This window comes from Oreochromis niloticus, linkage group LG1 (assembly GCF_001858045.2).
Source record: "Oreochromis niloticus isolate F11D_XX linkage group LG1, O_niloticus_UMD_NMBU, whole genome shotgun sequence".
In the NCBI taxonomy this organism is placed as follows: Eukaryota; Metazoa; Chordata; class Actinopteri; order Cichliformes; family Cichlidae; genus Oreochromis; species Oreochromis niloticus.
Window position 1 is genome coordinate 12,388,680 of NC_031965.2, and position 252,907 is coordinate 12,641,586.

At 40.7% G+C, this 252,907-nt stretch overlaps 19 protein-coding genes and 2 long non-coding RNA genes across 38 annotated transcripts; 11 read left to right on the forward strand and 10 right to left on the reverse strand.

The window, feature by feature from the left end:
- Positions 1–3,779: 3,779 nt before the first annotated feature.
- LOC109202799 (uncharacterized) lies at positions 3,780–6,073 on the reverse strand. Of its 2 annotated transcripts, none has more exons than XM_025903925.1 (2): positions 5,969–6,073; positions 3,780–5,860 (listed from the first exon to the last, which is right to left on the reverse strand). In XM_025903925.1, the coding sequence occupies exons 1-2, from the start codon at positions 5,990–5,992 to the stop codon at positions 4,178–4,180; spliced, it is 1,707 nt and encodes a 568-aa protein (XP_025759710.1). In that variant the 5' UTR covers positions 5,993–6,073; the 3' UTR covers positions 3,780–4,177. The 2 variants fall into 2 exon arrangements, with proteins under 2 accessions (XP_025759710.1, XP_019216611.1); XM_019361066.2 differs by having other exon boundaries at positions 3,780–5,644; positions 5,753–6,073.
- A 5,474-nt stretch (positions 6,074–11,547) lies between these two features.
- LOC112847009 (uncharacterized) lies at positions 11,548–16,058 on the forward strand. The gene is made up of 3 exons (XR_003220269.1): positions 11,548–11,680; positions 15,330–15,475; positions 15,936–16,058. It is a non-coding gene; the product is annotated as an uncharacterized LOC112847009 (long non-coding RNA).
- Positions 16,059–25,316: 9,258 nt separating this feature from the next.
- LOC100698095 (mothers against decapentaplegic homolog 6) lies at positions 25,317–42,322 on the reverse strand. Its single transcript, XM_005461566.4, has 4 exons — positions 40,737–42,322; positions 39,035–39,088; positions 38,555–38,632; positions 25,317–26,142 (listed from the first exon to the last, which is right to left on the reverse strand). Exons 1-4 carry the CDS (start codon positions 41,476–41,478, stop codon positions 25,511–25,513), a joined length of 1,506 nt encoding a protein of 501 aa, XP_005461623.1. The 5' UTR covers positions 41,479–42,322; the 3' UTR covers positions 25,317–25,510.
- Positions 42,323–56,230: 13,908 nt separating this feature from the next.
- tmem208 (transmembrane protein 208) lies at positions 56,231–61,232 on the reverse strand. The gene is made up of 6 exons (XM_003456754.5): positions 61,036–61,232; positions 58,529–58,624; positions 58,182–58,241; positions 57,954–58,090; positions 57,003–57,087; positions 56,231–56,909 (listed from the first exon to the last, which is right to left on the reverse strand). The coding sequence occupies exons 1-6, from the start codon at positions 61,039–61,041 to the stop codon at positions 56,772–56,774; spliced, it is 522 nt and encodes a 173-aa protein (XP_003456802.1). The 5' UTR covers positions 61,042–61,232; the 3' UTR covers positions 56,231–56,771.
- A 14-nt stretch (positions 61,233–61,246) lies between these two features.
- Positions 61,247–64,667, forward strand: LOC100698362 (erythrocyte band 7 integral membrane protein). The gene has a single exon (XM_005461567.4). It carries the CDS (start codon positions 61,380–61,382, stop codon positions 62,232–62,234), a length of 855 nt encoding a protein of 284 aa, XP_005461624.1. The 5' UTR covers positions 61,247–61,379; the 3' UTR covers positions 62,235–64,667.
- Positions 64,668–67,465: 2,798 nt separating this feature from the next.
- slc39a1 (solute carrier family 39 member 1) lies at positions 67,466–73,619 on the forward strand. Its single transcript, XM_003456755.5, has 4 exons — positions 67,466–67,730; positions 69,028–69,158; positions 69,571–69,873; positions 71,458–73,619. Exons 1-4 carry the CDS (start codon positions 67,616–67,618, stop codon positions 71,809–71,811), a joined length of 903 nt encoding a protein of 300 aa, XP_003456803.1. The 5' UTR covers positions 67,466–67,615; the 3' UTR covers positions 71,812–73,619.
- Positions 73,620–76,930: 3,311 nt separating this feature from the next.
- On the forward strand, positions 76,931–84,188 carry LOC100693385 (retinaldehyde-binding protein 1). The gene is made up of 8 exons (XM_003456756.4): positions 76,931–77,136; positions 77,790–77,830; positions 78,268–78,396; positions 78,493–78,697; positions 79,880–80,058; positions 80,142–80,300; positions 82,879–82,989; positions 83,086–84,188. The coding sequence occupies exons 2-8, from the start codon at positions 77,822–77,824 to the stop codon at positions 83,230–83,232; spliced, it is 939 nt and encodes a 312-aa protein (XP_003456804.1). The 5' UTR covers positions 76,931–77,136; positions 77,790–77,821; the 3' UTR covers positions 83,233–84,188.
- A 2,152-nt stretch (positions 84,189–86,340) lies between these two features.
- LOC109201968 (uncharacterized) lies at positions 86,341–87,550 on the forward strand. Its single transcript, XR_002061925.2, has 3 exons — positions 86,341–86,541; positions 86,618–86,679; positions 87,304–87,550. It is a non-coding gene; the product is annotated as an uncharacterized LOC109201968 (long non-coding RNA).
- Positions 87,551–87,916: 366 nt separating this feature from the next.
- Positions 87,917–96,264, forward strand: LOC109202258 (uncharacterized). Its single transcript, XM_019359329.2, has 2 exons — positions 87,917–96,094; positions 96,178–96,264. Exon 1 carries the CDS (start codon positions 89,646–89,648, stop codon positions 95,751–95,753), a length of 6,108 nt encoding a protein of 2,035 aa, XP_019214874.1. The 5' UTR covers positions 87,917–89,645; the 3' UTR covers positions 95,754–96,094; positions 96,178–96,264.
- A 12,404-nt stretch (positions 96,265–108,668) lies between these two features.
- LOC100698626 (monoacylglycerol lipase ABHD2-A) lies at positions 108,669–125,266 on the reverse strand. Its single transcript, XM_003456774.3, has 11 exons — positions 124,846–125,266; positions 123,759–123,836; positions 122,877–123,092; positions 119,944–120,119; positions 118,640–118,807; positions 117,588–117,771; positions 115,827–115,919; positions 115,117–115,218; positions 114,879–114,948; positions 114,693–114,777; positions 108,669–112,268 (listed from the first exon to the last, which is right to left on the reverse strand). The coding sequence occupies exons 3-11, from the start codon at positions 123,083–123,085 to the stop codon at positions 112,060–112,062; spliced, it is 1,296 nt and encodes a 431-aa protein (XP_003456822.1). The 5' UTR covers positions 123,086–123,092; positions 123,759–123,836; positions 124,846–125,266; the 3' UTR covers positions 108,669–112,059.
- Positions 125,267–125,409: 143 nt separating this feature from the next.
- Positions 125,410–137,643, forward strand: LOC100698897 (lactadherin). Of its 3 annotated transcripts, none has more exons than XM_025904136.1 (10): positions 125,410–125,727; positions 130,587–130,712; positions 130,793–130,924; positions 133,669–133,782; positions 133,983–134,164; positions 134,252–134,407; positions 135,169–135,313; positions 136,006–136,208; positions 136,304–136,456; positions 136,880–137,643. In XM_025904136.1, exons 1-10 carry the CDS (start codon positions 125,664–125,666, stop codon positions 137,021–137,023), a joined length of 1,419 nt encoding a protein of 472 aa, XP_025759921.1. In that variant the 5' UTR covers positions 125,410–125,663; the 3' UTR covers positions 137,024–137,643. The 3 variants fall into 3 exon arrangements, with proteins under 3 accessions (XP_025759921.1, XP_005461626.2, XP_005461625.2); XM_005461569.4 differs by lacking the exon at positions 125,410–125,727 and adding an exon at positions 127,629–127,905 and having other exon boundaries at positions 136,024–136,208; XM_005461568.4 differs by lacking the exon at positions 125,410–125,727 and adding an exon at positions 127,632–127,905.
- A 1,785-nt stretch (positions 137,644–139,428) lies between these two features.
- LOC100699163 (hyaluronan and proteoglycan link protein 3) lies at positions 139,429–144,518 on the forward strand. 2 transcript variants are annotated; one of them, XM_005461572.3, is made up of 7 exons: positions 139,439–139,534; positions 139,665–139,714; positions 140,723–140,884; positions 140,964–141,186; positions 141,274–141,419; positions 142,425–142,727; positions 143,123–144,518. In XM_005461572.3, the coding sequence occupies exons 3-7, from the start codon at positions 140,749–140,751 to the stop codon at positions 143,416–143,418; spliced, it is 1,104 nt and encodes a 367-aa protein (XP_005461629.1). In that variant the 5' UTR covers positions 139,439–139,534; positions 139,665–139,714; positions 140,723–140,748; the 3' UTR covers positions 143,419–144,518. The 2 variants fall into 2 exon arrangements, with proteins under 2 accessions (XP_003456824.2, XP_005461629.1); XM_003456776.4 differs by having other exon boundaries at positions 139,429–139,714.
- LOC102078581 (uncharacterized) lies at positions 143,629–153,052 on the reverse strand. The gene is made up of 5 exons (XM_005461571.4): positions 152,938–153,052; positions 146,566–146,773; positions 145,913–146,090; positions 145,623–145,837; positions 143,629–144,880 (listed from the first exon to the last, which is right to left on the reverse strand). Exons 2-5 carry the CDS (start codon positions 146,587–146,589, stop codon positions 144,557–144,559), a joined length of 741 nt encoding a protein of 246 aa, XP_005461628.1. The 5' UTR covers positions 146,590–146,773; positions 152,938–153,052; the 3' UTR covers positions 143,629–144,556.
- mibp2 (muscle-specific beta 1 integrin binding protein 2) lies at positions 153,034–155,347 on the forward strand. 2 transcript variants are annotated; one of them, XM_003456757.2, is made up of 8 exons: positions 153,034–153,287; positions 153,681–153,771; positions 153,965–154,013; positions 154,234–154,423; positions 154,507–154,578; positions 154,666–154,772; positions 154,877–154,967; positions 155,056–155,347. In XM_003456757.2, the coding sequence occupies exons 1-7, from the start codon at positions 153,262–153,264 to the stop codon at positions 154,960–154,962; spliced, it is 621 nt and encodes a 206-aa protein (XP_003456805.1). In that variant the 5' UTR covers positions 153,034–153,261; the 3' UTR covers positions 154,963–154,967; positions 155,056–155,347. The 2 variants fall into 2 exon arrangements, with proteins under 2 accessions (XP_003456805.1, XP_019213075.1); XM_019357530.1 differs by lacking the exon at positions 153,965–154,013.
- A 9,858-nt stretch (positions 155,348–165,205) lies between these two features.
- bloc1s6 (biogenesis of lysosomal organelles complex-1, subunit 6, pallidin) lies at positions 165,206–169,817 on the reverse strand. The gene is made up of 6 exons (XM_003456758.4): positions 169,682–169,817; positions 169,384–169,482; positions 167,644–167,803; positions 166,831–166,918; positions 166,666–166,752; positions 165,206–166,562 (listed from the first exon to the last, which is right to left on the reverse strand). Exons 2-6 carry the CDS (start codon positions 169,445–169,447, stop codon positions 166,443–166,445), a joined length of 519 nt encoding a protein of 172 aa, XP_003456806.1. The 5' UTR covers positions 169,448–169,482; positions 169,682–169,817; the 3' UTR covers positions 165,206–166,442.
- On the forward strand, positions 166,991–179,185 carry slc30a4 (solute carrier family 30 member 4). 5 transcript variants are annotated; one of them, XM_025904293.1, is made up of 8 exons: positions 166,991–167,524; positions 170,323–170,832; positions 171,466–171,612; positions 173,536–173,689; positions 173,913–174,138; positions 174,513–174,618; positions 174,734–174,868; positions 178,159–179,185. In XM_025904293.1, exons 2-8 carry the CDS (start codon positions 170,439–170,441, stop codon positions 178,311–178,313), a joined length of 1,317 nt encoding a protein of 438 aa, XP_025760078.1. In that variant the 5' UTR covers positions 166,991–167,524; positions 170,323–170,438; the 3' UTR covers positions 178,314–179,185. The 5 variants fall into 5 exon arrangements, with proteins under 5 accessions (XP_025760078.1, XP_003456825.1, XP_005461632.1 ...); XM_003456777.5 differs by lacking the exon at positions 166,991–167,524 and adding an exon at positions 169,426–169,562 and having other exon boundaries at positions 178,159–179,161; XM_005461575.3 differs by lacking the exon at positions 166,991–167,524 and adding an exon at positions 169,749–169,885 and having other exon boundaries at positions 178,159–179,161.
- Positions 179,186–185,213: 6,028 nt separating this feature from the next.
- Positions 185,214–186,686, reverse strand: lg1h15orf48 (linkage group 1 C15orf48 homolog). The gene is made up of 4 exons (XM_003456759.5): positions 186,455–186,686; positions 186,251–186,339; positions 186,035–186,095; positions 185,214–185,727 (listed from the first exon to the last, which is right to left on the reverse strand). The coding sequence occupies exons 1-4, from the start codon at positions 186,491–186,493 to the stop codon at positions 185,659–185,661; spliced, it is 258 nt and encodes an 85-aa protein (XP_003456807.1). The 5' UTR covers positions 186,494–186,686; the 3' UTR covers positions 185,214–185,658.
- Positions 186,687–186,913: 227 nt separating this feature from the next.
- On the reverse strand, positions 186,914–193,638 carry afg2b (AFG2 AAA ATPase homolog B). 5 transcript variants are annotated; one of them, XM_019365247.2, is made up of 11 exons: positions 193,530–193,638; positions 191,064–191,674; positions 190,781–190,966; positions 190,376–190,660; positions 189,366–189,551; positions 188,935–189,093; positions 188,623–188,832; positions 188,297–188,524; positions 187,537–187,671; positions 187,257–187,382; positions 186,914–187,134 (listed from the first exon to the last, which is right to left on the reverse strand). In XM_019365247.2, exons 2-11 carry the CDS (start codon positions 191,655–191,657, stop codon positions 186,997–186,999), a joined length of 2,247 nt encoding a protein of 748 aa, XP_019220792.1. In that variant the 5' UTR covers positions 191,658–191,674; positions 193,530–193,638; the 3' UTR covers positions 186,914–186,996. The 5 variants fall into 5 exon arrangements, with proteins under 5 accessions (XP_019220792.1, XP_005461633.1, XP_005461634.1 ...); XM_005461576.4 differs by lacking the exon at positions 193,530–193,638 and adding an exon at positions 191,941–192,006; XM_005461577.4 differs by lacking the exon at positions 193,530–193,638 and adding an exon at positions 191,839–192,006.
- Positions 193,639–193,691: 53 nt separating this feature from the next.
- On the forward strand, positions 193,692–210,551 carry nnt2 (nicotinamide nucleotide transhydrogenase 2). 3 transcript variants are annotated; one of them, XM_025904344.1, is made up of 23 exons: positions 193,722–193,832; positions 194,344–194,409; positions 194,513–194,679; positions 195,416–195,645; positions 196,343–196,542; positions 196,625–196,712; positions 196,855–196,943; positions 197,030–197,217; positions 197,777–197,910; positions 198,043–198,234; positions 198,752–198,902; positions 200,818–200,979; positions 201,068–201,178; positions 201,288–201,433; positions 204,006–204,201; positions 204,943–205,176; positions 205,670–205,830; positions 206,021–206,200; positions 206,279–206,438; positions 209,369–209,450; positions 209,562–209,680; positions 210,017–210,132; positions 210,233–210,379. In XM_025904344.1, exons 3-23 carry the CDS (start codon positions 194,550–194,552, stop codon positions 210,377–210,379), a joined length of 3,216 nt encoding a protein of 1,071 aa, XP_025760129.1. In that variant the 5' UTR covers positions 193,722–193,832; positions 194,344–194,409; positions 194,513–194,549. The 3 variants fall into 3 exon arrangements, with proteins under 3 accessions (XP_003456827.1, XP_025760129.1, XP_005461636.1); XM_003456779.5 differs by lacking the exon at positions 194,344–194,409 and having other exon boundaries at positions 193,692–193,832; XM_005461579.4 differs by lacking the exon at positions 193,722–193,832 and having other exon boundaries at positions 194,253–194,409; positions 210,233–210,551.
- Positions 210,552–210,616: 65 nt separating this feature from the next.
- On the reverse strand, positions 210,617–217,712 carry dtwd1 (DTW domain containing 1). Of its 3 annotated transcripts, none has more exons than XM_013265071.3 (5): positions 217,540–217,712; positions 213,488–213,789; positions 213,176–213,313; positions 211,350–211,626; positions 210,617–211,227 (listed from the first exon to the last, which is right to left on the reverse strand). In XM_013265071.3, exons 2-5 carry the CDS (start codon positions 213,785–213,787, stop codon positions 210,998–211,000), a joined length of 945 nt encoding a protein of 314 aa, XP_013120525.1. In that variant the 5' UTR covers positions 213,788–213,789; positions 217,540–217,712; the 3' UTR covers positions 210,617–210,997. The 3 variants fall into 3 exon arrangements, with proteins under 3 accessions (XP_013120525.1, XP_003456828.2, XP_025760231.1); XM_003456780.5 differs by having other exon boundaries at positions 217,460–217,709; XM_025904446.1 differs by lacking the exon at positions 217,540–217,712 and adding an exon at positions 214,344–214,362.
- Positions 217,713–223,515: 5,803 nt separating this feature from the next.
- fgf7 (fibroblast growth factor 7) lies at positions 223,516–229,898 on the reverse strand. Its single transcript, XM_003456781.5, has 4 exons — positions 229,474–229,898; positions 228,579–229,179; positions 225,275–225,381; positions 223,516–225,146 (listed from the first exon to the last, which is right to left on the reverse strand). Exons 2-4 carry the CDS (start codon positions 228,862–228,864, stop codon positions 224,937–224,939), a joined length of 603 nt encoding a protein of 200 aa, XP_003456829.1. The 5' UTR covers positions 228,865–229,179; positions 229,474–229,898; the 3' UTR covers positions 223,516–224,936.
- Between the last annotated feature and the right edge of the window lie 23,009 nt (positions 229,899–252,907).

Sequence of the window (252,907 nt, forward strand, 5' to 3'; positions counted from 1 at the left end):
GACCCTCTATGGTTGGCAGACCTTGCATTTTTAGTTGATCTTACTGATCATTTAACCACCCCGAACAAGAGCCCACAAGGGAAAGAGCAGCTTGTACCACAACTTTATGCGCACATGAAAGCATTTTGTGTGAAGGTCAATCTCTTTAAGACACAACTGCGCAACTTCAACGTTGTGCACTTCCCCACACTGTCCAAGATCAGAACTGCTTATCCACAGGCCAACCTTTCTGCTAAAAAATTGGAAATATGTGTCTGTGATTACATGTCTCGAAACAGAATTCAGACAGCGCTTCCAGGATTTTTCTGCCAGTTCTACAGGAGCTTGGAAAAGGAAAAGTGTCCTCTGATGAGACGCCACATGAAAAAAATGATCAGTCTATTTGGCTCAGATTTGCTCCTTGGTCAAATGACATTTGTCCGGATTTTTGGCACAAGTGGTGTCAGATCATATGCTGAAAAACTAAATTCAGTGGTCGGGCTCAAGTCAGGCCCGAGGCCCTTTGCAGCATGTTCTCCTACTCGCTCGCTCTGCTGTCCTGTCTCCTCTTCACTGCACTAACTACTAAAGACCCAAAAATAATAATAAAGAAAAAACCTTTTCATAGTAGCTCAAAAACAAAAAAGAGGGAGGCGCCATCTACTGGCACTATTCTGCAATTGCACTTTGTAAGATAACTGCCTCTCTTATGTATCATGTGGCCTGAGAATGCCTCGGGATCATCTAGGAGGAGCTGAGAAGCAGTGATGGGGAGAAGGATGTGTGGGATATCCTGCTTAGTCTGCCTCCAGCACAACCAAACTGTGTGTAAGAGGGAGATGATGGATGTTTAGAAGTTATTATGTAGATGTTCAGATAAGATGTCCACTAAACCAGACTCCAGATGTTCGGATTAGCCATTTCTACTCTGGCACAGCAACAGCCAAAACATTTCTGTGATAATTTTGTCAGACCAGTCAGACCAGGAACAGGACCTGAATCAAAGAAGAGTCTATAATTAAACGGACATACGCAGAGTAGGTGTTGGTTTCGTCATAACCCGTGCCGTCCACATTTAGGGCGATTTGCTCTCCTTTACTACGACAGTAGTTTGGACTCACTGTGTCCATGGATATTTCCAGCTCCACCTGTATAAGGAGCCATACATAAATGATAAACAAATACAAAGACCAGACTCTGGCTTTGTCCAAACTTTCAGCTGCACATTTCAACATTTCTTAAAACTTATAATACAAAAAATATATCAATTAACTTGAGAATTTGGTGATATCCAATACTTTAATATTTTATCCTGTTCACACATCTCCCCTGAAACTGAAACACATTTTCAACAAAACACAAAATACATCAACATCAGGTTTCTGGTTACACTTTGCTGCTTGGGTTTGATCTTAGCCGCCAAGTGTGTGACAATTTTATGACTGTCAAACTGTGTTATGTTTGGCATTTTTCACAGATTCAACGAAAGAAATGAGAAGAAATAAATATGTTAAATCAAAGATATAATTTAGAAGAGGTTCTTTCCTCGAGTTTGACACATTTTTATGCTTGAATGATTCCTAGGTGAATGTTAAGTGGTCAAAAAAGAAAAGAAATTTTCTGAACATGGTCAGGTAGAAGGACTGGACTCTGAAATGAGTGGAAAGGTAGCCAGTGTCCAAAGAAAAACTCTGAAAGAGCTTCAGAGAGCCAGGAGAGCTGTTGCTCAAGACGACTTGGAAAAACAATCCAACAAACTGGGACTCCTTGGAGACAAACTGTAAGAAGGAGTTTTGTAAAGTACTGTACATACTGAGATTTTTCCAGATAATATTTTTGACCAAGCATGTGTTGGCATTCTGTCGATCTGATCTCATATTTACTAACTTTTACTACAAATAACCTTACGTGTTACAAATGTCCTCTGACAACAGGCTCATCTCTGTGCTTGTCCTGTCAGACCTCAGTGCACTATTCAATACTGCTGCAGTACGTCATTACATTTTTGTGGAGTCCTTATTTTACATTATAAAGTGCTTAGAGCCAACTGTTGTTGGGGTTTGGTGCTATATACTATATAAATGAACCTGAATTGAAGTAAAATATCAAGATTCAGTCTTTCCACAGTTTCAGATAAACTGTTTTGTGCAATCAATGACTTTGCACCAAACAAATAATATTCCATCCATCCTCTTCCACTTATCCAACTCATTTTCTCTGCTTTGTCTAACCTCTGCAGAGCCTCTGTCAAGAAAAACATATCTAAGCATAGAAGATGTAAGATATACACTTCATAACACGGCACTGGACAAACCTTGGATCAGTTGATTTCCTCTGTGCAGTGCAAAAAAGCATCAGTCAGCAGGTCAGGGTGGTGAGATGAACTCGTGCCGTTTGTGACTCTGGTAGTTCTTCTGAGGAAACACCACCGTCTCTCCACACCGTCACCATCCATGAGCACAAACTGCTGCTCTGCCAGCATGTAGAAAATCACATATCACACACACACAGGTGAAAAATATGACAGCTATGAAACATTATAGCTCAAGTTTGGATCATTTAGATCTAGAACAGATCAAACTGACTTTTCATTTCAGCAATCCAGTGAACAGACAGGCAATGATACCATACAGACTCTCAGAGTTACAAGAGAAAATTATGCTGTGATTGTGCATTTTAACTTAGTCAAAAAAAATACCTTTGTAATTGTTTAACTTAAAGAAATGATGCAAGTTAAGACGCAAATAAGATATTTAATAATCAAAGGTTGCTTTCAAATCTTACCTTGAATCATGAACTGCACTCGGTTTATCAGACTCTTCTAGGAGGCTACGCTGACATCCAATCACACAGCTTTAAAACCTCAACCTGAAACTGAATGTTTTGTAATTTCTATACAAAACTTAACACAAGTATGAAAAATTGGGTTTTTCATAGTTTTTTTCAAACCATGAAACTGTTTAAACGTGTCGTGACAAGGGTAGACACGCTGGGCTCTCCAAATCATGGACAAACAGTATCCCGCATTCTTTATTTTTAGTTCACAAACACTTCTTATACCGACTAACTACTCCTGAAACTTTGGAGGTTTTAGCTCTTTATACATTAAAGTTACAGTAGGATAAAAATAATTATCAGGAAAAATGTCCTTCGTTTGTTAAATTAATCCCATCCGATACCACATGAGAAATATAAATATATAATTTTCTGTTGTAACCTTCAAACTGAATGGTATTGTAACAACACTCATTTTTCACTTTTTCACAAAACTAAAGCATCACTACTTCCACGTCTAATCCGGTCTTTAAGTCTGACGTCATTAGTTGTGTCTGGGCCCAAACTCCGCTGCAGATCCCAAAGTCGAACGATCACTGCGGCATCACTGAGAGTTGAAAAAGTGTCTAAATTCTTTCATCTTTAATAAAATGATCAGTGTGGCTGCTCTACCAGGTGTAACAATTAAGTTTAACATCCAGGCATCCATGAAAAAAAAGGATTTATGAAATTTAACGGAGTTAGAAGTTAGCAGGGAGTTAGCTCGCTGGTTTCCGTCTAAATATAATATACCATGTTCTTCTGACTGAGGGATTTCTGAAACAAACTGTCTGTTTCTAACTGTGCTGATGCTAGCATGACTAAAGGTAGCCAAGCAGCAGTAAATATGTGAAGCAAGGCAGAAGGATACACTCATAAAATGAACAGGATCATAAGAATATGAGACCACGAGCACTGCAAATGTAAAATATGTTGACATAAAATGGCATGTTATTTGAAATCTATATGAAACAATGACAAAACTATTTTTTTCTATTTTTCCAATTTATTTTTTTCCCAATTGTCCAAATTAGTCTGAGATTGGCCTTAGTGTCCCAGAAATCATATTTATATACAACTAAATATGACTCAGCAAATATGTTTTAAATGGATGATTCCTCATCCATTTAAATATTTGCCGAGTCCTAAATTTGATGCCAGTGAGCTTATCAGCGGTTGATGTTAAAAAAAAGTCCCCAAATCCCCCATGAGCAAGCACTTGGCGACAGTGGAGAGGAAAAACTCCCTCTTAATAGGGAGAAACCTCTGACAGAACCGGGCTCAGGAAGGGGTGGCCTTCTGTCTCGACCGAGTGGGATTCAAATGTTCACTGACAATTTAGTTGTATATAAATATGATTTTTAGGACATGATGTTGAGACCAATTAGGTGAAAAGGCGACGCAGCCAGTTCCGCTTCTTCTTCTTTTTCTTACTTGGCGGTATCTCTGGCAGGCTCTTAACTTCAGTTTCGAGGTCAGCCACCTTGGCAGTAAGCATTTTCTGTTTTTCTTGCAGTCTTTGCAAAGATTCCTGTACAGACAATGCAGGCGAGTCCTCTTTTCCTATCTTCTTCTCTCCTCCAGTGCCTTTTTCTTTCAGAGGCTCAGATTTTTGCATTTCATTTGCATCGATGGAATTTTGTTCGTTTTGCTCCTTTGGGATTTTAAGGGAGGAAGCTTTGGCTTCTTCCAGCTCTCGCTCAAGAGTCTCTACCTTCGAATCATTGGAGCAGAGCTGGGATTTGAGGTCACTGATTTCTGTTTTGCGTGCCTCCTGCTCCTGCCTATGTTTAATGGCCTGTTCTTTGAGCTGATTTTGAGCTGCTAGGAGCTGTTTCTGGAGCATCTCTATCTGCTCTTGTTGAATCCTACATTGGACCTCAAATTCAGCCTCCTTAGAGGACTTCAGGCCTATAGAGTCAGTGTGTGAAGCCTCTTTGGTTTGAGTGGTAGACTCCACACACTGCTCTGTGGCAGGGTGGCTGATTTGGTCCTGCAGGGTAAGCATCACCTCATCAAGTTTGACAAATGCTTCATTGTCATTTGTGAGAGCCTCTGTCTCTCTCTTATTGCTAAAAGCCTCCTCCAGCTGCTCTACGAGGTCTTTAATTGTTTCCTCATGATGTCTTTTGTTGTCATGCATTTGTGCATGAAGGTTGTTCACCTGAAACTGGTAATAAGAGGCCCTCTTGTTAGCAGCTACCATTTTCCAATAAAGATCGTTCTGATAGTTTTGGGAGACTTGCAGTTGCTGTCTGAGAGCAGCAATCTCGTGCCACGGATTAAAGTGGACTCTTCCCTGATGGGGTGTAAATGTGGGATTGGGCTGATGTTGCCAAGTCCCTCTGTTAGGCCCAGGGTTCTGTCCGCTGGGGTTATTCACATTTCCCTCTCTCTTCATCTTCATATCCTCCTTTGCTTCTGAAAGAGTGAGGGATTCAGGGTTTTGCCTTTCAGAAGATGCTTCAGTGTTTTCTGGTATTTCTGGCATTTCTTTATTACTCGGGTTTGTTCCATCAGCCATGTTGTTTTGAGCTTCTAGAAGAGCCCGAGCATATGCCCGAGTAATTGGTCTTCTTGGTTCCTCGGCCACTCTTTTCTCTTTTTGCTTTTTGGTTTTCTTTGGTTTCACAACCATTTCCTTTTGAGTTTGTGCCACAGCAGACTTTCCAGGATTTGGTCTTCCGGCATTTTCAAGCTCATTTTTTGGTCTTTGCAAGATAGTTATTTTTGGTGTGACGACCATTTCTGTTTGAGCTTGTGCCACAGCAGACTTTCCAGGATTTGGTCTTCCGGCATTTTCAAGCTCATTTTTTGGTCTTTGCAAGATAGTTATTTTTGGTGTGACGACCATTTCTGTTTGAGCTTGTGCCACAGAAGACTTTCCAGGATTTGGTCTTCTGGCTTCGTCAAGCTCATTTTTTGGTCTTTGCAAGATAGTTATTTTTGGTGTGACGACCATTTCTGTTTGAGCTTGTGCCACAGCAGACTTTCCAGGATTTGGTCTTCCGGCATTTTCAAGCTCATTTTTTGGTCTTTGCAAGATAGTTATTTTTGGTGTGACGACCATTTCTGTTTGAGCTTGTGCCACAGAAGACTTTCCAGGATTTGGTCTTCTGGCTTCGTCAAGCTCATTTTTTGGCCTTTGCAAGATAGTTATTTTTGGTGTGACGACCATTTTTGTTTTTGCTTCTGCCATTTTAGATGTTTCAGCGTTTGCGTCTGCGTTTCTCTGCGTCTGCCTTGTCTTTGTTTTAACAACCAGGTTGTTTTGTGTTTCTCCCATCTGAGATTAACTAAAGTTGGTTGAGTTTCACCCCTATTTAAGGGATTTGCCAGTAGAATGTGCACTGTGACATCACCGCCTATTCCTTTGAAGTGCTGTTCCTTTGAAGTTCCATGATTGGAACAATTCAAAATAAAATGCCCACAAACCTACTGTAAAGGAAAGGCTTTTATTTTGTAGCACCTACTGAAATAACACTGTAAAAACTACTGTACAGGAATTGCAGTAAAAAATAAAACAAAAGAAAATATAAGTGTTAAAAAAAACCTAACCAAAGTAGAAGACGACTGTTCAGTTGAAAAGTATTCGACATTTTAGAGATTCTCACGCATAAAAACTTCTTTCATAATTTAACTAGGACAGGTGGAAAACTTTTATATTTAGTGAAATATATTTATTAACACTATCCAATAAGAGTTACTGAATGTCTGTAGGCAGTGAGATCTTGGTGGTTGCCGAGGCGACAAAATGTCATCTATGTTTTGTTTTAAATTCATTTTCATTGCTAAATCTAAGAATTAACCGACTACAGAGAGAGACGTTAATAGAGGTTTATTAACTCTTACCATCATATCCACTGTGGAAAAATCTGTCATATTTAGCATAATATATTAGTCATTTGAACAATCCAAATATGTAAAGTAAAATTCACAGGAGAGCTTATGAGACCACAAACACTGTTGAGGTCCAGTTCAGAGACACAGGTTTTTTGGAGGTGAAGCCTAGAGGACAGCTGGCAGCTACAGATTTGCCTAGATTTTAGATTTACATCTGCTCTTTTTAAACATTATGAGTAAACTAATGCAGGTATGAGAATCAGGCATAGGCTGTGTTGAAAGGTGTCTATTAAAACTGTATTAAATGTATATGTATTACATTTTTAAAAATAAGAATACACATTTTATGCCACAAACCTGAGTTGTCATATACAGCTGTGAGTTTTATGTGCACAACAGTATGCACATGTGGTCTGTGCATGTACACGCATGAAGAATTTGACATTGCAGCATCTATGAAAGTGTTCATTGTGTAGAACTCACAACCCAAACCTCTACTAGAAAACTGTCTAAAAGACTAGTTTTAGTATTTAAACTATCATTTGTAGTTTTTCTGAGCAAAATCCCCAACTGTTAAGATCTCATTGATATTTGTTGATGCTGTCTCCACTGAGTAAGCAGCAGCGCCCTCTGATGTTTGTGTGCAGAAGTGGAAAAGGTTACAGCACCTGGTATTGCATAAACAGATTGTTTTGATTTTGTGCATGACTGATGATTATTTTACATTTTTGTATTTTTAATGATAACTTTATTAGGTTTTCAGCGTCCCTTATTGCAGAATAAAGATCTCTTATGAAAGTTTGTTTGGGTTTTGGGGGTTTCATCTTTAGCTCCATTCTAAGAAAATGAGCAGCTTCAAGTCTTCTCAATGTAGGACACATACAGTATGTCATGCTGAAATATGGAGCACTTACATTAGAACCCAGTACAAGCAAACTACAAACATTTGCATTCCCTGCGAAAATGCTGTGTGAACGCTGTACGGTTGAAACTGTCTGCTGAAAACAGCTGAAAAAGCTGAAAATAGCAGAAAATAGCTGAAGAAGCTGAAGTCAGTATCTGAAAAGTTGTTGAAATTGTAATATCTTTGCAGACGCATAACAACTTATCAAAAATGTAATAACTTTGTAGAAATGAAATTTCTAAGAAGAAACAAAATAACTTTGCAGAAACATAGTGACTTGGCAGAAATAGTACAACATAGCAGAAGTAATGTAATACAGCAGCATGTTAATATTTAGCACAAACATAACAACTTGGAAGAAATGGTGTAAGAGTATAACTTAATATAAAGTAGTATAATAGCATAACTTAGTAGAAATGCAACATAATAGCAGAAATACTATAATTTAGGAGAAAAGTAATAACTTAAGCAGAAATATTAGAGAAGCAAAATGGCCACCTGATAAAAGCTGAAGCTTCCTCAAAACTACTTGTTGTTCAACTGTGAAAAATTGGCAGAAACATTGTTAGACTTCTTGCTTTTCTAATGTTTACAAATATGGACTCACACACACACAGAAACACAGTGACACATAACCCATGTCCAGAAAACAATGTGTACAAACATGGATGCAAACATACACACACAAGGGCACACAGAGACACACAGAGCATGGAGTGTCCTGTGTGTTACTATGCCAGTCAGTCAGTCTGTAACTGCTCAATTTGAATCCAACAATGAGATGCTGCCCCCAACAGAATAAAAATGTTCTCTCTCTCTCTCTCTCTCTCACACACACACTCTCACACACACACACACACACACACACACACACACACACACACACACACACACACACACACAGAGCATAGGGGCTGTTAATGATATTGCCTGTATGTTTCTAGGTCAGTCAAACAGTCTTGAGCTGCTCAGTTTTAATCCGCCAATCAGAGGGGCTGTGTACCTTTCCTACCGAAACTGCTGCAGCCCTTCCACACACACAGACACACAGACACGCAGAGACACAGACTTTCTGCAGTATAATTCTGACATTGAGGATTCTCCTCAAACAAACAAATACTATCAGATTGCAGAAATACTATGATTTAGCAGAAATACTATGGCAGCATGGTAGCATGGTGTTTAGCACTGTTGCCGTACAGCAAGAAGGTCCTGAGTTCAGTTCCACCATCAGGCCGGGGTCTTTCTGTGTGGAGTTTGCATGTTCTCCTCGTGTTTGTGTGGGTTCTCCCCGGGTACTCCGACTTCCTCCCACAGTCCAAAAAACATGCAGTAGTGGGGATAGGTTAATTGCTCAATCTAAATTGACCATAGGTGTGAATCTGTGAGTGAATGTGAGTGCGAATGGTTGTCTGTGTCTCTATGTGTTAGCCCTGCGACAGACTGGCGACCTGTCCAGGGTGTACCCCGCCTCTCGCCCTATGGCAGCTGGGATAGGCTCCAGCGCCCCCCGTGACCCTGAAAAGGATAAGCGAATGGACGGATGTACTATATTTACCTGAAATACTATACCATAGCAGAAATACTATGATTTAGCAGAATGATAATATCTTGAGCAGAAATATTAGAAAAGCAAAATGGCCACCTGATAAAAGCTGAACAAGGTAAAGTTCCCTCAGAACTACTTGTTGTTCAACTGTGAAAAATTGAACCGGTAAAAAGTTTTGAAAAGCAAGAAAGAACAGCCAGCAGATACACACAATTAGAAATATGGACACATGTACACACACACTTATGCACCCAGACACACACATACACACACACACACACACTGAGCGGCAGAGGTGGAAAGAGTACTCAAAATTTGTACTCAAGTACAAGTACTGTTACATTGGTTAAATTGTACTCAATTACAAGTAAAAGTACTGGTGTTAAAAAAATACTTGAGTAAAAGTACAAAGTACTCTTCTCAAAAACTACTCAGAGTATTCATTACTTTTTAACCGATGGGTGTTTTATTGTGTTGTCAATAACAAGTTTAAACTGACAGAGAGGGAGAGCGAGAGACAGATTTTGTGTTATAACCTTCACGTTAGGGACGCACAGTGTGAGCACTCAGGTCGCATCAGAGCATCGGGCCGTATAGTGTGAGACCCTGCATCGTGACCTACGAACCTCTAACCCCTGCAAGTCAATCGTACAGTTTGAGCAGGAGCTGAATAACGTGACTGAAAAAATTGCACAGTGTATGCCCAGCTTAAGGGGTCACCTGGTCCAGCCCTAACTATATGCTTTAGCAAAAATGAAAGTTTTAAGACTAATCTTAAAAGTAGAGATGGTGTCTGTCTCCTGAATCCAAACTGGAAGCTGGTTCCACAGAAGAGGGGCCTAAAAACTGAAGGCTCTGCCTCCCATTCTACTTTTAAATACTCTAGGAATGACAAGTAAGCCTGCAGTGTGAGAGCAAAGTGCTCTAATAGGGTGATATGGTACTACAAGGTCATTAAGGGATTTTACTCAGTCTTATCCACTTTACTGTTTGCAGCGTATGATGTACAGCAGACATGCTCATAAAATCCCACAGAGTAGGACTTTAGACATAAAGTATGCTGTTCGTCTTAGGAGGAGAAAAAAGATTAAGACTCTGACTGTCAGGATTAATGAGCTTTAATTACTTTATGAGATATATAATATTCTATTTGGTTGAGTAAGCAACCTACATTGAGAGAAAGATAAATTGTTCGGTCTTTATTACAATAAAGGAAAATAGCCGCTGGTAGTGCAATTGTACCTTTTTCTCTTTATTCTCAAAGGCTGTCGATTTGGTTGGAATACTCAGATCTGTGGCTGCTGACATGCCTCAGTGTGAGTGCACTCTGTTTGTTAAGCACCATTTAATTATTTATATTTATTTTTTCCAACTTCCTTTTATTAAATCATACATTTCATAAGTCTGACATTCTCTGAGATTAGTGGCTCCAGTATGTTGCTCTTACCAACCAAACACAGCAAGGTCAGACTGTGAACAAGCTCTGACTGAGGCCTGTTATCAGAATCACTGTTCCGTTTCTGATTCATTATATTGGTTAACTAAAACATATTTATTTTTATTTATTTTGTTTATTCAACATGTCAGTATTGAGCAACTGAGCATACCTAACTTTCATTAAAACCAAATATAAGTTATGCTAACTGGTACATATTCATGTTTAATGTGTTGTGTTATATTTTGATTTGTTTTGTGAAAAATATGATTTATGAAATGCTGAGCGGGTCACTTCAAGTATGTGTCATATTTTTGTGACACTGTTGAGCGAATGTGATTAAATAATAATGATATCTTGATTAAAGTATGATATAAGCACAGTGTGCAGGGCTGCTCTATGCCTAATGGGGAAGGTGGTGACATATTATTAAGTGTTATGTTCATATCAGGGTTTTAGCTGTTAATTTAATTATAATCTCAGCTGTGGGTTAATGTTTATCTGGGAAAATCTGTGAGAGGTTGAAAATGGATATACACTTAAACAATGTTTTGTTTTGTTTTTGTGTACCACACAGGTCTGCTGTTGAGACTGAAACATTACATGCCTTATTACACTTGTGCCACATGATGGCAGCAAAAACTCACCAGTTGCATAGTGAGCAGCAAGTGCCTGCTGAGCAAAGAGAAAAACTCACTAACAGTGTTTATTTACATGAACATTTCTTAGACAGCATTTTGATATGAAACAGTAGTGTTAAACATAGGTATTACTAACAACACTATTAAAGGTTGGCTTGTGTTTAGTTTATACAACAAGAGAAACTTTAATTTAATTTTTGAAAAATACATTTCTTCTGCTCCTTTTAAAAAATCTATTTCCAGTGGATACACCAGGTGTTTGTGTGTATAAATGCCTTCTGTAGGCTGTGGCAGCGTTGTTTGCATGTTTCTTTTGTTATTTTCTCACTATATACTGTAACTTTTCAGTGGTTGCACGAGAGTGGCTGCCTCCTCCTGGTCCCAGCGCAGTACGGCAAGAGAAGGAGAATTATAAAATACTCCCCTGCTTTACCAGCCCAGCTTCTCCTGGTATTGCCCTCCACCCTGAACCCTCCAGCTTCAACTCTCACCATGCTGCTGAGCCACAGCCGCGGGTGATTTTCACATTTTACTTTTAATTAAAATCACAGATGTTTTAAAATTACTTTTCGAACTCTTGTCAAATGTCCGTGCTCTACTGGATGTCCTGAATACGATGGGTTTCCTTACTGCTCTGAAGATCTCCCTCAGAAACAGGAAACCAAATCACTAAACTCATTACAGTGTGCCTGTGTCAGGGTCTTTTAAAGGGTGAAATGGGTCATGCTTGAATTTTCGGTGTGATTTTAGAGGACAGGATGCCTCTGAAAAATATTTCTTTTAGTAAAGTCAGAATTGCACTGTAGATGCAAGGATAAGTGGCATGTAATATCTGCAATATGCACAGTATTCCATTGTTTTTTAGGTGCAGTGCAATGCAAACCCTGGTGCCAACATTTCTGTGGTTTGAGTTTTAGTTAAAAAGAAAAAAAAAAGTTCTCCTTAGGTTTTGAAGATGTCTTGATTTTCAGGACTTTCCAGCACATTATAGATGAAAATGTAATAGCACAAAGAGACACAGAGAGAGAGGGAGAAATCAGATTTTAACGCAGCACTGCAGGGCATGTGTTGACAACTCCTTCAGTTATCTCAAGAACATCAGTAGTCACGGCTATGTTGCCTTTAGGGCTCAGGCTAGTACTTGTAACACTAGCACCCTGACAGGCCAACATAGTTTTCTCACCTCCACCTCGGTTTGATTGACAGTAGAGGGGTTATCGTCTCCTGTCAGTTCGATGGGTTGAAAATGATTTCTTCAGTTTCCAACATGTTACCCTTAGAGCTGCAGGGCTCTCTCAATTCCACCCTTTTATTTTTGTTTTTAACACCTTCCTTGAGACAAAGGGTGAGAGAAGAAAAATGGATGTTATACTTCTGACTGGCTCAAATGGAGGTCGGACAATGAGGCTTTGTGGCTTTAGATGGCTGCTGCAGTTCAGTAACATGCTTTGATATGAGGGATAATGTCTGTGAAAGGAAAGAAGAAAGGAAAAGAGATGAAAGAGTCACGTTTAATGTCTCCAGCAGTTTGGGGCTGTCTGATGCAGCCCTGCACTTTCTTGTGTTCAGGTTCAGTTTAGTCTTGCTCACAAATGAAGCCGTTACCACAGATTGCAGATGTCACGAATGCAGCCAGTTAGAGCATTAAACATAATAATTATACTGAGAAGGATGAAAGGCCTATGGGCAGGTCCATTATATTATTATTTTCAGTGTATAATTAATGAGTTCTTTAAATGCTTTTATTTAAAAGGTGAATGGGAAGACAAAGGGAAGAAAATGTAAAGAGAAAATCTCTATATTGGGATTTACTTCCATTTTTAAACTGCACAAAGTATAGAAATCTGAAAAGCTCTGGACAGGACTTTAAAGGAGACGTCATTAAGTCCACTCTTACTGCTTCCAAAGGAATAAAGAGGGTCAGTAAGCAGCTGGATCCTGCTAATCGAATGCACTTGATTAACTGATCATCATAATTTGTTTTCATTTTTATTTTTATATATGAATCATTAACAATGCCAAAGCTGAGAGGCAGAGAAAAGAGAAGGAAAAAAGGAGAAAAATAGGTGAATAGATAAGAATAAAAGGTCAAAGCACAAATAAAGTGGAACGGGTCATCAACTGCTGCATCTCTAACAAAACTCTAAAGTCAAACAGCACCTGAAAGGGGAAAAAAATAGATACACAAGCAGGTGTGTGTGTGTGTGTGTGTGTGTAGGTGAGTGTGAGACAAACAATGAGGGTGGGAAACTGCAATAACGGCCCTTGGGGCCCAAAGGCTGACAGAGCAAAGTCCAGGAGGCCCAGGCAGTTCACGGCCCCCCAAAAGAGCTGAAGACCCGAGGACACATGTCCTGATCTACCACGGTTTACCATCACATGCCTAGAGCCCCAAAAGACCAGAAGTAACAGGCAGCCGACTCTGCCAAAGGCCGGGCATCGGAGTACGAGCCGAGGGCAGGCCACCAACGTTCTTTTTCACATCTTGGGTGTAGCTGTAGGATGGGAATAACAGTGTGCTGTTTGGTCCAGCTCTATGGGCTAGACTCTAATGTACTGCATTAGATGAAGGGCTAAAATAATGTTCAACAATTAATGGCCGCAAGTAGAAGTCTGTGATTCAATTCAGACTACTTTAAAATGTCCCGATAAAGATAAACTGTATTTCCTTAACCTTTAATCTGTTTTCTCATCTTCCCTCATTTACCTTCCTGGTTATCCACTGCCTTGGTATCATAATATCCTGGACATGATAAATATTGATAAAGTAGCCTGCAGACATGATCGTTTAGCTTCATTTAAATCCAACAATAACAACGAGAACAGCAGAGCTGCTAGTATGGCTGCAGAGCCATTGAATAGTAACAGCTCAATTTCTCGATGTGTATTAGAAGAATTTTATATTTAATAAATTTTATTCACATTTTGTTACATTTAGTAGTTTTTCAGAAATGAACAAACGTCTGAGGAGTAGATAAACTGCGGCCTTATGAACGTAACACTTACAAGCGTGTAGCAGCAGGCTCATTCTTCAAGCTAATTGCTGTCAGTTTTAAATGCTGTTTATGCAAATTCAAAAAAACCCCAACAACTCCTGACAAAACTAGGTCAGCGTTAAACATGCCGCTATGCACACTGAAATCTATCTGCATCTACATTTTCACTCGCTTCTCACTATGTCACAGCATTTATATGTGCTTTTCGTTGTGCTTGCACAGCACATCAGGTCATCTGCTATGACCTAGACTCTCATGATGTTTTATGGTACAGGAGGAGAAAAAACGGGCACGGTCGGCTGTGCTTAAATGATGCCTTTCGGGTCCGTTTAGAAATGCCGAAACTGCACTGAAGTCACGCAAACACATTTGTACAGGATTTAAAATCAGCTCAATCGCTAACAAAGGCAAAACACAGTGTGCACAACAGAGAAATGAGACTTCCCCCAGCGAGACGAAACCTGAGCAGGGTCGGTCGGTTCTGAAATCTACCACACTGGCATCTACCAGAGCCAAAACCTCACTGTGGAAGTTTGGAAAGCAGAGTGGAGTGACAGCATTTCCTGCATCCATTTAGAATACCGCAATATGGAAAACATTTAAACCTCTTAAAGAAGAAAAGTCAAGTCGTACAGTGGTTGCGCAGTGATTGTTTTTTTATTTATTTGTGTGTGTGTGGGGGGGGGGGCACTGGTATTTTGGTTAAATGCAAGTTTTGTAAGTGGAATCTTTCATCTGTGAACAATAACAAATTGAAAACAGGACTGGTTTTGATATTTGATGGTGTGGTCTCGAGGCAGAATTGGTCTTTGTAAAATGAATTGCTCTGAAATTTCTATAAAAGTAGTCAAACATCCTCTGTCTCTCTGGAAATGTGCTGTAGCTATCGTCCGGGTGGTGTGGCTCTACTCCAGCATAACCAGGCATGATATTTTCACTAACCACTATTGAACCACTATTTAACCACCACATGTTGTGTGCTTTTTCATTGTTTTCAGATACATGCCTTTCAAAAAGATGGAGGAAAGAAGCAAGCTAGCCCTGAAGTATTTGTTATTTAATGTCTGACAGATTCATGCAACGTGTAAGAGTAAGATATCATATGCATTCAGCTTTTATGAACACTAATAGTGTCATGATTTGGGTTTTTTTCCCCCATTCTCTCTAGGTCTAGGCTGGGTTAAGCACATGTTGTTTCCTCGTGTTCCCCGTGTGGCTGTAGAGTGTCCCCACCGAGCTGCTCACCTTGCTACAACTGTACAACCAGCATAAAACAGACCAGTGCCCCCCAAGTATCCTTCCCAGACCGAGCAAGTAAGCAGTCACATATACTGTGTGCAACTCTCATGAATTAACCAAGGGTGACCAACCTCTCCTCTCCACTAGTGGCTCCAGTCCCTGTAACCCAAATTGTCCCCAATAATTTCCGTGCCTCAACTCAATAAACCTTTTGAATTTTGAACTGCTGGGTCCTGCTTTAGAGTCCACTTAGCTTTATTGCCACTTTGGCATTTGACAAATAGGTCTATAATTGGGTTGTGCATAGCTTGTAAAATGGAAAAATCCAATATTGGTTGTTTGCATTATAAGAAACAGCTGAAGAGAAACACTTAAACATGAAGAGAGAGGGGGGATGACATACAGTTGGCTAATGGGCCTCTAGTCAGATGAACAGGTGACAATGATGGCGGTTTTTTCCCTATATGCATTTTTTATGTCGTTCCATATTGAGTGTGAATGGCTTTTTTATTAACATTTGCTTCTACTTGTACAGCCAGGAGGAGTTCCAGGGTCTCAGGTGCTCGTCAGGGGGATGCAGCTGTAACATCAGGCCAAGACTACTCTCCCTGCTATCAGAGCATTTTGTGGCACTTAGAGTAACATGCAGCCAGCTCAGGTAATGTCATCTTCTCCCGTCTGCTCTGCTTTGCTTCTAGCCACCTGTAAAACACACGCACACACACGGAGATAGAGCACAGGAGATGTACGTCTGTGAATGACAGCAAAGTGCATTGAACACTCTGACACTGAGGTGGAAATGCTGTATATAGATTAGGTCAAATAAAAAAGTAAATAAACAAAATGTAGATAAAATGAGGACTAGTTAGTCATTTTCAGCAGGAAGAGGAGGTGGGCTGCCCCTTGATGCCGGTAGGGCAAACACCATAATACTAAATGGGCAGCAAAGGTTAATGTCACCAGTTGAGATCACTGAGAAGGCTAGAGTTTTTAAAAGTTTGAGTTCAGATGCTTAACATAAATTTTCACATCACACTCAGTGGCTGTGTTGGTGCAGAAAATCCTTAACTTCTTTACTTCTACACCTACAGGTACTGCCTCAGTCTGGATTAGACCTAATGAATGATAAATGAGTCTTGTAAAAATAAACAAGAATCTCCCCTCTCTGTGTTTTTCAGTACCTGGCAGTGGTTAATAAACCAACCTGTGGATCACAACCATTTTGGAGGGTAAAAAACGTCACTTTCTACGTTTTCCGATTGGTCAGAACTTTTTTCTGAGACACAGGTGAACTGATAAAAATCAAAAACCTGTTTGGGTGATCTAAGGGGTTAAACCCGAGTCGGAGTATCTCTTGGCTGTTGTTCAAAAGGCGAGCAGCTTCAGGCCAAACTGGTCGCGGCTCACAGCAGCTGAAAGAGAAGGCTGTCTCCACTCCCCCCAGTCTCCATATAATTACACTATGGCTGACAGACACGGTGCTTAAGGTAACAAAACAAAGACGAACTGGAAAATAAACAGCACCTCAGTCATTCATTGAAAGGGTGAGCCAGAGATGAGTGCACTGTGGAGTTTTGTATAGACAATAGTTTTACTGCGAGCTGGATGTGGTTTACAGTGAAAACAAAGACGTTTCCTTATAACCCCTAAAAGTGACAATTATTGCTCATTTTTATTTATTACTGATGTAAAACAAAGCTCCAACACAACTGTTGTTTTATTTCTAATAGCAAAAATGAGTCATGTTCCCTTCAGTTTGTAATTTGCTGACAGAGACGTCACACACTAAATTTAAGTGACATACGTGTGTGTCTGTTTTTGACTTTGAGACTGGGTATGTTCATTTGTCACGAGTACAAGGAGTGTATGATACAAAGTATCAGGAAAAAAAACTAAGAAATGTGTCTTTAGTTTAAATTGTACTTAATAGCAAAAACCAGAAACAATAATTCCCTAATAGACTTTAATTAAACTGTGAGACAGTTTAATTAAAGGTGTAAAAAGCAGCCCAACAGTCCATCAGGGAAGTGCAATATGGGCAGCATGGTTGGAGAGTAAATTTGACCAGTATATTATTCACTCTCTAATATAAACCTCGAGCATTTTGGCTGGTGATCAGAAACAATTAAAAAAGAAAGCAGTGGTGCATATGGATGGACTATGGCTGCAGGTCTAATAAAACTAATGGAGCTTGAATTCCAGTAACACCTGTGCTCTAACTAAACTGATCTTTTTCATTAGCCTTTGTTCAGTCATCCATCCATGTTCCTAACCAGCAAGCTAATTTAAGATTGCGGGGGTGCAGCCTATTCAGCTGTAGTAGGGTGAGAGGGAGGCTCCACCCACTATCACCAATTAACATGCATGTTGTTGGACTGTGGGAGGAAGCCTGAGCACTGCAGTTAGCCAATAATAATTCAAAGACAATTTGAACCACTTAATAATGCTTTTGCCCAATCTATATATTATTCTCATATATATATATATGTATCTATCTATCCTTTCTTTCTTTCTTTCTTTCTTTCTTGTGTTTTTAATTCCTTCTAAAAAGTCATAGTAACATATGGACAAAGACCACACAGACACATTTGTTTCACAGCAATGTGATATTGATGTTTATAGCAGAGGCTTCTTTTTATGGGTGAAGTAAATAACAATGTGAAGAATGAGTAACTGATCTCAGTGTAAGATCAGTTTGTACACATGCCACTCAAACAAAATAAGACATTTATATTTGCATCTTTTCACATTAAATTGCTGGATGGCCATAAAGGTGAGTCAGTGCCTTTGAGCTGCCGAGTGGTTGAGGCGTCTTTACGCAGCCCTGACCTTGATGTCAGCAGATGTTTACCTGAAGCTGAGATGTGTCTGAATCTGAGCACTTTCTAGTTGCCGCACCAACAACGCCGGATTATACGTGGCAAACAAACACAAGAAATCTGTCAGAACAGCTGTTTATTTCCTGGTGTAAAGTTAGTGAGAGGCTTGGGCCTGCGTGTCGTCATTCTTGTGGCTGCGAGGGTGAGAGTAACAAAGTCGGACGTTAAATCGGCTACAAAACAGCAAGGGGATGTCTGAGCTGTCTGCGGTTTCACACACAAGAGGGCTCTCTAACAGCTGAGGTATTGATCCAAGGGCCCACTCAGTAGCAAAGTGACAAAACACTGTCAAGATGATGATGATGACGCGATGGAGAGTGAAGATTATGGATTCTGAGGTTTGAGCATTTTGCTCCGGTTATTTTTTTAGATTTTTGTACTCAGATCATTTGGAGCCGTTGCTTTTAAAAGTATATGACATACTTATGTAGATTTAACAATACTGATATTTTCAGTGGTGCTAGTACCAAATTTTATTTTTTTAACTATCATAACTATCATGATTACTAAAAAAAGAATTTAAATTTTGATCGATTGCACCACAGGACAGTTTTCCATTTTCCTCAGTCCATGGTAGTCTATCACAGAGTGGTTCAAACCTCAACACACTATCATATTTGTCTAGTCTAAGAACTAGTTTAATTTTTGGTTTCCTGACCCAACTTTGTTTTTCTTTATATCTGGTATCAAATTCTAACAGAGCAGGAAAAACAGTGATATTTCTCAGTTTTAGTACTTAATATGATTTTTAAATATGTGTGCATGTAATCAAATATGTAATTAGATGCATTTCTAGTACACATGTGATTTGAAAATCCAAATTTCTTTGGGTAAAGTGTTGAATTAGACTGGGCCCTGTGACTGACTTATCTTCTACCAGTAGCTGATACGGTATATGAAATCAGCTTTAATTCCATTGCATTGCTGAATAACATTTTCCTGCTGCACTGGTCAAGGCGATATTGTAGCTTCCTGTGTAAGCTGGTAGTTCCCAGCCTCAGGATCAGACTCCTTTCAAAGCATCACATGATAAATCTGTGGGTGAGATGAATAATTTGATAACAAAGAAAGAAAACCCCCCCACAAACAACACACAATTGTGTTAATGTCTGCTATTTTTTCTGGAATATGTGTTTCATTTTCAGTGAAATGCTGGATTCATTTGCATCATTGGATTTCAAACAGTGACCTACATAAAACCTGAAAAGCTGGGAGGAAAAGTCTGTTGGGTGTAGCAACCCACAGACATCTGATATGTTGCTTTTCTTTAAGGGTCAGAAGGTGAAAAGATCCGATTTTACAGTGTTGTCTGCAATCATTGGAGCCTAATAGGACCCGAAGCGCTTTAAAAACAACATCACACACTGAAATTGTTTAGCCCTTTCAACACTTTCTGTGCACATTTCTTCAGATTTTTGTCTGTGAAATTTAATCAACACAATACTGCATTTAAAGCAGCATATGTATGTATTTTCCATACAATATACAACATGGATGTTGTATATTGTACAACTCCATCTTTTAACTGATATTAGCAACAGTATTTGAGAGGGATTCAGCAGTGTGCAGGTAAACTGTGTATAGAGCAAAATGCCTTGTAAAATGTATCTGAATTTTTAAACGATTAGATACAGACAGAACAAAGTTTTCCACCCACCCCCGTATCCATTATTTACTATTCCGATGTCCTGGCTAAACTGGAAGCCCTGACGCGACTGGGTGAATTTAGAAAATGTGAATTAGGACATAAATTTTGGACTTTTAAGTCTCACAGCTTGTCCTGCTGATAAGGACCTCCCCCATGGCCATCCACAATACACCAAAGTAATTAAATTACAAATTTCTGTAATTTTATACATTTACTTCATACAGTTTAAAAAAAAGAAGTTCACTACAGCAGCATTTCTTTATCATGTAGAGAAACTAAGACAAGCCGTGGATGTTGCTCTTCTTTGTCTTTGTCCGGCTGACATAAATATCAAAGTGTGCTGCGATAGATTATAAGTTTGTGTTGTTAACCTTTTTGATTAATCTGCTGTTAAAATAGTTACCATTCAACATTACACCAGCAAAAACTGATACTGACTCACAGTTCAGAGCAACTGACTGCTGAGCTCTAACAAGCTGCAAGTATTGAAAAACTCACAGCGATATCAGAGATATTAGAAGAAAGAAACATGACAGTTGAGCAAGATAGCAAGATCGCAGCAATCCCAACCCTGGTGCCAAAAGAAAAAAATAACACCTTTACAATAATCATACCAGGAAGCCTGTGAGCCCAATCATGCTGCTGCACTGGCACTGCACAGGTTAGTAGTTTTGATGATGAGCATTACTGCACTGGAGATGTAGGTGAGAGTAGGTATTATTTTTCTTGGATTAATTGCATCCACTGTGTCATTAAGTGAATTTAGCACGGCATTTGTTCGGTGCTCTGGTGAAGTAAGCAAGAGCATTGATCATGTTGGCAACATGAATGGAGTTGCACTCTGCACATGTCCAAACTATAATAGACTGGAAAAAACAAAAGCTTTTAGAGCTCCAGCATGAGGGCAGCATGGTGGCATGGGCGTTAGCACTGTTGCCTCACAGCAGGAAAGCCCTGGGTTCAAATCTGGCTGTCTGTCTGGAGTTTATATGTTCTACCCATGTTTGTGTGGGTTTTCTCTAGGTAGTCTGGCTTCCTCCCACTTAGGGACTTAGGTCAATTGGTGAGAATTTGAGCCTGAGTAGCTGTCTATTGCTCTGTGATAGGCTGGTACTGCGTGTCCCGCCTCTTGCCCAATAGATAAGCAGAAGAGGATAACTGGATGGGTTTTGGAACAAAGTCAACAAATGTTTGAGCATCTTTTTAATCAGATTTCTCTGATGATTCTGCACCTGCGTATTTTATGTCCTGGTGACCACCTTGGATCTCGCTTTAGGGCTTTAAAATAAATGCCCAAATAAGTGCCTGGAGATGTTAGCAACATAGCTGAAGAGTGGTGAGGCGAGCTTCTTCTTCTGTTTAAAACATGTTTTTTTGTGACCCTTAAAAAATGAAGCATTACCTACATGAGACTCAAAGCTAAAAGGTAGACGGTGTTTGCAGTTAAGGAGTTCAAACTTATAAGCATCCATTTGTCACTTATCTTGTTTGTAGCAAAAACAGAGAATGCCTTCCATTAATTACACATCCCTGATGTATTCATTAACATAATTATAACATGACAGTTCGTACAGGGATAATTATACTGTGAAGGGGTGGAGCTCAAGAGCCAGCGGCAGAATTAGCCCGTTTTCCTTCAGTTCACAGTGAGGTCAGCAGCCACCGCAGCCCCGAAGTCAAGGGCCAGAAAAAATAAAAATACCGTCCTCCGCTGCTCGCTGTGCATGGGATCCTTTCATTGTCTTCATGACTCTGAATCGGGACAAAGGAAAACAATTAGAACAGGAGGCTGTGCCTGGCTGTTTGCAGATGGGAAAACCAAAAAAGAGGTGAAAGAGAAACATGGTAGGTTTCTGGACTAGTCCTGCCAGCAGCAACTCTCCCACCCCAACCCCTGCACTGAATCCTTCCATTGTATCCAAACCACAAATCCCACACTTTGCCTGGAAAAGCAGAGAGGAGCCTTGACTGAAATATACATCGGAATTTTTTTTAGGAGGGGGGTGTATGGGAATGCCCAAAACTTTCACAAAAGCCTTTATTCAGTTAAACAAATAAAAGTTTAAAACTAAGATACTGTTACTGTGTTTTTGTGCTAAGATATCTATTTCAAACTTCCAACACTGGAGAAGTTTTTAAGTGGTGCGGTGCTTCTTCTTGTCTTTTTTTGTCCTCAGGAGTGTGGCAACTTTGTAATCAACCCCTCTTTACTTTTCAGGCTAAAGTTAATTACAGGTTTCAGCAAGCAGATTGAAGAGGTTCAGGGTCAAAACAAAAATGCCTGACTGCCTGAGCCGAGCGATGTCCCGCTGCTGCTTCTGCTTCTTCGACCGAAACTCGGGAAAGGTTATCGTTTTTTAACACCCTTCTGACGCATACGTTACTTTTTCATCTCACTTCTCCAGCTCTGACCTTTTCTCAGATATGAGTTTCCATAAATAATTGTGTTGTTGGAAGTCTCAAACAGGATGCCGTTACGCTATAAACACAAAACTTTCGCCTACCAGAGTCAGTTGGGGCCTGAGTGCCCTGCTGTGGTTTGTTGTGTAATCTCTCAGTTATGCACTTTATTTTCTTACCACTGGCACTGTGACGCCTTTCACTGTTTTCCATTCCTGCTGGTGCTTTCAAAGCGAGAAGATAGCTGAAACTTGGATATGATTTACACAGTCTGAACGCATTTTTAAAGAGCATGTTGCATATGTGTAATGGGACTGTATGCACGCATGGAGACATAACAAAACAAGCATTTCAGTATGGTTACAATGAGCCGAGGTACATCGATCCACCAGCTTTTTACAGCATTTACCATCTCCTCAGCAAATAGAGTTGGTTCACATGTCTCTGCTTGATCTACAGCAGGGGTGTCGAACTCCAGGCCTCAAGGGCCGGTGTCCTGCAGGTTTTAGATGTGTCCTTGATCCAACACAGCTGATTCAAATGGCTAAATTACCTCCTCAACATGTCTTGAAGTTCTCCAGAGGCCTGGTAATGAACTGATCATTTGATTCAGGTGTGTTGGCCCAGGATGAGATCTAAAACCTGCAGGACACCGGCCCTCGAGGCCTGGAGTTCGACACCCCTGATCTACAGCAACTAGAGCCTAGAGTTACTTGAATAAAGGTATGGTGGATTTTCCATACTACCACAAAGCAACTGTATTTACATTGCTCTGCCAAAGTCTTGAACCACCGCTCATTTCTTTAAATTTTTAAAGGTAAATGGGCAATTTATTGAAACATTTGCCAACATAACTGGAAATACAGTGTATAAGTAACAAGCAGAGTTTAGATAATTCTAACAAGAATTCAATATTTGGTATGAATACATTTATTCAGGAATAGTTCTCCACGCTTTCTGAAGGACATTCAAAGCTCTTCTTTGGATGTTGCCTGCCTTTTGCCTGTCAAGATGATCCCACACTGCTTCAATAATGTTGAGGTCCGGGCTCTGGGGAGGCCAGTCCATGACTGATAGTGTTCCTCTGTGTGTTTTTCTATCCAGGTTTGCTTTTCTGCATTGGCAGTGCGTTTGGGGTCCCTCCATAATTCCATCAACTTTCAAAAGATCCCTAACACCACTGGCTGAAATGACAGAACCTCCACAGTGTTTTTCAGATGGCTGTAGACGCTCACTGTTGTACCTCTCTCCTGACCTCCTTTGGTTCATTTCATCATCAATATGTGCAATCTTTTCAGATTTGTATTCATTTGTATCTCTGAGGTCCTGTGTCAAGTTTTTGTTGGATTTTTCCCTGGTTGGACATGACAGTTACTGTTCATCTGCTGTTTTTTAGGCCACTTCTTCTTTTGTCCTCCACTTGTCCAGTTTCTGTAAGTTTTTAAGGACACACTGCACACCATGCTAAGATAAGTCAAGTTTTCAAGACATTTATAATCTGGACAAAATATAATATCTGCTGACAAATGAATGGAGATTTAAACCACTGCAGCTAAAAGATCAGACATACAGTACAAATCACCAATCATTGGAGTGGGTATGTATCTGTCTTGATGCATGCTCAATCATCCAGGTAAGGAAATCAAAAAGTTGATCTGGATGTAACGTTTTCAGTGGGAGAAACGTTTCGTCACTCATCCAAGTGACTTCTTCAGTCTCAGCTGACTGCAGGTTTCCCCAATCTTATAAACAGTACATTTACAGAATGACTGAAACCAGCCCACTGGCGAACAACGTGCTGTGAGATCTGTTTCTTGATCATTAATATGCAAATTTTCATGACAACACTGATCAAAGACCATTGAATTGATCAGTGGTCTAGAATCAACTTTTTGGGAGTGTGAACTATCTGTTCTGCTCTGGTTAAAAACAAACAAACAAACAAAAAACAGACAAAATATCTGCAACTGTAAAATCTAATTAGTTCCCAGAACTTAAAAAAACTATGCAAAATCGTTGCCTCCAAAAAACTAAGTAAAACTTACATAAGCTTTACTTGGTAAGCTTATAAACTTATTAATAGTCCCCTTTTTCTTCACAGCAGACTTCTCTATTGTGTTTGTGCATACTTGCATTATTAGTATGATTACATTTTATGTTATAGTTCAGCTTCCTCCATGAAAACGAGAAACTACAAACCTGGAATGTTTCTCCATTGTTAGCTTGCTGAACTTTTAGCATCACTTGAAATGTATGCGGAAAGCAGACCTGTGGGTTTGAGGGCAAGACCTTTTAATGGGTTACTTACCATTGCGTGTTGATATGAAGACAGAAGCTGATGTGAAAGTCTCTTAAATGTCCATTGTTTCTAATATTCAACAGGGGGTGGAGGACTTGATTGTATTGAAGTCTATGGAATAATGACCTCATGCCAAAGCAGGGTGTGCATTAGGTTGGGCTACCTTTTAGTTAACAGTTCACACCGTATGAGTGTGGCGTGTCCTCAGTATGAAGGTGAGGTCCACAGCTCCTTTATCAGACCTCGATTCAAAACACCAAGATGGTAATGGCAATGACTAACAAGTTCAGCTGGAGGCTTCAAGACAGAATTTTACTTACCACTGGATGGTGTTTCAGCGGCTCTGTGCATCTTTTATGTAAAGTCTATTGCACTGAAGGAAGAGGCGTACTTGTTTGGTTGTTGAGTTCAAACATTAACAACCTTTCTCAGGAATGAGTTACTCACCTTTAATGGATCCTATTAATGACAATGTTATAAACCTGCATGTGCATACAAGTCAAGCAAGCCGAAGCTCAGGTACAAGCACTCAAGAACATGACGGAAACATTCACTTCATACAAAGACTTTATTGACAATGTGTGTGTGGCATACTTTTCAATGGAATTGCTAAATCATAAGAGTTTCATATTTATGTTTGCAAAACGACGCTGAGAATCTGTAATGCATATATAGAGGCAAAAGTGCATATTCTTGTTCCTTTTTATTTTGTTCATGTACACATTACACTATACATAAATAATTGCATTGTAAAAATGACTCAAGTATTTACAAGTATAATATATTTTATATAATATATAAATTTTATATTAAATCTAGGTAGATTACAATTAGGATACTGGATCAGGATGCTTCCTGTGAGTCTATGAGCGTGTGTGCGCGTGCTATCTGTGGTTATTGAGCAGCACCTCCAGCCAGCAGGGACAGGAAGTGATGAACTGTCTGGAGTAGCAGGGCCCCCATCCTTTTGCAAAACTGATGCGAACACTGTGGGGGTCCCAGGGCCCCTCCTGGCTCTCGGGCTTTACGCTGTGCTCTGCCATCCAGCTGGAGCACTCATAGTCGAACACCTTGAGAGAAAAGCCCGGCATCACCCTCTTCACGTTTAGCCCTCGAGCACTGGGCGGGTCCAGAGTGGGCGAGTGAACAAACACCGGGTGCTGGCTGCGATTGTACACCCAAACTCCATCCGGCTCGCGACTCAGAACGATGCCGAAACCGATTTTACTCCGTATCTGCTGCACACTGCTGCTGCTGCTCCCTCCGTGCCTGTGATGTCCGTGAAAACCTAACAAGCTGTGGCTGCCTGGGTCATCACGCCGGCTATGGTAGGCGTTGGCTTGGAGTTGGCTAAGACAGAGGCCAGTGCCCTGAGGTAGGTCATAGAAGATGCTGAGTGAGGGCTCGTAGGCTGGATAAAGGCGACCCACGCGTGTGCGCTGCTCCCAGTAAGCAACACTGCACCAGTGAGAGCGATGTCCGCCAGAGGTCACTGAGCCGAGGGAGGTACCAGTGTCTGAAGAGAAAAGGAAAGGAAGTGGATGAGGTAATGATCGCAGCAGTAAAGTGTATCTAATTTTTATATCAGTGTGACATGATATAAAAGACATTTTAACTGCTGAGCACAAGTACACAACATCAGAACATCGTAAATGCATCTTTATATTGCTATCCCTGAGATCTGTTCTGACTCATCAATAAAAGGAATAATGGGAAGTAGCTATCAGTCGATCTACTTCACTTTTTAAGTTGATGGTCGTCAATTTGTGTGAACCTTATGTGTTGAAATCTTGTTTAAGTACAACCTTTTCACTCAAAATATGTCAGACTAACACAACTACAGCAGGTTTCACATGGCCACAGAAAACATGCCTGTTTTGAAAGCAGGAAATCATTTTCTAGGAAGTGGAGAAAGACTTTATTTTAGCACAGCTTGATGTGCTAAAATGCACCCACAGTTCATTAGATTGGAATTCTTCGGAAAATCTACATCGTAACTTACAATGCAACTTCCCGAGAAATGTTACCACACTTCGGGTCAATGCAGCCCACAATGGCTGAATGGCGTGGACGGTTACAGCTTACCTAAGTTACCACATCTCAGTACTATAGAACATTTATTCACTTTGACTCTGAGCTCTAGAGGAAGGACTGTGATGATAGAGGGGACCATCTGAAATTCCTGGTGCTTCAAGGTTTTTTATATGATTGAAAGATCAAAGACAGATGAATGCTGTTACTTTGTTTCCAGTTTGTCTTTTATGTAAAATTAGCATTCGCTAGATGCCCTAAATTTGTAACAATATCTAAAAACAATTTAAAAAATGACACATGGACATCAGTGTTGACCATGGTCTCCTTCCCTTGATAAATAATAAACAAAATGTCCCAATACTCGACGCTGTAAATGATTCACATCATTTTTATACCCATTCAGCTGCACGGACGCATGCTCTTCCCTTTAGTTAGTCGCCGTCTGCAGTATTTTGAAAAGGGGGTTAAAACTGTTAACTCCACTGACATCTCCTCACCGTCACCCTCTGCAAGCCTCCTTCAGGTCCTGAGTTAAAGAGGAGGTTTTAGAGTGGGGTGGAAAGCATTCAGCTCTCTGTCAACCTAGCGCAAGCCCATGAACCCTTGACCCCCCAGCCCTCATGCTATCAGCTCACATTAACTCCCACACAGAGTGATGCCATTATTTTGCTCCAGAGACTCTATTGACACAGAAGATTTAAAGACCCATGTGCCCGTGGCCCCATTCCTTTCATATTCCAGCGAAAAACCCGTCGACTTCATTTACCAGGGGCCAAAATGGCGGCAGCCTTTCTCCCAATAGCGGGTTGCTTTAAAAGAAAAAAGTGAAACGAGGACCGAGATCTGAAGTTTTTTGTGTTTATGCCCCGGCCATTTTCATTTCAGGGGTTTCAGAGAAGAAGGGTTGGTAAATGTAGGAAGAGATGTGAGAGGTTGTACACGAGCACAAACACACACAGAAAATGATGAGACAGGGCCTCACACATGCCCACGTACGCACACAAATTGAGCCCTCTGATCCAAACAGTATGACTGTAACACACACACACATACACACACACAAAATTGCACTTCTCATCTGAGGCCCACGTGTGTCATTAGTGAATTCCAGGCTGGCAACTCCTGCGGACTGCAGTTTTTACAGCTCTCCAATAAGAGAGCGGGCTGCACGGCTAGCTAGGATCGCTCTCTTTCTCCCACTCTATCTCTTCGTGGCTCGCTCACGCGCACACAAACACAAACACACACTTTTACAAGCCATGCTCTTCCCTGTAATAAGGCAACGCAAACATGTCTGGGGAAACACAGGGAGACTTTATGAGCTCACGATCAACTTAATTCCCAAAGAAGACTTAAAACAAACTGGAACTTTTAAGGTTTTCTTTCAAAAGGCACGGCACACTTTAATTTCAATCATATGATGAATGATGGGGCAAATAATATGGCTTTAAAGGCTGGCTTTCTACATTTCAGACACCCTCAGTATTCAAAGCTGGATAGTATATTGGAAATAGAAACATAAGAGGCAGCAGCTAGAAGACATGAGCACTCATAAGAATTTAGATCTCCTCCTGCTCTCTTTATTTATGGTCTCATGCACGCCTGAAGTGTGCTTGTGGAGACTTTATTAAATTTAAGAATGACTGACCTGCTGTAAAGTTCAAAATACTAAATCAAAATTTCCACCAGCATTTTGACAGCGAGGCATGTTTAATGTTTCTGGCAGAGTCCTCTGTGTCATCACGCTCGGCCTGGCTATCATCCAAGTAAAGGTGTAACCAGCTTGTGTGAGAACGATGAAGGAGGGAGGGAGGAGGAGGAGGGCAACCGACTTCTTCAATGGAATTTTAAAAGAGGGGTTGAAGCTGGAGGTTATCAGCATGTTTATATTCAACTGGAGGAAGTCAAAAAGCCATGTGTGTGTGTGTGTCTGTGGGACTTTGTTGGTGTGTATGCATGCCCGCATCTGTACGTGGGCTGGCAGCAATTACAAAGTCCTGCAAGCATTTAAGCCAACCTCCATTTAACAGCCCTGTTTACCAATTAGATAAGTAGCCTTTGTTATTTCATTTCAAAATCGCTGTCTCTTAGTGCCAATCTCACCGAGACGCCCACTGAACTTTAGGGGTTGAACAAAGGTGGGAATATACACGACAACAAGCTGCAACTTTACTGCACAAACAAAGTAAAAGGCAGTGGCAATCAAAGTTCAGAGGTCAGACAGTCAGTTTCCTGCCGGATGCTCACAGATTGTTAAACCTGGACTTCAAACGGGGACGCCAACACTCATCTTTTATCTTACATTTCCGCATCTCTCTGTTTTCCCTCCTGTAACAATGTTGGGAATATGATGTGAGGCCCCCCTTAGCAGACAAAATGATGCATAAAAGCTTAACTGGTTATGAACATATTTTGCATATGTGAAGCAAACATGCTAATAAGCTGGCTGTTTACATGTCTGTAGCTGTAAAGCTACTTTAACTTCCTCCAAACTTCCTGCTTTGTTTTCTCTGTTTGAACAGTGGAGGCTTCCTCCTCCAAACTGTAACCTGGAGAGAAAAGCTGTGCAGGACAAGATGGGAAGCAGAGGAGTAAAAAAGAGAGAGACAGAGGAAAAGAGAGACTGGGTAGACTGGGTGAAAGAGGGAGCGGGGGAACGAGAGGGAGCGGGGGAACGAGAGGGAGCAAGAACCTGCCAAGCATAACCAGCATCCAAGGAAAAAATGAAGAGAGAGAAAGAGACTGTGAGAAAGAGAGGGAGGGAGGGAGACCCTCGTCTTTCATCCAGTGCCAAGGATTAGATTCCCCTCCAGTTATTAGACTCTTCCACTGTGCTGAAAGAAGTGGGTGGGTTGGGAAGGGGGTGGGCGGGGATGAGGAGGGAGTGTGAGGGGGACAGAGGGACGAGAAGGGAGGATAGAATTTAGCTACTGACCATCGTCGATCGCCTTTAAAATGCTTTGTTTTGATTCAACTTCCTGCCAAAGATCCTAAAAGAGTAGAAATAAAATCAAATAAGTTGGGGGAAAAAAAACAGAGAAAAAGTGTGAGAGAGAGAGAGAGAGAGAGACACCCCTCCCTGCCTACAAATGGTAGATTCTATGTTGTTTGAGACAACTATCATTACAGGGAAAAAACTTCAATCCAGCAAGCCACATTTAAGCTGGCGTCTCGACTATCTCTACCATCAGCGGGCTGCCTTATCGCCAGACGTGGCCTTTACAGTCGAACACAGTGGGGCTCTTGCTCACACACACACACAAACACGCATTCCTGCACACACACACACTCATTCCTTCTCCTTCTTTTTTTTCCATTGTGAAGTGGATCTGTGTGATGGAGCGGTGTGTGACTGGCGATGTCTCATGTTTAACGGCACAGGAGACACAAACCTGGCCTCGCCAGCTGGAGACGTCCTTTGGACCAGCCCGACTGAGCTGAAGTAAAGTTACAGTGTGTCCCTGTAAAATTCCTAGGGAGAAGTGCTCGGAGGCGGTTTAGAAAGGAAGAGCGAAAGTAACGAGCTTCCTGCATTTCTGCTGCTACTTCAAAGTGCCAAACAACTCGAGCCAAGGAATGTCTCGGGTTTTGCATACAACTCGCATCCTGGACAACTCCACTGTCGTGTTTATGCCATCACCTCGGCCATAACAGAAAAAAAAAAAAAAAAATGGAAACTCAAATTCTGGCGATATTTATTTAACACGATCCTCCAAATTCTCAGGCTGTAAATCCTACAATAAATGGCTCTTGTTTGTGATTCTTGAAGGGACTGAAAGGCTTTATGTCAGCAAAAACTTTAGATAGATTGATATAATTTGTGAAAGTAAATGCTTGCACTGCAGTTGGCTTTGCAAAATGATCTCATCTGTGGTCAGTTTTTAGCTTTTTATTCCCATTGTGCTTCTCCTATACATGCAACTGTGCGTGCACCTACAGAGCCGCCAGAGATACATACGCAGGTATCATCACCACTAAAGACTTAGAGTCTTAAATCTGGCTTGCTTAAGACAATGCATAGTTTAAAGTGCACAAATGACTCAAAGAAAGATGATTAACGTCTGAACCGAGGCACGAAAAGCAGACGCAGGGCTGCTTCGGAGCTCGGTAGTTGACAGCTCTCCCCTCCCAACACATTCCTGGACAGGCCCTCTTCCTCAACACTTCCTCCCCCCACCCACCCTCCCTCAGCCAGTCACAGGGGTCAAGTTGACAAGTCTCTCATTGAGCCTCACGTGGTCCGACTATATGGCCTTCACTCCTCACAACATAATTACACGCATTTATTGGTGGAATAGATCCATTTGTTCCACTATGAAGAAGGAGTTATGGAATTCCACTAAAATGTAATTTGGGAGAATTATCAGAATGTGAAACTCCAGCTCAGGCGCGCACGCAGGAGTGTGGACCAAAAGCGAGGTGACACGAGGGCCTGCAGTCGTTTAGCGGAGGGCGACGCGTGCAAGAGCGCATTTACTATTTCTCGTCATTCAGTCATCAAAATCAAATGATGACACTTAAATGGCGTCAAAAGTGGTTTCCAAAGCGGGGTGAACAGGCGGCTACAAGTCCTGAAAATACCTACAAATATTAATTAACGTGCGTCTTAGCTCAGGGTTGCCTTCGGAGCTCACGGTGCTGGCGACAGTTTCTTACATTTCATAGAGTCAGAGCCTGTCGACATCTGCAAAGGATCTTTAGGTTCAGCAGCATGGCAGGATTCCATTAAAAGCCAAATTGCGAGTTGGCAAAAACTCTGAGGGAACAACGGAAAGCCACAGCCAGTCCTGTAATTTAAACCTTATTTTAAATTGTGATTGCCTGACAACATGGGCCGAAAGAGAGGAGAGCAAGACTACGAGAGCAAAAAGCAAGCAGAAGAACTGTGGAGAAGCAACAGCAGAGGTGGATCTTCAGTAAGGGCAGGAAGGGAACAAGAGCAGAAGACATAATGAAAGAGAGGAGAAAAGGTTTTTGTGAACAATGAAACGACAACCTTTGCTTAATCACCAGGATGGCTACAAATGAGTAACGTCTTCTTAGTGTATGAACTTGGAAGCCTGCTGATTCACTTTGCTTCATTTAGAAATGTCTGCGAGATGCATCTGCACGCGGCGTTTAAACATATGCACAGACTACTGCCGCATCTATCATAATGAAAAAGAAAATCAAGAAAACACAACCCGCTCAAGCAATCTATTCTAGGCACAGGGACCTCAGATACTCACATACACTATAATTCATGTTGGCTGCTTTTGGGGGGCATCTTCGCCCCGACAGGCGACGTGACGTACGTGACGTGTCAAAACTAGAGCTTCGGACACCTCAGTGAGTACAGATTTTACAGCTTTTTGATTAAATTTGAGACAGAGCCAAAAATACTTTTAAAAAGTTGGAAAGTATTAAACCCCTCTATTGTTTTTCTATAGGGAAATAAAATAAGGGAACCTGGAGGGTTTGGTAAGTGTGGCTGACATGTTCTGGGTCTGCTATCAGAAAGGCAAATAAAGCCCATCTATACAAACCATTAACCCTTTTTATTTGACAGAAACAAACATACAATTACTCTCTGTCTCCCTGTCTCGACATGTTAAATTACTGGTTAATCAACATGAATATATATTTCATTTCACCTCTATGTTTTCAAATATCACTTATCCCTGTTTCTTTTTTTGTTGCTTTTTAACATTTGTTTGCTATCTTGGAAAATCAGAAATCTAACTTTACTCTTATTTGTTACTTTTCTTTCAGATGTTAATCTGCTCTGTGCTTTGGTCTAAGCCACAAAAGTTATGGGAAGAGCACTGCAGAATTAAACTGCAAAATACAAAACCTTTAAAGTTTAATATTGGCGCTCCCCAACTGAGAGAAATGCCACATCCAGAACATGTCAGATCTTCCAGATATTCCCTTCAGTGCTGTATTTTCTCAGGGAGCAGGGCTGTAATAACATGGCATTCAGTCCAAAATGTGTTAAAAAAAAAAAAAAAAAGGTCACAAACACAATAAACTGAGCGAGTTGTGTGCTGCGTCCTCGCCCGCGCGGCTGCTTGTAGTGAAAAAGAGGCGCAGTGGAAAATATTTGAGGAAATGGCAAATGGTTAATGGGCCGGCACTTGATGTTGAATTCCATAGTCTAATGTGTCTCAGTCAGGCATAGGAGCAAGTGCTGTACGCGTGCCAGCAAACAGACTGGAGGTTCAGGTCACCGGGAGGATCCATTCAGGCGGCGGCAGAAGGATTCGCACCGGACACGGCAGAATGCGGGTGTTTATTTTGTGTCTTTGCGCAATTTATCAAGCATCTGAAAGTGATGACGTTTTTTGTTTTTGTTTCTTTTAATCTAGGTATCTAATTTAATATTCTGCTTCTGAGAGTAAAGCCTTTACTTGAGAGCAGCATCGCTTTGGTGGGCAAATTCCCAAAAATCTTCCGAGCTAAACGTAACATGGGAGCACCGTCAAAACTCTTAAAACTGCCTGCTTCCAAACTTCCAAGAATGTCAGTTCCACTCCACGTTTCTTAAGTATTAACGGCGATATGTTCAAACATGTATCACATGTCACTCCCAAGAGTCAGACCCCCTCCTCCCCTTATCCCCCACCTACTCCTTTTACTCGGAGACCCCGCTCCCCCTCACCTTCCCAATTTCCCAACATTCCTGGGCCGTGCCACATCAGTCAAAGGGCCAATTCATGGGGTTAATGCTGCTGTGAGTGCAGACAGGGCTTTGAGACAGGATGTTTGGCTGATACCTTGCTCTGCTTAACCAAACAAGCCCCCAAAATATGATTACTGAGGGCAAAAAGGGACCAGTCCTCTTGTCTTACCTCATTTCATCCAGGGCATACTAATGTCCTCTAAGTATCATTGCCTTACTTGTTTCCACATGTTCAAAAGCCATGGGCTAATGACAAGAAGACGAGCAAATGTTTGACATGCACAAGAATGTCATATGGTGAAAGATGACAAAGACATCGCAAACTCTCGGCACTGTTTAGCTAAACTCTCAGTGCCGTCAAATGTACATGAATCCGCATATGGCACACTTGATAATGTGGTGAGTAACATACACAGCGCTCACTGAAATGCTAGTAAAACAAGGTTGTTATACTCATTACACACCAGAAGGACAAGAAAGCGGCTGAAACACAACATCTATGCCAAAAATATAAAATTTGTCCCGAGGCTGAATGTAAGTATTTACATTTTATGATACATTTTATGTTACGTGCTGCAAATGTGAGCAAGATGCATCTGCACGCAGTGTTTAAACATGCGCGTGAAGCGGCACGAAGTACACTAAAGCAAGAGTCGACAACAGTCAGCCTAAATAAAATTATAAGAATTGAGATAATCGCGAATTCAGTTAATTTCAATTCAGTTGTATTTATATAGCACAAAATGACAACAACAGTCTCCTTAAGGTACGTCATATTGTAGGGTAAAGACTCTACAATAACACAGAGGAAAACCCAACAATCAAACAGTCTCCTCTGACCAAGCACTTGGCAACAGTGGGGAGGAAAAACTCCCTTTTAACAGGACAAAACGCATTCATTTGTATTTTAACTTACTAATAAAGGTTTTACAAAGAAGCTACACCTACAAAATCCTTACTTTTTTTGGGCTATGTGATGGTGTGATGACAGGGGACCACTTATGAATAATATGCTAACACTAAATGCTAGAGTTTATGTGCGAAAACGGCTCTTGAGTCAACATGGTTAGCGTTAGCATGTTGTTAGGCTGCGAGTTTTAACATGATGGCCAGAAAGTGTCTTGATGTCATCTGATTCGTGTTTGGATGGGAAGGTCACTTAGCTCTGGTTTTGTCCAGTAAATGGCACATCCTGACTGCTGATCGACGCCAGAGAAGCTACAATCAGCTCTCTACTTATTGCCTTTCTCAGTATTTAAAAAGCAGGTTTGCAAGTTGTTATTCGATGTATGGAAATCTGCAACTAGTGTTGGGATTATCATAGTTATACAATTATATCACACCATGAATTAAATTTAATCAGGTGCATTTACCTTTGGTGAGAAAAATGAAACTCTTTGTACAGCGTTACTAAATTAGAGTTTACAAAAGACTTCCATGCAGTGCAGGAGTACATTTTATTTTTATTTTTAAACTAAAGCCAGACAACAAATGTGTTCCAACTAATTTGCAACACCATCAAGAGTAGGTCTTTGTTTCTAGATGTGCTACATTAGTTTGGGAGTATACGTTTAACTGCTTCCCCCCTCAGATAGATTTATTGTTTTCCAGTTTTACAAGAAAAGGATGGATGCATTGTGAAATCAGCACTTTTAAACAAACCACAAACAGAACTCATTGCCCAGGGTTCTCACATACAACAGCAAAGATTACGACAATAATGTACAATCAGCCCTCCGTTATCGAGACCTTCCAAAAAAAAATTTTTTTAACTGCTACAGTAATTCAAATAAGCTGTATGTTTAAATTTTGATAGCTGTTTTTGATTGGCCACTCATCTTGCCTATGAAACCGATGAGCACTGCTCTAAGAAACCATGAATCTGTCCAGCCAACTATACCAAGGCAGGTAACCATCAGTTACCAAGTCTATTATTGTTAGAAATTAAACCATTTTTTTTCCTGAAATCAGAAAAGGCTCTAACATTTCTGTGCAGATGCTGTCAATACTAAATTCCTCAATATCAAATTTCAGAACACAGCTACAGCTTGTAGAAGCTAACCTGTACAGCTGACACAAATGTGCTAATGTAACCGGGTCATAAATTGCATATTGTTATAATTACATAAAAAGTGTTCGAAACCCTAAAATGTTCCTGGAATACCTGACTTTTAGGACCTCCAAGCCTGTAATTATCTTCATTATCAGTTAGAGCCCTTCCTTATCCTTTTCTTCTTCTTTAGTGCAACCCTATAAATTTGGGGTACCTCTTTGGGCTTTCCCGTTTTCTTCGATTCCCCTGTGGGAGAGGTCAGTGTCATTTCTTTTCCAGCACTAATTATATTTTTATCCACCCTGATGTTTCTGATTGTGTGTTTTTGGTTCATTATTGTCATAATTACGCTTGTCTTTACTAGATGCTGTGAATATGTGGTACATGTGTGCGACATATGTGTATAGGCAATGCTAATGCTAGCATGACCAAATAAGCCTTGCTAGCTTGGAAGTTGTCGTGGGTTGAGCTAACTCTCATCCCGTTTATATTTGGTTATAGGAGCTGAAACGGGCAAGTTTTTGACTTGGAGGTCTTTCACTGTCAGACACAATGCAGGAACAGACCGGTTACACTAACACCTTAACTTTTAATGTCAGCTCAGGCTAATAAGACCTCTTTGTTTTTTAGTTTGACCCATTGGCTATGCTAAGTGGAAGGCATTTATTAGTCTCATCCACATTAGGACCAAATTTCATTACGCTTCCAAACTGACAGCCACAACCGTGAAAAAGCAAATTTCATTCCAAGCTCAGAGAGAAAAACTTACAGTCAGAAGAATCAGAGGAAAAGCCAGCACACACCTTCAAGTACAGTACACAGCAGGCCTGTTCAGTTATACATCAATGTTAAAGGTACGAAGAGGAAAAATCCCCTCCAACAAATCGCGTGATTGATGAAAGCGTGTGTGTGTGTTTGCCCTGATAGAACCCCTATGCGAGTACTTTGAGACGATCTTATCACCGAGTCAGACAGAAATTCCTCCCTGTCTCTCTCCCTGTCATACACATACACACACAACACACACACAACACACACACAAGCAGCTGAACGGCACATTTTGTTGGAGTCACAGGGGGACGATCCCAGCAGATATAAGTCTACTAAACCTCCAGCAGAAACACTCTTTTTCAAAGCAGAGCTGTTTGCTGTGGTTTAAAGGAAACGTTAACTGATTGAATGATAAAAGAGGCCAGGGCAAAGGTATGTATGGACCACACCCTGCTGTTGCGCTTTTTTTTTTTTTTTTTTTTTTAAAGCTGTGAGTACACAGCTGGTTTTTAAAGGAATGAAAAAAGATGCTGAAGTGCCAAAGCACATGTCCAACGCTTGTTTTTGTCCTAAAGAAAACACTGCAAGCTTTAGATGATATGCCAAAGGATTACCTGCACAATAAAAGAGATTCATTTACACTCTTGAAAGATCTTACCAACATCAAGGGGTTTTTTCGGGGGGAGGTTGTGACAGCTACGCTCATTCTGATACATGTTTAAGTAGGCTTCACGTTCAGCTCACTTCCTGTTATTCACCCAGCTTGTAGCTCAAAACAGGAGTCCTCTAACCTGTCAGAGTTAACAACAAAAGCTACATGCAGATTTCTTGGCTGCCTCTGTTTACCCAAGTCTCACTCCTACTCATGCCTCTTGGCCTCCGCTCTGGTTCTCGGCTCCAGAGTGCTGGGGTGGGGGGCAGGGGATCAGAGACCACACACACACACACAAACTGACTTGACTATACACTCAACACACCACATGCTGTAAGGAAGCTGATACACTTCCATTCATATAGACAGGCAAACAATAGATGGTTCCCCCTCACTCATTAATCAGAAAGTCAAAAACCTGACATTCGATGGACTTCTGACCGAGTGTGGATGATTTGGGACACAGTCTGCTAAAATAAGAACACTTTCACAAATCAGGTAAATTGTTTGACCTCAGAAAGTGTGCAGTGACTGTTAGTCATTCATAAACAACTGTGGATGACTTCTCCAAAACTATCCAAAAAACAATCTTACACATTCATGATGATGTTCAACAGAAATCTGATTTGTAGGGTGAATGCAGGTGGACAGTTTATATTAAATTAAAGCATCTTCTTGCTCGCATTTCAGCTCAAACTCTTCTGAGAGGGGTGACGTGTGCTTTGGGAGGACTGCCGACCTCAGTATTGCTAAAAAAGCTGGCTAAGGCTCTGCCCCTGGAAAACGCGCATAACAACTCAATAAATTGCTTCTGCTTCCAACATCAACTTTAACTAAAGGTCTCCAGTTAACTTCTGGGCACAACAAACCCCCCTCACCCCTCTCCAAAAAAAAGGTCTCAGTGACTCCTCATAAAGGTCAACGATACCATGGCTACACTACGCAGACTTCATAGGCTGCCCATTCACCTTTCAACACCGTCCACAAGCGAGCTCGGGGAGGCTTGATCGAGTAGGTTTGTGGGTTTCTTCTAACACTGCGAGGACCTCTCCACCCGACCCCAGCACGTAAACAAATAAAGCTCCAGTTTCATCATCTAGAGGGGGCTGTTTCCTGTCCAAAGCAGCCCTGAGCCCCTTCTCCCCCTTTACCGCATACACACACGCGTCCGCGCACACACACAGAGCTCTACATCGCCGCCTCATCAGAGCCGCTCGGCTCCCCCGCCCCCAAAGTGCCAGCCTCTTTCCACTGCTCAATTGCAGAGAGGAATGAAGGGATTTGAGGGAAGAAAGAGGGAAAGAGGGGGATGGGTGGTTAGAGAGGCAAAAGGGGATTGAGAGTATGCACAGGGATCTTGTTGCAGCTTCGTCGCAGTGAAATATTTTGCTGTGCAGAAAGCATAGACGGGGGAAAGAGAGACAGAAAGCCTACACTGCTGTGGCATCTAGATAGCGAGACCCCAGACCCCCACCGAGCCCTCCGTGCCTCTCTGACAATAGAAGCTTTATGCAGCGGAGTTTTCTGTTGCCTTTGCGGCCTTTGAAAACAGGGGAAAAGCACAACATAACACCACCAGCAAATATAATTTGGGTTTTATGTAAACATTCAGACGGGATGCCTGTCTCAAAAACGTTTTCCCCATTTGTGCTTCCAACTTAATTGTGAGAACTTTTCCTTTCTTCAGAATCAGCTTTCTTCACCATGCACTGCAGGAAAAGCAAAAAAAGCCAGCAGTTATTATGCAAGTTACTCACCTGTGTAGTCTCTTGGCATATTGAGAGGCGGATTGGAGAAGAGGGGTGGCGCAGTTTCAGTGTAAGACAGAGATGAGTCTGGGAAATGTAAGAAAAAGCACAGGCATACAGTAGAAGTGTGAGATCCGGGTTATTTTTTCCCCAACTATGATTTTGGTAATCAAGCACTCCTTGAATCCTTTATCAAACAATAAAAATATTCTTGTTATTAAAGCTCAAGCTTCGCTGATTTTTAGACTGTCGATAGGACACCTTGGACTTTCTTTGACAGTGCACAAAATGATTAATCAATCCGTTAATCTGAAAGCATAATTGTCAGATCAATGAAACAGGGGACTGTTTTATCATAACACACCACCATCATGTGTCTCCTTCAGCACAAGTGTCTTATATCAAATAAAGTCAGTATTTTCAGATGAAAGATATAATGAACTCCTTCCTACTTTGTTTTGTGGTGGCCATTTTTTTCTCCAAACTCACCCAGTGGCTTGTGTTCGTCTGAACGGGACAGAGAGTATGGAGGTGGAGGCGATTCTGTAGGAACAGCCAAAAAACATGAGGTTAAAATAAAGGCTCAATGAGGACTGCCACGCACAGTATGCACGGTTAGTTCATTACTGTTTTATTAATTATATCGTAAACATGCATCAAGTCCACGAGGTTTTATTAGATGTACAATTATGCGAGGAGGCACACAAGAATGAAACATGTCGAACTCTGTCTCTCAGTTCAAAATTGAAGACATTTTGCTTCAACCCCCCCCCAAAAAAACTAGAGCCTACACTCACATAACAAGTATTTTCTCCTTAGGGAAGTCTTTAAACATACCTGCTGTTATAGCAAATGGTAACACATGCAAGACCTGAATGCAGCACTGCAGTTAAACTTTACACTGTGTTATTTTTCATGGGAAAATATGTTCATAAGCCTGTGTGTGTCTGTAATTTCACTTTGTATCGACATACCTTCTACCCTAGATCAAGGAAATAACTTAAAGCGTGGGGAATATTTGTACAGCTCATATCTGGCATTCCTTTGGAGCTTTTTAAATAAATATGCTTAATCAACACAAGTCACATCCCATCAGACCCCCAGTTAAGTATTTCACCCCAGATAATGTATTTGCTTCTTTATCTGATGCACTCTGTTCTTAAAAGTCTTTGCTTCGTTTTTTACCCCCTGTTACTTCTTCTTTATGTTTCAGTTCTTTCACACAAGCTCTCATTATGACTTTTGTGTTAAAGCGGCTCTAAAAGCTCCATAATTCTGCTGCTGCTGGACTAAATCCTTTACTCCAAAGTGGACACAAGTTTGTGGCTGCGGCCCCTTTAAGAGCAGAGCCAGTAATTGCCGGAGTCCTCAGTCAGTCAGATACCCAGCGAGTCAGTCTGGCGCCAGCGCTATGCAAACTGTATATTATCGGCACTCCTTAACCTAAATAACAAGAGGAGGACCTCCTTGTCAGAGGAAAAAGAGCCTAAGTGCAATTTGAGTGCGACCTCCATTTGGATGATGTGGAAAGCGTCAGAGTTTTTGCGAAAATTGAAATAAGCGTGTAACGTGATTGGAATGTGCAGAAGGACCAAAGTAATGGTTGACCAAAGTTTAAAAAAAAAAAGAGTTATGAATAGATCATAAACCTGTAAGACAGACGATAAAACACAAGAAGAAAAAACAGACTCGCACTGTCAGCTGGAAGTGCAGCCAGTTAGACGCCTGCAAATGCATGATGAGTTCATCTGTAATAACTGCAGGAAAAGAAATGCTTGACACTTTAACAATACTGACTTTCTTCTTCAGCTGCAGGCCTCAGGCGAGCGATACATATTTGTTGGAATTTCCCATTAATATTGTGCTATTCGTTATAATGTAGTTATACAGGTCATCAATCTTTATGTAGCATAAAGCATAAATTAAATACACCTTTTTTTTTTATTTGTATGAGACTAACTTTCTGCAAGGCCTACCAGCTTGGAGGGGATTCTGGGGGGAGAGCAGGGGCCCTCGTGAAGGTGTGTGTGATGGTTTCAGATAACTGAATCTCGAGGTTGGATATATTGGTGGATATTTCGGTGTTTAGGGCATTTATAATGGTCTCTTCTGAGGGATGATGTCTGATTAATGAGTTTGATCGATGTTCTCTGATTCCACAACCCCTCCCCTCCGGTGTCAGTGTCCTTACCTGGCCCACATAAGCGGCTGTAGTGATGAGGATTGCAGCACACCTTTGCGCTGTCCACCGCACCGAAGCTCTGGCAGTGGCACAGCGGTTTGAGTCGCGCTGAGAGCGGCAGGTCGCCCCAGCGGAACAGCTTACAAAGGAGATAGTGTGGAGAGATGTGATGAGCACCGAGCCGCAGCTCAGTATTCGGCACCATAACGCACTCGCCGGGTATCCCTCCTTTGGTCTCCACAGCCTTCACTAAGGCGTCCAGAGATCTCTCCTTGAGTCTCTTCAAAAAAGCGTGAGCGGTGCTCGCAAGGTCCTCCTCCAGCACCCCACGCCTCGGTGCGCACTGACAGGGGCCAGCTCCGTCTTTTCTCGCGGCCCAGTAAGAGCTCCGAGGTCTGAAATCCCATTCCCCAAATAAACAACACGTCACCGTCCTGCTGTCGCCCTCCTGTCCTCGCCGAGAGCCTCTGTGCTCCGGGACGCACATGGCACCCCGGTCATCGTCGGGCTGTTCCTCGTCCTCTCTCTCCGCGCCTTCTGTCAGGTCTCCAGCCTCCCCCGTGAGTCCCGGAGCCGTGTCGGTGTGTGTCATCGACCGCTGCTCGTGTCTGTGGAGCTTTCCCGAGTGTCTGCCCCACTCACCGTTCCGCTCTCCTTCACCTCGTCTGCTTCCATCCCGCCCGTCGCTCTCTGTGACCACACGGCTTCTCCAGAGTCGCCGTACAAGACCTGGGCGTCTCGACTTGAACATACGACAACCTAAACAGTTTCGGATGAGTCCCGTCGGTCCCGTCCGCTTCTCGGGAGATGCCACATCGATTTACACTCGACGCACAAGACCGTGAGTTTGTGCACGGTGCGCACAGCGTGCGCAGCCGGTGGTCACCGTTTCCAGGCTTCCTCGCAGCATTAGAAGGTAATGATCAATCACGCATCGCGTTAAACATCACCGAACATCTGATGAGGGAGAAGGCTACATGCAGTCACTGCTCAGTGACCTGCTGTCGCCAACTCAATTAAGCCACAACTTTCGCCTTCCCTCTCACAAAGCCGTTAACTCCTCGACACTCTGAAGGTCCCACACACAATTCACAGAACATAGTCAGACCGCCCAAAGGGCCAGGATCAGCTTACATGAACAGAAAGACCATCACAATCAGAAACTCAGAACTTTTCCAGACTTTCCAGACTCGAGCCTCTTCGATCCCTTCGTGGTTCCTTGGCTTCAAAAAATAAATCCTTGCAACACTGAAATCTCGATTTCTGTCGCTGTGTGGGATGCAGGAACTCCGCGTCAGTGTCCCGGGATAAAGCGGAGATGATCGGACACTCCGGTGCCAAACTCCAGGACGGAATCCGTGCTGAGAAGTTGTTTTAAAGAGAGCTGGAATTACTCCACTCTCCACTCCCCTGCAGGAACTTTTAGGACGCACACACACAAACACACGCGTTCACACGTGCACACACGCTCCCGCAAACACACACGGACACACGCTTCAGTCAAGTCAGACGGAATAAAACCTGGATTATCCAATGGTAACTTTTCAAAATAAAACCTACAGCAGTTAAAACGAGAAAGTTTTTGGGGGGATCCAAAAGCGTTTATCCACACTGTAGAGTGAGAAAGGCCAAATCCACTGCCACGAATAAGGTTTAAAAAGCGTGTCGTAGGTAGACAGAATTTACTGTAAACTTCCTGAAAGTAACTTAGGAGTTTTTTTTCTTTCTTGTTTTCATTAAAGAATGCCATTATTCATTTAATAGTATTATTTTTGATTGTTTGCTCTTGTGTGGACACATTTCTGACATATATGTGCACAAATATTTGTGTCCTTTTATATTTATATGTATATTTACATTTATATTTGTATCTCCACCTATATCTCTATTCTTATCTTAATATTTATCTGTTAATATCTCTGTTTCTACACTTCCTTTTATATGAGTGCTTGACGTTTGTTGTATATATGCTCAACTCAATTTCCCTCTGGGATTAAAAGTCTCTCTGACTCTGATTCTAAAAGATACAATTTTCCGGAACTTTTACACTTTTATTTTGAAACCAAAATCACAGCGCCTTGGTTTTCGTTTGGTGTTGACTCTCTCTCTCTCTCTCTCTCTCTCTCTCTCTCTCTCTCTCTCGGGGCCCCAGAGGAAAGCTCTGGAGCCATTGGTTGATTCCCGCCATCATGTGCCAGTCTAGACACTTTGGCGGCTGGGAGCCGCAATGATTGTTGCGCAAACACGGTTTCAAGTTTCTTAACTCTTAAAGACGCAACATCCTGCTCTCCTCTGCTCAATCCTGAGCAGAGACCAAGCAAGAGAAATAGGGTTAACAAGAGTAAGCATTAGTTAATATTAATACATTATTAGTAACATATAGATGACTGTGTGTTTGTATTTATTTATTCATTTCCTCGTTTAGGTGTGGTACAACATAATTACTGAGGTAATGTGACACTGAATGTACTCTGAATTGTTTTACAGGGGATACTGATACAGCAGGTTCTCCATTAATCACACAGTTCAGTTCCTAGCTCCTCTCCTTCACATGTTGAAGTGTCCTTGAAGAAGACACTGAACCCCACATTGCTTTTGATGGTCAGGATAAACACCTGGAGTGTAAGCAAGGGGCTAGGGCATCCCAGTGGCATAACACTAGTCCACTGCTGGTCTCTGTGCCTCCTAACTGGTATTTTAACAACTCCTTACAATGTGGTGGGGGGAAGTCCACACCTCATAACAGAAGCATTAACCCTGTCTATTCATGGCTTGTCCAGTTATGTGTGCTAGTCCAACATCAGTGCCTACTGTCTATATGAGAGGAAGTGAGAGTCAAGTTGCAATGGCAGCAGGAGAGAGTTGACAAAGAAGAGGATGCAGCGTCTGTGAGTGGCTACAGCGAGGTTTACTGGGCATCTGTTCAAAATGTGTCCCCCTGTGTAAGTCAATCACAAGCAAATATGCAAAAAGGGAAGAAGGAAGTGATTTGGAAGCGCTTTGTCCTGAGTTTAATGTTTTACAGGTCACTGGAGTCACAGCAGCCATGGAAAACAACAGCCATAAATTATTATTATTATTATCTAAATTTATCACAGACTCCAACAAACCAGCAGAAAAAATTTAAAAAATTCAGACGAGCGTTGCTACAGCCGCTGAGTTAAACACATGAATGAATGTAAAATGTATTCCTAGAAATGCTCAGAAGGCTTTAATAAAACATCACAGGAAGCAGAAAAACCTTGGGGTCAGGTTTTTGGTATTTTGCATACTAGAAGACAAAAAGCTGTAATGGAAATCCCAAATGAACCCAAACAGTGCTGAACGATCCAAAATATCGATAGCATCGATATTTCTGATATTAATATCAGACTGATACTAGCGCAATAGGAGTGATATTTTGTTTCTATCTTCTAAGTTCACTGTGTAGCTTACTGAATTCTTTAATAAATTCTATATCTATCTATCTATCTATCTATCTATCTATCTATCTATCTATCTATCTATATATATATATATATATATGTGTGTGTGTGTGTGTGTGTGTGTATGTATATGTATATATATACATATACATACACATATACCTCAAATATGCCTGATGTTTAAACCTTGTTGTGTTGATATATGTGTCTATTTTATTTATAGCCTACAGCACATTTAAACAACAGAAGCAAAGTAGTGCTTTTTTTGGAGTTATATTAATATTGTCATGTTATCACAACAAAGCTCAATTAAAATACCCAACTCAGTAGATGTGATACTGTTGAACCTGCAAGGAAAAAAATTAGAAGACAAAAGGTCACTGGAAGAAGATGGCTTTTATATGATTAATCTATTTTATTCAGTTGATGAAGAGTATTAATTACATACAAATCTCTTTTTTTCCCTTTATTATTATGCATTTGATCTTTTTTTATCAAGCAGTTTTCTTGTTTTATTATTATTGTTATTCTTACTGCTTTGTGCAAACTGATCCTCCAAAAGAATATGTGTCAGTAGCACCGTCATCATTTTTGGCAAAAGTGCACCGGTGTGTGTGTGTGTGTGTTGGCGATGATTTGTGTTGAGAGCGTGGGAAGAGGAGGGTGGTGGTGTGTTAAGGTTGGTGGGAGAGCAGACAGGGTGTCCGGCACCAAACCACCTCCCAAAATAAACGCCGTCCTTGCGTCTCTGTGTCTGTCCAGCGGCAGACCCGCGGGCTCCCTCAGCTCCAGCGGCAGCAGAGTGGAGTCTGGGGCCAGGCGGCCTGTCACAGGAACAACATGTCATCAGCTTCATCGCTCCCCTAATGGCTCTACTCTAGACCAGAGACATGGCAGACAGTATGTTGCCCCACCAAGGCGGCAGTTTACTCTGCACACACACACACACACACACACTGTGGCTGTCCACTCCCAGCCATTTACAGGCTAGCAGTGGAGAGACTAGGAGGCCCCCTTATAAAAACAGTCAGGGGTGCTGGAGATAATGTCGAGCCAGACCTCTGGACTCAGGCCAGGCTGCCCTCTTAATCAGATGCCCATAGGAAACTCTGCATATGTAAACACTGCCAAGGGTTAGCAACACGGCCAGCGTTTACAGCGTTTACCTGCCTGACTCTGATCCTGACTTCAAGAAACATTTCCGCATTTAAAAAGATGATTTGCTTTCGTGCAAAGATTTAAATGAATACCACTCTGCTGCACGCGCTGTTGTACATGATTTCACGCCCACGTTATGTGGGAGGAAAAGTAGTGATGGGAATGAGGCCCACTTCATGTCATTTGATGACTCGAGTTGTCTGCCGTCGCTCTGCTGGCGCCGCTGTTTCTTACTCAATACCGGAGGCTTAAGTAGTCTTAGCAAATTCACACTTACAAAAATGAAATGACTTGGAGGGTGGTTTCAATTTTTAAGGGCCAAGAGAGTCTGTGGCAAAGTGGAGGTATCACTAACTCTGGATTTCAAGTCTCATGTGCATCACCATTACTGCATCATAGCAGCACTGTCCACTGACAGTGGTTCCCAGTTGCTGTTTGTGATGTTGTCCTATTAAAGCAATTAAGATTATTTTACAGAATCGGTACATCCAATGATTCCAGATATTTTAGCTAGCTAAAGCTCCAGTCACAAAGGCGACTCAGCGACGTAAAGGTGGTGTACAATCCGTGTGACCTCCAGGAACCATTAAAACAGCGAAATTCACATTTTCATTTGATTGGCGTATTTCCTTATTGACCTGTGGTTGCCAGGGTTCGCCAACCAGTCTCTAGGCCTGTGTGACTGGGGTTTAATGTTGGGATTATACTTCCTGACATGTGATAACTGGCACCACCATGGATATGCAGTCAGCGCTGTTGTGTTTTTATTCCAGTCTGCTTGGAATACTGTAGTGTTTTACAGTTGATTCGATGGGAAGACATGGACATCCATAAAAGCCTTGCATTTCACCGTGTTAAATCTATGAAATTGATTGTGGTGCTATTGGGAACACAATTCTTTCTTTTGATCTTCTGCCTTCAAACATCTTGATTTTTGGCACCAGCAGTAAACCTATGCAGACTCAGAGTGGAGCCCCTCAGTGGAGGATTAAGGTTTACTGTCCGGAGAACTGGCTGCCCTTATTTCCTAGACATTGTTGTCAAAAGTAGCATTACATCAAAAGTAAAAGTAGGAACTTGCACACTTTAGGCAGATTTCATTGAAATGCATACCTGTTATTTTAGCTTTGCATTTAGTAATTGGGTTTTTTTTTGTTTGTTTCGTTTTGACCTTTTGTTTTTACTTCAGTTTAGTTTCAGGTATTTTCCAGAGTGGGCGTGCGTGTTGACTCACAGTCTACAGTCACCCTCTCAATAAAAATACCCATCAAAGCTTCATCGAGGAAGCTGTAATAGCATTTAAAAAAACAAAACTAACAAATTAACAAATACTGAAATTGAGATTTACTTTATTATTATCTTTTTAAATTTTATGTAGTTTTCCAAGTTAATCAAATCAGCAAGTTTCACTTCTTTTTTCAAAAGTCAAAAAAGTTAACTAAAACATTTTTAATTTTTTTTTTTAAGTTTTACTTTTTAGTTTAGTTTTAACTATAACAACTTTGGTGTATACTGTGTTGAAGGAAGACGTCACTTAACTGCTAGTACTTACTAGACTTATCTACACTGTACGTCCTAATAACAGCTTGCACAAAAAACTACTGATTTGACCTGTTAACTTGAACAGAGGATTTTACACAAGACATCCACGGTTGTTTGCTGTTGGTTGATGATATGACAAGTTCGGATTGGGAAAATTTGGGATTTCATGTCTCTTTTTCACAACACGCTCAGTGTGTAAAAATTGCATAAAAGCACAGAACCGTATTTTAAATAAGCTCAAGCATTTTTGTTGTTGTTGTTGTTAAAGCGTACTGGTGTTCATTTAGCTTAAAAGCTAGCATGGCTCCATAAAAAGTAAAATCAGCCTATTAAAAACTCACTAATGAACAATTTAATGTTTTCTTTTTCGCGCTAAAGAAGAAAATTAATTAATTAATTAATTAATTATGGAGAAGGGCAAAGCGAGCTCCACCCCCAACCCCTCTTTCAAAAAAAAAAAGGCAATAGGGACCTTTTTATTTAGCAGCGTGAACATATTTTTTTCTAACTGACTAACACTGAACATTTGAACATCCCAAACCCTGAAAACACAAAAATCGTGTGTGTGTGTGTGTGTGTGTGTTATCACTATGTCAGTTAAATAAACAGAGCATTTCTCTGCTCAGCACACACTCATCCCCATGTGCTAGACTCCTGGCACCAGGGAGGATCATAATCAAACCTCATCCTAAACTCACACAGTTCAGCTCAAACACTACAGCCATCCCTTTGAAACTAAACCCAGTTACCCCTTCCATGCATTTCCATGCACCTTTTTCTGCCTTTCTTTCTTTTTTCAGCAGCCACATATTTATTTTTCTTTCTCTGTCCTCGCTGGTCCGACTCTCAGGCTCACCACTGGGGCTGGACGAGCTGCTGACTGCACTAGTTAGCTCATTAATCACTCGTCTCCACTCCCCCTCCATTCTGAGAAACAGAGTCCCTAATTAATGGAAAGCACTTTATGACAGAACACAGGAGTTTCCTGGAAATTAACCATTAATCTAGACTTCCATTATATGTCTAATAGCATGAGGTGGGCGGGGATGGATCGGTATGAAATGGTGGAAAATGGCGATCAGTATCACAATGCTAGCTTCATAAAAAGTGTGCAAAACCTCAAACAGCCAAACAAAACAAAACAAGAAACACAAAAATACTCCATCACCAGCTGTATGGTCAAAGAAACAATTCATAGGATTTGTCATCTGTAATCTTTGTGATTTTTTTGGCATAATTTTAACTTAGTAAACCAGGATTACATGAAACATGAAGTCTTAAGAGTCTGAGCTCTCACCGAACATTGCAATGACACGCTAAGACCATCAGGATTTTTTAAATTTTATCTCTGGATCAATCTCACTGGAAACTGTCCAGCATAAATTACACTTGATTTAATATCCTATTACACTTAAAGTGCACAATATCCTTCCTTATCATCCAGTTAAGTATGTATTTCCTCAGAACCCGTGTTGCATATCATGCTCTTCTTTGTTTCTTTCCTTGATGTGTATCTTTACTTTGATTTCTAATCCATGCAGAAAAAGCCAAACATTACATTGTAACCTTGAGAATGCATGAAAGTGCATATGTTTTCCCAAACAGTGTTTGCGCTGACACAGACCTTTCCCTGCCATCTTCTGAATCAGCAACCTCTCTTTAGTTGTGTAAACATATGCAAAATTAAAACCATCACAAACAAAATCGAGCATGACATTCTCCTTAACCTATTATGTAAGCACCAAAATGATGAGCCTGAATCTGGTCCTGGGGTTTAGTGAGGCCAAAGGTTGTAGGATATGATATTTGTACATTTGTTTACTTTCACAGTATTGTCGTTTGTTTAGACTTGCATTGGGGAGAATAGTATCTAAGAAAACGTGGAAGGAAACTGAATGAAAACAAAGGAAAAGGAAGGGAACCCAGTGTGATGGAGACTGTCTCTTACTGATCCTGGTTCAGTGCGAGGCGTTCAGACAGTGGCGCCACTGCCACAGCTAATCCATGATCACTCACAGAGGGCTGTGTATTTATTTATTTCTGAGAAACAACCAAACAAAATAATAAATGGGGCTCGGAGAACTGCTGTGTTGTTATCGCGACTTAAAATCAGCCAGTGATCCTCGCTGAGGTCATGTTGTTCAAGTACTTGAAAACATCTATTTACAAGGTCACATCACTGGATCAAAGGCTGCAGGGTGCTTTTTTATGAATTTATCAGAGAAACTATAGAGAGAAGCAACAGAAAGATAAAAGAGAGGCAGGGAGCGATGGAGAGTAGATGCAACAGAGATCAACATCCAGATTCTAATCATTGTGACTTTTGGCTGGTGCCTTAGAAAAGGTCCACCAGGCTGGCAGCAAATCAAACAAATCAAACAATTTAATAAATAATAATAAACATAGACTGTAAATTGAAGATGGGCATGAAACGTCACTCTCTAGGTTGTCCCAACTTTAACATCATGGCTGTCCCTGATCCCTTAGCATTTAAAAAATCATTTACCTCTGTTAAAATGACACAACATTATCTCATATTTCATGATTTTTCCTAAAATTAGCTTATTAATTAAATAGTGAATTGTGGTGTGTATTCACGATAAAAAGGAAAAACAAATCAGAGATCGGGTCAAAGATTTGATGTTGAGAGCACAGGGGCAGAGACGGGAGTGTGTCACTGAATGCATGGAGAACTGTCTGACTGTTCTGAGCAGCAGAGGAACCGTAGCTGAACTTAGCAGGCAATCAAAGTGTGGCGAAGTCATCTGAGTATAAACACTGAAATCCAAAGCAGAACAACCAAACTGGTTTCAGGCCTGAGCAGAGCTGAGGAAGTGACGCTGTATACTGAGGCGGAGCATCGTGAACCTGAAGCTGTGGCTGCAGGTCCGGTGATCTCAGGCAGATATGGACGAGATGATAAACTTTGACTTTTACAGTAATTAATGTATTTAAATTGTGTTTCCTACGTTTTTGTCGCCAGTAAAGTCAATTTTAAAGTGTAGTTTTTATGCATCTTTATTTTAGCACAACTTTATTTTCACTTTCCATAAAGTTCTTCTTATGTAATAATTATCATTAAACAAGTAAATTATTTAGATGTGTTAGCTACTGTGTTATTTGTTATACCTTTATTAGTTTATTAACTTTACCACCAGTAATAAAATGATCTACATAATTTATAAAACTAATAAAATCCTCCCAAATAATTCTTAAATTCTTGCTTTGAGAAATCTTACTGAAAATGATACAAATTAGATGAAAATTAGCAATGTAACTTCTTACATACAAAATCACATCTTTGCCATTACTGATGTTGTTGCAGGGCAGGGTCAAAATGACCCCTACTGGCAGTTCTAGTGTTAAAATTGTGGATCCACAGATTTAATGGCACAGACACAGACACGTGCTAAAAATACTGCTCATTTGAGCAAATGAGGTCACCAAAATCAGAGCATACTTCTAAGCTGATAGTATAATAATTAGTGCTGTCAGCGTAAATCTCGTTAAAATGACGTTAATGCCATAACCGCATAGTGAGTTAACGCGGATCGCCCTGTGCGTGGAGCTGCACGGCGCTAACGCGTTGATGCAACATTAACAAGATTAATACTGAGAGCACTAGTAATAATAGTATGCCATTTAATTACTCATTAAATTGTATTAAAATGCCTAAAAATGCACTGCATTAGCAATAGGTAAAGCTTATACTTCCTGAGATGAAGCCTAGCGGTAAGCTAGTAGCTACAGCTACATGTCATGCCACCCACTAGCCATGCTAATAATAATGCAAACTATAGGGCTTAATATTTAAATTCTAAGAAGAAGAAGAAACACTGTAGCATTTTTATAAAAGGGAAATTGTTGACAGTCTCTGTGGAGACCAGGTGTGATGTCACGGTAGCTATGCCTGTCTTCTATATACAGTCTATAGTTGCTAATTTTGTTTTGTTTTGTTTGTTTTTAGCCACAGATGATTAGATGATCTGTCTGGGGACTTCTGATGCATCTACTATCAATCTCTATCTGCCTCTTTTATCACTTTTCTGTTGTCTGCTTATATAGACATAGACAAGGTGCTTAGGCATTTTAATACAGGAGTCTATGGACACTCCCTTTTGGAGACAGACTCAAGAAATTAAAATCTTTGGCACTTTTGCTTTGGCATCATTTTGTAGCCGGGAGGCTACTGCTAGGTTGTAAATCTTTATAAACAAAGGTGTTCACAGTAAAGCAAACTGTGAATTAGCATATTTTTTCAAAAAAGGCTAAAAAACGCAATAAAACTCACTCACTTTTTTTATGGTTATATAATTAGATTTTACACATTACAGTACATTATTTTCAAAATGTTTAAATTGCTTTTTATATTTGTGCTGTTTTATTATCCGCTTGTCAAGCTACGAGGACATTTGCTAGAACACACATCCAGGTAATACACGGTGTCACAAAACATAATTTGGCAAGCATTTTTTTTAACAGCATGTACAAGTTTTGACAAACTCTGCGTGTAGTTTATTGTACGGTGAATTATTTATGATCAATTTAGCTCCAGAGGAGAACATTCATCACAATCTTGACATTTCTGCTATTATGCTGATTTGTAGGCCTATCCTCGCATAACCTCCGATACATGTAGGTACAAATGAAGCACTTCATCTGAATGATGTTTTACTAAATCAAAAATAACATGAGGCCAATTTCACAGTGTCTGACAGTGAAGTATTTTATCAGGAGATGGCAGTTTCATGGGGTTGCTAAGGCCAGCGAGTGCAAAATACAACCTTAATGCCTTCATGTTCATTACCTTAGCAGTGACACATGGTTGACCTGAGATCAATGGCTAAAACAAACTTTGAGGTTCTCAGGATGCTTCAGTCATGATCTCTGAGTTGAAATCCAGAGTTTCTCTTTGCTACTCTTAAGCTCAAGCTCGTCTTTGGAGCAGTTTGCATTTATTATCTGGTCTTCAAGCATAAAGATGAACCTGACATATGGCGCACACACACACACACTATAAGTATGACCTTAATTATACAGGCTGTAATTCCCCCCTTGCTCTAAAGCATTCATTGTGTGCCATGTGTGATAATTAAAATACACCATAAACTGATGTTATTAAAAAGCATGACACATTCCTCAGTATTTTACCTTCAGGCCCTGTTTATTATTTTTTTTTATTATTTTTGACCTGCGTCCAAGTATCATCAGACCATCAAACAAAAATATTGCAAAAAGCAGGCTACTGTTTTATTGCACTCAATGAATTCCTTGTTAGTCTGGCACCTGCTTTGCCCACAGTACAGCTCAACTGCCAATAATTTGGTTGGTTGACGGTAGCAGCAGGTGTAGCCCCGAGCTATTAGATGAGGTTCAAATTTCAGCCACGCCGTGTTTCAGAGCAATAGAAGGCTTGATAAAGAGGTTTTTTCATATCCAGTAAAAAATAAAACAAAAACAAAACAAAATCAGGAATTTCCAGGACTTGTAAAAAGACATTGAAATGTATTTGGTACGTCTGTGGGTTAGTCCAATGTCACATTTTCTGGCCTTATTTTGAAATGCTTTGAAATATGAGAAAACATCTACTGAGCGGCAGCTCCCTGGACAAAAATGCTGATGTCAGAGGTGAGCGGGAAACAAGCAGTACTTCGAGATGACTGGAAGTTAACAGTAACTTAAATAACCAATTGTTGCAACTAATGTACGCAGAAGACCATCTCTGACGCCCAACATGTCGAACCTCGAAGCAGATGGGCTACAGCAGCAGAAGACCACACCTGCAACTCCCATCAGCTAAGAACAGGAAACTGAGGCTATAGTTCACAGTCAGAATTTGGTGAAAGCAACATAAAAGCATAGATCCATCCTGCCTTGTATCAACAGTTCGGGCTGCGGGTGTTGTAATGGTGTGGGGGATATATTCTTAGAAGACTCTGGGCCCCCTAGTACCAAATGAGCACCGTTTAAATACCACAGTCTATCTGAGTAGTGTTGTTGACCATGTCCATCCTTTTTGAGACCCATCTTCTGCTGGATAACGCTCCATGTCACAAAGCTCAGATCATCTCAAACTGGTTTCATGAACATGACAGTAAGTCAGCTGTACTCAAATGACCTCCAAGTCACCTGATCTCAACCCAACAGAGAGTTTGTGGTTGAACAGGAGATTCACAACTCCTGACAAATCTGCAGCAACTCCCTTATTTCATCTTGATGCCATCATGCTTACATATAATGTTTCCAGCAACTTGTTGAATCTGTTTCATTATCATTAAATAATTAAAGAAGTCTTGAAAACAAAGAGGCGATCCACAACTAGCAAGATGTACCTCATAAACAGTGAGTGTATGTTAGAGCATTTTTCAGAAAGAGCTCATGTTTAAATAAAGAGCATCACTGAGTCCTACTGCATGTTGTGAGTTCTTGAATAACTTTAGTTTTAGCTGTGGCACTTTATGTCATGGTTTTATCTGTTTTCTGTCAGGTGACAAACAAGCTGGCAGGGAAATCAGAGGGGGGGTCATCTCTGATGGGACTCTAATGCTCAAGAACACAGAGTTGTGTTTCTCTTTAGAGGACAAGGACACCTTTCTTAGCTGTAAATAAAACTTCTTGGCATAAAGCAAAACTAAGTCACTACCATGATACGTGTTTTTGTGTGTGTGTGTAACAGTGTCTGAGACAGATGTATGGCCCCGCAACATGAGCATTACAAGTACACAAACAAACCGACACACCCACGCAGAGTCAAATGCAGGAGGAATTCTCGACGGCCTTGTAAGGCCACGGCGGGAGATGTTAACGCTGCCTCGCTGGTGACATCTTTATGCTCAAAGAAGATTCTTAATAGGAAAAGAAATCGCAGCGATCGTAATCTAAGTGAAAAATTAGCGCCATAAACCTCGAGCCGTCCGCAGTGTGTGGCTCGGTTTAGTCAAAACAAGACTGAGGCCGAGACGAGATGATGAACTTGAAGAGGAGGACTACACCCACAGCTCTGCCAAACACACCGAGAGCTCTGATTCTGTTTACACAGCGGAGGCTGAATGCTCAAGGAAACACACTCAACATCGCGTGTAATTGCTTATGTAAGTGATTCTCTCGTTTGACTTCAAAGAAGACGAGAGCCGCAGTTCAAGGGTCAAAGGCTCGACTGCTGCCCAAATGCTCCCAATTTCCTGTTTCGTCTAGCGGCGTGAGCCCAAAGGGAACCAAAATGTGATGGCCACCTTCTGCTCAAGGCAAGGAGTCAAGAAGCTCCACTTGTGTCTGCTCATCCTTCTGTTAATCTCATGATTGTTGTTGAGCTCGTGGTTTTTTCCTTTCCTTTCTTTTCTTTTTTTTAGAAATTTAACTCTCCCAGTTTATGATGGGTTTAAGCCTTTTAAAGGTTATACCATACAAAGTTACACAAGAAGCCTATGGAATGCAGCTTTGACTCCCTTATTTCATCTTGTCAGGATAAACCCTGTTTTACTGCCACGGTAAACAACATCCTCGCTCTCCCACTCTTTCCCCCCCCCCTTCCATCTTAAATCAGCAGCTGCGATAGGGATGTTCACATGCAGCACTGTGCTTTTTTCCATACTGTTGCACTTTACAGTAAAAAGCGAGACGACTTCATGTTATAGAGAAAAGGGGAAAGTTTGAGCCTGCATAAAAAGACGTTTTCCTGTCGCAGGTTTCTCGCTGAACTCGCTGCACAGTTAGAACGAACACCAAATTTCGGTACATCTTATTATAGAAAGCACAACAGTCAGAAAACACAAAGTACACATGCAAGCCCCTTTGGGGGGATGGGGTTATGTGCGTGTGAGTGGCCCCGGCACTAAATTACACTGCAACATGCTCCCTCTCAAAGCCCACATCTGGGATTGGCCTTGACAACTGGATGCTGTGCTGCTCTAATTTTGGTTACTTTTGTTTATAACCCTATAATAGAGACAGTACAGGACCACAGGGTTGGGATTAAGGAGGACAGGACACAGGCAAAGTAAAAGCAGTTATTTTAAAAAAGCCTGTGGGGACACTGACTTTTTAGGAAAAGCATGAAGTTATAAAAAAATAAAGCTGGTTAAATTCAGTTTTGGGGGGTTTTGTTTTGTTTGTAGATGCTTTTCTCTTCCGTTTCCTTATAAAAGGATTCACACCATCACAGCAGTTCCCCATCAAACCCGAGGACTGCAGGTCGTAGCTTGTTGCGTTGGGTAAGCGTGAACGGAACAACAATGCCAATCTGTAATTACACTGGAAGCAGATCAGGGCTTTGCCAGCCCACTTGCTCTCTTTGGAGTTTCAACATAATCACTAAATTCACTTTACTAGCAACGGTTAGATGGTGCAGAGCAGGCTTTTAAATAAACAGCATCTCATTTCCTCGGTCGTCCAGCTTTGGTGACAGTGTGGAAACTGTGACCTGAGTTACGTGTTCTTAGGACAGGCGTAACACCCAGTGTGATCTTCTGCTGCTGTAGCCTGTGTGCATCCAGGTTCAGTGTTCACTGTTCGGAGGTGCTCTTCTGCATACCTTGGTTTTAATGAGTGACTATCTGAGTTCAGCTCAGCTCAAAGCCGTCTGGCCGTTCTCCTCTGACCTCCAACATCAAGGCATTTTCATCCAGAGAACTGCTGCTTACTGGATATTTTCTCTTTTTCCAAATATTCCCTATAAACTCTACAGATGGTTGTGTGGGAAAAGTCTAGTAGATAAAATCATCCCTGTTGCCTGTTCTGATGTTTGATTTGAACTTTAGGAGGTCCTCTTGACCACGTGTTGAGCTGTTGCCATGTGATTGGCTGATGAGATATATTCATTTACAAGCAGTTGAACCCAATTAACCTAATGAATTCACTGGTGAGTGGATGTGAGCTGAGAACAAGCTTAAAAACCACTGTATTATAGTTAGTTTAGCTTTAAAATAAATGGATGTCATGTGGATAATAGGACTGTTAGCTGTTTTATATAAGAGTTTCTGTAAACTATTTTTCTCCTTTGCCATTTAACAAAATGAATTTGTTAATTTAATAATCCTTATTATAACCGACCATTACAATTACTCGTGTTTTTCTTTGTCTAAACTAGGCCATGGATATTTGATTGCAAATGTCCTATGTGGATCATTTGGCTTCAACTTTTGCCAAACATTACATTTTTCTTCTTCTTGGACCTATTTTAAAATCTGACATTTCTCTGAGAGTTACATTTTAAACCCATGAAACATTTGAGAGAGTCTGTCAGGTTTATTTTCACCAAAACCAAAACCAAATTTTAGTCTCGTAAGGAAACTGATAATCATCTCTCAGTCCTTTAGTCGCGTGTTTAAGCCAAACATTACATTTGTAAATAAATAAAATTTTAAACTCGAGACACTGAAGGAAGATTTCTATTGTTTATTGCAAAACTGTTTCAATTTTCTTATTAAAACTCACTGGCATTCAGGTGATTTGACGATAACAATAACTCATAAACATCTCTTGATTCTCCGATGAATGCTCACAGTTTTTGAAAAATAAAAAACCGTGCGCCACAGTAAAAGCGGCACTGACAGATTCAAAAAAAATTTGGACTCATCTTCTTGCTGTGTAACTGAAAACTGACTCACTAACTCAAACCTGCATGGGACAGCGCGGCAGCATTGTGCAACAGCAAAACCCCTAATCTCTGCCTGGGGACAAATTACATTTGGGCTGTAATATTATCTAAATAAGGAATAATTTGTTTCATAACTTCGGGAGAAAACTCAATCACAGGAGAGAGCAGAAAGAAAGCAAACACGGAAAACGAGATTCCACAAGATCAGATCTGGATTGAGTTTAATTTAATAACTAAATTTCTTCCTGAATAACTTGTGAATTCCTCGCCATCTTCTAGATTAAATTCTGCGTATAAAAATACTGCTCCGCCTGCTCTGCAGCATCAGAATCGTTTCATCTGCCTGCGCTCTTGTCTTCTCTGCTTCTTCTCGTTCACCTCCTCGGGCGCCGACGGGCTTTCTGCCATAAACCAGGGGCCCAGGAAGTTTACCCACAGCAAGTAGAGGGCACGGGCCGGGGCCTGGCACACACACAGAGGACAAACTCAAATTATGACATGTGTGGAAAGCAAAATGAAAAGAAGTCGGGTAGACGGGACTACAAAACCTCTTACCAGCAGCCAGAGATACCAGAAGTAAGAGGAGATGGTGCTGAGCACTTGCACTATGGCTGTGAGCAGGATCACGTCCTTCAGGTGCCTAAAACCAGAATTAATCATCACTGAAAAAGAACATGTGACCACAGCAAAGGACACAGAGCCCTCATCAGGCCGCCTGGACCTTTGCACACGTGCCACGGTTCAGGTGGTTTCCAGCAAATGTTTCACCTCGGGCTCCTCGAGGCGTTACAGTAAAGCCACACATTCAGTCTCATCTTGGAGTCTCGACATGGAGTACAACCACATGAATGTCTTTTGAGTTTTTTTAAAGTACAAGCGTGTTACTGGCAACACTCCTGACCTCAGGCGCCACCTTCAGGCCTGCACGCTGGACTCTTCCTATGTTTTCATCCACAATGAGGTTCCTCCTCACAAAAAAGTCAGGTCAGGCAGACACAGAGGTTGATGTCCGTGCAATTTAGAGGTCCATCACCACTAAAGATTCTCTATGGAGACAGCGTTGTACGGGACAGCAGCCAAATCTAAATCTGGTGCAGCCTTTGCTTGAAATTGAACTACTTTTATAAAGCGCTCAAAAAGACGAAGGAGCACTTTTTAATCAGACTATAGCATCAAGTCAGTTAAAGTTGTGGGATATTGATCTGGTCAGGATGTTAATCAGTTTCAGCTGCTTTGGTCTTTATGAAATTATCAACAGGTGCACTAGAGGGGCAACAATGAGACTCCTTTCGTTTTTTTGAGCAGTATTTTAATCGTGTCATTTTATTTTTTCAAAGACGAAAATGCTGTGAGAGCTCACGCATATTGTTCAGTGGAAAAACACTGAAAATTCTGTTTAGTTTCCACAATGCAGTAGGACAGATATACCACCGCACTTCAACAAAAGCTGGAAATGCCTCACACACCTCACTGGACGGTGTGAGACATCTTGGAGAGACGACTTACTCTGCCATTCCCTGCTCCATGTTTAGGTCTATCCCTCCGTCCAGGAGACTTCCGTCATCAGCAAACGCCGGCTTGGCCATGGCTGCCATGGAGCGGTAACTCCCGACGTACACCGCCAACGCGAACACGAGCAGCAACTGCCAGAAGAGTCGTAGAAGAGAAGCCAGAAACATTCAATCCTATTTGCGGACATTCACAGTTTAAATTATGGTCTTTAAATAAACTCACCAATGTCCAAAATGTGGACGAACTGTAGAAAACCAAGAAATTTACAGCGGCGTATATCACCTGCAGAGGAGCACAAGAGACCTGCGATCACTATTTCAAACAAATGATGAATTCAATTTTTTTTTTTTTTTAAATCAGAAAAGTACCTAAATTAATATAAAAACACCCAAATCCTACAGTCAGGACTTAAACTGATATTAGATTTGAGTGTCCCAAATAGTCAAAGCCTCAGAAAATGAAGTGTGAACACGTTTTGATCCCCTGCGAATCAATTTCTCACCCTGGAGACCCTGTAAAGGCCTGAAAACATGACTGAAAACATCCAAAAACAACACAGAGCCTCTCACATTCGCTCCGAGGATGACTCTCGTGTAGAACTTCAGAGTGGCTTCATTCTCCTCGTAGATCTGCCTCTTTCCCTTCGTGCCAACTTTACCTTTGGGCTGATGGGCAAAACACAGAGGGCAATGACAGCGTTACCATACATATCCAAGCATATTAATTAAGGCAGGCGCAAAAGCTTTCAGATACTTCTTTCTTACCGTATAGTGTTTGAACTCAACTCATCTAAAGCACCAATGTGTGTACGTCTTCACAGAGTTATTAGATCTACAACTAGGTAGGAAACAATATCTTAAAATGAGCAGGTGATCTTAGCGAAGACGTCACCTCTGGACTCGAGCTTCTCTCCAGTGATGATAAGACAGTAACACAGTGGTTGTTCCACTGGCCCCACTTACACTTGGACATAAAGCATATGGACTACACTTCTTTTTACCCCAAATCACGTAAACACTTTAAAGCACATTTTCAAGCTTTTCCAACCAGCCAGAGGAGCCATTCCAGCCAAATCTCGCAAGTTTTCTAACACGTCTGGTTAAGAAATGGCATAAAAAACGCCGTTTAATTATTCAAAAGGGCGCCTTTACTCCTCGCAAATGGGCAATAGAAAACCGTTCGGTGCCTTTGCAATCCCCAAAATGCGCCGGCATGATGTCGAGGCAGCATGGGTACGGGCAACCTTTTTTTTTGCGGATGCCATGACGCTGCCCCCACCACGATGCCGCCCTGGGCAACTGCCCATGTTGCCCATATCTAAAACCGCTACTGGTTGTACGGTTTACAAATGCATGAGCATACACCCAGAACGTTAATTCACTTCTTCGGTCCATTAAATAAGATGTTACTGTGATATAAAAACAACAAAATTGGGTTTAAAAAGTGCGTCCTACAGAAGGAACACAGATTAAAGCTTCCACTCACATGAAACCTTTTCACTGTTTTTGCAACTGATGATATTTGACATGCTGCACATTAACCAAATATCAGTGTAGGGTTACAGTAACCGTAACGAATGAAGTATGAAGGTTTTAGGAGATAAATGTAAACGCATTAGTCAAGATCAATTTTGTCTTCAATGTAAAATATTATTTTAATGCACATTTTTATGTGATTACATTAAAAGTTTGCCTTTTACGGGCCAAATTTAAAAGATGTTTAAATACCTTGTTCTTCAGCTGCTCCCACATCATCTGCCTCCATCTCATCCTATCCCTAGCATCCTCCTTTATCACACCAACCCTCCGTGTGTCCTCCTTCACTACATCCATGAATCTTCTCTGCGCTCCTGCTCTTTTCCTCCTGCCCGGCAGCTCCATCTTCAACATCCTTTATTAAATATATCCACTATCCCTCCTCTATACATGTCCGAACCATCTCAGCCTTGCTTCTCTAACTTTGTCTCCAAACTGCTCGACCTGTGCTGTCCCTCTGATGTACTCATTTCTAATCTTGCCCATCCTGGTCACTCCCAATGAAACTCTTAGCATCTCCATCTCAGACACCTCTACCTGCTGTCTTTTTCTCAGTGTCAGCAGGTCTCACTATCATCTTCTAGACGCTCCCTTTTAAGCTTGCTGCTATTCTTCAGCCACAGATCACCCCTGACACTCATCTCCACCTGCTCCACTCTCTTCTTCACCTCTCTCCGTTGCTTTGGATGACTGACTCCAGGTATTTAAACTCATCTACCTTCAGTATCTGTCTGATACAGGGCAGTGCGTCAGCAAGAAGGTCCTGCGTTCAAACCTCTTGGCTGGCTGGTGCCTGTCTGTATAAAACGCTTCTCCCATACTGCCGATACCAATACTTTTAACCTGTACAGGCAGCTTATGTAGGGGAGAGCAGTGTGTCAGGATTTATGACATGAATCATCATCAATTTGCATATTCTGAACACATTTTAATGACCACCAAATCACTGTGATTTTTACTTAGTAAAATGAGTTGACACAACAAAATACACCTACAGCTTTTCATGTATTTTGAAACCTGTTTTTTGGGGACCTGCAGTGTAAATGTGCCTTTCTTTAAAGCACTTTGGGTCAGCTTGGGTGGTATAAATGTGGCTATGAGGTGTAAATAAAATAAAACAGACATGGGAGTCAAAACGAAAAGGTTCAGACATTTTTTCATAGTGTATGCTTGAGCTATTTCTCTTTAATTTCCCACCATAATTATGATAATAATTTAACACAGCTGAACTTAATCGGATAGAAAAAGTATCCGCGCTAGTATCCAATACCAGCGTTGGTATCGATACTCCCGATATCTGGATCGATCCCTTCCACCTCTACTGCATAGCAGCACGCGTGAACGGAGCCGGGTGGGAGAGATTAAACGTGAGGAAGCGACAGAAATCAGATTCTTGTGTTTATTTTGTTTTCACACCATCGCAGGACAAACCGCAGGCTTCTGAGGCTCTCTGCAGCTGAGTCGGTGCATCAGCTGCGGTATAGTATTGAGGAAATGTGGAAGTGAATTAGTCAGCTCTGCCGCATGTGTGTGTGCCTCACCGCCATTCGCTCTCCGGACCGGTGCTGCTTCTGCTCTCCTCCGCTGCCGTCTTCTTGGACATCGACCTCCGAGCCGCCGCTGCCGCTCTGCTCGTTACTGCATTAAACTCGTCTCCGTGCCGTCCAGCCTCTTGAAACACATCAGCACTCACGGCTTGTGCGGGGAATGGCAACACATCCGGCGCACGAGTATGCTGTCATCAGCTCCATTTCCGTCTCCTGCGTCTTTGCGTAATCGTTGTGTAGCTTGTTTTTGTTTTTTCAGGATTGCGCAGCAGCTGCTCAGTAAACTACTGCCATCTTTACCTCAGCGTCACAGTTAGTTCAGATTTTGTGCCCAGACAATGGCTGGCGACAACGAGGAAACCGCCCTGAAAGAAGCCAGGAGACGCGAGCGTCAGGTAACTTTGGAGAATGCAGACTCGGACATCGGGTTTTGCGGCTGGCTGCTGGTCGGCCTCTCCCTCCTCCTCGTGCTGTTCACCCTGCCCTTATCTATCTGGATGTGCATCAAGATCGTGAAGGAGTACGAGAGGGCTATTATCTTCCGCCTGGGGCGCATTTTGCGCGGTGGAGCCAAAGGACCGGGTTTGTTCTTCATCGTGCCGTGCACCGACAGCTTCATTAACGTGGACATGCGCACCATCACCTTCGACATCCCACCTCAAGAGGTTCTGACTAAAGACTCGGTGACAGTGAGCGTCGATGGCGTGGTCTACTATCGCGTCCAGAATGCTACCCTGGCTGTGGCCAACATCACTAACGCGGATGCAGCCACGCGCCTGCTGGCCCAGACCACCCTGAGGAACGTGCTGGGCACCAAGAACCTGGCCGAGATCCTGTCCGACCGCGAGGAGATCGCGCACAGCATGCAGTCCTCACTGGATGACGCCACGGATGACTGGGGAATCAAGGTGGAGAGGGTGGAGATCAAAGATGTGAAGCTGCCCCTCCAGCTCCAGAGAGCCATGGCGGCTGAGGCAGAGGCGAGCCGCGAGGCCCGAGCCAAGGTGATCGCCGCCGAGGGGGAGATGAACGCGTCGCGGGCGCTCAAGGAGGCCTCCCTGGTGATTGCAGAGTCTCCGTCCGCCCTGCAGCTGCGCTACCTGCAGACCCTCAACACCATCGCTGCCGAGAAGAACTCCACCATCATTTTCCCGCTGCCGCTGGAGATGATGCAGGGCTTCATCAAACACTGAGGAGGCTACAATCCACACACTAACACAACACGCATCACCTGACATATTACACAGTCTCTCCCTCTGTTAGGCATTCCTCTGTAACCTTCAGGTAACAGAGTGGGCTCATTTTCAAGGTTTCCTATTAATAAGCCACGAATTAGTAATTATTAGTGTGACACAGCTGATAGAAAGTTGTGTGGGCTTATTTATAACACTGCTGGGGTGGGTTTTATTGTGAATTTCCACTTGTGGTGTTTTGCAGTGAACCATGGCAAACACACCTACAGCAGCTCGATTTACTGCTGTAGAAGCCATGAGGCAAAGCCTAAGCCAAGCCCCTTTTTTACATAGCAGGGATTGAAACCCATAATTAATTATATTAGGGCATTTTACAAGATATGTCATAGATTAAAAAAATAAACTGGGATGAACACAAATAGAGTCATTATGAAAAAAAGCAGTCATAAATGGCTCCACTCTGTCATTTACATAGCTCTGTGGCTGTAGAATTAAACCACTAGTGCTAAGATGATGCTTGGTGAGTTGCTCCCTGTGGTTTATAATACACCGAACTGAGACGGTGGCATTTTTATTTCCTTGTTTCATCTGAACCCAGCCCGCCGCATTTAACCAGCAGCAGCACTCGCACATAGATCAGGAAATAATAACTGTATTTTCTTTTAGCAAAGCAAGTTTGCTCACTTTGCTTTGCTCTGTTTAGCTGACCAACCTCGGCTCTCCATCAGCTCTTGTCCATTCAGCATGCTCGCTCAGTCAGTCCAGAGCCAGAGGTGCTAGACGCCCAGCAAAATCTCCAGCGGCTGGCTCGGCGTGCCTGCCAACAGCTGACCGCTGACTGAATTTATATATTGTGTATGAGCCCTAAACCAAATCAGCGAGAGTGCAGTTTAAGTCTTATCTTGTTACATTTTTGTTACAAATGTAGAAATTGTGAGTTTAAGTGCCTGATAGATATGTGGTCTACAGCCACACACACACACACACACACACACACACATACACATACATCCTGGTCTTTATATTTCTCAGCACTGTTACAGCTGCCAGCATCTCAGTGCTGCAGTTATTTAAAGTGTTTTCATTATATAAGTATTCTGACTGTACTGCCTGTTACTATTGCCAAAACCTTACTGAATGTGTTTTTAGACTAATTTAAGTGTAAAACTCAGACTAACCTTAGACCTGACATCATCGTTGTTACCTTAAAACACTTATGCCAGTGTGTACAGTAGTTGGACTTTAGTCTCTCCCGTTCGTTGTATGTGATTGTGAGGATGAAGGACAAAAAGCTGACATGTTTGTGTGAAATGTTGAATTTGGGCTCCGAACCTTGAATGAACCCGTTAATATTGTTAATGTAATGTATTCCTGCCGATGTTTAACTTTACTCCACTGACCATGAAGAAGAAGGGAGTCGTGTTAGAATAAGCTGGTCAGAAAGCGAGGATCAGCCAGAGTTACCGAGTAATTATACAGGAACACACACACACACACACACCTTTTCTCTAGTTGCCAGTATACTACTACGTTATAAACTGGAACAAGTCGATGGTAGCTGAACTTGTGTGTTTACTCTAAACTCCCTAATGATCCACAGCATGTAACGGGTGGACAAACGGTTCAAACACCCACAGATTCATCTGACACGATCAGAAGGTGGGCCTGAGCAGCCACACCTCAGTACATGGTTGTCAGTTGTTTCTTTTATTTTGTTCACCCGGTCAACCTGTGTGGCTTCATTGTCTGCTTAGGTGAAGCAGAGGCTGTAAATCTTACAACCAAAGGCCTTAACGTACTGACATGTATTCATTTTACAGTCCAGTATCACTCTATGCACTTCTATACAAAGTTGTCTAAAGAAGTTACTTTGCCTCTTTTATTTTTGATATTTTATCACTTGCGCTCTTTGTGGGTGTAACAAAAGCCAAATACTAGCCTTTGTATTAATCTGTATTAATCTGTAGTATATCTGCAGTTTGCCTGTGTTTCCCTCTTTTTAACATTTCAAGAACAGAGTTTCTAAATGTAGCTTGCATTGTTTAGTCTGTCTGTGATCAAGCAGTGTTTTATATATAGAGCCCTGTGAAGTTTATTATAGTTTTGCTGTGGCCTCACGAAGGGCTCGGTTTTTTGGGACAAACAGGTTTAAGTTACCTGTCGCTGCAGGATACAAAGGCTGTGACATTATACTACAGTAACTTTTATCTCTGTTTTTGCTGTTACAGTGAAAGAGGAGTATCAGATGCTGTGGAGCTTATGTTAAGTCAAAACATGTATGTTGAAGTTGGATTCAGGATTATTGTTGGTGTTTGCTTTGCTGTTGTTGGTAGCTAACATAATTTTTGGTAGTTCGTTGATAAATGTATATGATTTTTGTCTTGAGATATGTGTATGACAGATAAAGGTGACAAATAAAGATCTGACTGAAAAGCAAGTCTCATCATTTGGCAGCTGTCTTCAAACACAGTAGGGTACTAAACTGGACAATTATTATGAACAACTGTATAAATTAGCTTTAATTTAAATGATCATCGGGACAAAAAAAACTTTTTTTGATTTTTTTTTTTTTAATGAAAAAAACATCACATTCACTCACCAGCCACTTTATTAGATACATTTCACCAGCACTGGGTTGGACCCTCTTACTTTCAGAGCTGCTTTAATTCTTCATGGCACAGATTCAACAAGGTGCTGGAAACATTCCTCTGAGATTCTGGTTCATGTTGATGTGATAGTGTCACACAGATTTGTTCATCCATTCAGACTCGTTTCCACTCTTCTGTTGTTCAGTTAGTGAGTCCATGTGAATTACAGCCTTTGTTCCCTGTGGCACTCGGTGTGGTCTTCTGCTGCTGTAGCACATCTCCTTCAAGGTTCGACATGTTGTGTCCAAAGATGCTCTTCTGCATACCTTGGCTATAACAAGTGGCTACATTTTTGTCCGGAGAACTGCTGCTCATTGGATAATTTCTCTTTTTCAGGCCATTCTTTGTCAATGCCATTAGATCAGCAGTTTCTGAAATACTCTGACCAGCCCCTCCAGCACCAATAGTCATGCCATGTTCACTCACTTAATTCATCTTTTTTCATCACACTGATACTCAGTTTGAATTTCAGCAGGTTGTCTTTACCTTTGCTGGCCTATGTTTAGGTCATTAGATGTTACATTAATGAGCAGTTGAACAGATCTTATACCAATAAAGTGGCAAGTGAGTGTCAAATTTGCTAAAAAAAAACAAAACAAAAACAAAAAAACACGACTTTAAAAGTTGGATGACCTTTCGCCCAAATGTTTTATTTTTCTCTTTGGAAGTTATTCTTCCACCAGCCTAGCTGTTCCTGAATTCTCCAGCTAATTTGGATTCTTAGAGTGCCAAACCTCCTTCCTGTAGTTGAAAAGTGAGCTGCGAACCATGGACATGGGGTTCCATCTGCTGGCCAATCTTTAGAAGTCGCACTAAATCAATAAATAAATAAATGAATAAATACATTTAAAGCAGAAATGATGTTTACAATAGTTTTGCTGTTCAAATATTTTATTTGGTTTTTATGGGGTAAGGATATAATTTCTTTTATAGGGTAATATGATTTTTTCTCTAGAATTTAATGTCATAGTATAATATCAGTGCTGTCAGGGTCTCCTGCATGGGGTGGGAGATGTTGTCCAACAGAAATGACAGCTTAGCCACCATTCTCCTGTCACTCAGCACCTCCAATGGGTAAAGAAGAGCATCCTAGAACAGAGCTGCCCCTCCGGATCAGCCTGTTCAGTCTCTTCCTGTCCCCAGCAGAGATGCTGCCGCCCCAGCGGACCACACAGTAAAAGATGGCTGAGGCCACCATAGTCATAGAAGGTCTTCAGGAGTGGGCCCTTCACTCCAAAAGGCCTAAGCCTCCGCAGCAGGTACAGCCTGCTCTGCCCTTTCTTGTAGAAGGCATCTGAATTATGAGTCCGGACAGTTTATTGTTCAACGCCAAGGTACCTGTAGCTATCCACAGCCTCAATGTCCATACCTTGAATGTTGTTTAGTGATTACAGTGGAGGATGTTTGTGCCTGCAGAAGTCTAACACCAGCTCCTTGGTTTTTCTAGTGTTGATCTGGAGTTGGTTCTGCTGGCACCAGTCCACAAAGTCTTGGGCCAGTTCTCTGTATTCCCTGTCGTCCCCATCAGTGATGAGGCCGACTTTTGCAGAGTCATCAGAGAACTTCTGAACCCACTGGGTTGAGTTGTGGGAGAAGTCTGCAGTGTAGATGGTGAAGAGGAACGGAGCCAGAACCGTTCCCTGTGGGGCCCCTGTACTGGAGACGAGCCTGTCTGACACACAGCTCTGAGTTCTCATGTACTGTGGTCGGTTGGTGAGATAGTCCAGTATTCATGATGTGAGGTGATGGTCCACTCCTGTGTTCTCCAGCTTGTCCTTCAGAACTGTGGGGAAAATGTTGTTGAAGGCACTGGAGAAATCAAAGAACATGATTCTCACAGTGCTCCCAGCAGTCTCCAGCTGAGAGACAGAACGATGTGGGAGGTGAGTCGTAGCATCATCCACCCCAATGCCAGGTTTAGGAAAACTGAAGTGGGTCCAGTGATGAGCTCACCAGAGGCCGAAGCTGAGCTAGGACCAGCGGCTCCAGGGTTTTCATCAGGTGGGATGTCAGAGCCACCGGCCTGTAGCTGTTCAGGTCCTTCGGACGTAGAATCTCAAGGACTCTACTGGTACAACACAGAAGGGTCTTTCAGAGCTGTGGAACTCTGCCCAGCCTCAGGCTCAGGTTGAAGATGCGCTCCATCACCCCACACAGTTGGTCTGTTTCTCCCTAATGTTTAGCAGTTAGCAGCACAACCACAGTTTAAAATTTTAACAAGAAATAGCTTTGATCTATTAAAAGTAATAGAAAACAAATTCAACCACAGTGATTATAAGATATTCAAAGCGGGATTTTGTGTATATATTTTTTAGCATAGGTTTTATTATTAAGCAGGGCTTAGAGTTCATTATTATTAGAGTTCATTATTATTATTATCATTATTATTATTATTATTATTATTAATAATAATAATAATAATAATAATGTTGTTATTAGTGGTAGCAGTAGAGGTTGAGATTGTGGTAGCAGCAATAAAATCATTATTAGAGAAGCATTATTACTATAAAATAGTAAAGAGTAAAAATTCGCTTTTTTCCTCATTTGTTTTTAGCTACGCCACTTTTTGTCCCTTCACGGCCCTCGTAGCCTGCTCAGTCTAAATAACAATACTGTGGCAGCGGCGGCTCGTCTCTCAGACTCTTTAGTTGGAACTTACTGGAGTCGTCGCCTTGCGCCGATGTTAACCTAATATTTGTACCTCACTCATGAAGTGACACTACACGCTACACGATGGAGTATCTGTTCCAGGTGAAAATCGGCGCTCTGATCGGGTTGTTGCTCCTAACTCTTCTTTTTGGATTTATCCCCGCTCGGATCAAATGGTTCAGAGAGACAGATGGGACAGGTTGGTACACGCTAATATGAAAAGGGAATGGCATAAGCAGCTGCTAATAGCAGCAGTATCTGTATTTGAGAGGATAAAATATGTGACTGCTATGATCTGATTTTCAGATACCGAGATCTCACAAATCTCAGCTCAAAAAGGCGGAAAGGGGGAACAAATTAATAATGTTACTTGTTCTCTGTTAGTTGTGTCTCGATGACACCAATGCCGAGCTAAACAGGAGAAGTGGCTCATTCCTGTCAGGTGTTCCCACCTCTTTGGGGATTTGCTGCCATTTACAGATAAAGGCGCAAACCTTAATTTGCAAGAAATTTAAACGAAGTTTAGTGTAGCTTCAGAAAAGCCCAGTTACAGGAGGTCAACGGTTTCACCATTGTAGCTTCCAGTGGATCACATGATCACATATCACCTCGCTGATAATGTTTTAAGTGCTGCAGCTGATTTTATTAGCCGGGTCCTGGAAACTGAACATGCGCAGCATAAGTGTTGAAAAACAGGGTGGGTCTCACACGTGGAGGGCAAGATAATGCTGTAGATATATTGATGTCTACATTTTGACTGTTTATTATTTCTAAAATCACAGCAGTCATTTATGTCAGTCTAAAGGGTTAATCTGTATAATCAAGTGAACCATCCTCTGACTTCTGGCTTCAGTCACCTGATAGCTGCGAAAAGCCTGAAGGTTAAAACTCTGTCACATTTCTAGAACACAAAAATGAAAATATGAATTTGAAAAAAATGTGTTATAGAGGTGGGTGAAGTTCGGCTTTCTTACAAGGAAGTGAAAGTATCATTTCTGGCTTACATTGCTGCTGTAGTACTCTTTGAGTCATCTTTGCTCATGAGCATTGAGAGTCATGTGTCACATGATGTTCCAACAATTCAAAGGGTGGAGGGAAATCCCGTGATTTAAAGTTGGACATGTACCATTAATCTTTCAGATTTAGGTTTAGGTTTTCTACTGAACGATCAAATGAAGCTGAAAACTAGTAGTGATTTAACAAGAGCCTGACCACTCCTGGGTTCAAAAATGATGACATTTATTTATTTGTAAACAGTATGTTTCAGTGACAGGTCATAGTTTATTAGCTTCCCAGCAATACATTTCGCATACTAGTCAGTAGCATGACCCCCATACGCTTTTTCTCTGTTATGTTCTAATAAAAGAAATCAACATATAAGCCAGTCCAGCTATATTACTCATAGGGGAATAATACCGACTGCCATCTGGCCAGGCCTCTGTTGTGAAAGAAATTTGATCTCCAACATAAAGCATGTTTTGTCTTCCTGTTTGCAGGTATTCATCACACGTTTCTCAGTTTGATCAGCTGCTTCGCTGGTGGGGTTTTCCTGGCAGCATGTCTGCTCGACATCATTCCGGATTATCTGTCAGACATTGGCACAGTGCTGGATGCTCAGGAGGTGGAGGTATCTCGGAATAATGATTTAGATGAACTCATAAAGGAAACAATATAATATAAGATAATATATCATATATTTACAATGCATTGATCTGTCAACGTTCCCAATTAATATTAATTTTTTGCATGAACAACCTCAGATTTTCAGATTGTCACCTATCCAAAGTATTTGTGGTCCAAAATTCAAACATATTTGCTCCACAGTGATGTGAAACCATAAGAGTGAAATGGTGTTTGTTATAGCTCAAAATGCTATTACTCCTATTAATGCTGATATTTTCTATTTCATCTATTTTCATCTTCTACAGTAGATATCCTGTCTACTATTTCCTGCCTGTGTTAAACATCTATTCACTAATTCTTGATTTTACCACATTGTCTCTGCTAACTGTTGAATCTCTGTATCTGGTCTTAAAAAGACCCCCTTTCCCCTTCCAGAGTTCATCATAGCTGCCGGCTTCTTCACTGTCCTCATACTGGAGAAGATTGTCCAGAGCTTCCGGGAGATGAGAGGGGCTCGTGAAGAGAGGGCGCCCCTTTTACATGACCATGGGCACGGCCACGGGCTAGCCACAGCCCGTGATCTGGAGAGCAGCGGCCACCACGTTCATGTAGACTTACAGGCTCACTCCTCCTTTCGTTCCTTCATGCTCTTCCTGTCTCTCTCACTCCATTCAGTTTTTGAGGGTCTTGCTATTGGCCTGCAAAGCACTGACTCGAAGGTAAGACAGAGCAAATCACCCGACGTTAACTGATCGCTCGCTCTTTTTTAAAATTTTCTTAATCCACACAAACTTTTAAAGGATCGTAATGGCACTTCTCTCTTGCTACGTATCACACCCCTGTCAGCATTTATTTGGGAAAGTACCGCTCAGGTGAAGCTGGAGTCATATTCGCAGAACAAGTTTCAGTTCAGAGCTTCAGAAAACTTTGGCAGCAAAATGAGTCGGATTTATTTCTTCTGATCGAATGACAGCACAAGCTTCTTTCATTCACATGAAAATGTGATGTGTGTGTTCAGCTGTACTTTACAACTGAGAACAATAAAATGTCGGCTTTTAATTTGGAAACTCCTAATTACATAAAATATATCTGTACTGTACAAAAGTCTTGAGCAACCCCCAGTTTCTTTATATTTTGCTCTGGTCTAGAGCAATAGGTCTCCAAGCTTTCTAAAGCTTTTTCTGTTTCTTTGGACATCGGCTGCTTTTTCACCCATTTTCAGTCCAGTCCCTGTACCTGACCAGTTTCAGTAGAATGGTTTTTTTTTGTTTGTTAAACCACTTAACACTGACATATGAATCATTCAAACATAAACTTATCAAAGAACCAATTTTACTTGTATCTTCAGGCATTTTGTTACCAGCAGTCTGTTTGTTGATTTGTTGCCAAAGATAACACAGTTTGACTGACATTATATCGTTTTTTACACCAACAAGGTGATTTCTGAAGAGCATTTCTCAGCATGCTGTCTCCTTTGTCCTTAAAAAAACAACAAAACAAAGCAAACAAAAAGCACACAACCAAAAGAGTAACATTGGTTATACCACATATTGATGTTCAAGCTCCTTACAATTGTATAAATATGTTGTATTGGCGTGTATGTTTGGAAGTTTCAGTAAGTCCCCGGGATGGCTTAAGACTTTTGCACAATACTCTACAAATATTGGGAATGGGAATTGATTAGAATATATCGATTCAGTTCCTCATTGATTCTCACTGGGTTGTTATTGGCTCCATTAGGAGTCACCACCATTGCTAAGCCGTAAAAAGGAAATTACATACACACAAATCTATTGCATGCTGTGGGTCAAATGTTTGTGCATGTTCGTTGAGGTATTTCCCCTCTTTCCTCTGTTGGAGTCGTGACTCAAAGTCATTATTACACATACCACACAGAACACTTTTCTTAAAAGTAATGGACTAAATTACTCAATTACTCCCAGGAAAAAATAATTCGTTGTACTACTCGTTAAATTAATTTCATATTACTCTGTAAAATAGCTGAAACACTTATCGGAGCCCATTACAGCAGCTGTCATAAATAAGTGTTTTATAAAACAGCTTGAGATTTTTCTGGCAGCTGGTGAATTTGTTAGAACTAAACACATAATAATTAAAAAATGTCACAGAATAGATTCATGTATGAAATGATGACATAATTCCTGATACCATTAAACTTCTAGAATTTAGTCCCAGCCGTAATACACCTAGTCATCTACATGCTGTTGTTTGTTTCATTGTAAATTACAGCTTTATAACACAAAGTAAAATAAAAACATCTAAAATGTCTTTATTTTTTCCAGGTACTGGAGATCTGCATCGCTATTCTTGTTCATAAGAGCATCATCGTGTTCAGCCTGTCTGTGAAGCTGGTCCAGAGCACAGTTCACCCACTGTGGGTTACCGCTTACATCGTAGTGTTTGCCTTGATGTCTCCTTTAGGCATCGCCATCGGCATCGGTGTGATGGAAGCTCAGCTGACAGCCGGACCTCTGATCCAGGCCGTGCTGGAGGGGCTCGCTGCAGGCACGTTTGTTTACATCACTTTCCTGGAGATTCTCCCGCATGAGCTGAATTCCCCCGGGAATCAGCTCCTTAAGGTGATGTTCATCTTGATCGGCTTCACCATCATGGCAGGTTTGACATTTTTGGGTTGAAACTGACATTTCGTCACTTTCGGCTGACGTTGCTGTCAGGATATCCCTTGCATGTGTTGTGCAGCTCCCACAGATTCACTTCACTTTGTTAGACAGAGACAAACTTAAAGGAAGACGTAGCTTTGCTGCCACAGGGTTACACCTATTCCTGAAGTTGTTCATTTCAAAGGAGCGTGACAACATTTGGCATTTTATTGCTTTCCTTTACGTTTTAACTTTTACAGTATTGCATATTGAAATACAGAGGACCAAGACATTAGGAATCAATGCCAACAAATGCTATGAAATACATCACATAGTATTAAAAATAATTGTAAGCAAACGTGTTTCTAAAATGTGACACATCCTAATATTTCTGTTTTAATTTGCATCTGTATTTAACTTTGTGGTAATTCACCAATGTTTTTATTTTAATGTACTTTTTCAAGAGAGCTTCCATATAGTTACATATTTGTGTTTTATTTTCCCTTTGTCCTTTCAAACTTTTTAACCCACCCCCCAACTAAGTAATATCTTGCCATTTATTTATTACATATTTTTAAAAGTGTTTTATGCATTTATGCTTAAACATGAATTTTCAAGGGAGAATTGGTACTGGGGGTTGTTGTGTAAGAGGGAAAATAAAACATAACAATAAATAAATATAAATATTAAAAAAATTAATGATAAGTTTATAATGAAACGGAAATATCACTGGTAAAAATTAAATCAAAAAACATTATTAATACAGAGGTAAATAAATACAGATGCAAATTAAATTAAATCAGTCAGAAGTTTGTCCAAACTTGTGACTGGATTGTGTTTCTGTCACATTTTATAAATGATATACATTTGTTTATATATATACTTTATTTGTATATCGGTTTTTGATTTGGGCAGTTTTGGTCCTCCATAAAGATGAACTACTGACTGCTGTGCTGCATTTGTTGAATTCATTGCTGATGTTGTTTTGAAATGCATGCAGAACAAACCGTTGCCTCTGAACATTCAGGATATGCACATCACCACTGAAACAAAGGGGCAGTCTTATAAATATGACCTCTTTTAATTCATTCAATCACTATGTATCGGTGCCTCCAGAGCTTTAATATTTATAAATCGCAAGGTCAGCGGAGAAGTTTGACAGTTACTTCTTTCCGAAATGCACTGATTGTTTCTTTACTTTTGTTTCACGCATGTTGTTCTTTACAGTTGGCTCAGTTGGGTAGTTGGACTTTGTAAACTGGTTTTTCACTGACCCGGTCTTATTTACTAAATGTTGTTTTTCCAGTGATTTTATTAAGTTCTTACATATTGTTCTTAATATTATCTTGCTTTTATTTCTTATTACTGAAAATATGATGCATCACTACTATTTTAAAAAGGGTTGCAGGTCTAGTATAAAGTACCATATTTCAGCCTGCTTACACTCCAAGTACTGACTGTGTTTTTATATTTAAGCAGTGAAGTATCTCTTGTGTAATCTTCTGACTCCACATACGTGCAAAAAGCAGGAAGTATAAATTTGATTGGCATGAAAAGGACACTGTCATCAAAAAAAGTGTTAATGACATGACATGTCACATGCCTCGCCTTTTTTATTTTTATTTTTTAATGTCAACTTTGGTTAGCTGAAGAAATAAAAGCCACTCCTTTTCTTTAGCACAACATCACCCAGTTTGCACTCTAACATCTAAAAATCATTTGAAAACCTTGACTGTCTTTTTATAAGCAAACTACATATATATTTTGTGCCTTATGGTCATTCTTCTCATGAGAAACACGACTGTTTTTTGTTAACCAAAGTAAAAAGGAACTTTAAAAAATGAGTGCAAGTGCTGGTTCTTTCTTTGTTGTTGTTGTTGTTGTTGTTGTTTACAACGGAGCTGTCTCATCGTCTCATCGTCTGCTTTCACTCACACATGATCTCACGCATGAACCCCAAATGTCATCATTCCCTGACTTCAAACCAAAAACTGCAAAATAAATAAGGCAAATTTAAAGTAATGGAATTAACACACATACAGAGATTCCTTCATTTTTGAGTGGGATGTGAAAAGAGGAAGAATTTTTAAAAGAGGAAGACCACAGAGAGGGTTCATGATTGCAGGGTTGTGGTATAACTACGGGCAAATGATGTCCTGTGGTGACCTCTAAAGGGAGCAGGTGAAAGAAAAACGAGTCCGATGTGAATATTTAACTTAACAAATTGGGTTTTTAAAAATTTTGCGTGGTGTATTTGGGGGGTGGGGGTTTGCATTTGGCAGCAGATTACTGGAACCACTTGGTGGGAGTGTTGATGTTCTGTCTAATAGCCTCATCCAAAATGGACAGCATACCAAACAGACAGAAATAAGAGACTTAAATTTAAGTTTTTAGGAATACCATTTAGTGATTACATGTAGGTACACCAAGGCAACATTTCAAGAAGGTATTTTAACATTTGAAAACACTCTGGTCACCTCACTTAATTTTCTTTTTAAGTAGTAATTTAGTGTGGAACAACCAGGGTCTAAATAATAAAAACAGTGATATCAAAGTTGTATGCTGGCTGACTGGAGATCTTGAAATAATAATTTTACTTTTAGCATTTAATTTTTAGTACATCATCTTTGTTTCCTTAGATCTTTAATACACTGTAGATTTTGCCCTAATAATTCCCAAGCATCCACTTAGTTTAGTGTAAGTCCCCTTTGTGCCCCCAAATGTTGGCAGTGCCTCTACTACTTGCAGTGTCGTGTGGTGCACTGTCAGGGAGTGACAGCTATGTTATGAGGGGAACCTTGCACTGTAAAAAGATGCACAGTATAATTCGCACTTCAGAGGTGATTAGACTGCACTGAACAGCTCGAAATTCTTCTTTATTAGGTTTGTGGTCACAGAGTCCTGCTTGTTGGCTTGCAGGGTGACATAACTGACAGGAATTCCTTCACATCTTTGAACTTTACTGTATCCCAGAGACAAGAACAAAAAAAACCAATAGCCACATCTGATGCGATACACGGAGGAGTGGTTAACCCCTGACTGCCTCTGTAAGGAAATGAGAGCTTATTCAGAAAAAAAAAAAGGAAATCACTAATGAGAGCCTGTGATAGACGAACAATGACACAGTAAGCCTGCCAGTTCTGGATGACAGAGGCCTCAGTGTGTGGAGGAAGGAGACCCGGTAGAGCATCAAGCTTTAGTGTGGGGTGGACGGTTTACCCATACCTCATTAACCTCCTTACAGTAATGCCATTGAATACTCCCATTTTGTCTCGCCGACATATTGCAGATTACGTCCTAAGTACCTAAAATGCTCTCCTTTTGCTGCGATGGCACAACTTGGTCTTAGGAAGCACAATGTCACAAACCACGTGAAAAACATTATTTGGTTTTTTTATAATTGCACAGAAATATTTTTTTTTTTTGAATGCACACCACATTTCAAAGATTGTTGCCATTTAAAAAAAAAGAAAAATGTCATATGACTCATCTAGCCATTAAAGATACAGTCAATCATTGTTTCAACCTTATGTGATTAAAAGAATGAATGTTTTACTAAAAGATAATGATCGATTTGTGTGTATTTACGTCTTCCAACAAACTGATGCGTTCACATAAACTTGGTAATAATCCATTAAAAATGCATAAGAGCAGGCCAGTTATTGGAAACCACTATGTTGCCTGCCATCTTGAATACAGTGGCCGAGATGGACATCTTAGTTCTACCTACAGCATAGAAGTGCGACCATCCCCACTCTGGACAGCTGACAACAAGCCAGCTAAAAAACAAGCACAGGTTATAAGCTAACATTACGCCAGCTATGTTTGCCTTGAGCGTCCTAAGAACCTTTGATACTGAACGAGCAGGGAGAGCTCAGAAAGCTCACTTTTAAGGAAACTGATCTTGATCTTCAACAAAATTCAAAGGAGTTCCCTCCTTGTCCGTACTCAGCCTCTCCACCAGGATTCAATACATTCTGTTCGGTAGGTTTTATGTCATCTGTCTTAAAGACAAAACAAAGAAAGAGAAAAAGAATGGGGAATAGAAACTAATGGCTGGCAGTGTTAAAAAGCTTAAACTAAAGAAAAACAAAAAACCTTAAAACAGACACACATCTTCATTAATACACATAAACACATATACATATACATGTAAAGACTGCATTCTCTCCTGCTTACACTTATGATCAATTAATATCACCTAGTTAGACTAATTACATTTTAACCAATTCAACATCTATTTCAATGAGTTACTGCACTGGCATTTCATAAGTAGTACACAAAAAGAATGTTTTGACCAGACAATGGCACTTAGATAAAATATTAGGGGGTGCTCATGAACTCACAAATCATACTAAAGGGAACATAACAAATTTCATATCAAACATATGTCACAGTAACTACAAATGTTTAGTAGTATTAAGGTCACTCACGGTCAGCTAGAATGAACAACCAATAAAAGAAACTCTAAAAGAAATAAAGCAAAACATGGATTCTCACTATCTGCAATTAGTGAGAGGGACTAAAAGAGAGGCCAGTTTGTCTGATATTGTGCAGTCATGGATAAGTAATCCATAATGTGGGACCCAAAACAAATGATCCCCTCTGAGGAGGATTTCAAAGAATGTGCATAAAGGAATAGCTAATGGTCCTCTCGCTCATATGACATTCCCACCTTTCATGTCACATGTGCTGGGTTAACAGTACATGTGACATGAAAGGTGGGATTTCTCCTACATCAGTGATAGTAAAATGCATATTTCATGAGAATGTGGAAATAAGCGCTAATAAGAACTGTTGTGGACGGGGTGGTCCTAAGGTGCAAAACAAAAAACACACCACTTTGTTTAATTTTCTCAATGAAAGGGTTTCTTTTATTCTTATTTTGAAGGCAGCACAGTGGTCACCTCACTGCAAGAAGTTCCTAAGCTTGATTCCTTAAGCCAGACCAGGCTCCCCACAGCGCTGACTTGGATCAGCAGAAGAAAACGGATGTTTGGCTCTTTTGTGTATTTGTATCTACATCAAGAGCAAAAAAAAAAAAAAAAAGCTGAGCCATATACCTGTTCAATAAATTTTTTTTCATACAATTAAAAAAAATTAAATTATTTCTCTTTTTAATTCAATTTTTAAAAAAATTTCTTGCATGTTTCATTTTGGCACCATAAGACTCCATCCCAGCTCACGCTTTGCATTGCAGTTTGCATCATCTAGATTAGCCACCTGTTGTAATCCACTGTGTCATTTTAATCCTACTTTGAGTGACGTTTTTTTTTTCCCAGTAACTCCTCCCCTCGTGGTCCTCTCTGTCCCTGCTGTCTCCTCTGCCACTCTGTAGGTCTCTGATCCTGTCTGCTCGAGGTAAGGCTGCTCAGCTCTAAATCAGTCGATAGACAGATAAACACAGATAAATAATATGTGAGCACTTTGAGGATATATGTATCATATTTAGTGTAGTAACTAAAAATCACATTTAAAAGAAAATATTTTGGATGTCAATTGACAGAAACCTTGTTTTTACTTTAATTAATACGTCTTTCTTAGTTTAAATGAAGGGTTTATGCATTTGTGTTAAGCTTCTTCTATTGTTTGCTGCACTGCAATTAGGTTTGAATTTTGCACTCTAAAGAGCCTAACACACTCACTGAAGAGGAACTTCAGCACCTGTGTAATGATTCTTGGTTAAAGAGCTTTAACTCAATTATAACAATTATTTGGCTTTACACAGAATACAGAATTTAAACTATTTAAGCAAGTTGTTTATATATATATTTTTTTTTTTAAAAACCCTTTTCAATTTAAAAAAATGCTTTCAGTCAAGCTGCTTAATGAGCAATACAATACATTAAAGACCCACCTCTTCATTTTGAATGCTATTGCTTCCTCCTGGTGATGTTGTATTTGTGTAGTTCTCAGATTATGTCATACATCATTAACTGAAAGAGAGTCTGCATGGTTTCTTTTCGGTGTAATGTGGTCACGTTCTGTTTGTGCCAAATCTTCTTCCTCCACAGTTTTAGCGTCGCTGCTGTGAGACGCTGCAACCATGGCTACTGTAAGTTCAATTTCTCTGCAACAGTCCAGAGTGCTTCAGTCTCACTTTATCTCTGTTTACAGCAGTTAGGTCAGTTTCTGGCCTCAGTTCAGTGGTTCAGTGTGGGCTAAAAGCATTAGAGGGCTTTGAGGTCTAACTGTCAGCACATGATGCTGCTTAGTATTGTTATTGTGCCAGTAAATGCTGGCTCCGGGATGGGTCCTTAAGCTGTTTTTAAGAAATGGAAGTCCTTTAGAAGTCCTTTCTGCAATCATGTGAAACAGATTAACCAGACGTTCGCTGGCATGCATCGTTTGGAGTCCGGAGGTCCTTGGACCCATTTTTTGCACAATACATGCATACTTTTGTTTTTATTTGAAAACTACTAAAGCCTGAAACGATGAAGTAAAACACAAACAATAAAGAAGGATTTTAACATGGATTTTTTTGTCATGCAGACTGGTACTTTTCGCATGGTGTCAGAGGAGGAGCAAGCAATGAGGTCAAAGCTGGAGCATTTGACAGTGAAGGACCATGGGCCTGTGTTTGGGCTGTGCCACAAACTGCCTGGCCACACTGTGCAAAAGGTAAAGTAAGCATAGTTTTTAATGGCAGCAAATACACATGACTCATACATATGCTCCTAGAATGGCTCAGGGTTCATGTTGATGTTACCCTTCCAGGCGAAGGATGAGCTTAATGAGACAGATGAGAGACGGGCGTCATCACTGAAGGACCTGCGGGCCTTGATGAAAGAGAAGGCGGCCGATGGAGACGACCTGGCCAAGCTGATCCTGGAGCGCTTTGGGGACAAACCCGACTCTGTGTTCCTGCGCTTCCTCAGAGCTCGCAAGTTTGACGTCGACAGGGCCCACGAGCTCATGAAAGGTGATTTCCAACCTACTAAATACAACTTTATGAGAAGCACTTTATTTCATTGAGTAGAGAGTTTTTGCTTGCATCATTTTGGCACCCATGCGCTTCAGTAATTGATGGTGAGGCCTCTTTTGTGCTCCTCGTATGCATGAACCCCAGGCCATCGCTGAGGCAGGGGGGCATGTGTTCATTAATTGGGAGCTTTGAGATTCCTCTGAGTGAGCTGACAAAGCTGTTCTTTGTGTGTCCAAATGGGACGGCAGGTTTGCTTCACTTGTAAGTCTGCCACGTTCTGCTGAGAACTTCTGCTGCTCTGGGAGTGGAGTGAGATTAAAAAGAGCAGTTCGACAATAGTGAGGACACCATATGACTTGCCCTGCACACATAAAAACCTCGATCTTTTTTCAATCCTCCAAATGATCAGAATGTTGTTTCCTAATGGGTCCAAATGATGCCCATTTATTATTCCAATAATATAATAATGTAATATGCCATTAAACCTTGAGCTGATCTTAAACCTAGTAACCTTAACTCAAGCATCGGCATAATTCTGGAACCAGAAATTCTGAATCTTGGTGCTGCTGTTGTTGGAATACTCCATCCCCACAAAAACAGAAAAAACACACATGCAAATTCATCAATATATAAAAGTTGTTCCGTGTGAGACTGGAATCCATGCACATCCAGATGGACTGTCTTTCTCTCTCTCTCTCTCCCGCTCTCTCTCTCTCATAAACACATTTACTGTGGGTTAATTGGTGCCTTGCTTGTAGATGGACTGGAGCCCCACTGAGACAGGACTATCATTGTGTGGGTGCATCAGCAACCTGCAGTGCTATGTACACTGTGGGGTTGTGAGTTATAATTATCCAGTGAGAGAATTCAATTCAATTCAATTCAGTTTTATTTATATAGCACCATCACCTCAAGGCACTTTATATTGTAAGGTAAAGACCCTACAAACCCAACAATCCAATAATCCCCTTTGAGCAAGCACTTGGTGACAGTGGGAAGGAAAAACTCCCTTTTAACAGGATAAAACCTCCGCCAGGACCAGGCACAGGGATGAGCAGCCATCTACCACGACTGATTGGTGGTGATGGAGGAAAACGGGATAGATGCGCTGTGAAAGAGAGACAGAGACGAATAATAACTAATGAGAATGCAGCTGATCTGTTGGTTGTGGTTCTCCAGGTTATGTGCGCTTCAGGAAGGAGTATCCTGAGCTTTTTGAGAACCTGACCCCCGAGGCAGTCCGCAGCACAGTCGAAGCAGGATACCCAGTGGTTCTGCCCAGCAGAGACAAGTACGGCCGCGTGGTCCTGCTCTTTAACATCGACAGCTGGGACCTGGAGGAGATCACCTTCGATGAGGTACCCGTAAAGCTGCCCCGCACAGCTGCAGCTCACTCATCCAAGGGTACTCTGTGAAATATATATCCTTTTGCGTTTAACAGGTTTTGAGGGCATACTGCGTGATCCTGGAGAAGCTGCTCGAGAATGACGAGACCCAGATCAATGGATTTGTGCTGATTGAGAACTTCAAAGGCTTCACAATGCAGCATGCCTCAGGAATTAAGCCGGCTGAGCTCAAGAAGATGGTGGACATGCTGCAGGTTAGGGCTGGGCGATATGGCCTAAAATCCATATCGCAGTATAATTTGAAGCATGTGCCGTAACGATATATATCGCGATATATTCTCTTCTTCTGTATACCGTATTTTCCGCACTATAAGGCACATTTAAAATCCTTTAATTTTCTCAGAAATCGACAGTGCACCTTATAATCCGGTGCACCTTATGTATGCATTCTGGTTATGCTCACTGACCTCAAACCGATTTTATGTGGTACACGGCACTCAAAAGTCAAAATGTTTTAGTACAACTTTGGTAAGATACGAAGCCGCACAGCTTGATGGATTGTCAGAGCATTACAGCTACAGTAGTCAGGAGCCTCGTGGAGTAATCTGGGTCCAAAACTTCATCCTTTCTTAGGTCCCAAAGTTAAACAAACACTGCGGCACACTGAGAGTTAAAAAACGGTCTAAATTCTTTTATCTTTAATAAAATTAAAGTTGCTGCTTTACCAGGTGTTTAAGTTTAACATCCAGGCATCCATGAAAACAGACTTTATTAAATTTAATGGAGTTAGAAGTTAGCAGGAAGTTAGCTCGCTAGTTTCCACCTAAACATGATATAGCATGTTCTGACTGAGAGATTTCTGAAAAAATTAAGACGTACCGGTCTGCTATCACTTCCAACATAAATGAAGACAGAAAATTAAACAGCAGTGACTTTTTTAGGGTTGCTGAAGTTGGACTAGCTGATGATGTGCTACGTAATCGCTAGCGACACAGCTATGTTAGCATAACATAAACACAGTGAAGCTGGAGGATGAATGCTAACTTTTTTTTCCACTGGATAAAAGTTAACGCGAGGGCAGTGTTGCCAACTTAGCGACTTTGTCGCTATATTTAGCGAGTTTTCAGACCCCCTTAGCGACTTTTTTTCTAAAAAGCGACTAGCGACAAATCTGGCGACTTTTTCTGGTATTATTGGAGACTCATTTAAGACGAATTTTTGACGTGAAAGCGCGTATCGCTCTTACTCTCAACGAGCAGCGGTGCTGCCATGGGCACCTCACTCGTGCCAAAGCGCTTACGGGCAGAGGATAGTCCTCCCCCAGCTGCTATCAGGGCAGCTGGGGCATAACTGCAAATGAATCGCGCATGAGCGAAGCCGCTGCTCCCGCACTGACTGTAACGCAGTCAGTTCTTTTACCGTTATGTTGTTTTGTGGATCACACGGTTTAAAACTACTTATAAACACACACACAAAGTAACTCCACCAGAGTGCCTATTTCGGGTCACTTTTGCCGGTACAAGCCCGGATAAAGGAGCAGGGTTGGAATTGTGACATTAAAAAAACAACAATTGCTAAAAGAAATGTAATTTGTAGTTCTAAATGCATTTAGGACGTTTTTAACTCACTTTATGTCTCTTCCACAATGTTATTTTTCTCTACTACAACATAGGTTACAATTACATTAGCATGACCAATTATGTAAATTAGGCCATGACGTTATTTAGCGACTTGTAGTGACTTTTAGGACAGCCAATAGCGATTTTTCTTACTGAGGAGTTGGCAACACTGCGCGAGGGTTCCCGATGATTAGGGACAAATGCAATCGCATGGCAGGATGCTGTAAACCAGGGGTGTCGAACTCCAGGCCTCGAGGGCCGGTGTCCTGCAAGTTTTAGATCTCACCCTGGATCAGTACACCTGAAACAAATGATTAGCTCATTACCAGGCCTCTGGAGAACTTCAAGACATGTTGAGGAGGTAATTTAGCCATTTAAATCAGCTGTGATGGATCAAGGACGCATCTAAAACCTGCAGGACACCGGCCCTCGAGGATGGAGTTCGACACCTGTGCTGTAAACGGACCAAACTTCAGTCAGGAGAACAACTGAGATAATCAGATGGGAATAGAGCAGCTGCGAGAGAATTCAACATTAATGAATCAATGGTACGGAAGTGGAGGAAGCGCAGTTTTGGACTTTCCTCATATTCCAAAAGGTGATTCGTCTCTTCACTATTACTGTCGCCCGGCATAATTTGCAGATGATATTGCTTGCAGCCGCTGCAATGCTTTTGACCAAAACAGGCGCAGCTTGATGACACCGTCAAAATGCGCTATCGTGGTAGAGCGGTCTAGTAATTGTAAATGGCCTGCATTTGTATAGCGCTTTACTTAGTCCCTAAGGACCCCAAAGCACTTTACACTACATTCAGTCATTCACACACTGGTGATGACAAGCTACATTGTAGCCACAGCTGCCCTGGGGCGCACTGACAGAAGCGAGGCTGCCGGACACTGGTGCCACCGGGCCCTCTGACCACCACCAGCAGGCAAACATGGGGTTAGTATCTTGCCCAAGGATATTTGGCATGCAGCCAGGAGGCAGCCTGGGATCGAACCACCGACCTTCTGATTAGTGGCTGACCTGCTCTGCCACCTGAGCTACAGCCACCCCAGCCACAGTCAAAATCTCTACCTTTGGGCAAATTCATATAGTTTCTACCGTATACCGTTTATACCGCCCACCACTACTGCAGGCCCAAACAGCCTCAGAATGAAAGCTGATGTGGAGCCTCAAACTATTTTATTTTCCTCGTGTTTTTTTTCTGCAGGACTCGTTCCCAGCCCGTTTCAAAGCAGTTCACGTTATTCACCAGCCTTGGTACTTCACCACTACCTACAACGTGGTTAAACCCTTCATGAAGAGCAAGCTGCTGGAGAGGGTAAAGATAAGGGACACAGACAGCTGATAGCAGCTATATTTTTTTGGGTTTTAAATCTAAGCTACACCTTTAAATGCTGATTCTAACTTCCCTCAGGTCTCTGTTCATGGTGATGAACTGGACAACTACCTCAAAGAATTCGATGCAGACATCCTGCCTTCAGACTTTGATGGAAAAGCACCGGTGGCCGACCACCAGGCCATCGCCACCAAGCTTTTTGGCTCTGAAGACACCGCTCTCTGAAGAAACAATCCTCCCATTTCAAATCCAAGAGTAGAGCCTTTTACCTGAAGTGCTTTTTGTGTGATCAGATCAGATGTGTGGTCTGTATTAAGGCTAGATTTTTACTTTTTTTTTTAAAAAATTCAGGCAGTACATAGACATATGTAGGGTTAGAAGCAGGGGATGGTTTGTGTTATATAAATGGAAAAGGGTAAAGGATGTTGTTTAGATATAAAAGCGAGAATAACTGATAGTAATCACTTGTTACTTTACACTGACATGTACTGACAATCTTCTCATGTATGACATGTATGAGTGGAGGAAGAATGACAGAGCTGGTCAAGATCACAGCCAGACTGATTTGTGTTTGGTGTGCTTTGCCTCATAGATCAGTCCGCTGTACACAGAACAACCTTTTGCTTACGACCCCGTGATACAGATTCAGTGTAGCAAAGTCTCAAAGGGTGAATGTGGGATTGATATCCAGAGGGAAAACTAATAAGGGATGAGGCTACATTACATTATTGTTTTAGAATAAACGGCCTCCTGATGCAGTGCCTTAAATAGAAACAGTTGCTTGCCTCAGTGGCCTTGCTTCAACATATCATGTGAGGCGTGAAACCCAAACGCCTGATGTACCAAGAAGATGCATTCTGGAGGTTGCACTGGATTGAAAAATGTCAAATAAAATCTTTTTTGTGCATCTTTTTTTTTTTTTTATTAATTACCATTTTTATCATTTGTTCTATATTTTAACCAGCTAAACCCACTCTAGGGTTAAATGGTTAAACCAGGGTTAATTAATGAGTATATTTAAAGTAATGGAGGTTTAAATTAGAGACTGAATGATGTGCGATTTGTTTTAAAGGCCGATAACCAGTCTTGATATTTGGTGATTTAAAAATCTGTTATTCTGATGTAGTGGCTGATATTTTTTTTTTCTTTCAGACATATGAACCATAAACAGATTTCCCACACGTTTTTTGTATTGTTTTTTGTTTGTTTAATACTCTGCCCAGGGCTGGGCATTTTCAGCTCAGGCTGAAAAAATCAGCTCGGGCATTTTGACTAGAGATCAGCACTCCAGGAATTACAGGAAAAGCCAAAAAGCCTTTGAATGAAAACAAACGCTGTCGTGACAGTGATGTACACTGTCTTGATGGTATATATGTATGATTTCTATACATTTTACATCAGATGACCACTTTGGTTGTAAGATTCAGATAATTATTTATCAAAAGCTAGACATTTTAAATGAGAATAAGAAAGAACAGTATTTCTTTGTTTGTGCCCCCCTTTCCCTGTTAATGCCCTACCTGGCCCCCTGGCAAAACTTTAAACCGCCCCTGCACAGCTGTCAGCATGTGTATAAAATGATCCTGGTGTTATTTGTCTCTCAGAAACAGTTCATAACTTCTCTTCAACTCATTCATGTCACCTAAAAGGCAAACCTGTTTCTCCATCACCTGTTCAGCTCTGATGATTCAGTAAGGACATCTCCTGGTTTCATCTTCATGTTTCCCTCTCACCAGATATCCAAACCGATATCATGACCAGCAGCTTGTACGGCTGTGGCTCCAGCAAACATCAGCTGATACTAGAAAGTAATATTAAATAAATTCTAACAACAACTTAAACGTGCTGATCATTGATCAGTTTCATGATTGAAGTAGCAACAGGAGAGGGAGGGGGAGAGAGTGGGAGAAGAACAGGCAGCTGTGCAGCGTAGCTGGATGGCCAGTCCAGCTGTCAAGTCAAGTTTATTTATATAGCGCATTTAAAAGACATCAAGCGTCAGCCAAAGTGCTGAACAGAGAGATAATATCAAATAAAAAAGAATTAAAATAGATAAGAAACATTGTAAGACATCCGTATATATATACACACACACACACACACAGCAGCAGACCCTTATATACACTTGTTTGTAGAAATATGTATGTGCATGCACATATGCACATACATATACGAAAGTGTACACATTCACACACAAGCACACATACGTGAACATAAAATACGTGTGTTAATAGGGTTTCTAGAAGTAAACGCTCGCCTGGAAGGGGCTGGAAGCTATTTTAGATAAACCTGGTCCGTAAGACGTAGTACGCGTTGAAAAGGTATTGTTGTTGTTTTATTTTTGTTGGTGGAATAAGTTGATTTTACAGCACAATAAGCAGGCTGAACTGTTCCACTATTTTGTTTCTGTTTTGTATTTCAAGCTCCTTTTGTTCTGTGTCCCTGTGCCTGCCCTGGTCCCACGTCTTTATGTTCCTTCCCTGTCGCCATGTCTTGTGTTAAGTTCATGTCTGTGCAAACCTGTTGTATTTCCTGTTTTATCTTAAGGTCTCCGTCTCATGTGAGTGTTCTCAGCTTTACGTCTGTGTCTCGTCGGCCCTGACTTCTCCCTCCTGTCTCCCAACCCATGATTACTCCTGTGTGTGTATTTAAGCCCTGTGTGTTCTCCTGCCTGTTGCTGATTTGTCTGTGATGTCTTCCCAGAGTCTCCGCTGTGGTCCTACCTGTGTTCCTTTGCATGTCACTCTGTGAGTTTTGGTTTTAATTTCATGTATTTAGGTTTTCCCAGTTTAGTTATTTCTTAGTTCCTGTCCTCACCATCTCCACCTTGAATAAAGCTCCACATCAGCCCCTCTGATGGTGACAGGGGTAGGAGGAGAAGCATGCTTCCTGAAGTCCATGATCAGTTCCTTTGTCTTTGTGATGTTAAGCTCTAGATGGTTTAACTCACACCACTCAACAAAGCTGTCCACCACACTCCTGCACTCCTCCTGTCCATCCCTGATACAGCCCACAATGGCAGAGTCATCAGAGAATTTCTGCAGATGACATCACTGAGACTTGTACCTGAAGTCAGATGTGTAGAGGGTGAAGAGGAAGGGTAATAGGACAGTCACCTGCGGCGCCCCTGTTATCCGAGCGGCAGCTCTTCAGCCGAACATGCTGTGGTCGACTTGTTAAATAGTCAGTGATCCAAGCAACCAGTGGGGCATCCACCTGCATTTTCCTGCTCAGCATAGAGAGAGTACCTGTAGTCTGACTCTCCACGTCTAAATGGGACTTGAATAGGTTACATTGTGCAACACCAAATAAAATGCTTGCAATGTGTAACCCATGTGAAATACAGGGCTGCAAAATCCCTTTTTGTTATTTAAGGCTATAGCCTGTTATTATCACAAGGGGGTGCTGTGATGCAGTCTTGTGTTCTGACGACCTTGCGTCTAGTGCGCAGGAAGTATTACCTGTCTCTTCCTGTGAGATCTTCCCTCTGATGGCGGTCAAGTACGTGTCGGAGCGCATGGAAAAAGTATCTTGGTATGCAATGCTGCAACCCGGTTAATGAGACCAGATTGTTTTATGTATAAATGCTAATAAGCTACTGTTTTATTAGGCCCCGAACTCTGACCACAAAGGGAATAACGTCTGTCAAGTTATTTGTGTTGGAAAATCCCGGTGAGTCACGTGCTTTTGTTAGCTACCTGTTAAGTTAGATAATGTATTTCACTAGCCGATTCAGCTCAGAAACCTTTGAACAAAAACCAATCGGGAGCTATGAGAATCTGGTGTGTTGTTTTGCTTCTCTTGTTGTTCTTTACAGTGTGTTTATAAGTGTTGAATGCTTTGAGCTAACGATGTTTTATTGGCGATGCTAGCTGCTAATAGCTGTTAGCCACCCCACCGCCCGAAGCCATATTCCGATCGTGGAGGTATTCAGATAGAAGCACTAGCTCTGTATATATTAGAATGGTTATGTCTTAACAGATATGAGCATATTACAAGTTTAATAGTATTTGCATTGTGAATTAAGTCACATTTGCTTGTAAGCCTTAAGGATCAATGTCACTTTCATTGCTATGTCTGTTTATATTACTGTTTAAGCTGCTGATGTTCTTTATTGTGATATAATTTTGATAAAATAGTTGATACTGGTACAAACAAGTTACTGTAACCCTTGTAACTTGGTCAAGCTAAAGGAATTGCCATTTGTTATTAATACATTTGGAAAAGAAGTTAATGAGCTCATGTTTAAAAACGAAAGATGGGAAAGAAATTCATTGTTCTGCACTGTTTGTGTAGATTGGTTTTTTTGAACTACCAGAAAGGATTCTGGAGAACCACTGACGGCGAGAACAGCCCAAATGAGATCCTGGATGATCGTGAAATGGTGTGGCCAGCCATGCGATCGGATTGTGGATCTTGCCTGAGAAACTGATTCAAGCAACCCTGGATTTCAGATAAGCCCTATGCACTACTTTTCCTACCCGGATAATAGGGTCTGCACACTGACAATTCCCCTACAGTACACCTGTTTGGGTTTCAACGACTTTAAAGGACAGTTCAGACTGGACAATTCAAACTTCACAAGAGGAACACTTTAATCTGTTCATTCATTCAAAAGAGCTCTGATACGATTTAGTATAAGTCTTCCATTTAAGTGTCTTTATTTTGTTTTATTTTGTTCTGTTTTACATTTATTCGCCTTCAAAATGCACTATTAGTGTGCAATTTGGTTTATTGTGTTGTATATGTTTACAAATGGTACTGAGGCAAATAAGGTCCCAGTTATTCACTTCCAAGCCAACTCCTTTTGTGAGTCTCCAAAACAAAACCTCCTTCTGAACCTAGAAAGATGTCTAGGGTCTCTATTTGAGGTGAAAGTGTACTGGTCCTGAGTAGAGGCGCTACAAATGCTTTAGTGAGTGTTTTTCATGGTTGGAGGCGAAATGGGGTTTGTGACGATATTTGAGCGTTTAATGCTATAAACACACAGACTTCCCTCCCTCTGGCATATGGATGGCTCCCAGGGACGCTTTGCATGTAAATATTCATAGTGTGATGGGATGGGCGATTAATTATTAAGTAAAGCATAGAACTGTAGTACTTGAATTTGTTTTTTATTTTCTGCACCGAGCAGAACATTCATTGGATTTTGGCTGGGGGGGGTTTCCAACTTTGTCTTGGCACTCGGCCCTTTGCGAGCTGCTCCTGCACGTGCTCTGTAACCTCCCGCCGGTCAGCTTCGCCCGGCGGGGGCTGTAACCTCTATACCTGGAAGTACTCTTGGTGTATGATTGTACTCTCCAGCCGGTAGAGCCGGGGAGCAGCTCGCCTAATTGCTTTATCACCTTTTTGGTTTCTTTCCATGTTTCTTCTTCATTCAAAACGATCCGAGCAGAACATTGAAAGAGCTCAATTTAAAAGTGTGTGTGAAATAAAGGGAAAAAGGGGCTGGAAGCTATTTTAGATAAACCTGGTCCGTAAGACGTAGTACGCGTTGAAAAGGTATTGTTGTTGTTTTATTTTTGTTGGTGGAATAAGTTGATTTTACAGCACAATAAGCAGGCTGAACTGTTCCACTATTTTGTTTCTGTTTTGTATTTCAAGCTCCTTTTGTTCTGTGTCCCTGTGCCTGCCCTGGTCCCACGTCTTTATGTTCCCTCCCTGTCGCCATGTCTTGTGTTAAGTTCATGTCTGTGCAAACCTGTTGTATTTCCTGTTTTATCTTAAGGTCTCCGTCTCATGTGAGTGTTCTCAGCTTTACGTCTGTGTCTCGTCGGCCCTGACTTCTCCCTCCTGTCTCCCAACCCATGATTACTATACTACTATACTACTTTTACTGCCTTACTTTCAGTTAATGTATTTTGTTTTGCATTATGCACATTTTATATGCCATTAGGTCATTTATTGTAACAATTCTCAAGTAGGAACTATTGTGCTACATGTTGGTTCCACTGGTGCACCTGAGGGAGATGCACACCCATGTTGATGTGAGCATGGCAAATCGAAGCGAGAGAAGCTAATTTAAGTCAGAGTAGTTCGTCTCTTAAAGTATCTGTAAAGCGCTCATTTCTGCCTCAAGGCATGGGTCAGCCAGCGAGGTATGTTTATATGTCATATAGATCATTTTATGTCTTTATTTCACTCGTCTTACTATTTCATCGAATTGTATGTTATGTTTTAGTTCAACGGTGGCGTAGTTGTGATTAAGATGAAGCTGTAACAACCCCAAGACCTTACAACGAACATTAAAGACAACTTCATGCCATCAGTAAAAGGACTCTTTATTGACGTTAAGAAGAGGTAGAAGTGATAGTCGAACTCGGACCTGCATGATTCCCGGCCCCCTGGTGGTGACATCGTGCCAATGCACCAAGGATCAAGCTGCTGTAAATGTTAATGGACACACAGGTTCACAGTTGCTTCTTCATAAAGACGTCCAGAAGCCAGACATTAAAGTTCATGTTTGGAAAGATGACACAAGGAGGGAGAAACAATAAGGAACTGTGTTAAGCCTGACAACAACAGCATCACAAGTTAGCAAGAAGGGAATTAATGCACCCAAGTTCACAATTCATTACTCAAGTCAAGTTAAAAGGAGATTTTGCATCAACAAATAAGTGCATTACAAGAAAAACAAAATGTCAGACACAAATGAGACAGAAATTGAAGTCCCCAGTGCAGAACAAGCTGCAAGGCAAGTGGATGAAAACTCTTTAGAGCAAACAGTGCAAATAGAGCAACGTAGAATTGAAAGGCCTCGCATGCTCACAGAAAAAGGAGAAGAATTCCATAAAGAAAAGTTACAAGGGCTGCAACGTCGCTTTGACAGTATTTATGACAGATGGAAAGCATTAATCAAAGTGGCAAAAAAATCTGTTATAAAAGGAGATCCAGCTGACATTCTTGAAGGTCACATGAATGTTGTACAAAGAGAAGCAGCCGAGCTTAATGATATTTATGATGAATACAGAGCAATGGATGGACCACCTCATGATATGCGTTCCAAGCTAGACAAATGCACATCAGTGACTACAGTAGTTTTGCAAAAGATCAAATGTCACATTAAAGGAGAAACTCAAGAGGAGATTGTATGGCCTGATGCAGGCTCTATATTTACATCCTCTAGCTCTGTTAGTGTCTCAGTTCATAGTCCATTTAAAGCCAATACAGTTCTCTCTAATGGTTCCTCCTCCAAAAGACAAGAAGCTGCAGCAGAGTATGAAGCCACAAAGGCTGTGCTTCAGATAATGACAGAACAAGAGAAGTACAGAGAAAGAATGCAAATGCTTGAAGAAGAAGACAAACGCATATCCGCAGAGCAAGAAGCTGCTGCAATGTCACAACGTCTTCTAGAGGAAAGGGAGGAAACTGAGCGCAAGTTACAAAGAGAAAAGGAGAAAGCGGCCGTGATAAAGAGACAACATGAGGAAAGTGCTGCAAGGAGAAAGTCAGTTGAGGACTTAAGAAGAGAAATTGAAAGATTGGAAAATCTGAAAGGACTCAAAGCAGCACAGGCAAAACTACAAGTTTATGAGGAAGACTACGTTTCAGTAAAGCAAGAAAGAGTCGCTCTAAACCCTGCAAAATTACAGGTAACAGAGTCCAAGAATACTGCTAATCAACCCTTACAACCACGAAGAGAGTTAAATGTCACTTATGAGAGCACAGGTGAGCTTGTAAAGGTTTTGGCAGAAGCGATGTCAGCTAATAGACTGCCTATTCCAGAGCCCTCGGTATTTAGTGGGGACCCACTTAAGTTTAAGCATTGGAAGGCATCCTTTCAGACTCTAATAGAGAGAAAGAACATTCCCACTGCCGAAAAGATATTTTTTCTACAGAAGTATGTTGGTGGCTGTGTTAAGGAAGCCTTAGATGGCTATTTTCTGATTGGCTCTGAAGACTCATATGAGGCAGCATGGAATATGCTCAATGAACGTTATGGAGAGCCTTTTGTCATTGCTAAGGCCTTTAGAGACAAGTTACACACCTGGCCAAAGGTCACAGGAAAGGATAGTGCAGAGCTAAGAAAGTTTGTGGACTTTTTACAAAGCTGCCAATCTGCAATGACTAATAATGAGAATCTGAACATTCTCAATGATGGCATTGAGAATCAAAGACTTGCTGCTAAACTACCAGATTGGTTAAGAAACAGGTGGAACCGAAAGGCTACAGAGTACCAGCTGGAGCACAAAAGATTCCCATGTTTCAGTTACTTTGTAACATTCCTGTCAATGGAGGCAAGTATCGCATGTAATCCCATTACATCATACCAAGCCATAAGACAAAGTGACTTTGACCAACCAAAGACAAAACCTCAACCTACACCATTTCCTAAGAGACAAGATACAGTGAAAATCTTCACAACTAACTCTACTGAAAGAAGCATGGTCTCTTGTTTTTTTTGTAAAAGAGCAGGACACGGCTTACACAAGTGTCGTAAGTTCACTGAGAAACCTGTCGCTGAGAGAGTCAAATTCATTCAAGGTGAAAAATTATGTTTTGGCTGTTTAAATAGTGGCCATCTCTCCAAGAACTGCAGCAACAAGATGACATGCAACACATGCTCAAAACGGCATCCTACATGCCTGCATGAAGAAAGACAAAAGCAAGAGACAAAGAAAGAACCGCCTAAAGAGCAACAAGTAAGTGAACTGAAGGAAACCCAGCAGCAGGTAACACAGTCACAAGACACAGTCAATGAGACCACATCTAACAGAGTGACTCATGAAAGTAAAAACACACAGACATCTGCAATAGTCCCAGTCTACGTATCCACACAAAATGAGCCAAGTAAAGAAGTACTGATCTACGCTCTGCTGGACACACAGAGTGATTCTTCATTTATTCTTAATGAAGTAGCAAATAATTTGGACACAACCAAAACTCAAGTTAAGCTCAATCTATCTACTATGTCATCCAAGAAAACCACTGTACCCTGCACAAAACTTGAAGCTCTGCAAATAAGAGGACTGTTTTCCAAGAAGAAACTCACTGTACCAGTTGTTTACACACGGGACTTTATACCCGCTAATCGTAGTCATATTCCTACTCCAGACACTGCAAGGGCATGGCCACATTTGGAGCATCTCACTGAACATATTGCCCCCCCTTTGGACTGTGAAATAGGACTCCTGTTAGGGTACAACTGCACACAAGCCTTAATGCCCAGAGAGGTCGTATGTGGTGAAGAAAACCAGCCGTACGCTCAGAGAACAGATTTGGGTTGGAGCATCATCAGCTACTGTGATTCATGTGACACGGGTAATGATGTAATTGGAGTAAGTCACCGCATCATTGTAAAACAGGTTATACCAGAGACTGAGCCACCCACAAAACTAAAGAATAAGGTTCATTACATCTGCAAGACGAAGGTAAAGGAAGTAACATTTCCAGATGTAATCAAAGCACTTGAATCAGACTTTACAGAGAGAGCAGTGGAAGAGACAAGCATTTCGCAAGAAGATGTCCGCTTTATTACAAAGCTACAAGAAGGAATAAAGCAAAAGCTAGATGGACACTATGAAATGCCACTGCCTTTCAAAAGCGACAGGCCAGATCTTCCCAATAACATGCCAAGTGCAATGCAATGTTTAAGTAGTCTCGAACGCAGATTCAAAAGGGACCAAAGGTACTACACAGACTATGCAAATTTTATGGCGAACATGATAGCATGTGGTGATGCAGAGAAAGTGCCGGAGAAAGAACTCTGTAATACCCCTGTTTGGTATATCCCCCACCATGGGGTATACCACCCTCAGAAGCCTGGCAAGATACGTGTAGTCTTTGACTGCTCTGCACAATATCAAGACACTTCGCTGAACATGCACCTGCTTACAGGGCCTGACCTCACAAACACTTTGGTGGGAGTGCTCTGTAGGTTCAGGAAGGGCTCTGTTGCTGTAATGTATGATGTGGAACGCATGTTTCACCAGTTCCATGTAACACCTCAAGACCAGGACTACTTACGCTTCCTGTGGTGGGAGCATGGTGACCTAAGCGTTCCACCCTCAGTCTTTCGAATGAAGGTTCATCTCTTTGGCGCTGCTTCTTCTCCTGGCTGTGCCAACTTTGGGTTAAAACATCTAGCCACGCAAGGTGAGGGAAAGTTCACTCCAAACACTGTAAGGTTCATTCAAAGGAACTTTTATGTAGATGATGGACTTGTTAGTGTTATGTCAGAAGCAGAAGCCATAAAACTAGTCAAAGAGGCAAGAGAACTGTGTAGCACAGGTAAACTAAGGTTACACAAGTTCGTATCAAACAGTGAAAATGTGATAAAGTCATTGCCGAGAGAAGAGTGTGCCGAAAGTATTAAGGATTTAGATCTGGTGCTTGGAGAGCCATTAATGGAAAGGGCACTTGGTGTCCAGTGGTGCATTTCTGCTGATGAGTTTCAGTTCAGAATAACTGTAAAAGACCACCCAATGACAAGAAGAGGAATCCTGCGCACAATAGCATCAGTGTATGACCCACTGGGATTTGTGGCACCGTTCATCCTAAGAGGAAAGCAAATCCTGCAACAGCTATGTCAAGAGAAGGTTGGATGGGACGAGCCACTCTCAGATGAGCTCCGCACACAGTGGGAATCCTGGCTCCTAGATCTTCAAAACCTGTCAAAGGTGAAAGTTCAAAGACATGTCTTACCTGCAAACACAGACATTGCACAGTGTGAATTACACCATTTTTCAGACGCTAGTGTGACAGGCTACGGAGAGTGTAGTTATTTAAGAACAGTAACATCAAAGGGTGACGTTCATTGTGCCCTAGTCATGGGAAAGGCACGTGTAGCCCCAACCAAGGTCACTACTGTCCCTAGACTTGAATTAACAGCTGCAGTTGTTGCAGCAAGAACAAGTGCAATGTTAAGAAATGAACTGGAGATAAGTGATCTTGAAGAACACTTCTGGACAGATTCCAAGGTAGTGTTGGGATACGTGAATAATGATGCAAAGAGATTTCACGTGTTTGTGGCAAATAGGATTCAGAGGATACGGTCACTCACAGACCCACGACAGTGGCATCATGTACCATCTGAAAGTAATCCCGCAGACCATGCATCAAGAGGACTCAGTGTCCAACAGCTACTCAACTCTAACTGGTTTAAAGGTCCAGAGTTTTTGTGGCAAAGCGAGCTACCCACTGAAAATGACAAGTTTACTGAAGTCAAGCCCAACGATCCAGAACTAAAAACAGTACATGTGTTCAACACCAAAGTAGAAGAAAGGAGAACAATACTAGAGCGTCTCACCAAATTCTCAGACTGGAGAAGAGCGGTTAAAGCTATTGCTCGTCTACAGAAATTTGTGAAGGATTTTAAAGGACTCACCCAAACAAAAGGTGAAAACACAAGTGTTGAGGACAGACAAAAGGCGGAACTGTTCATAATAAAACTTGCACAAGAAAACACATTCAGCAAAGAAATCAAGGACTTAACTAGAGGAAAGGACATTCAACTGAAGGATAAGACACACAAGCTGTACAGCCTAAGTCCATTTGTTGATGAACAGAGAGTGCTCAGGGTGGGAGGACGTTTAACAAGAGCAACTCTGCACCCATATATCAAACATCCTGCCATTATTCCCAAATCAAGTCATGTGTCGTCTTTACTTATTAAACACTACCACGAAAAGGTGCAGCATCAAGGAAGAGGAATAACTGTCAACGAGCTGCGCTCCAATGGACTATGGATCACAGGATGCAGCAATGCAGTTGCTTCTCACATCTACAAGTGCACAACCTGCAGAAAGTACAGGAGACATACTCAAGATCAACGGATGTCCGATCTACCAGAGGATAGAATGGAAACAACACCCCCATTCTCCTACTGTGGAATCGACTGTTTTGGACCTTTTTATGTAAAAGAAGGTAGAAAAGAACTTAAAAGGTATGGTCTTCTTTTCACATGTATGTGTTCTAGGGCAATACATATTGAAATGCTGGATGACCTTACCACTGATGCCTTTATGAATGCATTACGTTGTTTTATTTCTATTCGTGGACATGTAAGACAAATCAGGTGTGACCAAGGTACTAATTTTGTCGGTGCTAAGGGAGAGTTTGTGAATGCACTAAAGGATTTTGACAAAGAACAGTTGAAACAATACGGATGTGAGTTTGTTTTGAACACCCCCTCTTCAAGTCACATGGGAGGTGTTTGGGAGAGGCAAATTAGAACTATTAGAAGTGTTTTAACTTCTATTCTGGATCACACTTCTAAGAGACTTGACAGTTCCTCACTCAGAACATTTCTTTATGAAGTCATGGCTATTGTGAATAGCAGGCCATTAACAGTAGAGAACCTAAATGATCCAAATTTAGAACCTCTTACACCGAATCATATTCTCATGATGAAGTCCAGTGTTATTCTACCTCCTCCTGGTGAATTTGTGAGCCAGGACCTGTACCTAAGAAAGAGATGGCGCCAAGTTCAGTTTTTGGCCAATGAATTCTGGACAAGGTGGAAAAAGGAATACCTTCTCAATCTTCAACAGAGACAAATCTGGCAAAGAGATAAAAGGAATGCAAAGGTGAATGACATTGTTATTCTCCAAGAGGACAATTCTCCAAGGAACAAGTGGAAATTGGCAAGAGTAACAGAGGTATATCCAAGTGCAGATAGAAGAATAAGAAAGGTTAAGCTTTTGCTCAGTGATTCAACCTTGGATAAGGATGGGAAAAGGACTGTTAAACCAGTGTACCTTGATAGGCCAGTACACAAAACTGTGTTATTGCTAGAAGCAGAATAAATGCTAAAATGTAAACATGTTCCTATTATAATGTGTTCAAGTAGAAATCACAATAGTTTGTGATTTGGTGGGAGTTTTACTGCCTTACTTTCAGTTAATGTATTTTGTTTTGCATTATGCACATTTTATATGCCATTAGGTCATTTATTGTAACAATTCTCAAGTAGGAACTATTGTGCTACATGTTGGTTACACTGGTGCACCTGAGGGAGATGCACACCCATGTTGATGTGAGCATGGCAAATCGAAGCGAGAGAAGCTAATTTAAGTCAGAGAAGTTCGTCTCTTAAAGTATCTGTAAAGCGCTCATTTCTGCCTCAAGGCATGGGTCAGCCAGCGAGGTATGTTTATATGTCATATAGATCATTTTATGTCTTTATTTCACTCGTCTTACTATTTCATCGAATTGTATGTTATGTTTTAGTTCGACGGTGGCGTAGTTGTGATTAAGATGAAGCTGTAACAACCCCAAGACCTTACAACGAACATTAAAGACAACTTCATGCCATCAGTAAAAGGACTCTTTATTGACGTTAAGAAGAGGTAGAAGTGATAGTGACGATATTTGAGCGTTTAATGCTATAAACACACAGACTTCCCTCCCTCTGGCATATGGATGGCTCCCAGGGACGCTTTGCATGTAAATATTCATAGTGTGATGGGATGGGCGATTAATTATTAAGTAAAGCATAGAACTGTAGTAATTGAATTTGTTTTTTATTTTCTGCACCGAGCAGAACATTCATTGGATTTTGGCTGGGGGGGTTTCCAACTTTGTCTTGGCACTCGGCCCTTTGCGAGCTGCTCCTGCACGTGCTCTGTAACCTCCCGCCGGTCAGCTTCGCCCGGCGGGGGCTGTAACCTCTATACCTGGAAGTACTCTTGGTGTCTGATTGTACTCTCCAGCCGGTAGAGCCGGGGAGCAGCTCGCCTAATTGCTTTATCACCTTTTTGGTTTCTTTCCATGTTTCTTCTTCATTCAAAACGATCCGAGCAGAACATTGAAAGAGCTCAATTTAAAAGTGTGTGTGAAATAAAGGGAAAAAGGGGCTGGAAGCTATTTTAGATAAACCTGGTCCGTAAGACGTAGTACGCGTTGAAAAGGTATTGTTGTTGTTTTATTTTTGTTGGTGGAATAAGTTGATTTTACAGCACAATAAGGAGGCTGAACTGTTCCACTATTTTGTTTGCTGTTGGCCACCCAAGTACTGGTGAAAAGAGAGAAACAGGTCGTGTTTCATCTCGTAAAGATGACACCGCTTTCAAGAATAGCTTGAAAGTAGAAGGCCGTGTCAACTACCTCTCTCGATTCTCGTGCCAGAGAAGGTGCCGCAGTTGTGTAGTTGTAAAGTATTAAAATTAAAAGGATTAAAAGGATTAAAATGGGTAATGAAGCTTCAAAACTCACTGCTGACGAGCAGTGGTTAGGGAAAAAATGTCCAGGTGCCGGACAAATTAGTGCATGTAGATGGAGAAATCCAAAGAAAACCTAAATGTCCCACGTGGGAGGGAAAATGCATTGACTAAATTATAAGTAACCCTCCAAGCAGAAATAAATTCTGAAAAGGAAGCTAAAAAGAAAACAAAGAGTACACAAGAGTTGTAATATTTTAAAGCATGGAAAGAGGAATGAAGTGGAATAAACAAAAGGTTAAATTAAGGTTAACTTAAATTAAAGCAATGAAACAAAATTGGGAAGACAACCAAGCTGAATGAATAGAATGCGTGAAACCAGATAATTCACACAAAATATATCAAATAAAAAAGAGAGATGCATAAGGCATATTAAGGCTGTGTCATTGTTCAGCCAAGGAAAATGTCTCCAGCTTGGGAAGGTGTGAAGCTGCAGGTTCACACAGACCCGTGATGGACACATAATAAAATATAAGCTAATATACTATTGTATATTAGTAGTAAAGTAGTGTATTGTAATATACTATTGCTGTTATAAAAAAGGAAAAACAATACAATGATAACATTAATAATGACATAAGAAGAGGCACCTCAGTCAGTTATGATGTGAGGTGGAAGATTGTTGAAAGTAGTCTGATTCAAGTTTAAGGTTTGCTCACACTCAGTACAATGATATATGAGATGAAGAAAATAAGGAATTAACTACACTAATCAGGTGCATAGAGACACTTGACTTGCTTGTAAACCTGTCATCTTAGATGAGACTTTGTTAGGATGAAGAGCAAACCTATACTAACAACTAATGAGAAGCTGAATTAAATATGTGGACACTACCAAGCTAATGAGGAGCGGTGACGCGCATGGAGATGCTGGTTTTGCTCACTACAATTGTATAAATAGAGTTTGAATTCATTACTGTGGATGTACAGTGAGTGACCTCTATATATCTTGAAAAGCATGTCTGAAATACTCGTATGAAAGCATATTTTGAGTGATTCTAACTGTGTGAATGCTGTGAGTAGTAGGTTTTGAGTGATTGGGTGTGATTTGTACAAAAATAATAAAACATAAGTAATAATAACACTACAAAGGTTCATAGTGGAGTGAGTGAACAAGTGGAATTTTTGAGAGAAAAGGCAGTGTGTGTGATGATACCTGATGTCTGAAAGGGCTCCATTCAGGAGTGTGAGCGTGACATAAAGGTGTTGGTTTTAGATCAAGATTTAGTAGAATTAAAGAGGTTTTATAGACTATGAATACAAAGAGAAACAAAAGAGTTCGATTAGTCTGCAGAAACAGGAAATATGTTTGCCTGTGGAGTGTCAAGACAGCCACAGAGAGGAATAGACTCTATGAATAGAATGAATAGACAACACATACTCAAATTGTTGTGAAATTATTTCTGGAAAGAGTTAGAAGAGATAATTTGAACTTAGAACTCAGTGATATGATGCATGAATTAAACCTTATGGCAATAAACACTTGCAATGAAGAAAGCAGCTTACACTCAATTAATCTGAACGCAAAGCCTTAGGCCATAGGCAATTTGTTTTGTTTTTGTTTGTTTGTTTTGTAAGTTTGGAAAACAAATTTGGGATCATACTTGTGGATCACAGTAACATATAATGATTAGGCACATGATTTAACAATGACGAGTTTTAGAGCTGTGAGCTATGAGCTATAAGCAATGCAAAGTTTTTCCTAACTTAAAAGTTTGAAATATGTAAGATGTATGAATTCTTTGAGAAATAGGAATTGCCTAAAATGCCTTAAGTCAAAATGTAGTGTTGCATTTACAAAGAAGAAAGCGGAAGAAGCATTCAGTAACTTAAGAATAGCCTAGGACGAAACTGTGTAGGCTATGCAGTAACCACAGCAGATAGAGTTGTAGAAGCGAAACCGTTGACATCCTCACACACGCAGGCCAAGATATAAATATATACACTGACAGACAGTATGTTTTTTCAGCTGTGCAACACTTTGAGATCTTCTAAAGACACTGTTGGAAGTGTTTATATTGCCAAAACAGTTCAGAGGTCACTGAAGGCAATAACTTGGCAGACCAAAGCCGCAAAAGCAGCAGCACAACAAACTGTAGACACATTAATGTCTGACTCCTCAATGCAAATACCACTTGATGTGCTTATATACGAACAGACAGCCGCACCACCTGGAGAACAAAGGAGGTGGTTAACAGGTGGAGCAGAGCCAGAAAATGATTTGATGACTTGTAATAGCAAACCAATACTACCAAAGTCCCTACACATATCAGCAGCATTATTGTCAACAGGAGGGGGGGTAGGAGTGGTAGATAAAATTTCGGAAATTTATCGGAACATGCATGATTTGCCAAAAACATAATGCACATAATGCACACCACCTCATCCTTTTCATACAATCCACATGGGATTTATTGAGCTAAATGAAAGCCAAGGCTCAGAATACGCTCTAGTGATCATAGACATGATCTCAAAATGGCCAGAAATCTATCCAGTAGAAAAAAGGCAGATGCCAGTAGCAAAATGTTTGTGCAACCATTTTATTTCAATATATGGCATCCCCACTCTGATAAGCTCAGACAATGGGACACATTTTGTTAATGAAGTAATCAGTAAGGTCTCTGAAGCACTAGGAAATAAAACAGAGACTGAGTAAATGCCTGGAAGAAACAGGGAGACCATGGCCTGAATGTATAGGCCTGGTAAAAATGTGGATGAGACTGACACAAAGTTCTCAGAAACTCACACCTTTTGAAATCATTCACGTTAGACTATTTCCACTAGCAATCACAAGTGAACCTATAGATAAACCTATAGATAAGTCAATAAGAGAAACTACACTAGCCGAATGGATGACTAAATTACTTGAAAATAAAGAGATTGTTCTAAACAACTCTCCAGTATCTTGCAGGTTGAAACCAGGTGATCGGATCCTGATCAAAGTTATCCAAAGGAAAAATTGGAGCTCACCAAGGTGGGAAGGTCCTTATCAAGTGCTACTCACCACACCTACTGCCTGCAAAATAGCAGAAAGACCATCCTGGATCCATCAAAGCCACTGCAAAAAAGTGAGTGACAACCTAAACGTTTAGACGCCGGCACCCCTAACTCCTGGTGATCTATTGGTGGAGGGAGGGCTGATCGGGTATACCCCGCCTTCTTCTTCTTGCCAGTAGTCTACTCATCAGAGGTCACAGGTGTGTCTGGTCATCATGAAGACACTTGTCCTCCTAGTGCACTCCTGGTGAGTTTCTTAACACTCACCCGAAAGAAAGAAGATGAACAATGCATGGTATCGATATATACATCGATATAACATTTCTAAACTCTAACTACAATTGTAGGTCGCTGGTTCGAATCCGGCTCGAAGGACCAAGAAATGTCAGGAGTTTTCCTGTATTGCAACCCAGGTTGGAATAAAACGCTCAGACAGGTTACCGTGTACACGGGGAGACCCAGAGAGAGACTCTCACCCAGTGCAATAGTTGTCAGCCTTTTATTCATAGCATTCTCAGAGACGTACAGGAAGAGATAAAATAGAACTGTGCTGCAGGCTTCCTGTTGAGTCTGCACAGAGTGTAACTTCCCCATTTAAGCTGAATACTGAAAGAGCAAACACATTTAGACAATGAAATGTACTTTTAAGCATAACATAATAAAAATCCTAAAATCCTAAGAAATCCCTTAACAACGTGTATACATATACACATGCATACATCATCCAATGAGATAAAAGACCAGAATAGCTAAAACAGAATAAAAGTGGTGTCAAAGAGATCCGAAAGCCTTTGGAAATAGGTAGGTCTTCAAATTTGATTTGAAGACTTCCAAAGAGGAAGAAGATTTTATTACAGAGGAAAGAGTGTTCCAGTGTCTCGGAGCAGCAATGGAGAAAGCCCCGTCACCTCTAGATTTTAACTGGGAGCGTGGAACCAATAAAAGCATCCGACTGGAAAAACGCAGAGTTCGAGTGGGTAGGTGCAGGCTAAGGAGATTGTAACCTGGAGCCAAGCCATGGAGGGCTTTAAAAACAAATAATAAAACCTTGAAATCAATTCTATATTTAACTGGCAGCCAATGTAAAGATGTGTGTCAAAGTAATACTCTCTCTCTTTCTGGTACCCGTCAGGAGCCTTGCGGCTGCATTTTGAACAAGTTGCAGGCGGGACAGGCTTGAGACAGACGCCTAAATAGAGAGAGTTACAGTAGTCAAGACGTGATGATATGAAGGCATGGATAATGGTTTCCAGATCTTTAGGTGACAATATATTTTTGAGTTTAGAAATGCTCCTGAGTTAGAAAAAACTGCCACAAACAACTGAATTTATTTGTTTGTCCAGCTTGAGCGTAGAATTGAAAATGAAACCAAGATTTTTTACATGGGGGTGTACATTAGCTGATAGTGGGCCCAAGTCATTTCTTATGAGACTAACAGAGTCTTGCTTATCGAAAATTATGTCAGTTTTGTCGTGGTTTAGTTTGAGAAAGTTCAGACACATCCAGCAATTTATGCCGCTAAGACAACCTGAAACTAAACACTTGGTGAGAGACATGGAGCTCATCTTTCTTCCATTTTTGTTCTGCTTTCCTGCATTCCTGTCTGACGGCATGAGTGACCTTATTTAGCCAAGGCTGAGTTTTACATTTTTGCCGTCTACATTTTAGAGGAGCAACTGAGTCATGACGGTACAAGCAGAACTAAAGCATTCAAGTAGCTCAGAGTTATTGCAATGAGAACTTTCATCAAAGGCGGAGGAGGAGATGTAGCAAAGGTGGCTGAGAATTGCGATGTTATAGGTTTCAAATATAGCACTTTCAGATGTTATAGGGCGTATAAAAGAGGGGGTCCAGGTTTGTTTAGAAGATGAGTGAGGAATGGGAATATTAAACAAAATTCCCTGATCACCGAATGCTCAAATGAAAAGATGAGGTCTAGAGTGTGGCCCTGCTTGTGTGTAGGGCCATTGACAGACTGGGTCAAGTTAAATGACTCCAAGAGTTGTTAAAATTCCCTAACCAAAGGTTTGGAGGGACAACATATATGGATATTGAAGTCACCAAGGATTAGCAGCCTATCAGTGGTTGGCAATGGCACAGATAGAAAGTCAGAAAATTCCTCAATGAAATCTTTGTTAAGGTGAGGAGGTCTATATACTAGAGCACACAGTACAGGAGAAGACAGATCCAGCATAAACAGTTATAGTTCAAAACTAGTGTCGTCACTTCTGGGCAGCATTCTGCATTTAAAGTGATCTCTGAAACTTGTTGCCAAGCGGCCTCCATGACGGCAGGTCCTAGGTGTGTTAAGGAAGCAGTCAGTTCCACAAAAGCAGATAGATCATCAGTGGGTAGCCAAGTTTTAGTCATAAAAAGGAAGTCCAAGCCATGAGAGACAAACAGGTCACGGTATATGAAGGTCTTATTTACCACAGACCTTGCATTGATTAATGCCTATTTGAGTGGTGAAGAATCGAAGACTGAATGTGTGGGTAAGATAGTTGATGGTACAAATTCTAGATGCTGAAAATTGGTGGCGTCGACACCTGTTTTTTCTGTCCAGTCTAGTTGAGAGACGACGGGAAGCTGTCCAGATAGATGGTAACGACCCTGCGTCAGTGTGGAGGGGCCTCCAGGAAATCACCAGCTACAGACGCCCCCCACCCACTGTTGAAGCAAACAAAGACCTGGCCAACGAGCTAAATACATTCTATTGCAGGTTTGAGACGGACAGACTCCCACGCCTCACCCTCCCCTCCCCAGAGACACTGCTTCAGACAATGACCCCCAACACACCTTCCACTTCTCCCCCTTCACCCTCCCCCTCCCCAATCCAGTCTCAACGACCACCCCCACCCTCCCCAATCCAGACCCAACGACCACCACCACCCTCCCCATTTCAGACTCAACGACCACCATCACCCTCTCTAATCCAGACTCAACGACCTCCATCACACCTCTCACCCCCCTTTCCTCCTCCCTGAAACTCAGAATACACACTGAGGATGTGAGCCGACTATTTCAGAAACAGAAGCCCAGGAAAGCCCCCGGACCAGACGGTGTCTCACCCTCCTGCCTCAAGACCTGTGCTGAACAGCTGGCTCCCATCTTTACTCGCATCTTCAACAGATCCCTGGAACTGTGTGAAGTTCCCTCCTGCTTCAAACGCTCCACCATCATCCCTGTTCCCAAGAAACCCACCATCACAGGACTGAATGACTACAGACCTGTTGCCTTGACGTCTGTGGTCATGAAATCCTTTGAACGACTGGTGTTAGACCATCTGAAGGACATTACAGGCCACCAGCTGGACCCTCTGCAGTTTGCCTACCGGGCAAACAGGTCGGTGGATGATGCAGTGAATATGGGGCTGCATTACATCCTGCAACACCTCGACCGCCCGGGAACTTATGCCAGGATCCTGTTTGTGGACTTTAGTTCGGCTTTTAACACCATCGTGCCTGAACTTCTCTCTTCCAAACTCTCCCAGCTCAGCGTGTCTCCAGCTACCTGTCAGTGGATCACCAGCTTCTTGACAGACAGAAAGCAACAAGTGAGGCTGGGGGAGATCACCTCTGAAACTCGGTCCCTCAGTATTGGTGCCCCTCAAGGATGTGTCCTCTCACCACTACTGTTCTCCCTCTACACTAATGACTGCACCTCCAAGAACTCAGCTGTAAAACTCCTAAAGTTTGCAGATGACACCACCGTCATTGGCCTCATTCAGGATGGTGATGAGTCTGCATACCGGCAGGAAGTTGAGCGGCTGGTACTCTGGTGCAGTCAGCACAATCTGGAGCTGAACACTCTTAAAACTGTAGAGATGACAGTGGACTTCAGGAGACATCCCTCAACTCTGCCCCCCCTCATCATTAGGGATGGGTATCGAAAACCGGTTCTTGTTGAGAACCGGTTCCCACTGTTTCAATTCCTTGGAATCGTTTGCCATTTTTGCAAACGATTCCCTTATCGATTTCAGTCGCCCCGAATGACGTCACCACGTTGCGGCGCGTACCTGGCAGGAAACACGGCGCCTAAGCGGCTCAAACGCTCAAAAGTTTGGTTATACTTTACGAGAACGGATGACAACAGGGCAACTTGCAATACTTGCAAAGTAGATATTTCATTAAGGGAGGAAACACTACGGATATGCAAAAGCATTTGCTCACAAAACACGCGATGAACTTAAATGAATGTCGTGTTTTTAATTCCGCTCCGGACTCGTGAATCTCAACCCAGCAGCAGCAGTAACGTTTGCACGTCCTCTCCCGTTAATGCGGCAGGTAAATAATCAACTAACAGTGCATATTATGTTAGCGCGATCTGCCTTATTATAAAACCTGCCATTACTGTGCATTTAGGTGACCATGATGAGACAGACAGAGTCTGGCTGGCGCTCGCTGGCAGTTGTCGCTGCAGTCCACCGGTAGCGTCTCTTTTCAGGCCCGAATGTCACTGAGCAGTGACTAGTTTGTGGTAAAAACCTTGCAGCCATTTGCCACAGCAGATGGTAAGTGAATGTGTTTAATTGTAGGCAGGGACATTACTGGATATTCTTGTGTAATTGCTACAAAATAATTTATGTTATACTTTGTTATTGCTACAGAAGAATATTTATTTTATTATTTTACATTTACAATTTTCCCCGGGGACCCTGTGACACCCCATTGAAGAGCCATAGGCTGGATCTCTTAAGATCTCACTGTTGGGTTTATAAGGCCATGTTACTCCTAAATTTCTATCTTGTTCAAAGAGAAGATATAAAACAAAATTCTAAGCTAATCGACCTTAGTGTTCTCCTTTTTAAAAACAAGAATCGATAAGAGAATCGATAAAGAATCGAATCGTTAAACAGAATCGAAAATAGAATCGGAATCGTTAAAATCTTATCAATACCCATCCCTACTCATCATATCAGACAGCCCTGTGTCGACTGTGGAGATCTTCAAGTTGCTGGGTACCACCATCTCCCAGGACCTGAAGTGGGAGACCAACATCAACTCCATCCTCAAAAAGACCCAGCAGAGGATGTACTTCCTGAGACAACTGGGGAAGTACAGTCTTCCACAGGAGCTGCTGATCCAGTTCTACACTGCAGTCATTGAGTCTGTCCTGTGCTCCTCCATCACAGTCTGGTATGGTGCAGCCACTAAACAGGACAGGAGCAGACTGCAGCGGACTGTACGGGCAGCAGAAAGGATCATCGGCACCCCCCTGCCCTCCATCCAGGATCTGTACCTCTCAAGAACCAGGAAACGGGCAGGGAAAATCATCACAGACCCCTCACACCCTGGACACAGACTTTTTGATCTGCTGCCCTCTGGCAGACGGTACAGAAGCCTGCAGACCAGGACCACCCGACACAGGAACAGTTTCTTTCCCCTCGCCATCTCCCTTCTAAACAGTTGACCTGTCACACTGCTCCCACTGCCAGACTGCAACTGCACCTTATGTACATTCTGTAGTATTCATTCCACCTCATTTCATTTCTGTATTTTATGTATATACGTTTAGATTAGTTATTTATAGTTGGTTTACACAGCTTTGTGTATGTATGTGTATGCATGTGTAATGTATATATAGATACGTGTGTGTGTGTGTGTGTTTTACATTGCTGTGCTCGAGAGCCACCATCTACCGGAACCAAATTCCTTGTATTTGTCTGCACATATACTTGGCCAATAAACACGATTCTGATTCTGATTTGGTGAGAAAGTCCGTTTCCCACAGGATGATTATACACATGCAGATTATGACGGCAGCCCCGGTGAATGTAGCGTGGACGGCGAGCAATCCCCAAGGCAACACAGCGCGGACAAGTTTGGGGAGGCAGCCGAGTCCTCGTGTTCAGATGTAGCAGATCCAATTTTGAACAGCACATTCCGTCATCATAGCTGTGGCTCTGCCCAAGCCTCTGTTGCCAATAAGGAAGTTAAAGACCGCCCTCTGATGGACCAACTATGCAAGCTCAATACTCATGGTGGATGTTTCTTGCTTACATTTTTATGTATTGGTTATTATAAACGCTAGTATCAATACATCTGCAAGTAGCTAATATCAGTATATATATATATATATATATATCTATATCTATAGAGATAGATAGATAGATATATATATAGAGATAGATAGATATACAGTTAAGCCCATAATTATTCATACCCCTGGCAAATTTTGACTTAAAGTTACTTTTATTCAACTAGCAAGTTATTTTTTGACTGGAAATGACACAGGTGTCTCACAAAAGATAATAAGATGATGTACAAGACGCATCATTGTGGAAAAAAATATTTCTCAGGTTTTATTTACATTTGAGCAAAAAGTATCATGTCCAGAATTATTCATACCCTTTACAAACTGTCACAGTCTCTGGGAAAATCCAAAGTTCCATACCATTCCAAATAGTCAAAGCTGTTCTAAAGCATCCTAATTACCCTGATTAATTGGAAATAGCTGTTTTAATCAACTCAACAGGTGAAAAACAGCAGCTCTTTGCAGGTGGTCTGTGGACATTCATGGCTAAGACAAAGGAACTCAGTGAGGACCTGCAGCTGTGCATTGTGGCTGCTCACAAGTGAGGAATGGGCTACAAGGCCATATCCAAATGTTTTCAAGTTCCAGTGGCTACAGTGCAAAGTATTATTAAAAAATACAAGATGTTCCGCACTGTGGAAAATCTCAGAGGACGTTGTCGGAGGCCAAAAGTGAAACCTGTGCTGGCCAGGAGAATAGTGAGAGAGGTGAAAAAGAATCCAAGGATCACCACCAAGGCCATTCTGGTGAATCTGGGCTCTGCTGGTGGCAATGTCTCAAGGCAGACAGTCCAACGGACACTGTTGGGTTCCATGGATGCAGACCAAGGAAAACGCCACTTCTCCAGGCACTTCTAAGGCATGCAAAAGCTCATTTGGCCTTTGCAAATGCTCATCTGAACAAAGAAGAAGATTTCTGGTCTTCAGTGTTATGGTCAGATGAAACAAAAATTGAATTATTTGGTCACAATGATGTTGCCTTCATTTGGCATAAAAATGGAGAAGCCTTCAACCCAAAGAACACCATCCCCACTGTCAAACATGGTGCTGGGAACCTAATGCTTTGGAGGTGTTTTTTAGCCAATGGACCATGGAAACTAATCACAGTAAACAGCACCATGAAAAAAGAGCAATAGATGAAGATTCTCAACAACAACATCAGGCAGTCTGCAGAAAAACTTGGCCTTGGAAACCAGTGGACATTTTAGCACGACAATGACCCAAAACATACAGCAAACGTGGTGAAGAAATGGTTAGCAGACAACAACATTAACGTTTTGCAGTGGCCTAGCCAGAGTCCTGACTTGAATCCAATTGAGAATCTGTGGAGGGAGCTAAAGATCAGGGTGATGGCAAGAAGACCCTCCAACCTGAAAGATTTGGAGCTCATTGCTAAAGATGAATGGGCAAAAATGCCTGTGGAGACATGCAAAAAGCTGGTCTGCAATTATAGGAAGTGTTTGATTGCTGTAATAGCCAATAAAGGCTTTTCTATTGATTATTGAGAAGGGTATGAATAATTTTGGACATGATACTTTTTGCTAAAATATAAATAAAACCTGAGAAATATTTTTTTCCACAATGATGCCTCTTGTACATCGTCTTATTACCTTTGGGGAGACACCTGTGTCATTTCTGGTCAAAAAAGAACTTGCTTGTTGAACAAAAGTAACTTTAAGTCAAAATTTGCCAGGGGTATGAATAATTATGGGCTTAACTGTATATATATATATAGAGATAGATAGATAGATATATATATAGAGATAGATAGATAGATATAGATAGATAGATAGATAGATATCTATATAGAGATAGATATCTATATAGAGATAGATATCTATATAGAGATAGATATCTATATAGAGATAGATATCTATATAGAGATAGATAGAGATATCTATATAGAGATAGATAGATATCTCTATCTATCTATCTATCTATATCTATCTATATACACATATAGATATGTTTTTTACAACCCTGATGCAAACCAAACAAAACCCAAAAGGAGTCACTACATGGAGGCTTAATTCAGCACGATCTGCAATATTTAAATTATTGTTAAATATTAAAAAGTGTGTTCTACATTATATTTACAAAGCTCTAATCTGAGGGAAAAAAAGGAAACCATTTTTCTTTTGAGAAAATAATTTATTTTGGAACACAATAAGCACGTCTCCTCACATAATTAGTTCACACGCACACCACTGGTATTTCTTCAACAAACACACCCAGTGTTCAGTATCAGAGTACATTATGTTGTGTGACTGCATCCCCCCCTCTCGCTGTCCCAACACACCCTTTAGCCTTCATTCGACAAAACTGTAAACACAAAATTAAAGCTGTATAATGATAATTGTAGGTTAACACACTGTGGGCTCCCATCCACTTGCCTGGTACTGACAGTCACTGATTCTACATTTAAAAAAAATCTTTCTAGAAAAAGGAAAAAAAAAAGTTTACCCCAATCCATGTTTTTCTTCCCAAGTTTTTTGGACATTTTAAATTTACTCTAGATATTTGAGTTGTTTAGTTTCCAAGCAATTAAATATGAGCCCATAAACTTGATGTTTGAAGCAGTGAGGTTAGGATAAATACAGAGGAACACAATTTTTTATCAATACAGTAAAATAATATTTCAGATCCATGACAAAATTATTACAATGAGCATGACATGTTTTGGTCTAATATACTTTGACACTATTTATTGTCACATTAGTGTTTAAATAATAAAAGAATCCCTTCTGTTTGGTTATTGCCTTTATTTTTCCATCCCTGGTCCCTCAAATCTTCTAATATACACCATCTTTACATAGATATTTTATTTTTGTTGTTAAAGTGAACAATATTGGATTTTTGGGGATCAGAGGTGGTGATATGACACAGTATACACCTGCTGTATGTTTACTTATCCACACTCACACTCTGCTGCATTTACACAAGCAGATAACACAAGAAGTCATAAGAACAATACAAAATAAAATTAAAAAAATACCCCCAAAATAATTAACTAGAAAAAAATATATATCCAAATAATACATCCAAACTTGCATTTTTGTGCAAAGTTGTGGAGAGGCAAAAATATTTTTTTCTAAAAAACAAAAACAACAACAACAACAAAAACAACCCAAAACACATGGCTCGTACTGCAGAAACTGGGTTTTTGCTGGTGTCATCGAAATCGAGCCAGAATAAACCCAAACCACACCTGATTTTATTTTTTCTCTAAACATGTATTTTTAAATGAGAGCTGTGGACTACAGATGAACCATTTACTATAATCTGACTGTGGGTGGATGAGAGGATGTTTGCCACGAAGACTGGCAGTTGTAGTTAGGTTTCCCTGACAACAGATGGCAACAGTGATTTGTTGTTTGAGCAAATGCTGGTTGACGACCGCTAGACGCGAAAAGAAAGAGGGTGTTGGCAGGCCGACTGAAACACCAAACACGATTATGTCACCAATCACATCAAGTGCAGCCTCATTTCCAATACTGTTATAAAACTGAGTGTTTCCACTCACAAGGCAGGCTGATGACCACCTGCCACAGCGTGTCTCATTTTATCTTACAGTACATTAAAAACGACTCCAATGAGACGAATGACAAAGAAAAAAGGGATCACTGGTGTCAGACTGGTGCTTGGTGTTGACAGATGCCCTGAGTTAAAGGAGATGAAGTTGGATAAGAGTTCCCTTTTATCCCCACATTAGCCAAGCCAGCATTGGTGAGATTAATACCTGGATGTCATAGTATTTGCTCAGAAAGGTTTAAGGCAGTTATACCTCAGAAAATAACTGTGATAATAAAATTTCCATAGAGCAAAAAGAGCAACAGATCAGATTCACAATTACAGCACTTTAAATACTACTACTGGTAACCAAGCAACTATTTCTAAAGCTAAGAACAAACCTTGGGACTCCATATATAAGCTATAATACTCAATTCTTATTATCTGATATTTATTATTACTTTACAAGCTTCTATTGATTGACATTCAGTGCTGTTATATCCTGATATGGCAAACCTTCTAGTACTCAAACACTTCTACTTATCAAATACTATCAACCAGGTATTACGACACACAAACCACGGCCTAGGAAGAATCATAAAATGCCCTGCTGTCAGTCACTTAATCATTTCAAACCACCCGTGTGTCTCATCACAGTGTTCAGAAGTAGGTTTTAGATTACACATTTCTTGGCTTTACATTGCCTTGGAAGAAGCTTCCTTGGAGCCCTTTCAACAAGGTTTGAATTTAAATCGGGATTTGAAAAGTCCACAGGTCCCAGTCTTGCAGTATGATTTCAACAAGAGATGTTTGCGATCATTTTTTCAGCAGTTTGTGCAGCAACACCCTTTATTCTCAGTGCAGTCAACAAAACAGGAACTGAGATTTTCGGCAAAGTCTTTGAAATAAAAAAATATTCCCTACGGTTAAAAGCCATCTTCTTTCTTGCATGCAGCATTCTCCATCTAAATTACAGTTAAACAAACATCAGAATTTTACGAACAAGCCACTAAAATAAATAGCAGTTGAGCTTTGGTATCTTCAGCCCTCCTACTCATCAAACCTCACAGCTCAGATTATTACAAATGAAAAATCTGCTTCACATCTGCTGAACTTTCCCTTTTGTAGCACCATGCTGGCCAATCAGAAGGCTAGATTTTCAACATTTCAAAAGAACCACATCATCTGCTGGAAAATGGAGAAGCTGTACTAAGATGTTCGCACCAAACCAGGTGGGTTGAATGTTAGCCTCAGTGCAGTGGCAGTAGGACTGTTGTGTGTGCAGTAAGAGATGGATATCAGAGACTTGGCTGAACCTGCAGCTGATCAAAGGCAACAGGAAGAGTAAGGAGGGCTCAAAGACACTGACAGACAGACAACGTGGGGAACATCTGATTCATCTAACGTTTCGTTATCATCCTCGCCCCCTCCGTTAATAGTTTCCATATCTGCACTTTGACAAATAAAATGAGGAAAGGGCTAAAATATTGTGGTGTACAGTATGTAAAGTGCTGGAATCAAAGTGACAGAATGCAACTGTGGGAATGTACATGGATCCCATCTGAGGGTGGGGCTCGATCCCTGGTCACGTCTGGTAAGCACCGAAAACTTTGAGTGCCAAAACTATGTGCAGGATGATGTTACGAGCTGGAAACAATGTGTACAATCCTACCTTAATACTTAATAATCTACAGTACATTTACTACAAACAGCAACGCACCCAGAGGAGGAGACATAATGGCCAAGGACTAAGAACAGAGAATTTAAATCAGACCAACCTCACACAAAGACCACCATCCTGGGTCTTTCCCTCTTGGCCTACACAGTCTCACACAGACATACTCACACACGCACGCACACACAAAACGGGTAACGTTTGTTAAGACAGCAGACTAGGCTATATGGCCTTGGCGGTGATAAGCAGTGAGCTTCTTACAGTTCTTCTTCGATGTAATACGAGGCTTCCTGTGTGCTCTTGTTTCTCACCCGACTACTCTAATGTGGTGCTCTTGTTTTCCTTTAAAATGACAGCTTGACTTCATCGTCTGCCACTTTCGGCCAAAAAGAATCACTTAGCCAGGCGTCATTACTGTGTAGATGTAAAGAACCAAAATGTCCCTGCTCCGAGTCCTCGACATGGAAAAGAGCACGAAGGCAGTTAGTTCATTTTGTCACAAACTGTAAGGTGATTGTGATTACAAAGGAGGACCGGGAAAGGTGGGTTGGTACTGGTGAGTCGCACAGGAGGAGAAGGCAGAGAAGAGATATCAGTTTAGAGTGTCTCCTCAGTGCAGTGTGGGGATAGTGGTGTTGGAGAAAGTGAAAGGTTAATGAACAAATGAGAGATACAGAGGTTTATGCTTTCTCCTTTAAGCAGGAGCCCTCACTCAGGTGGTCACTTTGGCATGGTGGTTTCTGTTTCTCCCACTGACAAATGGCATTGGCGTAACCCACGATCACTTTGTCCATCCAGGTGAGAGGCTGGGGGAAGAGGACTGCACCCTCAAAGAAGCCCAGGTGGCCTCCGTGAAGTGTCAGGGCAAAGATCACATTCGGCTTCTTTGCTGGAAGAGGACAAATCACACGGTAATTAGCCCTCTGTACTCTGTACAGTTTGTAATCGTCAGCATCGGAAGAATAATGTTCAACACATGCCCAAAAATGGGCTTGCAAGGGATTGTTAAGGGTGTGTTTGCACAGGCGAGCAGATAACAGTACGATTACATTTCTGGCCATCAGACACAATCAATATGTTACTCAATTTGGTTGTCTGACAGCTGGCAGAAAAAAAAAGTGGTACTTCAACTTTGCTCCTTCAACCTGGAAGCTATTTTTTTTTTATGACTTTAACAGTTGAAACAGGTTTGCCTCGACTGACAGGTCTCACAGATTGTTACACAGTCTTTTCATTGCTTGTTGTCTCGTTGCTTAAAAGGTCATCCAGAATGGAAAATCTCTTTTCATAGTATAACACTCATCATTTTCCATACCTCTCTTTTCATAAAGACTGCCATGTTGACAATCTTCCTAGATCCTTACGATCACATTTGTGTCCACATACTTATGGTAAAATAATGCAACCATTAATTATTGACAAGATAGGACTCCAGGCCAAACTTTAACATTTTCCCTTAGATGTGACGACCTATATTTTCTATACTCTGTCCATACAGAAAACAGCAGTTTTCACACCGACTTTACGTCATTCACAATATATGCAATATACGAACCCTGAATATCTCTGCATCTGTGCTGCCTAATAAAATATGAAGGACTGCAATTTCCTTTATTGTTTAATTTTTTTTTTTGCATTGGTTATTCTGCTGTTAAAATATAGTTTTATTTAAAATGTATAATTAAAAATAATAATAACCATAATGATGATAAATAAAGTCTGAAATGTAAACTAGGTCATCTCCACACGCTCACTCTGCTTGCAGCATAGTGCTGCTGCAGTGAACAACCATGGTGAGGACTGGCCTGGATCTCTTTGGTCTCCTGGACTTATCTGGGTTAGTGGGGAAGTCTGCTGTAGCAGACTAGTGACTAAGATCCCAGTGGGCTTTGAACACTGTGCACTATTCATGACAGCTGCTGAGTTGCCCTTGGACAACTGCGTGCACATCCAGGACAGAGAGCTGCCGCCTCACTATGAGCTGAGTGACAGGTTGGAACAGAGGCCTGGAGACCAGCTTGTGGTTTAAAGATTTTTCTTAATAAGTCCCTAAACGCATCATTTACCAAGTCATTACTGAAACACAGTTGCATCAGTTTCATGATGTTATTTTGTTTAATTATATTATTCAAATATCATTGCAATAAAGATGCGCCAACTATTCTTTGTTGTCTTTAATTCAGCGGTACCATTTTTGCTTCAGCAGGAACAGTCTTACTTAACAGTCTGCTAAAAACTCTTATCAAACACTTCTAGTCGGGGCTAATTCCAGCACCAGCACAGCAAGTGTATTTCTGTCAGTCCTTTGATGGCAGTCAAGCGTCTGAGCAACTGTCTCACATTTTAGGTCAAAGGGACAGCTAATCCACTTTTCTGTAAGTGTTGCTCTCTGGAGACATATTGGATAGAGTACCATTTGCTTTCAGTAAGGACTCCTCCTCCTACTCTCTTGCTTACACGCATGCACACGAGCAATATTCCTTTTCCAGTAGAGTTAAAAGTGGTCAGGAAGTAAAAATAGCACAGAGTGAGGAGAATGGATGCTTGACAGACATTAAGTCATGTGTAGCCAGAGTTGCCTGCTTATGTTTATTTATCCAAGTTCAATCACCCTGCACCATATACTGGAGGACAGAAGGTTTTTTGGGGGGCGGGAGACCAGTGAACTCACTTTATCCAACTGGAGGAACACTGTGTTATATTTATGCATTACAGCCGTTGCCACAAAGCAGAAAACATTAGTCACAAACTGTGTGCCCCACCCTGTCCCGGTTGGGGTTGGATGCCAGCTCATCATAGTCCTGCTTAAGGCTGCAGACATGTTTTTGTTTGTTTGTTTTTTAAAACTACTGAGATTCAACTGAGGCCAGTCTTTAAGACATGAATAGCTTTTTGTATCAACCTGAAGGAGAATTGTTCTTCAGTATTTTTAGAACTGTGGAAAATATAGGTGTTACTAATAATCTACAGTGAGTTATTTAAAGTTACATAATACTACAGTGCAGTGGTAGCAATATTCAAAGAAATTGAACCCACCCTTTTCTTTATTTTTAAATTTCTTTTTATTTTGAGCAGGAAGGTCCAGCTGGGATTTTTTGTTTGTTTTTTATTCAAGACATAATTTTCCAGCAGGATTGTTATTTAAGGTCAGGAGCTTGATTTTCTTGATGGCTACTGCAGCCATGCTATGACAGCAAGTCGACCCTGATCTGCACGGACCATTTAACTGCAAGTTTGCCATCTAGTTGATAAGGTGATAAAAAAAAAATATTTTAGTGCAGCTGCTGTTGCTATGCAACATGTTGGCAATTACCTGCTAGCGTGCGAGGGATGGTGAGCAGTGAGTCATGAACCAGAGGATCATCTGCAGAGTTCACCAACAGCAGTGGCACATCGACCTGGAAATTTAAGAACAAAATGCCATCCATCAAACAAATACACAAACAGACCAAAAAGAGAAAGATGGCATTTGTGAGTCGCATGCAAAAGCAGTTCTTACATTGTGAATATAATGTACACAACTCTCTTTCTCATAGTACTCTTTGAGAGAGCGGTGGCCGTGGAATTTTCTGTTGAAACCAAAAAAGATCAGGTGTTATTATTCAGTCCCTAACCCTTAGAGGGGTTTAATAGGGATGACAAGAATATATGATATTTTTCAGATTCTCAGCACTGACAAAAAGTATCACTATGAGTATCAAGAACATAGAAGAGCTGCAGTTTACTAGAACACACACCTCATGATGTTGTCGTCAATCTGCATGAGAGACGTTGCTGTGTACAGCCGACTTAGATCAGCATCAATCATTTTGAGCGAATGTCCTCCAAACAGACTGTGCCTGTAACATACAAACATTAACATGAACACAAGTAATTTTACAAATCAATTAGTTCACAGTCATAACTGTCAGCTGTGTACCAACTATTCCCTCTATCACACAGAGTGACAACGAAGACTGTTCAAGAATGGTAAGAACTATTCATTTATTTGTAGATTAGCATTTAGAAAGTTACTTTAGATGGGGTTTTTTTTTTTTAGTAGGCTAGTGGCTCATTTAGCTTTTTTTTAATTTTACATTTTTACTTAGTTTTGAGTAGTTTATAGCTGGCTTTATTTATTTTATGGGCACCCCAGCATGTTATAGGTAGGTAGGGCAAGAGCAAGAGAGGCAAGAGGAAGGTACCATTTCAGGCAGTACAACCTACTCAGATCTGTGAAAATGATCATTGCTCAAACGAACCCACCATGGATGTGGGTAATCTCAATTTCATTTATAAGGAAATTAGGAGGTTAGATTACTGACTGGGTTGTCTGATGAAATCACCGTCTTTGGCAAACACCATAAAATTTTCTCCCCAAACACTAAACATGTCCATTAAACCTTTCAGTGATTGGAAACAGGAGGCACACAATGTACTGAAATTTATAGCTGGGCAACAGTGGTACCTGTGTGAGAGAATGATTTTCTTCATGTTGTCGGCCATGAGAAAGTTATAGAAGCGCCTGAACTGATCCCACTGCAGGAATGTTTCCTGGGCCCTGAGAGAGAGAGAGGGGTAGGCAAACACACAGGAAGTTAGCTTTGTGCAGACTGTCTGCAATCTAAACAATACGTTGAATGTCCTGTGTAATCCACTAACACAAAGAGTCACACTGGTTGAGAGCAGCAATGGTGTCAGGCATCAATATGCGGCTCGCTGACAGTGACAAGGTGACGCAAAACAACAGCTCAAGAAAAACAGGTTCAGCAGCTAACTGCTGATTACCAAAAACGAAAAAGGTTTCTTTTCTTTTCATACAATAAGGCCATAATATTAAATGTGTGTTATTGTAAGAAGAACATACATCGATCAGCCGCAACATTAAAACAGTAGGCAATAGTGAAAAACATTGATCACTCAATCCACTGCAAGCCTTGGGTCCTGGTATTCATGCGGTTGACACTACAATATGTACTGTGCCACCCACCTAAACATTGTTGTAGCCCAAGCACAACCCACTCGAGGCTACGATACTCTTCGATGGTAGTGGCCTCCCCAGCAGGATAATGCACCCCGCCATATCGCAAAAACTTCCCAGGAATTGCTCGAGGAACCCCGAAAAAACAGAGCCAGCCTCCAAATTCTCAATCCGATTGAGCATCAGTCAGACGCTAACAAACGAGCCCGATCCACAAAGGCCTACCCCGAACCCGCAAAGCCCAAAGGATCCAATGCCAACGTCCGGGTGCCAGACACCACAGGACACGCCAAGGGGTCCCATGTCCATGCCCCGACAGGTCAGAGCTGTTGGGCGGCACAAAGGGAACCTATAGAATATTAGGCAGGTGTTTTTAATGTTGTGGCTGATTACTGTACAGCTTCAGCTCTCGAGGTACACTGACAGGAGGGCCAGCTTAAATTTTGGAAACAGATTTTAAATGAAAATTAATTTTTTTTTTAAAAGAAAAAAGAAAAACTGCAAAGCCAATTTGACAGACGGCCAGTCTCGACACACACCCCTCCCCTGCTGTCCACACTGAAACTTTAATAGACCCGGCCTGTCAAGTCTGCCAAGAGATGCTGTCTGCATTTAAAAACAAGAACACAGAGTGCAGACACCGCATGCACTAAATATACATATACATCATAATCTATTTGTAAATATTGTACTTTCAATACATTTATGTGATTGCTAGTTACTTTACAAAGTAAGGTTTTATTGTTTTTTTTAAATCAAACTATTAACTGATTAAAAGACAAGACAATTCACACTAGTCATTAGCTGGTAGGACTTCTAGTACTGTACTTCAGCAAAGGACCATTGATAATGCCCAACATTATCAATGGTACTGTAGACATTCAGAGCAAACTGTGGTAGGTGAGTGAAGGGATCAGACAGGTCCTCAGACAGGATTTTAAATGCGTCTCGTTGCTTACATTTTGGGAGAAAAAAAATCTTTTAAGTGGCAACTTTACCAAATTGGTGCAATCCATCAACTAGGATAATTATGGTAAAAGGAAGAGCGGAAAGGGTAACCAGCTGACTGGAGCCGCTTTGCAGACTCATGGATAAACATGTGATTATATTATGTAAGCGCTATTCATTTTGTAGAATTATTCTGAGCTTCATTTATATTTAGAAATGTGAGCACGTCAGTGTTAGTATTACAAAGCCGGTTTGACAAAACAATGCATGTAATTAAGAAATGAGACCACAGCAACCCACCTCAGCGCGCTGTACCCCTGACAAACGCTGACGCAGCACAGCACTCGCTCCTGGTTAGCCCTGTTCTCCCCCAGGAACTTACAAACGATGTTTCCACCCAGACTGAAGCCCACAACAATGAGCTGGGTGTTAGGGTATGCCCGCTTAATGTAGCCAACCATGGATGCAAATTCCCATGTGCATCCTGTAAAATGAAACAGTATAGTGCTATAATCAAAACACAGAAACACACTTTATTCTACTCAGCACTTCTTTAATTCAGGGTATCAGATTTGAGTGTCTGAGATCTTTTAAACAGCACAGGTCTCATCATGCCCGTAAAAAAAAGCCTTACATTCTTCTTTTTCCATAATTTAGCGTTTACCCTGAAATAATGCTGTACAAGCAGGGCAAAAAAAAGATAAGCTGCTCGTAAGTACACACTTTCACCAGAAATCCTTTAAACTAATACCTTCACTGTGCTCACCCCTTTTAATGGATTTTGGAGAGGATAGGTTAAGCCTAAACCACAACAGACAATTGGATGAGAGCAGCAGGCTGAGCCAAAAGCGATGACACAGCATTACTGACAGGACTGAATTCTTTTTATCATTGCAAATAATGGTTTTCATTCTTAGATAGACCTCTGATGAAAAACTGACTGATGTTTAACAGGGGTTCAGAAATTATTAGGGGTGGGGGGGATGAGTCATCACTAGACTAGCTCTGCATGATTCACAGTACAAAATCCTCTACTACGGCCTTTAGGCAGCCCATTTCATTTTTTCAAGCCCCTTTCCTCACTTTCTTCTCATTAGCTGCCCCTCACTGACATCCACACAGATGCAGGCCTTATGAGCCTTGTTTGCTTATACCATATGTAATCAGTGCCAAACTGATACCACCCTGAGCAGCATACAAGTAGAAAGCTTTTGGTCCACAGACATAAACTGTATATAACATTTGAAACTGGACATTTATACTATAAACATCCAACAATGACAAAAATTATATGAAACACATTTTTTCAAAAGCCAAATAGGTACTATTTTGAGTTGGCTCACTGGTCTTACCATAAGTGAACATGCGTGGAGAGGTAAGCTCGATGTTGGGAAGAGCTCCCAGGTGATTCAGCACAGCACAACGATAACCATCCTTCTGTGCATAATCCACAAAGGTCCGGATGTAGTGCTTCTCACTATGGTTACCGATACCGGGGCATATCACCATGGTGATGTCATCTGGTTGAACAGGCAGATGGAGCAGGGCAATATTTGCAAGTGAGAAAAATGTAAGCAAAGATAAAGAAAGGAGAGCGTTACTCTCCTAAACAGCAGATCATCATAACAAATGGAGCAAGGCAAAGCCCGGCAGCCGATCCAAGATAAAGGATAAGGCTGTCAATTATAGCTTTTCCAAACACAGTGGAAATAGTAACACTACTTTTGTCGGGAGTCAAATGTCATGTGAGGCTTAAGCTTTCTGAGAGGACTAATAGATCAAGTTAATTTGGTTGGATAAGCTCAAGCTTTCAGAGAAACATATGCATCTTTTAAACGGTCCCCCCACAACTGAGTTACACACATCTTATGCCTGATTTAAAAGAAAAACAATGCAGCAAAGTAGCTGACTTGCAAGGCCTGGCACAAATAACCAAAGCTGGACATGACACCACTGACAACGAATTTCTTTATTCTCCAAACATCAGACTTGTTTTATTTAGCCCATATGTTCTAAATAAAAACTCTCTGGGGCAAAAGTTTCTTGTGTTACCCTCTAACTATTCTTGACCCTCGAATCAAATAATGAAGAAATTTATCAGGAACAACAAAATGGGAGAAACCTCAGGAAGATCAGCAGAGAAGGGATCCTTCGTCCAGGACTGACAAACACTCATTAGGTGTGGCATGAACGGACTAGACAGAAGTAGCAGTAGTAGAATTACAATGTAAAGCAACAGAATTACATTATGAAACTAAGAACTATAATATATTAGATTTTAATGTTTGTCATGACAGTAAAGATCCAACTAAGCAATGTACAGGGGCAAGAAAAAGTGTTCACTCTTGTAGAGCATCACGTAAAAATTCAAACAGCTGGAAAAAATATCAGAACGAGAAGGTCGATGACTTCAACAGAACTTGGATTCAACAAATGAAACCTGACTGAAGATTTGAGTTAACCCACACCTCCAATGCTGTGAAATGATCTTAGGAGAGCTGTCCACCCCTGGCATCCCAAGAATGGCTGAGCTCAGGCAGTGCTGTACATCGTGCTCATCCATAGCTGTGATGAATGTGCTTTCTCTTGCCCCTGTTCTACACAACTGCATAAAAATGTTGGTTAATAAGAAGCAGATCCTGATCAAATGCATCACCTCCTGTCCGATGATCCCCCAGCGGCTCGAAGAGGTCGAAGGTCGCAGTCGCCCCATCCTGCATGGGCAAATATTTTCTGATTCCACAAGGGTGAGGTGAGCTCACCCGACCGAGTTTACCATACAGTGCCGTCTGGAGGTGACCACTCTTACCCCACAGTAATGGAGGAATGTACCTGGAAAACAAAAAATTGCATTCCTTTGTTAAATTTGGTCTTGAAATACGATCCCTCAGCCTAATGGACACTACAAGGGCAGGGCAAATGCTCAGACGCAAGATCAACACAGTGTTATCTGAAGCACATGCCTTTTGCATTTCTGGTTTATGACAGAGACAGAACTTTCCAGCACAGAGTTTGCACACAAAGTCACATTTCTTTTCAAGACAGTTAAAGATTGCTACGTGGACCCAACAAACAGCAACGTTTCATTAGTGTGTAGCTATGTTTTGCAAAGTTATTCGCAGAACGAGTGCTTGTATTCCAGTGACACTTCTGTAGGAGTTAACTGTAGGAGTTGAGTCTTTAGCTTATGTAACATTCCTTTGAGACACCGGGCATTATCATGAATCACTATCACATCTCCACACCGAGAGCAAAATAGTGTGAACTAACACAGAGAAACGTCTTCAACTTGCCACTGCAACTGTCTGCTTCATCACATATTATAGGTAAAATATTAGGTTTAAAATCACGACAGCGGCGAGAGGAACAGATTAAACATCCTGCTTTTCATATAATGCTACAGCCGTTTAGATGGGATTGGCTCACATGAAAGTATTATTCAATATGGAAGATTTTGAAGTGACTCAGGAAGATATTTAGGAACATTCGAGTTAAAGACGGGCTAGATCTCCAAACGCAGCGTTTCGACAGTGATAATCGTGTTGGTTGAGTGCTTGTTAATAACACTTTAGTGAGCACTCAAGGCACTCTCTCACTTCTTCAGTTATATAAAAGCCTGCGTGGAATAGTTTCGTGACAAAACTCGGCAGTGAGCTATATCAGATAAACAAGACCAGCATAACTCTAAAGCCCAGCTGCAGTGTGGACACTAGCTGTGTGTACAGTACAGCCCAAAACACGACGACCGTCAGCGACTGCCGAGAGTCGAGGCTTCAGTTACAGCAACAGTTACACAAGCTCTTTAACCTTATGTTTCCTCAACTCTTACAGTGGCTCCAACAATTACTGCATTAACAAATACAGTCTTACATAAGAGAATTATCTGCCACAAAACAGACTATTGCCATTTAGTGATAATGTGATCGCCTCCAGGGTGCACTGTAGTTAAAGCTTTACCACATGTTTCTAGAAGGTACTCTGCTGGCTTAATCCATGACTACAGGAAGAGGATGACCTCACTGTTATAATGTGGAGAGAAGCGCGACACCAGAGTAGCTGAGTTCATCAAAAAAATAAAAAATAAAAATAATGCTGTTATCAGTTTTCTGTTGCTTTTAACTGATAAAGTTTGAGAAATCCTTTTTAATAAGTCTATATCGAATGGAACAGTCTCCAATCTCTCTTCGAATTGGGATAACTGTATGGTGAGCCTTTGTTTGAATCAGAATCATAGAGGCTTTCTTCCACCCACTCTAAGTGGCAAATGTCACCTTCTTGGGGTATGTACAGTGACTGTGCTATTGTCCTTTGTAGCTATTAGGTAACAGAAAAAAGGAACTGGATGTGTCTGTGTGGCTTGATAAAACAAAGACCCACAGTCCTGGTCAAAGTCCAAAATGACTCATATCATTTATGGTAATTGTGCTAATCTGTATGCTATCAATCTTTACATTCATTAGGCTTTTTTTCTTTTCTATACACCGCATACTGTCAGATGCTAGCTACACACACTTTCACACATACGTATAATAGGAAAACAAGCTCTGCAATGTTTTGCAATATCCTGGACAATCACCTGAGGCAAATCAGACTGCGACTTCTGTCAAATAATGAAATATTAAATAGCATGCTCTGTCATTTTGCATGTTATCCTAAACCCTATTCAACTGTCTCCAAACACAGCCAAACAAAAAGGCTGTTCACCTCACATCACCCCTCTTACGCTTTCCACTGTGCGATCGATTTATTATGCAACAACACAGGATGTCACGAGTTACAAACGTGACTTTACAAAAAAGAAGATAAAAAGTGTAGACTTCAAACATCTCTGCTAAACTACACACTGGGACAGACATCTTCCTATTCCAAGCATAGAGCATACGGCTGTTCAGGAGGGAATAATAACAAACTAGACACAGATGTAAGCATCAGTGCGGCCTTATGATTCAATGACCCTGCAGCTGAAAGGCAAAGGGCTCAGTAACCATCCGTTATGTAAGCTGACACTCGAGGGTGCTTCGAGAGATTCGCCCTACGAAGCTGAAAGTTCCTGTCGAGTGTCAAAGCAAGAGGTGGAGAGATGTTCACTAAGGAAACACAACTGAGTATACAATTCCCACTTATGGGAGTGTGTTTCCAGCAAAATTACAGGAAGTTTGGGGCAGAGATAACCTGGTTTAATGCACACAGCAAAGCCTTGTTCTGTTATGGTCCAGGAACCACTGCTTTGCGTCAGTTATTATGAACTCAGATGAAACATTCAAATTATAGCAGTCATCATAGTTACCCTGAATGTGAGACCAGCGTCATCATGAATGCAAATCCTCTTGCCCTGCAGTGAACGAGCCTTTATTTATAATGCAAGTGCAACAAACTCAGTGCACCTTTGAGATAACCCCAAAAATACAGCCTCGTGTTTAATTCATGCAAGAGCCAACAGGAAGGCTGTGGTACAGACGTGTGGCACACTCAGGAGCACTGACGATAGCTGGGACCACCGCCAGACAAACCGCTACCTTCACTGCCGCTGCACCGTTGCCGTGGCAACCTCCAAAGAGACATGCACAGAGAGAAAGGAACGCAACTCACTCTTTGGTCAACTGAGAGCAGGACTTGAGGAGGAAGCGGTTGAGAGCAGTGTCCTGGTAGATGAGGTCCGGGGGTGCTGTGGGGCTCTTGAGGTTCAAGCAGCGGACAATGATGTAAAGCACCGTGGCCACCGCCGCCAGCTTCATGCCGTCAAACATTGCTGGCATCTCAGGAGAGATGGTGTGCACGTCGGATTCGTGGGCGCTCATGATTATTCTAGAAAATAAAAGCGGCCAATAAATGCAGAATTCCATTTTTAAACTGAATTTTAATTTAAAAAGACATCGTTTGTACAAAAGTCAGTGTTGTTGTTTTTTTTCCAGTTCTAGGGATTAACAATGGACTTTAAAGAAATAAATTAACTAAATATTCCTCAGGTGTCCTGCAGCAACATATCTGTGGGAATATAAACTCAAAGGAACTTAGATAAAGCACAGTCAGATAAGACAGACCTGGTTATTTAATACACTCAGTGTAATTATATTACAGCTTAAACTGTGCCAATAGGAAGCCTATGCTGCATAGAAGATAGAGGTGCTGACATTGCTTTAAATAAATCATTAAATGTAGCAGACACGGTGATTCCTGACTAGCATTACTCCCAATGCAATGTGCCAGCACAAATTTACATTTTAGTAGATTTATTAAATGTATTAATGTTCACAGCTAATAAAGTTTCCACAGGTGTGAAATTATAGGTAAACAAACAGAAACTATAAAGGGCACAGAAGAGGCTCAATGCCTTCTATTGCAAAGAAAAAAGGAAGTTCTGATCACTGATGTGCAACGCAAATGTTTGTGTGATGTTACCAGGCAGCCACATCAAACTGACATAAATAGAAAACGTCATAACTGAAAGCTAAAATAAACTAATATACTTACATTTTACGTTCAAGTTCGCCTCCAATGAAAACTCGTTCCAAAAGGTCCAAAGAAATGTGAAGTCACAGTGATGTGGTCCTGAAAAGCACATAAAGCAAAACATACTCAAAGACTGTACAGTATCAAAAAATTATCTTTTTTCCTTAAACAGAAGTTTCATCTAAAATTAAGTAAGAATAATGACACCACTTAATTTTCATGGTAAGTAACTGCTCAACGATTACACATCCCTTTTTTTTAAAGTTTCATGAATCTAAATATTTTGGTTTTGACTGGTGTCATAAGCTCTTTTAGACACTTGGCTGTACTTATTTTCTAGCATGTTCCTATTGCCATAACCAAGACTGTCAATGTCAGACAGGAAGTTATAACGCTGCCTCCAGAAAACCTAAATTCATCACTTACGAAAAGTCGTCGGCCTCAGACTTATTAAAAAGTCAGGCAATTATACAAGCATCACGTGTAAACAAACTCAGCACCAAAAGGCGACGGTGTAAGACAAACGAAAAGGAGAAAAAAAACCCACCCGTGTAAAATTAGCTTCAAAAATAACCCCACTAATACCCGTGTCTTTCACTGGAAACCAATCCAAAGAGTATATCTGACACATTAATACAGCTAATGCCAAGAGACGGCGTGTAAACAGCTTTAATTTTACTCTCTGGTCTTTGTCACGAATCTCAACAAGCCTGAGACGCACCTTAACAGCCACAAGGGCACACAGATTCCATCAAGTAGCTAACGCAGTGAGAAACGTGGGCTTTTCTGGACGATAACAAGCTATCTAAGAGCAGGCCAAGGGTCCTCCTCCCATACTCCCGATCCTGAAAATGAAAACCGTGTCGCCTTTTGGACGAATTAGCCACCCACCCACCAGAATTTGCCGCAGTAGCTCCACATTAAGACCCCGCTTCGCCCTGCCCTTTCCCTAGCCTTAGTTTGATATCGTTTTAGTCCTTAAAAAAAGCAGTGGAGCATACATGTTTTTAACGGCCTTCATTTCTGCCGTTAATAATCGATTTAATGTTGCAGCATCACTTGAGGACCAAACCGGACACAGCAACAGTCGCATCTCCAGCGTACTTACCTCAGCAGGAAAACTGTGGGTCAGTTGCTTGCTTCTTAAAAGCGGCAAGCCTTATTTATGTACGCAGGTTTTCTTTTGTTTAACGTGTCTGTAAAAGCATGACAGCCTGATGTCCAGCTCGCCCTCACAGAGCCGAAGATAGCTGAAGTAGCGACTGCAGCGCAGACATCCCACTTCCTAGAAGAATCTGTAATTTGCATAACGGAGCCCCCATTGGATAAAATTTCGATGACGTTTTAAGGCCAGTAACTTTCCACGCCCCTTCAGCGGTGTAATTTTCCACATTACACTACTGTTGGTTTATATATGTCCTACATATTAGCCTAAATACGCGTTCGGACACCATCTCTATCAATATTTGACCTCTTTATATGATTTTCTGAGGAGATACATCTGTGCTAAGAGTATCTGACACACAGCCAATGCCGTCCCTCCCGAACGTGATAAAAACGTGAGCTGAAACCGTTATATAAAGTTTCTTCTGCGCATGTCTCGGTCTATTAGCAACATTAGCATTTAGCTGTTGTTGACAACTAAATGATGTCAGCGGATAGCGGATACCTTTGGGTTGCTCGTTTATTCTCCAGTTCTACCAGTATTAGCAACGTGAATATTTATTTTCAGGAAATTTGTTACTCTATAATTTAACTCTACTTAATTCCCATTTATTCTGTGATGGTTATTACAGCATCCTCTCAGCGGTCACGCCCACCTTTGCACCTTTTTGCATCGTGAAGCTTTAAGGATTGGACAAGCTGTAGCCTATATAACGTAAGCGTAAAATCCACAACAACACATTAGGCTGAAAAACACGGGGGATGATAGACCTGACTGACCAGGCTTCTATTTACAGGTCAAGCCCTCGTCAAAGATACGCTGAAGGTCAGTGTGACAGGACAACATAACATTCCCTGTCAAAGAGCCTATAAAAAAGATAATTATCAGGAGGACATGTTAGGTGACTGGAAGATCTAGAATGGTCATTTTTTGCTTGCCAATTAAACACAGCCATTCTACAACTTTTAATAGCTTTAATTTATCACTTTGAATCACTACAACTCCCATGCCTTCACTGTAAATTACATCTGTACTGTGCTATATACATAACATAATATGTTATGTACTTTAACACAATTTCTTCTAAAATTCACTATAAAGCATAGCATGGCTGCATTTACAAGATCCTATTTATATTTTCTTATGCAAAGTTATATATTTGTGTTATTGATCGGATCTTTAGGATTACGAGTCTAAAAGAGTCCAGATCATTTAATAATATTAATAAGATTAATGTCCCCACTGCAATTGCAGCTTGATATCCACTAGATGGAGACAGAGTTTAATCTCCTTATGGCGTCTATGAATTTAGCAGGCAACCGAAACAGGCATTGGGTTTAATGTAGTTTGTCACTTTAGTTTTAAGTACCCTTAGTTTTAAGTACTACTTAAAAATAAATAATGGCTATTATATATTTGGTAATAATCTAGCCAGTACCCATGACCAAAGAAAGCGCGTGGCCCCAGATCGGGATCAGTTTGATTTCTGCAGTGTGACTGCTCTGCCACCAAACAGTCGAGTTTTCCCACGAGGATTTAATTCAGACACTTTAAATCCCTCTGTTTTTCGGTTTCTTTTATGTTGGGGGAAACAAAAGATCCTGTCAGCAAAATGTTCCAACTGCATGTTTACATGTAATTTTACAGTACTGTGCAAAAGTCTTGGGCCCTCCCTAATTTCTTCACATTTTTCTAGGAAAATGAGAAATATCTCCCAACTGCTTTATTGAAACATTTTTAAAGATACATGGAAATACAGTATATAAGGCAAAAACAGAATATGTACAATTCTAACCAGCTTGAAAGTTAATATATGTTATGATCATCTTTGTTTTTCAACACAGCCTGAACACTTTCCAGGAATATGTCACCAGGCTTCTTTAAGGACATTCAAAGCTCTTCTTTGGATTGTTTACTACATTTTGTAATTAATAGCTTTTTAGTAATTGCTGATTTAGTACAAAAATGCTGTCGAATTCTCATATCTTTGGTTAGATTCAGCTAAAGAAATAGGAAGCAGGCTGCTAGTAGCATAAAGATACAATTAAAAATTGGTTATTTACTAAGTTATATGTCGTGTGTAGACACAACACTGGCTCATCTTTTGAGTTAGGGAGTTTTAAATACTTGATTTATAGGCCAGTGTTAAAGAAGAATTGTAATAAAGTCTGGCTCCTTGGAAGCAAAATAAAAAGAAATGAGGTGTGGCTCAAGACTTTTGCACAGTACCCTATGCAACAGGTGTTTTCGTTTCCAGTATATAATCCCTAGGGCTAATTCAAATCTAAGCCTGACCTGTCAATCTGGCCAAGGGGAGGGGTAGTGGTGCTTTCACATGCTCACAATAAAACAAGTTATTCAACGGACAAATATTTTAGGGTGCACTGTGAAGTGGAATAACAGGTAATTAAGCTAACTGATGCCTTTCAGTGACTTTGTTAATTTGAGATAAAAGTTAACTCACGATGAAAAGACAAAATTAAAGTGGAAAATGCCTTTAATAGTAAGGTATACTAGAATAGATAAAGTAAATTTAAAAAAAATTGACCAGCACCATAGCACATAAATACATTTGTTTTAGTTGTTTGTTGTTGTTGTTTTTATTTATTTAAATGTAGAAGTAAGTAAGTTTGAAGTCAACAAGAAGTAAAAATAATGAAAAAAGTGGCGAACAGGCTGCCATGCATGAATGTCAGAGGACTTCCTCCTCACTTCTCTCCGCCCACCAGAAAACGTCACACGTCGTTAACTCGGGTATTAGCGAAAATCTCAGCTCTCCCATTTATCACCCGGCTCTTCATCTGCATTTTAGTCGGAATTGCGATATTTCCGACTGCGTTTCAAAGCCGCATTGGTATTCAAATTTTAAAAGTAGCGCGTCTTTCCGGACAAACAACCCCGCGGTACAAAGTAAGGCCAAAACAAATATGAAACGTCCTGGAAATGTAACCCCAGCGTATGTAGGAACATTTGCTCTGCTGCTTTGCTTGCATTCAGTCACAGGTAAGTTTCCTTTTGAACAAACGACACGAATCAAAGCGGATTATTGCGTTAACGCAGAACTTAAAAGTTTGTTGACAGGTCTCTCTCTGCCTCTAACACTAGACTCCATCTACTCCTTAAGGGGACTCTGGTACTGTTTGTTGTATTTTCCATGGCATTTGCTTCCCCTTTCCCCATTATATTGTCAATTCACACTGAAGTGACCTACTTTGATTGCTTTTTGTTTTTCCTTTTCACATAAATTAACGTAATGCATGGCGAAAAGAAAACAGCAGATGTACAACAGTAGCCTAAATATCTCAAGTATTTTTACTATTCTTACTTAAGCATTTAGGATTCAGTTTTTAAATGTGCTCTTTTTTGCCCCCTGAAAGCAGTCAGTATAGACGTATGCCTATGGTAATGTGAGCTCATTATTGTCCTGGTGGACTAGGTCATTAAATGTGAGACCGGTCTGTTATTACACGTGATGCTCTGTTATTACTAAGCTCTATTCTGAGCAGTGATCATTGTACAAGAAGTGATACTTGCAGTAGTGAACAGTTCTCATGTTTGTTTTCCCCTTTCTCAGTGGACTTCTAGAAATGTCACTATTCTCACGGGCACACTTACAGGTGTCCCTTTAGTTGTCTCTGTGGACATCTACCTGGACTCACAAGGATTTGGTACACATGGAAAGGAAATTAATGCCATCTGTGCTCCTGTCTGGGGCCATCATGAACCAGCTGTCCACTCATCTAAATTTAGTTCAACATGCAAATGTGATTTTGTTGTCATGGTGGTTGTGTACATTCAGAGTCCCACCTGTCTGTCAGGTGTGGTGCATATCCTGTCCCACCCCTGAGCTGCTGCATTGTCATGCTATGTACCTAGTCTGTTATTCAAAGAGCCGCATGCTTCTGGAAAACCCGGCTAATCCTGGACATAAACACATTCTGCTTTCAGAGGTTGGCTCATGAAGACAGTGGCTACATCATAGGAACAGCTGTTTTCCAGCTCACACAGCCTTAGACACTTTCCAGCATTTATTCAGGTTATACTTTTTGAGAATTTAACCACATAAAACTTTATATTGAGTCACATTTTCCACTGTATTTTGGGTTATTTGTTATGTGTTTATTCTTCTGATCCGTTTTTATGGCGAATTGTGGCATTTTATTGGCAACGCTGCTCTTTTCCTGCTTCAGAGATGTTTGACTGTAGTTGCCAGATGTGTTGGTTATACCTTGTATCACATTTCTGTGTCTCATTGCTTTAGTGGCATTGTTTCGTAAACATAGACTGTGCTGTATTCAAGAATAATTCACGTAGGGTTTTGGCCTCACTGCCAAACAAAATGCCAGTAAATTGCAGTTTGTTCCACCTGGAGCTGCTCACAGTTTGAATGGTGACTGCTGCTGTTGAGTCAATAGACTGGAAAAAGAAAAATGAAAAAAAGAAAACAAACATAATGAGGTAAAGGTTTTGTAACTTTGAGAGATCTCGTATGACTCATACGTTTTTGTCCTGCCGCTCCCACTGAGGTCTGAGCCATCATTTCACTCAATCCAGGCATGATGTGTGACTCAGTGCCTCCCAGCAAAAACTGCAGCAGCCCTAATCAGGGCAGAAACTCTAGCAACACCAGGTTACTCTTTAGATACACCTGATGACTGTACCCAACCATTTACCATACATTATCTGCAATAGAAGTGAACTTTGCAGTGCTATATTGAGTCGGGAGTGCTGAGCGATACCATCTTTTAGACCTGCGGCATCAAACATAATGCCCGGGAACTAGAATTACCTGCCAAAGACACCAATTTGGCCCACTCAGCAGGTTTGAATAATGTAAAGGAGGGCATATATTTTGGAGGTTTGCAGCTTCTCCTGCTGATTAAGACATCTCCCAGGGCCATTCATAATACAACAAAGTAATTCATTAATAGAATTAAATTACATAAAGTTTTTTTGTTGTTGTTTTTTTTCCACTATCTACTATAGAAATGTGTGCTTTTTGCAGTGGGTTCACATAAAAAATATAATTAGAGGACAGTCTACAAAATGAGCTAACAGAATTTCTTCTGTCATTTTACAAATGTATTTCTTAAAATTTAAAACGTTCTTGTTTTAGACTAAACATTTGGAGATTCGCATGATCTCCTGCTTCAGTTTTAGTAATTCCTTTCTCCTTAAATTGCTTGTTTGCAACTCCCAGAGTCTCTGAAGATGTAACACAGTCGTGGCAGATGGCTCCCCCTCCCTGAACCTGTTTCTGCCAGAGGTTTCTTCCTGTGGAAAGGGGGTTTTTCCTCCCCACTGTCACCAAGCGCTTGCTCATAGGGGGTCATCTAATTGTTCAGGTTTTCTCTGTATTATTGTAGAGTCTTTACCATACAATATAAAGAACCTTGCGGTATCTGCTGTTGGGATTTGGTGTTATATAAATAAAACTGACTTGAACTGAAGCTGGTAGAGACAATTTTAAATGTACTGTCATGATTTTCTTTTTTGCTATGTAAAGGGTTTCTTTCCATTGAATAAACAAACATTTTATTTGGGAAACCTGTGGTCACAACACATTAAATAGACTGCTCTTGTACCCCAAAGCAGGCCTAAATGTGATATGCATGTGCAGCAGCTGTGTGAATAGTTAATACTAATAATCGTTGCACTGATTTTCCTTTATCTCTCTCACTCAGCGGACTACTGTAAGGTAAATCACTGCTACAATGGAGCAACATGCGTGACTGGAGTAGGAGAGGAACCCTTCATCTGTATCTGTGCCGATGGCTTTGGTGGAGACACCTGTAACCTGACAGAGACAGGTAGAGCTGAAAAGGAAAATTCCGGTGGGAAAGCACGGAAGCACGTACCGAAACTAACACCTTTCTTTTTACATCTTCAGGACCTTGCAGTCCCAACCCCTGCAAGAACGATGGGTCCTGCGAGGTCATCGCTCCGACCAGACGAGGAGATGTTTTCAATGAGTACATCTGCAAGTGCCAGCCCGGCTTTAAGGGAGTGCACTGCCAGATCAGTAAGTTACTTCTGGCTATGAGTCAAAAGCCTGAACTGAACCCTTTTTGTCTTGTGCATCTATAGGACTACATGCTGTACTCCCAGAGGACATTTAACTCCTTATTCAATGAATTTTAAAACAATTTCTGGCCACTTAATGTTGACATAAAAGATTTATCGTTTAGGAATGGGTTGCATTCTAATTTTTTTTTTTTTTTTAAGTAGTATTTTTTTAGAGAACAGCTTACCCAACAATGTGAAAAACACAGTAGCAAGCTCCACTTTCAGCAGATTTCCCTAGAAGTTTTAACACAAGGAGTTTTTTCTTCCGGTCACATCTTCGGCAATGAAAGGGATGTGTAGTCCGCTCAGCAGCTTCATGAAAGGAGCTCATTCAGTGGCTTCTGTGGTTATTCTGTTTGGCTAATTAGTAAAAGACCACTCCAAGTCTCTTAGCATGCAGATGCTTCTCACACAGGGTCAACATTGCATCTATTTTAACTCAGTCAAATGAATAGTGAATTCAGTCATATCCTCATAGTAGAATCCAATACAAGTTAGCATTAAAACATGGGGATTATTAGTGGAGGAAATGCATTAGAAAATAAAAAAGGAAGCCAAACTTAAGATGGGTTTTTTTTGTGTGTGTGTGAATATTATTCCTATACACCTCTGAGCAGTGGCTGACATCCTTAACTGTGAATCTGGAAGTAAAAATGATGAAAAAGATTGAATGTATCAACCTTCTGATTCAAAATCTTGCATAACCCTGTGAGGAGGCTTCCCCCCCCTCTTTTCCTCTTTTTGTAGAGGAACAGCTCACCCTCCCAAAGCCCGCGCTCTGACCACCAATTGTAGTGTTGGTGCAGTCTGGTCGTCTACTCCCAGATATTTTCTAATTTTGAACCAGGCAGACAATATACGCTGCTCTATATAATATGTCCAGTAAATGGACGGAAATAACTCTCCACAAAAAACAAGTGATGTGATAGTAGGTAAAGAGCCTTTCAGAAGTCACTGAGGTGAAGCCAGAGCGTGTGAAAATGAATTCCACTTGACAAAAATAAAATGTTCAGTACAGGCCGGATCATCAGGCTTCAGATTTAAGTAGCAAAAAAAAGCAAAGGCTATTTCACGGTCCGTCTCTTGGTAAGATCACTTGTTTCTCAGTGTTATTAGCTGTGCTGTGCCCGTGCTGTTGTGACCAATCCTCTTAGCATTAACTGGAACACGAATTAAACAGACCCATGTGGCATTACGTCAGCCCTGCATTAATTCTGAAGTTTCTAGGCGTTACTAAAACAGGTGAAATAAGGCATGTGTGATGCTTAAGTGTAGGTGTCAGTTACATAGCTTTTATCAAGTCTGAATTTAATAAAGTAACAACGCTTTTGGACTTTACCTTTTAAAAAAAATCTTATTAGATTTTGTCACTGTCACTATAAAAGTTTGCCTGTAAACTCCTCCTACACAATCAGAGTTGAGCAAACAAAATTGGCACATAGGTACATTAGGACCCTAAAGTTTCTTATCTATATACGATATTATGCCATCACATTGCCTAGCAACCACCTACCAACTGGCTGAAATCACGCATTTGTAGCATTTATGCACCTGTAACACCTTATAAAAGCACTGTATCATTGCAATTTTACAACAGTTAATTTATATTCAGATTATAATCTATATATTATGTTGTATCATCATATGTCATATCCCTGTATTAGCCAGTGCGCATACTATTTCTCACACAGAGATGAAAAAGCAGAAGACAGCGTATTTTACTGTGTAGATCATATAATTTATTGATGTGGGTGAGATTTTCTACTTGTGGATTTTTCATGGAACAGGGAGTGGGGCTGACCTCCTCTGGCTGCGGGCTTAGGAAAACATCATAAACATGGTACACACTTGTTTCCAATACAAACCAAACACAAAGACTTGACATAACCTACTATTATTACAAAGCAATCTATATACTGGTCATTTGGTAAAACAGCACTTTCTGTCTTCTTAGCTGCTTACCTTCAGTCACATTTTGCCTTGTAAAGACTAAAATGCTTGTAATATTGTTTGGTGTGCAATCTCACTACTTGGTTTAAAAATGAATAGTTTCTTTTTAAAACAACAGAGAAGAAAAATGTGCAATCATCCCAATTGTCTGTAGTCTTCATGTTATATGAGCGTGCCACCTTGTGGAGATTACCAAGCATTACCTAGACAGTGTTTAGAGGCGTTCACAACACGACCTTAAACATACTTAAAAACTTTGGGTGCAAAAGTTTTTATCCATTAAACAGGAGAAACATTAATGATATTTAATGACAAATTTCACTATCATTTGAAATATCTTTTTTTGTTTTTTTTAAAGAGCTCAGTTTGTGTATACTGCTGTTGAGCGGATGTTCTAGCTTGTTGCCAGAATAGTTGGTGTGTAAGTCTGTCAGGTGACACGACATTGATATAACTTTGAAGTATCCGCTGTGTCCCACCTGTTCCTTCTCCAGTGACGCCATGCCTCAGGGCCACTTCTGTCAACGCAATAAGATTGAAGAGTAATTATTCGTCACCACCTGAATGTTGGAGACTCTGTGAAATTATTATGGTCATTCACCTGCTTCAGTCCTCCACCAGTTTTCCCTCAGATGTTAGTGTTTGTGTTTGTTTGACAAGTGTGAACCACATCTCAAGCATTCTTTTTTTGGGTTTTTTTTTGTTGTTGTTTTATTTGTTTGTCTTGTAATTTCTGAATTTGATTTTCAGATGTAAATGACTGTGAAAACCAGCCTTGTAAGAATGGAGGGCAATGCCGAGATCTGGATGGAGACTACTCCTGCCAGTGCCCCTCACTATATGTTGGAAAGCAGTGCCAGCTACGTATGTGCACCACCATTAGACACACACATTTCAAACATGGACAGCCTGTTGTTACTCGCTTTGCCTCAACATTTTTTATAAAATTCAACGAGGACTTAAAGAATGATGAGATATCCTTGTAAGCGTGGCTCACTCAAGCATGAGAAAAAGATCTAAAGCGTGGCAAGAGTACCAAAAAATCCCTCCATCTCATACCCCAGGGTGCGTTTCTCTGCTGGGGATGGAGGGAGGAGCAATCGTGGAGTCCCAGATTTCTGCTTCCTCTGTGCACTACGGCATTTTGGGTCTTCAGCGCTGGGGCCCAGAGTTGGCTCGACTGAACAACCAAGGCATCGTCAACGCCTGGACGTCAGCCGCACACGACAAGAACCCCTGGATCGAGGTGAGAGAAGTGAATGCTTTTGACGAGACTGACCAGTGCATGACCTGTGCAGATGCTCACTGACTCGTGGCCTTTTGGTTACAACAGATTAATATGCAGAAGATTATGCGTCTGACGGGCATCATCACTCAGGGTGCCAGTCGCCTGGGCACAGCTGAGTACATCAAAGCCTTCAAGGTGACGAGCAGCCTTGATGGAAACTCCTACATCACTTACAAAGTGGATGGCCAGCAGAGGGATAAGGTTAGACACAACTTTGTACTACATATGTTATTTTCCATTGTGTTTAAAGTGGACCTGTTAAGCTTTTTCTCATTTTCTAACACATAGATACTCTTACAGTGGTGGATGTCGATATTAAGGTGTTAAACAATCTAGAACAATGAGATGAGGTGTAGAAGTAATGCCAATGAGCCAAAAGGACCCAATTTGAGACAGTTTTTTTTTTTTTTTTTCAACTCTTGCCTCTCCATGATGTTTATTTAGAGCTGTGTTCCTGAGATGACAGATGATATCTGCTCTCACTGACAAGCTCCACCTACCTCTTGTTTGAACCCTCTGTTTGTAAGAGGCAGCCAGTCAAAAAAAGGCGGAAGAGTAGGCAGCCCAAACCGCCCTGTTGCACCAAAGTCCAGTGCAGGACAAATAAGGATTGTTCTCTTTGTCTTCAAACTTCACAACTATATACTGCCCTTGGGGGACCTGGGTATCTAGGGTAGCTAAGCATTTGACCTTGACCTTCAAAATCAACTTTGACTCTGAGATCAAAATTGATCTTGAAAAAAATTTAAAGAAACCATATTGAGTAATCTATCATATGAAAGGCACAGAGAGAGATATACAACACACCGTGACGGCATAACAGGCTGACATCATCATGTTGTAATAAAAACATCATAAAACAGTTTTAGTATAGCCCTTGCCCTTTGGTGGGAGTTGTGCTCTCTGAGTGTTCTTGTTGACTTTGTTTATTCAGTTTGCTCACCTGTGTTTGTTTGCTGCAGGTTTTTGTGGGCAACATAGATAACGACCGCACAAAGACGAACCTTTTTGACGTTCCTATCGTGGCCCAGTACATCCGCATCATCCCCGTGGTTTGTCGCAGGGCCTGCACGCTGCGCATGGAGCTGCTGGGCTGTGAACTTCATGGTAAACACAATAAATTTCCAGCACAGCCATAACACTTACAGCAAGGTCAGAGAGCAAAAGCAGTTAGATAAAAAAGATAGGACATTAATGAATAAGGACAGGTGGTGTACGCTAAGTTGAAGTCAGGTCACAGCCTCTGTGAACCCTTAACCTAAACTACATAAGTCCTTGCAGCATTGTTTGTGTGTCTTGTGCTACTGTGTTGATGTCTTCTTACTGTGGTCTTGCTGACAGGTGAAATGACAGACTTTTTAAATTTAATTGCGCCACATCTAGCGTAGTTTGACCACATAGAACTCTGTGGGTACAGTCCTTATTATGAAACAACAAAAGAAGCCATTTCAAGCACTCAAGAATAAAAACACGGCCGGCTGTGTTTTTGTCCATCTGCAGCTTTTGTCTTATTTGATCTTAACGCTAAAAGGTTTAAAGAAAAACAGCTCTGTGTGCTATGTTGCATGCTTTCTTCTGCATTGTGTGGCTCTTCTGTGTTTTTTCCTTTCACTCGGTCACTGGTGGGTGTTTGTGATTGTAATCAGTCACGCGCTTTGTGAATGCTCGTCATTCTTAAAATGTTGGGTGAAGTTGATTCTTCTTTTCTGTCGGGTGATTTCAATTTTTCCCCTCTTTTCTCTTTCTGTCGCTTTGGCTTCCCCCTCCCTCCGTCTGTCCGTCTGCCTTTTGATTCACAGTTTATTCAAACACGGCAGGTTGCTCAGAGCCTCTTGGTATGAAGTCTCGGTTCATCTCAGATGGGCAGCTTTCAGCCTCCAGCTCTTACCGCACGTGGGGCATTGATACTTTCACGTGGCACCCCCAGTTTGCCCGGCTGGATAAAGTGGGGAAGACTAATGCATGGTCTCCTGCTTACAACAACCGCTCAGAGTGGATCCAGGTGAGGGAAACCGCAGCAGTCACCTTTTTTAAAAATCTTGTTTTCTTTGATGTTACTAGTTGGTAATGCCATTTTTTTCCCTGCTCCTTCCCCAGGTTGATCTAGAGAAGACAAAGCGCCTCACGGGCATCATCACACAGGGTGCAAAGGACTTTGGAGTAGTGCAGTTTGTGTCAGTGTTTAAAGTTGCATACAGCAATGATGGGGAGTCCTGGAGTACGGTGAAGGAGAACACTGGAAATGATAAGGTCAGACGTATGTGAATACCTGAAATGCCATTTCCTCTTTTTTTTCCATATATATCAGAGCTAAGTTAAAAATAAGGTAACATATACTTTATTATCTCAAAAGTTGAGAAATTGCTGTGTTGCAGCAGCCAAAACATTAAACAAAACCTAATAAAATACAATATTACAAAACGATATTTTGATTCAGTAAGGTAAAAATGCAGGAGCTGTATTAAAAAACCTACAAAAAATCATAGAAAATTTCACTTCACCTCCACTTCAGTTGGAAAAAAATTGTAATCTAACAAACAAAACACACACTCACACTCCCATGCATGCACAAAAACAGTTTTCTGACACGAGTAAATGGGAATGCTACAGTTATGAAGATGTGTTCAAAACAATGTGTTTTCATTTAACAGTAACCTTAACATGTTTTTGCAGCTCTTCCAGGGAAACACTGACAACAACACCCATAAGAAGAATCTTTTTGAGCCTCCGGTGTATGCTCGATACGTCCGAGTCATCCCCTGGGAATGGCACGAGCGCATCACTCTGCGCATGGAGCTGTTGGGCTGCGATGATTAGAAACTAGTCAATAACCATTTATCAGCACTCCATCCTCATCCTCAGATGCTCCGTCTGCTCGCACCACAGCAGAGGACAGATCACAAACAGAATCATTTGCTTTGTTTTTTACTCCATGGAAATCATATTTGCTGAATAGCTTGGACTTTAACACTTGTAGCACTTTGACTGTAGCAACTTTTTTTCCCCCCCTAATGTTTACATTGCTAAAAGTTTGTTTGATGCTGCAACATTGAACTGCTCACAGATCCCTCACAGATTGATCATTTGTCCTTTAGGAACTTTTTTTTTGCACAGATCTTCTCTTAGTCTGTCTAAGAATGCAAGCCCTGAGGTTTTCCTGGTGTAATACAGAGTGTATTTATGGCATTTCCAACCACACAGGACAGGAAAGCTTGTCCAGAGCAGGAAAATTTCACATTTTGACTCCACGGATGAGTAGGGTGTTCTGTTTGTTTGTTTTGGGGGGGTTTAAACACATTTTGACACCTTTTTGCTTTGTTCCTAAACTTAATTTCATGACCAACTAATTCTTTTTACAAAAAATGTGAAATATGTAGAAAACAGCAACGTTTTGCATTCCTTTTTTAATTCACTGTTGGTTAACATTATTAAATGTTTAAAAAAAAAAAACTTTTTCTACACTTTGTGTATCTTTTCAGCTGAGACACAAAAATAAATTTTTGAGCTAATGCCCATGTTAGAGTAGATGTTTACAGCTGATTTAAGCATGAGCTGACTTGTTAGCAGAGTCTCGTACACGAGGTACAAAATGAAGGCGTAGATAAAGACAAAAGTGAGCATTCTTTTGTACAACTCAGCATTTAAAAGGAGATAAAACTTAAAAGAAGGTGCAGTTTTTGAGCAGCCTGGCGTCGGCTGTGTTCCTCTTTGTTTTGCAAAGAACAAACTGTTCTAACCACACAAAACATGATGTGAGTCTTCATGCTCAGCCTGGTGATGGTGAAATATTCAAACTAAGGAATTCAGGAAATCATTTCTTAAACACTGATACACAAAAACACATCCTTTAACTTACTATTATTTTTGCAATTTTATGTCCTTTTTATAAGGTTTCAATGTGATTCCACTTTTCTAGCAGTTTTATTTTACTCTCACATCCAATGGGAATCTCTACCCAACGGTGGAAACATTGTGGACGTCAAATTTGAGTGAGTGACGCAGTACAAAAGTACGGGAATCACTCTTAAACTGTTTTCTAACAACCAAATTAGTTTAAACAGCCTGTTTATGTAATAAATGAATACATGATACAGCAATAAGAAAGAGACATGGCAAAAATAGCATCCATGGGGGGAGTTCAAGGACAAAACCACTGCTGACTAAAGAGAACACAATGGCTCGTCTTACATGTGCCAAAAAAACATCTTGATGACTTTGGGGAAATGATTCTGTGAACTGACAAGACCAAAGCTGAACTTTTTGGAAGTTTTGAGTCTGTTACATCTGCGTAAAACTAACAGCATTTCATAAAAAGAACTTCATAGCAACAGTGAAACATGGTGGTGGTAGTGTGATGGTCTGGGGATGTTTTGGTGCTTTCCTTAAGCACACTTGGATGTTCCAAAACACGCCAGCAAGTTCATCTCTGAATGACTCCCAAAAAAAAAAAAAAATTGAAAGTGGCCTAATTAAAATCTGGAATTTGATCTGATACTTAAAACACCGCTTATGCTTGAAAACCCTCCGGCATGTTTGAATAAAACAATTCTGTAATAAAGAGAGTGCCAAACTCCTCCACAGCAAGAGAGACTCGTTGCCAGTTATCACAAACGCTTGAATGCAGTTCTTGCAGAAGACTTCGGCTTGCTCTTTACACCAGTAATTACACCTTGTTAGTCCATAAGCTCACAATCCTGGCATGTTTGGCCTCTGGCAGCATCTTTCATCTCTGTAAAATAAAGGCAGTGGAGGTCAAAGCATCTCTAACACATGATACTTCTTCACTGTTTGTGTCTGCTGTGACTTTGTAGGCCATGTTTTCCACACCATAAAAGGAGTTCTTTTTAAAGATTACGGTGTTTCATAGTGTTTCTAGTACATGCTGCTTCCCTCCATAACAAGTATCTGCTTTCAAAGAGTTTTCCTCCACAAACAGCCCCTCAGCGATCCCATGTGCCGTTCCTGTTGAAGCGTATTACTGTCGTGACCTTAAAAAAAGACAAAAATAATTTTGTGTATTTTAATACTTTTATAGAGCCTGCACAAAGAGTTTACCCAATAGTAGAATAATATTCATAACATAAAAAGCTAAATTTCCATCAAAATCACGATGATCTTTAACTTTCTTTTAAAGCTATAAACCACTGTAACTGCGCTTACTTTGCGGGGGTGGGGGTAATTTCTGTAGGTCTTCTTGAACCGCAGATGCCCTACCTCCATTCAAAGCACGCACAAAGACACACACACGGGGATGTTTCCAGCAGCTTGATGACTGAGCTTTAGCGTCAGAGCAGCGGTACGACCCGACACTCCTCAGGGAGAAGAAAGGTCAGGACACTCTTCATCATTATTAACTGGCTCCATATAGCTGCACCTGCTTTTACCATCGACAGAGACTGAGAAGGAGCTAAATGCGATATTAATATCCTGGGAATATTTTTGATCACTTTGCCTCCAGCTCTCCAACATCAGACCTTTCACACGAGGTGGAAAACAGACAATTTCGCGGTAAGTGGGAAAGAAAGCCATCTAATAATAATTATTATTATAACAACTGTACGTCAGATATAGTTTGTTAGCTTTAAAAGTTCATTAAGGGTTTTTTGTTTGTTTATTTGTTTTGTTTTTGTGTTTTTTTAACCGGTAAACTCTTAGGACTCTTGTATTTCACCTGCTTGTTAGCTGGTCGTTTTTGTTGTTTATTCTCACCTGTATTGCAGGTGGGCCTATGCCATGTTTCAAAGCTGAGTAAAGTGTGGTAAGAGCTGTAGCATTTAGAAAACGTCACTAAAGGTCTATGAGGCGATAAAGGTGAACAATGATGCTCAGATATTTCTTGTTCCCACGTACCTGCAAAGGAATGTGGGGGGTGGGGGGGATCACGAGAAAACTACTGTGACGAGAATTAATGGCTATTGTTAAATCTAAACACTGAAGTCACATTAAGTAACAGTCCCGCAGTGTAAAAACGCCTTTTCCCTGTATAAACACGGCAAACTATTCACAGTGAGGTCATTACATTTGACACATATGCTAAAATTGCATCTTGCTGTCCTTTACTGCTGCTCCTTTATCACAACATCCAGTGTTCACAATACAGCAAGCAGAGTCTTCATTAAAAAACTCTTGAACAACTACTTTAAAACTGGCTTTGATGATTCTTCTTCTTTCGTCTGCTTCCATTCGGAGTCACCATGGCAGATCATCCACATCCATGCCACTTTATTCCCAGCATCTTCCTCCGTCACACCAACCTTCTCCATGTCCTCCTTTACTATCCATAAATCTTCTCTGATGTCTTTCTTTTGTCCTCCTCCCTGTCAGCTCCATATTCAACATCTTTTGTCAAGTATATCCACTATCCCGACTCTGCACGTCCTAACACCTCAGCCTTGCCTCTCTTTGTCTCCAAGCTGCTCAGTCTGAGCCGTCCCTCTGCTGAACTCATTTCTGATCTTGTCCATCCTGCTCCCTGACCTTTAATGATTAATTAGCTAATATATTTTCTCTTCGCAGGTTTGAGGATTGTGCAGACACTGCTGATGATGATTTGGTGCTTCCAGACTGTACTGTTGTTCATAGCTCACCTGGTTCTCTCAGACTGGGCCCCGGCTGACCCCCCAACCCAAAACAGCTTCTTCTACAGTGACTACCTCAATGAAAGCGGCAATAACGAACGTATGCACATTATTGCTCAGACCCTAACCCTTTAATATAAAATCAGTATGAAAAATATAAATCTGTATTTATTCTGCAGTTCATTTTATTGGTATGAAACTCCACGTGGACTCTGCTGAGCCATCAGTGCTTTCCATCAGAGGGGGTAATGCGACACTACAATGCAGATTTTGGTATGAGCCTGTGCCGAGCTTACCAAGGGAGGTCCGGGTCAAGTGGTCCTGGCTGCCTGCCGCTGGGGGACAGGAGACTGACGTGATCGTGGCTTTCGGCACTCGATTCCGAAGTTTTGGAGATTTCAGGTTAAAATGATCAACTGAATAACCTGATCGCTGACTGTGTGACCTTGTTTGTCTTTAAACTATTAACATGCACTGTCTGTCGGGCAGGGGTCGTGTGCAGCTCCGACAGGATTTCCCAGGAGATGCTGCACTTGTGTTGAATAAACTCTGGCTGAATGATACAGGTCGCTATCGGTGTACTGTGGTGGATGGACTGGAGGACCAAAGCACAGTGGTTCACCTAGAGTTACAAGGTGCTCCATTTACACCCGGGGTCCCCAATCCCAGTCCACGAGGGCCGGTGTCCCTGCAGGTTTCAGATGTGTCCTTGATCCATCACAGCTGATTTAAATGGATAAATTACCTTCTCAACATGTCTTGAGGTTCTCCAGAGGCCTGGTAATGAACTAATCATGTGATTCAGGTGTGTTGACCCAGGGTGAGATATAAAACCTGCAGGGACACCGGCCCTCGTGGACTGGGATTGGGGACCCCTGATTTACACCTTCAGCTATACACAAATTTCCTGTTTGCTTCAGTGAATGAAAGCTGCGACATGTAGAGTCTAGATCAGATCCACCACGGACCAGTTTATGTCCAACAATATTTTCACGGACCGGTCATTAACTCCGGTCAACTCTTGCGGCCGGTTACCAAACGACTTACGGACCGGTAGCGGTCCGTGGCCCGGGGGTTGGGGACCGCTGGTCTAGATATCCATTATAAAAGCAGACTGCTTTACATTTAAGATCCATGTACTGAAGGTGAAAAGCTTGGAAAGGCTTGCATCGGAAATTTGTATGTTATTTAAACACATTTAATGCAGTTTACTGTGTTAGTTACAACAGAAACTTAACCTTACTGCCTTTAGGAACACCTTTAATCTGCAAATAAATCATTCATTTATAAAAAAGCAAAAGACAAAAAAGCTACAAGCAACTGATAATCATTTTACTTTCCAAATTGAGTTGCCATAGAAAACCACACAATTAACCAGTCATCTGTTTGGTTCAGCTGACCCAGTAGCCTGTGATTTCCCACTGTTGCAGATCAAAGTGTTTTCTTTTGTAGTTTGTAGTAAGAGCAGATGATTGCAAACCTACTTCCTGGAATTTAAAAAAAAAAAAACAACAACAAAAAACCCACAAACCAGTGGTTGTATCACTTGGCAAGCAAAGTAGTAACAATAGATGAAAGCTTGACACACTTTGAAGTCCACATACTGGGTATTCTGACGTCTGATTGAATCCTCCACCCAGGTGTGGTGTTTCCCTACCAACACCCTCGGGGTCGTTACCATCTGAGCTTCCTGGGAGCCCAGCAAGCCTGTAAGGAGCAGGACTCAACAGTGGCCACCGTCACACAGCTCTTCCAGTCTTGGAAAGAGGGAATGAACTGGTGCAATGCCGGCTGGCTGGCTGATGGGACAGTCCAGTACCCGATCACGCAGCCCAGGGAGCGCTGCGGGGGAGCCCGCCTCGCACCGGGTGTCCGTCGCTACGATAGACTTCACCTCTACCCTAATCACTACGATGTCTTCTGTTTCTCCTCTTTGCTCCAAGGTGAGGAGAAGCAGAAGGTGATAAGGTGGTGCGAGGTCAACAAGGCCACAGAGAAGCTAAAGTGATATTGAGCGGACATTTCCTGATGTGTAATTGTGTTTTCCTTACTGTGACATGTCAAGATGCCCACACTGACAAAGATTAGCAGATTCATAACTTAACAGTTTCACACCCTCATTTCTGAACAGCACATTGGTGCAGATTCCCATTATCTCTCTCTTTAAAGGTGCTAAGACTCATTTCTTGAGCCCCCATTTATTTATACAACCACTGTATGAATAAATGACCTAAGTACAAATACAGATTAGTATTTATTTGGGATAAATCGCAGTTAAATAGCAGTCTGAAACACGTCTCTGCGGCTAACTGTCAAAATAAATGTGTTTTATTCTAAGGGAGAGTCTACTACCTTCAGTCCTCTCACAAGATGAACCTGACTGAAGCTCAGCATGCGTGTCAGGAGGACGGAGCAGAGATTGCCAAAGTTGGACAGCTGTACTCTGCGTGGAAATTCACGGGGCTTGACAGCTGTGATGCCGGCTGGCTGGCCGATGGAAGCGTTCGCTATCCCATCACCAGACCTCGAAGTAACTGTGGTCCGTCTGAGCCAGGGGTACGCAGCTTTGGTTTCCCACCTCCACAGCACAAGCATGGAGTCTACTGCTACAAGTTAGATACTGAAAGAGTGTAGATCTCCACCCATCCTTGGTGGGCCATAACATTTAAACATTTTTTAAAATTATTATTATAACCAACAAGAGGTTTAACACTGTAGACGAGAGCACTTCTGCAGTCAGCAAAACATCTACAGGTTCACAAGATGATGAACAGAAGAAACTTTAATGCTACAACATTAAAAAAAAAAAAAAGAAAGAATCTAAACTCTTATACATTTCTTTCCATGTGAGCTACTACAGATTTTACTTCTTAATACCACTGAAATTATTCAAGTAGAATAAAACTACTTTCAGCTGTTTCTTTATTAACAAGGGCTCACCACATCAGCTGGCACTGCACATTTGTATTAGCAGTTTTTGTAGAGCTTTTTCACTTGTTGGATCAATATGTAAACCACTACACTATGGAGCTGTAAAATACTCCAACAGAATAGTAAAAAGAAAATCCCTCTTTATATTTGACATGAGGATTCAGAGCTCAAATACTAGCATTCCTGTACTTTTTAAACATTTTTTTCCTTTCACTTTTACTATAGCTGAGAGACAGCAGGAATATAAAAGATAGGAAATCTTGGGGAGAAGGAAAATAACATTCAACAAAGTTGCTGTCTGATTTCCTCTTTCATACATGAACGTAAAGCATTTACTGTGATGTCTCACCATGATGTACTTACATCGTTTGAAGCACATGACAGTCAACTCAAAATCTAGCAAAGGAGCTGGCTAGTTGATTTTTTTTTTATGGAAATATATATCCTATTTATTACAAATAAAGATCCTCATACAGAACATCTGTCTTTGTCTCTCTGCTCATACTGTGCCTCAGTGTCTGAATGTATAACTTAAGCATGCCACCTGTCCTCAACAAATAAGTCTGTTTCTTGTTAAACTACAAAAAAAAGGTGTTTGAATTAAACTATCCTGCTAATTCGCACACATTTATATTAAATACTGAAATGTTTGAAATAATTGTCATGTTGTAAGTTTGCATTTAAGATGCAGTAGCCTGGCACAAAGACACAAAACACTCCAGGCTTTGTCCACAATGAAAAAGAAAACCTATCACTTCCACTTCTTTGAGTAATTCATGTGCAATCAAAAAAAAAAAAAAAAAGAATCTGTATATATATATATAAGAAGGCATGCCCTTCTCTATGTAAATTGAGCTTCGAGAAGGAGACGTTCGATTTTCATCCTGACCTCTGCCTTTTTCTGAGGAGCCAACTTCTTAAACACTTTCGTGAGGGTCATAAAGTAATACTCATCGCAGTCTTGTGGTTTTGGAGTGTCCGTCTGTACACCTTTGTGACATTTAGAGGAGTCCATCTCTATACTCCTCTTCATTTTCCTCCCAGTGTCACATTTGTTTGATCTGGTGAAACTGTGAGACACAGAATGGCCGCCGCTGGCTCCGTGGTTGCTTTGGCCCTCTGAGTTTGAGACGATAGTTATGCCGTTACCGTTCACATCCCTCTCCTGTGAATAAAATACACTTTTTTAAACCAATTAAAAATCTCTTGGATGACTTTCCTTTTTGTTGGTTTGATGCTCAATTGATAGAACTGGTTCCATCACCAACGTTGAAAGAACACGCTAAAACATTTGGAGTGCAAATAGCTTAAATGTGTGCAGGGTTCACATCTCGCCATAAGGATTGTGGTAATCATTGGGACCTTCAACCGATGTTAGCATATTTAAATTTAGCAAGGAAACAGAAGCAGCTGGTTCAGCTGGTTGAAGGTAATTGTTATTAGGTGACTGCTTCTTGTCTGATATATGGCTGGCAGTGCATGATTTTATTAATATAAATAGAAAGGTGCTCTACTACAATTAAAAGTGCATATAAATCTTAAATTGAAACCTATTCTCTCAACCCCCTGAGCCCCAATTATCATGAATGTTGAATATCAGAGACATCCACTCATTCTGGGCCATCTTTTTTTCCTTTAGAGAAGGGGAGTTGTGCCCCATTTATAAACTTCTTGGATGTGCACCTGATGTTTGTAACAAATGCTGGTTTGCTTTGCTTGGACAAGCTGACCAATTGGAAGTGCCTGAGTCTCTTTCTAAAGTGGCTACAGCTTTTCGACTAGACCACACACAAAATATTCAATAAAACTATGGACATGCACACTAAATATTTAGGAACATTGTTAAAAGATGATGCATATCTGCTTTAATGTAGAGCCTGTGCAACACTACACCATCACACCCTCACCATGTCATATGAAAGGCTCCCTCTGTCATTTTGGATTCTTTGTGTCAATTCAGCCTGTAGTTTGGATAACTTCCGGGACCTCCTTTGTTGTTGCTCACGGCAAAATGACAGATGACTGTGGAAAGTTTTCTGTCTTATCACTGTGGCTTTGCAGTACAAACAGTGGTAATGCGCCTGACTTCTGCACTGGAGTCTACACCTGTGGAAGGTGTATTCTGAAACAGAAAAGATGTAAACATCATGATTAGGAATGAATTGTTTTTGCTGAAACTTAAAGTTAGGAAACATACTTCCAGTTTCAAAGGCTTCCCTTCGATGACTGTCCAAGTGGATCCTAAGACTGGGGCGGTTTGTGGGTTTGAAAATTTCAGGTGAACAAAATGGACAATGAAATTTTCCTGGAGAACAGCAAGTGTTGCATTTTTGCAGAGCAGGAATAGAAGATCCCTTCCGGATAGACACGTGAAACTGGAATAGATAATAAAGTCATTAATCTGAAAATATCAGATGCATGAAGAAGGGCAGTCAATAATTAGCCCAGATGTCTGCTGGAGGTACGACAACAAGGAAGCTTAGTAGAAATGCAAGAACTTGGAAACAGCAATGTGGAATCATAAAGTTTTAATTTGTATTATTTAATGTGTCCAATGCAAAGAAAAAAATGTGTAATTCTGATTACAGTTGAATCACTTTTAATGACTCTTAGACCAGGTTTGTCAGCAACTGCTAGCCTTTTTCAGAATTAAACTCCTTTGCATCTCTTAAACAATGTCAAAAAAGAAAAATGCAAACAAACAGTTCCTATGACCAATGACTAGCTTCATTGTTAGCCACTTACTAGATAAGTTGAATGACACTTAGTTAGCTGCCAAATAGAAAACAGTCAACCTGCTATGAAGGTAAAAGGCTCATAATCACTGCTGCCTAGAATAAAAATACTTACATTTAACTGCTGGGGACTGTCCATCTTTCTCACAGAGCTACCTGAGGCCTGCTCTTCTTCTTTGGGGAGCTCACTGCAGTTTATCACCCTTTATATTGCTTTGCTGCCTCCTTCTGGTTATGAAGTGTCTGTACACATTTGAACATTTTTGTACTCCTTTTTGTCTTCCTCGTGTCGCATTCACTTGACCAGGGGAAGCTTCGGTGCTCTGAAATGATAGTTATTTTGTTACAGTCAAAACCTTTGATGTAACTTGCCTCTTAGTGTGATGCTCAGTTTGGAGTAACATGCAAGTAACATTATTCAACATGCCCACATCTTTCTAAAGGCTTATAAACCAGCTTTGTCACCGACTGCTAACCATTTTTAGGGTTAAAGTTACTCCTTTGCTTCTCTTATGTTAAATAAAAATATAAGCAAACAATTTCCACTGTTATGATTAGCCTATCTGATATGTTGCCTGTAAGCCAATTAGCTACCAGACAGAAGAGTTAACCCCCTATGAATATAAAAGGCTCATAATCACTGTTAGTTGCTAGCTAAAACAATATTTGCATTGAACTGTTGGTCACTGTCCATCTTGCTCACAGAACTACCTGAAGACTGTCTTCTCTATGGATATAACAGCAATTGGTTATCCTTTAAAATGCTTTACTGCCTCCTTCTGGTTCCTGCCCACAATAGTTTGAGTCTTTTCCAGTGAATTTTAGAAACCTTTAACAATAATTTCCCCCCCTTAACTAAGTCCATAGACTGAAGTACATGTGCAGACTTGACCTTAACTAGCACCAGTTCTCAGTGATGTAAAACTGTAACCACTGCTCTCTATAAACAGTAAGCACAGTTGTCAGTAAAGAAGTATGCACAAATCTTGAGTCAGCACTCTTTTCTTTATATTTTGCTAGAAAACTGCTAAATAAAGTCAGCGATTTTTTGAGTTTGTACAGTTCCAACGAACATGACAGTCAATATTTATTATGACCATCTTTATCCTTTGACACAGCCTGAACTTTCTTAGGCAGCTTCCTTCTTTAAATAGTCTTCAGGAATAGTTCTCCAGGCTTCCTGAATGAGATTCAAAGCTCTTCTTTGAATGTTTTGCCTTTTGTTGTGTTCTCTGTCAAATTTATCCCGCACTAAGGTTGAGGTTCGGGCTCTGGGGAGGCCAATCCATGATAGTTTTCCACTGTGTGTTTTTCTGTCCAGGTGAGCTTTCAATGCATTGAGAATGTGTTTGGGATTATTGTGATGCTAAAACAAATGCTGTTGCCAGAAACTTTCCAAATGGTATTTCATGCTGGATTAAAATTTTACAGCACTTTTCTGTGGAGAACAGCAGTTGCTGAAATGAAGCCACAAACTCTCATGTTTTACAGAGGCTGTAGGCACTCACCTCACTCCTGACCTCCTCTATACCTGCTGATGATGATTTTGAAGCAAAAACCTTACATTTGGATTCATCACTCCATAAGACTTCTTGTCACTGATTTTTAGAACAGTTTTTATGTTACTTGGCATACCTCAGCCTTTTCTCTCTGTTTCCTTCCTTAAGAATGGCTTCTCGACTGCAACCCTTCCACTGATAATATTTCTGATGATTCTTCAGTGAATAGTGTAGATGGAGCAGGTTCTGTCAGGTCTTTGGTGGATTTTATTCCCCTGTTTTTTAATAACATGACTCTCAGACACTTTTCATCTGCTGTAGATAGTTTTTAAGTTTAAAAGGAAACTCTGAAAACATCATATTTTTGTTTCTGTTATATAGAAACTGACAATTCTTTGGTTGAAATGGAGGCTTTTCAGGAAGCAATGAGAACCAAAACCTTTAAATCCACCAGATGACAGTCATATGTTGTGGCTGTAATGTGGAGCTCAAAGATATATGTAGCATCTGCTTATATTAAAGCACAATAAAAAAAGAAATAAACAAATCATTTTAAATTCTTATCAACATGACATTCATGCCTTAATTTCACATGATCGCCTATCTGTATCACACAGCCAGGCGAGATAATAGATTTCCTTGATTTCCTGAACTCAGTGTGAATAACATGCAGAAAATTATTTTCAAAGGCAATTTAATTAAGCTTGAAGAGTGCAGGGTAGCAAAGCTTTGACCTCTGAAAATCTGAAATGAAATATTATGTCTGAACAGTGAGAAGAAAGCAGAAAATTCAGTGTACATTCACACACTCGTTGGTATCTTTCAGGTGTATGAGGCATTTGTGTTTGAGACAGTGCAATATTTGTTTTGACAGTGAGTCAGCATCTCGAGTATGGTTGGGATCATGTTGGGAAGTTCAATAACAAAAACTTCACCTAATAAAAACTGTTAACTGTGTCCTGTCTAAAATCTGTACCAGATTTTAGACAACTCCCACCTCCAGCAGAACTTCAACAGCTTTCCAAGCTAGGTTGGTATTTTCCATTAGAGCCTGTGTTTCGCTGATTTGGAAAAGGCAGGAACGTGTCCCTCGGGGGAACCTGTGGGGCCTGTTACGAGCCATTCAGTCCCTGTACAACCACAATGAGAGCTAATGCAAATAATTCCTTGAAGTACGTCCTAAGAAAGGCACAATCCCACCACTTGGAAAAGATGGTGAGCAAAGAGGAGCTAATCCCACTCCTCGTCCTCCTGCCGCCCCTTGATTCCACATTAGACAGGTGTCAAAACAGGTGTTGATTGTTTCTCTGGTGTTTGATCCTTTGAGGAATTTCCTCTGCTTTGCCACACGGTGGAGTCAGTGTAATACAACACAAGGACTTTTGCAGACAAAACAAGCAACCCCAGTCATCTCATAAACTGCTCACATAGGAATTGAAAAGGAGAAAGGAAAAAGGAGGAAATGATCATTTTAGATCCCAGACAATCAGTGAATCAACAATCAGATATAAGTCATTAAATGTTAGACAGAAAACGACCTTCATAGAGTGCCACCTTCTTACTGCTTTTCTTTGTGAAACTACTTTCTCTGTACACAAACATCCTTTTTATGAATCCCTCGTTAAATGGAAATAGGGCGTCCTATTGTGAGTCATTTTATACAAATTGGTTTGTTTGTATAAAATGATCTAAAACCTGTTTGTCTGTTGAGTTACTGGGGCCCGAAACTGACCCGAAAGCAGAGCACCGTGTTTGGCAAGCTATGGCATCTATGTTTTATAGGAAAGTAAAGACACAAAGAGTGCAGTTTTACAGCCATGTGTATAAATGCCTCTAAATAGAAACAAAACAAAGGCGGTGGATAAAATTTGACCAAATATGAGGCTGCCAAGTACACAAATGCTTGGTTTGTTGGCTTTACAATATGGACTATTAATACTCTACCTTGCATAACAAGTAATTCTTCACAAAAACATGTGTTAGGTGGATTCATTCATTTTGTTCTCACGTTAGAGCCAACAGCAGAATATACAATATAGTTCCACTTCATGGTTCTTTGTAATGGCTTTATAGCAATTTTGTTTTAGGGAAAAAATATCCTGTTTCCAATACAGGTGCTAATTGCCTTGCAGGTCAGGTTACGGTAAATTGTAATTAGCCAACATTATACAGCAATCTGCCAATACAACAATGTGAGAGAGATTTTACAGGACTCTGAAAACCTAAATATACGCCATGCCTCAGTCGCTTGTAGAACCACCTTCAACAGCAACAACTTGAAGTAATGGTTTTCTGTATAACTTTATCAGCGTTTCACATCACCGTGGAGGAATTATGGCCCACTCTTCTATACAACACTGCTCCACTTCATTGAAGTTTATTACCATTAGTTATGCATGCCTCTCTTAAAGTCTTGCCACAGTATTTCAGTCGAGCTGAAGTCTGGACATCGTTTTCAGCCATTCTGTTGTAGATTTACTGCTGTGCTTGAGCTCAAGTCCTGTTGAACGACCCAGTTCTTTCCAACCTTTAGTTGTCACACAGATGGCCTCATGGCCTACAGATGAGTTTGTGGTCTGGAAGGTGCCCAGGCCATGTGAAAAACAAGCCCAAACCATCACCACTCCACCACCATGTTTAGTTGGTATGAGGTGTTTGTGCTGATATGCCGTCTTGCTTTTTTTTGTTTGTTTTTTTTCAAATATGCTACCGTGCATTACGGCCAAAGATCTGCACTCTGGTCTCATATGTCGAAAGGACATTGTTCCAGAAATCTTGTGGGTCATTGTCATGCAACTTTACCAGCTCTACAGCCGTGTTCTTTTTAGAGAGAAGCGGCTTTTTCCTGGCAACCCATCCAAACAAGCCAAACAAGTATTTTTAGTGAAATTAGTCATGAACTTGAACATTTCACATACAAACCCAGGGCCTGTAGAGTGTGAGATGTAGCCCTTCTTTCTTTGAGTATTGCACGATCGGACATCGGGGTGAAAAACTTGTGAAACTGCCAGAATTTGTGTTTCTATAAAGGCGCTCACACTTTCTTATCAGCTAATCAGTTAATTAAGTGCATCTGATTATCAGCACCTGGCTGCTACTTGTCCACCTAATTCCTGTGGAAGCAGCAAAGATGTACTTAGTTTCTTTTTCATGTAGAGCTGTTTTTCAGAGCACAATAGACTATAAAATAATATAATGATAATGATACAAAACTAACAAATATATTTAGGGTTCTAAACTTATGCATAATTTAACAATTATTATTTTACCTTAATTTTTAGGTTAAAGGAGCATTTTCATATGGTGCTACATTTGCCTAGCAACATAAACATTTGTTTCACTATAGCCTGCTTTTGTATTTGATACATGAGAGAACTGTAACGCAGCAGTCACACAGTTAGAAGTACAATTTGTTCTTTAGTATTCTAATTATCTATACTTTGTCAAGTAATACTGTGTAATACTCAGAGAGAATTTTTTATGACTTTTGGTGCAGCTGTAGTCTCAGTATCAGAGGAGGTGTTGATTATTTGACTCCTGTTGACCTTGAAGAACACAATTACACCACAATATGAAGGCTTTGTTGCTGATTCCTCTTCTTCAAGAAATTCATGAAACTCTCAGACTCCAAGCTGCCAGAATATAGCTCTGTCAAACTATAAATATAAGTCTTACAAGCTGAACTGAATTCCACACTTGGCCACTTGCTCTTCATAGTTGAGGTTGTAAGGCCTAACACAGGCAATATTTTGGTGCAACCTCAGGAAGCAGTGTCATGGAGTTGGTTGGGAAGTTTCAAAACAAAACAGAAAGCAGCAGACTGACCAAAGTAACACCACAGCAATGTGAGTGTGTAAAGACACACTCACATTGCACATCATATGTATATATACATATATATATATATATATATATATATATATATAGCATTGTGCATTACAATTAAACCAAGCTGCAAAATGCCACGAGGTTATGAAAGAAAATCTGTAAAAGAAAGCAGCAAATAATTGGAAAGTTCATCTTCCACCAGTTGCCCTAAAGTCACGCATCTGTCAGCCCCAGTTAGTCAAAGAGCCTCTGTCTTCACTGATTAGATAAGTGAAATGCTACCAATGAGGCACTTCCTGTAAAGTGCTTTCTGTCTTTATGGTGATTTTACACCTTCTATAACTCAGTGAAGTGGCATAGTGTGCACTAGGACTCTGTCTATCATATCTTAAAGGCGATGATATTGATTATGCCATGGTGCTCATGAGAAAAATCAGGAATTCAGCGGTAAGCGTTCATATGACTTGTAGCTGATATTATATTACAGTGCTGTGCAGAAGTTCATCTAAGTTTGACCCTTTACAACTAGTGCACATGTGATGCATCAAAAGTATAGTCAGCGTTATGCTGAATTAAAAAAAAATGTATCACTTCTGTCACCTCATTGTTACCATGACCAATTATTTTAAAATAGTGTTTTGTTATTTTAATTGTTGGTTTTATTGTCATTTCATTGTGCGTATGTTTTTAAATTGCTGTAGTAATTTAAGCCGCTTTTGGGCTTTGAAATGGGCCTAGAAATAAAACGTATTATTTTTTATTCTTTTTATGTAAAAAAATTGTAAAAGGGGCAGTAACATTAAAAAGGTATGCTTTCCTGGGTCCTGTAATAACTCGTAGTAACTAACTAGACTTTCCTGGTGTGAGATAGTGTTTCTTCTCGTGATTAAAATTAAATGGCACTTGCTTTGTGAAGCTCAAAGCACTAAAAGAATAGATACGAGTAAAAAAAAAAAATCCTTCACCAAGCTTGTGAGCAGTTTCATGTAGGAACCTTTTCCATCGAAGTTCACAATATTAGCGGCTCACATTCACGATAGCTGTGACATCATGTAAACATTAATACAGTGGATTAAATTAAGATGAAATAGCACAGTTTAATCGTATACTTTAGACCAGAAACAGTTAAATTAAGATTAAAATAAAGAAGTTGACGCTACCTCTATTTCGCTTCTGATTGGCTGAGAATATAAGCTCTTACGCCTCCGGCCAACTCGAAGTGTTTAAATAGCCAATCGCGTGGCTCTCTCCGGTATGTGTAGAAGCGACAGAGAACCGAAGTCCTCTTTGGTGGAAGACCGTGTGCGCGTGACAGCCCGTCTCCTCCGCTCTTACCTTACTCAATCAACCCAAGTACCATGGAGGAATCAAGTAGTTGACGTTTCCTGCTGCAACCTTCTCTTTTTAAGCTTTCTTCTCGTCTGATCACTGTGCTCCTGATCCGGTTTTATTGACGTTTCGACCTCTCGGCTACTTACGGAAACATGAAGTACATCATCGGCATTGGCGGGTGAGTACTAGAGGATGAATGGCTAAGCTAAGCTAAGCTAACCAACCTTGAAGGCCTTGTAAGGCCGTCACACGTGGGGAAGGCGGTCATTACATCCGGTATGGCTTTTTGATCGAACCGTAACGTTATAACATTTCGATTGCCACTCATTGGGTTCTCTAAATATTAAACTAACCATGTGGTAATTTATGAATAATAGCTAACGTTGTAAGCATGTAATATAGCCGATTACACCATGCACCCGGCAGCCGTGATATTACACATTAAAATGCATTAGGTGAGTGATTAACGATCAAATATGGCTGCCTATTACCTTAAAATGATCCTGCAACCCATGCCCTAGTTTATATCAACCACACTTCATTCATTTTAATTCCCTTTCTTCCCCTGTAGTGTAACCAATGGAGGGAAAACCACCCTCACCAACAGACTGATCAAGAACCTGCCCAACTGTTGCGTGGTACATCAGGATGACTTCTTCAAGGTGAGCCACATGCATATCTTCGTATCTTTGAATTTTGGATGTAGTTCACCAAAGAGACTGCTCTGGGTAGCAGTTTGAGATAGTGTGTGTATTTAAAAAAAGCAAACAAAAAAACGCTATCAGAGCCTTCCATATAGCAGAGTGTAGCATTAGTGGAATGTACCTGGGTACATCTCATCAATGTATGTTTCAGCCCCAAGATCAGATTGAAGTTGGTGAAGATGGCTTTAAGCAGTACGATGGTAAGCCTGGGTTTTTATGAAGGGCTTTGTGTGTGGGTGTCTGTGTGCTTTTGTGTTTTGTGTGTATGACTCAACCTTAATGTTGTTTCATTCCTAACGTGCATGCAATGCAACGAAATCTGGGAGTTTGAACATGTGTTTCTCACTTGTTTTCTTTTTTGCAACTTTCTGCACACTTCTATTTTTTTTTCTTCCTTCTCCCCCTCTGCCATCTCTTCAGTCATCACTGCTCTGGACATGGAGGCTATGATGAGTACCATCTACGCGTGGCTGGAGAACCCGGTGAAGTTTGAGAAGTCTCATGGCGTTAATAACACCCTGGATTCTGAGATCGTGCCAAAGTCTGACCGCAAGGAGGATGAGGAGACTCACATCCTTATTGTGGAGGGCTTCTTGCTTTACACCTACGAGTAAGAACCTGTGCTTAGCTACATGTGAGTTAAGTGCTTGTTCTCGAAGTCAAATGACACCAATTCCTCTCTACCTGTTGCAGACCTTTGATCGACGTGCTGAACCAACGCTACTTTATTTCCATCCCATATGAAGAATGCAAAAAGAGGAGGTGGTAAGTGCTCTAGTGTTCTTCACATGTTTTTGCCATGCAGGCAGCTGTAGCTTGATCTTTTTTAACTGGTCTTGTGTCATTCTGCAGCTCAAGAAACTACCTGGTACCAGACCCACCTGGCCTTTTTGATGGCCACGTCTGGCCCATGTACCTGAAACATAAGAACATCATGGAGGCATCAGCTGTTGATGTTGGTAAGTTGATTTTGTTTTTTATTAATGTAAATGTTGTAACCATGTGTGGTGCTTCGTCACATAAACGCTGACCACACTGATTAAATGTGTGTATCCTCTTACAGTGCAGCTGGATGGAACCAAGTCAAAGGAGGCGCTGTTCAACTTTGTCTATGGCGACATCCTGAATAACATCCAGAAGTCTCTCTAACAAAAGTATTAAAATCCTCTAAATATATAGCAACAGAAAAAAAATTTATATGTAAACTTCCGTTACTGATTTTATGTACTTTCTGTATTACAGATCATCTGATTGGCTAAAAGGATCATATAATCAATCTGCAAGCTGAAGACCGCCTTGCCTTAAGTTTCCACCTGGCAGCTCATTTATCAGAGTGCTATGTTTTTTTTGTTTTGTTTTGTTTTTTTGTTATTTTGTAAATGTTTACCTTTCAGCATATGATGCTGGCATGATTTTATATCGATCGTATTTATTGCTTTGATACGGACTACACTCCAAAGAGAATTGATGGATTTGTTAACAGGATTGTTGCACTCAAGTTGCGTATGTCAATAAATGATCCTCCTGCCAATTACACCGTGTACTGATTATTTTTAGAACACGACACTCCCACTTCAGCTGTTGCAAAATGGAACTTTGTGAATTCTGAAGTCTTTACCTTTAAATTGGTTATTTAAAATATACACCAGGAACATTGTGTAGCTGCTTAGATGGGCACATTTAGCTTTCTCTATCTTCCTCCCAGGCAACAGTTGGTGCAAACGATAAGAGGGACTCGCCTCGTGAGTTCAGCTTTTGAGTACAGGGCTTATCCAAATTCACACACATTTGGACTCTTCTTTCATACAGATTAAACTCAATTACATAACTTTGAAGTTTTACTGATTAAATGGGTTCATGTAACAGATCGCATGAATAAATGGCTGAAAACGGTAGTCTCATTTAGGAAAAAACATGCAGTGTCAGATTCGACCATGGTGTAAAGCACACAGATCGTGTTTTTGATCATATGCTATAGTTTATTTCTTAAGCACATTAGTGAGCGGAGGTTGTTTTAGAAGTATTTTTGATTATTAAAAAATATATGCACTATACACAACAGTCACTAAAGCACTATGCATTTTTTACTTATGTCCTACTAAAATCTTAAACATCTACGGTGTTTAACAAATGTATTAACCACCTGTCGTAAAAAGAAAAATCTTAGAAATTAAATATTTTAGAAATGTAAATACCAGTAATGTTATTTATAAGGAAAGCAAACTGAATGTATCTTGTCATATCCAAATTTGAGGCAACACATTGGACGCCTCATAGAAAAACTGGTAATTGCCAATACTGTTAATTCAGATGCTCCATAAACCTTACACTTGATGATGGGTAATTGGGCCCATTCGCTCAAGTTTTTATAGTCTTATCCTATAAACAAACTTCAGTTTTCGCCAATGTTTAGTAAATGGTGGAAATTTGATGTTATTTTCCAGCTTTTATAGATGTGTCACGATTATATTATAAAAATCCAACAAAGAATAAAAACCCATGACTGAGTTTAAACAAGTAGTGGTAATTACACATTTACAGAAACATCGACCTTCAAATACAGACCCCTACAGACTGTTAGCTACGTTTAAAGATTTCGAATGATACCTATTTAATGTGCTCTTTGAATAATAAAAATAGCAATAATAGAAATTGTGTAGCCGTATATAGACTTAATCCACATCTTTCTATGTAATTTTTTTGAAGCAAAAAAAGATGTTCCGTAAAAGTCTCAGAAAGTTTTCCCTTTGAAAATTGAAAAGGAAAAACTAGAGAGAAATGATATGAATCATTTCCCTAATGTTTGATAAACAGGCCTGTATAATGTGCACGAGTCAGTATAGAGTGATGTACTTTTATTACAGCTGATGAAATCTAATTCAGCAGAAGAACTATCTGAGCCACGGGTGTGTCCTCTGGGCCCCTCTGAGTCACTCCACACGTTATGTAATGTGGCTGAAGGAATGTATGGAGGCATTAAGTAGGTCAGAGAAATGTGAGAAGTGCTTTTTTTTCTCTTTGTCAGTGTCGAGTCGTCGTCTCATCGTTTGCAGTTATTGTGCAGAAAGCTCCTTTTCAATATGCTTTGGATTGGTTAAAAAATATGAATCATTGTACAAGAGGAGCCGTTTACCCTGATGTTAAACTAACCTGCCTTTTAAAACAAACTGAATTATATTTTTAGATCTGTCGTCATAAATCTTTTCCCTTTAGTAGTCACTGTTTCCCCAGTGTCCAGTGTGTTATTGTGGAATGAAACAGACATGTTGATATTATACTACAAGCGTGCATGAAGGCCCGAGAGCATGGTACAAAGCAGCTTTTATGGTTTTTTGAGGTTAAGAAGCAGCTGCACAGAACAACCCCAGATGAGGTGAATTAGGCTCTTACAAGCTGTATGTTAGATTTTGTTATCAGATGTCATGTTTTATTGTTGTATTTATTGCCGTTGATGGCCTCCATACACTCTTCAGTCTGCTTAAACGTCCCCTCATTTTGGTTTTGATTGTTTTTAATTTTTTTTCAGCCAAAAGCTTCATACATTCATTTAGAATATTTGTTTTATGCCATTTACACTTCAAAAATATTCTTTGCTTCCATTCTTTCTCCTACTAGAAGATCAGTGCATTCAAACCAGTATGTTCAAATGTTCTGAGGGGGGCAATGAGGGGTCAGAGAGAGAGAGAGCAGGAGAGATAGTGAGTAGGAGATCTTATTACAATCCTACCCATCTTGGGAATTTCCTGGTTTCATGCAGGACAAAAACCATTATAATTCATCCCATCCATTTACAATGCAATTCCTTAGCTTGGACCAAACTTTCTGAGGCAGGAAGTCTGACATTGTGTGCAAAGTCACAGGCAGAGATATCAGTGTTTGAAAATTCTCTGTGTGAGAGTCTCGCTCTGAATGTACTCTGTGTACTAATATCCTCAAATGGGTCAGCCTGGCATGAAATAATGCCAAGAATCATTTCATAGATGGTGTCAATTTCCTCAAGAAGTAGCAAACCTGTTTTAGAATGGGTGTAAGCGAGTCAGTCTAGACCTGGCTGTGGGAGATAAGCAGTTACATAACTCTTGATTGCTGCGGGCAGGGCCTGCCTGGGAAAAAATGAGACGTTTTCTCAAATCTGAACTGAGGCATGGTGGCATTTACATTTCCACGGCTTTCCTCACTTTACAAAACAAAGTGACTGGCAAGTCAAGGGCAACCAAAAACTAACAAGCTCTCCTGGTGCAGAGTTGGACCCTCCTTTGCCTTCAGAAGTGAAGTTTGTAGCTGATTTACTGTTATACTTCTTTTTCTTTAAGTGCAACATCTCAGGTCTAAATGATTTGCAACAGAGGTGACTATTTATGGGTGACAAAATTTTAAATAAAAACTAAATGTGGAGAAAAAATTGTCTGAAATTTTGACACACAAATTCAGTTGAAGGACTTTTGTGCTTATCTTGGTCCAGGACACTCTCACAAAAGAGATTCTTACTCTCAGGAAATTCATCTCCCATTTTATGTTATACATTGTTGCAATAATATGAAGTACATCTACACTTACTGGCCATTTCATTAGGTACACCTTACTAGTACTGGGTTTAACCCACTTTTACCTTCAGAACTGCCTTAATTCTTCAGGGAGCATATTCTAGAAGGAGATGGAAACATTCCTCAGAGATTTTGGTCCATAATGGCATGATAGCATCACACAATTGCTTCAGATTTGATGTGCTGTGCATTCACAGATGATCTTGTGCTTGGCTCTAACAAGTAGCCATTCTCCTCTGACATCAAAAATGCATTTTCACCCATAGACCTGACCCTCACTGGATATTTTCTCCTTTGCTTACCAATCTCTGTAAACTTTAGAGATGATCATGTGGGGAAATCCCAGCAGATCAGCAGGATATAAATCACTCAGACCAGCCCATCTGGCACCAACAGTTCGTCTTGACCATGTCTACATGCCTAAATCCACTGAGTTGCTGCCGTGTGATTGGCTGAACAGGTGTTGCAAAGTGAAGTGGCCAGTGAATCTATTACTACAGTTGCAGTGAACTCCGCGTATTCAGATACAGCGCTAATAGAAAGGCTGTGTGAGGAGAGAGGACACCATCTTCTGACACTCATACTGCCGTTGGACTGCAACACACCCTGAAGTTTTCCAAACCACACAAGCCACCGCACAAAAGGTTATGAGGGTTGCAGTACTGGTTCTTGCTGGATTTTGTTTGTGCGTGTGAGTGTGTAAGTTTTTGTATGCCTGCTTTTCTGTCTGGGTGTGTGTGCGTCTTCTGCACCCGTCACTTCCTCTGTCTTCTTACGCACCTCTCCAAAATGCATATCAAAAGCAGAGGAAGCAGCAGACGTCTGTGGTCGACTCAAATAGAGCATATAAACAACCCTATAAATCCTCCCTTCAGACCTCTAACTTCAGGTTTGTATTATCACATCTCCACCTCACACAGGTCAGACAGGACACAGCCGTCCAACCGCTAACCACCCTGGCAGAAGAGGTGACTGTAGCTCTGCGGCTGCCTGTCTCAAAACTATCTCTTTGTCTCTCTCGCAGCGTTGTTGCTCTATTCCCAACCAAAGAAAACAACAAGAACAGGGCACAGTCATTTAATCAAATCACCCTTTCCCACCACAGCTTCACTCTTTAAAGCCTTATTTTTGGCCTACCAGTTGTTTCTATATTTACCTCTTTTACTGCAGTCTGCGAGGAGCCCGTGGAACCAGCCATTTGTGCCATAAACCCTTTTAGTGGCATTTGGGATTGTTGCAAGCATTTGTTTTGAAAATGTGACCAGCGTGGCAGCGAGCTGCTGCTGCAAGGTTCAAGTTGCACCTGAAGGCTTGAAGTGAAAACATCTACTGTGGTTCAACAACTATGTCTGTGTTTACACTGAGTAGAACTAACCTTGGAAGAAATTATACCACAGTGCAGACACAACAAGCCACCCGTTAACCCCAGCGTTGCATTAGGTACCCAAACTGTAGACGCTGTACTGCTGTTTCTACAGCAGATAGAAGTAGTATTTACTAAAAGCAATAATAATCTACTAACAAAATGTAAAAATGCTATATAAATGCAGGAAATTTTGTAAAGTGATGCCCACGTCTTAGTAAATACAGCTGAAAGCTGGATGTGTAGGCTACAGTACAGTCATTTTCCTTTAGCAAGTAGAAAATGTGAAAGTCCAAATCATTAATTTAGAGTTATTATAATGGCTAGTTCTGCTCTGTAGTGTTTAGACTTGTTGTTAATGCGTGCCGTGCTTTCCAGTGTTTGTGTGGCCAAGAACAGTGTTGAGGGTTAGCCAGCTATGAGCGGCCACGACTGAAACTCCCACGGTGGTTAATCAGGACCAGCCTGGGTCCACCTTCAGGGTGTTGGTGGGAATGTCAAATATTATGGCAGCATTCCCATAACCATGCTGCAACTTCAAGGGGAAATTTATTATAGTATAGAAGTTCAGTGAATCCACTCAGTTTGTTTTTTGTTTTTTACTGGAATGAAGGTGCACAGGCAAAATGGCCAGCTTTGCGCTGGCTGTAATTAATTTTTGGATTTTTACAACTGAAACATAAAAAACCCCAAAGTTAGAATTCTCCAATAGCTCCACACCACCGTGTCAGCTGATTTTACTCATTTGGCATATGAAGCAATAATGTATCATATTATAGGTACGCTTAAAGGTAGATGCTACCATATTGCTTTTGCATGTTAATGTCTGTTTTGGTAAACATTAATAAAATCTACAGTCATGAGGCAAAAAGTTTCCACAGTCCTGTGAAAAACAAAGCACTCGCCATGACTGAGTAGCTTAGAGGCACTTTTAGCAGTATTAACTTAAAGTAATGGTGTCCTGTATGACTTCACCAGTCTCTTACATCTCTTACAAAGTTGCTTCAATTCATTGAGGCCTGTTATTATTAGTTATGCACGCCTCTCTCAGAGTCCCAACACAGTATTTAGGTCTGGACTTATCTTTTTTAGCCATTCTGTTGTAGATTCGCTGCCGATATCATAGCTCTGCTGCATGACCCGGTTTCAGCCAAACGTCAGCTGTCACACAGGTGGTCTAACATTTGACTTTAGAATACTTTGTTATTAACTCAGTGATTGCAAGGTTCTCCGTGGATTCAAAACAAGCCTAACCACCACTTGCATTTCTGTGTTTGACAGCTGGTATGAGGTGTTTGTGCTGATGTGCTGTGAGTGGTTTTTGCTAAACGTGGTGCTGTACATTATGGCTAAACATCTCTGCTTTGGTCTCATCTGTCCAAAGGACATTATTCCAGACGTCTTGTGGTTTGTTTACATGCAAACCTAAGATGTGCTGCCGCTCCAGACCAGTAAACATCAAAAACATCTGCACTTATAGAGGTGCTCACACTTGCTGATGATGAGTTCATCAAGTGCATATAATTAGCAGCACATAGCTGATATTTTCCCCCTTCTTCCTGTGGAGGTAGAAAGGGCATATTCGTTTTTGACAGGATTACACAGAATCTCACGAAAGCTTCCTTTTTCACATGCAAGTTAAGCTTTTCATGTTTCATATCCCTAAACACAGCAAGCCTCTCACTGGTAAAATCCCAGCAGTGAAACTTTCACAAAGAGGAACAGCCGACTGCTGTGTCAAACACAGTGATCGACACTTTCATTATGTAACGCTCCAGTAGGTTCTGTTTATTTTATGATGTTTTATCAGCTCATCGCATATAAAATCGTCACCGGCAAGCCAGCGGTCAGCCAAGACAGTCATATAAAGTTTGTGGACTAAGATGAAGGACATCTTGCTCTGGCTGAGTTGAGTAAACCATAGCATAGAAACAAAACACTTTATAAAATTATCACTGAGTTATGACATTTTCTTCCTTCCCATCAAAGCATAAAGTTGAAATATGTTTGAAAATTACTGTTTTGGAAAGATGCGGTGGTTACATAGTAAACTGTTGTGCTTAAAATCTGCACTGTACCATCTGTTGAGTCACAGAAACCTAATTACTAATCTTCTCCGTGCCCACTTATCCAGACTTGCGTATGTAGAGTTATATAAGACACGGCTGAGAAGGGAAAGTAACCTCACTCACTGTCACTTTGGTCAAAAACACCACAGGGAGATATATTTTCCAGAAACATGGGTCCAGCTTCTCACGTGGTAGTCAGCGTGCATGAACATTACCAGGCGAACCAAATGGTAAAAGCTGAAGAAGACAATATTATGAAGCAACCATGGCCAGTGTGGGCCCACGGACCATATCCTGTTGTGGTGGAGCTGGGAGAGGCTTGGTGCTGCCAGGCTGGAGCAAACCACAGCCTCCCACTCCTCATCCGTCTGAATCACTGTTTACTTAGACAGGAAGGCTGCACGCTACAGCATCATCTGCTGTTGCTCCAGTCTGTGCTTGCGGCTTTGTGAAGGAGGGGGGGTATGTTTTCCCTGACGGCCAAGTTTCTAAAAGCAGAGACAAGTTTAAACCAAATGCCCGCAGGCAACAGAGCTCAGCCTCAGAAATCACTGCTCCTCTTTAGCTGTCTACCTCTGGATCCTTCTCCTTCTGGAGAACAGAGCCTCATTCAATCAAAGTATTAACTACTCAAGAGCAAATCCGGATACAGGTTCACTTTGTCAAATTTTATGAGGCCAAAGTAGGAAAATAAAACCACTCAGTAGGTTGGGATAAAAGTCACTTTTAAGTGGATAAAAAAATATTAATAAATCAAACAAAAACCTTTTGATGGAACACACAAGTTCAGGAAGTGTTTTGTATGTGGAGGCTTTAGTTATTTGCAAAATCATTATTACCTTTTGCCTTGTAACAGTTATTTTTTTCATTTCAACAGACCCTTTAGTCTGAAATTTAATCAAATAAGATCAACAAAAAATAAACGCACAATAAAACGCACGGGGAACCTTAAAAAGGTGCACCATTAACCAGAACTACTGGTATTTCCTGCTTTATTGAATAATTATCTCATCTAAAAGAGTTCTCTTCTTGTTTACACAAAGAGGAGATTTTTTTTCTCCTCTAGTAAACCTCTGACATTCTTTTATAATAAATCACAATCCCGAACATAACCTCTCTCCTTTTTTTGGGTCTTTGCATGACCCATTTTCAGAAAAATGCAGAAAAACACCAACAATTAGTGTTGTAAAAAGGCATCCATATACTGAGCCACTGTATTTACAAAAAATGTCAAACAAAACTCAAAGTCAAGGTACTGAAAGTGATATTCAGACTGTGGTTTCCACAGTACTTCAGTTCATCGGTGTGGAACCGGAGTGCCCCTCTCTCCTAAGTCTGGACCCCACGATGCTTGCCACGCTGCGGTTCACCCCCGGCCAAGAAGGACAGGGCGGGGGTGAACAGAGTGATGTTGTTTTTGACTCCGTTTCCTGCTGTAGTAGTGAGTATAAAATTAGAGTTTTATGCGAAGTGGAAGGAGGTGGGAGAGACTCATGGTCGTGTTGGGAGAGAGAGGAATGTAACCTACTTTGCTGTCAACAAACCCCTGTTGTGTGTGCCTCGTACGTGACAATAGTAAAATTAATGTGAACAGAGACTATGTTTGTCCGTCTCGTGTTTACCAGTTCAGCGACAATTTAAGGTTTATGTGGGGACTGTTGAGGCTGTCTTAGAAACCAGCGAGGACCAGAGTCAGTAAACAAAAATCAGTCCTGCTGTTCGCCTCTATATGAAAGTTACTTGCAGTCAGAAATTGTCACCTGCCAGCACGATAAAACCCAGCCTAGGATGAGGTTTTTAAAATATAAATTTACAGATTAAAATTTTCAGCTGTGTGTGGCGTAAGAAAGTGAGTTTTCATTCAAACCACAGAATATCCAGACATCTAAAAAAAGGAGAGAAAGTATTCATGGATCATTCACTTTGCAGGGGTGTGTCCCACATGTGGCCCATCGTCACAGAGCCAGATCTGAGTAAATTAACTGTTACTCTGCTGACACCTGGTGGACTTAGATGCTTAGTACAACTCATATAAGGTAAGTAATTGTTCTTTTGTCTGTGAAATGTCCCACATATAGAAATGCGTGAGAAGAAAAAGAAATTTTGTCTTCTATTTATGGATATAAGAAGCTGGGAAAATTGCACAATACACTTACCAGACACTTTATCAGGTACACATGAACAACCACTCATTAGTGCAAATATCTAATCAGCCAATCACATGGCAACTCAATGTATTTAGCTGTACAGATACTGTTAAGATGACAAAGTTGATTAAGTTCAAACTGAGCATCAGAATTCGGAAGAAAGGTGATTTAAGTGACTTTGAATGTGGTGTGGTTGTGGGTGCTGGACAGGGTGATCTGTATTTCAGAAACTGGCGATATTCTCTGATTTTCCCACACAACCATCTCTAGGGTTTACAGGGAAGGCTCAGAAAAGGAAAGTATTCAGTGAGCGGCAGTTCTCTGGGTGAAAATGTCTTGATTGCAGAGTGGAGAGGATAATGGCCAGACTGCTTTGAGCGAATAGGAAGGCAAAGGTAATTCATTACAACAAAGTATGGAGAAGAGCATCTCTGAATGGACAGACCGAAGCAGATGGGCAGCAGCAGCAGAAGATCACACCAGGAAAACATTGCCTGGTCCATTGAGACTGCATTTCTGCTGCAACCATCAGTAAGGTCAGAGGCGACGTAAACAACATGAAAGCATGGATCTATCCTGCTTTGTCCCTGGATGATTGAGCATGCATCAAGATATCCAGCTGTGTGTTAACAGCCTACCAATCTTCGTAAGACTGCCTCCAGCAGCATAACGCACCATGTCACATAACTCAGATCATCTCAGACTGCTTTCTCGAACATGACGATGAGTTCACTGTACTCAGATGGCCTCCACAGTCACCAGATCTCAGTCCAATAGAGCAGCTTTGGGATGTAGTGGAATGTGAGATTCACATCATGAATGTGTACCTGACAAATATGCGTGATCCCATCAAAACCAAAATTTCTGAGGAACGTTTCCAGCACCTTCTTGAATCTGTGCCATGAAGAATTAAATGACAAAAGGGTGTATCTAATAAAGTGGCCGGTGAGTGTATCTATGCAGCCCAAAATGTAACCTGCCCAGATATTTACCAGAAAGAAATATTCTTAAGATTAAAAACCTATAAGCAGAAGATCCTACTTTGTTCTAATCCAAAAAACTGAGTTTGCATATGCGTACTTTTTTAAACTTCAGTACAGTTTCAAACCATCTCCCAGCATCAGGAGGATGACCCACAGTGCCCCACACAAACACGCTCTTTGCACCACTTTTAGTTTGCTTTGACCTGCTCACCCTAAATTTTTCCACACATAGACAGCTGAGATGTAAAGAATACAGAATACAAAAGAACACAGCAATAAGACAGTATACTATAAACCAGTCTGTTTTTTTATTAATAGTACAAATACTGAGGTTTCAGGAACAACTAGTGCATAGAAGCCTCTCGAAAGGTCTGCTAAACAAATTTACAGACGCTGATTATTGTGATGGCAAAGTTTGATACATTTTTATTCATCCACCATCATAAATTAGCTATACATCATCTGAACGGCAGAAATACAGTCAGTCAAATTTAGTGCAGACCTATGTGACTTTAAACAGCATGTCTTGTTTTATAACATTCAACACTAAGAGGGTCCAGGAACAACATATTAATACTTCAACAAATGACACCAAGCGCACTGATTATCCCAGGCTGTGGTCTGATGGCTACGTGAGTATCTAAGTCATTTTCAACAATTCTGTTTGAAGAAGTGCACAAATTGGTGTGCCATCAGACACTGATAGTGGGAAGTACCAGCATTTGATGATTTAGTTAATGTCTTTGGTTTGTGGTCTTCTTGGCAATGTAATCTGGGGTCAATCAAACCAGAGGTTTTGCAAGTTTTAGTCCATGTACTTAGAACTACTTAATAAGAGAAACATTTTCCAAAGCATCTTTCGGTTTCAAGATGGTTAAACAGACTTTTTCTTTACGTTTTTTTCCACTTCTTTCAATGACAACCGTTTCAGATTATTCAAATAGAAAAATGACATCTTGTTCCAATTTTGCTTCCTTATGAAATGGATCTAAAGATGGTGAGTGCTGCCATAGAAATGAAGAAACAAGGTGCCAGAGAGTTGCAACTCCAAAACTCAAGCAAGTTCCAGTTATTGTTACCAAAAACGTCTTTGAAGCCAATCTCAGCGTATAACGACTGCAGAAACAGCCATTAAGATAACAGGTGGTAAACTCTGTCTGTACCACACAAACCTGCCTGCAACAGGAATAACATACGTTTAAAACAATCATGCTTCAAACCAATCAATATTTCAAAGAAAATTTATATCAGTGAGCTCTGCATTAACATTTAACAATAATTTAAAGTAGAATTTGATATTAACTGTCATGGATTACATGTATCAAGCATGTTTCAAGTTGATGTTCATATAATATTTCTCCATTTCATTTGATCTTATAATTTTAAACTTGTGCACTTTGGAAAATGGCTAGCAGTAACGTGCTGTATAATGAATAAGAAATGTAATAAATAGACTAAAACATGCAAACCCCCGCCCCCCTCCCCAGTATTGTCTTTTAATACAGCAGACGCACTTGGGGATCCTACGTTCTTTTAGCAGGTTTGGCGATGAGCTGCCTTTCTCTCTCCAGTTCCTTCTCCCGTTGCTGCTCCTTCTCCAACGCCTCCTTCTGCTTTTGTTGCTGCAGCTTCAAAGCTCTTTTCTGAGAGGACACAACATGCAGGGCTTTGATTAATTTGCCTCCATTCAGTATTTTGCCCTCATCTTAAGAGCACGGCCTCCAGTGCCGTCTAAGATAATAGTACCTTTAGTTTAGTTGTCTTTTCATGGAGCATAATCATCTCTTTCCTTATGTTCACCAGTTTATTGTGGTACATCTTCGCCTCTGTAAACTAAGGAGAAAGGCCTTGCTTACAAATCCCTTCTGTAGGCTGATATAGAGTGCACAAATGAATTCAGTTCACACATACCAGGGAATTGAGGTCCAATAAGGCATTACATTCTCTGAACTTTGTGACTTCTTGGTCCAGTGTGTCCAACAGCACAAGCTGATTTTGTCTGAAAAACAAGAAAATAAAGTGATCATATAGATGAAAAACATCCCATTTAAAAGTGTCCACAAGCTTGTGTTTGTTTTTCATGACACATGATCTCACTGCCAGCATCAGAGGAACTGGTCAAACCAACTGTGCTGTGTTTACTGTAGGTTAGTGTCTGTGTGTTTTAGGGAGTTGTCTGTGCAAAAGGCAACTGGAAATGACAAAAGCCAGATTCTCCAAGCAGCTTTTTAGTCCAGGTTCATTGAGTGCTTCTTATTAATGCAAATAGTTCAGTGATTCCTGACAAGCAAAAACCTCTTGGACATTATTCAGATCCACCAATGTGCGCATTTACCTGACTGGACTCAGAACAATTGCAAGAGCAAGGGCAATCTCATCCCTGATTGCAACCTTTGGCACAGACTTGCCCTGACATGTCATTTGATTACCAGATCCTGATCTGGAATGCTCTTCTGTATTTACAGTTCCCCCACTGAAGCAGGCTGGACAAGAACATGCCGAAAACTGGTGAAACTGCAGTAAACGGAGCGAAACGGAGGGAAACTTGCTGCTGACTGAAGCTACTTTCTGCTTCTCTCTTATTCACAAGGGTTTGCCAAAGCAGGTACCTCTGAATGCTTGATTTGGTAATTGATTATTATTTTTTTAGGCAAATGTGTGAACCCTAACATGATGTCAAGCCCAAGAGTGCGTCCTGAAACAATGACACACGTGAATACTCACGTGAGCTCCTGGAGGGCTCTCTTAGAGTTCTGCAGATCTGGTAGGTAGTGAGTGAGGAATCCCTCTGTGAGTTTGTCCACTGCTTTGTTATCCACATACACGTTTTCCACCAGGGCTGAGCCATCCAGATGCAATGATTCTTGCTGGACCGACTGTAGATCTGTGAAATATTTATGAAAGAAAAACAATGTGTGAAGTGCAGAGCTAAAATTATATCAATACATTAGCTAAGTATTTTCCCCTTTGTTTTTTATCTGATAATGTCACAAAGACCATAAGTCAAGCTTAGCGTGATATCCGTTAAATGTAACGGGCTACCTTTTACGTCTTTTATTCTAATTACTGAGATGTTAGCTTTCTTTGTTGTGAGTGTGACCTGGATTAGCTGATGTTTAAATGTCATAAATACAAGCTGAAAGTTTTGCTGTAGACAGTGGAAAATCATTTCCTCATTCTATAAACATGTGCATTTCAGCTAATTGCTGGACCATCAACAGGGTTTAGTTGTGTGCAGCAGTGACAGTTTAATTTAATTATCAAAATTGTATGTATGTATGTATGTATGTATGTATGTATGTATGTATGTATGTATGTATGTTCTTTACTCTTTGAACCTCAAGACCAGACCAGAAGTGCCCAATTGATTTCCCCAAGGTGCCACACGAGAAACCATGAATGCTGTGGACGGCCGTACCAACAAGCTTCTAAAGACATAAAGTTACCATTAAGCAGAATGGAGTTCAGCTTTTTGGTGTGGCCCTAATATAAGCTAAATGAAATTCACCTGAAAAATCACATCATCCATACTTCACTTTGATTTTATGGATAATATGAATAACAGGTTTTCACAACTGTCCCGTTAAAGCCTCCATTATTCTATTTTTGTTTTAAAAAATGTTTTTAAAATGGCATTAGAAAGGTTAGATTAGAAAGGTGTTTGAACTACAGTTGCAGAGCTGGTTGTGTAGGGGTTACATTAAAATTTACTGTGAAGAACCACACACTTTGCCTAATGTGAGAGAACTGCGTTAGTCTGTTTTTAGGCACTTATGTGTTTTCAGTTAAGGTGAATATATTACACATACTAAGTTTTGGTCCTAACTGCAGCTGAATTGTAATTGAAGTCTAATTACAGTGCCTCTAGTATGACATGTGCATTGCAGAACAGAACCAAAGACATTCTTCTTTTAGGACAAATATTACCCTCTCATATATATATATATATATATATATATATATATATATATATATATATAATTTCTAAAGTCTGTCAGTCCTTTAAAACCATAAATATATGCAGTCAAACCTCTGGGGCAACAACCCCCACATTCCACATTGTGCTCTTGGTGCAATACGTGTATGAAAATTCCCAAGGAGAGGTGCAGACGGACAGAGTTTTCCCCATTTGTTGACAGTTTCTGTTTTGGTGGAGTGGCTTTGTGAAACTTCTCACATTTCTATAACACTGCTGAGGTCGTGTGAATGTATTTGTCATACTGTGTGGATCTATAGTTGTGACCTATATAAACCGTGACTACGTTATGCGTAAAAAAATGCAGAAATACTGGTAACTCCACAAACCTTTCTTTCAGCTGTAGATAAAAACCATTTACAACTACTTGAGGATGTCTGAGCTGCCATGTCAGGGCTTGCAGTTAAAGCCAACCGCAAATTCAAGTGTAGGCAGCAGAGGTTTAAACACACACACACACACACACACAGACACAAACACACACACACCTTCACTGTGAGGAAGTTCACTTTGGGACGAAGGTCCTTCATCTTCCATTCCTTCTACCTCCATATGCAACGATTCTACTGACCCAGTGCTTTTTTACCCTACAAAGAGGCACAGAAAAGGCAGAAAGTCGGGTTTTACTGTTTTATCTAGAGGCAAATATCAGCTGATCGAGCATCAGGTATGTAAACGTTGTGAAGAACTAGCTAGCTTGCTCAGCTGCTCCATAATGAGCACAGCGTGACCCACGAGAGGCAGAGCAGCGGCTCGGCAGTCTGTAAACATCAGTCAGCAGCTTACCTGGTTTAATCGGCATGGATCAGTAACTGTAGCCGTGATTAGTACGGCTATGTTTGCAACAAAAAAGAAGAAAACAGAGCGGAAATATTTTGGATTTGTCACTTCGTCTTAAAAGAAAAAAAACGTCATGTGATCTGTGTAATCACGTGACTGTGCCTGTGAAACCAAACTTGCTGCTGGGAACGTGACAACAGCAGTACAGAGGTAGTTCCCTTCCTCGACTCTGGTGGTTCAACCACTTTTAACATGACTGTTTTTAACGTGGGAACGAAATAAGTTTGAACAGTCTGAGGGAACAGTTAGTGGTAAGTCCCGCTCATGTTTCGTCACAGTCTTCCGCGCTGTGCTGACTGTGTGAGAGTCACAAGCCGACACACAGGGTAGCTAACATTTACTAGCTAGCTTGCTACTGTTTAGCCAATACTGTTTTTAGGGGGACTGTTGAACTCAAAGTTCATCGGCTCACGTGGAAAAGTAAGCGACTTGAGGTCGTATATTTGAAACGTAAGTTCAGCATTTTGTCAGTCGTGTAAATAGCTCTTTTGAAACCCCGCTGTAGAAATCGATGAGCTGTGCGGACGTGAATGGATGCTTTCTGTGTGTTTTTGATATCATTTTCGCTTCTTTTTGTTATCCTCCAGTTGCTGAGATGGAGTAGACGTACAATCCCACCGTCGAGCACCCGCTAGAAAAGCGTGAATGATTACCCCAGAGAACAGCAGCCTACAGAGAGAGCTCACCCTTATCGGTATCAAAGATGTCAGGTGGGAGCCTGTTCGGCAAGGTGCGGTCCGCCTTCAGGAGGGAGCGAAGCGACTGGGACCTGAGCGACACGGCACCTTTTGATTTTTCGGACGAGCTGGCGGACGATGAGGCGCCCAGATTCAACAAGCTGAAGGTCGTGGTGTCTGGAGAGATGTCGGACTATTCCGCCGGAGCTTCGTCCAACGGTTTGGCCGTGAACACGCTGGTGGCGGATGATGATGACTCCCTGCTGGACTCGTCTTCCAGCCTGGGCAGCCCGGGGCTAAACATGGATCCTTGTGACAACTGCACTAGAAAGCGGGAGGCCATCAAACACAGGAGGGTGATGAAGAGGCTTGGCATTGCAGCTTTGCTGTATTTTCTTTTTATGACGGGTGAAATTATAGGTAAGAGATGGACCTTTGTCACTGTGTGGTTAATCACAAGAAAAAACTTAATAACAGATCTATGAACGATATGAGCGGAATGAGATGTCAGTAGCAATAAAAGGCTTCCATGTAAGGCCAGCTTTCTTAAAACAAAAACACCATAAAGCATGAAGATTAGGAAAGTGTGAGCCAGTAGATTTCATTCACATGTCTCAAAGTTTCAGAGTCAGAAAAGTGGCAGCATTTGCTTCATTGGTGTTTGTCAGGATTGTCAGCTGTATGGCAGGATTGCAGGCAGCCTGATGATGACTGATTGTACATGTCAAACATTAATTTCAGGCATGGGTTAAAACCTGTCCTGTTTATTTCTTGATGCCAGCCATCTAATAGATTAGTGATTTTACCTAGCCCCGGTTAAAAAATGATTATTCCAGAAAGAAAAAAGATGGTAGAAAAACACAAAATACAAGTAATGTTTAATCAAGTTTTTATCTGCAGTTCTTGTTTTGAACCCACATGAACTGAACTGGACTGGTCTTGTCTTCTTTACGTGTCAGTTGTCTCTAGTAAAACAGTACTTTTTAATGGTGTATTAGTTACACACAAATTGTTTAAATATATTTTGTTATTTCTGTTATGTTTTGCTTTTAGGTGGTTATGTGTCCAACAGTTTAGCCATCATGACCGATGCATTGCACATCTTAGCCGATGTTGTGGGTATTCTGTTTTCTATGCTGGCCCTCTTTCTCACGACTAAGCCACCAACCAAGAGATTCACTTTTGGACTCCATCGGCTAGGTATGTTCTCATTTTTGTTATAATTCCAGGTCTGCCTGGCCAATGAACTCCCTGAACTTTTTCTGTTTTAAAGATTAATTTCTTACAATTTAAGCCCAAAGAGACGTGCTGACAGATTTCTTTCAGAACACTACAGAAGCATTGTAGAAAAACTGAGAAGTACTGTAGAAATTGCACCTTTTATTTCTTTATTAAGATATCTCAGGGATTAGATGTGTAGTTAAACTTCTTTACACTGGCGGAAAGGGGACTTTAACTGGTCCGGCCCACTTAAGATCAACTTGGGCAGTATGTGCCCCATGGTGTAAAATCAGTTTGACATCCCTGCCTTACAGCATTAGAGATGCATAATTGTAAAAGCTCTGCCAGAAACTGATAAATGTCATGTTGACTCTATGAATGTTATCTGTTATGAATGTTTATCCTTTTGTTATAAACCACTGTTTCTATTTTATGGCAGTAGAGTTAAAGTAAATATATAAATGTCTTCATTACAAAACTCTTGTTGAAGTTGTTGAAGTGCAATCATTCATGGAAATGGCAACTACGTGAACTAAAAGACGTATTGTTTTCTAAGTTTTGGAGTCCTTACACAGCGGTTAGTGTGGTCACTCTGTTTGGATCTAAAGGGGGCCCCCGAATCCTAGATTAAGTTTCTCTATTTGTTTGTATTGACTGCCTTTTTCTTCTTCTCTAGCTGAAACTGTGTTAGACCTTTGAAGTATAATATCAGCTACGGGAGGCAATGTCTCTGAAAATAGTTTGATATTAGAGTGTTTTAGTTTATATTCAGCTAATGCTTTGTTTCCTCAGCTAATATTATTCCAGGAGAAGTGTTGTAAAGTTGCAGTCCATCATAATTTTTATTATCAGTTTATCTTAGAGTTATTTAGTTTACTAGGCAAGGCCTAGTTAACACATTCAATTTGCTCTGTTTTGTTTGACCAAAAGTCAGAAACGCCAAAAGTTTATCCTAGCTGGTTCCATTTGTGAAATGTGGAAATCTATGGTTATTGGAAGACATCTCCGAGGAATCTCTATGATAATAAAAGACCCAGCAGGGAACCTGACTTACAGTTTTCTTTCTTTTTGTATTTAAATGTAATGTAAACCAGGATAGGTCTGTTTTTTCTTTTGTTTTTTTCTTTTTGCTTTCTTTACTACATTAATTAATTAATTAATACACACCTCTTTGACACATGATTGCTTTGGTCTGCTACATTTTATCAGTTCAACACTTATAACTATGACAGCACATTTTTAAAACCACAAATTTCTTCATTCTTCTAAGATTTATGTCTTAAACAGCATACTCACTGGCTCTGATAAGACATGGTGAAATAATACAAAGCAAGACATGAGCTTAAGGTGGACTAGAAATAAACTAAAACACAGGGTATTTTAGTTTATATCTAGTTTGTCAGTAGACAAATAGAAGGGTTTTTCCTACATAGAAGAAAAAACCCTCTCTGAGCCGGGAAAACCCCACATGGTGGTGTCCACTTAAATTAAAATTAAACTTAAGGTTTACACTGGACCCTGTGTTTGAGCCATAAATACAAATTATATTTGGTCAGGAACAGCATATAACTTGGAAAACAAATGTTAGATCAGGCGGTGAAGGTGCAGTAAACTTTGTTTAACTTGCAGTAAAAATTAAACCTGACAGGAAGAAAATGCTCCGCAGTGGGCAGTGGAGTGAATGAACTGAGTTATAGTAACTGAGTAAGATCATTTCTGCTTTTTGGGGGGTAGTGTCATAGAATTGCTATATCATGATAGTGTCTTATTCTAAGTTCCCTGATAATACTTATTAACATTGAATAGAAATGCTAGATTAGATTGGATGGTCTAAAAAAAAAAAAAAGCCTTGATTTCCTAGACTGGTAGATAAAGATAAACTGGTTGTTTCTTCCTTTCTAGAGGTGGTAGCAGCAGTCCTCAGTGTGCTGCTCATCTATATACTGACTGCCATACTGCTCTATGAGGCAGTTCAGAGGACAGTAAAACAGGACTTCAGCATAGACGGCGATGCCATGCTCATCACTGCAGCTGTGGGGGTGGCTGTTAACATTATGTAAGTAACATTTGTTTCTATAGCAAAAACTTTAGAATAATTTTAGACTACCAGTAAAAGCGGAAGGCCTCAGTACTGTCTAACTGTGCGTCAAGCTGATCTTCAGTGTGTAATGTTTAACCACAGCTTGTGACTGCAAGTCTTTAAACCCCTGGTGGCAAAATGTACCATATGCAATGTAAATGACTCAATTACTTCTTGTTTGCTTCCCTGGCCATTACAGAATGGGCTTCTTGTTAAACCAAGGTGGTCACCTGCACTCACATAGCCACGGCCATGGCCACAGCCACGGTCCGTCTCCCGCCTCTGCTGGTGCTTCAAGTTCACAGTCGGCTCAGCAGCAGAAGCCACATGGCAGCCTCGCCGTAAGAGCTGCATTCATCCATGCTTTGGGCGATCTCCTCCAGAGTGTCGGAGTGCTCATAGCTGCTTACATTGTCCGGTTCAAGGTTTGTGTTTGTTTGTTTGCTTTTTTTAGCAGCTTATATTTATTTTTAATACTGCAGGTGTATTTGCTTTGCATAAATATCAGTTGAGAGGCACTTAATATAATTGATATCTTGAATGTTGTTCCACAGTATAAAGTGAAAAGGTTTTGTTTTATTATCTTACTCCGTGAGAATGTAAAAGAAGTGTTGATGTGTAAAATGGAAATGTAATTGAAGTTGTTAAACATGGGAATTTTGCCTTTTGGAAGTAGTAGTTATGGAGCTTTACAACAATGTAGGTCTAATGTATGATGAAGTGTATTTAATAAAATTTAAAAAAAAAAAGATTAATTGAGAAGATTCAGGAGGTTTGATGTAGCTTTCTGATTTCACAGCCGGAGTTAAAGTTGGCAGACCCCATCTGCACGTACATCTTCTCCATTCTGGTTCTTTTTACCACGTTACGCATCTTACGAGACACAGGAGTCATTGTGTTGGAGGGTAAGTCCCATCTCCTGTTGCATAATCCTGTCAGGGGATTCTGTTTAATTTAAACAGTACAGAGCAGGATGGACACACTAATTTGTTTGCTGACGTTTTTATCTTGCTGTGTCAGGTGTTCCCAGGCACCTGGACACTCAGCGAATCAGAGAGGACCTCCTTAAGCTGGAAGATGTCCAATCAGTCGATGAGCTGAACGTCTGGGCGTTGACGGCAGACAAGACTGCAGCACTGGTGCATCTCCAGCTGAGTGAGTGGCTGCAATAAGAAATGTGTAATGTGATTAAAAATAAAAACCACAATTTCATGACAGTGCAGAGCAGGTGATTTTTCATCTGGCTAAAGCTTTTGGGGGGATTTCAGTATGCAGGAAAAACCCTGTTCAATTTGGAATTGGCAAAACATGTTCTTGAATGTTACCTAGAAACTACTGAAACACTGGAAAACAGAACTTCTATTCACATAAAAAACAATTGTCATTGTTAAGAGACAAATAATGAGCACATTTTCTTTAGTCGTGTACAACTATTCTTGATTTACAATGGATGTAATACACTCACTGGCCAGTTCATTAGGTACACTTTGCCAGTACCAAATTGGATTTAATTTTTCCTTCAGGACAAGAGCAGAACAATTATTAATAACAAGAATTATTCAGTGAGCTTATATAATGATAACCATGTTGTCAGAATTGACAAAAAAAAGTAAAATTTACATTTGGAATACCTTTAAGTCTAGTTTAAATATATTTTAAAAATCTGTTGGCAGTGACTTCTGCTTTTTTAAAGTATTCTACTTTGTGCAAGATTGAGCCAAGTTAGTGAAGTCATTAACTTTCTGCTGAGGAAGCATGTCAGGGCTGTGGTTTAGCAAGCTTCTCTTATTTGTGTCATTTCCTGTACTGATTTGTCCGTGGTTTAAATGTCAGAAGCGAAGGGTCTGTGTAGAGTCTTTGTCCGTCTGTATCACAGCCTTCTCTGGAATGTCTTTGTTTTCAGACTTGTTTGTTTTCATAATTCGGGCTCCATCGAACTTCACAGCAGGGAAGTTTGGGAAAAGTGCTGATAATGGTTGCTGTGAAATGTAGCGTGCTAGAGTATGTTTGAAAAGTTTGGGCCACACAAATGTTTTTGTCCCACCGTTTTAAGCTCCTTTACAAAAGTAAAGTGCCAGTTCTTCATTTTTCTTTCACCCATATTTATTTATCATTTTTAGACAACTATAGACTGTTCTTAATTCAAGCTTTTGCTTTAAAAATGAGAAAAAAGTGTTTATAAAGCCACTGTAACAGAGTAGTGTATAAAACTGGCTTTCACTATTTACTTTTGACCCACTTAACTGTATTGAAATGTGGCACACAGAACAGTTCACTCATGCGCTAAGCTGCAGATTGTACACAAGAGGGAGCTGTTTAGTCATCGTTGGAGCATGAACTTTCACTTCCTACAGAAAAGTCAGTTCAACAATAGTTGCAGATATCAGTCTAAAATTAAATATGATAAAAATTTGATTTCTTGATGTCTTTAGCAATGACCAGAATGCCAAACTCACAATGGCCACGTCCACTTTAAGATATAAACTTTATGTATTCCGAAGCTTGGACATGCCTGTGGTAAAGCAGCCAAAAATTAAATCATAACAAACATACAACAAATATCTTAAATGGTTATGCAACTCAGTACAATAGTATAAAGATCGACTTTCAGCTGCTCCCTTTGACCTTTAGGAAAGGGTCACAATAGTGGGTAGTTCTGCATGTTTGATTTGGCAGAGGTTTTACACCATCCTGACACAATCCCAGAGGGATTCGAGTCTCCTCTTGGGATCTTTGGCTTCTTATGCAAATATGTAAAGCACTACAATAGAATACAATGTGTAAAATATGTCAGATTTAACAAAGTAAAAACAGAATACAGTTCAGTGCAGTAAAGCAGTTTAGTGTCTGTGTGTGTTGTAGTGTTGTAACGGTGCAGGTTGGAAATCTTTTTACCTGACTAGGTCAGATTCGAAAGACAGACACCCTCTCTACTTTTAAGATTAGGCTTGAAACTTTCTTTTCTTTCTTTCCTTTTTTCTTTTGTTTTTTTTAATTTAATATAAAGTTCATAGTTGGAGCTGGATCAGGTGACCATGAACCCTCCATTAACTAATGAAGTGTTAAGAGTCACGGTTCTTCAATAGCTGCAGGCTTCTGGGGGTATTTCTTCTTCACTCACCTCTTTTCACTCTGTGTGAGAAAAGAAGGGAGTGACACCACTCCACTTTCAGTCATTCATTATTATTAATCTCTCACTCTCCTCCACAGTGTGTCATCTAACAGTTCCTAGCAGATGGCTGCCCCTGCCTGAGCCTGGTTTTGTCAGAGGTTTCTTCCTGTTAAAAGGGAGTTTTTCCTCCCCACTTTCATCAAGTGGTTGCTCATAGGGAGTTGTCTGATTTTGGGGGATTTCTCTGTATTGTTGTAGGTTCTGAATTAAACTGAATTAAATCACCATAGCACATAACACGGTCAGGAGCAGATTGTGTTCAGAGTTTCAGGTTAAAATCACCTGGAAGTAAACTGAAACTGGAAGTGCCACATTTTCACTGATTCTTTTATTCACGGTATCCTGTTCAAAATGGATTCTCTGCTGCAGGAATACATATAGATGCATCTTGTAGAGCTCAACACAGCCAAAATGTGACCCAGCTGTGGCAGCACAAACACTGCATCACATTGTCACTGTAATTTACATTAACTTCGATGATGGCTCTTTTATTTTTTTCCTCTGCTGTTGGAATTGCAGCTACTGCAGCACACATTAGAAAACTGATCTGTTACAGTTTTAGGTTATTCATCGCCAAAAATCAGTCAAATTAATTTCACTTTGATATGGCGACATACCAAATCGAGTTCTCTTCTTTATTAGGCTATGGGATAGTGTCAGAGCTGAATGCACTGAGTAACCATTAACTTAGTAACTTTTGTAAAGTGTATGCAGTTTAAAGAGAGCACACTAGAGTAACTATACTATTACATTTATTCTTCTGCATGTGTTTGTGAGCAGATCAATTTAGCATGATGTAAGCATGCCCAGAGCCAGAAGCAGAAAGCTTGGATTAACAAAGAAAGCTGCTAACTGCTCTTGTCATACCCCTCACCTCTGACTGAGGTTTTTAAGTTTGTCAATCCAGCTAATGCAACGAAAGCCTGGTCATACTGCTCAGACAGATGTGTTGCAATGTCTAGACTTACTGCGAGATTTCCTGCATTTATCCTCACGGCGGCACAGCTGAATGAATCTGAGAGAGAAAATACTCCACCTCCTGTCCAGTAAGTGGTACAGACGGTGGATAGGATTATCCGTGATGCATAATTTCTCCACCAAAGTTTAAACGGTGTCCAGTGTGCAGCCAATCACAGAGCCAGCCTTCTTCATCAGTTTATCCAGTCTGTTGGCGTCACCAGCTCTAAATATCACAAGCTGTTTGTTGTTAGTTGCAAGTTGTTGTTGTTTGTATGTATATATAATATGTTTAAATGTCTCTTTGTGTGCACAGCGCCCTCCAGTGCTAACAACTGGGAGGAGGTCCAGGCAAAGGCGCGTCACATGCTGCTTCACACCTACGGCCTCACCAGGTGCACAGTGCAGATCCAGACACACAGGCAGAGGGTGGCACGCAGTTGCACAAACTGCCAGGAGGCTAGCGCCTAAAGAGAGAGGTCAGCAGTTCATCACACAGTGTCGGATGGCAGAGAACGCAATATATAGAGAGCCCTGAATGTAACAGTGCTGCTGCAGCTCAGTGCCACAGCAGGATCCACAGCACACTGATGTAACTGGAAAAAGAGAGGTGCCAAAGGACAGTCAGAGGAATAACAACAGATCTAATTAAGAGAGATCTACAGCCTCTGGGGGCCTCACGTCTTCATGCTTGCAAAGCTTTTGAAGTGGGAGTTGAATGTTTTACCTGAGTCAGATGACAAAAACTTGCCCTTAATTCACCATCAAAGCCTCTTCTAAACCATGTAACCTTTTTTTTTTCTTTTATAGATTGGTTTGTCACCACTGATGTTTTGTTATCAGATGTAAATTTTACCTTTTGTTAGAACTGCACATTATGATTTTTATTACTGTACAAAGCATGTCAGCTGACATACCTCATGTCTAACAAGATATTTGGTCAGAGTGAGGCACTGTACTCTTTACAAGTGGAAGAAGTGAGCAAAAACTGCACCACTGCATCCCTTTAGGAGACAGTATAGCTCATTACATGCTTTGGAGCTTTCATGTTATTTAGCTGATGTCTGTAAAAAGGCAGACTTTAAGAGAATAAATAACCTTAGAAATTCTTAAATTGCTAAAATGACCATCACTTAAAGTTAATTGGCATTTTTTGATACTGACATTTTATTGTAACTCTCAATTGTGATGGAAAGGCAACTGACAATCAAATCATGACTTTAACTAAGGGGACGTGCTAAAACGGATAGCTTCAGCATGGTATCATCCACATATACTCCACTTTCTTTTCCATATCATAAACTGACAGTATTTTAACACACACAGGTGTGGGTGTAGTTCCAGTATTTCAGAGTTGCGTTGTTTTGATGGAGGAGGTTGCAATTTGCAAGTTATGATCTTTAAAATGTTCTTCCTTTCACTTGTTAAGAGGCTGTGGGGGGGTTGTGTGTAAACCTTTCCACATCTCTGATATTAATCACCAAGGAAATTCAGGAACAGTATTACTGTTTTTGTTTGTAATAAAATGTTTTAATTTTTTTGTGTTTCTGTCATGTTTTTCTTGACAAACTGAGGTCACGAGGCAGCATGGTAATCCCTGAATAGTTAGAATAGTTATCTCTTTTCTGGCAGTAATTGTGAAATTGCAATATTTTATTCTGAATGATATTACTCATACTAAAAAAAGAGAGAACTGCAATTATTAATGGAAATTTAAGAAGCCTGAATATAGAAGTTGCAAATTTTTGTTAGAAACATTGTAGCTCAATACAGACCTCATTTAAGTGTGTACAGTGACTTCATTAATCATGAAGTCACTGTCACATCTATTCAACTGCTGGTTACTGTTACTATCTAATCAGCCAATCACATATCAGCAACTCTGGGAACGTAGCCATGGTCAAGACCATGGGTGTCAAACACAAGGCCCAGGTAGCAAGAATCGGCCCACTGTACAGCTTTGTAAAATGTGACTGAGAGGATTGATTTTGGACTTTGAACTGAACTCTAACCTGTTGCCATTCATACTACACGAAAGTAATTAAGTTATAAACAATAACAATTAAAATATAGAAACGTACCTGTTTTTTCACAACTCTAAATCTTTAGATTTAGTTAAAAGAAAAACAAAAACATGACAGTTTTTATTGAAATTGGAATGGAAGTGCTTTGTTATTGGAGGAGAATAGCCAGATTGTTCCAAAATAACAGGAAGGCGACAGCAAACCAAATAACTACTGCTTAAAACCAAGGCATGTACTTGTAAAAACTTGCATCTTTATAGCACTTTTCTAGTATTTGTGACCAATCACAGCCCTTAAGTGTAGATGTCACATTTAACCATGCATTTGTACAGCACGGTTCATCAAAACGTCATCAGTCTCACATCCACGACCACTTTAGAATCACCAGTTAAGAGGGAACACCTGCTGGCACGAGGATAACATGCAAATTTCACACAGGCTCACCAAAATTGGACAACAGAAGACCAAATAAATGTTTTGGTCTGATGAGATTTCTGCTGAGACAGCTGGATGCCAGGGTCAGAATTAGGCATAAATTACATATAACATTCATGCTGCCTTGTATTCATCATTCAGGCTGCTGCTGGTGGTGTGGGAGATATTTTTCTGGTACACTTTGGACCATTTAAGCACCACAGCTTACCTCAGACTTTTTGTTATCAATCTGTTTATGACTACAGCGTGCCCTTCTTCTGTTGGCTGCTTCCACCATGCTCAAGTCATCTCTAGTTGGTTTCTTGATCATAGCAATGGCTTCACAAGCACCAGATCTCAAGCCAATAGAGTGCCTGTGGGATGTGGTGGAACAGGAGGTTCTTATCATGGATGTGTGATGTCACTATGTACCAAACTCACTGAGGAATGATTCAAGCACCTTGTTGAAACTATGCCATGAAGAATTAAGGCTAGTCTGAAGGTGAAAGGAAAGTTAATTCCAGATGATGTGCCAAAAAGGTGATTTGAGAATTGAAATGGTAATAAATGACTCACTGGCCTAAAATCTGTCAAAAAACAATATGCCAAACATATCTCTCATGATAATATTAAGTAATTTTGAACCAGAAAGAACATTCCTATCATAGGTAGAAGCTACGATCAGTTTCTGACAAAGTGACTCTTTCATTTTATTTATTTATCCAGGTAAAAAGTGTCATTGACATCAAAAATGTCTTTTTCAAGAGAGATCTGGCCAAGAGGGCAGAATATATAACACATATAACATCAAAAAGTTTTATAAACATAACTTAAGTGATTGATAATTTACAAGAACGCGGAGTTGTGAAGATACTTGCAAAATTTTCTTTATATATAACTTCTTCGTGAATCCTGTTTATTACAGTATATTTACCATTATAAATAAAGATATTAGACATTTAAAAAAAAACACACAGGAACATCAGAAATTACTTTTTTCAGACGATGACTTTTTGGCACAACAAGTAGCAAGATGTATCTAATAAAGTGGCCAGTAAGTGTACACTCACTGTTCAACGCTAGGTGGTGCACTTCTAAAAACAACAAGAGAATGAAATGTTTCATTGTGAACAGCCCTGTGATGGACTAGAAACCCGTCCGCATTGTGCCACACCTCTTTCACAGTGACATCTAGGATAGGCTCCAACCCACCCCCACACACCCCCACTACCCTTAATTGGATGAGCTGCTGTTAAAAAAATGGATGGATGAGCAGATAGGTGGATGGGTGGATGGTGAATCTATTGTTTATACAGCGAAACTGCCTTTACCAGCATGACAGTGCAAAGTGGTGTTGAATGAATGCCTTGTTGTTACACGGAGCCATTATTGTCTTCACAGAATGAAACTGAAAAACTAGAACATAAATAAGTAAATGAAATTATTGAATGGACCCTATAATATGTCAACACACAGTGTGCGCTTGTGAATATCTAGCTTTAAATAGACTTTAAATACTCCAGATTACTCATAATAATCATAATCATTATGCAATGGAGCATCAAAAGAGTCATTGTTAGAGGCTTTTATACACAGAGCAAAGTTAATGTTTAAAATGTAGACATATCAGAGACAATATATATACTGACAATACTATACTGACAATATCAAAAAACTCTAGGAGTGCCCCAGTTTCCAGGCAACAACTTCTTTATCAAAAACCACTGAAGCAGTGAACCAAAGGCAGTCTGGCAAAGGAAGAACTGTTTACAGCATGTACCTGTCTGCCCTACCTTACTTTAGGGGGCCATAACACGCTGCTGTTATCTCCCTCCTGTTACAAGTAACTACTACAGTCACAGCATATCACAGTCAAGCTCACACACATCCATGTTTGAAAAAGACTATTTCAGAGACAACAAGTGACAGAAGGTAACTTTTTAAGTCTTAAAGTTGTACCACTGTCAGCTGAGGGGGAAATTCCATCTCTTATTTTTTTTAACACACCCTGCAAACAATACCTGCTTTGCTTGGAGGTCACATGATCTGTGGTGTCGCGATGTGTTTCATAGTCACGTACACAAATTCCAACACCACGTACGAGCACACACACACACACATATAGACACAAAATATCCTTCCTCTTCTGTCATTGTTCCCCTTAATAGGCTTTCAGCTGCACTCCCCTTGACTGATTAAAGAAGCATGTTGTGACTGTTGTATTTGACCTCTGCTCCTGTAGTAGCCTATATTTGACATGAGAGCACTTGTAGCCGGCAGCCCCAGTGCAAGTTGGCGCTTGTCCGCAGTATGTGTAGTTTATATACTCCTCTCACGGCATATGCAGCATCAGAGAAACAGAGGAAGGAAATGTTTTTTCAGATGTCCGACACGTGCGTTAATAATTCAACATGTAACTGAAACCAAGCAGAAAATGAACTTCCTGAAAAATAAGTGCAGCCCAGACGGACCAGGAAACAAAACCCATTACTCGTCTGCTTGCTTTCTCTTTGTTTAGTGGTTAATAAGTCATAAGACTCATCCTCAAGGACCATCACTGTTTCAGCAGGCTGTAGAAGGGCACATGGTGCCTTGAAACGATGGACACTTTCTGGTGTTATCGCTCTTTTATGAGATGCAGTATGGGTGTTAAGAGGATTGTCTGTTATGCTGAACACAATGGGAGCACTGAATGCCCACTCGGCCATAAAAGGAGCAGATGAGTGGAGATTAGATGGTGTAAAAAACAAAATGGAATCCTAAAAGTTCATCCTAAACAATCCTAAACAGCCATCTCATGCTGAACTTTAAGTCTGAGCGTCTTCTGCGGCAGATTGAGTTTACTCAGTTGCTCTGGATTAAAATTGCTCTGATGACAAATGCTTAAAAATCCAAACACACACCTATACAATTGCATGCAAGCTTTGGCAAAGCTTGGCAAACAGTTTAGTTATGAAATCATGTAATATGATCAAAACCCAGACAATGGCTGCTTGAGGGATTTCAAGGTGAAATGTTTTCAGGAGAATCTGCCGTGTCACTGCTGCAAAACGACAGGTGGGTCTAATAACGCCCATAATGGCACCACTCCATGTCCCAAAAAGCTGCTATTGTACCATGTTGGCATGTTTTTCAGTTATGCTTGAATACAGAGCCACTGACTGTTACTAGTTACACCTGTTCTTTTCATATCCAACTATTTGTGGGGGAGTATTTTTTTTTTTATGACATATTCCTTAAGGCTATCCTTTCAGGAAGGATTCACTCATCCAAACTGAGGAAGGGGCTCATGCAGCTATGTGATAATAAGAAGACCTGTACATTGCTCTTAGTCAGCATCACAGCATTATTTTCACCACACAGAAAAAAACAAACAAATCAACAACTCATTAGTCAAAATATTCCAGCATGTCATTTTTTTTAAATGTTTTTTTTTTGTTTTTTTGTTTTTTTAAAACAGAGTATTATTCACACCTGCACACTTTGAAGCTTCAGCTATCATATCTTTGGCTTAGCTTAAAATAAATACAGACATGTCTTCCTTCCTGCTCCGTGCTCACAAAGCACTACTACCATAGGGGCTTGTTTGCTTGACCAACAGCTGCTAAAAGAATGGTACCATGATGCTGGTCACCTCTGCATGCTCCATCAGCATGCAACTGGCTCTGTGCTTGTTGGAATTTGGCAACTTTTGAAATTAGATGAAATTACCCACATTCAAATTATCTTAAAAACAACAAGATATTTGTAGGTCAAAGCTAACAAAGAAAATAACTATTTCTTTTCATTCTTTCACATTTATATTTGGCCTAATTGTAGGTTATGTCTGTGTGTGTGTAGATAGATAGATAGATAGATAGATAGATAGATAGATAGATAGATAGATATGGAGATTATTAGTCTTTTTTTCTATTTACTTTTCTGCTTGAGCATCGTTAGATTTTGTCTATAATGGTCATGTGACACCTGGGAAGCATTGGAATGGGGCTGGGAGGTTAAAGGTGGGGATGGACTGGATTGTTTTGAAAAGGGAATGGGAAGGGGGGAGGATGGAAAATTGCATACATCACCATTGGAACTCTGTTGCCATCTTTTTCTTCTGTTCTTAATTCATTACACACAGGCCTAAGAGGAGCTTTAAACCCCCCAAATTAATGTTTCTTATATCACCAGCATGCTGGAAAAAGATAACCAGCTTAAGTGAAAGAAGCTGTGTGCAACAGTGATTCGTAGTATCTTAGTAAAGCTTTTAAAAATTCAACAGTGGATTTTGTGGCCCCAGCCTGGCTGTCCGGCTAATTTCTTGCTGCCTGTGCAGATCTGCTCCCGTGACCCATTTGCTTGCATCTCTAATTTTATAAATTAGCCAATAGGTTTATTTTTAAAACTTGAGCACTGTGTTTATTTTGGAAAATGTCACTCATCAGTGCCTTTATTTTGATTGACCTAAATTTCCTATGTTCACTTGAAAAAATGTAAAGGTGAGTTTTGAACCGTTTTTGCTGTTCTGCCTTTTTAATGAGATATTTTACAGGACGTGTCACAGATAGCATGTGGACATCAGGTGCAAACACATTAGAATAATGAGACTGAATTCCATTCAGCTGCCTTTTAGCCCCGGGGGTTGTCGTATTGCTGGTTAAGCTTATTAGTAACACCTGCACCCTTCCTGTTTTGATGAGTCGGCATGTTTGGTGTGAAAAACAGCAGGGTTGATGTCATGAAGCTGTTGTTAATAAGAAAAATGTACAAGAGCTTAAAACTAACCATGTGCGTTCATTATTCTGTGACTATATGTATACTAAAAGAAGTGGAGCGGCATCTCTTTTGGCTACATTTAACTTAATAATCGATTTCTAGGTCAAGCACACTCTCAGCATCTTTAAATACGTTAATTTGAATAAAGCACAAAAGCAGCACTGGGACAGATAATAATAATTTATTATCACTGTACAGTACATTACAAAATAAATCAACATTCTGTGTCTTTTCCATTAAAACACTATCGTACAGTCACATCTACAGCAAGAACACGTGGACCACCAACCCTGGCAAAACCTGAACACAATAAATTCAATGATATATACTTCTGCAATAATATATACTGACAGAGACCCAGAGAAAGCTTACATTCATCATCCTCGGACTCAAAGGTTGCACGGTCATCAGTTACCATATCTGCCTATTGTGATGTGATGGATGTCCTTGAGAAAGGTCAGTACAGAGCAGGGTGAACCCCACCAGTTGAGCAGAAGCATTTCCGCACACTGAGTGTCAAAGTGTCCTAGTTTGTGCAGAAACGATTCTGTTAGACTAATGGGGGGGTGGGGAGTGAGCGGAGGCGTGTCGTCAGACTCGCGGGAGGAACCCGGGCTCTTTCACTTTGTGAGGCTCTTCACGATCTCCAGCTCCTCCACGGGCTTCCACTGCTGATTGATGGTGATGAGCTGCAATGAAATGCCAGAAATTTCAAAAAAACATAACGAGGCTTCGTCTGACCTATTTATAAGTGTTAAACTGAATTAACAGACTTAATGATGTGGCCGCACCGGGACTGTGCCATTACTTGTGGTAATTTATTTTCTTTCGATGACATTAACGACTGGCGTTAATGATAAAATTCTTTCCTCAGTGACTCAGCAGATTGAAGCTGCAGGAGGAGAGTCTGCTTATATTTTGGTGCTGATAAGAACCGGAAGGCTTATTAGCCAGAATATAAACATTATTAAGTGCTCTGCAATGTTACTACATTACCTTCTGGGGTTTTGACGGGTCCAGCCTCTCCCATGGCTCTGGGTTGCTGGTCTTATTCAAACTATAAACAGTAAATTCAAATGCATTCTTAAGTATTTTTACACAACAGAGTTTAAGCAGGTGTGAAAATGAGATAGAAGTGCAAATGAAGCTAAAAACATACCATAAGACAAATGCATTATTTTAATAAATGAGAAAGAGCTTTGTAACACTCACATAACGTCAGGTTTAGTAAGCAGAAAGTAGATCGATGCAGAGGTGGCTCCTGTTGCAGCAAAAGCCATAAACCCTATCAGAGGGATGAGCTACAGGACAAAAAACAGTCCAACAAATTAAATCACACAATGCCCCCCACACAGGATATAACTCAATGCAACAGAGTAATGATAATAATAATAATAATAATAATAATAATCTTACCTCTTTCCTTTTTCTCAACATTTGGAAAAATCCAGACATCTTTCTGATTGGTTTTAAGCACTCAAAGAGGAATTAAGTGTATTTCCACTCAACTCTGGTTATTCTAAGGCTTCAAGCATCCACTTGCAAAACTGAAGAGGAGCAGTCTCACACGCAGCTATGTTGTGACAGTTTACCTGCTGATGGGAACTCCTTTTAAGTGCGACACATTGTGAGCTCATGAGATGGAGGCGGGATGGGAGGTTGTACGAGGTGATAAGCACGTACACAGAGAGAGTTTCCTGTACTGAAATGCACCACTGGAGGTTAACGCATCATTAGATGATGATCAATAGATTTTCTAAGTGAGCAGCGCCCTCCCATGGCCATGTTGTAAAAGTGAAGGTCAGTAACTGGTGGTTGGGTTTCAAGCTGATCTCAAAAAGGATGTTATTTGAAATGACTAAAAGAGAGAGAGTGTCAAATTTTAGAATTTTTATTTTTATTTTAAAACAATATTTGAGTAATAATACAATTTTAAGATCAGTCAAATATTATGTGTGTCATCTGGGAGGAGTTTCATATTTGTTGATCTGCTGTTCAGTCAGAGAGGAGCTCATTTTGCTGAGGGATCGTAGGAAATGCGTGTGTTTGATGTCTGAGGCTTCCATGTTCCCGTCCAGCAATGCCAAAAGAGCAGCCTGAGGAAAAAAAGCAAAAGCCAAACAAACAAATATTTTCAGTTATTTCAAATCTATCCGCCAAGAAAGGATTTTACATTTTACAAGTCTAAGAATTCCAGGGTTTCATATGTTTATGTCACCTCTTTGCAAAGATTTTCCAGGTCAGCTCCAGAAAAAAGCTCGGTCTTTGCTGCGAGATCCTCCAGGCGCACATCGGCACCCACAGGCATACACTTTGTGCACACCTTCAGGACAGCAAGTCGAGCCTAAATATTAGAAAGTGAGGGTCATTAAACACAGATACGCTGACAGGAGAGGCGTGATTACTTTATTTTAAATGACCTCTTAAAGTCCAAGTCTTTCTTACAACATTGCTGGTAAATGTAATACATTTTTGTCCTGTTTTGAGAAGTCCTTTACCTCTTGGTCTGGTGGTGGGACATAAATGATGTGATCGAGTCTGCCGGGCCTGAGGAGGGCGCTGTCTAAACAGTCGGGTCTGTTTGTGGCGGCTACAACCATTACATCTTTGTTGCACACTTCCTGGCAGTCCAACTGTCAAACAGCAAAAGCACATAAAGTGTTGATTAAATCACGAACAGATGGATTGATGATGTGTCACAATGAACTGCAGGATGGTATTATGTCCTCTTTCATAAAGGATGCTCCAGTGTGTCCTCTGCTAAAAGCTGTAATAAAGTAAACACTGAAGGTTCCTTTATTACCACTTTTAGCATACCTTTGTTACTTCCTTTAGTATCTGGAGAATTCAAAAAGCTCTTATTATGACTGCCACACATCTACCTCACTCATTAAGAAACCAACTGATGTTCATTTCTGGACTGACCAAGTGGAAAGTTACTGTCTTACAATGTCAGATACACACGGAGTACAGCAGAGCTGAGGAGAGAAGAGTCACGTTAAGATAAAGCTGCTTAATGTAATGACACACCTAACTGTGAACGAAAAACAAAAAGCAAAAAAACCCTAAATCTGTATAAAGCCAAAGATCAACAGATGTCAACCCCAAACATCTGAAGTCTACCCCTGAAAAAATCTGTGCTATTTTTACATTCACCTGTGTGCCACAAAAGCAAAATGAAACAAAACAAATTGGAAATTTAAGAGAAGAAACATAGAAGCCAGCTGCAGCATCAGCCATGTTTCTACAACGTCTGACCTGCTCAGGTGTGTGACTCTCCTCGACTCCCTCTGCCTGGAGGATCTTCTCCGTCCCTCTCCTCTCATGAGTCTTCAGGCCGATCCCATCCATCTCGTTGAGGAGCACAGAGAGAAGACGAGTCTGTACGCTGTTTGGTGTTTGACTGTGTGACCGCGAGCCAATCAGTGAGTCAATCTCATCGAGGAACAGGATGCTTGGAGCGCAGGCCCGGGCCTGATGAAACAGCTGCATGTGGACAGACAGACGCAGGGCTTAGTGGACGAAACACAAGGGAGGACACAATCATTAATGCTCGTCTGTTTGAGATTATAAAGAGGAAGAACCTGAGCTAAAGCCTTCTCTGAATCTCCGACATAGGGAGAGTAGAGGTCAGCGCCACTGACAGACAGGAAGGCACAGTTGGAGGAAGTAGCGGCAGCCTTGACGAGCGTCGTCTTTGCACATCCCGGAGGCCCGTACAGCAGCACACCTCGCGGTCGACACAGACCCAGACGAACAAAGGCCTCAGGGTGCGCCATCGGCCACTCGATGCTCTTTGACGTGGAGACAGTGAGGGAAAATAAACATCCAGCAATAAAGTTTTTTCTCTGAATACATAAATGTGCATTTTTGAGCAAAGCCACTCAATTAGCTACCTGACTTAATTTGAGTTTGACATCATCCAGGCCTCCAATTTGCTCCCAGGTCACCGGAGAGAGCTCCGTCCTGCCCATGCTGCTCCGAAGGCAGGAGGGACGCACCGACTTCAAAGCCTCATGGAAGTGCTTCATACTCACCAGCTGCTCCCCTGAACACTGCAGACAGTGTGACAGAAACAGCAACAGGTTTTTACAGCTGTCATCCACTCACTCTCCCTATTATTTTCTATGTAATCTTTCACACATCTAAAGAACACATTCACTGTGAGCCTTTTGAGATGAATTTCTAAATGTGATTCTTATTCAGGCTTTAACTTTGACTTTACAATTACAACACAGCTGCACAATTAGCAATAAAGTGTGTCGTTCCTGTAGCAAAACAGCAAAAACTAGTGTTTTGTTTCACTGTGACAGGTCGCTGTCGTTACTTTGGAGTCTTCCCGTATAGCGTGCATGGCGGCCTCCCTGCACAGGGCACTGAGGTCTGCTCCCACGTAGCCTGTAGTTGTTTGTGCAAGCTCTGTCAGGTTCACACTGGGACACACAGGCATCCTCTCACACAGGACAGACAAGATGGCCTTTCTCTGCTGCAAGGTTGGAGCTCCGATTATAACCTGTGGGAAAGACGAACACTCAGAGACTAACGACTCACATACACGTATCTGCACCAACTCACCGACCTGGACAGATATTTTATATAAGTAAAAAAGGTACATCTTGCCTTATAATCAGAAAAAAACCCAACTCTATGTTTACATCTATACGTAGTCGTGACTACCAGCAGTGTTAAAGAATTAGGTGTACCGAGGCGTTCGGTTGTCGTCTGTCATCTTCTGTTTTTATAAAATCCTCTTTTGTTCCTCCAGACATGTTTCAAAAACAAAACGCTTCACCGGAGGGTCATACAGTGTATCTGTGTCACATGGGTTTTGCCTCGTCATTTAGGAGACATGCTGCAGATCCCGAGCCTATTCACTGAAGTATGGGAAGTCATGTGAGCCAACGTTATTTTATTTCCTTGCCTAAGAGAGTTCAGGCTGTGTTTAAGAACAAAGGTCGCCATAACAAATATTGAGTTTTAAGCTCCTTAAAAGTGTATAAACTCTGTTTTTAACTTATATGGTGCATTTTCATGTATGTTAGGACATGTTTTAATAAAACATTTAATTTGTTTCCAATTTTTCTAGAAAAGAAATGATATGTGGCCCAAGACTTTTGCACATTACTGTATCTCTGTCTCTGCATCTCTAGAAACAAAGATATCTCTAGTGAAATCTGAAGCTAGACAAATCAGTCAACTGAAGCATTACAAACGTCTGAGAGAAACCCCTGCATAAGCACCCCAATTATCTACACTTCACAGAGAAGATGAAATTTATATCATCTTTCTCAAGAAAGATTAAAAACACTGGATCTGTGACAGTGAGCGGACACACACCTCTCTGTCAAATCTCCCTGGCCGGCGCAGTGCTGGGTCTAAGCTGTCCGGCCGGTTGGTGGCTCCGACGATGAGAAAGCGGTCAGACTGATTCATCCCGTCCATGAGTGTGAGAAGCTGAGCAACCAGCCGGTTCTCCGGAGCCGACGAGCTGGTTCTCCTCGGACACAGAGAGTCCAGCTCGTCTAAGAACAGCACACAGGGACCTTCATCTGCTGCGGATCGAGCACGCTCAAACACGGCCCGCAGCGCCTCCTCGCTCTCACCAGGCCGAGCCCCCACCACCTGAAATTATTGTTCAGAATTACTGGTAATGCATTTACATGCAAAATGCTCCGCGTATTACGAGGAATATTAGACGGCATCAATATTATGATGAGGTGTGTTTAGTATCATCTTTTTTACCTCTGGCCCTCTGACCACCACCAAGCAGGCTCCCACCTCACCCACCACTTGGCGGACCAGCAAGGTTTTGCCTACACCTGGAGGCCCCACCAGAAGCACCCCTCTGGGACAGGATACACCGAGAGAGCTCAGTGTGCTTGGATAGAGAAGTGGCAGCTTCAGCATCTCTCTAAGTGATGCAGACACCTAAAATGTTGTAAAAACAAACAAACAAAAAAACCACACACATTAGGTGTTGCACAGTGGAAAAACACTCTGTTAGGTATTATTTAAAGAAATTCACCTCCTCCAGCCCCCCCAGCTGCACTGTGTGCCGGTCCTGCAGCTGACTCCTGTAATGTCGGAGTGTCTGGATGCCAGCAATCTCAACAGCAGTCTTCGAGGTGATGAATCCAGCACTATCCGACTCTGGACTGATGCTTTCAATAACAACATATTTGATCTCTGTGTCGAAATCCTCCAGGTTTATTACAAACCCATCATGGACACAAACACCTTTCAGCATGTCTTTTACAAGCTCATGAACAAGGCGATGCGGTGTGCGTTTCCTGAAATTGACACTCTGGACTATCACGGTTATCCTGACGCCTTTCAGTTTGGAGCAGATCACAGGTGACACCTGAGCGGGGTCCAGGCTCAGGTGCGAGGGGAGCTGAGAGAGAAGACTGGGGGAGAAACATTTCAGGTCCATCTGCAGGAAGCCCTCTGCCAGGTCAGCCCGGGGCCAGGCAGTGCACAGGCAGCTTCCTCCGGGGACAGACACCAGCAGAGGGGAGCCCAGGTGCACACCCAGCGCCGACATCATGCCCGGACCAAGCCTGCATCTCTGAGAGCCCCGGTCTGATGGATCCACGGAAAGCAGCCTCAGAGGCTCCATGCTCCGCCTGCAGCCACCTGACGGGGAAATAGAGACAGAGACGCACGTAACGTTAGTGAGGGAGAGAGACTAAGCAGAAACTCAGAGGCAGCATAAAACTTCACCGAGGCTACATGCTAACCGTTAGCATGTAGGACAAAACTCTGACTAAGCTGGGTCTAAGGCAAAGAGGTTTATGTACCGGAAACGGCTGAAACCAGCCGACAGCACCTAAACAATCAGAAATAAAATGGGTGCTAATACCAACTATATACTACACAGAACATATCAACTCAGACTTTACTGTTTACAAAATCCATGTGGCATTAAAACAACACGGTCAACCAAAACAGCTTCCTGCGTGAGGTGACGCTAATCTTCCGCGTCGACACTTTACTACGTAAAAGTCTTGGGTCACCCCTAATTTCTTTATATTTTGCTAGGGAAATAGGAGCATGTGCAAACATATATGGAAATACAGTATATAAGACATAAAGAGAGTTTTTACAATTTCAGTGAACATAAAAGTCAATATTTGGAATCTTTAGGAGTATTTATTCTTCAACACAGTCTGAACTCTCTTAGTCAGGTTTTCTTGTAATTTCTTTAAGTAGTCTTCGGGAATATTTCTCCAGGCTTGTAGAAAGACATTCAAAGCTCTTTGGATGTTGGCTGCCTTTTGTTCTGTTCTCTGTCAAAGTGATCCCACACTGCTTCAATAATGTTGAGGTCCAAGCAACTGAAGGGCCACATGAATCTCTCAGGTCCTGTATCAGGTCTTTGCTGTTCTCCCCCCCCCCCCGATTTCTAAAGGAGATTATTTTTAGAGATAATTTGTCTGCTGCATTTGTTTTTTTAGGCCTGTCACTTCTTCTGTTGTTCTCCACTTGTTGATCCAATTTTATGCCTGTCAACCTTGTTATCTTTGGCGTTAATTCATAAATTCAACCTAACAAATGAGAACAAATGCCGTGTTTTGTGACAGGCTGCTGGTCTAAAGTGCCCAAAGAAATGATTTGAAATTGGTTCTTTGCTAAGGTGTCTGTAATGTGTAGACACAACACTGGTTCATCTCTTGAGTAAGGTGCCTTTTTATGTTTGAATGATTCATAGGTCAGCATTAGGTAGCGTAACAAAAAACACTCCTCTGAAAAGGGTCAGGTATAAGGACTGGAATGAAAGTATTTGCCATAAAAACAGTCATTAGAAAACTATGGATAAGCTACTCTAAAAAAACCCCAAAACCCACGTGCAAAAAATGACCCATTATTGTGTGAATAAATGTTTATTTCAACATTCCCTCATTATTTGTCTTCTTTTTGCTGTATTATTTTTCTGAAGATTATCTGCAGAATATAAGGAAATGTATTTAATTATATATTCTCTCTATTAATGTATGCTGCTTCTGTTTGGCTGCATGTTTTGTACTGAGGTTATTCCTCAAATATCAAGTAAACATTAAAAAAAGAATAATATAATATAATATAATGTAATATAATAATGAATTGTTTCCGTAATTACCATTATTATTTAATTTTTCCAATCTTTATATATATATATATATCTCTTGGATTTTATGTAAATGTAAATTTATAAACCGATAAGATTGTTTGAATTAAACATTAACATTACAGGGACTTGCAAAGAGAGGGAGCAGTAATAGTTTTTGTCGTCCAACCATTTACAGGTGGGACAGCGTTCTCTGACTCTCTGGCGTCACCTAGTGTGCAGAAACGAAAATGCACACTGGCCTAATTAACAACACCGACACCAGGTAGTCCCCAATTACTTGTGCCCAAGATAGACTGAAAGTGTTTGTTCTAACTGTTACTGTCATAAAAGCTATTTTATTGCACAGTAAGGACCATTGTCGGTCGGTTCATCCACTTTTACCGCTTTAAAATAAAATGACCAGCCAGTGTCTTCCTTCCCGGGCGTCTTAATCCAGCCTTTAATTCTGTGGGAGTGTGGCAGTGTATCAGCCTGCGCAGGGCCTGAAGGAGTTTAGCTGCTTCAGAGGTGGTGATGACTGAAGTCACGTGGGTTTGCTATTTATACTCAAATAGTCCGGCAGTGATAAGGAAACTGTGGAAGGTCGTCTGTCTCTCCTTGCAAGCAGACGGGAAGGATTTTGGGGATATAGGAACCTCGCAGGTGACACTGCTGTTAAACTCGCTCTTTCTGGAAACCTGAAAGGCAAGTGTGAGAACAAGGAAGGCCATCAGCCGGTCTTTGAGTGTCTGACTGGATTACTGGAGAATGAGGAGCAGTGATTTGACTGTGATTCAACAAAATGAATGAATGAATGAATGAATGAATGAATGGGAGGGAGGGTAAACAACAAAACGTTGTTGTGACTCAGAAATCAAAACAGCAACCAAAGTATGACAAGTTTCCACAGTCATGTGTTTTGTTTTGTCTTTCTGGTTGTGGCATTGTTTGTCTTTATATAAGACAGACCAACATTTGTAAACACCACATTTTTTCCAGTCTTGATTGTGTCTGAGCTGTCCCCCCTCCAGCCCCCCCTTTGTTATCTGCTCACTGGTGGCTCTTCTCCGGCTCACAACAACCAGGCCACACTTGGCACACTTTCCCCCCTGTGCCGTCATAATTCCAGTTCTCGCGAAGAGAAGCCTGGAGTGTGTAATCAACCCTGTGCTCTGCGTGTGTGTGTGTGGCTGAAATGTCACTCTGCTGTCTGTAGGCCTCGCAGCACACACAGTCTGAGTGTGTGACTTGGAGAAAGGGGGGCCCGGGACTTGCTTTGAGGGTATTTTTTAAAAATAATGTTCTTTTTTATTTGACAACAGATGTAGAAGTAGTGTCGCCTTATCGTCAACCTCTCCTTCTCCTTGTTTGTGTTCGTAATCAAGAGCTTAGAAGGAGCCTCAGGGCGGACGCTCAGCAGCCATGTCGACCCTTCTCCGCTGCATCTGTAGCTCCTCTGTCATTCTGTCCCAGCGAGGGGTCCATCTGAAGTTCCCAGGAAGGAGGCATTTCAGGACTTTCCCTGTGTTATGGGACCAAAAGGCCTCCAGAGGTAGGAAATGTACAAATCTCTCTGCTTCACTTTACAGTGTTCTCACAGAGGACAGGCTGGGCTTGCGTGCTTTCTCGTGTCTGACTTGAGGAATGAGAGCGTAACGGTTCACTCAAGGACACGCTCCGGCCGGCCAAAAGAGTGGAAAACTTCCACTGCAGATCACAAACTGTTTGCAGCAGGTTGCTAGAGATGTTCTCAAAATAGGGAAAGCTGTTATAAAGCAGACGGCGGCTTTGCTCGTGAGCGCTGCTAACATGTGAGAGCGGGCGAGAGGTCAGTTAAAGGTGACATGTAAAAACTTGACAGCAGTGCGGCTGATTCTGATGACAGCCTTTTGTGTATGGAGCCGGTGCTGTGTGCGAGGCACATGGCACAGAGTGTTCGTCATAGTTTTGTGAGTTGCTGAAAGCTTTTAAGTTTGACTTTGGAGAGTGTCTGCGTAGGACTGCAGGGCCTCTGTGTGTGTGCTGGCCTGGTGCCAATCACCTGCTAATAATGTCTCCATGGTGGCGAGGTCACCACACCATGTAGGGAGAGAAATGTGTAACCTGACACTGTTTCCAGCAACGCAAATCTCAGCTGTACGCGCATGCCTGCTGCGTTGTTGCGTAAAAGAAGATAAACTTATATCTTGTTGTGTATATTTTTTTGTGTGACAAGTTCCAAGTTCTTCACTCTCGGCTGCATTGTTTTAGTTTCCCTTTTTTCTTTTTGTTTTGTTTTTTGTCCTCAGGTGTGCTCTACAAGGACCTGGTGGTTGGAGTTCCTAAGGAGACGTTACAGAATGAGCGTCGCGTGGCGCTGTCTCCGGCTGGGGTGCAGGCGCTGGTCAAACAGGGCTTCAGGGTGCAGGTGGAAAGCGGCGCCGGGGACGAATCAAAGTTCTCCGATCAGCAGTACAGAGATGCTGGAGCCACCATTACTGATGTTAAGGGAGCCCTCAGCTCAGACTTGGTCCTTAAGGTTCGTACCTGGCTCGGTTTGGTCCGCAGATCAGACTCTTTTTTTGCAGCTTCACAGCACAGAAACCGTAACCACCAACAATCTTCTTAAGGCCTCATACTATAGACTCATCTCAGTGCAGCATCTGACACCAATGATCACTTTGAGCTTCCTGATATGTTCCAGTCAAAGTAACCACCCTCCTCTGGTTTGAATAACACTTGGCTAACGAGTCTTCCTCACAGACAAAAGTTCATTATACACTTCCACAGGGTTCTGTTCTCGGGCCTGTGCTTTTCACCTTATACATGTCGCTGGCAGTGTCATTATAAAACAGCCTTGCTGTGCAGTCAAAGCTCAGCTGTATTTATTTATGAAGCCAGATGACGCACATCAGCTGGTTAAAAGAGACTTGTAATACTTATTTCAAATTCAAAGCTATTCCTCGTAGTTCAAAATATTCCTTCATTATCTTAAACTGTGTCTTATTGTGGCTCCTCAGTTTAGCTTCCGTCTTTCTTCAGAGTGGCTGGAATCAGAAAGTTTAATCCATTCACAGGTGGGGCTCACAGCCAGGGGTCTTGTGTATTAAAAGTATTTGCTCTTGAGGACATCATATACAGCTTAGGGTGGGTGGCTGGGAACATATCTGTCAGTTCTATTTAATTTTGAGTGGAAAATGGATTTTTTTTTTTTTTTTTTTTTTTTTTCTTTTTAGGTTCGAGCCCCCAGTTTGAGTGAGGTAGATCTCCTGAAACCCAAATCCACCCTGGTGAGCTTCATCTATCCAGCACAGAACCAGGAGCTGATGAATAAGCTGTCACAGAGGCAGAGCACTGTGCTGGCCATGGATCAGGTGCCCAGAGTTACCATTGCACAAGGCTACGATGCACTCAGTTCCATGGCTAACATTGCTGGGTAAACAAAAATGTATTTTTAAGTCCAGATTTCGTCTGTTTGTTTAGTTAATGTAAATGTGACGTGAGTTTTTGTTACGTAGGTACAAGGCTGTGGTTCTGGCTGCCAACCACTTTGGCAGGTTCTTTACTGGTCAGATCACAGCTGCAGGAAAAGTCCCTCCAGCTAAGGTAATAGTCTATGTTTTACTCAACCAAGCATGATCTATTTCTACAGTCAGTACAGCGTTTTCTTTCCTTTCAATATACTTAAAATAAAAAATGAAGTGTGAAGTGAAACCTTGGCACATTTGGATGTTTCGGTTGTAAACAGGTCCTGGTTATTGGAGGTGGAGTGGCTGGTTTGGCAGCAGCCGGGGCAGCCAAGTCAATGGGAGCCATAGTCAGAGGGTTTGATACCAGGTATAAGGTTGGCATCGCCTCAAACCGCAGGCTTACTAATGATGGACAGATTTTTGCTGATAGGCTGGCTGCTTCTTGACTTTCAGGCCAGCGGCTCTGGAGCAGTTCAAGTCGTTTGGGGCTGAGCCTTTAGAAGTAGACCTCAAAGAGTCTGGCGAGGGTGTTGGAGGTTATGCCAAGGAGATGTCAAAGGAGTTCATCGAGGCTGAGATGGCTCTTTTTGCCAAGCAGTGTAAAGAGGTCGACATTATCGTAAGCACTGCCCTAATTCCCGGTGAGTCACATCGGTACTTTAAGCCACTTTTGCCTTTATCGTTTGGCATCAAAAGTGTCACCACTATTTGCTTTTATTTCATCTTTTCCAAAGCAACACTGAACATCAATTAGAGATAAACATATGAAATATTGCTCTGCAAGTGTGCTGAGAATTTCAATCGCTGTTGGCTCATTTTATGTAATCTAGCAGCTAAGGACTCAGTAGGCTTCGTGGGAGTTGGTCCTAAACATAAGGAACGTATCATTTTATCTGCTGACACTGAGTAAATTGTCTGCTAGTCTGCCCCTCACTCATCACTTGTGCTTTCAAAAGAGGTGGCGATGGTGAAAAGCCTCCGCTTTGGACTTTGCAACTAGATCTAACTAACCAACGTATGATGGCACAGTGGCCTCATCCAATTTTTCTATACTATGGCTTAAGCCCCATCAACCCCATAATGTCACTTTCATGAGGGTCACTACATCTTTAATGTGGATTGACTATCCTCTTTGTTAGACAGCATGATGCTGTTTGATGCATCTCATTCCTTTCTACCTGTGGTCCTGTGCTTACTCAGGGAAGCGTGCACCCATATTGATCAAAAAGGAGTTTGTAGAGTCTATGAAGGATGGCTCTGTAGTGGTGGATCTAGCTGCAGAGGCAGGGGGCAACATCGAGACCACAAAGCCCGGAGAGCTGCATGTTTACAGGGTGAGTTTTTGGCCTAGCTTGCACATTTGGATAAAAACTGGATAATCTTAAGGAATGCAAAAGACGTATTTGTGATTTGGGATATATATGATTTATTTATGTATGACTAATGTACTTTTTTTTGTTAACTAGGGAGTAACGCACATCGGCTACACAGACCTGCCCAGCCGCATGGCCACCCAGGCCAGCAGTCTATATTCAAACAACATACTGAAGCTTCTGAAGGCCATTAGTCCAGACAAGGAATACTTCCACTATGAGCCCAAAGAAGAATTTGATTATGGAACAATTGACCATGTCATCCGTGGGACTCTTGTTATGAAGGTGCAGTTTTTTTTTTGTTTTTTTTTTCGAGTAACTGTCTCCTGTCAGCTTCCATCCCCACTGGCATCCCTCCTTCCCTCTCAGCATGCGCTGTCAGATCCTGTCATGCTTGGGTAGAGCGCCAATTGAGTACTAAAACACAGTCCCAGCTGGGAATAGCTCAAGTTGGATCCCAGCAAGAATGTTATGAACGTTTCAAAATACACTTTTCCAGGAATTTAGCTTTGACACATTGTTTATGGCAGAATAAGCACGCAACCTCAATAGGACATATCAGCTTACCTCTTGTTACACTAAGCATTATTCAGCCCCTTAAAAGAGAATTTATCTTTCAAAACCACTGCTAACTGGTTTGTGATTGCTTTTTTGTTTAGTGTAATCCCCTGTGCCGTCCACGAGTTCGTGTTCAAGAGCTCTCCCACTGTGCGAAAGTCTTGATGTCTGTTTCTCACGCAAATCTTTTGTGGACTCCTCTCTCCTCACTCTGGTCTTCTTGTGTGTTTTCTGGTGCATTCAGGAAGGCAGGAACATGTTCCCATCGCCTCTTCCAAAAACAGTCCCGCCACCGCCGGTGAAACCGAAAACGGTCGCAGAGTTGGAGGCCGAGAAAGTGGCGGCTGTTTCGCCCTTCAATCGCACCATGACCTCTGCTGGTGTCTACACTGCAGGTTAAACACAAACGCAGAAATATTCAGACTTCTGGGACATTTAGTACTGCTTTATTTGGCTTCACTGAGAGGATTTGTTCTGTGTAAAACATTAATTTGTACTGAAATTAAAGCATACAAATAGTGAAAATGTACATTTTATTGTACTTGGACTATCTTTTGGTTTAAATCAGGGGTGTCCAACTCGAGTCCTCGAGAGCTACTGTCCTGCAGCTTTTAGACCAGGGGTGGGCAATCTCAGTCCACGAGGGCCGGTGTCCCTGCAGGTTTTAGATGTGTCCTCGAACCAACACAGCTGATTTAAATGGCTAAATTAGCTCCTCAACATGTCCTGAAGTTCTCCAGAGGCCTGGTAATGAACTAATCATGTGATTCAGGTGTGTTGACCCACGGTGAGATCTAAAACCTGCAGGGACACCGGCCCTCGTGGACTGAGATTGCCCACCCCTGTTTTAGACGCATCCTTGTTCCAACACACCTGAATCAAATGAATGGCTTGTTATCAGGCCTTTGCCAAACTTGATGGCATGCTGAAAAGAGGTAATCCAACCATCTGATTCAGCTGTGTTGGAGTAGCGATGCATCTAAAAGCTCCAGGACTCCCTCGGTTGGACACCCTCGGTTTAAATGGTTTGTGTTAGTGTGTTAGTGTGACATTAATGTTAGACAAAGATAACTTGAGCAAATGCAAAAGTTTTTAAATGATTATTTCATTTATTGAGGAAAAAAGCTATCCAAACCTACCTGGCCTTCCAGGTAAAAGTTACAATCTTTGGAAGCTCTGAGTCCAGTTACATCGGGCATACACAACCTTTCATGAAAAGAACATCATACCAGCAATCAAACATGGTGGTGGTAATGTAATGGTCAGGGGTTGCTTTCCTGTTTCAAGACCTGTACAACTCATGGAACCATGAATTCTGCTCTCTACCAGAAAATCCTGAAGGAGAATGTCTGGCCTCGAGTTTATACCCCAAAGCTCAAGGACACTTGAGTTAAGCAGAAGGACAATGATCTGAAAACACACCAGAAAGTCCATTTCTTGATGTCTTAAAAAAACAAAATGAAGGTTTTGGAGTTGTCTAATCAAATTGTGGACTTTAGATGCTTGACCTTAAACAGGTTATTCATGCTCAAATCCTCCAATGTGGCTGAATTACAATTCTGCAAAGAAGAGTGGGCCAAAATCCCTCCACAGTCACGAGAGACCCATTTCCAGTTTTTGCACATGCTTGATTGCAGTTCTTGCTGCCAAGGGTGGCTCAACCAGTTATTACATTTAGGGGGGGGGGAGTTGTTTTTTCACATAGAAGTTTCAGGTACGTTGGGATGGCTTTTCCCCCCCTTAAAAACCTGTTTACTCGATATTAAAATCTGTTTGATCTGAAGCATTTGGGTATAACAAGTATGCCAAAAACTAAGAAATGACTTTGATTCTATATAAAACAAAATGTAAAGTGGGACTGCTTTTCTACATAATGGATATGTAAACTGGAAACCTTTATGTGGACAAGAAAAGCAATTTGCAGTATAAGCATGTCTCTTTGGGATTTCATTGTAAGATTCATGAGGGGAAAAATCCTTTACTTTCCAGTCTGACTTTGTAATTTTTCCATTTTTAAAACAAGTCATTGTTACTCACAACACAGATCTTACTGTGACCTTTGGAAGCCCCTCTGTAACCGAGCACAGCGATGAATATATTTTTCAGTAAATTCAAACATTTCGCTTCACTTCTTTCAGAGGAACTATGAATCATAATAGCTGGTAATAAAACGACATGTTTATTTGTCTTATTCAGTTATTCCATTCCTTTAATGGTTAAGAAGGGACTGGAAACCAAACTTGAAACTACAGCAGCAGGGAAAGCACAAACATAGCAACAGCAACACAGCCTTGCTCTTTCTTTCTCTAGGCCTGTCTACCTGTCTGGCTCTGGGCGTCATCTCGCCCAATGCTGCTTTCACTCAGATGGTCACCACCTTTGGTTTGGCGGGGATAGTGGGATACCACACTGTGTGGGGTGTGACCCCCGCTCTGCACTCACCTCTCATGTCCGTCACCAATGCCATCTCAGGTCAGAACGCATTAAAGTCATGAAAGTCTGTATAGATGTGGTGTTTGAGTGTTTCCTTTTTATTTGTTAACAAATTCTTTTCTGTCAGGTCTGACTGCGGTAGGAGGCCTGGTGCTGATGGGTGGAGGTCTCACACCTTCTTCCCTGCCTGAGAGTCTTGCTCTGGCTGCTGCCTTTGTTTCCTCCATCAACATTGCTGGTGTGACATTCAAAACTGGACACAAAAATGGCTTCAGTGAACATAAATAATTTCCCACCCAAACAAATGAAAACTGTTAATTCATTAATTTATTTCTGTACCTGTGCAGGTGGTTTTCTGATCACCCAGAGGATGCTGGACATGTTTAAACGCCCCACCGACCCTCCTGAGTACAATTACCTGTATTTGCTGCCTGGGGCTACATTTGTTGGAGGATACGGAGCCTCTGTGGCTGCTGGGTACAGCATCGAGCAGGTGAGAAGATGCACATCATGTCATCCCACTCACATTTGTTTCCACTGACAATCAGCTACTTAATGTAATGTGCATTAAGTAGCTTAACAGTGAAATTAATTGGTTGTAGAGCAGCGGTCCCCAACCTTTTTTGCACCACAGACCGGTTTATGTCCGACAATATTTTCACCGAGCGGCCTTTAAGATGTCTTGGATTAGTACAACAAAATAAAACCTGTACCAGTAGCAAAAAAAGAAGATTTATTCATAACACACGGGAAAAGACCCAGGGAAACAGAGTTAATGATTAAAAACCCTGAAAACCATAAATTTCACACCTGAGCCATAACTCTCGCGGACCAGTACCAAACGACTCATGGACCGGTACCGGTCCGTGGCCCGGGGGTTGGGGACCGCTGTTGTAGAGTATATGGTACTCCGTGTGGTACTTTAGTGTGGTGACCTCTGCTTGCTAGAAAGTGCATTTAATTTTATGTATAAATGTGCATCTTACAAAATGAGGATCCCATGGAAATTTTTATGCATACTTTCAGTCTAATAAATATAGAAATTAAACTGAAATATTATGTTAACTTTAAATATGGCTCACGATTTGTGAACATCATAAATGCAGTTATGTCAGTTTAATAGAAAAGTTAAGCACGATCAAAAAAGGATTTCAAATACAGAAATATCCAGCTTCTGAAAAGTGTGTTCATTCTTGATTGTTGCTCCTTTGCATGAATTACTGCATCAGGTTGCCATGGAGGCAATCCGCTTGTGGGTCTGTTGAGTTGTTTCTGAAGCCCATGCTACTTTGATAGCTTGTCTGTATTGGATCAGGTGTTTCTCATCTTGGTCTTGACAAATACCTCTTTGATTCTCTGTGAGGGTTCAGGTCAAGTGAGTTGGCTGGCCCGTCTTGCACAGTAATAACATGGTCAGCAGACCATTTGGTACTAGTTTTGGCACTGTGTGAAGGTGCTGTGTCCTGCTGGGAAAAGAAAATCAACATCTCCATAAAGCTCGTCAGCAGATGGAAACTTGAAGCTCTCTAAAGCCTCCTTGAAGAAAGCTGCACTGACTTTGGAGTTGATAAAACACAGTGGACCAACCATCAGCAACACCGGCAGATGATGTGGCATCTCAAACCATCACAGACTGCAGGAAATTCACTCTGGATTTCAGACACCTCGGCTTGTGTGCCTCTTTGCTGTCCCTCCAGACTCTTGGACCTTGATTTAGAAATAAAGAGCGAAAATTACTTTGATCTGAAAGAAGGGCCTCGGACCACTGCACAATAGTCCAGTAATTTTTCAGAGTGACCCAGGTAAGGTGCTTTTGACTTTGTCTGTCATCTTTGTTTGATCTTAGGAAGATCAAACCCCAGCCTCAGTCCACTCGTTCTCCAAAGCTCTTGAATCAACTTTTCTTAACAAGCCTCTCAAGGCTGCGGGCGTCCATTTTTCTTGTTACTACCACACTTTTCCATTTCAGTCAACTTTCCATTAATATGTTTTGATGTGCTATATTAATGACCTTCTATGAAAAGTGTCAATATTCCTGCTTGAGAAGAGAATCAGTGATAATCATCTATACAACTGTCCAGTTAGCAGTCTTCTCCATGACTGTGGTTGTGTGTATTAAGTAGGCTGAGTCATTTACAGGTATTTATACTGTTCTTCTAATGACTTTTAAAAAAATCTACTCGCCATAATTATCCAAATTAAAACAAACAAAAAAACCCAGTTTGAAACATTGTAGCTTCTGTGAGTCTACAATATATAAAATTTTCATGTGTTGTAACTAACTGATGGGAAATACTGAACTTCTTTTAAATATTTGAATTTTCTGAGATGCATCTGGTTAGACACTTCCAAGGTAAAGTGTTTGGGCTGTACTGGAGGAGGCCGGGGGCCAGACACGGGACACACTGGAGAGATTCTCTCTCTCAGCTGGTTTTGGAATGATTTGCCCGAGAGAACCTTTTAAACTTCTATTTTTTTTTTTTTTTCTCTCACATAGATTCTGTTACTGCAGTAGTGGATGCATTTTAAACACGGTTTGTTTTGTGTGTTTTTGTTTTTTTTCTACTCTTGGCTCTGCATGATGTCAGTGAGATGGGGGAAACTCTCATTATGGTCATGTCAGGTACACAGTTCTGGCTTGAGCACAGAAACCTACCCACCTGCTATTCAAATCTTTTCTTTGAGGGAGTTCACTGTGGGGCTGCATCAAGGCCTGGTAGAGGCTATATAGGGATTTTCTTTAATTGTGAGCTAGCTTTTCAAAGCTATTAAGTAGAATGTATTTCCAAAAAAAAAAAAGCTGCAGATTAGCAGACTGGGTCCACTTTGATGTCAGCTCTAAATGACTCAAATATTTGATTCCTCGTGTACTTCATTGTTCAATGCTTTGAAAAGTTCAGGACAAAAATAGATGTGGGAGAAACTGTTCAGAAGCTTTTATTTAATTGGAATTACTTCTCATCTTTAGACTACTTTCATCCTGCTTCTCGATTCTTTGATGAATTATTGATCCATTCTCAACATGTAGCTATGATAAATTGCTGATTCTCACTTTTTCTCCTCAGATGATGTACTTGGGCTCAGGTTTGTGCTGTGTCGGGGCGCTGGCCGGCCTGTCTGCCCAGAGCACCAGTCGCTTGGGGAACGCCCTCGGCATGATGGGAGTGGCAGGGGGCCTTGCTGCCACCCTCGGTGCCCTCAAACCCTCACCGGAGCTGCTGTCTCAGATGTCTCTGGCTATGGCCGGCGGGGGAACCCTGGGTAGGTGGCTCCATGCATTCAACTAAAATGGATATCATGATGTTGTGTTCACTGATGTTTCTTTACTTAAACTGCCCCCCAAAAAACCTCTTGTGCTGCAAAATGCCCACTGTAGCTTCACAGCGCTTCTAATTTGGTTTTGGAACAACTCAAGCGGTACGGCCTGCTGTTTCATTGGGTCATGTGAAGGAGACTTGCAAATAACGTAGCACCTCAAGGTTTCAGTTTTCAATAAAAAATAAATTGATAAAGTTTGGGCAGGACTCCTCTGAAGTCTAGCAGTTTGTTTCGTTATTAGCTTTGCATGCAGCTCCTCCAGTCTTCTGAAGAAGTATTGCTACTTCATAACATGCATCAATCACCCTGTTGTACATGTTAATCGTAATTTAAGAAGCAGGAAGATGAATGGCAGTGTAATCATCCTAAGAATGCGCACATACACACGGCATTAAGAGCCGCTTAGTTTTCAAGAAAATGCAATTAAATGCTCAACTTTGAACTCCTAGGATTACCTTTTGAAGAACAGGCCCAATAACTAGAAGCAGGTGTCTGCCTTTTAACCATGTTTTCCTTCTTTCTTTCTTCTTTTTTTTAAATTTCATGTTTTTTCAATGCCCTAAATGTTTCTAGCAGTCAGACTCTGCCAATGTGCACGAGAAGTTTAGTTCTAGTGTTTGACTTTTTTTGGCTGCTTTTTAAAAATTATTATTATTTTTTACGTTCTTCATATCTCAACTACAGGTCTGACCATTGCCAAGCGTATTGAAATCTCAGACTTGCCCCAGCTTGTGGCAGCTTTCCACAGCCTTGTGGGCCTGGCGGCTGTTCTCACATGCATTGCCGAGTATATGATTGAGTATCCTCACCTGGATACTCACCCAGCTGCAGGTGTGCTCAAGACTGTGGCTTACCTGGGTACTTACATCGGAGGCGTCACATTCAGTGGATCACTGGTGGCCTATGGCAAGCTTCAAGGTAATCGATCTGACACTAATCTCTCATTTGCACATTGTCAGTCCAGATCTGACCATAGCTCTTCTTATTACACACAAATCTCTATGAAAACACATCAGGTTGTCTGGTCGGCTGCTGATTGTTCCTTTCATCTACTGAAAGCCAAAGATCCCCTCTTAAATCCAGGAGTTTCTGTGTAAGTGTCAGCACTCTCTAATTTGCGCTTTAGGCCGACCAATCAAGAGGAACACATGAGAAGCTCTCTGGTAATTTGTCATGGGAAGGGCAGGCCAGTGACTGGATGGCTGTGGTTGGTAGAGGGTTGCTATCTGATTTGTGGATGAGACAGATGCTCAGACAGCTGATTAGAGGCTTTCGCAGATAAGTCTGAGGGTTCAAATACACCTGACACTGGTTAAAGAAAAGCACGCTCTCTTGTTGTTCCTTTTAACCCCTACAAAAGTGTAAGAACACTTTCTCTTGCCTCTCTGAAAAATGTGTTTTTTGGTTGCAGGTCTTTTGAACTCTGCCCCCCTGCTGCTGCCTGGACGGCACATGCTGAATGCCAGTCTGATGGCAGCATCCGTTGGAGGCATGGTGCCCTTTATGCTTAGTTCCAGTTATGGTACTGGCATGGGGTGCCTGCTGGGAGTGTCTGGGCTTTCCACTGTCATGGTGAGTTTGTGACCATTATTAAAGCTGCGAACAGGCAGCAGGGGGGGGAAAAAAAAAAAAATGGCAACATCTCTTTCAGTGAATTTACATTTCAGCAGTTGATTTTTAATGTATTGTTTTATCTAAGTTGGAATATGTTAAAATACTTTGTTTGTTTTCTGTTTTGTTTTTCTGATTCAACCTGTCATAGGGTGTAACGCTAACAGCAGCCATCGGAGGCGCTGACATGCCTGTGGTCATTACTGTGCTGAACAGCTACTCTGGATGGGCGCTATGCGCCGAAGGCTTCTTGCTTGACAACAATCTCATGACAATTGTTGGAGCGCTGATTGGCTCCTCTGGTGCAATCCTCTCCTACATCATGTGTGTGGTGAGTAGATGCACATTTCCAGCATTGTGCATGAAGTAAAAGGATACAAACATGTCACTGGGCTGCTTCTTCCTCAAGGCTATGAACCGCTCCCTGCCAAACGTGATCCTGGGCGGGTACGGCACCACCTCAACATTGGGTGGTAAGCCCATGGAGATTGTTGGCACTCACACTGAGGTCAATGTGGACCAAACCATTGACATAATCAAAGAGGCCAACAACATCATCATTACCCCAGGTACACACTGTTTTACAGATGTCTTGAAGCAAAGATGAGGAATGTAATTTTCAGCTTTGTCGTTGGTTGGTTGGAAAAAGTGAAACTGTGAAACTGATCTTTTATCAGTTTGTTTCATTTAATGTAGGTACCTATATTACCACAATAGTACCCCACTTGTAAGTGACTGTATTGAGTTATTAGGTTGCACTATCTAGTGTGATTAGCAGTGTATCCAACCATCCAAAAGCAATGGACAGTGTACAAGAGAGGTGAAGAAAAGGGTGCAGGCAGGGTGGAGCAGGTGGAGATTTAGGATGGTGGAAAGACTGAGGTGATTTTTGACACAAAGATAGCAGCAGGAGTGAAATGAAAGGTTTACAAGATGGTAGAGGGACCTGCTATGATTTATGGTTTGGAGAAATAGGAAGTGTAAATGGAGTTGGCAGAGCTGAAGATGCTTAAACTTTCATTAGGAATTTTCATTGGGTACATCAGAGGAATAGGGCGGGTTGAGCAGTTTGGAAACAAAGTTGGAGTCGCAAAGCTGATATAGTTCGGAGATGGGCAAAAGAGGAATGGTGGATATACTGGAAAAAGGATGTTGAAGATGGAGCTACCGGGCAAGAGGAAAAGAGAAAGACCACAGAGAAGATTCATGGATGTAGTGAAGAAGGACATGCAGAGGGTGGGTGTGACAGACGAGGATGCTGGGGATGGGGTGAGATAGAGGCAGATGAATTGCCGTGGTGACCACTAAAGGGAGCAGCTGAAAGGAGAAGAGAGAGGGAGAGCGAGAGAGAGAAGAAGAATCCTGTGTCATCATGTAGGATCAAGTGAATGAAGACCCTAGTCGTAAAAGCCTAGAGGTTAGGCAGTGACTTCCTGGCAGCTACAGGTTGCTAGGGAAAAATGTGCTGTGCCGTTTTATTTTTGTTTGGTTTTTTTTCCCCAACCTGCTGGTGAAAACCTTGCGCTGCTCTTATAGTTAATGGTGGCAAAACATGAGTGACCACTGCAATCTAATGACCAAAGCTATTCTAAGGAGGGTTTTGGTGTAACACCCTGTTTGATTGGGGAGGGATTCCAGGTTGCCACTGGGTGAAATAGGTTGCAGTGAATGAAGAATTGGCTGAGGTGAAGGTTAGCAGATAGATATATAGCCACCTATAACGGCATCCATGTGTTAATGAAGCCATGTCTTTAAGCTCCAATATTAAATTTAAACAGATGAGTTAAAATGGAGAATGGAGACAAAGTGTTTTTGTATGTTTATTTCTTTGGGTTAGCTTCAAATGGCCATCTAAGAAACTGTTTTTGGCACTCCAACAGTGGTTTCAGGTGTGTTGTGTTATCAGTGGTTAATTAAGCCTTTAGCAGACATGAAGAGCAGGTAGCAAGTTGGATAAAACGGTGCTTCACCCAAGTTTCCTCATTTTTGAAGTCCTTAGCTATAAGTTGTTTCATCTGGGGGAAAAAAACACTTTTAGAGCAGCACAAAAAATTATGTAAACTGATAGAAACTGTTAAAATTTGGCCTAAAGCCAGCTTGCAATCAGTGCATTGGAAGAATGCTCCACCATGATTTATATTTTCTTCAAAGCTCAGCTACTTTTGTCATTTGCCACTTTGTCTGTAAGCAAATTTTGGTGGAAGCTTTAAATCTTCTACATAAGAAGTAGAAAAACTTTTTTTTTTTTTTCCCAGTTGAGGGTGGAGATGGTGCTGGAAACAGATGGAGCCCTTTAGAGACAGGTGCAGACAGGTGTAGAAAGAAGCTTGGACTAACATAAGAGATTTAAATGGAGCACAACTTGTATATTGGTGCTCCTGTCAGTAGATGGCGTGGAGTCCAAACGTCATTTTTCAGATCATCAGTTTAGATCAGTACCATCATCTATCTCCCACATAACTGCTTTCACCTGACCAAAAAAACCAAACAAAAAAAGTTGCTCTGTCAGATCAAAAACAGCTCTGGGAAAGCCCAAATGTTTTGCAGAGTACTTGGAAATGGCCAGAATCAGGCATCTGATGGTAGCGTTTTCATTAAACTCAGAATGCTAAACTGTAGTGACCACAAGAGGGAGTAGTTTGTTCACAAACTGTCCACAGGGCCTAAATAATGGTGGTTTGGATTTCAGAGTGTGAGATAATGCCCACATCATGATTTATTAAGCAGAAAAAGCCAGACTTGTCTGACAAATGAGTAGTTGTTGAACGGCCTGTGCGAGAGGAACCACTCCGTGTAGCTTGGATACCAGGATTGCTGTTTTTTTCCAATGGCTCCGAATCGGTGCAGAGACAGCTGTGTGGTCGAACATGCTGGTTTGATTAGAGAAACAGTGAAAAATCATAAGGGCTATTCGGTCCAGACTCTCCATGTGCTGTCAACAACAAAGCATGGCAGTGAGGAAACAGAAGGCTCCGGCTGTCTGGGGAATTATAGAAGATACAGGATACAAGTCACTGGCTTGGAAAAACTCGATTAGGGGTAATGCTGAACTCTAGAAGGTACCTGACCACCAGGGTTAAGGAGGGGTTATGCAGACAGAGGGTAACTAGCTCTTTGCACGCAGGGGACCCCAAAGCACACCACACATGCAAAAGTTTTCCTTAGAAAAATGTCTCTCAGACTTTTGACTGCTATGATTTAACACAGAGAGGAGTCTTGTGGTGGTGGAGGACAAAAGAAGGAATGAAGGGTGATGAATATGTGGCTTTACTGTTGTCCTGCAGGACTGCTGTGCCTGTCATTTAAAAATGAACAATAGCTGTGAAATGCTTATCTATGACCAGGCACCCATCCAATAAAAGAAAAGCTGTTTGACAGGAGACTCAAGCAACCTAAGGGGATTATGGAGTCTCTAGATAGGATATAACCATTATATTCCTACTAAGTTCAAGAGGCCAATTTGCTCAGCTATTGCAAGTTTCTATATTTATGTTGTTAGGTTGGGGTCTGTGTGCAGCCAAAGCCCAGTATCCTATTGCAGATATGGTGAAGATGCTGAAGGAACAAGGCAAGACTGTGAGGTGAGTTTGTGCGCGCACACACGCACACACACACGGCAGGACATTCTTTTATCAATGTGTGTGACAGGTTTTCAGTGAAAAATCAGTGATGTGCTGTAACATCTCCAACAGGTTTGGCATCCACCCAGTGGCCGGTCGTATGCCCGGCCAGCTGAACGTACTCTTGGCCGAGGCTGGCGTTCCCTATGACGTGGTCCTGGAGATGGATGAGATCAATGACGACTTCCCAGGCAAGCTCCTTTTTTAAAAATAAATTCTAGAAAGATCTGTTTTATTTACCGTTACACGGCTGTCACTTTGGCAGGGAGGCGTTGGATTCAATTACTTGATCGGTGACTTGTAATAAACGCATCCTTTCCTTTTCATCTGTGCTTTAAGTGGCCACATGTTGTGTCTGGATACTTGGATGTGCCAAGTTATTAGGACAACACTCATTGTTTTCTTAGCAACCAGGCACGCAGGCTGACACACATGGTTCTGTTTATGGTGGAGGGAGATTAGTGCAGCGCTGGAGTTTCTGAGTTCATCTGCCTTGTGCGTAAACGTGTAAATGTTATGACCCACAGAGACAGACTTGACGCTGGTCATCGGTGCCAATGACACGGTGAATTCGGCGGCACAAGAAGATCCCAACTCTATAATTGCTGGCATGCCTGTCCTGGAGGTGTGGAAGTCCAAACAGGTTGGTCTACCTTTATTAGATGAAATGTGTTTGATGATATGGTACCAAAATAAGAAAAATCGAACCATATACCACCTTCTTTTCTTACTATTTCCACCAGGTGATAGTGATGAAGCGTACTTTGGGCGTGGGCTACGCTGCAGTAGATAACCCCATTTTCTACAAGCCCAACACATCGATGTTGCTGGGAGATGCCAAGAAGACTTGCGACAGTCTGCAAGCAAAGATCCGAGAGACCTACTACTAAATACAGCTCATTACTGCTGTGTACAATTGTTAAGAACTTAAAAGTTATTACAATTTTTGGCATTTCAGATACTTATTTTAAGAAAACAAGTTTATTGGGTCTGCAACAAATGTGATTACAGCAGAACAAACGTCATTGTGCACTAATTTGTAAATTAAAATGTTTAAATGTATCAGAAATCCCTTTCTTTGTACTACTACATACTCTACACTGTTGTCCATTCATGCATTTTAAAAAAAAAAAAAAAAAAAAAGTCATTCGAGTTCAAAAACTAAAAATTATTTTTCTGCATAATCAGAATCGATAAACATAAAAACCCCATCTCACTGTCTGTTATTCCAAGTTACTCATTTTGATCTGTTCATTATCCACGACTTTAAATTACGAATCCATCCATTTTAATAGCTTCTTATTCTATCCCCCACTGTGACCCTGAACAGGTTTTCAAACAGAGAGCCGACCATTAAGGTTTTCATCCACAACCAGAGGCAAATTATGATCGACACATAATGAGATGCATGTTTTGGGGTCGTTGGAAGGCAGAGCACCTGAATGTTGCATTTATATCGTCGCTTCAGCTACAGTTCGATGTCTTTTGGTCTGTCCTCACAGGAAACCTCAGCATTTTCCCGCAGAGGTTTTAGCTTTGTTAACAATCGAGTGCAGGTAGGAGTAGAAGAAGAGAAGGTTGTCGTATTCTCCGCTGTACTCCTCGTCGAGGCAATGCTCGTGGAAGTCCATGAGAAAGTAATATATGGCTTCGATAGTAGCTAGATAACTGTCCGGCTTGCCCTTTTGATGACGCCAGAAACACGTTTTTCTCATCTTCAACTCTACCTGGAGCAAATCTGGGGGAGAAACACGTCAGTCACAACATCGTGAGATCATGGTAAATTCAATTGTGGGTGAATAATCACCAGCAGTCAAGAGTTCTTTGGAAACCCACTCAAATGCAATCTTTCATGATTACCTTGCAGTCTCTCGTCTGTGCTGATCTTATTGGTCTGGTTCCATGTGCTGTCAATGAAGACCACCCTCTGGAGGGGATCCACCTTTGACACAGAGCTTTTTGCTTCATCTGGCGTCCCCGACTCTGAGCTCTCGGAGGTGCACGTGGAACCTTGAACTTGCTCAGTCTTTAACCTCTTTCTGCACGGTTCATCAGAGAAGTCGTGTGACCTGTCATGTAAACACTTCATCATGTCTTGAACTGAGACGGCCCTCGGACCAGGGAATACCAACACCACCTGGAGCGAGCGAAGACGGAGAGGAACGCCATCATGCAAACTGTGCTAGGGCACAAAATATGTGTCTCGAACACATGTTTTTACAGTGGGGTGATTTATAAAAGGCTAAATTTAGGAAGCAGAAAACAGGATGTAAACTGTTTGACAGGTGAGGGATAAAGTTGAAAAAGTGAAAACACTAAATCAGTTGATTTAAATAAATGAGAAGGCAAGAAGAAAAACAATACAAATGTATGGCTTGTGGACGAAACTCATTCAGCTGAAATAACAATCTGATTGCATAAGTGCTGTGAGGTTTGAACTGAAGAATGAAGCTGCAGCAAATAAATCTACATCTTTTAGAAATGTTTCACCAGACATTCAAACAGACAAGAGAAGAACAAACAAGACTACAAAATGCAAAAGATAAGCATTTACAATTTGACTTTAGTGGAGAGCAACAGTTTCAGAACACACTGTTAAATTAGATTCCTGCATTAAAATAGAAATGAGTTGATGCAACACAGTAAAGAGGATTATTTAAGCAACAATAAAGAAAAAGACTAATAGATGACAAAGAAAATGCTAAGTCCGTGATATCAGACATTAGTTCAAAACTAGTAAAAGCAACTGCATAATAAATGCTCTCAACTACTTCCATTTGTTTTAGTGTAAAGTAAATTCCGAAAGGGAACCAAAAAAGACAAAAAGGGGAGTGGCTTAACAAGCCAAAAAACCCATTCCCCTCAAAATGGTCAGGTATAAAGACTGGACTAAAAAATTGAGTGAAAAAGCAGCCAAAATCCAAAGACAAACTTTGAACGACCTTCAGAAAGCCTGAAGAACTATTGCTCAATAACAACAAAAAACCCTTACTTTCTTCTTGGAAGAAAAATAATAAATGGTGAGTGACTCAAGACTTTTGTATAGTGAACTCGGTGAAACACACGGGCACAGCTCCTTTGCGCAATCACCTTTCCTCAGTTTGCTATGGTGGGCTGTGTGTAATGTTTTTGTCACTAAGAAAGTTTTTAAACTTCCAGTGATTCAAACCTCTGGATTGGATGAAAATAACAGTTTGCACGATGACTTTTAGTTCTCAAAGCTTTTAAGGCTTCTTGGTACTAAATAGACTGAAAAGTCCAAAAACTACATATGCCGCCCTGCTCTTTATATTATACACTCAACAAGCCATCCAGCAGGCCTGATGGGATCTTTTGGCGCGCCGTTCTGGCCTGCAGGCCATATGTTTGACACTCATGGATTAGTAAATGAGAGAAAATCACTTTTGATGATCAATTTAACCTCTGTTTCCAAACAAAACATGCCACATGCTTTTCTCTGTGTTGTGTCATAGAAAACTGAATATGTTATTTGACTGAGTAGTGAAAACAAGACAAGTGAAGATACAAAAAAGTTTTCTGGGAAGTAATTTCCAGATGAATCAATCATAAACGTAATCGTTAGCTGAAGCCACACAAGGTACAAGGCAGACAGCATGTTTTACAGTTAAATGAACTCCATTCTTTTAGGATAAAAACCACAACTACAAGGATAAAGAAGAACTAACCTTATCTTTTTGGTACTCAGGTATGCAGGGGTAAGTATATATTGTGACGTCACTGGGTGCAAGAATCTTGGCGTGGATGGCAGTGCTCTTGCCATCTGTCTCGTTGGGATGCTTGATGATGTCTATCTTCACAGGAAGCTGAGTGTAACACACAGTGTGTACAGTCAGGTCGAGGGGAGAGTTGGATTTCAGCAGCATCATGTCAAAAAATGTAACTTTAAATAATAAAAAAAGGCATTTTGCAACTAATTAAGACAATGGTGAAGGTCTCTGTTAAAAGACAAAGCAGGTGAGTCCTAACCTCCTACAAACCTTTACTGTGGGGACATCTTGCAGGCTCATGCCCACTAAGGAGCAGCATGTGTAGCAGAAGAACATCCTCGAGCCTCCACATTTAGAGCACTTTAACCTGCCCCTTTGCTGTGCTTCCTCCAGCACTGCATGTGATGCCAATTTGAGCCCTTGGAGCTGCTGACTGGGAAGCTCACGGGAGTCGGATGAATCAGAGGCCAGTGTTTTTTCCCGGCAACTGGGATGATGACGCTGGTCCTTATCCAGGCCGCTCATTTTTGCTCTGTTGACAGACTTGTCTTGGAGCACAAGTACACTCATAGCTGATGAAGAATAACAGAGCAAATAATGCCAATATTAGCAGACATAAATAATCCAACATTTACAAAGACTTAAACTCATAGGACACAATAACATGGAAAAAGCTAGTTATGGAGCTAAGAGTTCATTAATTGTGCGTGACTGGCAATGATTAGATTAGAAAATTTGTTGCTGTGATAGTACGGTGCAGCTTGAATGCTTTTCATTATAAAAATTACATTAAACAGCTACAGTGACACAGAACCTACACCATTATGTACCTTAACTCTCATGTGAGTTGCCCAGTAAAGTAAGCCTTTAGTTGAATACTCGCTTTAGTAAAAAGAATGTCATAATTTTGACTGTCTTCAGGTGCATTTTTAGAGCATTGTAACTCCTGGAATGACCAAATCTTTTAAAAATAATGTTTTGTGTTTCATTTAACTATTTTATTGCAGATTCTTGTGATTTTACATAGGCCAGATTAGAAACTGGTATATATGAATAACAGTGGAAAGATCATCATGTTAGTTTTGCAATTCTGGTAACTGAATAAGATCACATTACATGACATTACCCATTTCTGGTTCAAATATGAACGCGTCAAATTCCCAAATGTCACATTATGAGCTGAGTCACTGAGAGAGAAGTTCTTAGAAAACAGAAAATCATAAATCTTGTTAATGCAAATATCTAATTAGTCAATCACATTGCAGTAACGTAATCCCTTTAGGATAGTAGACATGCTGAAGAAAGAAGGAGAAACCAAAAATTAGGGAAGAAGGTTTTAAACAACGGGCAAACAAGGGTATAACAGCACTATCCCACATGAATACACAAAGGCCAATTTAAAAACTTCTCAAAACTACGAGAGGGATTTAATCTAGATCAGCAAGACTTTTTTTATATATCTATAGGTAAGAGATTACTATTTAAGAAAAATAAAGGAGAAAATACTTTGATACATATTTTAACTGAAGCCTACAAGAAAAAACCCATAAAAATGATCTCTAAGCTATATCAGAGCCTAAGACAACTAATCAAGTGGGATACTAACTGCATTAAAAATAAATGGGAAGAAGAACTGAACATAGAAATTTCGCAAGAGGGTTGGCACTCAATGCTGAAAGCACAGCACATCTCGAGGTGCTCCAAAAATTAGAGAATATTTGGCTGGAAATCCTTAGTTCATTTTTTCATCTGTGTGCCAATCACACCCATAACTTTTAGACATGTAATAAAATAAAGCCATTTTGGGATCAGATTTACACTGAAGTGTCTAAATTACTTGGATATAAAATACCCCAAGGTGTAAGAAAACTTCTCCTGAATAAATGGGGGAAAAAATTGACTTCCTATCTTTAAGGATCTTTAAGGATCTACTGAGGATAAGAATTACTTATGATATATACTTTACAAATCATGACACGCACTAGAGCTGGGCGATATGACCCAAAATTCATATCTCGATATTTTTTAGCTGGATGGCGATATACGATATATATCTCGATATTTATTTTCTTTAAGCCATAAGGTAAGAACAAAAAGAGAGTTTAGTCAAAGCTGTGTCCTAGATGTCACACAGGCACTTTTATTAACATACAGCGTAGATGTACATGAAGAATTTACTCTAATAAATTATCAGCGTTTATTAAATAATAATGCTCCATAAATAAAAGAACACAATGTTGTTTTTGTGCATAACAAAAAGCTCACAATTGTGCAGTCAAAATGTAAACTAAAAGATGCTGAGCATAATAACAAAGAGACAGATTTCACAGCTGCTCCCAAGTTCTACTGCATGACTGACAGCCTGCAATTTGAAATCCTCTTAACCGTGTCTCTGCACAGGTGCCATTTATGGTCCTTATACACACACAATACGGTAATATTACGTTGAAGCACAGTACGTATCACTCCGCGAGGCTCCACTACGGTAGCCGTAATGCTCCGACAATCTATCAAGCGGTGCAGCTCCGTAGCTCACCAAAGTCGTACTGAAACATTTTTTGACAGATTGCTGTGCGCCGTCTAGCACATGAAAAACTGTTCGCGGTCATCAAGCACAACCAGAATTCATACATAATGCGCGCGGTCAACTTTTGAGAGAATGAAAGGATTTCAGGCCGTGCATGGCGTTAGCGTGGTTAGCTCGTTAGCGTGGTTAGCTCATTAGCGCGGTTAGCTCTCTAACACATTGACGCCGTCCAGCCCCAAGCATGGGGCAATCCACAGTAACACGGAGATTTGCCGTGTTCATCTTGTCGTTGTCTGCAGGTGAAGCTTTGGGGGAGGAGGGGGAGTTGTTCACTGAAGGAGAGACAAGGCCCAGTAACGCAGCGTAGAGACAAAAATGGACGGAAGAGAGGCAAACTTACGGCTCCACAAGTATAGTTATAACGTAACATAGACTATATCGATATAAACGATATTGTCACATCTTATATCTCGTATGAAAATATATCGATATTTTTAAAAAACTCGATATATCGCCCAGCACTAACACGCACTGGTGAGCCCCATGGTTTTGTTTGCTGTTCTGGACTGTCTGTTGTTATAATGAAAATGATACATAGAAAGTTAAAAAAAAAAGAAAGAAAGAAAAAAGAAAGAAAGAGGAAGAAAGGCGATTTAAGTGCCTTTGAATAAGGCATGGCTGTTGATGCCAGATGGGCTGCTCTGAGCTACTGGGATTTAAAGACAATAGGAAGAAAAGTGTCAGTTCTGTAGGTGAAAATGTCTTGTTGCTGCCAGAGGTCAGAGGAGAATGGCCAGATTGCTTCAATCTGATCGCAAGGCAAGAGTAATTCATCAAGCACTCGTTACAACCAAGGAATGCAGAGAACATCTCTGAAGAAACATGTTAAACCTTGAATCAGATGACTACAGTAGCAAAAGACCACAGGTGCTGCTCCTGTCTGCTAAGAACAGGAGACTGAGGCAACAACTGGTAAAACAGAAGATTGGAAAAATGTTGCCTGGTCTGAGTCTCAATTTTCAAATGGTAGGGTCACAATTTGGCAAAAACAGCATGAGAGCATGGATCCATCATGCATTATATTAACAGTACTGTTATTCGTGTAATTGTGTGGGGAATATATTCTTGGCAAGCTGGCCAATCTGTAGCAACTGTGAATCAAAAGTTACATCACCTTGATGAATCAGTGACACGAAGAATTAACGCACCTCTGAAGATTAAACTAGCAAGGTGTGCCTAATCAAGGGGCCAGTGATTGTATGTACATACTGTTGAATTTCTGATAAACATGATCAGCTAATGAGGAAACGCTGGTGTCCGAGTGTAGCGTGTGTGCTAAATACAGATTAGTAATTAGCACATGGATAAACAACATGAAACGTTGCTCTCTTTAACTTCTCTTTAGCGCAGTGAGATGTGAGAGAGCAGAAACCGTACATCTGCAGCTTGCAGTTACTTTTCTTTGAACCCCAAGACAGTATAAAAGAGTCAGTATTTTACACTGCCCATGCTTCAACATAGTGGAGCTAGCTTCTGTTAGCAAGCGTCACGTTTCCTCAGCATCCGCAGCCCCCGCTGCTACCGTTAACACACACAAGTCAAAAAGTCTAGATAGAGGAGCGAAGATCAAACGAAGACAGATGCTGGTGCACTGTTAGCTCAACTGAGTTCACTAGCTTAACTACATAAAGGAGCCCTATTACAAAAGTGCCTACCAATGAAGTGCACAACGGGATGAGCGTCTTCTTCTACGCCGGAAGCACAGCTCCGTGTGAAGGAAATGCAGGGTAGTTACCTGTCGCTAAGCACCGAATGTGCTACTCGGTCGGTGCTACCTCGTAGGCAGTAGACACACTCCTCAAAGATGCCCTTTGAGGGTGTTATGGCAGCCGATTTATGAACCCATAGATGGTTAATTTGCAAAATGTATCAAAGTAAAGTGAATAAAAGAGTGTACTTTAGTCCAGTGAAATAAAATTACGAAGTTAGGGTTAACTCGAAGTAGTTACTCATACTAGCAGCATAATGAACGTCAACTCTCGCTCTTATGTATTTCGGTAAACGTTAGAAAGAAAAAAGAGATTTATTTATTTATTTATTTTTCTTAAAATAAAACACAGTTTATGATCATGTATAGTTCTCAAAAATATTTAAAATAATATATTAAAATAACCTTAAAGAAAAATCCTTAGAGACTCTGCTTATTCATATGAATCTGGTCTGTGGCAATAATTACAAATTCCAGAAAGCACACATTTTGCTTGGAGCAAAAAATAATTTACTACCAGGAAATATTCAAAGTATGTTTTCTGTAGAGAACATAATTTAAGGGGTTTTAGCAACTTCAAAACTATTAATGTGTGTACTACCAGAAAATTTTTTAGTGTTTACGAGTCAAAATCTGGAACATGTTGAGGGGGGGAGATGAAGCAGTGTCCAAACATGAAGCAATTCAAAAACAGAAATAAAGATAGGGATTTTCCTGATATATAAAGTAGAAAAAGATATTTGACTTTTAGTAAATATCTCTGTTTGTGTAGGTGTCATTGTAAATACTTGGGTTTGATCTGTGGATGTAAGGATTTGGAGTTGTAAACACACAATAATATGGTAATATTTTGGTAAATAGACTGGATCTTTGTACTTTTCAGCTCTACCTGAGCACTCAAAGGACTTTATCCAGCTTGCCTCATTCACCCTTTCATACAAGTACGTTTTGTATACATATGTGGTTTCTATCTAACATTTACACATGCTCATACTGAGATTATTTCATCAGAGTTGAACTTGGAGTTAGTATCTTGCCCAAGGGTATTTGGCATGCAAACTGGAGAAGCCAGGAATTGAACCACCAACCTTCTGATAATTAGACCTGCCTGACATCCTGAACTACAACTACAGCTGCCTGACCCTTGCATAGTGTACATATTCTGTGTAACAAAAATAGTAACAACAATAAACAATAATTTATTATAGCTGCTGATGTTAACACAGAAGCTTAATAAATAACTCATGAATTACGATATAAGGAACTGCATAAGTTTTGCCCCTGTACACCACCATTTTAAACCAAATAATCAAGCTGTGATTGAAGTGTCGACTGTCAGCTTCAATTCAAGGGGTTTGACTAAAACATTTGTATTAACTGTGTAAAAATTACAGATTTTTATACACCACCTACCCTCCATTTTCAGAGTCTCAAAAGTAATTGGACAGCAGAATGATAAGCTGTTTAGAAGCCTCATCCCTCCCCCTTTCATGGCAGTTTACACAGAGAAAATGTTTGGGGTTGAGTCCAAGTGTTGAAGTTGCTTTTAGTAGCTTTTAACTGGAACTCTCAATATGACGTCAAATGAATGTTTATGAAAGCGATGGTGGCTAAATATACAAAAAAGCAAAGTTTAGGAGTGGCCAAATCAACAATCTGGTGCAATCTTAAAAAGAAGGAATGCACCAAAGAATGCAGAATTTGTTCCTTGGTTAAGAAAAACTCTGTCACAACATCTAACTGAATGAAGACTACTTGGGGAGCTAGGTGTATCCAGGTGTATAGGCCTACAGTCAAGACAGGTTTTCATTAATGTAAATACAGATGATTTACAACTAGGTGCAAACCACTAATTAACCTCAAGGACATGAAGGCCAGATTAGATTTTGCAAGAATACTGTCATGGTCCTGAGTCTTTGACCCGGGTTTTTGAGTTTGTTTAGGCTTGCTGTTCTTTCTTTGGGAATATTGAGATTTTAATATTCACTTTTGATAGTCTCTGAGTTTTGTTACTTGTGTTTCTACTTTTTGGTTCTTGTTTAATTTCATTCCCTTTCGTGTCTGTCTTAGTCTCACCTCTGTGTGTCCTTCCCAGTGTCCCCAGTGTGTAGTGAATGAAGTCTGTTTATGAATGTCGAGTTCGATCTCTGTCCCTCGCTCTGTCTCGCTCCCTCTACCATGACCGCAACATCTAAAAGAGCCGGCGCAGTTCTGGGAAAAATCTTTGGACAGATGAAACCAAGATGAACTTTTATTAGTTATCATCATGATGGGATGAAACAAGAATGGAGAGGGAGGGAAACAGCTCATGATCCAAAGCATACCACAATATCTGTCTTGCCTATAGATAGATCGACTGATAGATTGATAGACAGAATTACCTTGACATTCATGCTTATGATGAGTGGATGCAAACTTATGACTGCATATTTACTGAGGGGATTAATTAGAAATATTTCCCAGCATAGTGATGATTTTTGCATTTTAGTATATTGTTTTGTTTGGTGGTGTTCGTGTAGTGCACCATAGTCTGAAAGCCAGTGGCGCTTTTTACTTCAGTTACATGGTACTGACCCAGTGAATTACTCCTTGGTATGTCAATACTAATTTAGATTGTAATCACTGCCTGTTCTCATTTGGCACTGATTTAATTTACTTCTCAGTAAAAGTGTGATGCTGCAGCGAGTTGCTGGAGGTCCTGATCTTGTTTCACAATAATCTGGTGGTCTGGGGATTCCGTGCAAAGAGCTGCAAATACAGAATTCCCCAGGTTGCATAACAACAGATTTCCTCCAGGGAAATAAAGTTTTACAGCCCTGAGATGTATCAAGTTCAACCGAGTGTTCCCTCTCCCCCTCCTTCAGGGCCTCCCCTTTCTCCCGCAGCCCCAAGTCCACCGCTCCACTTTGTGCGAGACTCTCTAATGTCTCTCCCTGTTACTCTTCACTCAAATTAGTAACTTTCCCCCTTTTCTTCCTTTCTCTATTGCGCTGTTCAAAGTGAGCGTCAGACACTGCAATTGTCTGCATATGGTGCTTGTAATGTGGTGCACATGTGGCTTTCTGTGCATTCACTTTCACGAAAATGCTGCTGACTTGAATTAGTAATCATCCCGGGAACTACCTTTTTGAGCAAAAAAACCCATCAACAACAATGAAGAATGTAAAAAAGTAGACAACAACAGTAATTGCAGCTAATTGTTTACCTGTTCTCTGTTTCAGAACTACTGTTATTATCTGGTAATATATAGAACTTTAATTTCAGATTTAAGTTTTTAATTTGACTGTAAGTTATCACGACTGGGGATGATTGAACAGTATTGATGGACAACATTGTCGGCTGAATGTCAATTTATTTGCACACATGATATTTATATTAGTATTAATAGTGATGGTAATATTATTACAGGGCACTGTTTTTTTTAATGGGAAGTGACTTTGTCCTTATGTGCCTTACTGGCAAGAGTTCACTTGGTTTTGCAATCAGAATTTCAGTGATTTTTGATTTCAGAAATAAAGAGCCTTGGAGCACTGTGTAAGCTGTAACAATTTATGTCCGATGTGCCTGTGTTGCATCTTTTTTCTTGGACGTCTGCAGCTTCACGTCTGTGACAATCTTCTCTCTTTCTCGTTGGCTTTGGCTTCCCCTCATCCTGCTGGGAATACGCAGCCTTGAGTCTGAAATGTGTTTACATTTTGAGTATGTTACAAATTATCTGCTAAGACTAACTTTGCGTGACTTGGCAGAAGCCTTCACCTTGCTCAGATGTTGTTTGGGTCAAACGTTTTTTACAGGGTTGCACTCTCATTTTGACTGTCTTTATCTGACAAGGGTTTTCCAAGCCAGATGTGAACCCAGGAAAAAGTTAAAACTCAATATGCTGATGTCTGTCTGTGCGCCTGCACACATGTGCTCATATGAGTGTATGCATGAACGTGTGGTGTAGGCACCTTGCCAATATGTCTGCAATATTTTTCCCAACTGGGAAGACTCCACTTTTTCATAATACAGCAGAAAACCAGAGGCAATTACCTAAACAATCTGACAACATTAATGTATTTTTAAAAAATCTGCTATTGTAAATTAATAGTTCTGTTATATCTTAACCTCCCTTATCAGGTTAACTGATGTTATATTGTGTATCAAGTATTGTCCAAGGACATTCAAAATGTTCTCTTGCAGTGTGTCTTTAATCTACTTACTTAAATATATCAACACATTTTATTATGCCACTTAATATCCCCAGGGTACTATAGAAATATTAGAGTCTGAAACTGAGTGCTTCTTGTGCAATGTGTTCTTTCAGGATTGTGCTGTTTACAGTAAGAATAGATTAGAACAATCCCCAAAGTCATTTAAGCTCAAACTAACAGCAAAATGCATTTTCTACAGTTTTATCAGTAATTAAAACAAGGCCAAGTCATGCATGAGTAACACATATTTAAGAGTTGAGAGTGAAAGCATACATATGTGCTTTTTGACTCATTTTCAGTCCAGTCCTCAATTCTTTCTTTGTTCAGTCACTTAATGTTGCCCTGAGAATCATTCAAGCTTAAAAATGCATGTAAGACATGTAACCCAAAGGTAAAACCAGTATGATGTCAACATTTCTTAGAAAACTTAGCAAAGAACCTGTTTTAATCTTTATCTTTTATATCTTTAGGTTCTTTGTTATGAGCAGTCTGTCATTCATGAAACATTATTTTTTGTAGTAACAATGTGGTTCCCAAAGAGCTATTAGTTGAGAACATGCCATATCTTGGTATGGTGTGCCTGAGATGGTTAATTTTCAAAATGTATCAAACTAAAGTGAATAAAAGAGTGTGGGTTAGTCCAGTAAAATAAAATGGTGAAGTTAGGGTTAACTCGAATAAATTTAAGAAAAAAGGGCAAGTGTTGGACAAAAAAGAAGTGGCAGGACCCCCCACCAAAAAAACCTAATCGAATCGAATCGAATCTAAAAAAAACTATCTACAGCAGATGGACTGTATATGAAAGTCATGTTCATAAGAAACATGACTTTTCATCTGATCCATCTACTGTTCACTGAAGGCTGATCAGAAATGGTCTCAGTGGAGGGATGGCTGTCAAGAAGCCATTCTTAAGGAAGTGAAAAAGGGAGAAAAGGCTGAGTTTTGCTAAATTACACAAGAACTGGACACAAAATCAGTGGCATCAGGTCGGATAGAGTGATCATTAATATGTCTACAGCCACCTGTAAAACACAGTGGAGGCTCTGTCATGGTGTTGGGGGTCTTGCCAAAACTAATGAAACTACAAATGCAGAAAAATGCTGTCAAAGTTTGACCCACCATGTAATACCACTTGGACAGTGTTTGATTGTCATTATTTTTCATCATGACAATGATCAATAACACATTGCAGTTGCAGTAAAAGCACCTGGATAGAAAAAGACACTATCAGTCATGGATTGACCTCCCCAGAGCCCGAACCTCAACATTATTGAAGCAATGTGGGATCATCTTGACAGAGAACAGAACAAAAGGCAGCCAACATCAAAGAAGAGCTTTCTATTCCTAACTAACTATTACTGAAGACTACTTAAAGAAATGACAGGAAAGTAGACCCAAGAGAGTTCAGGGTGTGTTGAAGAATAAAGGTGGTCATACCAAATATTGACATTCATGCTCCGTAGAGTTGTACAAACCTTTTTTCCCTTATATACTGTATTTACACATGTTTGCATGCACTTCAATAAATCCCTGCACCTGTTTCCAATTTTCCTAGCAGAATACAAAGAAATGAGGGTGGGTCGAGACTTTTGCACAGGAGTATAAATAGATAGATATGACATGTAAAGAAGGTGTGCTGACAAGAGAGAGAATATTAGGCAAGATAACTTTCTGTAAAGTATCTCTGTTTCTGTTCTGAATATGTAAGTAGGTCATTGCTTTTTTTTTTTTGTTTCCAAAGTTTACTTCGTGAATTTATTTGACAATTTATTCCCCCTGGTGGACAAAAACAAAACAAACAAAACATGAATACAGTCTGCAATACTTTATTTCCACAGTTGCACAGTAAAAGATCCAAGTGGGTTACATTGTAAGAAAACAGGACACCTTAACATACAACATATGTTTTATGTAAAGAAAACAAATAACTTACACCCATAAATAACAAGGTACTGTAGTGATATAGTTAGTACTGAGATACTGCAGTGATATCATGAAGAGAGAGCTGGCCTAGAAGTTAAAAGTTACGACTATTTGATGAGTGTGGTGAAAATAAATACATCTCCTGGTGTATTTTTGTCTTTTTCATGCTTAGTAAAATGGGAATGATCCGTAACCTAAAGATAACATCTGTAAAAATAAATATCATAACCTTTTAGTGTACAGGATTATTCACTCTGATAGAAAGAGATTACATAACATATGCATTTATTATGGTGTTCACTTTGTGGTTTAATTTGGGTATCTTTTAGCAGCATCAGCAGCAGAATATTCGAGCATTTCAAAGTCACACCCGAAGGCAGAGGGAGTTGGCGAGCATCTACAGTGCATTTGGCCAGAGTCTGGTCTTCAGTGCAGGAAGGACAAAACAGATCATCCACAAGTAACTGTCTCATGCGCTTACATTTCAGCGATGATGCTACTGCAATTTATTGCGTCTCTGTTTGTGTGCGCTTCACTTTCGAAGGGTTAGCACTGCCCGATCACAGCAAGAAGGTTACAGTTGGAACCTGCCAGTCAGTAGCAGCCTTTTTGTGTGGACTTTGCATGTTTTGGATTGGTTTTCGTCCGACATTCCCAAGGAAAAAACAAAAAAAAGAACCAAGCAGGAACAAGTGTAAGGTTAATAGGTGATTCTAAATTGGCTTTAGGTGTGAGTATGAATATGTATGCCTCCAGCTCTCTTTACAGGATGGTTGATAAATGGATGCTCTGTGTGGTCTGAGCACCACGAGGGAAAAAGAAAGAAAGAAAGAAAAACAAGTCCTGCTTGCTTCAGCACATCATGGTCAAGCTTATTGTGGACTATTCTGGTGATCATACGATTGTCCTCACCTGGCTGAATGTAGCTCATCTCTGAACAAGATACAATACGGGACTGTACTGCATCGTATAATTTGTATTTGTATTGTATTGTATAATTTTACTGTATTATATAGAAACACTTTTATAAAGAAGTATCGTTATTCAATTCAAAACACCAATAATATAGAATAGCTTTCGTGATATTTCCAGAATTCCTGTTTCAACTTCTAATTTTTAGGACGATTAAAACTGTTTCGCGTGCTCAAATTGACCTTTTTTGTTTTCTGTTTTAAAAATGACCACATTTTGTAAAACAGGTCCTGGCTCATCTGCAACTGGAGTGAGAGTGGAGTGTATTCAAGTGTCTGTTAGCACATATAGCATGACTGAATTCATAGATGTTTTGCAGGTAAGTTCTTTGATTCTTCAGTCTACTCTCCTCTCCTCCGCCTTGCATTTCATAGGGATGAAATGAGATGCAATGTGCTCCCTCCTGGTCTTCTTCCCTCTCATGGGCTTTCCCTTTTGCGACAGGGCTATGAACATTTCTTTTTTTGTCCACTTGGCCGAGGAGTAAGCATTGAAGTAGTTTTCTAGGAAAACCTCCTTAAAGTTGCAGTTGTCGTTGTAGATCCTCTGTAATGGAAACACATCCAGCCATTAATATGATTAAGTAAACTCTCTGAACTGTTTGTTTTATTTCTGCATGATTATGAATTAGCTGACAACAGCATATGACTTTTCTCCCGGTGGAAAAATATTACCTTTCCTTGCAGCTGTCCAGCTTTGTTCATAGAAATATAATACTGGCTTTTTATTCCTTTTATAGCCAGTATGCCTCCCTCGGACACTGTCCTGATTTCTAGGATACCTGCCAGACAGTCAGAAAAAGGAGGCATGTTAAAGAAGAGATAAGGCGCTGTCATCATCCAGCCTTTACTCTAGCTCCAGCTCCACATACATCTTCATTAGCAAACGAGGTGGAGGTTCCTGTGATTAATCAGTCTGTGGTCTCTCTGACTTTATCCAAGCTTTGTTAAGTGGCCTGGGTGGCTTTAACACAAACCACAACCTATGCCATAGCACATATGGGAAACAGATTAGGGCTCTCTCTGCCCTAGGGACTGAGAAAACTACCTTCTTGCGTGTGCTTTAGACAGAGCATTTAAAGCCTGCTTTTCAAATCTGTGGGAGGGTAAACACATTTATTCTTCCCAATGCGCCATGTTGAAAGGATGGATTTTTTAAAAGAATTTAAACACAGAAAATCAAATGATGTAAACATCAAATTTCTTTGCCCAGAAACCAAAAGAACACGAGATCTTTTGTGAATATTTGAAATGATTACATTATTGGGTAAAGTGAAGTAGATGTTTAGTTATCTTGTAGGACGTAAAATGTAACTTAAAAAAAAAGTCATGTCATGTCAACAGGCTGCACCAATTATCAGTTCATAAATCAAATATCCATAACGTTGACCTTTGGTAAAAACATTGCCATCATATGCATGAAAAATCCTTTGCATGCTGTAAACATATGATGTTTCTGTTTAAAAATAGTGGATGGTGAGATGTGGCAGTGGCAGCAAAACTAAAATAAATAGAGAAATGTGCTTTTTACAGACCGGCAATCTGCTTCAGAGCTCATGTTTTTAGGCAATTTAAAACCTTGTTGATTTTTTACATACTCTAGAAATTCTTTCATTTGATAGGCAGAGGGGAAAGAAGGGGGAAGAGGTCTATTAAAGCTCTTTAGGCTGACACTGAGCATGCCACATTTGAGTGTTTGCTAGATCACAAACAGATGGGATCTCCCAATCTTGGAATGTTGTTTGTGCTTTTCTTGCTTTTGATATCTGACTTAATACTACTGACCTTTAACTGTTTACTCATATTTATTTAACCCCGCTTTTAGGTTCCCCCCCGGCTTGTACTTATTTTAGAGGCAATCTCGAAAGTTCGGTTTAACACTATAAAAGCTACAACCTCATTTGTAAACCTGCTTACAGACTCCGAGTCAGCCAAACATTTGTTTAATCCACATATATTGGTGGGATTTGTCAATGTAACTGCGTGCTTGTCGTCTGAGAGCATTATCCCGTAATGTAACGTGTAACAGCTCCAGTCGTTTGGTGTACTGTGGAAAGATGGATCACATTTTTACACGCATATTGTAAACATTTTGGCTCTGATGCAAAAAGCCTCACAAGCTGTCCTCAGTTGAAACAGATTTGCCATCACTCGCTGCCCCTGGCTAAGTAAACTACTTTGTGGATAATCCCTAAGTCTACTTTCTGAACACTGTTGGACCTCAGTGTTTACATTCATTGCGAAATGTGCTCCAGACATAACTTTCACGGAATATTGTTAAATGTGGAGTTAGCTTCAGACTAAACACCTTGTAGTTTCACAGAGTTGCAAGTTTAGCAAATTAATTCCATTTAGCTTTCGTTTTTGCTGCAAAATACTGCAGGATTTAATCAGGTAATATGTATTTTACTTCGACATTCATCAAATTCGATTTAGAAATGCTTTATTTATCCCAAAAATTGAGCCTTTTCTTCTCGTGAGTTTACTGACCTAAGGTATTTGTCATGTTTTGGCTGCGGTAACACAGCGATTTTCCATCTTTTGGGAAGAAAACATTTCTAATTCTAATTCTAAATTACAATGAATTTAGCAGGGTGGCCGTAGAGTGTGGTGCAGCCAGTCTACTATGCTACGATTGCTCTGACTCAGCAGAGAACTGTGCCAAAACATATGTCTTTACTTTTATTAGGTTATTTTCCTAGAAGTCCCTGTTTTCCACCTGCTGTTTAGAAATTATTTATTTCCAGCTTGTTGTTTGTCCGACTTTCTGTGAGGGTTAACATACCTTTTATCAATAATGCCGCATTTTGCTTGAACCACAAAAAAATTATGATTTTTATCTTTTACTACCCTGGATGTAACAGAAAACAAAACACTACAATGTAATATAATAAATCATAAAAACAAAGATGAATTCGCTAGAAGTGACCCGATATTTGTGTTAGAGGTACAAAGCAAACGTTTCTCATTTTGGTCTCCTATTTTTCCCTTCTGTCTTTGTAATAAAAGACTTTTTGCAATCAGCTTTTAAGGACTTCTTGTTCGCTGCAATCAAAAACATAAATCGCGGATTTATTCCATGTACATCTGCACCATGCTGCTTTCATCAAAGAACTTTGTGTGCTTTTAGCGTGCGACTGTCAGCCGCATATGGGCGTATCAGTTTTTCAGTCTTTCATTGCCAGTTGTTGCACAAGCATCTTTTCCATGAGGCATCTCTCTTTCAAGCCAACATTCCAGGCACGGAGGCATTGTCAGATAGGAGGAAATGATAACTACTTAAAACATCCTCACCGTGACACAGAGACTCCTCGTACTATCTGACAACCTTTGAGAAAATGTTGGCCCCCGAGCAACGATTCAAACAAGTATGTGTGTCAAACAGCACTTATCACGACTAGCAAATAAAATGTGTCATTAAGTAGTTAGATGGTAATCATTATTTTAAAATATTTGGCTTCTAATTTTACAAAAGAATAAGTTTGGGTTGGACACAGTGTGGTTGCTGTCTCTGTGTTTGATCTCAGCAGCCAACCACAGATCCATTACAAAGTAAGATTTGATTTTTCCATTGCTAATATTCTCTCCCACTCTTTTCCCTGATAACTCATTCTGGCGCTCTGAGTACTGAGAGTAAATCAGGCAGAACAAATGTGAATCTGTGCCGGTGTGAGTCTCAGGTCACAGGGTCCTAACATTCATAAGTCTCCAAGACCCTTCAGTTTACTTCATTACAGCCTGTGCTGTAATTTAACCCATCAAATCTCCCACCTGCTGCATTTTACCTGTCACTTTGGCTGCTCTAACAGAGACACATGACTTATTAACAGAGTAATTACGCTGGGGCTCAAACTGTATAATAACATGTCCCACGTGCGCAGCAGTCAGATTCACATAAATTTTGGCAAATGCCTGTAATTCAGATATACAGTGGGACCTATAATAAAATTTCGGTCTACACAAAAAGAGCGATGCTTACTGTAGCAGTTGGTAGAGTCTTGAGTACCATTGATATTGCCGGCGTCATCAATAGTTAGGAACCACTGCGTGCCGCTGAACAGTTGTCGTATGCGCACATCTCCTCCCTCCATATAGTCATAATTCCTGGTGTGGCGCTCGTGTTTGGAACAGTTCATGATGGCGGCAAGTTGTTCAGGGGTGCAGTCACTGTAGACTACACACACACTGCCAAACAGAAAGATTGCATGCAGGTACAGTCCCGGGAACAGATTTTGAAGGTTCCATGTCAGCATCCATTTGCGCATTATAATACAATGCAGTGGGGATCAGTGAACAACATACTGAAATACAAGATAGAGATCTGTGCGTCGTTCCTCAGCTCAGGGATCTCCTGACCCCTCACTTGTGACCTGCTGGTTTTTGTTACTGCAGCACTGTTTCCTGGCGGGGAGGTGAGACAGGGTGGCTGTAGAGGAAGCAGGTTGGCAGAAGTTGGCTGATTGTATTGCGAGATGATGCCCCTCTTTTAAACTTCAGTGACGACGCACATCTACTGCTCCATCTTCTTGTCCCTCAAGGGGCATTGTAGTCCAGTTAAGGAAATAGTGTGCAGAATATCACTGTATTGAAGAAACAATGCATTTTAATACTTACAAGTTTACATTTTCAATCAACTTTCAAAATAGCTTCTGGTTTTCTGTGTTTACACAAGTATGTTTTGTACATTTCCAAGCAGTAAATCAAAATTTGGGTGATGTACGCTGACAGATATATATCTCCCTCTCATGGATCCAGAGCGTGAAATATCGCCTCACTGGTGCTGTCTATAATTCCTGTACATACATACATAATTTGAAACAAGCAAAATATATAGTTTTAATTGTAACAAACAAATCTGTATTGTAATGACTTACATGTGCTCTGAGTGGTGACAGGAGTTGGCAGAGGTGCGCTCCCTTTCAGCAAGAGTTTCAATTTGAAGACTTTTTAGATCTAAAGCTGCAGTCTCAGTGGTAAACCAGACCCAGTGATGCAGTAAAGTTAAGCACGAACTGGGAGCTTCTGTGAATTCCCATGGATGTTTCTCGGATTCTGGCAGACTGACTCTGTGCATCGTCCACTGTCGTTGTGCACTCCGCTTAGATAAATGCCTCCTGCTGACCTCACTTGAGAGCAATTAAATTCCAACCAGTCAGCTGTCCCTGGCTGATATGCAATGAAGAAACACCCTCTGCCTGCCTCTTACTGTCACTCAACCACCAGACATGAGAGGGAGCTATAAACTCTTGGAACACTGAAATCATAAGTACTTTAAGAACATTTGCATGCTCCCTCACTCTTGCAGACTCACTCTTGTTACAACCCTTCTGTCTTGTCCAAGAAACATCTTGTGCTTAAATAGACTTGCACTGTGCGTGTCACAGATCTCAGACTGACTCACATTTATTTTATTGATGGTTACAATATTCGCTGTAATGACAAACCTCAAAAGAATTTCTTTCCTATTCAATTTAAATGTCATAATTAATTTGCGGTTTTACTCGGCTGCATTGGATCGCTGGTAAGGGGTTTCTGACTGAAGTTAAAAAAATAAAAACTTCAAAGAAGTCCTTTAGTTTTCTTTCTTACTGAGTCTTAAAGTGGCCAAGGTTATGGCTGGCAGGTATCCATCCAAGCGAGAAAAACAGAAGACGTAACAACTCAGAAGTAGTCGTCTCAGTGTCAAGGGTCATACACTCTTTCACTTTTCATGTTTGCATTTAAAGCCATAAATTATTGCCTTACATGCCTTGTGTTTTCCAGGACGCACAACTTCAAAAGTTTATATGGGCCCTAATGATGCGCTCCCCTGGGGAGCTCAGGGCTGCAGCTTGAGAGAGTGGGACCTCTGGTCGCAGCAGGTTTCCTTCTTACCTCTAAACTCGCAGTTGTAAAGACCTCATTCTTTCCTGTTCCTCTGTCCCCTCTATCACCTCGGAGACAATTTGAGTTGTGTTGTGTTTTTTCAGTAGATGAGCCAAGAAAATATTACTTAATCTGTTACAAACACCAGAAAAATAGACATTGAAATGAATGCTAAATGCCTAATCTATATAAATCAACATGAACAGACATAATTCCACAACATTCTATATATTTTTTCAGGTCATCTGCAGACTGTGAAGTTTACAGGATCCGTGTCTATAAAATCCCGAGGGTTCTCATGGTGGGTGGATCTGTGTTGTCTGGGCAGGTAGCACCTGGTACGTCCCCCTGAGGCAGAGTGTGTCCGTGGGAGGAACCAGACAAGGTGTTCCCAAGACTCCTATTAAAAAAATCCCTTCAAAAGAGAGAAATGACCTTACCTGGAATTTTTAACACGAAGGTTAGAGATGTAGTTGGTGAGCCACAAAATGCCAAAAAGATTGATTGTAAGATTGGCCTTTCTTTAGGCCCTGTTCACATCAGGCTGACTGAGCTCTCGACTTACTGGTGTATAGTCTCACCCTACTTACCTACACGTAGTCATCAGCTTCAGCTGAAATGCAAGCAGATCACAATGCTGCATATATTAATAGCATGGGCCTGAGTGACCCAAAGGAGCTCAGATTTGAGTTGTTTTTCTTTCATTTCCAAAAGGAGCCAGCTGAAGTGAGTGAGCCATCGGATTAGTATGTCTCCCTGTGGAGGCATTGTTGGTGTGTCCAATTTAGCGCAGACCCTGTTTCATATCCAGAACATCCTTTAAGGATAACTTATCCAATCAGACTTGGAAAGACATGAGAATCTCTTAAGAAGAGCTTCACATGGCTCAAGAAAAGGACATTTGACATTATTTAATATGGAATTGCATGCACTGGAAAATGGAAGGAATAATGGAAGGAATAATGGAATGCTCTGCTACCGAGTATTCATACATTTTGCTATTTCAGTAGGTAACCTTTTGGACAATGATTTCTCCCACTATCCTTCAACCATAGTTTCACCATTTCATAATATTTGTATTAAGGTAGGAAGAATAGGAAGATTTTGTAAGAATAGACACTATTTCTACATTATCATTTGCTTAATCAGTGAGCCTTTTCTCACTTTTGGCGGTATGAGTGGTTTCACAGAGGTGATGCCTCTGGGACTACAAGTGTAAAAGTTGGTGTAAATCTTCAAATGCTCCTGGAATGCCTCATTTACAGTTCATAGCACCATTTAAAGATAGAGTTTTTCAAAAGTCCAAATTCACAGGTCAACTGCAGGTCCGGATGGAATCTGCTCCAGACTGCTCAGGGACTGTGCAGACCAGCTCTGTCAGGTGGCCCTGTACATCTTCAACCTGAGCCTGAGCCTGGAGAGGGTTCCTGAACTGTGGAAGACTTCCTGTGTGGTTCCGGTGCCAAAAATCGCACACCCCAGGGAGCCCAACCACTTCAGGCCTGTTGCCTTGACTTCTCATCTGATGAAGACCATGGAAAGGCTCATCCTGCACCACCTTCGGCCACTGGTGGGCTCAGTGATGGACCCCTTGCAGTTCGCCTACCGTTCTGGAATTGGGGTGGATGACGCTGTCATCTACCTGGTACACCGATCCCTCTCTCACCTAGAGCAGGCGGGGAGCACTGTGAGGATCATGTTTTTTGACTTCTCCAGTGCTTTCAACACCATCCAACCTGCACTACTGAGAGGGAAGCTGGAGGGAGCCGGAGTAGGCAAACAGCTGACTGCATGGACCATCGACTACCTTACCAACAGACCACAGTATGTGAGGCTCCATGACTGTGTGTCCGAGGTGGTAATATGCAGCACGGGAGCACCACAGGGCACGGTTCTCTCACCTTTCCTGTTCAGCCTTTACACTTCAGACTTCTGTTATAATTCAGACGATTGCCATCTACAGAAGTTCTCAGATGATACAGCCATCATTGGATGCGTATCAGACGAGAATGATCAGGAGTACAGGGGGGTCATCAGTGACTTTGTTGGCTGGTGTGAGACCAACGTACTCCAAATCAACGCCGGCAAGACAAAGGAGATGATCATAGACTTCAGGAGGAAGTCACCCCCTACAACACCGGTGAGCATCCAAGGGAAAGACATTGAGATAGTGGACTCTTATAAGTACCTGGGTGTTCACCTCAACAATAAACTGGACTGGACTACAAATACAGACATCCTGTATAAGAAGGGCCAGAGTCGACTCCACCTGCTGAGGAGACTGAGGTCCTTCTATGACACTGTGGTAGCATCTGCCCTTTTCTATGCAGTGGCCTGCTGGGGGAGTGGATGCACAGACAGGGACAGGAGCAGGATTGACAAACTGGTGCGGAGGTCTAGCTCCGTGCTGGGATGTCCCCTGGAGTCTGCGGGGGTGGTTGGCGAGAGGAGGATGTTAGTAAAGCTGACATCCATCATGAACAACCCACATCACCCACTGCATGAGTATGTGAGTGGGCTGAGCAGCTCCTTTAGTCAGAGACTGAAACACCCTCGGTGCAGGAGGGAGCGCTTTCGCAGATCATTCATCCCAACAGCAGTTAGACTCTATAACTCCTCAATCACAATGTCATAAGTCACTGGACACTGTGAACATCCACGGTCACCACTTCATGCATAATGGACCTTCCATGTGTATGGACATGTGCAGGTATATATGTATGTATATGTATACATATGTATATTTAGTGTTTACATGTGTGTGTGTACATGTCTATAAATAGGAATAGTAGTGGTACAATAGCTATATCAAGCGATATAGTTTATGTCTTCCATATTTCCAACCATATCCATAATCGCATACTGTGTATGCTACCATTGTATATAGTGTATTATACTGTGTGTGCTACCATTGTATATAGTGTATTATCTTACTTTTTTCATTGATTGTACTTATTTGTATTTTTTTTGTATTTCCTTCTGATATCTGTACCTGAGCTGAGGTGACGCAAAAATTTCCCCGTCGTGGGATCAATAAAGTCTTATCTTATCTTATCTTATCTTAACTGCAGCGTCGCTGACCCTATGTTAATGTCTTGGCACACGGTAGCTAACATATTGTTTTTTATGCACTTTATTTTTCAGCACTTGTGGGGGAGTTCCCATGTAATCTTTGTCATAAATATATATTAGTTTTTAGAAACTGTTTTTCTGAATTATCACCGCCCAAGTGCAGTCATTATTTCAGTGATTTCAATGACTGAGGTGCTCTGTTCTGCCTGTTGTTGCCTAAAGACTCACTATTATTTAAAGCATATTTGGAGACACTGTTCTTTTTTTTTTTGCTTGATTATTTTTTTCCTGTCTCCTCCAATTTTATAAGTAGTAGTAGTTTATTCAAAGTTTATTTAGTAGCATGAGTAAGCTATTAATTTGTGTAACAGTCAAATAAAGTTTGGAGCTCTAACCATATAAGTAGTGGGAGTATAACTACTGTTATGGATGTTAATGTAAAAATACTTTAATAGGTTATTATGGGGTGTTATGTTGATATTGCAAGTTATGTTTTAGTTGACATGATATATTCTACTGTAATCAGAAAGGACGTGTACTTAAATCTTGTGTCAATGTGTGTGCGTGCAGACACACTGTATCCAAGTGCACAGATGTGTTTGCAGGTAGTTTGGCTTTATAGACTGAATTGCTGCCTCAAGGATCAAAGGCACTGTGTGAGGTTTACAGTAGCATATGAAGTATCTGTAAAGCAGACAAACAAGACCTGCGTGAGTGAATTTCTTTAAATGAGTGAACGCATTCATTCCCGTATGTCTGCCTCAATACTTTATTTCACTCTTTTTCGGAGTTACACGCTGTTGTGACGAATAGAGGTCTGTGTTTAGGAAGCTTACTACTCCTTTTAATTGATTCCCATTGTTATGTTGAATGCTATTGAAACCAGCAGGGACTCTGCAAGGGTTTAGATGATTGCAGCGTAACACGCAATCATGCAAGCTCACCATGAACCCAATCCCATTCCAACTCCAAATCCAGACCAACCACCAGCTCCAGTTTCAAGGCCCCGATGTGTGTCATGCTAGGCACTCCAGCATGAACTCACAGTGACACCACTGTTGGTCTCATTGCTTTTAGAGAAATGAGACCAACTTTATACTTTCACCTACACCTTTGCACCATTTAACTAGCAGATGCAAAGATAATTAAAGAAAATACTCTTGCTTTGGCAGATTTGTCTTGTTTAGCCTTAAAAAAAAAAAACTGTACTAAGGTACAGTGAATTATTTATTTATGGATTATTTTGAGCCAACTTTGTGAAGTATTGATCACAATTTTATCGTGAAACCACACGTTATTTTATCGTCTGATGGTTGACCAGATAAAACCACTTAGTGGCTCCAATTAGTTTTTTTCCACTCACTGGGACAGGAATATTACTCTCTAATTTATCCCTGTTTGGTTCTCAAGAACCTCTTGGAGTGTTAGCACATAAACTTAGGTTCAGAATTTATGATAGTTTCCACTATTACTGCACACACGATCTGCTCTCAACACTCTAAAAGCATTCCTCAAGACAGAAGAGCCTATCTCTGTCTCTCTCTCTGTGCTCTTTCCCCTGTCTTCCAATGATATGACTGCATTTATGTTGGAAGATTGGATCATCTCTAAGGTCACTCTATTCTTAGCGCTGTTTTGGACTGTTTGGTTTTAGCTTTTGCTTTCTAAATTCCATGGTAATTGGGGGATCTCTTGGGATGGAGCCTCACAACATTAGTTCTGACTATAAATAACTGTACCTTAGAAACACGCAGTGTACACTTGTACACGGACACAATTTTACCCAAATAAGAGATGCTTTACAGTAGATTAATTGGTAATAGTATATTTATTTAAAGCAAATCAAATGTGTGCAATTTTGCTTACAATTTAAGGTGTGAGAAAAGTGAGCTCAACATGCATATACAGTGTCACACATTGCACTGTTGCTATAGTGCATACAGTTGCAAACTTCAGTGCTAAAATGAGCCATCTCATTATCATTTTGGCTTGGCATATGGTTATATACTTTCCATGTGCGCGTTTTGTTCAAAGCAGGCATCTGGCTTGTTTTCACATTTGATTAAGTTATTAATCTGAACGAGTATAGATTTAATAACAGTACATAATGGCTGCATACTGATGTGGTAAAGATGTGGTAAAATACAAGAAGTGCATATTTGTTTTTCATATAAAATACTTTGGTTTGGAGGCAGTTACAATGCATTAGTGGTGGTGTAATCAGCCTTGTTGCAGAATGTGAACTGGCGTTGTGCTTCGCTGTCGGGGGAATACTCTGATCCTAGCTAATGCAGGAACAGCTGTTAGGGATCACAGTCTTAACTACTCACCATATCTGCTCATGTATCAGAAAAAGCAGAGCTTTGCTTATAAAAACATGCCCTATCTTAGTGGCTTTGTAGGAGAAAGAGGTTTAAAATGAGCAAGTTTTTAGTTTCTGAGTCAAAACAGTGGACAGTTTACATAACCTCTAATTAAGTTCACATTTATAATTTGAAGCTTAAATGCATGAAGAAAAGATACCAGCTGTTTTTAGTGTTATAAATATGTCAGTTTTGGACCCTGTAATTTTTTTCAGTAGCTGTTGACCAATTTCCCTGTATTTTACGACAACATGAGCCCTGTTATCTCTCATGCAATGTCATACTCTCATCTCCTGTTTTGCTGCTAGTGGCAAAGAGCACTCTCAAGCCAAATTTTCCAATATTTAAGCTGAGATCTGCCAAAACCATAGTAGATGATTCATATCATATTCATATCATTTCATTTCTGTTCAGTGACCTCTTGTTCCCTAAAGATGGTGACATCGCCATTTTCCTTTAATGTAGACTTTTTTTTTTAAATTATAGGTTAAAACTTGCAGTCTCTGATGGGACAAGTGCACCAAAATGTCTCTCAAAGCATAACAAAGTAACTGTTATTGTATCATATTGATGAAACGCTTCACAGTATACACAGTAGGTTTCTCTGACAACACAATGGGTGGTAAAAGGTAATTTTTTTTTTAACAATACTTTGATCATGTGTTTTTTCTTTTTGATGCTTTTTTTTCTCACCACAGCCAATTCGTGGTAGGTAAAATAGCTGTGGTCATGAAGTAACATTGCTTGTAACATTCACGGTACAGTTGTTGCTTAAGTAAATTGTTTATGGGGAAAAAATGCTGAGAAAAAACAACAAACTCTAAAATGCTCAATGGTAAATTCCATGCCGTTTTCAAAGAACAAGTCAAAGTCTGACCACTTGATTGTTTTCAACTTTCAATATCCCTCTCTTGTGACTTGCTTTGATTCCTTTTCTTTTGAGCCCTTTTCTTTTTCCCCTACTTATTGATATATATTAAAAAAATTTATTTTTATAACTAGGGATGAACTTAGAAAATCTACCTGTATTATGTTGTTCTCTCTTTGGCCGCCTAGCCAATGTAGGTAGGTAATGTCATGAGGATATGTTGGTAATTTTTGTCTCACAGTGTGACAAACTTGAAACTGACTACGCTAATCTTGGTTAACTAACCTGACCCAAAAAGTGGACGGTTTGGGAGTCTGCTGATCTGAAGCATTCAGTTAAGATTATAAAATCCCATAATCATTCCAGGAGTGAACGTCCCACAAAAATCACAGCAAGGTCAAAGACCGTGCAATGCCAGAGCTGCACTTCAGAGTTTACAGGCCTAAATTAGCGTTGTAAAATTTTAAAGTTCATGAAATTAGAAAAAGACTAAACAAGTATGGTTTTAAAAAGAACATGGCAGCAAAGGCTACATTTGCAAGTTGTATCTAAAAAAACTTAAAACATTGAGACTAAAGTAGAAATGTTTGGCCATAATGTACAAAAACAAAACACATTATATCTACACAATCAACTGAAACACAATTGTAAAGGGGATTTGGGCCTGTTATGCAGCCACAGGACCTGAGCACCTTGTAGTCACTGAGTCAACCATAAACACCAGAATACAAGTATTCTAGACTCCAGCAGATAAAGCTTGGCCTAAACTGGGTCTACAACAGGACAATGAAGGTAGCAGCAAATCTAGAACAGAATAACTGAAAAAGAAAAGAATCATGGTGTTACAATGACCCTGTCAAAGTACAGATATCAGCCTAATTAAAATGTTGTGTTGGGGCCTTGAGAGAGCTTTGCATGAATAAATGCAAGCAAACCTCAATGAACTAAAGCAACATTATAAAGAAGCGTGAAGCAAAATTCCTCCACAAGGATGCTGGAGACTAATTTAGGCATACAGAACACTATTACTTTAAATTATTGCTGTTGAAAGTATGGAAGCCCATTTCCGCCACTAAAGGAAAAAAAGGATCCATAACTTTTTTTCTCAAAGTTTTGACTTCTTTTCTCAAAATTTCAACTTATTAACTCGAAATTTCGAGTTATTAACTCAAAATTTTGAGAAAAATAACTCAAAATATCGAGTTAGCGCTGCCAATCAGTAATCTACATGAATGACGTCATTTCCTTGTTACCCGGAAGCTGAAGCCCTCAGGTACAAATGCTACAGCTAAGCTACCGGTATTACATCCAGTCATGAATGCACAGATTGCTGAGTATTTTCAGCGTGGCTTCAAAAATGATGAAATCCTTGTGTTATTAGCTGAATCACATGGCGTTACTATCAGCAAACGTACTCGTGAAAGCATCAATTTGTTGCGATCCGGTTTTGAGTGCGCGTTACTTTGCACCATATTCTTCCGGGTAACAAGAAAGTGACCTCATTCACGTAGATTACTGATTGGCAGAGCTAACTCAAAATTTTGAGTTAATAAGTCAAAATTTCAAGAAAATAACTCGAAATTTCGAGTTATGGATACTTGTTTATGGGTTTTTTTTAGTGGCGGAAACAGGCTTCCATATAAAAGTGGTTCAGCTAAAAGCTACAACCCGTTAAATCATGGGTACTCATTTTTTCACAGGACTGTATAGTAAACTTAAACAGTGTTTTAGCATAACTTTAGAAAATTTAAACCTTTATATAAAGAGATTAGATTTTTTAAACAGTTTTTAATGAGAAAAAAAATTAACAATCACTGTTAGTGAAATTGCTTTATTTAAACACTTCTTTTACAACTTCATGCTCTTGAGATGTGATTATATATATATTTTATATAACTTTAACACAATATAAGAACCATATAAGCCATTGCTGTGTCTTAGTTGGTAGATTTATTTCAGAGATTTCATGACTTGATGGAAACTTTAGCATTACAATGAGACTGTCCAAATAAATTGTGATGATAATTACTACCAGCAGTCATGTGTTATCAGTGGAGCACCCTATTTAAATAATTATCTGAAATTAAGACGCCAGATAACTGTATGTACTCTAGAAAATTGCTGTCACGACCATTTTAAGAACTACAGTTGCTTTCCTCTTTGACACAAAATGCTTCCACATGATGTTTCATTATTAATCAGAACCTCTGCTTTACTCTAGCTGTCCTGTTTTCCTCATCTCATGGCCATTACCATGGTTCTTTACCATGCATCTGGATGGTTGCGTAGGTTGCTTTGCAGTAATAATAAAGTGCTAATACCCTTACACAGCCTGCCTTTTAAAACAGGATAAATGTGATAATAAAATGCCATGGCTGATTTAGGTAAAGTGCTTTATATGTTAGCCTCATTATAAAATGTATGTGAGGGGCTTCAAACAGCAGGGTGCAGTGATGATAACATGTGAGGTTCAAATACACCACGCATATTAACTTTATGAAAACAATCACATGCTTAGAGCTTCCCTTAAACAGTGCACTTAATAGACCTGGCACAAATCAGGGTTGGTGTACTGGTGCGTTGGTGGGATAGACCTCTTACAGTGTTCTTTTTATAGGGCTCGATCACCAGGGTTAGCCTGACTCTTATCTGTAACATATACAGTGTTGAGTGTTTCCCCTCTTTGTTGACTGCAATTAGGTGGGCTGACAACTGTTTTTAACATTTAACTTGCAAAACAGGACAAAGTTATTTGGATAGTGTGTTCCTGAGACTTGACCCATAGACAGTGTCATATGCTCACGCAATACTGGTCTTGTCATTAATCTCTACCTGTATATTAATCAGTATTTTTACTGGACAGTTATACGAAAGACTTGAGCCAACCCTCATTTCCTTACATTTTGCTGTAAAATGGGAAACACATGCAAGAGATTTATTGAAACATGTGTAAACACATATAGAAATATAGCATAAAAGGCGAAAACCGAGCTTGTGAAATTCATACCCACAATCCTGAGAGACAAGTTGGAGCACACAGGTGTTGGCAATCACCTCACCACATGGATCCTAGACTATCTTACCAACTGCCCTCAGTATGTAAGGATCCAGAGCTGTGTGTCTGACAGGGTCATCTGCAGAACAGGCACCACATAGGGAACAGACCGGGCTCCATTTCTATTCACCATAAACACCACAGATTTCTCCTATAAATCTGCTAACTGCTTCCAAAGTTCTCTGAAAACTCAGCAATTGTTGGCCTCATCGCCAATGGGGATGCCAGGGAGTACAGAGAACTGACTGAGGACTTCGTCAGGTGGTGCCTGCAGAACCACCTCCAGATCAACAGTGGGAAAACCAAGGAGCTGGTGGTGAACTTTGAAACATCCTCCACCTATACCAGTGAATATCAAGGGAATGGACATTGAGATACTGGACTCATTCATCAAGAAGGCCAGCTCTGTTCTGGGACGCCCTCTTGACAAAGTGGAGTTAGTCAGTGACAGGAAAATGATGGATAAGCTGTCATCACTGTTAGATAACACCTTCCACCCTATGCAGGTCACCCTGCAGCACTGTGCAGCTCCTTCAGTGACAGGCTGCTGCACCCAAAATGTGAGAAGGAGCGATTTCAGCTGCTGTCAGACTCTACAATGTACAGCAGCAGTGATGTACACATGTAAAAACAACCACTGCACTGTGAAACATTCAATTCTGCTGGTACTAACATTCTCTACTACTGTATCATATACACATATACATGCTTACACATATATGTACATATAATTATACCTAAATTATCTAGATGATATTTCTTCTAGTTTGTATAGTGTAAACTATTTTTTTTACATATTATTGTTTTTCTTATTTATGCTGGATCTATTTCTTTATTCCTTATTTATTCTTTATTCCTGCCCTGTCTACTTTGCTTTATCTTATCTTATCTCATCTTATCTTATTCTAATGAGCTTGAAAGGACTTGGATCAACTGAAGGACTAGATGCATCTCTCAGGTTCTCTGTCAGATGTTGGCTTGATTTTTTCCCCAATTTCTGGGGTTCATCTTCTTTAAATATATTTTAAAATGCAGTTTTTCCTTTCACTGTAATTTTATTGCTTAAGTAAATTCTTCATTGGAAAAAAAAAACTAAAACAAGCAAACAAACAAACTCTAAAATGTTCAATGGCAAATTCCATGACATATTCAAAGACCAAGTCATAGCCTGACCACGGGGTTTTTAAAAAATTTTAATAACCCTCTCTCATGCCTTGCTGTGATATCTTTTCTTTCACCCCTACTTACTGAGCATAATAAAAATATTTCTGTTTATGACTAGGGGTGAAATTAAAAAAAAATACTTACGTCATGTTGTTCTCACACCATGGTGAGACATGCCAGGTTTTTGGCTAACAGTTCTTTGGACTGGACTGAAAAGGAGTGAAAAACAGCCAAAGACGAGAGACCTATAGAAAGCATGGATAACTAAAGTAGTAATAGTAAATAGTTTTGGACAGAGAAGACGGATGGTTTGAAAGAGGAGTGAAAGAAGCCATCTATGTCCACTGTGAATGACCATCTTTGATGGCAGACAGTTGGTGTCATAAGCCATCTATAAGCCAGTTTTGAAACCCCTCGCAGACGCCTTAATGCCCACTCACATCCTGGGCCTTTTGACCTCAGAACATCACATGATAGGTGGGACTAGGTTTCACAGTAGGTTCACCTGAAATCTTGGCTGACTGTGACCTACACCCATTTTCACACCTTGGCTCGTGTGATTAGGTAGAGGATCAATAGGTGGCCCGTGACCCTCTTGGGGACACTCCCATAGGGACTCTCCACCAGTTGCTCTTAGAACTGAAGAAGCTTCTCGGATAAGAGGTGAAATGTCTTAAAGAAGTCCAGACGGTTTTCTTTCCAAGCTCCTTTCCAATTTCATTGTACTATTGTACTATGTATGACTGTGCAATGACAATAAAGAGTTATCTTATCTTATCTTATCTTAGACCACGATGACCTTCACAGACAATAGTAAATGTTGTTTCAAGACCTTGAAAAGAACTCGAATGGACTTCTTTAAGTGTTTGAAGATGTTTTAATTGTCATCAAAGAGGCTTCTTCAGTTCTAGCAGAAGTTCTAGGAGAAGAACTGAATGAAGTACTTTGACCTGGATGACTGAGAACCTACACAGACAGTAGTTGTAGTTGCTAAAATTATACCGTTGTATGTAATGGATTATATGCCAAACAAAACTACAGAATGACCATTATTAGCTTATTACCACAAGTAGGGTATAAATATTTGATTGTAGCTACAGTATCATTAAAACCTATCTTTACTGCAGATTTGCTTTACTGCAGAGTATTAACTACACTCTGCAGTAAATTAAATATATTTACTGCAGAGTTGTTACTGTAAAATGTGACATAAATTGGTTCATCTTCTGCCAATGCAGTGTTCACTGTTTTTTAATTAAAATACTAAATGTAAATGTGTGCAATCATTATAAAGAGAAAAGTCAAATCCTCTAAATAAAAAATAAGAATAGTAAGTGAATCACATGTGTGGAGCACATGAGTTATAGTTTGATTTGGAGACAGCTGGAGAGGCCAGCAAGGGAGGCAGTAAAATGAGGACACCTTCAGCTGCCCACAAGACTCACAGGCACCAATCAAGGCCCACAGGCACTAATCAATTCTCTGTCACTTTTGTATTAGCCTTGGTAATTAGTGAAAATAATAAGCAGACAAAAAGGGCTTATGATCAGTATTAATCTCCCTTGAGTGAAAGGCCAAATCAAATTCCTTTTCTAGCAGAGCTTGTTTTGGATCCATCTGAAGTCCTCCTTAATCTTCTCATAGCTACCGGCTTTAGTGGAGCCATAACCAAAACACTGAGTCACTCAACTCTTCATTGGCTTCTGAGAGGAATGTCTGTGTCATGTGTTATGACAGAAGTTAATGAGAGTCAGTATTTTGTGTTTTATTTTCATAACCCTCATTACAAAAGGCTCACAAGTTCATGGATCTACGAATGCTTGCACACATGCGCACTCACAAACACACAACTAGGAGTTTACATGCGAGATTTTCTCAAAACACGGAGGGAAACAAATATGTTTTTATCGAGTTTACATCTATTGCTTTCAGCACTAAACACAACCTCTGTGGTATCGACACGTTTGTTTGCAAGCTAGTCATCGTTCATGGATATTTGTCTAACCAGACCATCTGTTCAGAGTGATGCAAGTGAACCTGTGTGTGCATGTCTGTGCGTGTGAGGCTTGTCTATTTTCATGTGACGTATCCATGTGGTTTCATTTTTGACAAGTAAAGCACTGCTGTCTGTGGGTTTACGATAACAGTGCCTCTGCCATTCCCTCTTTGTCTGAGGATGGATGTCTTTTTAATGTTGGAGGTGTGAGAAGCACAGCAGAGCTGGAGAACAGGAGCTGATATTGGATGTAGAACAAACACATTGCCCTATGAATTCCTGATGGAGTGAACTTGCCAGGAAGTCTCTCTGTCTGCCTCAAGCCTGACGTGCCTTGGGTTTGCTAAGTGTTTAGGTGATAAACCATTTTATGGCATTGTACTGGCTTTTCTTCTATTCCTGTTATTTATACTCACATCTACTTCGTATTTTTTGACTTTGACCCTGCAATGAATTCTCACAGTTATTGCCTGAACGTTTTCTAGCAAGGTTAGAGGTCAGTGTTTCTTAGTGTTTCATTTAAGTCCACCATCACCTGAGAAGTTGAGACTTGCCATGAGGGGAGGAGCGCTGGATCAACATGAGTTATTCGTGTGGAGAGCAGGTGTTGTCTAGGAGAAGAAAGCCTGGTGCGTGTTGTGTTTGTAGATGTGTGTTTGTGTACCCTACAAAGACCCATGTGAGGTTGCACGCATGCGAAAGGCCAGGCAATCGGCCAGAGGAAATAACTTTTGTGAACAGCTATGTTCTGAAGTGGCCTGTTGTATAACCAAAGGTGTGTTGCTGTTGTCTATGTGAACAAAACAAAACTGAGAAACCTACAAGGGTGACATATGTTTCTGTTTACTTGTGACATCTGTTGTAGGAAATCAGTCGTAAAAAACGCAGTTGAAACATTTACTAAGCTGCCATTCTTCTTAGTAACAAAGCATGCACACCGAAAGCAATTAATGTTTTTTAGCAAAACGTTAAAAAAAAAAAAAAGCAAATGAACTTTTCAGTTGCTGCTTTCTTCCAATTTTTCATAAAAACTGCACCTAATACTCAGATAAAGTCAAGTCAAGTAAACTGCAAAAGCTAATTTGCTCCTCATTACTCTTCTTTCTCACAAGAAGATTCGTCCATTGACGACTGATTCAGCTTAGGTTCATGTAAGGGCTGAAAGCTGTTCAAGCTGTCAAAGGGTTAACTTGAACAGGTTGACAGGTGTCCAGAGACCATATCAAGATTCAAGTAGACCAAACTTATTAGCAGCACCAATAGTCAGTGGATTCCAGGTTATTCTATATTTCTGCAGTGTTTAGCTGATATGATCCCCTTAGGTACACCTTTCTAGTAACAGGTTAGACTCCCTTTTGTCCTCAGAACTGCCTTAATTCTTTATGGATCAGATTAAACAAGGTGCTGGAAACATTAGTTTGAGAATTTGGTCCATATTGACATGACAGCATCACACACTTGCTGCAGATTTGTTCATCCATCATGAGAATCTCCCATTCCAGCCACATCCCAAAGGTGCTCTACGGAGAAGAGATCCTGTGAATCTGGAGGTCATCTGAGTAAGGTGAAGTGACTTTGAGATGATCTGAGCTTTTTTACATGGCACATTATCCTGCCGGAAGCAACCATCAGAAGATGAGTGCACTTTGGTTTTAAAGGGATGGACATGGTCAGCAACAACACTCAGGTTGGCTCTGGCACTTTAATGATGCTTAGTTGGTACTTAGTGGCCCAAAGTGTGCCGAGAAACAAGGGTTGTTTTGGTTACTGTTGCCCCTCTATCAGCTCAAAGTAGTCTGACCATTCTCCGCTGAATGGTCAGACTTTGGCATCAACAAGGCATTTTCTCTTTTTGGAATAAGCAGTAGAGATGATTGTGTGAGGAAATCCCAGGAGATAAGCAATTTCTGAAATACTCTGACCAACACCCACACCATGTTTAAAATCACTTAAATCACCTTTCTTCAGCAGGTCACCTTGAACATATCTATATGCCTAAAGACATCAAGTTGCTGCAATGTGTTTGGCTGATAAACTATTTGCATTAAGGACCATTTGAACAGGTGTACCAGTGAGTGTATTTTCATTCAAATAAATGAATGTGAATAGAAGTGTAGATTAAGGTTGACCTTAATCTTAATCTTCAAGGACTTGGATTGATCTAATTCTTACTTTATTTAACTTTGGATAAAATGATCTGCATAATGTGGGACTCTGGATATTTAATAGGTCTCCAGCAGACATAGTAAGAAATCTAAATCTATCAGCAAAGAGCAATGACAGTTTAATTGTAACGACTGTTTTCTTAGTGTAAGAATTGATTACGAGAGAAGATTTTTCAGTGTACTGTAGTTTAGCTTTGCTCCCCTTCACTGAATCCCCCCACCCACCCCTCCATAATGATTTCAACCTTGCACCCCTATTAGAAAAGCTTGAATTTCCCTTCTTGCTGGCATGCTTTTTCCATTAGCCAAAGAAGAGACTGTGTCCCAATTTGAGAACATGACTGGCTGAAAGGATGAAAAAAAAACTGAATAAACAGTCTTGGCCAAATGGAGGGATAGCATGAGTTTACAGATTAGTCCTTCCCACAGGGTGGAGGGGGGCCTGTTTCACAATGTGCTTTTACTCAGCCCATATCTTGAGTTGCGTGAGAGATTTCCATATCTCACACACTCTTGTAAATCACAATTGAACAGTAGTAACTCAGAGAATGAACTCCAAACATGTCTGCTTTCAATTTGGACCCAGGGGTCCTGCCAAGGCTGGGGCAGCCTTAGAGACCACCCCTCAGTGGAGATTTACTGGCCTCATCACCTCCTAAGATTGCAGGAGCGCCTGCCCTGCTCTCATCACTATAACACGCATCTCGCACCTATGTAGCTGGGGTAAGCTGAGGCGTAGGGTGGCGTTGGTGTGGTCGGGAAGTGAGCTGGGGGGGGGTGGGGTCACATGAGAAACTATTTTTGCAACAAAGACATTACACGGGTGGCAAGCAAGCGGAGAGGGAATCCACTTACTTAACCATGCAGTGCATATTGGTTAACCATGCAGTGCACTCTTTTTTTCCGGTTTTTGTTTGTTTTTTACAAAATTGCAGATTTTTACATTATATTTATTAGGATTATGTTAGACTACACTTCATAATAACAAATTATGTGCAAGCAAACAGACCTATACTCTCTCTCCAGCCTCTTACTTACCAATGTGACACACTATTTCACATTGTGGGGAGTGAAAATTTCCCAGTTTCCTCTTTCGATACGATATATCATGGGATGCATGCATAAACGAGTCTCAGAGGTCATCACTATAGTTTCTGTTGTGTGACTTCTATGTGGTCACACCACTCATCTGTACCACAGAGTAGTGTAGCTCAAGGGCCTCAGCAGAGAAGATTACAGGGATGTTTCAACAATCTGCAAAGGTTTAGGAAAGCTGGCTGTTGAATCCAGTTCACTGTAGTGGTTTGCGTGTGCTTGAAACAGACAGTGTGGCTTGCCATATCCCTGTATGTGGTTGTGCAGTTGTGATCTGCATAAACAGTGCAAACAGTGCTTTGAAAGGGCCTCTTTAAAAAGGGGCAGAGTGGAACTTGAAGAGCAAAATAATGCACGTAGTATAGTATGCTGGTGTACATTGACAGGATGTGTAAAATCACCTTGACAGGTGGAAAATAACTGAGACTGTTTATCGTGTCAGCAATAAACATTTACCACCAACATTTACCACCAAATCTGCAACTTAAGAAAACACCAGCAATAAGAAAAACCCTGCAAAAGCACACAAAACACAACAGAAATAGGAAAAACGAAAACAGAAATAAGAAAAAACAGATTTCCAAAAGCACAAGGGAAGTGTTTCTGGGGAGACAATAACCCGACGGACCAGTTGTAGGAACCAAAGTATGCTAAGAATTGCGCTTGGAGACACTTAAAAGAAGTGGAGGATCTATTGGTTTAGTGAGAAATGAAAAGATGAGAGTTAAGTGTGTTAGCCTAACTATTAGGCTAAAAATCCGTCATCAGTATTATATGAATCATCAGATTAAAACACACTTACCTAGAATATTTTGGTTGGCCTCTCAGGGCCACCGTACTCTGGTGACTACAAGTGTCATTGTCAGCTCAGTCATGATGTATGGTGTGTTAATAATTTCCTCCCACAGTCCAAAGACTTATATGGGAGGTTAAGTGGCAGTTCTAGCTAATGAGTACCCCTGTATTTGCTCCTTTTTAATAAAAGGTCGATTTTGCGACCAGGTCTGTGACCACTCACAATCAGTTCCCTGTTGTGTGAAGAAAGCGATAAAATGGCAATAAGACGGAGGAAGTCTGATATCAATCTACGATTCAGCGGGGTCAAGGTGGCAATTACATGCAATGTGTTTGTGAGAATCAGCAAAAAACACTGAATCAGATTATTTGCAGTCTGGTTGCATTCATAAATGGGTCGACCAGAAGTTGAGAGTGTTGCTTTCTCAACCACTGGGCAACCAGTTAGTCACTGCAGTCAGTTTACAACAGCAAAAAACATAAAAATTACCAAAAGAAAAAACGAAATGCAATCGCCACCCACTGATTGTTTTTTAATAACATATCAGCAGTAGTTCCATAAAAGTTTCATATCACACATTGAAGCATCGTTACATTATACACAGTATAAATTCATAGAAAATAATCCCATCTGTCTACTGATTGCCCGCCAGGACCTCACAGAAATGATGTGTCATTGATCTTATTAAGTCATTGCCAGTTTACATAGCAAATTCCAAAGCAATGAAAGATACAAGCCCGACACTATAATATTTAATTTCACTTTTGTAGTTGTCCAGTAGTAACACTGTGGAGAAACTGTGGATTGCTAAAGAAGTGTTGGGTAGATCAAAAAACCACAACAATTGTAAGACTAGAACAAGGGAGGCCGGTAAAGTAAACATAGCTGTGTGGTCAGGAGGAACCACACACCAAGGCCATGTGGGAAGCGAGGAGGGCTTGTTTAATGTGTGCGAGACTGTGGAGAGCATTGCGTGTACTGACTCACAGACAACCTGCAGCAGCTCATCATACATATGTGGCTCATACTGTACATGTAGAGGTCTCACAAGCATGTTTGTTTTTGGAGCCATGTCCCTTTGCAGGAATCTAATTCGCTGTGCCTTGATAGCTGATTGCATTACATAAAGGTGGACAGTAAAAAACAAAAAAACAAACTCACGCTCTGTCTGTGCAGTCACTGAGGGATGTGAGTCTCACATGGAAAAGCATGACAGAACCTGAATAATCAGCTTACATTGGAGCTAAGTAGGAACAGAGGGTGGTGGACTTGTGTTTGCTTTCCATTTTCAGCTCTGGCACTAATTCAGGCCACCTTGAAGAATCTGAAAACCATTATCCAGGACAGTTGGTCAAAAGTGCAGACTGTATAGGATATCACAGAGCTGTGCCTCGCTGAGAAACTGAGTGCTGAGGCTGGAGGTGGGAGAGAGGAAAATGAAGGGAGGTATCATGGATGAGCTATCGTGCGAGAAGGGGAGAAATTGAGACTAATAAATGATCGGCACGCCTCCCTGCAAAGACATCTCAAATACAGGCACCTTGCCATGTCATTCACGAGGTTGTGTTTGGTTTCACAGAAACAAAGGCATCCTCCCCAAGTGATGTAATTTGGAGCGGCTGTTTGTCCATCTGAAGTTACCTTCATGGTTGTCTTATACACCGCCTTTTGCGTGCAACAGGAGATTAGGTATAGACAAAGACGCAGACAGACCTTTCCCCCCCATTGTCTCTTCCACACGCATCCACTGAACATGCATAAAGAAAACCTGGGCACATAAAGGCAGCATCAATCGCTCTGTCATATAGCTCTGAGCAAGCTGCTGACTGATGCCCTTTAAAAGGTGCTATTCATAAATATAGGTCTGGTTTGATCCTTTTATGTGCGTTATAATTGGTGTGTGAGACTGTCTTTGACAAACAGATCAGTGTCACCGAAACTTTATCAGTCAGCTCAATCACTTTGCTCTTTTATAATTTAATATAACATGAAACAGATCACAGTTGTTGCAAATGATAATTATGAATTATCATAATTAATAGAATCCCTAAATAACCTTATAGAGATCCATTCTGAGACAGTATCACTTCTGTGTTCCAGTCATTTTACCTAAAGCGTGATCGTGATAAAAAACATGTTGTCACAGCTATAATCTATTGTCCTAAAGAAGCACGTTTGCTGTGTGGATTAGCAAGGCCAGTTCTGGCCTGCTGTCAGGCTGGGTGGTTAGGTGATTATTAGACCGCCTGTTTGAGTCTCTATTCAGATCCTTTTTATCTCGGGAAAAAATATAATAAATCAAAACCTGACCAAACTGGGATTCATTTATTTGGCAGAAATGTAGCAGCTATAGGATGGTTTCTACAGGCTGAACACCAGACTGAAGTGCTACGTGTTTATTCATTTTAAGAGTAACACAGCACACAGTTAATACACTGACACAGACATAGGCTCTCTCTAAATACTCCAATTTGTTCAGTGCCATCACAGTAGCTGCACTAAAAGGTAGATGGAATCAATCATCGAGTATAAGAGTTATTTCTATAATAAATGTGACACTTTCACCACATCTTATCCTGTACTTTCCAATTAAATAGAAGCATTTTTCAGAGGTGCTGATGTTGTAGGTTTTTCAGTCACTTCTATCCTTCAATAGAAGTACATGGGAAAAAGTAAAAAGTCAACACCTAACTCACATCTGGGGGGAAAGTTTATACACATTGGTGGGCTAAACTATGAGGCACGCTGCAGGCTGTACACCTATGTGAGGCTAGATTTCTGCATCATTTTTAACAAAAACAAATATTATTCTTTGGGCAGGCAATAGGGCCCATATATATATATATATATATATATATATATATATATATATATATATATATATATATATATATATATATATATATATATTCTTCATGTGAAGTGACAGCACTAAGGCACCACTGTGACAGGATGGCACCACTGTGACATCCTGCACCCTTGACTGGCCAAATGTATTAGCCAAACAAATTGATCATATTAGTACAACTTTTAACTCTGCTAATATTTCTTTTTATATCTGATACATGAAAAAAAAAGTAAAGCAGAATATTTTTGGACAAGGTTGTTATTATAGCACAAGACTGTAATCAAAAAGGAAATCTTAGAGTTCAACATAATCACTGCCTATTTCATGTTGTCGCTTTGTTTTAGCCCTGATAATAGATTATTTCACAATGTTTCCAGTTTCAATTGGTTAAATTCTCTGATCTTCTCTGAAAAACCTTTTTATAATATTTAAGCATACTCAGGGGAAAAGAAATGAGACCAGGTTGATTTTTAGAAGAAAACGATCTCCTCATAATAACGAGAGCAGGGCGATATCTTTTAAAATATTAGATCATTAAATGAGATCATCTTAAAGTAATCATCCCTTGATAGCAATCATGACAGATCCTTAGCAGTCTACCTCTGACTCTCACGCTAACATACTGATGTCATTTAAAGCCTCGTCTTCACAGAGGCTTGTTGTTTTATAGAGACTTCGACAATAACTGACTTTTATCACATTATGCCGCAACGAGCAAACAGGTATAAAAATAAACAAAATATACTGTGCTATATTATTTTGACCATATTAAAAAAAAACAAAAAACTTTGCATGGCATTTGACAAGTGATAAAAGCAAAAAGCAAGTGCAGAGAATATGTTTTCATCTTTTCTTCACAGCCTGACCACCTGCAACTTGCATGTGTCATGCTAGTGCCAGTTCAGACATAAACTAAATGAAAGCCAGACCTATGCTTTGGGGTTGTAAGGGGGACGTGTAATGGGAAAGCAGCACACTCCCTCTGCACTATACACAACAGTCATTAGGCATCCCATCTGCTCAGCGCTTGCATGCTAAGCTGTAATTTTCAAGCTTTGGTGTATGCGTCTGTGTTTCTGTGTGTGTGCGTAAGTGTGCGTGAGAGGCCAGTGGTGGCAAGCTCGAAGCAGACGAGATGCTTGTTCTTGTGCATCTGTTGTGTGTGTGTGTTTCTGCTATTATCTGGATGTCATCAAAACCACAGAAATCAGGGCCTGATAGCATCTTCCCCACCCCCTGCTTCTATCCCCAGCCAGAGTCACGAGAGCTGAGGGTCTCCTTTGACCACACACACACCCACACGCACCCCCACTCGTGCGCACGCACACTCACACTCTGAAACTGACACATAGGCACTGCATCATGCTTCCACATTTTGCAAGTAAACATCTCCAGATTGGTGAAGTGGGATGGAATTCCCGCCTGTGCAGGAAATGTGCCCAGAACCATTTGTAAACCCTCTTCTCCGCCGCCTCCTAACTCTTTACAGATTGTAAAACTCTGGATTTCTATATTAGGCTACACACAGAGGTTCTTGACCCTTCTTTCAGTGGGTCACTTAATGACAGTGAAAAACAAAACAAAACAAAACACAGTCAGAGAAATGAAATACATTTATCTTTCTCGGGCTGAAACCTCACAGGTTCAGTCACATGTATTCATTTCCATGATAGCAAAGCAATAGTTTTGCTATAGCCTGTTGCTTCTGTGTAAATATGTGGTTAGCAGACCTCAGTCTAACATAGACAGTTTACATGTAGACAACTATGTGAATGATATTGATTTACTGTATTGTGCTATATACTATGCACAAGTAAACCTGTTTACTCTTGGGAGAAGGTTAAACACCAGAGTCTACAATCGGGGGAAACACTGACCAGCCTTTCCTCCGGTCATGGCTAAAGCTGAGCCATATGCCCAATTTAAATCAATAAAACAGCGTGATATGTACAATGACATTTGCTTTATTGTACTTAGCACGAATCTTGCGCTCATAAATATGAAATATTTTGGCAACTGAGTCTAAGTTCATAAAAATGTCTGCACACAAAATATCCTCTGATGCAGCACTGGCCAAAGTACCTCCAGCCTAACGCCCACCCCCTAACCCTCAGTACAGATTTCAGCTCCAGACTTGCTCGAACTTTCAGCCTTTTCTCTGCTTTTCGGGGTCAGCAGGGCTTGTATCACACCAAGAAAAGGGCTCTATGCTAAACTACTATTTGTCTTTCTCGTTTCCCACCTTATTGGATTGCCTGGCTGTTGTTAACCACACCGTCATCTGTGGTAGCTTATATGCACACTGCCTTCACAGAAGCATAAGAGAAAAACAAATGAGAGTTTGATGTGGCTTTGCTTGCTGTTAAATGTCTCCATTAACAGTAGTCTGTGATGACTGGTATTATTTCTGAGTTAACATTTGCTTGATTCACTGCAGCAGCTCCAGTGTTGACAGCCATGTGTGTCACCTCTGCTGCTGGTTCTTATCTTATGTGAGCAGTGATCTCATCAAGTCTGGGAAATGGAAGATCATAGTGGATCATCCGTCTCTGGGGAGGTTGTGCAACAGGGCTGACACTATTTACATCAAAACAACAATGTACCAACTAACAAGTGGGCACTAACAGGCAGTAGCTGTACACAAACATAGATATGAACTGTCCAAACATAAATACAGTTAGAACCTATGAATGGTCATCAATCCACTCTGTTATCAAGGCTGTTTGCTCTTCCATAAATGTCTTTCCCAGAACTGTAATTTGTTACCATTTAATCCTGAGGACATTCAGACATAGATAAGACCAGGACCCTTTTCCATGCAATGGAAACTTACTATTTGAAACTGATTGTGGAAAATGTCACTGCCTCCTCAGTAGTAGACCACCAGTCTCAGCTCACAATCTGGGCGACTCAGTGGAGAAGTAAACAAAGTTGATCCTAATGGGTGGATGTATGGGCTTTTATCTAATCCAGGAGATGCTCAGTCTTTCATGGCAGACATAAGAGCCTGCTGGAGTGACA

What these genes read in the sequence shown, in the direction of transcription:
- LOC109202799 (XM_025903925.1), bottom strand. Translation starts at nt 5,992, where the DNA reads ATGGCAGAAGCAAAAACAAAAATG. An exon ending in CAGAAGCAAAAACAAAAATG is followed by an intron (nt 5,861 to 5,968) that starts GTCGTCACACCA and finishes CAAACAGAAATG; the next exon opens with GTCGTCACACCAAAAATAAC.
- LOC100698095 (XM_005461566.4), bottom strand. Translation starts at nt 41,478, where the DNA reads ATGTTCAAGTCGAGACGCCCAGGTCTTGTACGGCGACTCTGGAGAAGC. An exon ending in AGACGAACACAAGCCACTGG is followed by an intron (nt 38,633 to 39,034) that starts GTGAGTTTGGAG and finishes TACATTTCCCAG; the next exon opens with ACTCATCTCTGTCTTACACT. An exon ending in TATGCCAAGAGACTACACAG is followed by an intron (nt 26,143 to 38,554) that starts GTGAGTAACTTG and finishes TTTTCTCTTCAG; the next exon opens with ACACTGGTACCTCCCTCGGC.
- tmem208 (XM_003456754.5), bottom strand. An exon ending in ATGGAGCAGGGAATGGCAGA is followed by an intron (nt 57,088 to 57,953) that starts GTAAGTCGTCTC and finishes TTCTGGTTTTAG; the next exon opens with GCACCTGAAGGACGTGATCC. An exon ending in TCTGGTATCTCTGGCTGCTG is followed by an intron (nt 56,910 to 57,002) that starts GTAAGAGGTTTT and finishes TGTGTGTGCCAG; the next exon opens with GCCCCGGCCCGTGCCCTCTA.
- LOC100698362 (XM_005461567.4), top strand. Translation starts at nt 61,380, where the DNA reads ATGGCTGGCGACAACGAGGAAACCGCCCTGAAAGAAGCCAGGAGACGC.
- slc39a1 (XM_003456755.5), top strand. Translation starts at nt 67,616, where the DNA reads ATGGAGTATCTGTTCCAGGTGAAAATCGGCGCTCTGATCGGGTTGTTG. An exon ending in CAGAGAGACAGATGGGACAG is followed by an intron (nt 67,731 to 69,027) that starts GTTGGTACACGC and finishes TCCTGTTTGCAG; the next exon opens with GTATTCATCACACGTTTCTC. An exon ending in TGGATGCTCAGGAGGTGGAG is followed by an intron (nt 69,159 to 69,570) that starts GTATCTCGGAAT and finishes GGTCTTAAAAAG; the next exon opens with ACCCCCTTTCCCCTTCCAGA.
- LOC100693385 (XM_003456756.4), top strand. An exon ending in AGATGGTGGACATGCTGCAG is followed by an intron (nt 80,301 to 82,878) that starts GTTAGGGCTGGG and finishes TTTTTTCTGCAG; the next exon opens with GACTCGTTCCCAGCCCGTTT. An exon ending in AGAGCAAGCTGCTGGAGAGG is followed by an intron (nt 82,990 to 83,085) that starts GTAAAGATAAGG and finishes AACTTCCCTCAG; the next exon opens with GTCTCTGTTCATGGTGATGA.
- LOC109202258 (XM_019359329.2), top strand. Translation starts at nt 89,646, where the DNA reads ATGTCAGACACAAATGAGACAGAAATTGAAGTCCCCAGTGCAGAACAA.
- LOC100698626 (XM_003456774.3), bottom strand. Translation starts at nt 123,085, where the DNA reads ATGAGCGCCCACGAATCCGACGTGCACACCATCTCTCCTGAGATGCCA. An exon ending in TGCTCTCAGTTGACCAAAGA is followed by an intron (nt 120,120 to 122,876) that starts GTGAGTTGCGTT and finishes TTTGTTTTCCAG; the next exon opens with GTACATTCCTCCATTACTGT. An exon ending in GGGGGATCATCGGACAGGAG is followed by an intron (nt 118,808 to 119,943) that starts GTGATGCATTTG and finishes CTGTTCAACCAG; the next exon opens with ATGACATCACCATGGTGATA.
- LOC100698897 (XM_005461568.4), top strand. Translation starts at nt 127,830, where the DNA reads ATGAAACGTCCTGGAAATGTAACCCCAGCGTATGTAGGAACATTTGCT. An exon ending in ACAAGAACCCCTGGATCGAG is followed by an intron (nt 134,165 to 134,251) that starts GTGAGAGAAGTG and finishes TGGTTACAACAG; the next exon opens with ATTAATATGCAGAAGATTAT. An exon ending in AGAACACTGGAAATGATAAG is followed by an intron (nt 136,457 to 136,879) that starts GTCAGACGTATG and finishes ATGTTTTTGCAG; the next exon opens with CTCTTCCAGGGAAACACTGA.
- LOC100699163 (XM_003456776.4), top strand. Translation starts at nt 140,749, where the DNA reads ATGATGATTTGGTGCTTCCAGACTGTACTGTTGTTCATAGCTCACCTG. An exon ending in TGAAAGCGGCAATAACGAAC is followed by an intron (nt 140,885 to 140,963) that starts GTATGCACATTA and finishes TTTATTCTGCAG; the next exon opens with TTCATTTTATTGGTATGAAA. An exon ending in GGTTCACCTAGAGTTACAAG is followed by an intron (nt 141,420 to 142,424) that starts GTGCTCCATTTA and finishes TCCTCCACCCAG; the next exon opens with GTGTGGTGTTTCCCTACCAA.
- LOC102078581 (XM_005461571.4), bottom strand. Translation starts at nt 146,589, where the DNA reads ATGGACAGTCCCCAGCAGTTAAAT. An exon ending in GGAAGCCTTTGAAACTGGAA is followed by an intron (nt 145,838 to 145,912) that starts GTATGTTTCCTA and finishes TTTCTGTTTCAG; the next exon opens with AATACACCTTCCACAGGTGT. An exon ending in GGAGCCTTTCATATGACATG is followed by an intron (nt 144,881 to 145,622) that starts GTGAGGGTGTGA and finishes TTTTATTCACAG; the next exon opens with GAGAGGGATGTGAACGGTAA.
- mibp2 (XM_003456757.2), top strand. Translation starts at nt 153,262, where the DNA reads ATGAAGTACATCATCGGCATTGGCGG. An exon ending in TACATCATCGGCATTGGCGG is followed by an intron (nt 153,288 to 153,680) that starts GTGAGTACTAGA and finishes CTTCCCCTGTAG; the next exon opens with TGTAACCAATGGAGGGAAAA. An exon ending in TGGCTTTAAGCAGTACGATG is followed by an intron (nt 154,014 to 154,233) that starts GTAAGCCTGGGT and finishes CCATCTCTTCAG; the next exon opens with TCATCACTGCTCTGGACATG.
- bloc1s6 (XM_003456758.4), bottom strand. Translation starts at nt 169,447, where the DNA reads ATGGAGGTAGAAGGAATGGAAGATGAAGGACCTTCGTCCCAAAGTGAA. An exon ending in TATTGGACCTCAATTCCCTG is followed by an intron (nt 166,753 to 166,830) that starts GTATGTGTGAAC and finishes CTTTCTCCTTAG; the next exon opens with TTTACAGAGGCGAAGATGTA. An exon ending in AAAAGACAACTAAACTAAAG is followed by an intron (nt 166,563 to 166,665) that starts GTACTATTATCT and finishes GTGTCCTCTCAG; the next exon opens with AAAAGAGCTTTGAAGCTGCA.
- slc30a4 (XM_025904293.1), top strand. Translation starts at nt 170,439, where the DNA reads ATGTCAGGTGGGAGCCTGTTCGGCAAGGTGCGGTCCGCCTTCAGGAGG. An exon ending in TATGACGGGTGAAATTATAG is followed by an intron (nt 170,833 to 171,465) that starts GTAAGAGATGGA and finishes TTTTGCTTTTAG; the next exon opens with GTGGTTATGTGTCCAACAGT. An exon ending in TTTTGGACTCCATCGGCTAG is followed by an intron (nt 171,613 to 173,535) that starts GTATGTTCTCAT and finishes CTTCCTTTCTAG; the next exon opens with AGGTGGTAGCAGCAGTCCTC.
- lg1h15orf48 (XM_003456759.5), bottom strand. Translation starts at nt 186,493, where the DNA reads ATGTCTGGATTTTTCCAAATGTTGAGAAAAAGGAAAGAG. An exon ending in TGTTGAGAAAAAGGAAAGAG is followed by an intron (nt 186,340 to 186,454) that starts GTAAGATTATTA and finishes TTTGTCCTGTAG; the next exon opens with CTCATCCCTCTGATAGGGTT. An exon ending in ACCCGTCAAAACCCCAGAAG is followed by an intron (nt 185,728 to 186,034) that starts GTAATGTAGTAA and finishes ATTTCATTGCAG; the next exon opens with CTCATCACCATCAATCAGCA.
- afg2b (XM_005461576.4), bottom strand. An exon ending in TCCCACCACCAGACCAAGAG is followed by an intron (nt 187,383 to 187,536) that starts GTAAAGGACTTC and finishes TCTAATATTTAG; the next exon opens with GCTCGACTTGCTGTCCTGAA. An exon ending in TGGAAAATCTTTGCAAAGAG is followed by an intron (nt 187,135 to 187,256) that starts GTGACATAAACA and finishes TTTTTTCCTCAG; the next exon opens with GCTGCTCTTTTGGCATTGCT.
- nnt2 (XM_003456779.5), top strand. Translation starts at nt 194,550, where the DNA reads ATGTCGACCCTTCTCCGCTGCATCTGTAGCTCCTCTGTCATTCTGTCC. An exon ending in GGCCGGCGGGGGAACCCTGG is followed by an intron (nt 204,202 to 204,942) that starts GTAGGTGGCTCC and finishes TCTCAACTACAG; the next exon opens with GTCTGACCATTGCCAAGCGT. An exon ending in GAACAAGGCAAGACTGTGAG is followed by an intron (nt 209,451 to 209,561) that starts GTGAGTTTGTGC and finishes CATCTCCAACAG; the next exon opens with GTTTGGCATCCACCCAGTGG.
- dtwd1 (XM_025904446.1), bottom strand. An exon ending in CTGAGTACCAAAAAGATAAG is followed by an intron (nt 211,627 to 213,175) that starts GTTAGTTCTTCT and finishes CGCTCGCTCCAG; the next exon opens with GTGGTGTTGGTATTCCCTGG. An exon ending in CACAGACGAGAGACTGCAAG is followed by an intron (nt 211,228 to 211,349) that starts GTAATCATGAAA and finishes TTTCTCCCCCAG; the next exon opens with ATTTGCTCCAGGTAGAGTTG.
- fgf7 (XM_003456781.5), bottom strand. Translation starts at nt 228,864, where the DNA reads ATGCGCAAATGGATGCTGACATGGAACCTTCAAAATCTGTTCCCGGGA. An exon ending in AGACTCTACCAACTGCTACA is followed by an intron (nt 225,382 to 228,578) that starts GTAAGCATCGCT and finishes ACTGTCTGGCAG; the next exon opens with GTATCCTAGAAATCAGGACA. An exon ending in CTGGACAGCTGCAAGGAAAG is followed by an intron (nt 225,147 to 225,274) that starts GTAATATTTTTC and finishes TTTCCATTACAG; the next exon opens with AGGATCTACAACGACAACTG.